The sequence below is a fragment of the Equus quagga genome, chromosome 8 (genome assembly GCF_021613505.1).
Source record: "Equus quagga isolate Etosha38 chromosome 8, UCLA_HA_Equagga_1.0, whole genome shotgun sequence".
In the NCBI taxonomy this organism is placed as follows: domain Eukaryota; kingdom Metazoa; phylum Chordata; class Mammalia; order Perissodactyla; family Equidae; genus Equus; species Equus quagga.
In genome coordinates, this window is record NC_060274.1 from 65,958,006 (window position 1) to 66,194,907 (window position 236,902).

Consider the following 236,902-nt stretch of genomic DNA (forward strand, 5'->3'; position numbering starts at 1 on the left):
TGCCCCAGGTGGACCTCTTGCCTGTGGCACACCAGCCTCTGGCTAAAGGCCTCTCTTGGAAGCTGTCCTGCAGCTGCCTGAGCCCCTTGTCTCAGGGACAGCCCCAAGCTGATGGCTGCTAGCCAGACGTCGTTGGCCTACGGCGCTTTTGCTTTGGTGGTGGAAGAAACTAGGTTTAGGACTTAGGAAGACGTCTCTTGTAAGTAGTTGGTAGTTTTTGTCTTTGTGTTAACCTTTTCCAACAGGACCGGCCGGAAATAATGGGTACCTTGGTAGCCCTCTGGGCTACATTTGTTTTGAAGTCGCTGTGACGCCCCAGCCAAATTTTGGTAAGTTCCCCGGGTGTGCACAACCGAGGTCCCTTGTCCTTGCTCATTTGGGAAGATCTGCGTAGCAGATCTTCATTTGTTGGGCACCCACCGAGTGTAGGACATGGACTAAGCTGGGACTGGAAACACTTTGGTTTTGGGTTTTGGTCTTTGTTTCGGCTTCCATTTGTGGACAAGGGTTTTTGGGAATGCAAGCTTGTTTGGTATTTGTTGTTGTTTGTCTGTTCGTCTGTCCTTTTAAAAGTGTTTACATGGGAGATGCTGCATCTATTCCACCTAAGAACCCCTTGGGTAAAACTTTGTCTGATGGTCGACCTATAGCTGTAAGGCAATGTCTGAAGAGGGAAGATTTTCTTTTGTAGCACCACGTGGCCACAATATTCTTTAGACTCCAGAGAGAAAAAAAATGGCCAAATGATGGATCCTCAAGTTGGGAAACTTCATAGAGAGCTCTTATGATAAACAACTGTTTTATTGGTACCTATGAAAAGACCAAATTAAGAAGAAACTATAATGATTAGTCAAGAACTTAATCAAACTTGGGGTCTCAGCTTCTCGTAGTCTTACAGATGCGAATAAAAATGTTAAGTTAACAAAGAGAAATCAGAAAGGGAAGAGTCACAGGACTCATCCCAATGGGATAAATGGAACAGACATGAATAAAATTAAAACAAAGGTTTTAATAAAACAGTGCCTAAGGTTGGATGGGCTAAAGGGACCCCCCTAGTGGCTCCCCAACATTAAAAGACATCAGACAAACCTGTTCTATTTACCCCAGTTTGAAAAATTTAAAAGGTCAGGAGGCAAAAATCAGAGTGAGAAACCTGACCAGCAATTGTTTGGGGGCAACATTTAGGCCACTAAGATTAATAAGACTATAAAGATTGAAGTGTTTAAGCTAATATTATATGAAGAGGTTATGTCAACTTTGCCTGGATGTTTTCTTTGGGAATAAATGTTGTGTCTAACTGGGAATGCTTCCCCTGAGCAATACTGTAATAACAAAACTTGCTAAGAGAATTCTAATGTAAGTTATAATTAAAAGTATAAGGATTAGTAAAAGTAAGATAAAGTTTTGTAAAAATTGATATACTTAAACAGGCCAATTTCGGTTCACCCAAACTGATGTATGCAATCGGAAAAGCCAGCTGCAACAACAGGAAGCCTGTTTTAATCTTTTGAGGCTTCTAAATAAAATTAGAAATACTTTACCACCTCTTTAAGAGAAAATAATTAAATAATTAAACATGCCAGCAGCCGAACCCAAATCTGCTGCTTTTGTCTACTCTCTTCCTGAGCTGGTCCCAGCAAGCTGAGCTTCGCTTCAACTCCCCCAAAATTCCTGATCTAAAATTGAACAAGTAAAAATAAGTAAACTTTTGAGGTAATTTGTATTGTAATGGCCATTCTGAAAACCTGTTTCAGAAGAAGGTTCAAAATCTCTCATAATGGAATGCAGTCTTTAATGAATATGCAAAAACTTCTAAGAGACAAAGTTATTTAACATGATGTAAAATGATCTTTGATGAATGAAAGCCTGTTTAAGTTTGCTGGTTTCATTTAAAATGAACATGTCCTCAAAGTTATCAGCATTGGCTATGATGCAGACATACAGCCTGGGTTTACTGGTCAAATGAGCTCATGTCATCTATGTTACAAAACTTATCAGCAAAACTCATAATTCAGTATAATAGCTAATTTTGTTTAACGTCTCATGGAGTTTTTGTAGATGATCTAAATATAATTGTTAAGAACAGGTAAACTAAATAAATCTAAAAAAATAAAAGTTCTTGGAAAAACTTTTTAATGATAATTATATGTATAATTATATGAATCATAATTATATTATGATATATGTACTTAAAATAACTGAGGGTAATAGTTAACTGCTGTAATGTCACATGAAATTTTTAAGAGTAATTGTTAAAACTGGGTAAGAGTTTTAAGTACAATAATTATGTTTTATAGTCTGCATACCTAAAAAACAGCTTTCAAAATCTTTTTGGAAACTTAAATTTTATAGCTTTACTAAGTTAAGTTAAATAATAACAGTTTATTGGGTATCTAGGTCATTTCCACATAAGATAAAATATTAAAGGTTAACTACTAAGCATATATTTGTCTGCCTTTGGTTTCTTATATCAAAGAGACTAAAAAGTGCTTAGGTTTATTAATAAACATGTTTTATGTATGCTGAGAAATTTTCTATGAGAAAACATATATTTCTAAAAGGTCTGTATACAGGGAAAGTAAAATATGTTTTCAGTAAAAAGATATAAAGAATGGAAATATTTTTGTTTCTTGAGTTGAGAAAGATAAATTTGTCCTAAAGTGCTGGGACAAATTCTGAATCTAAAAAAGTAACCAAAGGTTTGTAAAAGTAAAGCCCTAAAAAGATTCATGTATGGTCAAGTTGGCCAGGATTAAAGTAAATCCAATTAAGTAAATAAACTTATATGTCAAAAGTAAACTGGTACAAAATTAAAACTTGGTTTCCTCTTTCTTAAAAGGATAATTTTCCTAAATTTTTAATCTGCTTTTGATAAAAAGATTATAAAAAAGGCTTTTTTTTTACTGTTTTAACTCTGTTTCCCCTTGACTGTTTCTGTTGAAACTTTGAATAGATACCTGAGCATGGTTTTGCAGTGAGCTTTGTTTCCTATCTGAACAAATGTTTTACAGCTTTTAATATTTTTGACAAGCTTCCCCCCACACACAAATATTCAAGTCTTGAATAAGAGCTTTCTTTTGACCTGGAAGAGGAGGGAGAGTTTCTCTGGGGATTTTCAGAGGGCCCCTGGGACTTCTCAGAGAAATTTTCTGTCTTCCCATAAGAAAAGAATGCTAAACTAATAAGGCTTACTTTGTATATTAAATTACATAAGAAGCACTGTCAAATAAGTAATGAGAAACTTTCTTAAGTGGTATTATATAAATGAATATTATTGATATAAATATTTTAAAAATTATCTGATCTATTCTGATTGTCAGCTATAGTCCTGGTTATTATCTCAAAACGTTGTATATCACAGACATGGTCAAATGCCTTTGTCATTTACCATTTTTGAATGTTTTGTTATTTATAAACAGTGGCTATTTTACTTTGATGTTTCTGCAAATATGTTTCATCTACAGAGAAATTCATGGAAAGGACTCTGACAATCTAGAATACAGGTTTCCAATAAACGTTCAGATTGTAAAACTAAACTAGGTAAAAATTACAGAACTCCAACAGAGAAACTGATGACCTCACAAACTGCTGACAGAAGGTTAAGATCAAGAACCAATTACACAGGACAGAATAAACTTATAGGGATGATTATAATTTTTATGACTTTTTGATTGAGATATTGCTGATTTTTGATGTTTTGCTTTTTTTCAGAGTTAAGAAAAGCTTTTTCTCTATTTTCTTAAAGAACTATGACTTACAGCAATTTATAAACAAAATTGAGGCATTTGTCTTTTCCTCCCTATCTGAGCCCTCCAAAACATAAAAACCCCTGACAAGTAAGTATTCTTATTACGGCCATATAATTGTTTGCGTAAGTCCAATAAGAATCTGTTCTTCTTTTAACAGGACACAACTAGAAACACTGGTTATATTACCAAGGCTTTGACTGGAACATCATATTTTAAAAAAATCTTATGGGCTTGGATATAAAAAAACAGCTTTTGAGGAAAGAAGGTTGAAATTCTGGAATAAAGCCACTTGCAAATATTGGCCTGGTACTGTGCTTATGGGACCTGGTAAGGTTGAACAAAGAATGCCGCTCCCTCTGGCAGGTACAAGGAGCCTCAATATTTTGGGGAACCTCAAGAAGAGAGGGATTCACCCAAATCTGTAGGTACTGCAGGCAGAATCTGATAACAGGTCCTTTGCTTGGCTTTCCTTGAGAGGCCTTTAAAGTTCAACCTGAGATTCCTTATAAGGTTCTGGCAAAGCAGATTTAAAAGAGCCTATATGATCAATTACTATTCTTGCTGTACTTATGTAAATAATTAGGCCAAATTTATTAAAACTAGACTTATTTTGCAAACCAGTTAGTCTTAATTTGGTTATGTCTTTTGAAATTGAGGGTGATTTTAGGGAGGAAAATTATGTTTCAATAGAAACTATAATACAGGTTTATAAATATTGGATTTTAGTTTTTTCAACCATCTTTGAAATTTTTGTTTTACTTCTGTTAACTGGACTGGATCTTGAATTCTTAGTCTCCTGAAATATCTGGCTAAAAACCTCTAAACTAACATTTTCAGGGTTTTTTTTTCCCCATCATTTTCATTTGAAGTCATTGAAAACTAAATCTGCCCTTTTTCCTAAAGCCTTACAAACTGAAGCTGGAGGACCTAATATAAACTTAAGGGAGATTCATGTCTACTGCTGTGTAAGCCACTCAAAAAGCTACCTGAGTGCCTGATGACACCATCAAACTGCAAAAGATGCTTCGACCCTGACTTCTAGGAATCTTGATTGGCTGCCCCCTGGGCTCAGAAACTGGTTTATAATTTGCTCCAACCATTAACCTTGTTTTTCTCTTTTTTTTTCTCTAGAAAAAATTCTTATTAAATACCTGATTACTTACTTACATGATACAGGCCTAACTTCAGGAGCCCACCAGCATCACTGCCTTATTAAAAGACTGGTTCAATGAGATGAAACAACCTACGCCCCATTTCAGCAGGAAGTAGCTAGATTGGTCACTGCCCCAAATCCCTCAAGATTGAGGGGTGGACATAAAATATGGGGGAGTTGATACCGACCCTGATAACAGTTTCCCCACATTAAACCCAGCATATATGGGGTTGAAACCAAAACACTTATTCCCTGCTCACTCTCTGGCTTCCTGGCTCCAGAATCCACTATCCTCCATGGAGACAGACACCATCAAAGACAAGCACCTGGATCATCTCCTCCCCACAAAGAGATACAGGCTGCTGGGAAAGCTGCTGACCAGCAAGGTCACAGGCTCCCTCCTCTCTGCAAGTGTCTCAAGGCCAAAGACAGGCTGGTGGGAAAGCTCCGACCAGTAAGGCCGTATGCTCCCCCTCCCCTACCTAAAACCCCAAATAAAAACCCTTCCTTTTAGCTTTTCGGGGAGTTTGGGATTTCAGCGTTAGCTGCCCTCTCTCCTTGCTCAGTGCTGTGCAAAAATAAAATTCCTACTTTCTTCCACCACACGCTGTGTCAGAGATTGGCTTGCTGTGCAATGGGTGAGCGAACTCACTTCAGGTTCAGTAACACACACATATCACACACACACATACACACACCACACACACCACACGACAGCCACACACACACAACACACACATATACCACACACACACATACACACCACACCCACACACCACACACTACACATGCACAACACACATGTACACATACCACGTAACACACACACCCCCATACACTACATGTTCACACATACCACAAAAATTCCTGTACCGTGACCAGAGATTAGAGATAGGGCTCTGGGACACCTATGGTGTGATGGTGACAAGAAGAGAAAGTTTGATCTCCTTGGCCAAAGTGAAATCCATACCTTTTTGTGCTTTGATAACTGCCACAAAGCCATCTCTTCCCTCGTCGCCTGGCCTCCTATTCATTCCACATATTATCCTGCAGTGATCTTCCTAAAAAATCAGATCTGACCTTAATGTCACTCTGGTTTAAACCCTTCACTGGCTTCCTAGAGCCTTCAGAATGGAATCCTCCCAAGTTCAAACCACACAGACTACTTGCAGTTCCCCTAAATAGACTTCTTTTGCCACCATGCCCTTGCACACGCTGCTCCTTCAGCCTGGGGTTTGCTTCCATTTTCTTCGCCTCCCACCCACACTAAGCCCATGTCTACTCATCTTGAGCAGCTTTGCCCTTTAGGTGTCAAGAGCGGTGAACAAAATGGGTAAGCAGCAGAGCATGTCCAGACTGAACATCTGCCTGCAAGCTGGTCCAAGGTCTTGGCATCAGGATGTGTAGAGTGCCAGGCCAGATAGCACCCATTCCGGGAAGTGCTCCCCACACTTTGGGCTGGTTTTCTTGCAACTGCCTTGTGCACACATGATCATGACATCTTGTATACATTGCTACCAGCCCTGGGCACACTGTTCTGAAATTAACTTCTTCTTCACTAGACTGTGGCTCCTTGACGGCAGTCATCCAGACTCATTTGTCTTTGTGTTTGCAGTGCCAGTGTTTCTTGTGCTTAAATGCCTGGAAAGGGAGAGATGACCTTCCAACTGCTTCCTCGTTCTCCACTAAGCAGCAGTGGTGCCTACATTTCCTGTGGAGCCAGTACTAAGCAGAGCTGGAGATGATCCCTGTGCCCTCAGTTCCTCAGACTCCAACAGTGGAGGGTGAATCATCATATCACCCCTCCATGGCCTTGATCCAGCCCAAGATACCATTGTCAAAATCCAAAATTCTGGGTGATTGCTTCCCTTAAGATAATTATAACGTTTTTCCCCCCATTATAGAGATACTAATTGTTTATTTCAGAAAATCAGGAAAACATGGAAAAGTCAGAAAGACTACTTATATCCCCACCACTGTTGAACATTTTGGTGTATTTATCTCCAGATTTGGAAAGGTAATTCTATTTTCATTTGCTTAGGTTTGCCACTCTAGCAAGGACTGTAATACAGAGATGATACTATATTTGCATCTGGCTTTTTTGATATAATGTCTTAACGTCAGCATTTTCCTACATTAATATAAACTCTTGCTAAACATTTAGTGGCTGATATTTAACTTTTTTTATCTCAAGGCTATACTGCCTTTTTTTTTTTTAACTTCCTGGTACCTTCTAAAGGAAAAAGGCTGATGAAAATAGAAAGTTCAGAAGGCTATTGATCTCCCAGTATTTCCTGCTCAACCAGAAATTCAAGCACCGGAAATCTCCTTAATCTCTCTGATTGTCTAGTTCGTCCTTTGTTAAACCTATTTCTTAACGTGGTTCTGAGGATTAAATGAAATAATTAGCAGTAAATTCCTACACATTCCTGCAGAAGGTTGGCACTCAAATTGGGTCAGTTTCCTCTTCTCTATGACCTCTGCAATTTAAGAGCAACAGCCAGGTCAGTCCCAGGGAGCATAGATCAGTAAATGACAAGGGAACTCCAGGATCTCCTACGTCCACACTCTCACTTGTCAAATCAAAACCTTGCTCAGAGCTCCATGGCTTAGCAGAGCCATAGAACCAGAAGCCACTTCTCTGACTTCCAAACTGAATTTCTGCTCTTACCTGGTATTACAGATAAAATGAATTTATCAGTCATTCAGACATTCACAATTGAGAGCTTTACAAGGAAGTTCTTAATAAGCATCTATTGTATCATCCCGGAGTGACAAGTTATTTTGCTCTCATACAAATCTTTTTGATGGGAGCGGCAGGAAGCAGGGAAGAAGTGGAGGTGCTAGGAAATTGTGGAGTGGTCTCTTCTGTGCCAGCCTGGGGAGAGACCGGGTGAGGGGAATTCCAGGTTGAAAGTGAAAAGGGCAGTTCTTGACCAAGTCATTCTGGCCTATTTCAGGCCTCATGCCAGCTTCCCTTTTATGCATTTGTGAGATTGATGGAGAAGATATACAGTACCTGGCATATCCTAGCCTATTCACATGTCCACTGGAGAACTGGCCTGGAATCCAAGATAGAAATAGAAAGGCAGCTATCGCGCCACTATTGTGCCTCCTGGGTAGGCCTGGGTCACCTTAAAAGACAAAAGACATGTTCCTGGTGGCCTGTGGGTAAATATTACTCTTTCAGAGAGGTGCAGAAGGAAACCCTGTCCCACTGCCTGGGGCCAGGATCCCCTGGGGAGTCCAGAGCATCGAGAAGAACTGACCCCGGGGAAGCACAACACTGGGTTGGAGTCACCATATATTTCAGGCCTCTGATCCCTCACCTCTAAAAAGAAGATTCTCCTTAGACTTGTGTTTCTTAGCTCATGTTGTTTCACGGAACAAATTGTTAAAGCAGTTCTCTTGAGAAGAGGGTGTTCAATACAGAGCTGGAGGGGCAGTGGAGGTGAGTCAGCGCGGGGCAGCTGCAGGAACGTCCTCACCATCTTGGGAGCTCCACTTCCTTCTCTGTGGCTGCTCCAGGCTCCTCTCTCTCCTTCCAGCTTCTTTGGTCTCCACCCTGCATCTTTGCTGCTCCTGAATAACTCCTGCTTGCTCGTGGCTTTCAACTGCCATGGCCCCAATTCAAGTTCATCCCATCATTTTACTTTGAACTCCACTACCAACTGATTAGTTCTGTGTGTCTCTTACTTCACATTCCTAACAGAAAAACTTTGATTGACTCAGTGTTTAGGGGTTGAATTGTCTCCCCCAAAAGGATATATTCAATTCCTAACCCCTAGTTCCTGTGAATGTGACCTTATTTGGAAATAGGATCTTTCCAGAAGTAATCAAAGTTAAGATGAGGTCATACTGGGTTACAGCAGGCCCTAAATCAATATGACTGGTGTCCTTAAAGGCAGGGGTCAAATTTGGACACAGGAAAAAAAGACGCAGAGGGAGAACCCCATGTGACAACAGAGGCAGAGATTGGAGTGATGCATCTAGAAGCCAAAGAAGAAGGATTGTTGGCAACCACCAGAAACTGCAAGAGGCAAGGGTTCTTCTCTTGTGCAGTTGGAGCTTGATTTCAGACCTCCAGCCTCAGAACTATAAGAAAACAAATCTCTGTCGTTGTAAGCCACCCAGTTTGTGGAAATTCATTATGGCAGCCTTAGGAAACTAATACACTCAGCCTATCTTTTGGTGCCAGGCCAACCTCAGAATGTGGCCACCTCAGGTGGGATGCTCACTCTTTGCCCAGTCCGTTTTGGCCGAGAGAGTCAGGGCAATGGCATCTAGTAGCGGCCACTTAGACATCAAGGCTGTAAGCAGAGCAATTTCCTGTAGGAGGAGGCATGAGTGTGGATAGATGTTTGCTGGTGTGACCTCTCCATTACTAATTAGGTGGCTTTTAAATTAAGTTGCCTTTCTAAAGATGCACACTGCCCAGGAGTGCATGCCTTCTCTGGCTGTGTTTCAGCCCAAGGGACATTTTGTTATTGTTTTTGTTTGCCAAAGCAGTATTTTCAGTACAAATTATTTTCCGTCTGCAATTCCCAGGTGATAGTTTCTTCAGATGAAAAATATATTGGTTACTGTCCAGACCTGCTCTTGTTCCCAGGTGAGCCCGGTGAGCAGCGCCACCCACACTGGCCAGCACCGAGGCAGAATGGCTCTGGGCCAACCTTGAAGGCATGTTTACCTGATACAGCCAGAGGCAGTTAGCATTTTAAGGTGAACTAATGATCTTAGGAAAAATTGAATAGAGCCAAGAGTCATATCAAGTGAGATAAACAAAAAAAAAGAAGCAACATCTATGGCCCAAAGGCTTGAAAGCTTGATGGACCCAAGAGACAAGAATGAGGAAGAAAGCAATTTAAAACCAAGTCCATGAATGACGAGCGTGTGCAGGATTTTGTCTTTCCTGACCGAACAGTGTTTGCTTCTGGAACGGTTATGGTATCTTAGCACAGAGCAGACCACCAAGATTCTCTACTCCTCAAAAATGCTTTGTTTGTGGAGTTAACTTTTGTCTTAACGAAGAAACCATTTTCATATATTAGAACTTTATATTTATGATGATAGCCCTGAATATTTGTTTAAAAAACTGATTCTTGACTTAAGAACAAAATCAGAGACTGATTTTCTTACTGACAGAATTGGCTAGGGTTTAGCTTTGCCATTTATCCAAATATAGTCTGGTGCCTTGTGTATTTTAAATCACTTGTCTCCATGAATATAAAAGTTATACCTATTCACTGTAGAGATTTAGGATAGAAACTTGTTTTAAAAATTTTTTAGGGTCTGATGCCTATAGTGGTTTAGGAATGGTTCTTACAATCAGATCTCTGCTTAAGGTCTGTCCTGTTAGTGCATTGCTTTCCACTCCCTGAAACTCTAGGTTAGCTCAAAACTTAGCGTTGTTACCCCTCCAGGGAAGCACTGTTTTTACTCACCCTGGTTCTTCTATTAAGACAACTCTGCAAAATTTGTCAAATTATAGGAATATCTTACATTGCTTGTGCATACACATTTATGAAAAACCTTGGGAAAGATCCCCACATGGAGTCTGAGATTCCTTGACCCCATCCATCAGGAATGCTTCGTTTTCTCTGGGAAGTAGATGGGTTTAGCAGACTCTGATTATTGTCTATGGTTCTTAAGCAAGATCAGCATGCTGCCTCTTAGAGGTCACTGCATTTCTACAAGATAGGGGATGTCTGCAAATTTCCTGTCAAAAGTCCCTCCTTGTTTAGAAATAGTCCTTGCTTCCTTTTAATGTTTTCATCTTAAAAATAAGAGAAAACTGTCTCTTTAGTGCCTCCTATGAGCTGACAGATATGTGTTATCATGGCCCTGGGGAAGTTATAATAAGATCTGTAGCATTTTTACTCCAACATGTACCTCCCATGTAAATGGGCACTTGTTTACATCCACAGAGGCATGGCTGTGCTGGAGGACAACTGTGGCACTTGGAGTTATGAAAAACCATCACTGACCTGTGGCCTTGAGCCACTTGTGTAAGCCCACAGCTAGGCTCTTGCCCATCAGTGTTCTGACTCTGATTCTACCTCCCGTCTATAACACCTGAAGGGGGTAGGTGGTGGCAAGCATTTTTTTCCGGTGTGCATTCCACTGCTGCATCCAGGGTGGTCACCCCATACTCCATACCACAGGTTCAGCACTCTGTGTCAGTCAGCTCTAGCGATGGCTGCAGCTGTCTCCTCTGAGAGCTTCTGAGACCATTGCCCCACAACACAGATGAGTCCTTCTGATCAAGATCTTCCCTTGCCTTCCATTGACGTGGTGACACCATACTCTCCTAGGTTGAAAAGGTAAATAAAGAACATTCCTTGCATGAATGGGACTGCCTTTCTAGCTTTGCCTACAAGTCCTTCTCCTATCCTCCCTTTTGGTAGTGGTGTATGGAAGGAAATGATGCAACATTTGATCAACATCAAAAGAGATCATATTCTAGAAATGCAGTGTTTACAGCCTAAGGAGTTCAAGGGAAGACACAGTTGGAAGACATGTTGTTCTACATTTATGCTATAAAATTCTAAATGACAAATTTTACATGACCAGAAAATGAGTCATCATTCACATTTTCCCACATACGCTGGGTGAGACTTGCATTTGTGGTCATCATTGACAAGCGTGATAACAACCTTTGAGAGAGTCATTGGAAGACACTATGCATGGGCAGCATGATGGATAATGCCATATCATGACTAATGATGCAATCATTAAATCATGATATCAGGGAACTGCAAAGTCTAGAATATATTGTTTCAATAGCAACAGTTTCTGAAGAACCATACCATTGTAAAAAATCAGTCAGGAATGGTGCATTTGACAGTAAAGAACATAAAGAGATGGTTCTTGAATCCGAATAGGGAGAGATTACAAATAATCTTCATGTGCGCTGATTGGGTAACAAACAAATACATAAATACTGCTCTATCATTATTCTAGATCTTCATAGATAGATTAATAATGATGCCTCAAATGGGTCTATGAATTTTGTAAAATATTTTTAAGTCAAACTGTTTTTATAGACAAGGATTTTTCAGAAAATATTTGCCCAGGGCCACATACACCCTACCTGTAGTCTATCTTCACTCATCTATTTGGGGAGAAAGAGGTGAAACATGAATATTCTTTGGTCTATGACCTTGATCTTAAACCATCCCTATAGTCATTCTTCATCTTTTTTGTATGCTCAGTCTCTCCCTCTCCTTTGCTTCTTCCCTTGTACTATTTACATAATCAAGTTCCCCTTTCGTAGTGTAATCTTCTCTGACATTTCTATCCCACTGAGTCACCATACTAATAAACTTTCTTTTCATCAGCACACTTATTGAAAGGATAATTCACAGCCTCTTCACTCATCTGCACTAATTTCTTGCAGTCTGCGTTCGACACCTGTTATTGTACCTTTTTTCCATTTCCTTCTGTAGGCACTGTCCATGTGTTTTTTTTTTATTATTATTATTCATAAGTAAGTCAGCATTGACCCCTCTTATGAATCTCAGATGTACATTTCTGCCTGCCTACTAGACAGCTTCTCCCTGAAGCCCTCATGGTTATTCAAACTAGACAAATTTAAAAGCAAATCTACTGTTAAGCCCCATGCTTTACTACTCCCATCTTCCACCCTCACTAAAAATGCTACTGCTGACTTTACTATTTTGGTGGTAGTTATGGATATTTTTTCATCCTCCCTTTTCCCAAATCCTTCACCTCTGAAATGTTGCTAATATTTGTTTTAGTACTCATTCCTGCTGGCTTGGGAGAATGCAATTGTTTTTCAACCAGTATTTTCATGTCTAGTCTCTTTTCTTCTTTTGCTCCATTCTTCACAAAGATAATTAGTAATATTGATCATCAATTAATAATTGTTTCCTCTTGCTGCATTAGAGATAATTGGGATACAGAAAAAGTTTCCATTGAATTCTAAGATATGTCCCAAGGAAGACTCATTGAAATGTATCCTGTAGTTCAAAATTAACAAGAAGAGTTGAAAGTGGAGAAAATCCCCAGGAAATAGAAGGAGAAAAAGACAAAGAAATGAAAAGAGCAGAAAAAAGATAGGAAAAGCAAGAGATTAATCCAGCAATCCACACAGTATCTCTAACAGGAGAAAAGAGCAGAGGAAACAGAGGGAGTGACACTTAAATGAGGAACGCCTCCTAGGAGGTGACCCTGGGCTTGAGACGGTTACTTGCAGCTCTCCAGAGTGGTGTCAGCCTGTGTGGAATGCCCCCAGGCCAATTTGGTCACTTGGCAGATGTCAGTTTCTTTTTAGAGATTATCTGTAGAATCTAGCAGAGGAGATTCAAAGGTATTAAGTCAGTTATTAGGTCAGAAACCTCAGTAACAGATAGTAAAAGATAAAGGAGACAAATCTGAGAGTAAAATCTGCTAATAAAGTTATCTATGACCAAACAGACACAAATAATCCTGCAACGGTTTATTGGAATTTGGGAGAGGCCTCTCTCCTTTGCCTTGAAGGGCACGAGACAACAATGTTAATGAAAATCTGAGCAACATCACACTGTGACATTGCAGTGTGAGAGGACTTGTAGGTGACTCTGATGGCGGGGCGTGGGGGGGGCGCAGCTGGATGAAATCTTCTATTAAGGACCAGCGGGTATAATGCCTCCATTAAAGCCCCATTAGCATAGATACCATAAAATTTGCAAGTTCTAGTAAATTTATACAGTTGTGCTACCATCACAATCAAGCTTTACAATATTTCTATTGCCCGAAAAATTTCCTTCATGCTAACATGCAGTCAGTCCCATTGCCATTCCCATCTGCTTTCTGTCTATCATTTTGCCTTCTCTAGAAATTTCAGGTAAATTGAATCATTCACAATATGTAGTTGCCTGTGTCTGAATGTTTTTACTTAGCATAATATTTTTGAGATTCATTCATGTTGCTGCAAGTGTGAGTAGTCAGCTCCTTGTTATTGCTGAGTGGTATTCCATGTCTGGATATACCATAGTTTGTTTATTTATTCACCAGATGCTTGGACGTTTGATTGATTCCAGTTTGGGGCTAATATGACAAATGCTGTTATCAACATTCATGTACAAGTCTTTGTGCAGACATGTTTTCATTTCCCTTGGGTCAAGACCTAGGTATGGAATTGCAGGGTCATATGGTATACCTATGTGAAACTTTTAAAGAAATTGTCAGACTATTTTCCAAAGTGACTCTACCATTTTACATTCTAATCACTTCCAATTTCTCCACATCCTCACCAACACTTGGTATTCAAAGTCCTTTTTGCTATAGCAAACCTAATAGGTGCAAAGTGGTGTCTCCTGACTTTAATTTGCATTACCTAATGACTAATAATATTGAGCATATTTTCTTGTGCTTTTTAGCCATATGTATATTTTCTTTGGTGAAATTTCTTCTCCAATATTTTGCTAATTTTAAAAATTAGATTGTCTTCTTATTATTGAGCCAAAAAATTCATTATACTAGAAGCAAGTCCTTTATCAGATATCTGACTTATAACTACTTCCCCAGTCTGTGGCTGTCATTTCCTTCTCTTAATGGGATCTTTTAAAAAGCAAAAGTTTCCCATTTTAGTGGAATCCAGTTTATTAGTTTTTTTCTTTTATGTATCATGTTTTTAGTATCTAAGAAATCTTTGTCTATCACAAGATCATAAAGGTTTTTTCCCTGTTACCTTGTAGAGTTTTCTAGCCTGAGCTCTTCCTTTTAGGTCTATGAAGCATAGTGAATTAATTTTTGAGTCTGGTTTGTGATAAGAGTCTCAGGCTTGGCTGTTTGTTTGGGTGTTTTTGGCATATTCATATAGAATTGTGCAGCACAGAGAGCTAAAAATATTATCCTTTCAACACTGAATTGCCTTGGCACCTCTGTCAATTATCAGTATACCATAAACGTGTGGGATTATTTCTGAACTCTCTGTTATGTTCCTTGAATCCAGGTCTATCTTTATGCCAATACCACATTGTCTTCATTACTGTAGCTTTACAGTGAGTTTGATATTTGTTCTTTTTAAAAATTATTTTAGCTATTCTAGGTCTTCTGCATTTCCATATACATTTTAGGATTAGCTTCTCAATTTCTCCAAAAAACGAAAAAATAACCTGCTAGGATTTTGATTGGGATTGTGTTGAATCTGTAGATCAATTTGGGGAGAACTGCAATCTTAACAATACAGAGTTTTCTCTTCCATGAGCATGATATACTATTTTATTCTTTTTGATGCTGTTAAAAATATACTTCTTTTCTTAATTTAATTTTCAGATTGTTTTTTGCTAGTATATAGAAACAGAATGGATTTTTGTACACTGATTTTGTATCCTATGACATTGCTAAACTTACTTAGTAGTTCTAATAGATTTTATAGTTTCCTTGGGATTTTCCACATACAAGATTATGTCATCTGTGAATAAATATAATTTTCCCTCTTCTTTTCCAATCTGTATGCTTTTACAGTCCAATATATATGCTTTTACATTATTTTTCTTGCCTTGTTGCACTGGCTGGAAACTCTAATACCATGTTGAATAGAAGTGATATATTAGTCAGTGTTCCAGAGAAACAGAATCTATAGAATATATATAAAAATATTTTTATTATGAGGAATTGGCTCACATAATTATGGAGGCTGAAAAGTTCCATGATCTGCCATCTGCAAGCTGGAGACCTGGCGTAACTCTCATCTGAGGCCAAAGGCCTGAGAACCAGAGAAGCTAATGGTGTAAACTCCAGTCCCAGGGCAGGAGAAGACCGATGTCCCTGGTCAAGCAGGCAGGCAGGGAACAAATCCTTCCTTCCTCCACTTTTTGTTCTATTCAGGCCCTCAATGGATTGAATTGTGTCCACCCACACTGGGGAGGGAGATACAGTTTACTGAGTCCACCAATTCAAATGCTGATAATCTGTTCCGGAAACACTCTCACAGACACACCTAAAAACTAATGTTTAATCTGGGCACCCTGTGGCCAAGTCGAGTTGACATAAAATTAACCATCACAAGTCGTTAGAGTGGATATCTTTGTCTTGTTCCTGATCTTAGAGGAAAAGCATTCAATCTTTCACATTAAGTATGATGCTAGCTGTAGTATTTCTGTAGAAGCCCTTTATCAGACTGAGATTTCCTTCTATTCCTAGTGTGTTAAAATTTTTTAATCATGAATGAGCACTGGAATTTGTCAAATGCTTTTTCTGCTTCATTGGGATGATATTTTTTTCTTTTTTCTTCTATTAACGTAGTGTATTGCATTAATTGATTTTTCCTGTTAAACTAACCTTGCATTCTGTGATACGCCTCACTTGTTTATAGTGTATAATTCTTTTTGTATTTTTCTGGCTTTTTTTTTTAATAAGATTGGCACCTGAGCTAACATCTGTTGCCAATCCTTTTTTTCCCCTCTTCTCCCCAATGCCCCCCAGTACATAGTTGTATATTCTAGTTGTGAATGCCTCTGGTTGTGCTATGTGGGACGCCACCTCAACATGGCCTGATGGGCAGTGCCATGTCCGCGCCCAGGCTCCAAACCAGCGAAAGCCTGGGCTGCTGAATTGGAGTGCGCGAACTTAATCACTTGGCCATGGGGCTGGCCCCATCTGGGCTTTTTTGTCAATATATTATTAAAGATTTTGCATCTATGTTCAAGAGTCTAGTTTTCTTTCCCTGTGATGACTTTATCTGGCTTTGGTATCAGGTTAATACTGACCTGATAAAATGAATTAAGAAGTGTTCTGTCCTCTTATGTTTTCTAAAAGAGTTTGTTTGGTATTGTTATTATTTATTACATAAATAGTTGATAGAATTCATCAGTGTAGCCATCTGGGTGTAGGCTTTTCTTCGCGGAAAAATTTTTTATCGCTAATTTAATTTTTTTGCTTGTTATAGGTCTATTCAGATTTTCTGATTCTTCTTGAGTCACATTAGGTAATTAATATCTTTCTATGAATTTGTCCATTTCATCTAAGAGATAGGATGCTGAACAGCTATGCTTGATAATTCAGCAGGTTTTCTTAAAGAAGAGCAGAGTTGAACTTTTGGAGACGATTTTGTGTTGGTGGGGTCTAGCAGTAGATGGAACGTGGTGAAGGTCCTTCTCTTGGTGGAAGACAAAACTGCTACTTCAACGTTCGGGAAAGCAAAGGAGAGAGACAGTCATTAGGGGGACACTACTTTTAGAGGGATGTGTGATTTCACACTGTTGGAGCAATAGCTCATATAGAGCTTTAAGTTTTCTGTTTTAGAGAGTAAATCCTTACTGTTGTCCTCAGTCTTCAGTAAATTTTTTTAAATCTTCAGCTTGTTTTTAGCCGTATTTTGGAGAGTTAGCAAAGGGGCACGGAGGAAAGTGGTAAAGAAGAAGAAGAAGGAAGAGGAGGAGGAGGAAGAAGGCAGCAACCCACAGAAGCAGAAGTAGAACAAGAGAACCTACAAGATGTCAGGAGGTGAGTCCTCGTGCAGCAGCAGCTCAGAAAATGGCAGAGGTGACAAGCAACAGCCAGAGAGAATCTGTGGACCAAGTAAGCATTCCTCGATGATTTCGAGATTACTTTGCGGAAGTAAGCTCAGTTAAAAAAAAAAAAGAAAAAGTTAGAGTAAGTGTCAGTACCAAAAAAATCCAAAAATTTCAGTGGCTTATGACCACAAAGTTTACTTTTTACTCGCACTACCTTTTTATTGTGAGTCAGCTGGAGGGCTCCAATTCAAGTCACCCTGCCTCTGAGATCCAGGCTGAAAAAAAATGGAATTTTTGGAATCTAATGGGTACTTAAAAAGGGCCTATTTGATAACCTCAAGCATATCAAGACCGGGGACAAATTAGTCACACACCATTTTCCCGGTAATCATTGTTTACATTCCCCAGGGGATCAATGGAGTCAAGGTATTAGCTGCTCCTTTCATATTAAAAGCAATCAGATAAAATCACGTCATATAAAAATGTTCTCTTTCCCAAGGTTAATAATTTCATTTTTAAAAGGACAAGTTAACTCTCCTGGAGACACTGCTTATTACAAAGGAATAAATGGTAGTATTCCCCTGCTTATCCGCAGTTTTGCTTTCCCAAATTTCAGTCACCCGCAGTCAACCTCTGTCAATCGAGGTCTGAAAATAGTAAATGGAAAATTCCAGAAATAAACAATTCATAAGTTTTAAATTGTGTGCCATTCTGAGTAGCATGATGAAATCTCACACCACCCTGCTCTGTCCAGCCCAAGATGTGAGTCCTCCCTTTGCCCAGCAGATTCGCACTGTACGTGCTGCTCGCCCATTAGTCACTTAGTAGCAGCCTCAGTTGTCAGATTGACTGTAGCGATCTGTGCTTGTGTTCAAGAACCCTTATTTTACTTAATAATGGCCCCAAAATGTAGGAGTATTGTAGTGATGCTGGAAATTTGGATATGCCAAAGAGAAACTATAAAGTGCTTCCTTTAAGTGAAAAGCAGAGAGGAGAAAGTTCTCAACTTACTAAGAGAAGAAAAATACTGTATGCTGAGGTTGCTAAGATCTATAGTAACTTTTACTACAGTATATTCTTATAATTGTTCTGTATTATTATCAGTTATAGTTCTTAATCTGTTATTGTGCCTAATATATAAATTAAACTTTATCATAGGGATGTGTGTATAGGAAAAAACATAGTTATATATAGGATCGGGTGCTATCCACGGTTTCAGGCATCCACTGGGGGTCTTGGAACATATCCCCCGTGGATACAAGTGGACTACTGTAGTAGAATTTCAGATAGCAATGACAGGTAGATAGAGAAGAATTTTTATTCTTTGGGGTGAAACTTTGGAACTTAGATCACACCAATAGATGATGCTATAACTTGCCTATTCAAAAATAAGCCCCATCCCGAACCAAGAACAGCAGCTAGTCAGGGGAGCTTAAGAAAAGAATATAAAAGAAGCATTTAAACCCCCGTTAATGGGTTTAGTGCACTTAGACAACTTACTTACGTCCAATTATTTTACTGTTAAATGTCTGTGCATCCAACCAACCAGAAAGCTTCAAAGCAGATTGACTAGTAGATTAATTCACAGCCCTCAGGAGGAAAGAGGGATTATTTAAAATGGGGTTTCCTTACTTCTTACCATCCTGCTTGGAGACTTATTCATAGTGAGACTGACATCTAAGGCGACCTTGTATGAAACCATATACCAACATATCGTAGGAAATGGGCCTCGATGTCACATTGTGAGGGGGAACCCTACCTGTCAGGGTGATCTAAGCACTTTGAAAACAGCACAAGAACGAGACTGTTGGAAATATTCTGATGAATTAGTTGTATAATTCTTATTTTCTCCATATTTTCCTTTTTTCTTATCTTCTCTACCCCCATCCCTGCTCCTAATAGGCTCTGTGCTCCACTATCTCTGACGGGGCGTGTAGAAGGGTGGGAAGCAGAGGCCTAGAGACTTCTTGGATTTGTTTTCCTGGAAGCTTTCATCAACTGAGGAGATCAGGGTTTGAGGGGAAGGGGCAAGACCACAGTGGGAAGAGACACTGAGAAGTGATGCCCCTGGCTTGAGGAGAAGAGGGATCTAGGGTCTCGGAGGAGCAGGTCCATGGTTGTGCTTCAGGGCAGAGTACTCAAGACGTGATAAGGCTGGAGGGACACGTCTGCATGCCAGGCCGAGGTGGAAGAATTTGTAGTCCTTCAGATTTGGTGGACCCAGAGTAGAAAAAAGATTCTGTGGACTCAGAGTAGAATGGAAGTAAAGAAAAGGACTAGGCCTGAATTTAATGCCAAGTTAGCTTCATGGAGACTCAGAATAAACACAAAATTAATATATTTTAAACACAGAGATGAGATTTTTCATATATCTGACTTTGTGAACTGAGGTTTATGTCAATGTGCAGTTATATTCTTCTCTAAATACAAACTGAAAGCTTGAGGCTTTGGGAGTATAATGGGTTTCTCACTAGAAAAATTTTTGATAAAGGCAAGGAAAGGAAGCAGGTTACAATCAAAGAATTACTTTTAAGGCTACTGAGCAGTCAACTAAAAGAGCATTTCTATTTTAGGGTTCTTCGACCTTTGGAGTGGGTAGCGGCCCAGCTGCTGTGACTGGAGGGATGCACAGGAGGAAGTCTTCTCTTCAGAAGATACCTCTACCACCCCTCCTGACTGCTAATAAATAGTTAATACATTTTGTTCTTGATTTTAAGCTTTGAAAACCTAGGTTTCAAAATAAAAATCATTAAAATGATCTTCACCGCAGTGGGTAGGATTTTCCAACCTTGCATCTCACTGAGAGACAGTTCCCTTCTAGTGGGAGGAGGAGGGTGCAGAGGTAGGAAGCCTCATCAGGAAGGACGATTGAGGTGGGCCCACTATCCCTGGGGCTGATGTGAGGGTGTGTGGAGTGGGGAAGAGGTTAGGTAAGCTAGGCCTCCAGAGCAGTGACTCTGTAGAGAAAGCCCTTGACGGGAGTCTCCTTAGAAAAATTAAATGATCCGTGCCCCAGAGAGCTGTTTCTAGCTATCTTCCCCATCCGTGGAAAGCAAGGCCAATCAGTGTTAGAGAAGCAAGTGACAATAACCAAGAGGAAGGTTATTGTCACTTGCCCTAGGCAGAAGCATCCCTTCCAGCCTCCTCCCCGGTCACAGAGCAGAAGTCACAGAGCTGGGGTGGGTGAGAGAGCAGATCACCAACTCCTCCATTCCCAGCCACCACTCAGCCTGTGCTGGTGGGGAGGGGCTAGGTTGAACATGATACTTGAAGTTTTATACATTAAGATATTCATTGCACAGTAGATTGAAATTTTATAAATGAACATCACCAAAATATAAGAACTGGAACAAGATTGTTTTAATGACGGAAAACTTGTGGAGTTAGGTTGAGATATTGCTAAGTTATTCTGACAATAAATGGGTAGAAGCGGGGGACAAAGGAAGGGGGAGGTGACTCAAGACATTACAGTTCATGGAAGCTTTTGGAAAAATAAGAATTACATTTTGTTTCTATACCAGTGAGTTAAGCTTGCTCATTCAAAATGATTATGTTTATAAGCAGTTTAGTTATTTTTTTGTCCTCGATCTGTTTTTCCATCGGGCTGTTCTCTTTATCTATTGATAATTAAGGGTTCTTTCTATACTAAGTAAATTCACACCTGGTCAAAGGCTGGACAAATATTTCTTCCCAGTTTATTATTTGTGTTATACTTTTAAATGAATTTTTCCCTGTAATATTTTTTACATAATTTATTTGTCATTATTTTCCTTTGTGGATTCTGGAGTTTGTATCTTGCTACAAAGAACATTCTTCACCCTAAAATAATAGTAAAAAAATCATTCATGATTTCTTCTAGCACTTTCTTTTCATGTTTATAAATGCCATCTTGAGAAATACCAACTAGCCTTTAAGAGAGAGCACCAGTTGTTGCTTTAACAACAATGAATCTTTTGTAACTTTTTCTTCCAGCATTTACCCACTGATGCTTGGATATTTTTTCCACTGTCATTGAGGTCTTAACTTGCTATGCATCACTAACCTTTCTGGAACCATGACCATGGGGCTAATTGCTCCTATTTCTCACTTTGCCACATGCATACACTGATTCCTACTCTACATACGTACCCTTCTTACAATTACCCTGAATCTCTGTTCAAGAAGCAGCTTGGTCAGAAAGCCCGTGATATCCTCATCCCTCGGGCTGGAGAGGGCTTGATGGAGGGATGCAGTCAGTTCCTAAAATTTGCAATCAGCAGCAGCCTCAGAAGATTAGAACATAACCCTTTCTCAGGTTTCTTGGGCTTATACTTGGGTTATATTTTAATGCCATTTGGAAGATAAAGCAACACATTTACATTCCATTTTCCAGAATTTCCATTACCTCCTGGATAGGGATTATATTGTTGAAAGTCAGCAGTGCTTATTATAAGATGAAAGGAATTAGCATTAACATAAATAGGGCACATTATGTCTTTCATCAGAGGATTCCTATTAGGTTATTGCCAACTTGATCCACCTATCCCATGGGATTTCTGCTTAGGCTAAAGAATAATGTTCTAAAGCCCTAAATAAACCTCCCTTAGAAAGACTCAAATGCCATAGTATGATTAATATCTCCTAAAAGGGGTTTTTTTCCTGTTATAAATTCATTCATTCAACAAATCTTCATTGAGCCTTCAGTTCAGGCCACTATAAACAAATTACCATAGACTGGGTGGCTTAAACAACAAGCATTTATTCCTCACAATTCTGGAGGCTAGTAGTCTGAGATCAGAAGGCCAACACAGTTGGGTTCTGGTGAGAGCCTGTCTCCTGCTTCACAGGTAGTCATTTTCTTATTGTAGCCTCACGTGGCAAAAAGAGTGAGAGAGCTCTCTGGGGCCCCTTTTATAAAGGCACTAATTCCATTCAGCCCTGGTGGTCTGATGGTTAAGATTCACAGCCCTGATTCATTTCCTGGTCAAGGAAGCACATCACCTGTTGGTTGATTGTCATACTGTGGCAGCTGCGGGTTGCTGTGATGCTGAAAGCTATGCCACAGGTATATCAAACACCAGCAGGGTCACCCATGGTGGACAGGTTTCAGAGGAGCTTCCAGACTGAGATAGACTAGGAAGAAGGACCTGGCCACCCACTTCTAAAAAAATTGTCCATGAAAACCCTATGAATAGCTGTACAGCACTGTCTGATATAGCACCGGAAGGTGAGAGGACAGCCAAAAAGACTGGGCAGGCTTCCGCTCTGCTGCACACAGTGTCACTAGGAGTCAGAATCAACTCAATGGCACTAACGATAATAATTGAACAAAACTAAATTCCTGCTTTTATGGCGTATACATTCTCATGGAGAAGACAGACCAAAAAAACACAGAGAAGTAAATCAATATATACCATGATATTGGGTAGTGATATGTGCTATGAAAATAAAATAAGGCAGAGTAAGACGATGGAGAATGATAAGGATCGGGCCAGCAGGGAAGACCTCTCTGAAGAGACAACATTGGAGCAAAGACCTGAATCAACTGGGGGAATGAGCAGTGTGGAGATCTGAAGGCAAAGAATTCCACGAAAAGGGAATGGCAGGTGCAAAGGCATTGCTGTGATTGGTGTAAGAAAGAGCAAGCAGGCCAGTGTGGCTAGAGAAGTATGAGTGAGGGAAAGAATAAGGATACAGTTAGAGAGGATAATGAAGATCTTGTAAGCTATTAGCCAGTTTTGAGCAAAAGATTGTAACCTGATTTACATTTTAAAAGGCTCACTCTGGCTGCAGTGTGAAGAATTGAATATAGAAGAAAAGGAAGGGAAGGTATTTAGTCTGGGTTCTTCAGAGAAACAGAACAAATAGAATTTACTTTTTTTCTCCGTCTATTTATTTATTATAAGGAATTTGCTCATGCAATTATGGAAGCTGAAAAGTCCCAATATCTGCAGTTGCGAGCAGAGACCCCAAGTCTGAGTGCACAGTCATGAGGAGACCAATGTCCCAGCTCAAAGACAGTCAGGCAGAGAGCAAATTCTCCCTTGCTCAGCGTTTTTTGCTGTATTCAGGCTTCCCCTAGATTGGATGAGCCTCACCCACACTGGGGAGGGAAACGTGCTGTATTCAGTGTACCAAGTCAAACACAATCCCACCCAGAAACACCCCCACAGACGCAACCAGAAAAATGTTTAACTAAATATCTTGGCACCTCGTGCCCCACTCAAGTGGATATACAAAGTTAACCATCACACAAGGAGATCAGTTAAGAGGCGATTGCATAGACCTGGTGAGAGATGATATGACAGTGGCTTGAACTAGGAATGTAGCACTCTACTTGGGGAGAGGTGGTCAGATTCCAGATGCTCTTTGAAGGTCTAGCATGGGGTGAGAGGAGTCAAGAATGACACTGAGGTTTTGGCATGAACATGTGAATGGTGCTGTTATTATGAAGATGGAGAACACTGAGGGAGAAATCAGTTTTAGGGGCTGAATACAAAATTTGGCTTTGGACCTGTTAGCCTTGAGAGGCCTATTAAAAATATACATTGATATTTCAGGTAGACAGATAGATGAGACTAGAAGGTAGAGAACAGGGCTAGAGATAAAAATTGAGAAGTCTTTAGCATATTAAGAGTACATGAAGTCAGGGGCCAGATGAGACCTCCAGGGGGAAGACTAGATTGAGAAGCCATATGAAGCCTGAGCCTAGGTCTCACCAGTATTACAAGCCAGGAAGAGAAAGAGCATCCAGCCAAGGACACTAAGAAGAAACAGTTGGTGTCAGAGGAGGAAACCAGGATATGATTTCCTGGAAGCCAAGGGAAAAGCAGGGGCTTAACAAGGAGGGAGTGATCAAGTGTTTGAAAGGCTACCAGCAGAGTAAATAAAATGAGGCCTGAAGGTTTTCCTCTGGATTTGGCTCCTTCCTCCACCTGTCTTCCCATGTGATAGATGAGGATTGATCCCTGGTGTACCTCAAGCCAACCCTCCCAGGTCAGAGAGACTGCCACTGAAGATGCCTCTTCCTTACCCACAGACTCCAATTTTATCCAGGGTGGTAATGTGTCTACCTCCTCTGAAGCCAGAATTTATCATGTGGTACAGGTCTAGTCAATTAAGGGCAAAAAGGAGGCATGGAATGGGGATCTTTGGTAAGTTCTTTAAAGTGGACTAACTCAGCTGGACTAACTCACACACTCACATGTCTGTTTCCTTTAGTTCATCCCTTTCTTCCTTCCTAAAGCATGGATATGATGGCTGGAAATCTGGTGGCCATCCTGACAGCAAAAGGACTGTGGACACCCACTAAGGAGGGTGGACAGGAAAGCTGGAAGGAGCCTGGATTGCCCAATGACACTTGAGAGCTTCCATGCCAGTGTTGGACTATTTAAATTTTGATTTCTTTTTTTATGGAAAATATTTATCTCTAATTTGTTTAACTGTCTTACATTTGTTTTCTGTTACCTGGCAACTGAACCTAAGTGTATCCTAAGTGATACACTAGTTGTGTGATCTTCACCATGGCTCGCCCTGCCAAAGCAGCGCCTCTCATCCTACACGGTGGAAAGCACGTGAGGCTGGAGGCATGGGCTGTGGTTCCAAGACCATCCCTGATAGTCCTATATAGTAGTGTGCCTTTGGTCAATTCACCTGAGCAATCTTCAAATTTCACTTTCCCCAGCTGTCAAATGGGTATGTTGAAGAGTCAACCCCTGCCCTTCCTTTATGACCTTACATTTTCTCTCCAGAATAAATTTTTTCTTAGTTATCAGTGAGCTGTTCTGATTATGCTGCTTGAAGTAAATGTGAATGCAGTATATCTCTGAGATCCAGATTAGATCAAGGCTTTGGGAAAGAATCCATGGGCTACAATAAAAATAAACTCGAACAGAGCTTTAGCTACTAAGGTGGAAAGCTTCATGCCTTTTAGTGGCTTGAAAACCAAGTGAGGAAAAGCAAGAAAACCCAGAGCAAAAATTTCAGGTGTAAATGAAAATTAGTCTTGATGTATTTAAAGGCCTAGCTTTGCATTATAAAGTCAAAAAACCTGTGCCAAAGGGCTGGGTGATTTATACAAGTGTGGGTTTGCAGAGGACTTTAGTAACAATGCTAGAGATGCTGATGGAGCCCACCAGTCCCCAGAGTGTGGGCAGGTTCATGCAGTCCACCTCCATGGGAACTGGCTTCCTGCTCAACTCTGGTGCTTCTTCAGGTCAGTGGAACTGACTTTGGAACTCATGCAGAGGAAGAGAGAGAGAGAAGGAGTCAGGGTGGGGCAAAGGAGAAATCAGAAGCCCAAGAACAGGAGGAGGAAAAGTGTTACCTCTCAAAGAGAATGATTTTCAAAGTGTCATCTAGGAACACTGATACTTATACCTAAAATGCCAACATACAATGTGCTGGTTCCAAGAGTGGAATCCATTCGGGGTCGAGTTTTTTCCTGTAGGAAACTCTTCAAAGTGGTTGAGAGGCAGAGGGCAGAACTGCTTAAGTCAATGTCAACGCTCACATTTGCATAACTCAGGACAGATGACAGCCTTTATCACATGCCATCCTCATGATTACCTAGGGAGGCAGGTTGGGCAGGTTCAGGCCTATTATCTGATCCAATCGTGTCATTCTTACATTTGCGGAAGAGGAGGCCTCCAGGAGAAGTTAGATGAGGCTAAACTCTTAGAGCCGGCTGACAGCTTGCGGGGTACACTAGTCTGGAGGCCCAACCATCAAATCTGTAGTTGAGCTGGCACTAGGCTTCCTTGGGCTTCAGTTGGATTCCATTCACCACTTGATTCAAATATTTTGTTTATAAATGATGATTTTATACCTTATAGGGCTTGTTCTTGTTAGAGTAGGAGTGGTGGTCTCTTGGGACTTTCTCTATCTGGCAAAGGGGAGCCACCTTGTTCTGCTTCAGTTCCAGGCAAGATCATGTGGGCCCCAGGGTCAGGCTGCTCTAGAGAGTTCTCTGTGCAGTTAATGGCAGGGAGCTGGTGACAATTTTTGTGTTACCCTGCCCAGAGCTGTTTACATTTGGAAAAAGGAGGACCCAGGAGGCAATGTCTTAGCTGAAAAGTATGAATGCAATGCTAATAAAAGGATTTCAGACAGTGTGATATCAACTATATCTCAATTAAAAAGAAAAGACAATGTGGCAAGTAGGTGGAATAGATATTTCAGGGTCAGAGAGCACTTGCCAATGCCTTCGGATCACGGCACCTTGGAACCTTCTCCTTTTATGCTTGAAGCCTGCACCAGCTGCTACTGCCTTTCTGGTACTTCAGCCACTCAGATAACAGGAAAAGGGCCCAGAGCCAACAGGAGGGAAGAGAAAGATAGCCCCAGGGGATGAAGAATGAGGTGGTGTTGGTTCAGAGTCCCTTCAACAAAGCCTGGACCTGCTGATCCTATTTCTCCCATCCTATCCCTCACTTCCTAACTGAGAATTCTTTCATTTATCATTCAACTTAAATTTATCGGATCACCTATTATGCACAAGACACTGTGCTGGATTCTGGCATTATATTCAGCAAGACATGTAAGGCACTTGCCCGCAGAAGAGATAATAGATGGTAAATAAACCTTGTGAAGAGGTTGGCAAGTGTAATAGTCACAGGGCAGTTGGGGTGGGGGGTGGGGGTGATGACTAGATAAGGAGATCAGAGAAGACCACTTGAGCTGAGACCTGGAAGATGAAGACTGAACCAGCCATGTAAATAGTTAGAGGAAGGACCTTCCAGATTGAGGGAACAGCAAGAACACCTGAGATGGGAAAGAACCTTGTTTGTGGAGGGACAGAAAGAATGTCAGTGTGGCTGGAGTGCATGGGAAGTGACCAGGAAGAGGTATGAAAGACTCAGGCAGACAGGAGCCAGAACATTCTGGGCCCTGTTGTGTAGCTTGTGAGAATCCGCTTGAGTGATTCATTGTAGGAGAGTGGCTCGATATAACCAATATGAAAAAAGACCACATATGGCAGCCATGGGAGAATGTATTGTGCATTGGAGCTGAAGGGGAGAGAGTGGAGAACGATTGTGGGAGACAGGGGAATTCCTCCCTCAGCCTCTTCTGCAGGGCGGCAACAACCCAAGAGAACATCAGTGCTTGGGAAAACATGTGTTGTCTTCATCTCCACCCAGAGCTCTTTCCCCAGTTCCCAAAGGTGTGAATGGTGCTTGGTTTTCCTTAGTGGCCATTGTGTCTTTTGTGCTGGGGGTTTGTGGCCACATTCTTGTCATTGTTTATTGACCCCCTAGCAACACCTGCTGCCAGCTGTACACTCATATTTTCCCTCCTCTTGCTCTCCACTTGCTCTCCAGCTGCTGCAAAGGCTATCTGTGACCAGGGAGTGCTGGAGATTTTGCCCCACGATTAGAGAAATTTCACTTGGCAAGAATGTCCTAGAATCCAAGCCAGGGGGCATTTGAAGGTCACTACCAGCTGCCACATGGGACATACTTTTCAGTGTTCTGTTGTTGGGCTGTCTTACCTCTGGTTCTTTGAGTGGCTCCCACAAAGCTGCCTTCTACTTTCCTGCCGACAACCCACACCTTGGAGTTACCTTAGCAACTATCACGTTCCCATCATTTATTCCCATCCTGCTCTCAATCTAATCTAGTATGATTCTAACCCTTGACTCTGTGGACCTGACTGTTATCTTTGACAATGACCATTTGTGGATGGTGTTTCTGGCTTTTGACCCTCGGCTTTTCTTAATGACCTCTGATCTGGTTTGTCTTTCCCCAACTCTGCCCCTATGGAACTGACAAGCAGCCCCAGCTGCTTGACTGACCCCTGATTCCCTGTGAGAAACGGAATCTTTCTCTTTCAGATCAGATGGAGACTGCCTTGGATGCATTCTCTGCCCAGTTGAGTCATCCAAATCCAAAAATCCAACCATCAGATCTGAAATTGCTTTTTCCTTTTCTGCCAGGAGTCTGAGTATGTCCTCATGTAAATTGGACTCACAGCTGACCCTGATACTCTAGAATTCCCAAGGTAGGCATGAAAATTAGATCTAAGCCGTGACCTTCATTTCACACACATAAAAAGAATGTGTGAGGACCCATGGCTTGTGAAAGCAGCCTCGTTTCTTCACAATCATTTTTCAAATCCCACTAATGGCTTTATGCTTTCAACTTGAACACAAAGCATTACTCAAACAGCCAGTGAAATAGATGAGTAGATAGTACCACATCTGAATCACCGGTACAGCTCCTTTATCTTCAATAACAAGGTTTCTGTTCTCCCTCTGGCATTCTGGAAAACCCAGTCTCAGGAGTGCTGAGATTGGAGCAGACACTGGGCTGAGAGTTGGCTTCCTCAGTATCTGCCCTCCCTGTGGATGCCATCGTCCAAATTACACCAGCGAGCGTCTTCCTTGCTATCTGAAGGAGTCTGACTAATAATATGATTAAAAACAAACAGATTCAGCAGGAGCAAGCATGACTGTGTTGCTCTTTGCAAGGCTAGGAACCAAGCCACCAAATGGTTGATAGATCACTTCCCTGTATACGGGAAAGAAGGGAACTAACTCAGAAAGGTTCATTCTTCCCTGTAGGCTGTAGAGGAAGCAGGGATTGCAAGCTCATAGTTTTTTGGTTTTGTTCTTTGTTTTTCTGAGACGGGTTGAAGAAGACTTAAGTTTATTCTCTTCTAATTGGAGGGGACATGCGGGAATAGGGAATAGAAAGGCATGTGGATAAAATTTTTAAAAATCCAAAATCCATCAAAGAAACACAAATGTCCTTTTGCCATGAGAAAGAAGATATAATAAGTGTTTCAGAGTATTGCTTATGTATGATTTTGTTGAGCAAATGCTTTAATGCGTTAGGAGTCATGTTATTCTCTTCTCATTTGGGTCACTGAAGTAATGGTCTGTGAGTGGCAGCAAGGTACATGGAGGCAGTGTGGAAAGGGCACTGGGCTGAGAGCAAGGAGACCTGGATTCTGCATCATGTGAGAACAAAGGCCAGTATAGACCTCTGTACAAGGGCCTCACTGGTGGATGACAAAGACCCAGGGGGTGGGCAGAGCCCTCGGCAGTGAGCTAATCAACACAATTAGTGCTGGACTCACTTGAAGACCAGCTGCACTCCAAACAGAGATAAACACTGATGAGTAATGAGTTTGTGATATACAGGGGGCTAAACCTGGTCTATTCCGTGGTAACCCCTTGTCTCTTATAGAACATGTCTTCTCTGGGAACATCAACCTACCCCCACACAAAGCAAGTCTTTGGCCCCTTTCTCTGTGGCCTGGTGGAGGATGTAAAATACTTACTGGGCCACCCTTCCCCACCCTCATCAGGTTAACACCTACTAAGGACTTTGGGTTCCCTTCTGAGATGTATCAGTTTCCCTCATTCACGTTGGAGTGTGAACCTCTAGGCTAATTCTAAAGGGGTCTGGAGTTACTACTGAATTAGAATAAATTGCATTGTGAAAATTACAGTGGAGATTTGATATTAATGTAAAGAGGAATTGGTGTTTTACAAATAATAGCAGTAATTATAAAACAATACTTATGGCATCATGCATAGAAATGGGTATAAATCCTAATGAAACTTGCCGTGAATCCCTCTTACATTACAGTCTGCCTTCAGAGCACAGAGGACTGGGAAGGACCGGTTTTTATCTTGAGATTGTGGGGAAGGGAGGTAGGAGTTTGATTAAGCGTAGATTTGAAATTCAAAGACACTTGGGTCGAGAACTCCTTGAACGCTCTTCAGTTTCAACTCAACTTGAAGAGACACTCTATTAATAATAGTCCACAAGCAGTTTTGCAAGTAGCTACAGCTGTATGACTCATATTTCTAATCTGTTTAAAAATATGCCCTGTGCAAAAAGAAATTGAGTTTGTGTCACAGAAATTGGGCTGCCCAGAGTCAACCAAACCTACATGTGTGACTCATAGCTTATCTACCCTTCTGGATACCAATAACCCAGGAATGACCTGGAGCCAGAAAGGCTGGAAATTAACTGTTTCTTCACTGTCAGACTCTGAGGTCTTAACAAACCACAGAATGGACAGCACCCTGAGACTGGACCAGCCTTTGGGAGTGGGCTGTGTGTAAAGGACTCCTTGCAGGTCAATTACCCCATTTCTAGACGCCCTAGCAACAACCTCGGGCAGTTATAGCAATAGCAACACATTGCTTGGAGTTAGAAGAACTGGTTTTTTTTTTTTTATTATTAATATTATGGTAGATTACAACCTTGTGAGATTTCAGTTGTACATTATTGTTAGTCATGTTGTGGGTACACCACTTCCCCCTTTGTCCCCTCCCCCCACCCCCTTTTTCCCTGGTAACCACCAATGAGTTCTCTTTGTCAATATGTTAACTTCCACCTATGAGTGGAGTCATATAGAGGTCGTCTTTCTCTGTCTGGCTTATTTCGCTTAACATAATACACTCGAGGTCCATCCACGTTGTTGCGAATGGGCCAATTTTGTCCTTTTTTATGGCTGAGTAGTATTCCATTGTGGATATATACCATATCTTCTTTATCCAATCATCAGTTTCTGGGCATTTAGGTTGGTTCCATGTCTTGGCTATTGTAAATAATGCTGCGATGAACATAGGGGTGCAAGGGACTCTTGGGATTTCTGATTTCAGGTTCTTAGGATAGATACCCAGTAATGGGATGGCTGGGTCATAGGGTATTTCTATTTTTAACTTTTTGAGAAATCTCCATACTGTTTTCCATAGTGGCTGTACCAGTTTGCATTCCCACCAACAGCGTATGAGGGTTCCTTTTTCTCCACAACCTCTCCAACATTTGTCACTCTTGGTTTTGGATGTTTTTGCCAATCTGACGGGTGTAAGGTGATATCTTAGTGTAGTTTTGATTTGCATTTCCCTGATGATTAGCGATGATGAACATCTTTTCATGTGTCTATTGGCCATACTTATATCTTCTTTTGAGAAATGTCTGTTCATGTCCTCTGCCCATTTTTTGATCGAGTCATTTTTTGTTGTTGTTGTTAAGCTGTGTGAGTTCTTTGTATATCATGGAGATTAACCCTTTGTTGGATAAGTGGCTTGTAAATATTTTTTCCCAATTAGTGGGCTGTTTTTTTGTTTCAATCCTGTTTTCCCTTGCCTTGAAGAAGCTCTTTAGTCTGATGAAGTCCCATTTGTTTATTCTTTCTATTGTTTCCCTCAACTGAGGAGTTATAGTGTCCGAAAAGACTTTTTGAAACTGATGTCAAAGAGTGTACTGCCTATATTCTCTTCTAGAAGACTTATTGTTTCAGGCCTAATCTTTAGGTCTTTGATCCATTTTGAGTTTATTTTGGTGTGTGGTGAAAAAGAATGGTCAATTTTCAATCTTTTGCATGTGGCTGTCCAGTTTTCCCAGCACCATTTGTTGAAGAGACTTTCTTTTCTCCAGTGTAGGCCCTCTGCTCCTTTGTCGAAGATTAGCTGTCCATAGATGTGTGGTTTTATCTCTGGGCTTTCAATTCTGTTCCATTGATCTGTGGACCTGTTTTTGTACCAGTACCATGCTGTTTTGATCACTGTAGCTTTGTAGTATGTTTTGAAATCGGGGATTGTGATTCCGCCGGCTTTGTTTTTCTTACTCAGGATTGCTTTAGCAATTCGCGGTCTTTTGTTGCCCCATATGAATTTTAGGATTCTTTGTTCAATTTCTGTAAAGAATGTCCTTGGGATTCTGATTGGGATAGCATTGAATCTGTAGATTGCTTTAGGTAGTATGGACATTTTAACTATGTTTATTCTTCCAATCCATGTGCATGGAATGTCTTTCCATCTCTTTATGTCGTCGTCAATTTCTTTCAAGAAAGTCTTGTAGTTTTCATTGTATAAATCCTTCACTTCCTTGGTTAAATTTATCCCAAGGTATTTTATTCTTTTCGTTGCGATTGTGAATGGGATTGAGTTCTTGAGTTCTTTTTCTGTTAGTTCATTGTTAGTGTATAGAAATGCTACTGATTTATGTATGTTGATTTTATACCCTGCTACTTTGCTGTAGTTATTGATTGTTTCTAATAGTTTTTCTATGGATTCTTTGGGGTTTTCTATATATAAGATCATGTCGTTTGCAAACAACGAGAGTTTTACTTCTTCATTACCTATTTGGATTCCTTTTATTTCTTTTTCCTGCCAAATTGCTCTGGCCAACACCTCCAGTACCATGTTGAATAGGATTGGTGAAAGTGGGCACCCTTGTCTTGTTCCTGTCCTCAGAGGGATGGCTTTCAGTTTTTGTCCATTGAGTATGATGTTGGCTGTGGGTTTGTCATATATGGCCTTTATTATGTTGAGGTACTTTCCTTCTATACCCCTTTTATTGAGGGTTTTTATCATAAATGGATGTTGGATCTTGTCAAATGCTTTCTCTGCATCTATTGAGATGATCATGTGGTTTTTGTTTCTCATTTTGTTAATGTAGTGTATCACGTTGATTGATTTGCGGATGTTGAACCATCCCTGTGTCCCTGGTATAAAACCCACTTGGTCATGGTGTATAATCTTTTTGATGTATTGCTGTATTCGGTTTGCCAGAATTTTGTTGAGGATTTTTGCATCTATGTTCATCAGTGATATTGGCCTGTAGTTTTCCTTCTTTGTGTTGTCCTTGTCAGGTTTGGGGATCAGGGTGATGTTGGCTTCATAGAATGTGTTAAGGAGTACTCCATCTTCCTCAATTTTCTGGAATAGTTTGAGAAGGACAGGTATTAAATCTTCTTTGAATGTTTTGTAGAATTCTCCAGAGAAGCCGTCTGGTCCTGGCCTCTTATTTTTGGGGAGGTTTTTGATTACTGTTTCTATTTCCTTACTTGTGATTGGCCTATTCAGATTCTCCATTTCTTCCTGATTCAGTTTGGGGAGGTTGTAGGAGTCTAGGAATTTGTCCATTTAGAAGAACTGGTTTTAATGCTAACTTTATTATATAGCTATCTGTGGGACTAGCCAGATTAACTAGCTAAAGTAACTAGCTAAGTGTCTATGAGCAAATCATCCACCTCCAGGAACTGAGTTCTGGCTATTGTAAAATGAAGGCCTTGGACTCAGTAATGACTAGTAAATGATAAACTTCTATTAAGATTTATGATACAAAACATGACCATTGTGTTAGTTAGGATCTAAGACTTAGAAAGAAAAGTCTAGGTCTGATTCATCGGGAACTCCCTAAGGTATTTCTCAAATGATTCAATTAAATTAACCTTGGAATCATAAAGATGCTTAATGGATATGGCAACCTTCCTTTTTGGATTTCCTTAACAATGGGTAATATACCTACTTCATAAAAGTCTCCAATATTATTTTTTTAAGTTAGAATCAAAGTTCAGTATTGGATAAAAAGGATTACGTTATAAGAAAAGTTCATTTGGGTCGCACCTGCCATTTCCTAACAGTGATAGGGTTATGAAATATTATTGTACTTGATTTGCTTTCCACATGTAGACTTAAATTTACTCTTAGTACATAGGTTCAATTGGGATGCAGGGTCTTTTACTTCTTCTCAGTCCCAACAACACCTAATTCAGTACTCTAAATATAGTCAACATTCAATAAAAATTTAATTATTGACTGAATCTCGGCTGTCGGGGAAAAAAAGACATTGCTGTTTGTTTAGGCATGCTCCTCTGATTAAATGCCACTTTTGCCTTTCTAACTAATCAGTCAGTAAGCTAAGCGTGGGACACAATTGATCTTCCCCCTAAAAGAAGGTCACTGGCTGAAAAGGAGATCCAGTGTGATCATATTAGGAGGATTTTCATGTGTACTCCATCAGGGAGACTAAATGTCCAGGGGTCTCCCACATTTCCCCTTAGAACTTGGTCTTATAAGTCTCAACATTTCAAGATCATCACCAAGGCGTTCATTGTCAATTCCCAATTATGTTCTCAAAAGGTTACTGTTACATATTATATTAGTCAGAGTCCTCCAGAGAAACAGCCAATAGTATGTAAATCCATGGAAAGAGAGATTTATTTTAACAAACTGGCTTACTGTTTGTGGGGTAGGCTGGTATGTCCAAAATCTGCAGGGCAGGCCAGCCAACTCAGGGAAGGGATGATATTGCAGCTCAAGTCTGAAGCCAATGTGGAGGCAAATTCTTTTTCCTCAGGGGACCTCAGTCTTTTCTGTTTAGGTCTTCAACTGATTGGATGAGGCCCACCAACATTATGGAGGGTAATCTGCTTTCTTCGAAGTCTACTGATTTAAATATTAATCACATCTGAAAAAATACCTTCACAACAACACCTAGATTGGTGTTTGACCAAACATCTGAGCACCAAAGCCAAACCAGGTTGATACATAAAATTAACCATCATATATATCAAAGCAGATGAAAAGATTTTGACTGACTACAGTTATCTTCTGAAAGTTCTCTAATTTCCTTCATTATTTAAAATAGTCTACAAATAACAAATAGTTCTTATGTTGACAATTTTTCTAATTTGGGGAAAAAAAACTTTTTTCTAGTCTTTCACTGCCTTCTCCCACTGAATCCTACTTCAAATTATGTCCACTTCCTCCATAATTATTATACATCGGTCCTCGGGATACATAGAAGAAAAGGCATGGTTTCTGACCCTCAAGGGGCTACAGTCTGAGATGAGAAGAGTGTGCAGACTATTGCCAGGCCACGTGCTTGCTCTTCCGAGGTGCACAAGGACAATAGAGGAGGTAAAAGTTTAATAAGCAAATTGGCATATTGGTGGTGCTTGCATACACAAGTCCTGTTTGTTTTCTCTGTGTGGTACACAGGTCCTCCCTGTATAATGGCTAGAAATGTGATTTTCCCTGGAGCTGAGTTGAGGTCAGGTGACCTAAAAAGGTTTGTGAACTCATCATCCGTCTCCATCCCCCAGCACATACTCAACTAAATAAATTTAGTCTCCCAGTAAAGCTCGCTGCCTAAGGAGATGAAATTACTTCCATGGTGGTTTCTCTTGACTTCTGCTTGTAACTTTACATTTCACTTCCAACTTTATGTTAAATAAGCTCCAGATTTTTTTTCTTTATTGTGTTAAAATACACATAGCATGAAATATATAATCTTAATCATTTTTAAGTGTACAGTTCGGTGATGTCAAATCCATTCACGTTGCTGTGCAGCCGTCACCACCATCCATCCCCCTCACTCTTTTCATCTTGTAAATCTGAAGCTCTGTGGCTATTAAACAGTAACTCCCCAGTCTCCCCTCCCTCCAGCCCCTGGCAACCACCATTGTACTTTCTGTCTTTGTAATTTTGACCGCTCTAAATATGTCATATGAATGAAATCATACACTATTTGTCTTTTTGTGACTGGAATTAAGCTCCAGATTTTTAAGTAGACTTTAATAGTACATCTGTAGTCAACGGAGCTGTGTCTGGCAGTGGAGTGGACAATGTGCAGGCCTATGTCACTGAGGCCAAGGCAAAACCTCCTTTCCCGTAGCGGCACTGAGATTTGATTGTGCAGCTCTGGCACTGGCTCCTCAGAGGCAGTGAGGTGTTGAGCAAGCTCAGACTTGTAACTGAACTTTGCCCTCCAGGCACTGCTGAGAAGCCACTGCCAAGAGGGAGAGGATTCTAGGAACTGGCAGGCTGGCAAACATACCTCCTGGAATCGTGCACGTTTGACAGTGGTTCTGGCAGGACTTCCTCCGCCTCATTGACATCAGTGGTGGGGAAGGGACAGAGGGGCTGACTGGGGGGGCAGATGGATTCGTGGACAGAGACGGGGAACTTTCAGAGATGTCCAGTTTTAGACTGCTAACATGACCTTTTATTTTCCAGTCCTGTGTTCTAGACCCCCTCAAGGGAGTAAAGAAAGCTGTCATTGGTTTCACCCCTTCTAGATCTGGAGAATCCTGCCTTGTTCCAACTCAAAAGCCTCCCATCGCTTCTCTTTGGATATTTTTCTTTGCTCTAAGGCATAAGCCCCACTTATTGTCTCTGGCCGGGACACAAAGGTTAAGAAATCCTGCATTCTGCCCAAAGCGTGGAGGGCTCTGGGATTCACAGGGTGCCAGACACGTCTGTGATTGCTTTCTGAAGTGTTGGGGAAACAAACAGAACCTATTTCTCAATTATTCTTCTTACAAGATTAAAATTCCAGTGTCCCATTAGATCCTAGAATGGTTCAGAGTGAGAATTCCAGGGAAAATGGAATTATTAAAAAAGCAGAGCCTGAGGCATATACTGTTTAATAAAGACACAAAACAGCCTCAGATTCTGCTAGTAGGAAAATAGATGGTTACGGGAAGACTTACATTCTGGTTTTTAAAAATGGTCTTCACACACTCTTTATACATGCTGAAATTAAATGTTTTATTCCATTTAGATGACTTCTGCACATTAACCATCAGTTTGAAATGTGACAGTAGGGCAAAATCTTTGTGCTTCTTTTCCTGTGTTTTGTTCTCCAACCTCCTCAGAGGAATTACATTAGCTCCAGTCTTTCTATTCTGTACTAGGGAAATAAGAAATGCATAATCAGTTCCATCTCCCCCCATAGGCACATCTCATGGGAATCATAATTAGAAGGATGCTTCAGGAGCCTTGAAGCCGGAGAAGAGGACTTGGTGGGCTGATTCAAATGTTTGCCAGCATTAACCTGTGACAACCTGATGCATCTATCCACAGCACGGGTGAATCTGGGTACCAGACAGGGCCATGAGCTGGTATGCCCCCACCTCCTCTGCTGGCACAGGATGGGTGCCAGCATATACAGTTTTAAGATAAATTTAAAATAATTTTGTTCTGCAAATATCTTGAGAATTGTGAACTCTCCCTTGAATCAAGATAATTTTACAAAGACACAGCCAGTAGGATTAATGGTTGTTGTACAAGTACTTCTCTCTGCTCTAGGATTGTTCACTTACTAAATGCTGCTTGATATTGATGCGGGAGGCAGCATTTCCTAAGACTGGGAGGGAAGGGCCACAGGTTTATCCTACACAGGTAGGCCTAAACCACAGTCAGAAGACAAAGATGAAGTGGGAAAAACTGAAAATTAGGAGAGGTAAGAAGGTAAGAGGCAGGAAAGGGAAGAAAAAATGTTTTTTAAGGGAATCTGGTTTTGTTGGAGGTATAAATTTCCTTCAAAAACTGCTTCAGTGATTGATCATATGTTCCTCACAGCAATTTAGGCTCCACTCGTGTCTGTGCTGAGGGACAAGCCATTCATCCCAACCCTAGATTGATCTAGCAATAAAGCCTCAGACAAGTTGATATCTTTTTGTGTATTTTTCATCCATAACCGCTAGACAACTAATATTTCACGGTAGAATGAAAATAAAGATAGAGACGTGACCAGCCATGATGATATCCATTCAAAATTACTAGTTTTGTTTTCAGCTCTATCCTTCCTTCTCCATTTTTCTTTGCCATTAGATATTGCCATCCATTCATTTACTTTTCTTAATAAGACCCAAATTAGAGACAACTCCCAAAGCAAACCAAACAGCAACCAACTAAACACACCAAAATTATTCAGAACACATTATGTTAGAAATTTCTTCAGGTTTAAGCATTTTTGTCAAGGGATTAAGAAACAAATAACACTACTCAGCACTACGTGCTGGGTTATATATACATAGTCTGATTTGGTTTTTGCCAAAACTTGCTAGATCGGTATTACTTTTCTCATTTTACAGACAAAGAAACATTTCAGCGAGTTTAATTGTCTGTATTCTTACTGCTAATGAATGTTGGAATGGTGATTCAAAACCTTGTCTCTCTGACTTGAACCTTCTTCTGTTAATTCCTAATACCAGTTCCCAACATGGGGGAGTATTCTTTGAAGAATCAATCCAAGGACTTCCTTAGAAAGACATAGTAACTTCTGGTAAACTTGCTCTTAAGATACACGTATTATATGACTAACAGGTGGACTTACTAGATATATGACCTAGGGCCTAAAGTTACTTAACCTTCCTGTGTCTGAGTTTCCTCATCTGTAAAATTAGGTTAGTCATGGTAACCTCACAACAACAAATAAAGCAATGGAACAGAGTAGAGAATCCAGAAACATATCACCCATGTCTGCTCACCTGATTTACGACAAAGGTGACACTGCAATGCAGTGGGGAAAGGATGGTTACTTCAATAAATGGGACTCAGTTAACTAGATAGAAATATGAAAAAAATCTTGATCTCTACTTCACACCATACCTCAAGTTCAATTCCAAATGAATTGAAGAATTAAATACAAAATGTAAAGCAATAGAATTTTTAGAATAATGATAGGAGAACATCTTCATTATCTTAAATAAGCATATTTCTTAAACAGAACAGAAAAGTGTTATAAACAGGAAAAAAACTGATAAATAGGACTATGATATAAGATGAAAAACATGAAGGGCACTATTAAGAGAGTGAACAGGTAATCCACAGAATAGAAGAGGAAGGATTCAAATCCAAAATACAAAGCAGCTAAAAGTCAAAAAGGCAGATTGCTATGAATATTAAATAAATTAATGCAGGTTTAGAGAGAATTTGGCACATAATATGCTCTCACTTCATATATTCTATTATTATTATTATTACTAGTCAGAACAAAGATCCAGGAATCTCCTGTTCAGAATCTCTGTCCTATGGCTATCCTATGTGTTTGGTTTGGAAAACATGGTAACCACAGTAATAAGGCAGTAAAAAGGTAAATCTGTAGAACGGGATTCAAAATATGCGATTCAACAACACAAAGAGTAGCGTTTATTTTCCCAATATTTCAGTATTTATTCATTGCTTTCTGTTGCTGTGTGCTGATAGGGAAGGTGTAAAGTAAGGAGTAATGTTACAATCTAAAGCCAGCTCAAAGAGGAAAGCATGAGGGCCTCACGCCTACTCCACCATTGCTTCCACAGGCGTCACAACCATCTCACAGACCTCACGCCCCAGAGAGCCTCCGTCCAGGAGTCCTGAGCTCAGGGCCTCTCTCCTCAGTCCTCATACTCAAGCCAGTGTGAAGCTCCAGAAGGCCTGGAGTCTCTTCGCACTTTACATTTGACATCTCCTAAGGCCTTCTGTATGTCCCTACATCAACCAAAGGGCTTTGAGGACTACTTCTCTTGCAGTCTTACAGTCCCCATAACCCATACCCCTGTTATCAGTACCCTCTGCCCCAAGTCCTTCCCCAACCTAAGTGACTTCCATTTTCACGTGGAAAACCCCTTCATAGTCCTGGCCTCTTGAGTTCACGACCACTCTTTCCTCTTCAGCCACCCACTCTCACGGCCTTGTCTTAAACTATGTCGTAACCTGAGGAGTTCCTTTGAGCTAATCAATTCAGTCATTCCACTTTTTAACCACAAAATTGTCTTCTTCTAATTCTTTTTTATCCATTCCCATGACATTGGTTCTTTGACTTCAACAAAGCGCAAAACACGGAATCCCCTCGCTTCCCAAATATTGCCCCTGTTTTCAGCTGAATTATGGTCCTCCAAAATTCATATATTGAAGTCCTAACCCCCAGTACCTCAGAATGTGGTTGTATTTGGAGATAGGGCCTTTAAAGAGGTAAATTAAAGTAAAATGAGGTGATGCGAGTGGGCCTCAATCCCATGTGACAGGTGTCCTTATAAGAAAAGGAGATTGGGTCACGGACATGTGTATGCACAGAGAAAAGGCCGCACGAAAATGTAGTGAGAAGGAGGCCATCTGCAAGCCAAAGACAGCAGCCTCAGAAGAAAGCAAACCTGCTGACACCCTGATCTTGGACTTCTAGCCTCCGGAACTGTCAGAAAATAAATTTCTGTTGTTAAAGCCACCCACACTGTAGTATTGTTACAGCAACCCCAGCAAACTAATGCAACCACCTTCCATATTTGCTTCTCTGTCAGACTGATTTGTATTCCACGAGCCATCCACCACTCTCTTTCTGCATCCTTGCTCCAGCGTGCTTCCAGTTCACTGGCCTAGCAAAATCTCAACCTGGATGAATTTAATAGTCTGTCTCATCCGTGCCTGCACCCAGGCATATTAAATATGGTTGGAGAAAAAACCACAACACCGTGCTAATTAGTGAAACTTTAAAGTCATGGCCCCAAATCTCAACTATTTCTCTAGTCACATCCCTTTATAAATTCATAGACATGCAAACTTTCTACCTCTTCTCTCACTCTTGACAACTTACTGTGCCTCCTTCTTCTCGGTGAAAAGCAGCCATTGGACACCAATTCACTCAACTTCCTACGATCAAATCAACACATTGCTCTGTCTGCACCCATCTTTTACTCCTTCTCACATGTTGCAATGGAATTGGTATCTCTGGCTAATCCTTCCATTTGTGTTGTAGATCACATGCTCTCCCTCCACCTCAGGAACTTTCTTTGTTCAATTGTCTCTTCTTCCTCATATCTTCAACCTCTCCCTCTGTATAACTCCTTTCTAATATCACTTAAATATAATCAAGTCTGTGCCATTAAAAACAAAACAAATATAAAAATCAGCCTTCATCCGATGTGGTAGATTGATTACAAAAAATGGCCCCAATTCTTCACCCATACCAAGAGGCTTTGCAATGAGACTTTGCAGATCCTTGTATGAAGAGGTAAATCTTTTTCCCTATACCTTGAATCTTGGTGGACTTTTTCACTCATTCTGAACTGTAGGATGTGACAGAACAGTGTGCCAATTCATGACTAGGCCTCAAGAGATCTTGCAGACTTCTGCTCTCTCTTAGCATGCTGCTGTGGCCATGTGATCTATCATGTTGAGAGATAACAGAAACATGGCCTAGTCACTAGTACCCCAGCTGATGGAAAACCAATTTTCCGAAGTGTGAGTAAGCCCATCTTAGATCAGCCAGCCCTCAGCTGACCACAGATGCATGAGTGAGCCCTAGAGACCCAGATCAGTGGAACCACCTAACTCACCCATAGACATGTGAGTGATAATGAATGCTTGTTGTTTTAAGACATTGAGTTTTAGTGTTGTTTGTTACACAGCAATAGCTGACTGATACACCCCACATCCCCTTTTAGCTACCATCTAGTCTTTTTCTCTTAATTCCCACATAACTACTTGAAAGACCACTCTACATTTGCTGTCTTCACTTCCTTACCTCTTGTTCTCTCCTTTAGACACCTCAGTCTTATTCCAGCCCTAACATTCATTCTTCTGAGAGTTTTTTTTGCCAAGATCTCCATGACTATTCTGTTGTTAAATCCAATGGAAGCTTTTGATGGAAATCTTGCCAAGCTTCTTAGTGGCATTTAGCACCATTGACTCTCCTGCTTTGGCTTTAGTGCTTAGACATGACACTTCTGACTCTCAGGCCTCTCCCTCTGGGGATCCTTGGCAAGCTTCTCTTTGATTTCTAACACTCTAACATTGCTCTTACTTGGGAAACATGTCCTAGGGCTCTACTCTTCCCACTTCATAATCCTTCCTGGGAGATCTCATGCATTCATTTTCTGTCATAAAACTGCTATTTCCTTTACGATTTGATTTCTGTTAAAAAGGAAAAAAGGTACATTATTTAATGACCACATGAGAATCATCCTGTTATCTTGTTCACCAAACTTAACCACCGTATAGGTGGTTAAAAAGTAGCACATAGGACATAAGAAAATACAAGAAAAGTAAATTTTTCTTGGCTTGTTGAAATTAGGTACATTTTTAATCTTGTAGATTGTTTCTATCGTATCCATATCTACAGCTGTTTTCTTTCAGCACTTTGAAAATCTTGTGACCGTGTCTTCTCACTTCCTTTGTTTTTGCTGAGAAGTCGATTGCTAATCATATTGCTATTCCCCTGCATGCAATGTTACATTTTTTGTTGTTGCTGCTTTCAAGATTTTCCTTTCACTTCTGGCTTTCGGCAGTTTGTGTTGTGGCTAGTGGAGTTTTTCTTTGTATTCATCCTGCTTGGGGTCTGTTGGCTTCTTGGATTTGTAAGTTAATTTTTTCACCTAATTTGAGATCACCTAATTTGAGATTATTACCACTATATCTTCAAATGTAGAATATTTTCATCACCCTTAAAGCTCCTTCATGCCCCTTTGAAGTCATTGTCCCCTTCCTATTAAACTCCCCATCTTGTGTGGACTAGAGCCTTAAATTTTGTCCCTTTCATCCTCAGAAGCCACCACAGCTAAAGTTTAAGACATCCTGGAATAACGAGTGTTTTGTGGCAAAACCAGCTCCAATCTTCTAGTAACATTTCTAATAATTTCCCATTTCCCCTTAGGTTTTAGGCATATTATCCCTCAATATCTCATTAGCAGTTTGATGTAAATTTAAGTAAATTTCTTATATTTTTTAAAACAATTTCATTGTTTCCAACAGGAGGATTTGCCCAGCTGAAGTAGCCCTGCCTATTACCAGAAGCAAAGTCTCTAAGTTTAAATAGGTTCAAAATTTTTTTTTGGTTTTTAAAATAAGAACATATATTTACTAAAGAAGTCTTCTAGAAAAAATACAAATTCTTTCTAAAATGATGAGAATCTACAGAATAAAAGCCATCACTGTTAAAGGCTGTATAATGTTGTCTGAATTGGAAAGAAAACAAAGATTTCCCATTGCAGAAGTGGAAACTAAAGAAAGCCTACAGAGAGTACCAGAAACCTACTCAAGGCTTTTAACATGTTCATGACTATTTTATATTGGATGGTTCAGGAAATCAAAGGATACCATCCAATATCTTGTAGTAATTAATTTGAGAGGCTTTCTCAAAACAAAATAATGGAAAATTCATTCATTGTGGAAGCTCATTTAAGCTTTAAATAAAACAAAATGACCTGAGGAGGGGCAGGATTTGTATTGGGAAAAGAGGTTTAAGAGAGATATTCATTAATTTGAAACTAACCGTTCTAGGAAAATGCAGATAATAAGTACATCATGGAAAAAACTTTCTACCTCTTTGTGCCAAAACTCCACTTAAAAATTATTTCCCAGAGTCTTTTTATACTGGAAATATAAATATTATCTACAGAGCTAAGTTTAAAAGCTTCACTGTCTTAAGATATTTCGGGGGCTGGCTCCGTGCCCGAGTGTTTAAGTTCACGAGCTCCGCTGCAGCGGCCCAGGGTTCGGATCCTGGGCGCGGACATGGCACTGCTCATCAGGCCACGTTGAGGCGGCGTCCCACATCCCACAACTAGAAGGACCTGCAACTGAGATATACAACTGTGTACAGGGGGGGTTTGGGGAGATAAAGCAGAAAAAAAAAAAAGATTGGCAACAGTTGTTAGCCCAGGTGCCAATCTTTGGGAAAAAAAAAAGGAATATTGGCAACAGTTGTTAGTCCAGGTGCCAATCTTTAAAAAAAGAAAAAAAGATATTTCAAATTGTTTTTCTTTCTCAAGCAAACTAGATAAATCAATTGCAAATATTTTAGCAGAGCTGAATTAAAAAACTTGAACTTGTCTCCTGATTCCACTTTTTACACTGGCTGCTTTTTCCATTGTGATGGATATTTATTAAAATGAATTGTAATGTCCACACTAACAAAAAACAATGTATGTGGGCTTTCAAATAGCATTTGGCCCCACTGGCCAGTGTAAGGAAATGGCTTGTCTCCTTCTTGTCCCTGGTACATGAGCCCTCATTTAAAATGTGTCATCCCATCCCCATTAGAAGGACACAAGTCCCTCTATCAGTAAGCAAATTATTTCTTTCCTACTTGAGTGGGGTTAATCATTGCAAGCTTCTAAATGCCCAGAACACAGCTCTTTCTTCTTCTAACATCTATTCTAAGAAAAATGGCTGTTCTTCATATTTTATTGCTATATTTCTAAAAATATTCTTAGTCTCTAAGTGGCTCCAAGAAAGGTGGTACTGCAACCTCTGACCTAGGTAGTCCCTCTCTCTCCTGGAATTCCTTTACACACTAGCATTTCTGTGACTTCTCCCAGACTGAATTACTGTGGGAGTCCAAGTTCACGGCCCAGGTTATAGTTAGTTAGCATCTTACTTGTGTCATTAGTAGACACCAGTAGGGCAATACTGGGCTGCCCTAGATTATCCTGTTTTGAACTGCATCCAAGAGTGACCTTTGGGGATTCATGACATATGGTTGGACACAGTAGCCTCTGGGATCCACATTGGGTGTCTTGGGCACAATAACCTCGGGATCTGCATAGCACATTGCTGGCCACGGTAATCTCTGGAAACTTATATAGCAAATCCTTGGGCACTCCAAATCACCATGACCACCTATTTTCAAGTTGGCTTTGGCTTTGTCTGTTTGGGAGCAAACTTAGAGGGGGTTTCAGTGATATTGATAATAATCTATTTCTTAAGCAGGGTGGTAGATACACAGGTTTTCATATGATTATTTTACTTTAAAACCTACTTATATGCAATGTACATTCTTTTGTATATATCAGATATTTCACAATATAAAGAAATGACGGACATACACATTAAGACTAAAGTGAGGGGCTGGCCCGGTGGTGCAGCAGCTAAGTGTGCACGTTCCACTTCAGCGACCCGGGTTCGCCAGTTCAGATCCCCAGGTGTGGACTGGCACTGCTTGGCAGGCCATGCTGTAGTAGGCGTCCCACACATAAAGTGGAGGAAGATGGGCACAGATGTTAGCTCAGGGCCAGTCTTCCTTAGCAAAAAGAGAAGGATTGGCAGACGTTAGGTCAGGGCTAATCTTCCTCCAAAAAAAAAAAAAAACTAAAGTGAGATTCCATTTTCTACCAACAGATGAGCAAAGGTCAAATAACTGATAACTCAGCGATAGTGAGGAAACGGAAAAGCAGGCACACTCATAAGTTGGGGAAATGTAAATTGCTGTGGTCATTAAGGAGGGCACTTTGACATACGTATCAAAAGTACATTCTCTTTGTCCTTACAATTTGCCTTTATGAATATAATCTATAGGTATAGCTACACAAAGACTAATGTGTACAATGATATTCAGTGAAGATTTGGTTATAATAACAAAAGAATGGAAACATTTAAATGCCCAGCAAAGATGAATTGATTAAATAAAATGAACAGCTGTGAGGCTCTTTAAAAGATTAAGCTAGCTCTTTACTGATAAGGAAGGAGTTCTCTAATCTTAAGTGGAGAAGTAAGGGAGGGGAGGAGAGAGAGTGGAAGAGAGGAAGCAAAGAAGGGAATATTCTAAAGGGAAATGAATGGTGCCCTCAAAAAGTAAAATAGTTGAGAATAGCTGAATTGAAGAACACATATAAGGACCTGGAGGGAGACAAACTGGAAACATAAGCATCAATGAGATCCTAAAGGACCATGAATATTATGCTAAAAGCTTTGAGATGTCTTAAGATGGAGAGCCCACAAAGCATTTTAAGAAGGAGAATGATTGAGTCAGATTTACTGTAACTCCGCAGCACTAAGTGGACAAAGATCGGAGGGGAGGGATAAGATGGAGGCAAGGAGGCCTGTTTGGAAGCAGTGACAGACTCAGGGTGGAGAGGAACAGGAAGAAGTAAGATGGACCAGATGCACTGAGCAATTGGATACGAGGAGTGAGGGAGAGGAAAGATGTTTCTCAGAGGCCAGATGAGGTCGCTGGCTGAGTGACTGCACCCTTATGAGAAATGAGGAACTGCTGGTTTGTGGTAAAGGTGGAGGGTGGTAAAAAGCAAAGTTAGTAGACTTTATCTCTAACTTTTGGTATGGGAAAAGCTCAAGTAACACTCTAAAATTTGAAGAGGCACAATTTTAGTCAATTTTACCGTATTTGTCAATATTTTTCTAATAGCAAAGTATGTAACACACCATAGGGTAACTCTATACAAATTCCAATATTTGTTTCTTGGAAGACTTAGAGATGAGATGATTACATAAAGGCAAGGGTTGTCAGGTTTTTGTTTTTGTTACTTTCCCATCAGGGCCATGTTCTGTTTTATTTTTTAAACAGCTGAAAGCAAGTCTGGGCAGTGATTTATAATGAGCATAATAGAATTAATTTAAGAAAAATCCCAAATTGCAGATACTGGCGAACCATAGCACCCTTCATTAAGATGTGAGAGGGGGAAAACAGCCCAATGATAAGTTTAAGGTAACGCCAATTAATATGCTAAGGAGGAAATAACTGGAGAATTCATTAGTACTTAAAAATAATATCAAGAAACTGTGAGTATGGAGTTTAAGGGCAAATTTGAAGGATGGTGAAAATAAAATTGAAGCCTTCAGTCAATTTCAGAGAGAAATAGATTAGTCTCTACTTGGCTGTCTTTGCAATCTACAAGTCCTAATTAGCTAGTTAGAATTCCTACTATGTAGTTCTTCTTTCTTTCTGCTTCCAAGATAGAGGGGAATTTTCCGTCTTCTGTCACAACAGTCATCTTAGGTTTTTTATATTCCATAGGAATAAAATATTTAGAATGAGGGACATCCTGGTTTGTGCCTCTCCCCTACTCTAGTCTCCAAGACCATCCGCACAAACTGGAGGGCATGCTCAGAAGTAGAGGACAGGATGGTAACAGAGCCATGGAAATAGGAGAAGCTGCTGAAGCAGCTCGAATGAAAGAGGATGTATTGACTGTCTTAAAATAATAACACAACCATTCAGAAAGCCTTCCAAGGTCAGAGGAAGAGTTCCTTAGGGCGGAAGCCACAGGAGACATCCAGCTCAAGTTACAGCAGTGGGAGTGGGTGTTATCTAAAGAATGGGCTGCCTGGGGAGTGGATAATTGTCCTACCAGAAATGTTCTTCCCAAGAATGCCTAGTCACTTACAGTATTTGTGTAAAGAATATAAGCCACAGAGGAGATAGGACTAGAAGACTCTAAGGATCCTTGGCAATTCTAAGAGGCCATATTTTCTCAACTTGATCAAAGAAGAGTTTAAAACTTCCCAACTTTCAGAGTCTGATATGACTTTAAATGAATTCGTTTAAATGAATTTCAAAGATATGAATTTATGTAAAATGATAAATAATGAATGCTTTTAGAAATCAAATCAGTCCAATTAAAAAAAAAAAACCCGAAATGCCATAAATAAACGTATGAAATGTGATACAGGGCTATTCTTGTTTTGACAATCATGTATATACAGACATATGTATTCTGAAACATGTCTTATTTTAGTGACATTTCACTAAAAGATAGAAGAAGAGGGAAAAATCTTGGACACTTCAACAGCTTTAATCCATCTTTGCATTGCTATTCATGAAAGATATCGAATTATAGAATTGTAGAGAAAAAGGGCATAAATAGTAAAACACTCAAAATTTCAAGTCAAATAGTAGACTCTCTCCTAAGGTTAGCGTAATTCAGATGTCCCCTTGCTGGTTCTCAACCAGGGTTGCTCAGCAGAATCACCTGTGGGTGCCCGGCCTCATCCAGACCTGCTTGGCATGCATTTCTCTGAATGAAGAAACGAAGGTGAGCATCTCTTCACCTGCTTACTGGTCGTCTTCTTAAAATTGTCAATCCCCATCATTTTCCTATTTTTCCTTTTTTACTCTTTTTGATTTATAGAATCTTTTGGTTCATTAGAGACGTGAAGCAATTCTGTTACATGCAAATATTTTTTTCTCATTCTCTCATTTACTTTTTTTGTATGTTTAGGATAAACATTAAGACTAAAATCACCAAGCTTAATTGTTATTTTACGAATTCGACATGTTCTTCAAATACCTGATTAGAGCATCTCTTCAGTTAGCAAAGCTGAGGTTTCAACTAAACAGAAATGACAGAAATGATCACCTAAGATACTTTAACATTTCAATGGAGTTTTTTCATTGTTAAAATTCTTGAGCATCACTAGTACTGGACCAAAGACTAAAAATTTCTCAATGCCTTAATTTAAATATAGACTTCTTTGTATACACATCCTTATTTCTAGCGCGTTGTGTACATAGTCAGTCCTTTTATCATTTAAGAACGGAGAAACAAAATGTCGTACATCTCCTCTATCTCTACTGGCTTTTTAACTAGCTTAAAATGAAAACGTAAATCATCATTCTCTTTTCCAGAATTCTCAGATTGTTCAACTGAGCCTCTCTGATCTTTTATCTAGCTAGGCAACACTACCTCTGACTTTTCCTTTTGTTTTGCTAATCAGGGTGAGGGAAAGAGGGGAGAGAGTCCTGAATCTCAAAGTGGATTAGAGAGTAATAGTTTTTACCCATTGACATACCACTTTCCTCTTATTCTTCTTTTAAACTAATGTGACTTTTTTTTCTAATCTTTTTCTATTCCTCTATTCCAAGTAGTTATTTGTGTAATGACTTTTATAAAGTGAGTTCTATGTATTTTTTAATGTATTCAGTTCTTCCTATGTGTGGAATTAGGGTCACAGAGGTAAACATCGCATGTCTTTGCTCCGAAGCTCAGAGAGGAGGCGGAGGATACAGATGCTGTGGTCCACAGAATAACGGCCCAACGATGTCCATTCCCTCATCGCCAGAACCTGTGAATAGTTACCTTACATGGCAAAAGGGACTTTGCAGATGTGGTTAAGGTTAAGGACTTTGAGATGGGGAGATTATTCTGGATTATCCCGGTGTGCCTGATCTAATCACGTGTCCTTAAAAGCAGAGACTCTTTCCCAGCTGTGGTCAGAGAACCAGAGAGATGGCAGCATGAGGAGAATTTAACCTGCTGTTGCTGGCTTTGAAGATAGAGGAAGGGGCCACGAGCCAAGGAATCCGGATGGCTTCTAGAAGTTGGAAAAGGTAAAAAAAAAAAAAAAGAAAGAAACCAGATTCTTCCCTAGATCCTCTGGAGGAAACAGCCGCACTGACACCTTGATTTTAGCCCAGTGAGACCTGCATTTCACTTCTGACCCCCAGAAGTGTAAGATAATATGTTTGTGTTGCTTAAGCCACCAAATTTGTGGTAATTTGTTAGAGCAGCAAAAGGAAACTAATGCAGATGCTCTCGACTAAGTGCAAAGCAGCTTAGACTGTGGGCAAGGTAAAATGGAGGCATAAGCCAAGTGCTTCGGGCCCTCCATATTGAGCATGGCACAAGTGATAGAGATGAGAAAGTATCACAAAGGAGGAGGCCTCCAAATTGTCCTTGAAGTATTAGGATTTGGTCAGCCACAGGAGGAAGAGAAGGACATTTCAGACAAAGGGTGAACATCCAAGTCAACATCACAACGTGTTTGCCTATCAATTTTCTATGTGGGCAAAGTTGTGAAAAGCTGGAAAAAGGAATATAAGTACATCTCTTCTGGCAAAATAGTAGACTAGATCCTCTGAAGGACCTCTTTGCTTTCCAACAACCATATGGTGACTAGTACATGCTTTTTAATGCATTGCTGGGCTTCCAAGAAATAAGAAAATACCCAAAGCCCTCCCTCCCACAACAAAAAATATGGTAATGGCCATCTATGTCACTCAGATCCACTTTCATGCTGAGGACAACTAAAAAAATGAAAAAAAATCCAATCACCTAGAAATCTTCAAGAGACTAATAGGATCATAAGGAATTACTAGGCGTGAAGATGGGAGTCTAGAGAGGTGCACCCAGCACCCAGAGCAGGTTTTGTCCGGGGGGGGTTTCCCATCCAAGAAAGGTGGCTGAAAGGCTGAGCCGCATAAACAAGGAACAAAAAGTGCTAGCCCCAAAAGAAAAGATGGGTAAATTTGAATGCATTAACACTGAGAACTTCTGTTCACTTAAAAGAGTAAAGTAAAAAGACAAGCCACAAAGATACTAGCAACACAAACAATGAACAAAGAATTTGATTTCAGAATATATAAGGAACTCCAGAGATTCAATTAGGAAAAGACAATCCAATAGAAAAAACTTCCCCAGTTGTAAACAGACATTTCACAGAAGGAGCAGCACAAATGGTAAAGAAATATGGTAAAATGTTACCAGAGAAAGGCAAATTAAAATAAGATATTGTTTTGCACCCACTATTGGTAAAATGAAGTCTGACAATACTAAGTATTGGCAAGAATATCAGTTAATGTGAACTCTTATACACAACTGGTGGGAATTTATAATGAATTGGTTCACTTTGGGGAAAAGTTTTGTATGATAGACAATTTTTAAATGTTTACACATCCTGTAACCCAGCAATTCCCACTTTTGAGTATACATTCTAGAAAAACATTGGTGCATGTGGCACCCAAAGCCAAGCAGAGGGGCATTCATAGCTGCACTGGTGCAATAATGAAAAAAATGAAATGTAAACAATTGAATTGATCATAGACAAGGCAGTGGTTAAATATATTGTGATATATTCACACAAATATTATACAACTGTGAAAGTAAATGAACATGTATGAATTATAATGTAATAACATAGCAAGTTGCACTAAATTATATATTATGAAACAAATTTTCTAAACCCCCAAAAAACCTAAATAATAAATTATATAGACATATGGTTACCTGTGATAAAACATGGATTAATTATCATATTGAATGAAAATAGTACGTTGCAGAGGACTAGAGTATAACACCATTTTTTCTTTTTTTTGAGGAAGATTAGCCCTGAGCTAACTGCTGCCAATCCTCCTCTTTTTCCTGAGGAAGACTGGCCTTAAGCTAATATCCTGCCCATCTTCCTCTACTTTATATGCAGGACGCCTACCACAACATGGCTTGCCAAGCGGTGCCATGTCTGCACCCAGGATTCGAACCAGCAAACCCCAGGCCGCCAAAGCGGAATGTACGCACTTAACTGCTGTGCCATCGGGCGGGTCCCAAACGCCATTTTTATATAGCTCTAAAATAAGCATGACTATGTGTTGTTTAGAGATACACAGAGATATATGTGGTTTTACATGTAAAATTACACATAAAAACCCATAGCAAGTTGAAATGGTAAACACAAAATTCAAGATAGGATATCGCTGGCAGGGGTTGGGATGGTGGAGGGGCACACAGGAATCTTCAATAGAATTAGTTATGTTCGGTTCATTCTCTACGTGATGTGTTCACTGGTGCTCATCTTATGTTTTGTAACTTATAAGTATATTGCATATATTATTTGTAGTATCAAATATTATATAGTAAACATTTAAACTACACAAAATTGGTTTTGCTCAGATGGGTGTCCTTCCAGCTCCTCTTTCACTGAGTGTCTTTTTTGTGCCACTGAACTTGAATAAGGGTAGCAGATCTGAAAGAAGAAACGTGTCGTGAGATGAGATATACAAATGCTGTCTGAGCTCAGCTCAGACTAATGATCTTCCCAGACTGGATGTGGCAAAATTATTACAAAGTGACAGAGCCAGTTCTCTTTTACTCTGTTGGGTCATATTTCAGTTTGGTGGCTCATTTTTCAGTGTAAGACCTATCTTTAAAATACGTGCTCAAGAGTGGATGTGGGCTTCAAGCAGTTCTTGCCTGTCAAGTGTCTTCTCATTCCATCCCCCTAAAATTGAAAGTTGCATTGACACATTTTAAAGGAAGGACGGAAAAAGTTCCTTTGTTTAGATTATAATTTTTGTTTTAAATATGTAGTTTAAACACACAATAAAGGTTTTGTTACCAAACGTATTGGAGGAGTGGGGAGTGACAGTGGTTAATCAATTTAAGTCATTTTAGTTCCAATTGATTTTTTAAATCACTTTCAGGGCAAATAAGGCAAAAATCTAACCACCCTCACCACCCCAACTCCTGTCCTAGCCTCTCAGCTGAAAACCCTTCCATGTTGCTGAATTGTCCCCAGGCAGGATACCTTTCCTATCTCACCACCTCCTCTGCACAAACATGCTCCCAACACTTCTGATTCCCAAACCCCAATCCTTCTCCACCACCTACCTTTTGCTACTGGTAGGGCTGTGAGGGGTTTGAAGGACTGGGGTGGGTAGGGGGGACAAGGCAGGCCAGGGAGGAATGGGGGAGTAGGCTAGGGAGGGAATTTAATCCAAAATAATATACAGCAGAGGAATTAACAGGAATCAGAACCCCGCTGCAGGTTGTGGAGTAGACAGAGCCTGTGGATTGAGGTTGCACAACCTGGAGTCAAATCCCCAGCTCCGCCATTTTTGAGTTGGGTGACTGTGACAAATGACTAAACTTCCCAAAGCCTCAGCTTCTTCACCTGAAAAATGGTTAATAATGCCTACATCTAGGGGGGTTGCAGGATTAGATTATGCTTATAAATTGTAAATACTCAGTATACAATCAAATATGGTGCTTTATTCGTATTGGGTGAATATGCTGAAATTACAGAGGTTCTGTATAGGCTTGTTAATAGAGATGTAGATTTGACTGAGTACAGGTTGATTTATTTGCTCATCCTTGGATGCAGACTTCTTGACATTCCTTTTCACTGTTGAATCTATTTCCTGAGCCATTACAGCCACTGAACCAAAAGCGGGCACAAGAGTTGACCTGTTTGTCATAATACCATCGAACCACATATTCGCCACAGTTTCCAGGCTTTAGGGCTTCCAAACATCTAGGATCTAGGGTGAGAAAATGAAAGTGTGTTATTATAGGTTTTTCTTTCACTGGAAAGATGAAAAGTAAAAGCTTTATGAAGTTTATTTTCCACGCACACTAATATACCAACTAAGAAATTATGGTTCAAAGTTAGAGAAGAGTTCCCTGATTCCCAAAACATTTCCTCCACCTGAAACTCCACCATTAGATACTAACTTCTTTGAAAACACAAGCTCTTAATCCTCATGAAACCCCACTAAAAATGCATATTTCCCTAAAAGCATTACACTGAGAGCCTTCATTGGTTAATACTTTTGTGGGGATTAGTTGATAGGAAAAAGATGGGACTTCTTCATTTTGGATTTGATTTAAAATTGAATTAATATTTGGAATGAAGACGATTTGGGCCTTCTGGACACATGCCCTTCCAGTTTGTTTAGAGAAAGCACCACTGCGTCACATGTCACTGTGCCTAGTAAAAAAGGAAAATTCCTTTAACTTACAAAAAAAGTAAAATGAAGGGCCCCCTTTATATCATGATTTTCTTTTAAAAAGAGTAGCTCTTGCAGGACAATAAAAACATGCCCTTCTAGTGTCAGTTTACAAATAAATTTTAGAAACACATCCACTGGAAAAAAAAAAAAAAAAGCCAAAGAGAGCTACAACAATAAAGCCATTGTTAAATCTCTTTTTTTTTCACAGTACTCGTTAGTGCCTTGATTCATATCTCCTACCTGAGGAAGTGATTCCCAAGCCAGAGAAGCCAGAAAAAAGACCAAATATGTACTTGCTGAGACCTGTGTTCTTTGAGACCGTTTATATGTATTTTTATATGTGTTATATTTATATTATATTTAATTTCTCAATAGCAAAACCAGCCCCCTCTCCATCTCTCATAATCATTTCCCCAGATTTGAAGTATGTCTCAATTCATTTCTTTTCTAAAACTAAATGAAGACTCCTTAGACCAAATGGAAAGGAGCGGTAGATTTTCACAACCTCCACTCTTAAAAATAATAACTAAATAATGTAAATTGTGTAACTTGTTTTCAAGCCAATCCAAGTTTCTTTTGGGCAAGGAGATTGTCTCTTTCACATGTACTTCAGAAACTATGTATATAGTGAAAAATTTCTCTAGATATTAACTCCATAGAAAATATTTTGATGAATTGTAATCTAGATTCTAGCTTCTTTCTCCTTATTCTACAATCTAGGGATTAAAAACACAAATGTCTATATGTGTGAAGTTCACATGCAAGACAATAGGGAATGGTAGGGATTATGGCAAACAGGAGCACACAATCCTAATGGCATTCAAATTTATAATAATAAACTCTATAAGAGCTTTAAAATTTTTATTGACCAAATTTGTTCCACAGCCAGTCAGTTTTCTAATTCTATATATAATAAAGCGAAAAGTGTCTTTTGTCCTCCCTGTTTACAGTCAAAACATGTTCTCTCTGGATGAGATTTTAGAGACCATCCTTCCTGTGCCTTCCTCACATTGTAGATGCAGCAGCTGATTGGCAGATGTCTCTTACCTTTGTATACTAACTTTTCCAGCGGTAAAATCAAAATGGGACTTGGAGTTCTGGTTTCCAGACCCTCTGCCCCATCCTCAGAGGGGCTGAGCAATGCTCCCTGGGTGGTAGCAGCTTCAGACGAAGGAGTAGGGGCCAAGCTGTCAGCCCAGGTCGGCTCTAGAGGCTCTTTCTCTTTGTCCTGGGTTCTGGGGACACTGAACTACACACAAAAAAAGTTCACATTTTTGTTTATGGTGATATGAAATCAAAAAAGCTGGTTAGCTTTGGGGAACATTTAAGGAAAAGTTCAGCATTGCTGCTTCTCTCCAACTCTCCAATATTAATTATTTCAATAAAAGTTCAGGAAATGTCTTGCATCCCAGAATACCCAAGTGGTGAATTTTCCCACCACTTCATGTGGTGAGTGTATCTACACATGCACACACATTTCACTGCTCCGGGCACAGATGCTTTTGTGTCACACCTTCCGGAGACATCCGCACGCAGGGCCTGAAATTCCTGTGAGGTCGGGAGGAATTTATCTTCATCCTTACTCACTGGTATGAGGAGGGAAAATAACCTCTAATTTCCTTAACCTCTTTTTTTCATGGCCTTTTCCTCTCCATTTCCTAACACTACAGAACTAACTATATCACAGAGTATCTACTGCAAACTCAAGGAATTTTGAGATTGGGAATTGGGGTGGCAGAGGACAATAGTACGGCTAAAATAAAAGCAATCACTTTTCATCTCATTTGATTATTTAGCCAAATCGCAGCTGACAACGCCTTTGCCTGCCCTTCCTGTCATCCAGACTCCAGATAGTCCCAAATGCTACAGGATCCTTAGCTTCTAGGAAGTTCTGAGACAAGTTTGCTTTCTAAGGAACAAAGAATCATAATTTCAAGACCAAGTTTCCTGGACTAAAATTTCCAAGTTTCATCTAAATTTATGATATGTAACGAGACAAGGAAGAAAAAATGTTTTGCTTAAAAAAAAATCACGTCAGTTATTCTTGACTATGATTGCCAGGAGCTAGGCCAATCTTTTATGGGACCAATTAAATTCTATTTTTTTTGGATCCCAGCTACTTGGAGTTGAGTCAATCATTCATCTTAGTCCTGGCCCAGTACAGCCATTTGCATACTGTCTTTTCTTGTTTGTTTGCTGTTTATTTATCTAAACAGGTAAATTTGTGAACTAGGTAAAAGTCATTTTTTTGACGCTTTCGCACTCAAGATTTCTGTCATCCTGTGACCAGAGCCAGCGGTCATTACCTGTTCCCTGTCATCTAAGCTGTTTTGCTTTTGATTCTGTCCACACACATACAGACACACACACACACAGGCACACAATGGAGGGAAGGGCTAATCAATACTACTACTCACGTATGTTATTTTTACAGTGATTAAAGCACCAGATAAATTAGAGCAAGTATTTCCATTGAACGAGTCTGGTCATCAGCCCTATATAAAGGATAGTCAATGCAAGTAGAGTAGTGAATTTGTTTTTGTCTTTGTTTTCTGCTAAGGATGGTTCACCCTGAGCTAACATATGTTGCCTATCGTCCTCTATTTTGTATGTAAGCCACCATCACAGCATGGCTACTGATAGACGAGCGACGCAGGTCCACAGCTGGGAACGGAACCCGGGCTACCAAAGCAGATGCACCAAACTTAACCACTAGGCCACTGGGGCTGGCCCCTAGTGACTTTTCAGTAGTCTCAAGACACAATTTCTCGTACAAATAGAGATAAAACCATGGGTCACTTGAGGTTCCTCTTTCTTTCAGAATGATCTTGAGTGTACATGTGATGCTTTGCATACAACTTTTGTTATAATCATAGAAGTAGAGAATTTTAAGGCTAGAGGAAAACTTTCTCAGTATCTCATTTTCTATGAGGGAATGTAAAGCCCCAAATGAGTAAGGAACTTCCCCAAAATTATTGGTAAGCTAGTGGCAAAATCTGAGAAATGTCTGTTTCAGGAAAGAAATACTGTCATTTTTTTTGGTTGCACGTATTTCACTTTAAGCAAAAAATAAGTTAAAAGAAAAGCTTGACTGAGGAGTAGTTTATCAAACATAAAAGCCAACGGACATTAGGCTGCACTCCAGAAATACTGCCTGTCGGGTGAGAATGTTCCTTTGAGGAAGTAGGCTGGGCAGCACGGTTTTCTTAAAGGCGTTAGCTCAGCCTTTAAATCGTTGCCTTGTTCAAGTCTTAAGCCCTCATGAGTTATTCTTTACCTCTTGTAAGTTTAGGAATGTGTGTTTTCTTTTTCAATCATGTCATCATTTGGGAATTTTGACTGCTGGAGCATTACACCTCAGTTCCAGAACAAGTGAAATTAATTTTTTTTCATAAATGAGAATAATTTTATCTTTTGGTTCCATGAGATTTCAGATTAGTATTCAAACAAATGCCTAATTGTTATGGTTTGCCATTTTTATAATTTTCTTCTTTATTACAAAAGCAAACATGTTTGTCGAAAAGAATTTAGAAAATCTGGACAAGCAACAAGAAAGAAACAGAAATCACGAGTGATTCTACTTCCTAGAGATAACCACTGTTGTTACTCAGGTGTATTTTTTCCAGTCTTTTTTCTATGTGTACATACTTATTTTTTTTAACAAAAATGTACTATCTGGTTTTCTATGTTTCTTTTTTAAAAACTTAATATATTATAGTTGTTTCGTACACTTTACTATGACTCTATAACACCAGTTTAAATATGGAATCTATGTATAACTAGAATGGCCTTTTTTGAGCATTTCATTTATTTCCTCTTTGTTTTTCTGTTAGAAACCACAAGACTGATTTCTGGGTCAAAGAACAACATGTTTCTGGCTTCCGAGACAAAGTCCTCTCCAAAAAAGCTTTCTGATTCGGACTTTCACCAGAGAGTATCTTTTCTTAAACTATCACTTCTTACTAGATATTATGATTGAAAAAAGAGATAATTACCAGTTTGATAGGTGCAAAATTCTTCAACTGATCCACAGAGTCCTGCCACAATCTGTCTCCCCCCTGCATTTATAACCTCACCCTTCACTACTCCCAGCATGTCTTGCGATGATCTTCCGTTCCCTCCTCCTCTTCACTCTGCCTCAGGCTCTCAAAGTCATCCCTCCCACCAGGGCCCAGGAGAAGTTGGTCCCCATCAGCAAAATCTCCCTCAATAACCCCATCTCTACTAACATTCCCCTTCCAGATGGTGCGTAGTACCTTCTAATGCTTCTATACTTGACCCTGATCATATAGAAGTTAACCTTTAGTCCTAGTCTATCTTGTATCATTTCTTTTTTGTTTTTTCCTTTTTCTCCCCAAAGACCCCCAGTATATAGTTGTATATTCTTCGTTGTGGGTCCTTCTAATTGCGGCATGTGGGACGCTGCCCCAGCGTGGTTTGATGAGCAGTGCCATGTCCGCACCCAGGATTCGAACCAACGAAACACTGGGCCACCTGCAGCGGAGCGCACGGACTTAACCACTCGGCCACGGGGCCAGCCCCCTATCTTGTATCATTTCTGTTTCACAGGTGTAAATATCGCTTCTTTGATAAGAGACATTAAATCTTACCACGTTTTTCTTTTTCTTTTTCCTTTTCTTCCTTTCTCTTTCTTTTCTTTTCTGTTTCCTTCCTTCCCTCTCTTCTTCTTTTTTAAAAATCTTTATAGCACAGAACAGAGAATTGTGGCCACTGCATGAATTCAGAATGGGTTAGAGGCTTTCTGTTACATTCATCTTTAGGCTGAACTTGATAAGGATATGCAAAACAGAAGAAAGGCAGAGAGAGAGAGAGAGGATGGACTTTGGATTTAATTATTCAGTTGCTTTAGGTTTTAATGTCATTTTAAAATTTAAAAAAAGATTAGACCCTAACATACCTTCCAACTCTAAAAGTGGGATTTACACAGCCCAAACTTTACTGGTAGGATATACACCAAATTAATGGTAGTAGTGGCTTCTGGAGAGAGAAGGAGGAGAAAGAGACTCTGGAGAGAAACAAGCGAGGAATTAAACTTTATCTGAAGCAAGAGCGAGGGAACAAATGGAAACACTGGTTGTGTCTGCGCGGTGGGTACTTAGGTGTTTGTTACATGTATTCTCGGGTTTTTTATAAATCTCAAACCTGAAAACAGAAGACTGCTGACCAGCTCTGCACATTTCTACTCTTGCGACACCGGCTGCCTCGGAAGAGACGAATGGCCCCAGGCCTAAGCAGGGGCTCACCACTGTGGAAAGACAGAGAAGAGGGGACTAGGGACACATGAGGGGCCGACACCTGGAGCGCAGGGCTGCTCCATGCAGCTGGACAAGCAGATGTGTTATCATCATTCACTTTCAACCTTAGAGCAGATCATTAAGAGGAGGAAGACAGATTTTGAGCAGCATCCTAGGAACATAAATGCACGAGCTAAAGGAGGATTACTGACCAGGTGCCACACGATTGCAAAAGGTCGCTTGGTTTCTGATTTCCAAACATTTTCCTCATAATTCATTACCTAGATTCTTGCACATACTACAGACCAGCTCCTCAAATTTGAGCTCATGTCTTCTCTGGATGAATGCTAATGATCACCTACATTAGCCCATGTGTTCAGACTTAGCTCTTCCCGATGGTGCAGATCCAAATATCTCCCAGTTGGCTGTGGGGACTCTGCTCCTGACAGTTGGCTCCTCAGCCAGTGCCTTCAAGGCGCCTGGCTTCTCAGGCTTTTGACCTTGATGGACATTTACCAGGTGATAACATTTCTTTGCCAGGTCTCTCAGCACTGAAGTCCTTAAATTGAATGCTCTTTATTTGCATGTAAGGTTGCTGAGGATGTCAGGAACACCTTGAGTTTGGGCTGCGCCTCCTGTTTACCTGCAGCTTTGTTTTGAGGTAGACTGCAGGAGTTCATTCTGTTTAACCCCCTCATTCTTTGTATAATGCCTTCCATTCTGCCATTGCCCAGTATACCTTTTGACTGTTCTAATCATATGCTTTTAGAACAGGAAGAATATTCTGGTAATAATCCCTTATTTTACAAATGACGAAATGGAGATCTCAAGAAATAGGTGATTCACCCAACGTCAGGCAGCTGTCAGATTTCATTTCTATGGTGTCATTCATTGTGACAGGCACTATAAATTTTAAAAGCCTTAAAAAAGAAAGACCACAACATGCAAAATACATGCATCCCAATCTCTAAAATAATAGAATAGGAAAAATATAAACTTTAAAGCCAAGGAAATAAAGTATTTAGCTCCAGTACTGAGACTATAAGCCAAGTTTCCTGACTTCCAGGTCTGGGATATTTCTTCAGTTTGCAATATTATTTTTTCTCCTTCATAGGATAGGAGCATCTTATATTTTAAGGGTAATACATATATTATTAGCAAAATATGATACTTACACAGCAACTTCACATAACAATACTAATAATTAGTTGTTACATAGGGTTTTGTCAAGAAGAATTTGAGTTTTTTTGACCAGCACAGTGAGAGAGTATTAATTTTATTTTATAAACAAATAAATCATAGTTGACCAATATAACCACGGCTTAGTTATACTTGGCTTAGTCAGGGCCACTTAAAAATGATTAGATTTGATTTCAGGAAATCAACTTAATTTTCCTGACAGTGGAGATGCTAGTAAACCAACACTAGGCTTAGCCCCATGTCTTTTGAAAGCACTGATTATGGCCTTTGAATAGGCTACTTCATTTAATAGTCAGTATAATACAACTGAATAACCTATGAAATTTTACTTGAATAGGACATTAGGAGAAAATATAAATGAACTCAAATATTTATGTCTTTTCTCCTAATCTACTCTCATAGAGGCTTAGTACTAAGTTAAAATATATGCCATGGTTTTATAGACAGGTTTTTTAAAAAATCCAGCCAAAATGGAATTACATATGAGAGATAATTCAATTACGTTATTTTTTAAAGAGTAAAAAATAAACAAAATGACACTATCAACAGGTAATGGATAAAATGGAGAAGATGTAGAAAAGAGAGGACAAGAGTTTTGAGTTTAACAATATATTAATATAGACAAGAAATGATGAGGCCCTGATCTACAAAAGTAGAAGTATGGATGAGGGGAAGGAGGTTGATGGCTTGGATAGAGGGATGTTAAGAATAGACCAAAAAAGACAGTTCCAGTGAGTATGGAAGATGAAGTAAGGAGAGAGCTACAGACTAGCCCAGGTTTCTTGTCAGGTGCCTAACTGGTTGGTGAGACTATACTTAGGAAGGAAATGTGCAGGAGCAGCCCTGTGAACATATTCTATGTTGACTGCCGTGGGACACCCAGAATAAGAGGTACATAGACAACAAAAACTATGACTCTGGGGCCCAGGAGAAAGGTTTGGGTTGGAAAGGCAGATTTGAGAGAAGTTAGCAAATGTGGCTCTAGAACTCAGAATATGGAACAAGAAGAGAAGCAGGCTAAGGACAAATCTCAGAAAAATTGAGTTTAATATTTAGGGGGTTGACAGAGAAAGAGAACCCCCCAAAGTTACTGAGAAAGAATGCTCAGCAGGTCAGAGAATAAGAGAGAGGACTCTCAAAATCAAAGGAAAGAGTGGCCATGTTGCCATATGCAACAGAGAAATTAAGTAAGAATGTGACAGTAAGATTTGGCAATTAGGAGGTCATTGGCGACTTTTCCAGCAGAGTTTCAGTGTCATGTTGGAAGCAGTAGCCTGACTTCAGAGATTTTCCTAAGTGAATGAGAAGTGAAGAAGTTGAGAGAAGGAGCCAGAGGGAGAGAGAGGGAAGCAGAGCAAGGGTGTGCGTGTGTGAGAGAGAGACAAAGACAGAGACAGAGAGAGAAAGAGACAGCAGAGACTGGCCAATGGAATAATTTTATTACAAAAAGAAAGAGGATAGTAGCAAGAGGGACATGTGAACTAAAAGAGGGTTGGGGTATTTTTTAGGTGGAAGAGTCTGAAGCCCATTTACTGACTATAGGGAAGGAGTCAGAAATACTGGCGGGAAAGGGCACAACGGTGAAGCAAGGTCCTGGTCTTAGAAGAGGCGAAAGGGAATGGGCCTCAGAGCACAGGTAGAGAACTAAGAGGTGTCCCATCAGAGTTGAGGATAGAGGCTGAGGTCAGGTTTTGGAATGAAGGGACACATCCAACTCCAATATCCAGTCAGAACCTGCCCAGTCTCCAGTTCTTGAAAAAATTGCCAGAGGAGCCCCAGTTTCAGAAGTTGCCTTCTTTAGGAGGATCTTAATATGGAGTAAGAATGAGTAAAAGTTGTGAGGAAAGGAGAGTAAGAGATGACAGAGATGGCAAGAGTGATATGGACATGTAGATCGTTGAGCAGCGGGTGTGATAATGATGCGAGGGGAGAAATGAGGCAAGTGGGATGAGGACCAGGGATAGGGTTTCACTAAAAAAGAAAGCAGACAAAGAGAGAGTGGGACGGCCGCTGTCCAAGTTTTCTGTAATTCACATGAGTATGGAATATACATTTCCTCCTTGGAAATGAGGAGCCTGCATGCTAGACTTAAGGCTGGCATTCACATCCAGATGGTCTCACAGGGAGGGAGGAGACTCACAGCTCCCCCTTTTCCTCCACCTCTCCACCTGGTGGAGGAGCAACCCAATGAGACTCTAACTAAACTAGCATGCCTACCTCCATCACTAGGTTGCTGTGGAATCATTCTGCATAGGAATCCCACAGCCTCCTTTCTACAGAGAGGAAGAAATCTCTGCTACCAGTTTAAGTTATTTGCAATCAGGGATCAATTCTTCACAACACAAAAAAAGAAGCTTAATGGAAAGAATAGATAGGGCTTCTTTCCTTTCTACTCTTTCAAGGGGAAAAAAAAAATCTAGAATATTATTACAAGAAACCAGCTCCAGTGAATAAACACCCTGCATGTTGACATTACTTTATTTATTAACGCATTTAGAATGACAAGAAGTGACTTCATGCAGGAAATTAATATGCTCATTTGCTGAATGAATCATGACTGGATATAACCAGTTGGTCAGATTAAATCATGTTTACTTGAGTCTATTGTCCCACTCCCATTTATATTCCAGAAATCTTAACCCAACTGCCAAACCCAGAGATATGAAGTGCCAACATTATTAGTCCCATAAAGGATAAGGCTTTTTTACATATACAGTGTAACTTGTTTATAACAATCTTGTTTATAACAGTATAACTAATGTGTTTTGTTGAAGGAAATCTTCAGATTTCTTTTTTAGTCCAACAGTCAGTATAGCATTCATTTGGCCAATAAGTGTTTATTGAGCATCTACTATGTGCAAGACAAAGCACAATTTTAGATCACAAAGATTAATTAGACACAGATCATGTCCACAGGGAATTTAAATCCATTAGGAGAGTCAAGGTCCATGCATAAATAATTATTAACAAGGTAAAATGTGATAAATTCCAGGAGAAACTATAAATTTTCCTGAGATTTCAGAAAGACAGAGTAGAATGTACATGTTTAGCTCCCCAAGACTGGCCTGAAAAAGCAGTAGGGCAGGGTGTTGCCTAAGTGTTATGAATTTAGTAGAACATGGGAAATCCTTCTACTTTCCACATTTCCCAACACACCTGTTCCCAGAAGTTTAGTGTACAAGTTCATTCCACAATTAGATAAAATACTTAAATGTAAGTCCTTCTTGGAGATAGAAACCCATTGACTTAGATTTCATATAAAAGTGTAAATAACTGATATCAGATTTTTCCCTAAGAATGGATTTTGAAAGAAGAGGAAGGAAGGGAAGAGCTAGGTGTCTTAAAGAGTGACAGAAGAGCCAACAGAGAAAGGAAATAGAGACACAGAAAGGAAGACAGCACTTCTGACATCATCACTTATTCATTTTGCAGTATTGCTGGGGAAGGCTTGGCAACAACCTGAGAATTGAAAGGTTTTGACAGATTCATTTTGCTTTAGATGTTTGGATACTGTAATTTTACTTTTAGAAAAAGGCAGATGTGCATGCACAGATATATAAGAATGTTTTTGTATTTATGTGTGTGTATACATTATATGTACATATGACAGAGATATAAATGTGAATATAAATGCATGTATGTTTGTTCAGACTAAATATCTGTTAGGAACATTGATTGTTTAAAAATTCAATCTTGCCTTGGTGCTTCTACAAAGGGAGCCAGGGTGAGAAGATCTAGAGACAAGAAGGGCTGTCCAAGAAGCTCAAGTTCATTGTGAGCTCCCACTATCTCAGTTAGAGGCACCCTAAGGAGACCTAGCTGATGCTCAGTTCCCCTCTATGTGACTCTTAGTGTTATAAATCCAAACTATTTTGGATGTACTCTTCTTATAGCCTCCCCTTCCCAGCTACTAGAATGCTTCATCTTTCATAATCCATTAACAAAACTTATCTCTCAGGGTCATCAAGCTTCTTGGGTCATGACACCAGAGGATAGGGTCTGGCTGTTCCTCATTTTGTTATAAGTGCTTTGGATGTCCCTTAGGTACCTCCACTTTACCTGGTACAAATTAAGCTCACTATTTTCCTCCAAAAATACCCCGCTCTGCCTCCTGTATTCTCCATCTCAGTAGATGGTGTTTCAGTTCACCCCATCTCCAAACCGGAAATCCAACTGTCCTCCTCAAATCCCGCCCCCCCAACCTCTAATTCATCAATCACTAAATCCTGTTCATTCTGCCACAGAAATGGCTTTCCAATCCATGCCTCCTTTCATTCTGACCACCCCTGCCTTAGTGTAAGGCCTCATTATCTCTTACCTGGATTATGGCTCCTCGCATCCCAGCCTCCAGTCTCCTCTCCTCCCCCTCCTATTTATCTTTCACACTGAAACCAGGGTTATTTCCCCTGTGAACCAAATATGACCATACGACCCTTGTTTTAAAAACTCCTCTGTTTTCTCGTGGCTGCCTGTATGGAGCTTGACACATAAAGCCATTTATACTTAGTCCTCAAATTATCTGTCCAGCTTTAACTCTCACCATTCTGCCACACACACACCTTAGGCTCCAGTTAGACTGAACTTGTCCTAATTTCTTGAAATGCCATGTGCTTTGGAATCCCCCTTTGCCCATATGTTCCCTCTGCTGGAAATATCATTGCCCCTACTCTTGCCTTGAAAAACTCATATTTATTCTTAAAATGCCACCTTTTCTATAAAGCCTTCCATTACTCTGCCCTGAAATTAATTGCACCATTTCTTGTGCTTCATCCATGGCTTTGCTAAAGTTCTTAATACTTCTTGTACTTATCCATCTCACTGATAGACCATGGATTTCTCTCGGGCAGGAACTGTGTCTTAAGAGCCACAACCTAGCACAGTAGTAAATGACCAATACATACTACTGGAATTCATTGGTTATGAGGAGAGCTCAATTTAAGTGCCACTTGCTGGATGAAACCTGAGTTTGCTCTTGTTTATGAAGTGTTTAGAAAGGGAAATGGGTTCACCAGGAGAGGGAAATAGTGATAAGTTATACAAGCAGGCAAGGCTCCAGGAGCATTCCATGCTCAAGAGGAGATAAGCTGTATACATTATTATCTGTAATGTACTTTAAAATGCCCAGTAAAGACCAGGGTTAGCAAACCCCTGTGGGCCAAATCCTAGTCTGCATCTATTTTTGTAAACAAGCTTTATCAGAACACAGTCATGTTCATTCACTTAAGTATTGGCTATGGCTGCTTTTGCACTTCAAAGGCAGAGTTGAGTAATTGGAACAGAGATCAAATGGTCTGCCAAACCAAAAATATTTACTATATATATATACTTTATAGAAAGAGTTTGCTGACCCCTGTTATGGATCCCGTGGTATAAATGTGTGTGTTAATTTCAATCTGCAATCCAGGGGCAGTCTGTTGCCCTAACTGGAATTGCCCATCTCAGAGTCAGTTAGTGACTAAATAGTTGATTAAATACTATTTATTATTTGATTAAATTTATTACTTTATTAAGTTTATTACTTGATTAAATACTATTAAATACTATTTAATCAAGCAGAAATATATTAGAGACTTTTCTGCCCTCTTTTGAAGCCCGTGAACACCTAGTGAGTCTCACAGCCTGTCCCCTTAGGAATGGCATCCTAGGCCTGATTTCTCAATGGTCCTGTGTCTAACTACTGATCAGGAGGCTTCTTAGAGCCTTAGTCCAACTTAGGTACAACTAGCTGAATCTTGCTGCTAAAATATTGTTGCACTTGCTCATAATGAATCTCTCATGCCCGTGAAGACTTCACAAAAGGACAGCACGGGGACTTCATTGAGCTTACAGAATAGGGGCATGACTGCTGTGTGCCTGCTTGCTGAGAACATCCATATGTGTAGTACAGATCAGCCTAGATCTGCCTTAGTTGTAACTTGGCGGGGGGGACTACAGCACTCTCTTACCGTACTGTGGGAGACTATCCAAATTTCACCTAAAAGAACTTAATGGTTGCTCGTGACCTGATTGGCTGAGGTCCGTGCCCAGAAGCTTGCTATGAGGACAGTCACATATGTCTTGATACATTCAGGAGGTAGTCTTTCATGCACATATGATTGGGGAACTCTGAAGCAAAGCATCCACCTTGTACCATATGCGCGCACAGTCTCCTTCCCTGTCCCCACTCTGGGTACAGAAGGTGGACATTAAGTAAGCAAGAGCGTGGCCTGGAGTGTGGGAAAGTAGCAGGCTGAGTGTGTGTGCACTTTGAGGAAACTTGAGAGGGTGCAAAGTGGGGAGTGTATGCAAAAAGAAATGAAGGAGAGCTGTGACCTTCATTTCAAAGGAATGAAAGGATCTACAAAGCATGGCCAGTGCATGATTCAAATAGTGTAGTGCTATTCTGTTCTAGTGGATAGGATTACTTTGGTGGTGGCAGAGGTAATATATAAAAATATTACTTGCAACATTTAATAAATAACTGCTTATAAAATATAGAAATATTTTAAAATCTCATATTCATGCTTGCATGCCCCAGAGCTATTTCAGAACTAGAAATCTGGAGACAAAGTGCTAATATTTAGAGCCGAGGACCTGAAAATACACATACCTCAGCTGATTCTTGACAGTGCAGGGCAAGGTGGTCTTCGACATAAAACAGACAGAACACACAACTTTAAGCTTGCAAATTAAGCAAGACAGTTACTTACAGACTCAGAAATTTCACTCTGAGGCTCCGGAATAGATTCACTGCGTTCTTCCCCTGACGTCCCAAAACCAGGTTGAAGCAGTGGTGAACCCAAAACTTGAATGAGGTAAGAATCAAAATCCTCACATTTTTTTTTAAACAATTTTTGCTTCAGGGTGTCTTTTAAAAGAGAAGTAGAAAAGGAAGAATGTAGGAGCAATGAAACATTACTCAAAACCTGTTTAAAGAGAACTTCTGTGCTCCCCTTAAAATAAACAGACACTTTCCCATCACTTGAAGTCAACTGCTAGGTAAACTAAGATTTAAGGCATTTTTACATCATCTGTAAGAGGCCATCTAAAATAATTGCATTGAATTGAATAATATATGATAGCCCAAATAGACAAAAGAATGACTTAAATGTTTGTTATCCAAAGTGACATTTAACTGTGAGCTATGCTGTGGAAGGAACGAGTTTCCCCATAATAAGTTTAATAGGCAATTATCTCTGGTTTTAGGACTAACAGAAGACCAGCCAGTCCAAAAATATATTCCTCCCTGGCTGGAACAAATTACTAACTCCTTTGGTTAAGATTATAAAGCTCTTCAATTATTAAAATATAACTCGTCTCTGAAATATGTAATACTTCTGGCCATTCTAACACATTAACAGCCCGGTGGGATTGAATATATCAGATAAACCCACCAGTCACCCAGCAGGGTGTCAAGGAAATGGGACCCTAGGTTAGAAAGTTCTGGAGAAAGGAGGAAATAGAAAACGGACAGGTTCTGAGAATGGTATGGTATCCTTAGGGCCAGCTGTGCTAGTACCGGGAGTAAGCCTGGAGCAACGTGGAAGGTCTGTGCCAGGCCACGTCAGACCCCACTCTCAGATGGGTGGAGGAGGAAGGAGGAAGCCAAACTGAAGCCTGCAACCATATTAAGCATGAATTTTACTTATTTCACAAGCTTGCTGGGTGTGGGCCCTGCCAGAATAAGTTAATCAGTTTCCAAAAAATTGGAACGTGTTTCATTGTAAAGCAATACTGACTATACTTCAATCATAGATGAGTCAGGGCCTTAAAATGTCTCATTAGGAAATATGAGTTCATGTGAAAGGGTAAAATGGCATAGGGAAGGCCATCAGGTTAGCAGTGACTGTATGATGAATACTCAAAATGTTGTTCTTTACGATAAACTCCTGACATCAACATGTTTACTTTGCATTATCTTTCATAAAAACAGAGAATAAAACATTATCTATTTTCATACGAACACAGAATGTATAACAGAGAATACAACAGAATAATTCCAGCTACTTGTGTTTCTCATCTCTTTAGATCAGTATAATTTTTTTCCATTCATCATGTACTTCTGAACTCATTTTGCTTCTACGGTTATTTTCTGCCTTGCTGTTGGCTAGATTCGTCTCTTATTCAAGTTAGGTAACTTTCTGAACATTAGCTAATCTCAGCAACACACCCAAGTCCTATTCTTTCTTTCCATTCATGTCTTTCAACTATAGATACTCCAGTTAAACAATTTCAAGGCCAACTCAGCACTTATTATGAATGAATAAAGACGAGATTGTACTCTCTAATCAGGATGATACTAGACGTTTTTATCTTCTAGAGTGTGCATAAGCCTCATTAGCCTCCTGATTTCCATTTTTGGTCAGGATAATCCAGTGATGTGGTACTTGGAAGGACAATGTAAATTCCTTTCCCCTGGAGCTGAGTCTTACCTTGTAGGGTAATGAAGTCATCAAATTGATAAACATGCTCACTATCTGGGTCAGTAGCAATTAGATTCATTTCTTTGTGGAACATTTCAAAGTTGGGGTCATTTCTCTTTACCACCCCAATCACAAATATTTCCACACTGGCGTCACTGGCGTTCTTCACCACCTCTGTCAGATTCTTTTCATCTCGGGTATCTGTCTGCCCATCAGTGATGACCAAGGCCACCTTCTTTACACCCGGCCTTGCAGCTTCGAACATGTGGTTGGCTGCATGGAGAGCTGTGGCTGTGTAGGTACCTTCCCCGAGATACTGCATGTTGTCCACTGCCAGCTTGAAGTCGTCCTTGCTGGAGAACTGTGTCAAATGAGCCACCATCTCCACCTTATGGCTATAGTTGATTATGCCTATGCGGGCTGTGTCAAGGTCCAGAGCAACCTGGTCAGTCAGGGTCTTCACAAAATTCTTGATGATCTGAAAGTTCTCTGGCCCTACACTTTCTGAGCTGTCAATCACGAACAGCAGCTCTAGCGGAGTCTCTTTGCATTTGGGCCCACAACCTAAAAGATGAATGTTGAGATAGAAACATTGCAGGAATGAAAATCAAAACATCACTGATTAACATCAGATTGGTGGAGGGAAGGGAGAGACAGGCAAGGATGAACCCAAGACCTGGATTCTTACCTTCCTTTTCTGTTACTGTGAACACAGTTGACAACTGTCTCCATTCTAGTTTCTATACCTGACTCTTTTTCAAAAATAATTTCTTACAAAAAAAACCCCAAAACACTGTAGATGACAAAATAATAAGCACCTATATGCCAATTTCGCAGATTAAAAACTAAACTACAGTCACGTGCTGCATTACACCATTTCTTCCAACCATGGACCACATTAATGGCGGTGGTCCCAGAAGATTTAGTACCATATGGCCTAGGTGTGTAGTAGGCTATATCATCTAGGTTTGTGTAAGTACACTCTATGATGTTTGCACAACAACGAAATCACCTAATGATGCATCTTTTACAATGTATCCCCATCATTAACCGACACATGAGCGCATTTTTAAGAGTTGGCATCCCCTGTGTATGCCCTCCTGATTACATTTACCACCCTCTCCTGAAGAGATAACCACTATCCTAAATTTGTCATTCCACCATTTGTATTTAATCTGAATCCAAAAGCTAATATTTCCGTCTTCAACCATATCTTATATGAAAATGGATATTTGCTCATTGGCATGGCCAATGGGTAAAGTAATAGGATGAAATTTCTTAATTGTGAGGAAGGTTAGTGCCTTTAATTGTACACAAGAATAGCTGCACCTAGCTACTCTAATTTATGTCTCCAATCACTTACAGTGACAACTAAGGTGGCTCCCATTTATCAAGGAGGCCCATCCATACTATGAAACCTTTTGAGGATAATGATGTCAGAGAATGCTGGTCAATAAACAACATCTATTTAGGGTTTACCATTCAAAGCGGTTGCCGGGGTCACCAGGCAATAAGAATGATCAGGGTTCCATTGGGTTATTCCTATCATGTTGCCCAATAACGGTACCACAAAAAATCATGAGGAAAATTGGTACCATTTTTACCAGGCTTCTAGAACTCAAAAGCTACGTCTAAGCTGGCCTGTCACCATACAGAGTTTCAGGTTGGTTCTTAAAGTTTAGAAGTCTTGAGGACAAGCCAGTTCTGGGGCTCTGTGTATAGAAGGGCAATGATATTTCTGCCTCTGTCCATTTTAAACTCAGGAGTTTCCCTTCTCTTCATTATTTCAATAATCTCTTGCCTTTTGGCTAAGCTCTTTCTCAACTTCCTCTTTCTGGTAAGTCTATTTTAAGTCTAATGTATTTAGCCATAGAAGCATTTAGACATAGTTGTGAAGCGAGATGACCTCCTGACTCTGTCCTCCTGCCTTTGAAATGGAATGCACTCTAGAAATGTGCTCAAAATCCCATTAGAAAGTCTTCTTGCTTCAGGAAAAACACAGACATGTTAAGCGCCACTAGCCTGGACTCAAATACCACTTAGGCCCCTATGGTGCTATTTCCTTTGTTGTTTTTTTCTTCCCAAGCTCAGGTAAATGTCACTGAATACAAATGAGCTCTGTGTTTGCAAAGGGCCTGGCTGCCGACAGACTCTAGGCCGGTGTCTTCACGCTTTTTAACCACCCTGGGAACATGATTTTCTTTTCTTAAATCAGGATTCCCACAGCCCTCATTGCTTCCTTTCAGTTTCCCATTGACTTTTCAATCGCACTTCAAACTTTCCCATGAGCTCCATAATATACGTCTTCTGGGTGAACGCATTATCTTGACCAACACAGAGCCTAGTGGGGTTGGGACTTTAAAGCGATTATTTTTTCTTAATAGTTAAATCTTACCACATATTTCAAAAATAAGTTTGATAATTTCTTCTTTCTGGAGGAAAAAAGAAAAAATGTATTAATTGTATGACCATAATATTTTTTCCTATAGTCATAAAAGATATGTCTTATTACAATCAACATTGGGCCATTTGATTTAATCCTTCCACTGAAGAAAATAAAATACATAGCACAGAGGTTAAAAGTTAGCTATAATATATCATAATTGAAATGTGTTTGAGTTGTGAAACGTAATAGCTCAGACGTTTGGAGTTCAAATTGCGGCTCCGGCATGTATCAGCTGTGTGACCTTGGGCATTAGGTGACCTAACAATGTCTGTGTGTCAGAGTTGTGGTGCAGATTTAACAAGGTAACGCATGCAGAGCTCTTAGCACAGGGTCTGGCCCCACAAAGTACTGCCTACAGTGGTGTGGGTAATGCATGTATTCAGTTAACACCATTTAACCCACATGTCCTGAGCAACCAAGACAGGCCACAGGCCAAGAGAGAGTTCATTCTCTGCTATGTTCCCTCCTCTTTTTCAGTGCCATTCCCCAATTTTCCAAGACCTTCCCCAGTTTCCTAATACTCTCACTTTGACTCTTCCATGAAATGCCTCGGGGCTCCTGAACGCTCCTTCCTGGTCCTGCTGTTCATCAGCTCCATCAGAAGGGCCTGAGAGGAGCTGGTAGTACAAGAATATCTGCCAATGCCTTGCCCTGAGTAGCATGTTCACAAATGACTGGGATGAGACTGGAGAAGGCAGGATTCTACGTTTGCCAAAGACAGGAAGCTGACAGAGGTGATTAACTTCACAGATGAAAGACACAGAAGCCCAGAAAATCTCAACAGGGAGGAGCAGTGGATCTCATCTAAGAAGACAAAATTTAACAGTTGCAAAAGTAAGGTTTTAAAAGGAAGTTCTATGACAGAATTGGAGTGAAAATGTCAGCTGGTAACATGGCTGAATGGAAGCATTTATGAAGAATATTCAGGGAATTTTCATTTAATTTTCTTTTTTTACTTTAAATTGAGTAAAAGCCAACGATTTCAAGTGGCTATTTAAAAAGAACTCACAATACAATATTAATAAAATTATACAAAATGGAGAAGTCAACTGTCATCCTTTTTTCAGGTTTTGTCATGCTTTTCCACATTTAGAGATGTATTTATTAAATCTGAAACTAGAATATGTCTAGAAAGGGAAAATGTATATATTTATATTATGTATCTAGAAAGGGGAAATGTATGTATTCTTATATTTATGTTTAATATTTTTACAAGTGGAGAAAATACTATACACCAAGTTTTATAGTTTTTCACTTCATGTGATATCATAATTAATTTCCCATATTATTAAGTCTTCTAAAAAACAATTACTGAAATCAAATGCATGGCCATTTTAAGGCTCTTGATGTGGACTGCCAAACTCACTATCAGAAAAGCTACAGTAACTGACACCTCTAACAGGAGTATGTAAGAAAATCTGTTTTATTTTAGACACACAATACTGGTTATTATTATTATATAATCTTTGCCATATGAAAGAATAAAATATCTCATTGTTTTAAATTACACTTAGTCAATTACTTGTAAGGGTAAATTTTATTTTATATGCATGTTTCCAAGTTGTGTTCTCCTGTTCATAGTCTTTGTATGTCCTGTGTCCATTTTTTCTATTAGAATGATTGTCTTTTATTGGCTTATAAAGGCAATTTATATATCAAGGTTGTATTTTAATTCTTTTCAATGTGTTTTTATGGCATAACCAAATCTAAAATGCTTTAAGTAGTCATATATGTCAATCTTTTCCTTATATTCTTTGCTTTTAAGTGACTGGAATAGTTTCACCCTTTCCACTAAAATTGCTGAATGACTACTTTGGCTACTTGGTGCCAATGATGAAAGCATCAAATTTATGCCCCTTAAAGGATTCACATTCTAGCAAGAAATAGACATATCAACAAATACTTTTGTAAGTGTTATGCTGTTATACTGGAGCCAAGGAACCATGTTGGTCTGTCAGGAATTCCAGGGGTGGGAGTGGGGATGGGGCTGTGGTGCAGAGAGGTAGATTCTGACCAGACTGGGGTGAGGCGAGTAGAGGAGGAGGAGGAGAGTTCCAGGCAGGGACAAAGTACACAGAGCACACTGCATGACAGTCCTTGAGTAAACTTATGACTCGGTATGTGGCGGAAAGAATGAGAGGAAATATGGAAGAGAGATGAACTCTAGAAGGCCTTGGTGTCATGTTGAAAAGTGTAGACTTTATTCTGGGCGGTGGGAAGACACATGGTCCCTAAGCAGATAAAGATCTGATCACACTTTAATTACGAAAGGTGATCATGGCAGCCAATGGGGGGATTTGAGGTTCCTAAATAGTTCAAGCGAAGAAAATGACACCAGAAAGCTGTGGTAGCAGTGATGGACAGGAAGGACTGGCCTGGAGGGACATTTCAGAGGGAGATGAAGAGGGTTGGTGAGTAATGTAAGAAAGGATGAGGGAAAGAAGGAGTCTCTAGGAGGACCAGGAGGAGGCAAATGATCATGGTGCACTCTCTGAGATATAGAGGAATAGCATGGAGGAAGGTTGGGAGCTAATGAAGATCACTGGGTTCAGCTTGCGCCTGGCTTAGTTTCATGTATCTAAAGGACACCCAGCTGGCGATGTCCCGTAGGCAGTAGGCTGTAAGGTCTGGGGCTCAGGAGAGTGGATCAAGCTGGAGGCAGATTTAAGAAATGCCAGTATACAGTTGCCTGTTGAAACAGAGATGGCAGATAAGCTGCGTGGAGCAAGGCTTCTCAGTCTTTTTACAACCAGTGTGCCCCCCTCCCTCATTTCTTACACGTACCCTTTTCCATATTTATAATATAAACACAATATTTTTTTGTTGTCCATACAACTTTTCTGTGATATTAAATTAGCCTTTTCAAACTATACATCCCCGGTGCCTTTAATGGCTGTCCCTCCCTGAGAGTGTGAAGGCAGAAAAGAGAAGATTGAGGGCAGACACTGAGAAGTGCTAACATTTAAGGGACAGGAAGAGAAACAGTCTTTTTGAAGCAATTTAGGGTGAATTATTAAAACATTGAACTCTTTGCCTCTTCAAAGAGAAGTTTGTTAGTCTGGAATGAATCTGCGACTGACAGCATTTAGGAATATATTTGATCAGGGAGAGATAGGGGTGGGACGAGGAAAGAGGCCTTCTAAGAACAGCATTCATGGGGGAATACCTGGATTTGGCATCAGACAAGCCAACCTGGGCTATAAGGGCTCTATTACTTGCTAGCTAGATGACTTCAGGCATAGTGCTCAAGCTTTGTGTCTGAATTAGCATGTCCTCACTGAAGTGGAGATCATACTACGTACCTCATGGAGCTCTCATGTGGATTGATATGGGGTCTTGGGTAAGAGGTAGCTGAAACCTACAGCCTGTCTCCTCATTGCACTCCAACCCCACCAGTCCTACACTGCCAGCATCATGTGGTGAACCCAGTCCTCACTTCAAGCTCTGTCCAAATCCCCAGAAAACACCTGCCCCTTGGACACCTCATGGGTGGGCCCATGCATACAGGCCAGTGTGGTCAGCTCTCCCAACTTGGGGCCACTTGGGCAGGCAATTCTGGAATCCTGTGATCCTGTGTATCCAGAGTGTGGTGTAGAGAGGACATGTGCTCAGGGTCATCACTCCCCTTGGCCGGAAGGACTCGTCACCCAGAGGAAGGGGTGCAGGTGGAGAAGGACTGGAGGTCCAGAGCGGTGCTTCTGAAGCACACTGGGTACTCTGCACTACTAGGCAAGGGTGGTACTGATGTGAAGGAGCCTATCACACTGCGGGTCACATACTAGATTTTCATTTAATGCAAATTCTCCTTTCTTTCATTCTTCCCTTTCTGCTAGTCCCTTTTCTCTAGAATCTAGAAAGCCAATGTCAGCAAAATGGTATCCTCATTCCTAAGTACTCTGCCTCTTGGGTAAAAACCTTCTGCTCCAGAGACAAAAGCCTATCTTGCCCCCAAACATCATCATACGTCATTTGTGTCTGCTCTGGACTCACATATCCACTTCTGTCATAGCATTTATCAAACTGTAGGTGAACACCATTTGCTTGTCTTTTTCTCTACTGGGCTGTGAGCTCCTTGAATCCAGAGACACAGTCTCTTATTTTCTACTAACAAGAGGGGATTAGTCCCATCTCTGCCGCAAGGCCGGATAAGGGCTGCCTGGTGTGATTCCTCCCTCGCATTCAGATTCCATTACCTCGTGCATCTAAGTCGACACTGGGCTCGGAGCAGTGCTAGCATTTACATAGCAACTGAAGCTCTGCGTCAAAAGAATTCAGACTTCTAAAGCTAACACATGGATGTAATAATTTTGCAGGCACAACCCTCAATTACCCCCTAGGATTGATACTCACTGTAAGTCCTAGGTCTCCTTTTGGTCCTTGTAACCCCTACTTAGTGGAAGAAGAGTAACAGTCAATATAATTTGGAACTAGTTAGTGTATAAAATTACAGTAAGACTTTAAAAATCACTTCTTGCCTGTTTTCCTGGAGATCCGGGCTCTCCAATTTCCCCTCTCTCGCCTTTCTTTCCCACATCGCCCCGTTCTCCATGCTCTCCCTTTATCATATAGTGAAAAGGTAAGTTGAGAATGTGAATAATAAAGCCAAATAATAATAAAGCCAAATTTTATTATTTGATTTATTTGCAACTAGTGTCTCTTGAAGACCTGGGGCTCTTGTTGATACAAATATACTATCAGAAAAAAAATGGGGGGCATTTTATTTACATCCCCCCGACCCCCGCAGGGTGTCATAATCTAATCATGATGGACCAGAGATCTCCAGATGAAATGACCTTGAAATACCGTTGGATCAGTTCACTGCCTTCACGAAGTTCAGCTAGTATATAATTTTATACCTGAGTTATCTGGTATCTTTTACATGGTATGTTGTAAGGATTTATTCCTTCATCAACTGGCTTTTGAGAATGAAGAAAACGAAATTTTTATAAAGTAAGCATGTTTGTAGTTAGGAAAGGAAATGCATAGGATTCACTTTCAAATAGATTTTTTCCTCTGAGAGCTGTAAGGAGAAGAGTCACAAGTATATGAGAGCTCCTCCAAAGTTCAAGTTAAGCTATTGAGATCCTAAACCTAAGCATTTCTCAAAGGCCCCGTAATACTTACCTTCTGGCCAGGGAGGCCACGGCCTGTTGTGCCCTTTGGCCCTGGAAAACCTTGAGGTCCTTGCTCCCCCTGCACGTGATATGAGAAAGGGTCCCTGTAAATTTCTCAGGATAACTTGGGATAATCTCTGGGTCAGATATATGCTTGCAATTTCAAAACTGCATTATAGCAATATCTAAATTGGAGGGAAAATATATATGTCAGATGGACTCAATGCTTTGCTAGTCAAAGTTTAACTACTGAATCTTGGGTAGAAGTGAGGGAGCTGGTTTACAGCATTTGCCTATTTTGGTGGTATAAATACCCCCACCTTGGCTTATTTCATTCTGTGAACACAATATCAACCAGTTCACAAATAACAAACAATTATTATATCATTTGTGATATTAATGGTGATTTTTATAATCTTCTCCATATTTTTCTATATTTTTTGACATGTTAAAAGCATGTATTATCTTAATAATGGAAGAAAAGAGGATATAAAACCATCTCTCCCCAGTTAATGCCAAGGAGTTGTTTATATAATTCCCCATACACTGTTAGTTCCATCTCTGATAACCTGTAGCAACATGAGTCTATTTATCTAAATTTACTACCTCCTTAATTTGAAAAATAAAAATGTTTTCATTTCAGGACTTGTTTTTAACTTTCCCCACCATATCTTAACATCTCTCCTGCCCCCCGACTCCCATCCCAAACTCGCACAGGTTTAAAGGGTTTTCTTGATGTCGAGCACGTGGAACAGGAATAATCCCTAATGAGTATGCGATGTCACAGTACCGATGCTGCTTGGATCCTATACACAATCCCTACTTAACTAGATCATTATTAGCAATGAGTCTGTGGCAAAACTTTGAAGGACCATGGGCTCCTGGGATTTGGTTTGCTTACGTTCAGCATCTTTCTCAAAGGTATCCTGACCACGCCCACTAGAATCACTGGTATGCTTAATAAAAACCTCAGACCGACTAAATGAGAATCAAGGATGGGGGCAGGGGTGATATATGCATTTTGCCATAGGCTTGCTGAGGCTTGAGAACCGCTACTCCAGAAGGCAGATGGGCTTTAGAAGGTCACTCCTGGAAAGGTTGCAGAGGCTTCCGTGGAGGCCTTTGTAACTTTGAGTGTCAGCATTCTTGCGCCCCCTTTCCCAGCTCATTGGCTTTCAAGCTTTTTTAAATCAACAGAACGCTTTCTTTTTAAAAGTGCTATAATGAAACATTTCAGACATACAAAATTTATCCAGAAAAAGACAAACACTCACCTGTATACCACCACATAAAAAAATGAAATAGTGCAGTTTACCAGTGAAACTCCCGACGTACCCAATCCCATCCCCCAAGGAGACAGGAAATCTCTCTCTGAAACTAATATTCATCATTCATATCCATGTTTTTATGCTTCAAATACATCTGTATATATTCTAAACCAATGCACAATATTGTTTTTAATATTTTAAACTTCAAATAAGTGATATATTTATGCATCCAATTTATATTTTAAATCTCAAAATTCTATATTTGAAATTTATCTGTGTACATACACGTAGTTCTAGTTGGTTAATTTTCTCTGCTATACAGTATTCCATTGAATAACTATACTACAATTTATCCATTATCCTAATGATGGACATTTAGGTTGTTTCCAATTTTTCCCTGTTACAAATAATGCTTCAATTAATACTCTTTTATATATTTTTGCACACATGCACACATCCCTGGGAGGGAACCTTTTCATTAAGACAAATCTTATACAGAAGAGTACAAAACAGAATGAATACAAGTAGAGATTCTCTTATTTAAGTGAAGGGCTCAATTTTTCTTGCATCTATCCCTAGCTTCTCACAGCACGTTGGCTTGGCTGAACTTTTAGGTCATTTTTTTCATCTCTGCCATGTTGTATTTCTAAACAGATGGCAAGTATGGGGTTATAGTTTTGCCTCCTCGGTTCAACGCTAGAGGACTTAGAACAAGTTCCTTACAAGTCAGATTGCAGAGAACTCATTCACTGAACATATTTTTCACTCTAATGCCCAATACAGTGGGCCCACAGTGAACGTCTATGCAGTGTTGTGCATGGATGTCTCAGGCCTATCCGAGGAGACCCACCCATGAAGAACAAGTGCCCCCTCTATTAGTTGCTTAGTTGGTTAGAGGAGACAGGCAGGGATCATTGGTCTTCTTTATTCAGTTTACAGTCAAGAGAGAATAGTCTTTTCCAACCAGGAGACCTACTGGTATTGGGAGCCCCAGAACCCTGGATAGGGATTGGTGCCAATTAAATAAGCCCAAAACAGGAAATCAACACTAAGATTACAAGCTGGGATTCAAGCAGAAGAAAGGAGGAGAAAAATCTGTTCTGTTTCCAAAGACTGCATTGCTAACTCTAGTGAGATGAAGAGAAATAGGTAGGAATGTGTATAACACAGACTAACCTCATTACACTTACTGAAAAACATGCTGTACTAAGAGTGGATCTGTAGAGGAGACAGTGTCAAGATGGTGGTGTAGGCAGACTCTGAACTCGCCTTCTCCCATGGACACAACAAATTTACAACTACTTTTGGAACAATTACCTCCTGAGAGGGAACTGAAAACTGGATAAAAAGAACCTCTACAACGAGGGACAGTGCTGATTGAGGTGGAATTGGCAGAAATGCCTTTTGGAGAAAAAAAAGGCACCTTCCAGCTGCAGCACTTCATGGGAGGCAGGAGCAATCTTAAGGTACATAGCCTTCCCTGGAGGAGTGGGGGATCTCAGAGGGGGAGCATTGCCACAATAAGCAGCTTTTGGACTCATCACACTGAGACAAGTATCATAATATCTGGCTTTGCTGGCTGTTAACAATAAAAGGGAACACCCCTAGAAAAGCTATCATAAATAAGGGGAAAAGAAGCCTGCTCTTAAAGGGCCTATGCACAAATTCACCTGTTTCAGAAAACAACCTAAAATCATCAGAAAGAAAGGTATACTGTCTTTTGGTGAAAAGAGACTCACTTGATAGGCTCTGGGTGCATCTCAGTGAGAGGTGAGATCTCCCCAGGCTGAGACTACCTCCCCAGGGACTGAGACATTGGTGGCAGCCGTTATTGTGATCTAGTACAGGTGTGCCAACACAGACACTGGCAGATGCCATTGGAGTTCTTCTCCCAGCCTGCTAGCCCAGGCTGCACCCACTAGAGCATCAATTCAATCCAGCTCAGCCAGGGCAGACAGCCCCTAGGGACAGTTCTGTAGGGACTGGTCCCACCCAACGGCAAGCTCTCAGGCAACTTGTGGGCCCAAAGAGGCAAAGTACCAGGAATGTCTACAGCCAGATGAGTGGGTCCGCCTCTGTGGAGAATGGCATGCATGAGGGGCAGGCCTGCATTGGTGGAATGTGTGGGACCTCTGCAGTGGGGTGACTGGGTCTGCTTCAGTGGGTCAGAGCATGCACGTGGGGCAGAAGTGTGTTGATGGGTTGTGTGGCCTTGCAGGTGCTGGGGTTTGTCAGCTGCAGCAGACTTGTGCTTTTCAAAGAGCCACATAGGGGATCGGGCCCTACTTTCCAAAGCCTGAAACAACTGGGTGCTCTCATGCTTGGGACATGCCCCACTCTGCTTGGGGCCACCTGCAAACTTGAGAGAGCTGACAACAACCTTGCAGGCTGGACACCTACTGCAATTATAAGCCCTTGAGCCTAGCAACCAGCCACATGGGGGACCTACTCACTTAACAGAAAAACTGCAACAGGAATGTGCTATTAGACCTTGCAACCAACTATGAGGGGCTGCCCATGCCCAATAAAGTGACTGAAGGCTCCATAGCAGCCACACACAGCTGAGCATTACAACAAGCCAGCCAAGGGACAGCTAAGCCTCCCTGGGCACCTGCAGCAAGAGAAACCCTGCCACAAGAGAAGGACACATGTAGCCCACACAGGGGAGACTCCTGGAAAATTTAGAACTGGTGATGAGAGGGAAGCACACTGCTGGCCTCATAAGGCATCTCTTATACAAGGCCACCTCTCCAAGATTGAGAGACAGCTGACCTACCTAATACGTAGATAAAAGCACAGAGAAAGAGGCAAACGAAGAGACAAAGGAATATGTTCCAAGTAAGGAAACAAAACAAAACCCCAGAAAAATAACTAAACAAAACAGAGATAAACAATCTATGAGATAAAGAGTACAAACTAATAGTCATAAGGATGCTCACTGATCTTGGGAGAAGGATGGATGAATTCAACAAGAACTTCAACAAAGAACTGGAAAATATAAAAAAAGAACCAATCAGAATTGAAGAATACAATACTGGAAATAACAAATTCACTAGAGGGACACAATAGTAGAGTAGGTGATATAGAAGAACAGATTGGCAAGTTGGACAAAAGACTAGAGGAAATCACCCAAGATGAAAGGATAAAAGAAAAAAGAATTAAAAAGAACGAGGACAGTCTAAGGGACCTCTGGGACAACACCACGCACATTAACATCCATATTATAGGTGTCCCAGAAGGAGAAGAGAGAGACAAAGGGGCAGAGAATCTATTTGAAGAAATAAGGGCTGAAAACCTTCCTAACCTAAGGAAGGAAACAGACATCCAGGTACAGGAAGTACAGAGAGCACCAAACAAGATAAGCCCAAAGAGGCCCACACCAAGAAACATTATAATTAAAATGTCAAGAATTAAGGATAAAGAGAGAAAGGCAACAAATTACATACAAAGGAAACCCCATAAGGCTATCAGCTGACTTCTCAGCAGAAACCTTACAGACTAGAAGGCAGTGGCACCATATATTTAAAGTGCTGAAAAGAAAAAACCTATAGCCAAGAATACTCTATCCAGCAAAGTTATCATTCAGAATGGAAAGAGAGATAAAGAGTTTCCCAAACAAGCAAAAACTAAAGGAGTTTATCACCAAGAAATCATCATTACAAGAAACGCTAAAGGGACATATTAGAGTGGAAAAGAGAACACCACAAATAGGAAAAAGAAAATTATCAAAAGAAAAACCCAATAAAATCACTGGTAAAGGCAAATATACTGTAAATGTAGCAGATCAACCAGCTATGAAGATAATATGAAGGCAAAAAGACAAAAGTACTAAAATGATCTATTGCCATGATAAGAGGGTAACTAATACACATGCACAAAAAAAGAGGCTAAATATGATATCAAAAACACAAAATGTGGGAGGAGGGGAGTAAAAGAATAGAGCTTTTAGCAAGAGGTCAAAATAAAGAGACCATCAACTTAATATAGATTGCTATATACATAGGTTATTATATATAAACCTCATGGTAATCACAAACTAGAAACCTATAATAAATACCCAAAATATTAAGTGAAAGGAACTCAAATATAATATTAAAGAAAGCTATCAAATCACAAGGGAAGAGAACAAGAGAAGAAGAAAGGAATAGAGAAGAACTATTAAAACACCCAGAAAAAAAGTAACAAAATGGCAATAAGTACATTCTTATCAATAGCTACTTTCAATATCAATGGACTAAATGCTTCAATCAAAAGGCATAGGGTGGCCGACTGGATAAAACAACAAAACCCATATATGTGCTGCATACGAGGCACATGTCAGACCTAAAGACACTCACAAACTGAAAGTGAAGGGATGAAAAAAGATACTCCTTACAAATGGCAATGAAAAGAAAGCTGGGATAGCAATACTTATATCAGGCAAAATAGACTTTCAAACAAAAACTATAACAAGAGACAAAGAAGAGCACTACATAATGATAAAGGGAGCGATCCAACAAGAGGATGTAACACTTGTAAAAATCTATGCACCCAACATAGGAGCACCTAAATATATAAAGCAATTATTAACAGACACAAAGGAGAAATAGAGTGCAACACAATAACAGTAGGGAACTTGAACACTCCACATACACCAATGGATAGACCACCCAAACAGAAGATCTATAAGGAAACATGGGCCTTAAATAACACATTAGACCAGATGCACTTAGTAGATATATACAGAACATTCCATCTAAAAACCACAGAATACACATTCTTTTCAAATGCACATGCAACATTCTCCATGGATGATCACATATTAGGTCACAAAACAAGTCTCAATAAATTTAAAAAGATTGAAATAATACCAAGCATCTTTTCTGACCACAACAGTATGAAAATAGGAATCAACTACAGCAAGAAAATCAGAAAAACCACAAACATGAGGAGATTAAACAAAACGCTACTGAACAATGATTGAGTCAATGAAGAAATCAAAGGAGAAATCAAAAAATACCTGGAGACAAGTGAAAATGAAAATATGACATGCCAAAATTCAAGAGATCAGCAAAAGTGATTCTAAGAGAAAGGTTTATACAGGCCTACCTCAAGAAACAAGAAAAATCTCGAATGAACAATCTAACAGTGCACCTAAAGGAAGTGGAAAAAGAAGAACAAACAAAGCCCAAAATCAGTAGAAGGAAGGAAATAATAAAAATCAGAGCAGAAATAAATGAAATAGAGACTAAAAAACAACAGGAAAAAATCAATGAAACTAAGAGTTGGTTCTTTGAAAAGAGAAACAAAATTAACAAACCTTTAGATAGACTCACCAAGAAATAAAGTTAGAAGGTTCAAATAAACAAAACCAGAAATGAAAGAGGAGAAATTACGATGGACACCTCAGAAATACAAAATATTCTAAGAGAATACTACAAAAAGCTATACGCCAACAAATTGGATAATCTAAAGGAAATGCATAAATTCTTAGAATCATACAACCTTCCAAAACTGAATCAAGAAGAAATAGAGAATTTGAATAGACAAATCACCAGTAAGGAGAACGAAACAGTAATCAAAAACTTCCCAAAAAATAAAAGTCCAGGACCAGACAGTTTCCCTGTTGAATTCTACCAAACATTCAAAGAAGACTTAATATCTATTCTTCTCAGACTCTTCCACAAAATTGAAGAGGAGAGGAAACTTCCTAACTCATTCTACAAAGCCAACATTACCCTGATACCAAAACCAGAGAAGGACAACACAAAAAAAGAAAATTACAGGCCAATACCACTGATGAACAACGATGCAAAAATCCTCAAAAAATACTAGCAAACCGAATACAATAATGCATTAAAAAGATCATACACCATGATCAAGTGGTATTTATTCCAGGGATGCAGGGATGGTTCAACATTTGCATTAGCAAAATAAAGAATAAAAATCATATGATCATCTCAATAGATGCAGAGAAAGCATTTGACAAGATATAGCATCCATTTATGATAAAGACTCTGAATAAACTGCATATAGAAGGAAAGTACCTCAACATAATAAAGGCCATATATGACCAACCCACAGCTAATATCATTCTCGATGGAGAAAAACTGAAAGCTATCCCTCTAAGAACAAGAACCAGACAAAGATGCCCCCTTTCACCACTCTTATTTAACATAGTATTGGAAGTCCTAGGCCAAGAAATCAGGCAAGAAAAAGAAATGAAAGGGATCCAAATCAGAAAGAAAGAAGTGAAACTGTCACTATTTACAGATGATATGACTTTATATCTAGAAAACCATAAGAATCCACCAAAAAACTTTTAGAAATAATAAATAAATACAGTAAAGTTGCAGAATACAAAATCAACGTACAAAAATCAGTTGATTTTCCATACATTAACAACCAAGTAGCAGAAAGAGAAATTAATAATTCAATCACATTTACAATTGCAACAAAAAGAATAAAATATCTAGGAATAAACTTACCCAAACAGATGAAAGACCTGTATGCCGAAAACTATAAAACGCTGTTGAAAGAAATTTAAGACACAAAGAAATGGAAAAATAATCTGTGCTCTTCGATTGGAAGAATTAGCACAGTTAAAATGTCCACACTTCCTAAAGCAATCCACAGATTCAATGCAATCCCTATCAAAGTTCCAACAGCATTTTTCACAGAAATAGAACAAAGAAACCTAAAATTTATATGGAATAACAAAAGACCCCGAACAGCCAAAAGAATCCTGAAAAGCAGAATAAAGCTGGAGGTATTTCAAAATATTACTCCCTGGGGCCGGTCCCGTGGCTGAGTGGTTAGGTTTGCGTGCTCCGCTGCAGGCGGCCCAGGGTTTCGTCATTCGAGTCCTGGGCGCGGACATGGCTCCGCTCACAGAGCCACACTAAGGCAGCGTCCCACATACCACAACTAGAAGGACCCACAACTAAGAATACACAACTATGGACCTTGGGGATTTGGGGAGAAAAAGGAAAAAAAATATATTACTCCCTGATCTCAAAATATACACTGAAACTGTAGTAATCAAAACAGCATGGTATTGGCACAAAAATAGACACACAAATCAATGGAACAGAATCAAGAGCCCAGAAATAAACCCACACATCTATGGACAACTAATTGTTGACAAGAGAGCCAAGAACATACAATGGAGGAAAGAAAGTCTCTTCAATAAATGATGTTGGGAAAACCAGACAGGCACATGCAAAATAATGAAAGTAGACCATTATCTTACACAATACACAAAAAATAACTCAAAATGGATTAAAGACTTGAATGTAAGACATGAAACTTCTAGAAAAAAAATAGGCAGTACACTCTTTGACATCAGTCTTAGTAGCATATTTTCAAGTACTATGTCTGACCAGGCAAGGGATACAATAGAAAAAATAAACAAATGGGACTGCATCAAACTAAAAAGCTTCTGCATGCAAAGGAAACCATCAACAAACTGAAAAGACAACCTAACAATTTAGGGAAGATATTTGCAAACCATATATCTGTTAAGGGGTTAATATCCAAAATATACAAGGAACTCATATATCTCAACAACAAAAAAACTAACAACCCACTTAAAAAGTGGGTAAAAGATCTGAACAGACTATTTTCCAAAGAAGATATACAGATGGCCAACAGACACATGAAAAGATGTTCAACATCACTAATTATTAGGGAAATGCAAATCAAAACTACAATGAGATATCACCTCACACCCATCACAATGTCCTTATTAACAAGACAGGAAATAAGAAGTGTTGGAGAGGATGTGGAGAAAAGGGAACCCTCATATACTGCTGGTGGGAGTGCAAACTGGTACAGCCACTATGGAAAACAGTACGGAGGTTCCTCAAAAAATTCAGAATAGATCTACCATATGATCCAGCTATTCCAGTGCCGGGTATTTATCCAAAGAACATGAAAACATGAATGCCTAAGGATACATGCACCTCTCTGTTCATTGCAGCCTTATTATCAATAGCCAAGACTTGGAAGCAATCTAAGTGCCCATCAAGGGACAAATGGATAAGGAAGATGTGGTATATATACACAATGGAATATACTCAGCCATAAAAAGGGTAAAATCTTGCCATTTGGGATAACATGGATAGATATTGAGGATATTACGCTAAGCAAAATAAGTCAGAGGGAGAAAGTCAAATACCATATGATCTCACTCATAAATAGAAGATTAAAACAATAACAAACAATCACATAGAGACAGAGACTGGATCAGTGATTACCAGAGGGGAAGGTGGGAGGTAGGAGAACAAAAGGGGTGATCAGGCATATGTGTACGGTGATGGATTGTAATTAGTTTTTGGGTGGTGAACATGATGTAATTTACACAGAAATCAAAATATAGCGATGTTCACTCAAAATTTGCATAAATGTTACAAACCAAAGTTACCACAATTCAAATAAGAAAGAGTGGATCTTTAGCCTCATCTTGAATATGAAGGATAGAAGTGTCTGCCTATGTAAAGACTAGGTGGTCAGACCACAGAGTGATATGAAGGACAGTGGGAAGATACCTGCCTGAGATTATGCCATTCTCTGTTATAATTTAAAAGAAAAGAAAAACCAAAAATTATAAGAAAGCTTTCCTCTTAAGAAATATGTATCAGCAAATGACACTTTAGCGTAAATTAGTTTTCTCAGATTTTTTTTGTGGAGGTGAATGAGGATGTCTTCATTCAACCAGGTACCTGGTTGAAAGGTAGTTTTGGCTTGTCAAGGAGATGCTTGAGACCACTGGTACCTGAATCGGAGGTCAGATGGGTTCCTAGCCAAGTGTAAGAGACATGAAAGGTTCATGGGAGAACACTAACAGGAAATCTATAGTTGGCTTTGTCCCAACCTCAAAGGACGGAACAGTGTGAAAAACAAAGGAGTTGGGACTGCAGTGCAATGGTGAATTATCACTGGGAATTACATATTTAGACAAGGTGGGTCCAGAAAGAACTTTCTGACAACTATTCAAAATAATTATTTCTTTTACAACCTTTCAGATTTCCGTAGCAGCTATTATAGAAGATCCCCAATAAATACTTACGACTAACTAGCTGCCTTTAAGAAATGACACAATTTCCTAGCAAAGTTAAAGCCTTCAGTGGCTTCATTGCCATGCCCTGAGGAAAAACCTTAGAGGAGCCAATTATCATGTTAGGATCAGCTCCATGTTCAGGAATTTATTTTGCATTACTTCATAATATAGGCATTTTATATATAATTGTTAACACTATAGCTATTCCAGGCAGCTGGTTTTCCCTATAACAAAGGTAATGTTTTTCTTTTTAATCACCAGTTTCTCTTCAAAATACTTGAAAGCTTCCCATAACTTTGAGAGTAGACTATCTGGCTAAAAGCCTTTAGCAAGTAAGTCCGTGCCTTAGCTTGGCAGAGGTGAATGCTGTCTGATCAGATTTTTCCCCTTTAAGTCTCAGGAAAATGATAAACAATTATTTCAGCATGGGTCAGAGGCAACTGCAGGAAAGAACCTGTCTATTGGTAGGTATAATTAAATCCAAATTTCAAACCCAGCTTCTTAACCACTATATCTACTCTTAGATCTGCCCTGCTAAAGATGTGATCGTTTTCATTTTTCAGATGATTGCTTACTCTATGGAAGAGAAATTTCTGAGGATGATGCACAGCTACCTGACTATTTTAATAGTTTTGTGGGGCTTTTTGGCATTACTGCTATGTCAGGAAACTACAGTTTTTCTTTCCAAATATTTTCTCAGTAAGGTGCAGTAAGAAAAAAATCAAATTCATAGATGATCAAAAAATATAAAATGGATGCCTGACTTCCACTTAGGATGTAGGAAACTAGAAAAGGCTGCTTTCATTCATAAAGGAACAACAAAAGATGCTAACTAATCTATGAAATCACAACGTTCCTTGAATCCATCATACAGCTGTGATGCAGGGCGACCAGCTAACTCAAAATCCAAGGAAACACACCGTCCTCCAGAGAGACAGGGCAGGGGCACTGAGCTGCTGGAGATGCCAGATGTCGTACAAGCTGGTAAGAAGAACGCAGCCAAAATTCTTAATAAATTGCTAAAGATTGAGAGTGACCTAGTGTGAGAGGACAGCACTGCTGGGAGGTCGAGGCACAAGGGGAATTCACACCCACTCACAGGTTCTTCAAGAAACACTGGGGACAGGGCGAGTCCCAGAACGTCCCTAGTAGTGCAGGCCGAGGGGAGGGAGGCAGCAGTCCCACAGGGAAAGGCATGAAGCCTCCTGAGGGTCAAAAATCTGAAGCTGCTGGGGGAAGTACAGCCGACAACGGTAACTTCAGGGCACAGACGACGACCCATCGCAGCTGGGGGAAAGAAACAGAAGAAGACTTGCAGGCATGACTCCTGGGCCAGACCTTCAGAGACGTCCTCCTGCTTGGGGAGCTTCAGAAACCATCCTCAGCCCAGACATTAGAGGCCTCCTACGTGTGTGCTGTAACTCATAGAACGGTACACATATAAGGATGAATTTTTCTGTATATAAATAATCCTTTACTAAAGAATGAAAAAATTTCTTTTAAAAATTAAAAAGAATTAATGAAACACTTGTCAAAATGAATAAGGTCTATAGAGTAGAGTATCAATGATAATTCTCTGATGGTTATCATTTTACTATGTTATGTAAGAGAATATGTTTGGACAAAGATTACTGAAGTATTTGGGGGTAAAGGGATATTGTATCTGCAACTTACTCTCAAGTGCTTAAGACAAACACAGAGGCTGATAAAGCAAATGCGGTAATGTCAATATTTAGGGAATCTGGACAAAGGGTTATGGGAATTAGTTCTTTGTACTATCTTTGCAGCTTTTTTATAAGTCTGAAACTATTTCACAATAAAAGTTAAAATAATATATGAAGTGAATGAATGAATGCACTAAATGGTGGCATAAATGTACCATCTATCAGTGCGATAGGAGCTGACGCGTATGAGCACACAGGTACTATACTCCCTGAGGTTTGGGAACGCAGAGGCTAAAAGAACCAAGAGAACGAAAGCAAAGCCACAAGCTGTGGATTTCTCCCCACCCAGAGACAACTTCTGCTCTCCGAATTCGGGAGGACTGCAGGCTATCGGAAACCCGTTTCCCCAAGACGTACATTCGTACCAACTTCAGTGCAACGTTTTAAACCGACAGTAGCTTGTCCCACTTGGACACAGCCTATTTATAAGCCTGATGTTCGTCATCTCCCAGCACACCATGACTTTATCTGCGTAGGGATGATGTAAATGCTAACAGAAAAAGTGGGATCCAGTTGCACAGCAAGAAAGGCAGCCCCCAGCTACCACTTTCCCTTCCTGCTCGAGTTAATGCCTCTGAAGTTTCCTCTACCATCTCACAGGTAATAATGGAGACAGTGATTTAGAACTTAGAGATATTTATTTCACATTTACAAAAAAGTATTAGGAAGTTGACTACTGGGGCCGAGCGGGAGGGGGCGGAATTTTAGATTGTTCTGGGATTTCAGCACTTGCTCATTGCCTCAGACTGAAATGTGAAAGAGAAAAAACCCAGCTATGATACCTAAGTGGGATGTTGGCCCAAATCCAGGCTCACTTCAGTGAAAACACTTAACCATTTTATCTTTACACCATTTTCATTTTACTGTTGAACTACTTTTTTCCTTCTCAATTTCCGTTTCTTGCTAAAAGAAAAAGAGCTAAAGTCAATAATTATAAAAGGAATCCAATCCCCAGTGTTTCCAGCTCAACTAGAAGCTTGGATTTCTCCTCCGTCAAGATTTGTGGTCCTATTTGAGAAATTGCAGAGGCCTGTTACATACCGAAAACAAAGGCAACCTCTGGCTAACCTTCAGTCATAGATCAACTGGAACATTCTAGGTTAAGAGCACTTGCTGTAGAAGCTATGGGAAGAGGAAGCATTTTACTTTTGTACCTAATTTTCTTTGCTGGGATGCAATCATGCAACCATGTTAAAAGTCTAAACCCATCTCTATCACTTTGTAGTGGCCCCCAAAACATGCTAGAATAAATCAATTTATCATTCTTCCCTCTGCCTCTCTTCTTCTTTGCCTTTCCCCCTTTCTGATGGTGATTAGAGTATTGCTAATTAGGAACCAGGGGAATTGTAAATTTTGAAAGTGGAGAGTAAAAGCTTATTCAAGCGGCCTTCTGCCAACTTGAAGAAAGAAGCCAGTATTGTATTAAGATGTTGACTTAGTGGGTAAATGGCCGAGTTAGCAAGACGTGCTGACCTGCCTAAATAGTCATCTAGTATTTGACCTGGAATCAGGAACCACTCTGTATTGAAAGGGATTATTTTCTTATGTTTTGTGGGCACAGGTAGTTCACTTTAGAAGGAAAATAATATCTTCCTGGTGGCCTGTGGAGTACATATGGAGTGCATGTAGATAGAAGGCAGTTATCCAGAGACCCCTAGCACAACCCAATGGGCTGGCATTGTGGCATTTATCTCCTTCTCCCTGAAGTTCTGATCATAACAATCTCCTGCTGTAACTAGTAGCTGCCATTTATTAGGTGCCTATGTGTGAAGGACAGAGCTAGGTAGTAATGGAGTTAGGCGTATTCTTATTTAATTTCTGTAATAACCCTGGGAGCACTATATAAATGATAAAACCGAAGCTTCTGCAATTCTTCCATGTCACTTCTAATTGTTATCTGATTTCACAGCAGTGCTTGGAATAGTAATTCTCTCTCAAATGCGAAGCTGACAGTTCTTCCAAAGGCTCTGCTGATTTTCATTGCTCAGTTCTGTCTTGGGATAGAGTAGAAGCCAGGCAGTTTCCCCATCTCTAACGTAAAAATCAAGAGCTTCCGGTTTCTTAAAATCCTTTTCTTTTTGGAACTGAATTCCTCTAACTTAATGTCCCATTTTGATATGTCAACATTTTCTAATGGAGACTAAGACAGCCTAATGCTTGGTCAACAAAGCAGCCCATTTGGTTAGGAAAAGAATCAATGAGTAAGTTACTTGTTATCAGGGGAGCCAAAAGCTGGAGGGTAGCCCTGGCTCACCTGGTACCTGGCAAGAATACAGCCCTAAAGGGGCTTAACGGAACAACAATATGGCTTTATTATATTTTATTTCCATTCAAATGGTGATCTGGTCCCATTGTGCCCAGTGAGAGTCAGGGAAATAGTTTGCTTTTTACAGATTCAGGGGCTGATTTTGAGTCTGTTGCTAAAAACAGTTTAAAACTTGCACCATTTCTTCCTCTCTTCCTCTCCAGGGCCTCAAAGCAGGGTCTTTTTTAATAACCCAAGAACCATCAGCCATGTACAGCAAGGCTTTTCAAAACAGCTCCTCTGGAAACTTCCACAGGCTAGGCCAAAATGCTGATGAAATTAATATTGATGGCTCTATTCATTTCCTATTGCTGCTGTAACGAATTATCACAAATTTAGTGGCTTAAAAAAACATAAATTTGTTCTCTTACTATTCTGGAAGTCAGAAGTGCAAAATCAGTTTCACTGGGCTACAATGAACATATTGGCAGGGCTGGTTTCCCCTGGAGGCTCTGAGGGGAGCATCTGCTTCCTTGACAACTTTTTCAGCTTCTAGTGGTCACTTGCGTTCTTTAGCTTGTAGCCCCTTCCTCCACCTTCCTCCGCCCCATCATTCCTGTTTCCATCATCACATCACCTCTTCCATAGTCTATTCTCTTACTGCTTCCCTCTTATGAGGACCCTCATGATTACATTTAGGGCTCACTCAGATAATCCAGGATAATCTCCCAATCTCAAAATGCTTAACTTAATTACATCTACAGAGTTCTTTGTGCAATATAACGTAATATAACAAATTCTGGGGATTAGGACACGGACATCTTTGGGGACCATTATTCAGTCTACCACAGTGGCTTTTCCCCTATTCATGCAAAAATTAACATAATTGTTATAGTTTCTGTAATTTACCTTAATATACTTCAGTTTAGACAGAATCATGAATATGTGTATGTACAAATTAATTTTATTTACACTCTAGGTGTGCTGAGTTAACATTTGAAATACCATAATCAATACTCCACGCTTCAAAGACACACGCTTCAACTATTACTCAATGAATTTGCTCCAGCAGGATAATGGATACAATTTATCCTTGGGGAAACAAGGGGTATTCAAGACATGTGGTAGCTGGAAATGCCGTGCTGGTACCTCACCCCTTGCATGAATAGGGTATAAGAGCCAAGTGAGCCCACCTGCTAAATACTTGTGGTAGAGCACCGTAGCTCCAGCACTCATTCAGAAGTGCCTTCTACCCTCATCCCATAATGAAGACTCCCTTCACCTGATCTGACTGAAAGGTTAATTGATCCTGTCATGAGAATATTGTCGGAATTGCCTCAGAGTGATCATTTTATGCAAAGTGCTTGTCAAAGTGCTTAAAAAGACAGAGAATTGGAACTTGGACCATGCTTTCAGTATATGTTTTTGTGCCTTCTTGTTAATAAGTAGCTGAACATAGGGTAGAATTCTGTCTGAAACTTGCTTTAACTGAAACGTGCCACCTGAGAGCGAGGTTGTCCAGGAGGAAGCAGGTAACTCCTACCAACTTCTAACCCTCAGGGGCTACCGGGAGTCATCAAAAAGAATCTGACCAATATTTAAATGTCCAAATTGGCTCACAACAGTCATAGCCAAATGTGCTCAATTTGGGCATATTCCTCCCCAATCATTTTTCTTAAACTTTTAGTCCCTGCTTCCATTTTTCCGTTTATATATACTAGCAGATGTTAAGGTGACTGAACAATTAGCACATGAGTATTTACAGGTAACCTCAGCAACAGCCAGGCCACTTAACTGGACAGTGTGATTGCTTTGTGGATACGTGGCCTCACTGTTATGATTTTCTATCCAATCCACAGACTTTAGTTCCGTTTTCTGATAATAAAATTGTTCTTAGTATAAATGCTAGAATTAAATACATTGATAGGTCATAATGTAAACATCATCGTGGCTTCAAGGGGCTTTATTAGCTGGACTCAGTTGCATACACTAACTTCTTCTGCCTAAATAGCCTTCTGTAAAACCTGTTGAATTTCATGAAAATCTTGCATGATGTTTGAATATACTTGCAGCACAGATGACAAATACGCAGAGGCAGGGTCAGCTTTACGGCAGTTCCTCTGCCGGAGACAGGGCACTCTGGAACGCTCCCTTTGCTGGCCATCTGCACAATGCAGCCTCCCGGCTTTCCTTCCGAGTTTCTAGTGGTTTGTTTCTTTAGTTGTTGGTTTGTCTTTCACAACTCCAATGTCTCGCTGGTGCTCTCTGTGACCTCAAGGTAGATGTCTGCCATGGTCCCTTATTGTACTTTTGTACCATCCTTTGCCCTCTTGTCCACATCCATGACATTAGTGGTGACCCTATAGGGAATATCCCTGATTCTTTAATCACCAGTCTCACCCCAGTCTCTAAGCTCCAGGCCTCTTTATCTGTTTTCCAGATCTTTCCACTTGCTAGCCATTTCAGAACTAAATCCATCATATACAGAATCCCACTCAGCCACATCTGCTTTGCTTCCAGGCTTTCCCTCCTTCATTCACCCCCTAGTCTCCCAAGCTTGGGACTCCGTTTGTGTTCTGACTTTCTCTGTCTTCCCTGAACACCCTCATCGTATGTGTGGGCAAGTCCCATCCCACCAAAAACATCCAGGAAGTCTTCCCTGACCTGCCCTTACCCGAGCCGAGTGTAAGACCCCCATATCAACCACACCTCTCTTGTAGCATGTGTCTCATCACAGGTTTGGATGCTCCCATCCTTTCTGTCCTACTTATCTTAAACTCCCTAAATAGAGGCACTTTATCTTACTTGTCTGTTTACCTTCTGTGGTACCCCATAAAATTCATTTTAGACTTCTGGGCTCCAGAACTGCAAAAGAATACATTAGTGTCATATTAAGCCACTAACTTATTGGTAATTTGTTACAGCAGCCACAGGAAACTAACACAGATGCTAATGTTATCATTTCTCCCACTTTTAGCAGATCAGACCACAACACAGAGCATTTTGCATTAAATTATCAAAAAATAATTTGGCTCAGAAATCATTAGTATTTCAAGTGTCATAAAGTGAAAATTAAAACATTAAAATGAGGAGGCTGTGGGGGGTGGCCAGGGTGGCTTTGAGTTTGCAAGAAAAGACAGTTCTCTGGGAAACGGTACTCCTCTGTGGCTTTTCTCCCTTCAGGACAGAAATCAATGTTGAAAAATAATATTTCACAGCAGAAGGAAGGTTATTCAGTGTATGACTTTGCCTTCACAGTATGGGTGGAGACTGGTGGAAGAAGGCTCTGAGTCACTAAGGATAATGATTCAGAATCAGCAAATCCATCCCTCCTAACTTGTCCTGGTTCAGATCCACATCACCTGTGGACTAAATTGTTACAATAGCTTCTTAACCCATACCTTTACTTCAGCACATATCCATTACACCAGAGATTCGCAAACGTGGGGCAGGAGGAGGAGATGCAGGGAGACCCTCCAAATGCAAGAGGAGGAGGAGATTTCCAACTATACAGCCCATCTCCTACCCCCACACCACTATCTAAAAAGGGAACAGTGAGAACAGCTGCTGATGGAGTGTTCTGGACGTGTGAATGGTGTGGAGGCAGAAGAACGACCAGCACTGCCCCAAGCTGTAATGTACTAAAACACTCAGCTGGCCAGGCCATTCCTGTCTTTAAAAAGGACAAGGTATATATCCAAGAGAAATGAAAAATATGTTCACACAAAAACTTACACTAGGATATTCATAACAGCATTATTTATAATAGCCAAAAAGTGGAAACAACCCAAATGCTCATCAATGAACAAATAGATGGATAAAATGTGGTATATCCATACAATGGACTATTATTTGGCCATAAAAAGAAAGTTCTGATACAACATCAATGACCCTCGAAAACGTTATGCTAAGCGAAGGAAGCCAGCCACAAAAGACCACATATTGGGTGATTCCATTTATATGAAATGTCTAGAATGGGCAAATCAATGGAGACAGAAATTAGATTAGTGGTTACCAGGGGCTGGAGGATGAGTGGGAAGGAAATGAAAGTGACTTCTATGGGATATGGGGTTTCTTCTTGGGCTGATGGCAATATCCTAAAATTAGTTTGTGTTGATAGTTGCACAATTCTGGGAAAATACTAAAAATCATTGAATTGTATACTTTAAACAGGTGACTTGTATGGTATGTGAATTATATCACCATAAAGCTGGGTTTTTTTAAATAAATAAACCCTTCCAGGGCTCTCTGTCATAAGAGCAATGGTTCTCAAACTTTGACTTACATCGGAAGTTTCTGCAGAGTTTGTTAAAACAAAGATTACTGGCTCCACCCTCAGAGTAGATTCATTAGGCCTAGGTGGGGCCCAAGAACCTGCATTTCTAATGGGTTCCTAGATGATACTGATAGGCCTGGTTAGGGGTCAGGGGAGAACTTTGAGAACTGTTGATTGATAGGCTCCAGATGAAGCTCTTCAACTTGGCCATAAAGGCACTTCACAGTCTATCTCTGCCTGTTTTCCAGCCTGTTTTTCTTCAGGCTTCATCTTGTCTTAACTTTAATTCACGTAGATCTATTTCTAGCTCCCCTGCGCTGTCTGGCCATGTGTTGGGTATCAATTTATCCCTAGTGTCTAGCCCAGGGCCTGGCACATAGCAGATATTCAATTAACATTTTTGAACCAGTGACTGGGCCCAGGGCACTCCAGTACCCCATCATCTCACACAAACAGGTAACTACTTCCTCCTAAAGCTGGTGCTACCTCCCTCTCCAAATCCCCTGGGAGAGAAGCCATAAAGAAAAAGGAATAGGGGCTGGCCTGGTGGCATGGTGGTTAAGTTCACACACTCTGCTTTAGCGGCCTGGGGTTCGTGGGTCCACATCCCAGGCACAGACCTACACACCACTCATCAAACCACGCTGTGGCAGTGTCCCACATAGAAAATGGAGGAATACTGGTAACAGATGTTGGCTCAGGGCCAATCTTCCTCACCCAAAAAAAAAAAGAAAGAGATTATGACCCAGCCATCCCACTACTGGGTATCTATCCTAAGAACCTGAAATCAGCAATTCCAAGAGTCCCATGCACCCCGATGTTCATCGCAGCATTATTTACAATAGCCAAGATGTGGAACCAACCTAAGTGTCCAGCAACTGATGATTGGATAAAGAAGATATGGTATATATACACAATGGAATTCCATTTGTGTATATATACCATATATTTTTTATTTTTTATATATATACCATATATTTTTTATTTTTTATGGCTGAGCCATAAAAAAGGACAAAATCGTCCCATTCGCATCAACATGGATGGACCTTGAGGGTATTATGTTAAGCGAAATAAGCCAGACAGAGAAAGACGAACTCTACATGACTCCACTCATAGGTGGAAGTTAACATATAGACAAGGAGAACTGATCGGTGGTTACCAGGGAAAAGGGGGGGTGGGGGAAGGGCACAAAGGGTGAAGTGGTGTTCCCACAACATGACTAACAATAATGTACAAGTGAAATCTCACAAGGTTGTAATCTATCATAACCTTAATAAAAAAAAAATAAATAAATAAATGAGAGAGAGAAAGAAAGAAAAAGGAATAGAAAAACCAAACAATATTCATGAGGTATAAACCTATAAAGCTAAAATACACCAAAATATATAAGCCATGCATCTTTGGGCATGTAGCCAAAGGGAAGATTCTAGTTAGTTAACTAGCCTCCGTGCACAGACTTCAGAAACACCAAGAAGAAATGTATGGTAAGAGTCTTTTCTGTTAAAGTAAATAGCAAAGTACAGCAGGTAGCTTATACATAAGCAGAAAATAGCAGTTCCAGCTGTCAGAATGAATGTGCCTTGACTGTCACACATCTTGGTGTGAAGGTAGGTAAAAAATGATGTTTAGTGTATATCATCACCAAATGATTCTGAGGAAAGGGAAACTTGTTTAGACTATAGGTTACATGTATAATTATGTCAAAAAGAATATATCGATGTGACATTCAGCCCGGTCTTCCCTCAGTCCTAAATTATTTCCTGTCAGTGGGTTTGGTTAGCCTTGTTAACTTGTGCTGCACACCAGTGATCTCCTCCAGCCACACCATGACCTTCAACCCACTATAAGCAGAATGGCTGCTATGTCAGCACTTCCCGGATCAGGTCTCTGGCCATCCTGGCACTTTGGATCCCGTCCCGCCCATGTAGAAATTCTGGAGGCATTGTTGACACTGACATCAAAAACCCACAAGCGAAATACGTTGCTTTTAAATTCCTGTATTTAAGATATGAATTACAGGCCATATGCCTCTGTATCGTTCTCCTAGTTTTATCGCCTGTCAAAAAGGATTATAGCTACTGAAAGACAGCTGCCTTCTGTAAACTGGTTGTTCTCTACCAGGAATTAAAAGTACAGAAAGGACTACAAATGAATTGCCCTCTCACAGAACGTCTTTCACAATATCAGCTTTTCTGTATGTTCTTTTCTGGATATGCTATGGGGATTAAAAAATAATATTTATAAAGTCCCAATGAATTCATTACGTAAAATTATGATAGGCTTATTTCACTTAGCATAATGTCCTCCAGGTTGACCCATATGGCAGAATTTCTTCTTTTTTGTGTTTTGAAAGGCTTATCCTATATCTATAGTTGGTAGACTTTCTTTCTTTATATTCAACTGAAATCTGCCTACCTGTGAACACTAGTATAAGTATGGGAAAATACAAGTGTTCTTTGTAGCATTACTTAAGGAAAGAAAACATATAAATAAATTGTGTTACTTCCATGTAACAGACTACTACATAACTGTTTTAAAAAAATAGTAAATCTTTATATACAGTCACATACCACCTAATGATGTTTCAGTCAGGGATGCACTGCATATACAAAGGTGATCCCTAAGATTAGTGCCATATAGCATAGGTGTGCAGCAGGCTATACCATTTGGTATAGTATAGCCTACATACATCTAGTATGTAAGTACCACAGGCAAGAAAGAAATTTTCCTCTGCCCTTCTAGGTTCTTCTGGCTGGTCCAGAACAAATTGATGTGAGACAGAGTAACAGGAGAAAAGCAAACAAGTTTAATAACGTATATACATGGGAGAAACCCAGGAAAACCAAGTAACTCGCCAAAATGGCCGAAGCCCTCACCTTTAATACCGTCCTTGGCTAAAGACAAAAGAAGATGATGGGGGTGGGGAGAGTCAGGAATTTCAAAGGGAAGGAAGGCAATTCACAGATAGGTGAAAAGGAGCAAACATTTGGAAAACAAGCGTTTATCTGGCCACACAGAAACAGAAGAACACAGAGGGGAGGCTGACAAATAGGCTTTTCTAGGTTCTTCCCTGCCTAGCACCTAGTTCAGGTTATGCTAAGATGATAGCTTTATAAAGATGTTTAGAGAACCAGACTATGTAGACTTGTAGTTTTCACTGTCAGTGAAATAACCATCAAGTCAAAATATTAAACAAAGTCATCTTATACTTTATAAGGTAAAGAGCCAACAGACCCAATTTAAGGGATGCTATTTTCTCTTCACCGCTGTATATGTTTTGATCTCTGTTTTTACTAAATGGGTATAGAAGAATGTAGATGGAAACTGTAGAATCTAATCTCCATGTACAGGTGCTTTAGCCATCACTTCTATCCCCAGAACTTAGCACAGTGTCCAGCACATGGTAGATGCTGATTAATATTTGTTGAATGAATGCTCTGGAAGATAGGCAAGATGAGGAATATTAAGGAAGGCTACAGACAGGACTCATTCATTTTCTATTGGATACCTAATGTGTGCCAGGCATAGACAAAAAGGTGCTCAGGAGACCAAAGAAAAAAAACACCCCACACAAGACATCTTCTATCTCACATTTCTCACAGTCTGGTGGTTCGATAAGAAAACAAGTGCTTACAATACAATGTGGGAAGCGCTATGATGGTGGTTATTCAGTGTACCATGGAAACACAAAGGGAATGCAGGTTTAAGGAGACAGGGAAGGCCTCTGGAGGAAGTGCTACCTAACAGGAGCCCTGACATATGAGTAAGAGCGAGCCTGTTGAAGGCGGGTGGGGGCAGGGGGTGAAAGGGATCTCTCCAAGAAGGGGGAACAGCATATGCAAAAGCCCTGGGGCCAGGGAGCACAGCTTTCACAGGGAACTGAAAGACTTTTAGCATGACTAGGTCTTTGAGAGCTGAGGGATTGAGAAGACCTAAGATTGGGTGCCCAGACCATATGGAGTCTTTTTAATTTTTAAGCTAATCTTTTCAGCTTCATGTTAAAAACTCTTTAGATTGATTTTCTTGATAAATAACACACAAAGGTTTTTTATATTATAAAATAGATTTTGAATACTATTTTCATATCCACATGTTTACTATGGATGAGGGTTTAGTTTATTAAGAAGTACATTCCAGAATGTTCTCTAATGGCCAATACAAGACAGATACTTCTTTTATCGGACTTCGGCAGGGATGTCAGGTGACAACACATGGTTCTTCTGTCACATGTATGTCCTAAGCCTTATGATTTCATTTATAATATCTCAGCATACAATTATCATAGATTGAGGAGAGAGAAAAGGGGAGGAAAGGGAGAAAGGCAAGAGGAGAGAAGAAAATTCCACCTTTGTTCTCTCCAAATACATAATGCAAACATGTATCTAGGGTTAGGATTTTTTATTTTTGTGCACAGTCCAGATATAAAATATAGTTCAGAATGGTTTAATAGCCTAAAATTCAGTTGTAAATTTGCAATCAAATCTATGTATCTGGCATCAATTTTGTCAGAATGTTTTCTATTACATGTTCCTGCTTCCAGACATAGGCCACTAGATATAAATCCTTTCCTAGGGAGTTAAATTTATGTGAACTAGATTATAAAACTTAGATTTTCAAATGCCATTTGTAATTGCCTGGATTCCTCAATAGCCTCCTTAATTCAGTCCTGGTCCTAATGCAGTCTATTCTCAGCCCAGCAGTCACAGTTATTCTGCTAAAAAGTAAGTCAGACCACATCCCGCTGTTGGTCAAAACCCAGAAAATAGCTCCCTACTTCACTCTGAGTAAAAGCCAAAGGCCTTAGAAGGGTCCATATGACGATATGTGAGCTGACCACCTCCAACCTCACTGCTGTTACCTCCCTGACGTCATCTCCAGCCACACAGGTCTCTTTGCTCTTCTTTGAACCTGCTAGGCACCCTCCTGCCATCACAGGGCCTTTGCACAAGCTCTTCTCTCTGCCTGGGATGCTCTTTCCCCAGAAATCCACAAGGCTCCCTCCCTCACCTCCTTTAGGTCTCTGCTCAAATGTTATCTTCTCATGAGGCCATCCCACTTAGAACTTCATCACATCCCCTTGATCCCCCTTAACCTTGCTCTCTTCTTTTGTGCCATAGCAGTTTTCATCTTCAAACATACTATATAACTTATTTATTGTACTTATTGCTAGTAGAATGCAATTTCCATAAAGGCAGGAATCTTTGTCTCTTTTGCTCATGATACATCCCAAGCATCTAGAACACAGCCTGGGATATTTACAAATGCTCAATAAATACTTACCAAATTAATTGCCAAAATAAAATTTTGTACAATTAGCTAGGACTGAATATTGGAGTCAATATTCTTAATTTTGAGCAGAAAGAAGACCTAATTTAAAAACTTGTATATAAACTTATTCTCCTTATCTGCAGAACAAAAACAGATTCTATTCTGAAGAGGATATTAGCATTACTCATCTCACAATCCTGGCAAAAAGTGTGTGTGCACTATTATTTAAGTATATTTCAGTATAGCAGGAAAACACAGCAAATGTGTTTACTTTACAAAATCTCCGCAGTAAGGTAATTTAAGAAGGAAGGACAGATCGAGGTTTGTGGAAGATTTATTTCCTTCTAAAACTGGCGTAATAATCACAATGGGAGCTATTGACACTTTGGATTTCATTTTTCAAAAGCAACAGAAGCCAGTTGGAGAACTTTCAGAAGACTAGTATTCTAATAGATTAAAAATCTATTTTCTCCTGTGAAATTTGAGAGCCACTGTTTAAAGGCATAATTGCATATGCCAAAAAAAGCCTTATGGAAGCTCACTGTCTCTATACCAATGAACAGGAATTGATAATGAATGTGTTAATACTGCGTACTCTTTAAATGTCATCTCTACAAATATGAACTCACAGGAAAATCTGTCCATTTCCAAGGCTTAAACTTCCTGGTAAAAACTACAAAGTTGTGGGGCCAGCCCCATGGCTGACTGGTTAAGTTTGCACGCTTTGCTTCGGCGGCCCAGGGTTTCGCCAGTTCGAATCCTGGGCGCGGACGTGGCGCCACTCATCAGGCCATGCTGAGGCTCTGTCCCACATACCACAACCAGAAGGATCCACAACTAAAAATACACAACTGTGTACTAGGGGGCTTTGGGGAGAAAAAGGAAAAAAATAAAATCTTTAAAAAAAAAAAAAAACATAAAAGTCTTTTAAAAAAAAACTACAAAGTTGTGAAAATCTAACAACTGGATAGCACTGAGTCTTTTATTTGTTTCCACTCTAATTATTAATGTAAGAGGACCATGTTTCAAAAGTATAACGATATTGTATAATGATTGACTGGTCTGCTGACTGACAGGCAATGATGCATTAAGTTTCCTCCTCCTCAGCTCTTTAACCAATTAATATGAGTCTTTAAAAGTAGGACCTAGATCAGATCAATCAAGAATTTTATTGAATATATACTCCAGTCATCATTGGGCAGAACCCATTGAGCATACAAAAGAAACACCAGAGGCAATGCCCGCAGGTTTCTTCATGTCAAACAAGTACATTTACTTTTATAACATTCATGGTGATCCTGTTGCATTGTGGTAATAGATAATTTGATCACAAAGGTATACTTTCAAGAAAGCCAAATCTAGCACTTCCAAGTAAACGTCTACCAGTTAGGCCAAACAATTGTACCAAACTGTAAGAGTAAGGTACTTCCACTATTAAACACTAGGGTTTAGAAAAGAATTTATCATTTCACAAGTTTAGAGTTCTCTTAATGATGGAATTCCATAATTGTTTGTTGAATAAAGGATATACAGACAAATCATTTTGTGGGTCAACAAAATGGTTATGAGTGGAACTTTACCATCATCCACCATATAACCTCCATACATTTCTTCTATTATTTACTACTTTGTTCATTCATTAAATAAATATTTATCGAGTGCCTACTATAGGCCAGACACTCTGCTAGGTCCTTGGAATTCGAGATGAATGAAAGAAACAAAGTCTCTGCTCTTAAAGGGCTTCTTTGTACCAGGAGAAAGATAATAAACAAGTAAACAAAGAAACAAATATTTTCAGATGGTGATAGTACTATGAAAACAATTAAATGGGACAGTATTGTAGAATGATTGAGAATGAGGTGGAAATGGGATCGTGTGCTTAGGGATGGTCTCTCTAAGGAGATAACATCTGAGCTAAGATATACAGGAAGAGAAGGAGCCAGCCATGTCAAATGCCAAGGTAGGAGAAACAACAATGCAAAGATCCTACAGAAAGAGTGAACTTTGTTTTTGAAAAACAGGAAGAAAACCAGTGTGCCCTGATTGTATTGAGTGAGATGAAGCAAGCTGCAAGATGAAGTCAGAGAGGTGGGCAGCTTCCAGATCATACACAGCCTGTAGAGGTTTTCTTTTCTTTCTTTCTTTTAACTTTTTTAAATTATAGGAAGCCTTTAGAGACTTCTTAAACAAGGAAGGGAAATGGGCTGAATTTCTTTCTAACAGAATATCTATTCGAATAACTATGTGGATTTTAAAAACTCAAATAGAACATTTTTTTTTCTTTTTTGAGGAAGATTTGCCCTGAGCTACCATCCACTGCTAATCTTCCTCGTTTTTTGTTTTTTTTGCTTGAGGAAGATTAGCCCTGAGCTAACATCTGTGCCAGTCTTCTTCTACTTTGTATGTGGGATGCCTGCATAGCATGGCTAATGAGTGGAGTAGGCCCACACCTGGGATCCAAACCCAAGAACTCAGGCTGCCAAAGCAGAATGCACAGAACTTTAACCACTCAGTCACTGGGCCAGCCCCTCAAACAGAAATCCTTGAAATGAAATATATAATTGAAGCTAAAAACTCAATGGACTGGTTAAAAAACAGATTCAACACAGATTTAGTAAACTGGAAAATTGACTAGAAAAATATCAGCCGTAATGTAGCTCAGAAAAGCAAGACTGAAATATGAAAGGACAGATGTGTAGGAGGGAAGAATGAAAAGGTTTAACTAACTGCAGCTCTGGAAAGACAGAGAAGGCATAGAGCGGGGAAGAGTGGGTCAGATTGCTTCAGGTTGCTTATTGAAAGATAAGGAAGAGAATTTTCCAGAAATCATTAAGAAAATACTAGTCCACAGAATCAGGAATTTTAACAAATCTTAAGCAAGATAAATAAAAAGAAATCTACATTTAAATACATCATAGTGAAACTGCATAACACCAGATAAAAAGAGAAAGCCTTAAAAGCCACAGAGAAAAGGACAATTTACCACCAAAGGAACAGCTAGACCAAGAGCAGCAATAGAGGCCAGATGATGGGAAAATCTTCCACGCACTGAGAGGAAAAACTGTGTACCTAGAATTCTACACTCGGAAAGACACCTTTGAAGAAGATAGTAAGGAGAAAAAATACAGTTTCAAGCAAACAAAAATGGAGAGAAGGTGCCGTAGTAGATCTTACCAAAGGGAACTCTGAAGAATCCAAGTCAGGCAGCAAGAGCGTGGCTCCAGCCTGAGAGGTAAGATGGATTAAAGAGGAAGAGAGTAGCAAATACGCGAGTAAATCAAATAAACAGTAACTGTACAAAAAAAAATGTTTTGAGGGATTGAAAATTAAAATATAAAACAATAATAATATTAGGGTAGGGGTAACTGGAATTAAAGTGCTCTAAGTTATTGTAGTAACCAGAAAGTTGGTATGAGTATTTCACAAAGTAAATGTGAATTTTTTAAGAGTAAATATTGAAAAAAAGGAGAAAAATGTATAAATTTTTTAAAAAAAGATTAGACGATCAGGAAAAAAGACCTCAGTGCATATATCTCACATCTCAACTAGTAAAGGGAAAAAATGCAACAGTTAAAAATTAATAAGTCTTAAAAAAGGGAAGAAACATAGAACAAGTGGAACAAATAGCTCAAAATTATATGGTAGAAATAAATTTTTAAAGTTCACTACTTACATTAAATGTAAATGAACTACGTGCTCCTGGCAGAAGACAAACATTGTCAGACTAGAGTTTTAAAAATCCAAATACATGTTGTCTAAAACAAATGTGTAAAATAAAAAGATACGTAAAAGGACGAAAGTAGAACACCAGTAAAATTTGACCAAAAGACAGTAACTACATTAATTTCAGGTAATAAAAGACTTTAAGGCCAAAAGCATTACTAATCATAGTGCCCTAAAAACCACATTTCCTATTCTCTTTCTTTTATTTCCCTTTCTCTTTTTTCTTCCTAATTCCCTCTCTCTGTCTCAGAGGCAGACAATTTCTCTGCCTCTCTCTCTCCATTTCAATATTGTTTGCTCTTCTCATGCAGGTTGACTTTCCTAGGATACAGTGTGCACCTGCTGGGCCCATGACACCCACCCTGACAACATGAGAAGCAGCTCTGAAGAATTGCTGCGTGAAGAATTTTTCATAGGATGAAAGAAAGATTATTCTGGAGCTATTTTATGAGTTTGAGCTACAAATACCCATAAAACTCCATAATCTTTGCTTTGTTCCGGGTTCTTGGTATGACCCTGAACAGGTAATATACATCATTTACTTTGATTTCTTATGTTTGAAATGAGAATGAGATCTCCAACGAGATAAGCAATGGTGCTGATAATGAAAAGCCAACAATTGTAAAGGTTTTAAGATGTTTGTACGAGCAATAAAAACAACTTAGATTATGGACCAGTTGGCTGCTCATTGACTTGTGGTGCCAAAGACTGTATCTTTCAACCAGCCAAACCAGAAAGAACCTGAGAAACCTTTGAACATGTGATGGCCATAGTGGTCATCACAGCCTGACCGAGGGCAGCTCACATGCCAGCCCAGACCCTGTTGTGATGCCTAGTCTTATTCCTGGAAGTTGATTTCAAAAGTCACTAAGCTCAATCCCTGGCTTCTCACAGAACTGCAGTCACAGAAAAGAAGTGCTTTTTCATACTGCCTTTTTTTTTTTTTTTAAGATTTTATTTTTTTTCTTTTTCTCCCCAAAGCCCCCCAGTACATAGTTGTATATTCTTCGTTGTGGGTCCTTCTAGTTGTGGCATGTGGGACGCTGCCTCAGCGTGGTTTGATGAGCAGTGCCATGTCCGCGCCCAGGATTCGAACCAATGAAACACTGGGCCGCCTGCAGCAGAGAGTGCGAACTTAACCACTCGGCCACGGGGCCAGCCCCTTTCATACTGATTTTTTTAAAAAAAAGATTAGACGATCAGGAAAAAAGACCTCAGTGCATATATCTCACATCTCAAATGGTGAACTTCTAATTTCAAGATGTAAATTAAAATTCTGAGTGGCATTTGCTTTCAAAAGTCTCAAACTGATCGTTTTCCTCTCTCTGACATCTACAATGACTTGATCATGACCCAACACATGATTACTCCAGGGAGGCTGCCTGGAGGAGTACCAGGAGTCACCTTGGATACCTTCCTTATTGCCTCTGTGTCCTGGTTTCCTAGAGCCTACCTCATAGACTGGTCACCTTGAATAAGATAATGCATGGAATTTAGAGAATGTAATACAGCCCTGTCTCTCTCCCCGAGCTCAAAGCTCTGAATAGTAAAGGTACTTCTCACTTTGCTGAAAGGAGAAGGGTAAAAATCTATACTAGTAACTTACTTCTAACCAAGCATTGATGGGTGGGAAAGAAATAAAATATCTTTTGTAAATTTTCAGCAGTGAAATTCTCGGGCTCTAAAGATGGCAGCAGTAGCTAAGAGTAATTTATCCATCTCCTCCTCTCAACTTGGTTTTTATATAGACAACATCTGTTATAAGAACGAAAAGGAATAAATATATAGTATTTACTTCTTTATATATTAGATAGATATGAGTGGGTAGCTAGGAGGCAGCAAGGAAGGGACATGAAGGAAGGGGAGAGAACAAGTCAGAACAACTTAAAATGGCAGCGTGCTTGCCATAAATATAAACTATGTACTATGATAGCATGATGAGTAGTTTTAGTATATAACTGCTCAAATTAGATCTTTCATATAATTTTCTAACTTTTGGTGATAATTTAAATCTTTTTTTTTTTTTTTTTTTGATATTCAGCATCAGCACATGGTGTTGAGCATTGTCCTATCTTTGTTACCAAGTCTTTCGTCTTTTGACTTTTTTTGGAATTGGGGAAACTATAGTAAACCTTGAGGCAGGATACAATATTTACTTTGGAAAAAATGACTTAGAATTTAGTTTTTCCTTTTAGGTTCATGGCAGTGTAAGGAGTGTGGAAGAAGTCGAGCAGACTTCTGTGACAGTCACGGTCACCAGCCACAGCACAGGGCCTTGTTCATGGTGAGCAGACCATAAATATAAGCTGGTAATGATGATGCAAGTCCCACTAAATTGAGGGCCTAAAGTTCCAGTCCAATTCTGATTCAAGGAATTGGCTATTAAAAAAAGAAAATTTAATAATGAGATTGAGAGAGGAAAATACCCTATCATAGTCTCAGATTCAGATTCAGGAATTAAAAAAAAAATCCTTTTTCCTAATTGACTTGAAGGAATGAAAGCCAGTAGGCCCAGGGGGAAAATGAAAGTGTGAACCAGTAAGTGGGAAGTACAAATGGTCTCAGAGCCAGCCCCAGTTAATGAATGCAAACTCTCCGTGACCTATCCAACCTATATAGGGAATTCTGTGGGCTCAGCACTTTTGGCTTTGATTCATAACCCACATAATTGTTTTTAATTTGGTTTAGAAAATAATAAAAGGTATTAAGGTATGGGGACGCCTTCAATTTCTGGAACTAGGTTTGTGGACTTTGACTACCAGGATCAATTTTTAGCCACAGTCTTCCCCCGCCACAGGCATTTTGGCAAGTGTAATCCCAAAACACAACAATTTTAAAGATTAAACCTCTCATGCAATTCTGACAACTCCTTTCAATGTAGAGGAATCATTGTGGGAATTTGAAAATTACAATATGGGAAAAGTATTAGAAGTTAATTCAAAGATGATTTTGGCATAAGCACACAGTCTATGTTATGCAGTCAACTATATATTCCTTATTGTTTTAATTTAATTTCTAAAGTGTGTTCAGGTTGAATGCAGTGGTTGTGCTATTACCAGGGTTGCTTTTGTTTTCTGTTTTTGATGCTGTTGTCAGTTTGCAGTCAGGAAGAGGAAAAAGAACTTCAAACTGAAACACCAGCAAGTCATCATTTTAAAATGTGTGTGTGTGTATTGCTCCCTTAGTAATATTAACACCATCATACACATGGCTGTGAGTTCCCAAGACGGAAAAAACGTCCTTAAGTCAATACCTCTTGACCTTCTGCAGGTATTTGAAACTTAGTGCATATCAAATCTACTCCTGACTTTTCATAATTGGGATCCTTTTTTTCCCCTTCAGTCAGTTTCATTTCAGTGAATAAATCATTTCTATTTCGTCTGTAAGGGGGGCAGTTTTCATGCTGTGATAGGTCCACTCTAACCAAAAATCTAGTCAAATGGATTCTGGAAACACTTTCAAAGTGACCAAATGACAGGTAGGAACCAAACGGAAGACTGGCAGGCTCTGGGGTGAGATTTTCACCACAGCATACTGATATTCTTTCAAGCTGTCGCCCGTCTGTTGAACGGACAACAGAAAGTGGCAAAAATATCTGATGCAGTTAAGAGAGCATTTGGAGTTTACAGAACCACAGTCACTTCCGACACAGCTGAAACAAACAAACAAAATATCCACCTAAGAAATGACATTAACCTGAGACATTGAGCCAAAAATCCTACAAAGTTCTGGGTTCTACCCTGAATTCCTAATCAGAGAGGTTGGGTGGGAGAAGCCCTTTTCTTTCTGGCTGTCCCTATGCTAGGCCCTATAAGCTGGGCTGACTCAGCCGCCATCACACCCCTGCTGGTCTCAAATGCTACTGGCATCCCAAGTAATCCCCTAGGAATCCAACTGTTCCCTTACTCCTCACCTGAGCCTAACTGCTGGTTTCTCTTTATCTCCTGAAGTCAGGCTCTTTGTGCCAGCTCTGCCTCCCTCCTCTGATGCCATGCCCATCTCTCCCAGCCTTTGAACCACAGATCTCCGACCAGGTTTCAGGTGTCCCTCATCCTCCTGCCCTAGGTCTGTCATAGAAGGGAATGAGCATTTCTTGTTCCTTTCCTGGTCCCACTGAACCCCATGCCTCTTCCAGCTCTTCAGCTGGTACTTAGCTTGTCTACTCAAGACAATTTCTAAATCATCCACTGGGGCTGCTGATCCTGCTTGAAATAAGTAAGAAGATATCAAGGCTCCAAGATTTTCTTTTCAAGATAGGATAAAAGGAATGATGGGGCTGAACCCAGTCCTTGTAAGCCCAGGTGACTGTGCCCCACAGTATCAGAAGACTGATGAGGCATTCTGGAAGTTACCATGCAGATCACCCTTGTTTTCTGCTCTCTTCTGGAAACACCAACATACTTCAGAAAAACAAGTAACTTGAAAATTTCCGTCTTTCCTAGAAATAGGCTAAATTATGTGTGGCAGTAATTGCCAGCTCTTTACCAAACCCCTGGTTCCTCTTCTTCTTGGGTACACGGCTAGACTGCCTTTCCATGAGACTAGTTTTTGCCAATAAAATAGGGGCAGACATGATGTATGTTACCTCCTAGCCAAGACTTTGAAGAAGCGAGTGTACCTCTTCCACATCTTCCCTTTCTGCCTGCTGGGTATAAGTGATAAAGAGGCCCAGCAGATGGAGGAACCATAAATGGAAGATGAAGTTCTCTGAAATTCTATGTGGAAGAATGTTGCCCACCAACCAGGAACACCCACATTGGCCTGTTATGTGAACAAGAACCTCTACTGTGTTTGAGTTATTATTTTGGGGTCTATTTGGTACTAGAGCCAGGCCTACACTAATCAACGCAAACAGTATCTTATGTTTCAGAGCATTAAATCACTTGAATGTCAGAATGCTGGGCCTTCATCCTGGAAAATACAAGAGGGACTAGCAGAAAGGGAAGGGAAGTAGGAAGGAATAATGATGTGAATAATTACAAACATTTACTGCATTTGTAACCATGTGCTGAGCCTTGTGTTAAATGCATTACACATACTGTCTCATTTAATTTCATTTATTCATTACAACAACTTTAGGAAACAGTGCTATTATTATCTCCATTAGTCAGATGTGGGAACTGAGGCAGAGACATAGTACTCGGGAAGTCATAATCCAAATCTGTTGACGTCATAGCCCAAGCACTGGTTGAATACCCACTACTGTGTACTAGTTACTTTGTACAATTTCGTCTTTACAACACCTTGTAAAATGCTTTATTATCCACATTTTAAAGATAAGTGAGCTAAGGTTCAACAAAGATAAATGATTTGTCCAAGCTTACACAACCAGAGGGATTTAGGTCAAGGTCAGAGTGGCTCTAAAGCTCATTCTCTTTCCATCACACCACTGAGGTTAGAATACAGATAGAAGGGAAAGGTCATTTGAACTGAGTTTCCTTCCATTTCTGGGCCCCAGATGTCTCAGAGGTTGATTTGTTAGCTCTGTGACATGGGATCACTGCGATCATCACTATTTGTCAGCTTTGGAGGCATTGGGATTTCTGCCAGATAGTGTTTACCAGATTCCCCCAGCACGTCACTGAGGCTATTTTTTCACACTGATAACAAACAGGCTAGGCCTGAAATATTAGTTAGCTCATCCTTTGCCACGGCCTAACTACAGAAGAGTTCCCTCAGACAGTGTTGGATCAGTTATGTTCAGGCCTAAACAAAGAATGGAAGCCAGCAGCATGAAAGTTCATTCTCTTAATGAATAAAAGGTTGTAAATAGCAGTAGTTATAGCCCCAGTCCACAAACCTACCTCAGAAACTCCTAAAGTCATGGAGGGCCACCAGGAATCTTATTTTTATAAAGACTTCCTGATTCTCTGAGAAGAAATACTATAGGAATATCAGGGATGATCAGGACACTGAATGACTTGAACAAAGATGGGAAGAGAATTGGCATGACTCTTGGGTAGAAATGAAGAGTAGACGGAAGCCATTTCTGTCTATTCCTGTATTTGGCTTTTTAACCTGGATGTCCTACCCTCTCATTACATCCCTCCTGGCCCCTATAAGGGCTGGCCCCTCAAGGGCTAGTTGACATATCAAGGAATCACTCAAGACTCAGCCCCATCCTGTCTGCCTCCTGACTTAATCTGGGGGACTATTGGCATATCTAGAGTCTATGTCTAGGGGAATGGTCAGTGCTGGAGGCTCACAGTGGGACAAGATGGTGGCATCATATAACCTGGCCTATGCCATGAACCTGAAAGATGGAGGCCACTTCGGGACCAAAGAGACACAGTCCCATTTCATCCATACAATCAATAGATAGTTGTGGTTGGGAAAAAGCACTGAGGTCACTGAAGGAGCTGGAGCTTCACTGCAGCATGGAGCCAGCTGGGCCACAGTGGGGACTGCAAAGAAATGGCAGGAGATTGTGGTGGTGTCCAAGGGGAGTGAGCCCATCATGTTTTCAGGGTTTCCCAGGACCAGGGCTAGCACAGAAGCAGCCTGGGTTGTCCCAGAGCCCCAGGAAAGGCAGGCGGAGGAGGTTTCCAGAAGATCATACTGTTCTACATGGAGAATCAGGAGAATGCATTGAGGCATAGGAAGGACAGCCCCACATTCCTTCTAGGCATGCCCATCCCTTCTGTAGATGGTAGAAAGAGTGAGTCTTTTCTAAATACTTGACCGATCACGTCACCCTTCCCTGACTTTCAATTGCTCAGGATTAAGACCAAACTCATTACTGTGGCCTACTGGAGGCCCAATTCATTCCATTGTGCCACCCTCCATACTCTCTGGAGCTCACTGTGATTGTTTTATAGCCTATACACTGCATGAGGATTAAATTCATTTCTTTTTGTTCACCATTTTATATTGTGCTTGGCTTATTTTGCCTGACATAGATGGTGCTCAATCAGTGTTGCTTGGTTGGTTGGCTGGTTGGTTGGTTGGTTGGTTGAGTGACTGACAGAAGAGACAATATTCCAGCAACAAAGTTAGGTGGTGCTGGAGCAAATCACCTCAGTGTTTGCAGGGTGAGCCCTTATTTTCCCCATGATTGTGATGGCATAGGGACAGGGCATGGATCGGGCCGGCCCCAATGTTAAAGGTTAACAGCAACAAGGGCTTTCATTAAAGACTTACCAACAGACATATCAACAGAAGCAAGTTTCACTGATTCAAATGGTTTTTAGAAAGAGGTGGGATATAAGTCAACAAATGAATGTAAGAAATGAAATTTCACTGATGATGTAGCCTTTCTTTTCTTTTTTTTTAAGATTGGCACTTGAGTGAACATCTGTTGCCAATCTTTTTTTTCTTTCTCCCCAGTGACCTCCAGTAGATAGTTGTATATATTAGTTGTAGGTCCTTCTAGTTGTGCTATGTGGGACACCGCCTCAGCACAGCTTGACGAGCAGTGCTAGGTCCACACCCAGGATCCAAACCGGTGAAACCCTGGGCCACCAAACCAGACCACGTGAACTTAACCACTTGGCCATGGGGCCAGCCTGATCATGTAGCCTTAAACTGACTCAGAGGAATACCACCAACTCGATCTTTTAGCTTCCTCCATTTTGAAGTGATGATACAACCCAGGGTCAGGAAGATGAGGTGAGAGTCCTGAGGGAAATACTTTTGTCCTGCTACCAACAGGATGCCACGCAATCCAACATGTCTAGAGAGGTTTTATGAGGCAGCCTTGGTCAAGGCTCACTGCCAAGTAGTATCAGGCCCCAGCCCCCAGTGGAGGAAAAGCTTATCCCGCTTCTGATAGCACGAGATATGTGGCAGTTTTAATTTTGGTTCTTTCCCTATGACAGTAGGCTTCACACCATAGTTTCACTCGGGACAGACTTCAAACATGGCATAACCCAGAGCACATAAGAAAGGGCAGGACACCAGGTGAGTCAGAGCTAGTGAAGATTAATTAAGTTCAACCCAAGATGCTCCTATGTGAATAAGGAACTCATGGAAAACCATCTGTAGAGCGTTACCATCTTTCAAATACAGAATTTAAAGATTAAGTATGAGAGTGATGGTGTTACAAGGAAGCACGCTTTTGCTGTATTTTCCAGTGCTCTTGTACTATTGGCAACATGTTAGCTATCTGAACTTTGCTTGGATACTCAGCCCGACAGATGAACAATTGTTATTTAAAAGATCTGTGGTGGAAGTCCTAGACATTGCGTGATAGAGTGGAAGATTTAACACAGGTTCCATGAGTTTTGCTCTTGACTAAACTCACTCTCTAGACAGGAGTAGGCAGTTTAACACAGGTTTTTCACATTATCTTAAGCTCCTACTTAACAAGAAATTCTGCTATTTTAAAAAGAGTTTATTTTGAATGTTTCTACTTTTCTAGGGTCACTATCAATTACTCAGGGTGAATTACTCCATTTTGAAGCCTAACCGTGGTAAAAACAACAGTTTATTTAGCATGAGAGTGAGCCAGTAAAAAATAAAAACTAAAAATCAATAAATCAATGTATGAGAGTAGAAGGGGAATTGTTTGAAATGACATAGCAACCTTAAGATGCTAAATTTTGTCTACTGAGACATAGGAGACCCTGGGAGTCTCACCTTGCTAGATAGGCTTGTTGCTGCTAAGAAAGAAATAAAGCAGAATGCAATGACCATGAATTCCAATAACACAGATTCAGGGCTTAGAGTCGTGGTTCTCACCCTGGATGCTCAGGAGAATCACCTGGGAGCCTTGTAAACCCATATACTCAAGCTCTACCTCCAAAGATTCAGATTTTGTTTTTCTGGGGTAGAGCATCAGTGTTATTCAAAAGCTCCCCGGGCAATTCCATTGGAAGCTAAGACTGAGAAGACTTGGGCTAAGAATGGAGGATACAGGTGAGGAAAGTAAGGGAGATAGAGGGACCGTGCAGCTGGGCATAAATTCTCCACTCAGCTCAGAAACCAGCAAGAACGAAAAACCACTGTAACAGTTAAATTTTTCACCAAGCAATTTATGTACTGTTTAGTGTTCCTGAAAGAAATGTACTTACACCATTTTTATACTCCTGGATGGTATCTCTTAATACTGGATGCAATTTTAACTGCTAAGCTTGCATTAAATTCATTTCATAATGGTCATATTTTATATCATCCCCAACCTCTTTTCTCCACCACCCGAGTGGATTGAGAGGTGACCCCAGGACCATCACATTCACTTACTTTAGTTCCTTGTAATCCATAGCCAGGGGGGCCCGGAGGCCCAGGCAAGCCTTTCTGCCCAATATCTCCCTGTTGGAAGATGGAGAGAAGTAGAAGAGAAGTGTAGGAACATTTAAAAAGAAACAACATTTTCCTGCTCTTGGCTTCATTCTTACTTCGGTCTGATCAGGACCTACATCCATGCTGCTCACAAGCTGTATCATATTTTATATAAAGCAGTGTTTTTTCTAAAATGTTTAAGCCACAGAATTCTTTGCAAAAATCATATGGATAATCCAAATAGAAATAAAGAGGTAAGGAGGAGCTGCTTGGCATGAGCAGAAGTGTTGGCCTGGTAACCTTGTCTGCTTAGGCTCCTCTAGCTGCCCTAACACCAACTCCTGGAACACCCAGGGGTATGAAGACCGCTCACACGCAATTCTATGCATCTTTGAATATGTTGCTCCATTCCAAGATGGAGTGCTAATTCACTCAGGTTGCTGTTAAAGATTCAGTGGATCAGTGTTGAATTTTTAAGAACATACGTAAATGAAGCAAAAAGTGCATCATTTCCCAGTATGTGTTCCTTAAAGCATAAGTTGACCACATGTTTCTTGAGGAAAGACTTGTGTGGTTAAATGAGATTGGAAAATGTTCTACACCACGGTATGGGCCTCTCCTTGGAGATCCCTAGTACATATTAACATGTTAAAGCCTCTAAGAAGTCCCACAATAAAGAGATTAGTTTAACTTTGTTTACCCCAGAAGTTCCCAAATTAATATCTGATGGAACAAGCTTTGAGAAATGCTGGGTTAATATAAGTTACTGTATAAGTCAGTCTTTTTCTTTCCAGTATGGAAAAAAGCTTTATTTTTTCTGATTGTAAGAGGAATACCTGCTCATTACAAAAAAAAAATTAGAATAAAGATGACAATGAAAAAGAAAAAATAGACCCCTCATCCTCTCACCCAGTGATAATTACTAACATCTTGGCAGATCTGTATCCATAAAGTGATCTACAAGGTTAATAAATTGCCCATTGCTGGGCCGGCCCGGTGGCACAGCAGTTAAGTGTGCACGTTCTGTTTCGGCGGCCCGGGGTTCACCAGTTCAGATCACAGGTGCGGACATGGCACCGCATGGCAGGCCACGCTGTGGTAGGCGTCCCACATATAAAGTAGAGGAAGATGGGCACAGATGTTAGCTCAGGGCCAGTCTTCCTCAGCAAAAAGAGGAGGATTGGCAGCAGATGTTAGCTCAGGGCTGATCTTCCTCAAAAATAAATAAATAAATAAATAAAAATAAATAGCCTATTGCCGAAACGGAGTTGATGGACAAAAAGAGGATAAACTAAGAATCTTGGTAATTCTGGAATCTGTAGTAAAATCTGACTCATAAAGCCTTTTCTCTTGCCTCTCTGATAATGGGGTTCTAATTCACTTCTGTGCATTTTGGGTGTGAATACACCTGTTTGAAATTTGAACTGGTGATACGTGGCTCATTGACACCTGTTTCCCAATAACATACCTGGTACCCCTTTACCTTACTTTTTCCACAAATCAAAGAAATACTTGTTGAGCAAGTGAATGGACAGTTAGAACAGGGCTTCCCAACCTCAGTACTATGGACAATTTGAGCTGGATAATTCCTTATTATGGGAGGCTGTCCTGTGCCCTGTAGGATGTTTAGGATCATCCCTGGCCTGTACCCGCTAGATGCCAGTAGCACTCCCTCCCCAATTGTGACATCCAAAAAGTGATTTCAGACATTGCCAAATGTCCCCCTGGGGCAAGGAGGGAGGACAGAATCTCCTTCATTAAGAAATACTGGATTAAAATAATAAAAGGACAAATAAGCACCAAATTGGAGGTGACAAAAGGAAGAGAACTAGAAATGAAAGCAAAGAGAACCAAAGGAAGCTCCTCTTACCTTCCCTGGGGCAATAAATCTAGAGCCCTGCGATGAGGCCTGCACACGGCCCCGCACACGTGACACAATAGAGGCGTCAGCTGACATTCCATTAAAAAGCCACCTGAGGCCCCTCTGGCCAAAGTAAGGATGTGCTTCTTAATGATGGCACAGCCTCTAAGGAAACTGGAAATATTTTGAGTACTTTATAACACTTTCTTAAGAGACACTGACTTTTTAATTTACTTGGGGGAAGTGAATGGCTTTATAAACTTAAATATTCTATTCTACGGAAAGTTCACATGATATAAGAAAATAAGACTTTTCATCAGCAATCAAGAAAAAATAAGTCAACACCAAAATGAACACTTACTTAATATGAAGTTAATGTTTACTTGGTTGTCACTGAGGGTACCTGCCCCTTGGGGTACCAGACCTGAGGACTCACCTTTGGCCCTTGGTTTCCTATGCCACGAGGCCCAGCTGGGCCCGGAGGGCCTCTAACACCAGGCTCTCCCTGAAAAGACACAATGATTGAAAAGTTACTGATTTTGAAAAAAAAACTTTACATTGTATAATACTTCATATAGAATTTCATAATCCACATTAAAAATATTTCATATGAATTTTCATAGTCTAAAAACATATTTTAAGATCCCAAACACTTGAATTTGACTAAGAGATTGATTAAGCCCTGTTTTCCCAGATTACCTTGCTATACTTGACAAAGAGAGTGTTATCTCCTTTCATTTTCATTTCTTATTGTCATTGATGCAACATTCAAGTCAACTGATATAGGTCCATTTCAAAGCAATCAAGTCCACTAACTTCTTGTCAACCTTAATATACTTTTTCCAGAATTCCTTTCTGTGGAATTTGGAAAAGTAATTACCGCCATTGTGAATAGAGGGAGAAAGAAGAAACAAGAATAAAAAGCGAGCATTAAAAGATGCAACTCCATCCTGAACTAGTTGCTCTTATTAGATTAGGGATTGGCTCTATGATACGTTTGCCACTAGAGCAACTGTGACTGCAGAGTAAGTTCTATGAAGCTTTTCAGATTCTCCAAAGTGGGACAGTTTCATAACAGGCAACTATCACCAGAAAAGTGGTGAGACCTGATTAGGGTATGTCAGACCCCGTGGTTCAACCTATTTAAGATATGAATGATGGGAAGAGCAGAGAAATGAAAATCTGTTCATCAGCCACCTTCTATGTTCCCAACCCTATGCTATGCACATTCATATATGTTGTTTGACATAATTTAGTATTCACAACAATCCTATATCACAATGATGACTAACTTACCCAACTTCTCTGAACCTCAGTAAATTCATCAGATACATGGAAAATCACACCTACAGTTCATGGAGATGACAATAAAGTAAGACAAAGAATGTGAATGATTCTATCACAGAGTCTAGCGTGGAGTAGACACTTGGTAAATGTTAACTCCCCACCCCACCTGTTTTATTAAAGAGGAAACCAAAGTTTGTCCTAAGCTGCATGGCCATTGAAAGGCAGGGCTACTAGGATTTGGAGAAAGAGGAACCCTCATATGTTGCTAGTGCAGCCACTTTGAAAAACAGTCTTCCAATTTCATAGAAAGTTCAAGATAAATTTACCATATGATCTACTAATTTCACTGCTATCCATACACCCAAGGAAAATGAAAACATATGTCCACACAAAGACTTGCATACAAATGCTCTGAGTAGAATTCTTCATAATAGCCCAAAACTGGAGACAACCTAAGTGTCCTTCAGTGGTAAACAGATAGACAAAATGTGGTCTATTCAGCAATAAAAAGGAAAGCACTCCAGCTACATGCCACAACATGGATGAACCTCAAAAACATTATTCTCAATGAAAGAAGCCAGACTATGAGACCACATATTATTTGATTCCGTTTATACAAAATGTCCAGAAAAGGCAAATCTATGGAGACAAGAAAGTAAATCCGTGGTTACCTGGGGCCAGGAACAGGAACTGAAAATGAGGATTAATTGTAAATGGGCCTGAGGGATCTTACTGGGGGGATGAAAATGCTCTAAAACTGATTTGCGATGATTGCTGTACAAACTGGTAAATTTACTAAAAATATCATTGAATTGTACACTTGAAATGGGTGAATTCTATGATACGTAAAATATGCCTCAACGAAATTATAAAGAAAAAAAAACAGAGCCAGAGCCAAGTTTTGAACCTAGAACTCCCAAGTTCTTTGCCTCTTTTGTCTTGTTCTGTCTACATCCTGTTAGGAGCTAAATAGCTTATAATTTTTAACAGTGCAAAAATCAGAATTGAAATCAGGATTATCAGAAATGATGAAACTGTTTACCTAGAAAAACTGCCCATCTTTTACTTAACTTTATTTTCTACTTACAAACTCTAAAATATTTCTAGAGAAAACAAGACCTTAAAAGAATGGGGAACATTTTTAGACTTTATCACTGACAATTCTCTTAATCTCTACTTTCATAATTACATATTTCCTTTTTGCTTACAGGCCACTTTTATGATTCTGGTCTTCTGTCTCCATCTCTTCCACTTAATAATCAACTGCTTTTCAGACCATAGGTACTAATTCTCTCTTTAACACCTCTCTCCTTCTAACTCCCAGCTTTCAGTGACCCCAGTTTCTCCCAGCTCAAATGATCACTCCTATCATCAAGAGCTCCAAGTAGTGAACATGAACTTGTCCTGTACCATATACATTTCTGTTATCTCTCCTTTCTTGACTAACTCTGAAGTACCTTTAAAGGGGAGACCTATAAATTCACTGAGTGTGGGTCTCCAACTAGACCTGACTGATTCACACACTTGCTACATTTTGATATCCTCCAACAAAATGGAACATAGGTAAACATAGTTAAATAGATTTTACCCAGAATCGTTAAATGTTTTATCAAAAATAATTATCTTCTTTGCCTGGCCCCCTCAACCTCACCCCAGATACAATGGCCCCTTCTTTTGTGTTTCTGTTCACCTCTGCCCTTCCACAATGAGGTTAGAAAAAATATGGCCTGACACCTGATGTGATGCAATGGGGAGCACACGGTCCCACCTATGAGTATTCTGGCTGAGAAAAACTGAACCTGTATCTGGGCAGGTCTCTAGGTCTAACTGCCAGTTTACAAAAGAAAGAAAAAGAAATACAGAGGATGGAGAAACAGGTTGAACACCACCATAGGATACCATCAGCAAAATCCTCGAGGACAAAGAACCTATCCACAAAGACAGCGCAAGGACAAAACAAAAGGTGAGTAACCTTTGATTTTAAAAGAGATTAAGGGACATCTCAATCGAGTTCAATGATTGGACATCATTTAGATTCCAATTCAAACAAACCAAGCAACAAATTTATCAGACAAACTGGGAAATTTGAACGCTGGAAATTTGACGATACTAAGGAATTGTTGTTAATATTTTTTTAGGTTTGCTAACAGTACTGCAGTTATGTTTTTTTAAAAAAATAGCTCATATCAAACAGACAAATGCTAAAGTTTCATATGGTCATGTTTGGGATTTGCTTCAGAATAATGCAGTGTGGGGAGGGGAAGTGAGGAGTGGGGCACACAGATAAAGACTCACCACATGTTGATCATTGTTGAAGAAATCTGACGGGTAAATGGGAGTTCATTCTACTAGTCTTTCTACTTTTGTATATGCTGAATAATTTTGACAATGTTTTTAATAAAATATTTTTTTAAATCCGTGAACAAGACCCAATAAAAATCTCACCAGTGAGGGAAGGGAAAGGTAGCTGTGATGTTCATCCTCAGTACAGAGAAGAAGACAAGATTTAAAAGATGGAAAGATGAGCGAAAGGGAGAGCACACAGGTAGATTCAACATCATTAGTAGAACTTACGTGTGTTTCATGTATTCTTAGTAGATACACAGTGTTGCATAATTTTCAAAAATTAAGGCTATGGCAAGAAGATGGAGATGTTGTTTACAAAGTAGTATTTTTTTAAGAAAGAATTTGACACTCTACTATTTAATTTGCAATACTTTTCTTGTGATGATTTTAGTTAAAATCCCTTCTCAATTAATATTAATCATACTAATGTGTATGCTCACACACACATACAACCAATCCAGATGGGAAAGCAAATAGGAAAAACAGTTGAAAGAAGTTCTGAGTTTACATTAGGCCAGCCTTGTCAATGTTGATTATTGCTATTCATTTTCTCTCTTATTCATTCTCACTAACTCTCACCATTTAGGAGTGTCTGAAGGCGAAAAGCAATAGGATAGCTGACCCTGTGGACACCTTATTGCCCTCTGTATATGTGAACCTTAGCCAATGAGCTTTAAGGGGGTGATCCCACATCATCTGTGGTACTGCAGTGTTACCTCGATCAAGTTGTCCATTCTTATCCATATAATTGTTGACATACAGCTGTGTTTTATCTATCAAAGTCTCTTTTGTATCTTTTGACCTATGTGTATATAATCCAATATATGCATTTATGAATCTGATAGACTTTAAACCAAGTCTTAACATATTCTGCAGATGTTAGAGTTAGTCTATAACATATCAGGGTTGTTTCTTTGTGTATATGTACCATACTTTTCAATAGATGGGAATATCAGGCACTTAATAAGCTGTGTGAAGCCACAGACATAGTTTCTCTCTACTGTGATGGGGTCTTGAAAATATATTGTGTCTTTTGTTCCATGGGCCACATGTCCACGTAGGCCACAACACTGGGTGAATGTGTACAAATGGACTGCGGTCAGGACTCACTTCACCACTTGATAGCACTGGTTCTGCCACAACGCAGCACCAGTGATACCTAAGAAGTGAGTTCACCATGATATTTTCAGATACGCAGTTTACTTGTCAGTGGACAGAGTGACATTCATAAATAAAAAGAATTGCAATAGGTACTTGCATAGCTGGACTTAGCTTCCCACACAGGATCTGAGGGTTATTGGAGCCTGCAGAGGGAGCCCTTGCATTAGGAGATAATGACGAGACCTGAAAGCAAATTCTGGAGTTGCCATTCGTAACTACATCCATCAGTTTCATAAGACCATAGCCTAAGCCCTACCCCTCCCTCCTACCTCCCCTCCCTCAAAAAAAGAATAGCCAGTCAGATTGCTTACAACTTCCTTCTGGCCCACAAAAGGAATTCCAGATGGAGATACTCCTTTCATTTTCACAGGACGTGGCCAAGTTTAGGACCATCTGCAGTACTTGAAATGTGAACTTAACAAATGATTCAGTGAAGGGCCTACTTAGACCATAACCTTGCAGAGTGGTTCATTTCAACCCCTTTAAAATCATACATAATCTTATGATCGTCCTGGTAATAATTCATTTAACCTTTCACTTTTCAAAAGAAAAAAGAAAGCAAACATACTATCACATTTGTTCTTTTTCTCATGGGTAAATCTTTGCTTTGGTTACCATTAAATTTATCATAATTAATAACAAAATAAATAATAATTAACATGTATTAAATGTATTATGTGGCAGGTACTTTTCATTTATTATCTCATCTGATCCTATCAACTTACTTCATTTTGTAGATAAGGAAACTAAGGCTAACAGATAAGGATACATGATTTGCCAAAAACCGTGCACCCAGAAGCAATTCAAACCCAGGTCTGACTCCAGAGCCCATCTCCCATCTTGGTGTTAGCTGGGGCTAGATGCAAGATGCTAACTTCCACAGACTTTCTTCCAGCTGCTACTTAATGCAGAGCCCACGGCTATGTGGCTGTGAAAGTCCTTTTCCTACACTGAGTCAATCATACTCTCTCAAGGAGAAAAAAAAAAATCCTGATTATGAGCTTCCTAAGTGGCCCACAAAATTTGCACAAGTACCCAGCTGCCTAAGGCTTCCCTTTCCATTTTCCCCCCATTGCCATTCCTCAGTTTTGTGGTTGCCCCCAATGTTTTTGTTGGTCTCGTTCCAGATCTCCTACCTACACAAATTCTTATTCTCTCTTTTTATCCATACTACAACATTCAGTACTTGATTCGGGAGAGTAATGCATACTATGACTACTACCCCTACCAATAATACTTTAGTATGCTACAATTCATAAAAGCGTTTTATAGACATTGTTCCATTAATTTTGCAGACTAGCCCTGTGAAGTAGGCACTATTAGCCAAATCACAGATGAAGAGTTTAAGTCTCAGGGAGACTAAATGACTTCCTGAGGTCACACAGCCAAGAAGTGACAGAGGTTTCAAGGTGGAGCTGTGATAAGGAAACAGTCTCTAACGCCTTCCACATTTTATAAGATTTAAATACAGCATTTGAGGAGACAATTCTCTTAAGAGACCAAACAGCCCATTAGACCATCTCCCCCTGTACACATTAATAAGGTTTTAATCACTATTTTTCCCTTTGTTTGCGCCAATTAAGTCCTTGTCACTCTTTGAGAGGACTGTGGAAGCAGGTTACAGTTGTTCTAAAAGTGATTTCATGCTTTTCTACTTTGAGGATAATAAAAAGCAAGGTGAATTCCTATGAAAAGAATTAACCTCTTAAGAATTTTCCAAGGAGTGGTACTCTGAAGATTCTACTAAATGACAAAACTAACAAATGACTGAGTTTTAAAATAAGGTAGAAGTCAAAGTGATGATTAGCAGCTGCTTAATGTTTCTTTCTTCCTGGCTTTTAAATAAAATTAAGATATAACTTAATAGTTATCTTATAGACATATCTTAATAGACTCCAAATACCATAAACATAAGCAGCCCTCTGGAATGAATTATGTCATGAGCACATGTACCGGCTTAGTAACTCTGGAATACCTCACTGTGATTGCCAGGATGTCAATGGAAATTTTAGAGGCCTTCTTCTAAGCTTGTGGAGAGACTACCTGATATTGATAATGTATATTGATCATTGCCTGGCCATTTTCATATCACTCAGTGACTTTTCACTGACACCCTTTAATTTGCAAAGGGAGACATTAACAATCACCAGCACACTTATCAGGGGGATGAGGAAATAAGTAAGAAGATACCAGAAAACAAACACTCAAATCATGGTATCATTTTCTTTAGAGTATTTTTACAGCTTTAAATTTTAAAATATTTAAAATAATTTCAATTCTTTGAATTCATTTCTCTCCTGGAAGTTTAATATTCACCCCAAAGCAGTAGTATCTCAAAATCCATGATTATTTAAAAGCTTGCTTTAGGATTTAGGGGGATTTGTTGTTGATTGTTTCTTCCTTTTCTCAAAATCAGCTCATCAAAGATGAGCAAATGATGCCCCTGTGCCAAGAGTCTCATTGGAGAAGAGTTGTTCTTATTTAGCTGAGTTAGAAACCTTAAAAATAGAAACATTGATACTGCCCCTAATGACAGGGAGAAGAGAAGTCTCTCTTGTACTGATATTCAATATAATTTTCCACCGGGGGAAAGTTCCTCCAGTCTGCATGATTAAAAATAAAAATGCGTTGATGGAGATGTGGGTGGTGAATGTTAAGAGGATTTAGTGTATCTCCAGGGCTGAAGAGAAGGTATGTATGTACTTCTAGGGAGAGAAATGCAGAGCTAGGAAAACAGCACGGAGAGATGAAAGCAATACTGAAAGTCATAAGGAGATGGGAGTCCCACCCTGATTTTAGAGATCATGCATAGAACTGAACTGGGGAGTAACCTTGAAAAGTCACCTAGTCGAGTTTTCCTGGTCTTAAATATGACCTTTTCTGTAGCCCAACCGTCAAGTTGCTCAGCATTTAAATTTGATATGGCTCTGGCTTTAATTAGTCCTGTTTCTGAGCTGATTGTCCTGCCTGAAGCAATTTTGCAGTCATATTGTAGGAGGTGGGTTTCTTCAACTCCAATTTGGAATCATACCCTTAACTTTGCTATCATTAAGCCTGTATCCTAGGCCAGCTCTCCTTGTCAGACACTGTTCAAAATGGAGTTTCTTGTCCAGTCTATGTTCACTGATGGAATCCACAAATTCCTAATGCATCTCTGTGTGAATCGCTCCCCTGTTTCGCCACTGCCTGTTGGTGGTGTGCACATATGTGAGCCACTGCAGAGAACAGAGGAGTGATTCAGATGCTGGGAACATTTTTAGAATAATGATACACAGTGGAATTTCACATAGACTTGCATTTCAATTTATGACTATGGGCTACTTTTGTCAAATAAAGCATGTATTTATAATATTCAAACATTTAAAGCTTTTGAATAATGTTTAACTCTTTCGGCTTTAGGTTTATGCTTCTCTTTAATATTTACATAATGTAAGTCTTGACAGTGGAAAAGCTAGAATGGGAAGAGAAACAATCCAACTGTATGCTAAACGGTGCTGAGATAGTTGTAAGATGGACAGCATTGGAGGCCGAGCACCTGTAGATTAGGGCAAGTCATTCTTTCTGCTCTGATTTATTCATCTGTTTAGTCTTTCATTCATTCATCCATATTCATAATCTCCTCTCATGAACAAACACTATATAGTATCAAAACTGTTTACATTGTAAACAGGCAAGTTGTTCAACGTTTCTGGTTCTTGATTTCCTTATCTATAAAATAAGGAAGTTGTTGAAATGCCATGATATTCTGGAAATATTTAGGTAATATATAATATAATATTTAGGTGCTATGCAATAATAATAACAACAACAACAATACCCAACAAGTCTTTTCTGCCCACAGGTTTATACCAACCACTTGGTGATGAAGAAGTCCCTTGAGTGCTCCAAAAGCCAGGTGAAATTTCCTTGTGCAAGGATTGACCTTAGCTCAACTGCTCCAAGGCTCTGGGGAAGGCCACGGCTTTCTCTGTGATGAACCAGCACACAGAGAGGAGCTGAAAGACCTAGAGAGATGGATGCACCTAAGAGCTAATGGCAGGATGCACCTGCCTTTAGGGAGCTCAGGAGAGCCACTCCTTGTATTCCTCTTCTAGGCGGCCAAGAACAAACGTTTACCAATAGAGATGTAAGGGAATTAACCCTTGGGCCACATGTACCTCTTAAGCCTTTGGGGGTAAAAATACAGGAGCAAAGAGTTATCAGGCCTTCTCAAAGAGAGATTAGATTTACATAATGATTGTCCCCAAATCACAAAGGGTGTTCCTAGGCTCTAGGGCTCCAGTAAAGAAATGCAGGCAGTGTTAGGTAGGATCTTTGAGCTTGTCTTCCCCATCAATGAGCTGGGAGTTTGGGTCTAGGGTCAGGGTACTGGATGAGCACTTCCCACTTAGCAAGGAACCAAATTGTCAGTTCCTCTTCCTAGCATGTTTCAAAAGTGGATTTTAAAACTATTTCTACCATCTCCTTGGAAGTTGTAGTTTTTACAAGAATTTTAGAAATCTCTCAGAAGCCCTTGCCAGAATTTTGGATTCAATTCAAGGTAATTGTATATAGAAGTAGTATAACCACTGATGTCATATGGAATTCTTCTACTTGGAAAAAAAGCCCGTGGAGTACCACAAGGGCACAAGATGTCAGGGACTGCTTTTGATATGTTTTGAAACATAGAAGCTTTGAGTCTAATGTCTGTGTCATATGCTAAACACATGTGACCTTAACTAAATATTACAAAAACTCACCATAAATTAATCGTCAACCTTAATGGTTTCCTCATTTCAAAACACATATGTTTTATAAGTTAATGCCCTAAGGCCAATATTTTAAGGTGACGACACAGAGTTTAAATGGAAAACATATCAGAAATATAAGTCAATACAGCTACACACACACACACACACACATTCCCACATACTTAATTTTCTCTGCCATTTTAACACAAAATGGAAGGAGAGGAATTTTGCACACATTTGAATCTAGTGCTTTTGCTCCCATTGACAACTTTAGAGTATTTTGAAAGTCTCACCTCCGCTTTACCAAACCAGAAAGACAAAGTTAAGTGGGAGACTTTTCCTAATATCTCCCTTTCTTTACCAATTTCTGTTCATATCTCTGTGTGTTTCCAAAAGTTTTCTTCAGAAAAGAAAGGCCACATAGAGACTTTAAGGCCTTTATAAAAGACAAAGGATGATTTTGAAAGTTATCTTTCAAAGCTGGTATTGGCTTTTAGAATTTCCTTTATTTTCAAGTTTATCATCAAGTTCTTTGATTCTAAGACCGGCTCACACTCCTAACATTCTCCTTCGGGGGCTAGAGATTTCTAGGCTAACACACTTTCCCAGCGTCCAGAGGAAGAGGCAACAGAGAGAAGGAAAAGGCAGCTGAGAGGGAGGCGGACAGATAGGGGCAGATCTTAGCTAATGTTCTCTTCTTCCCTCCGCCAGAAGGGAGCTGTCGGCTGCTTCCACTCCTCCTCCTGTTCGGGCTAACAGAGAAATAAACGAGTTTCACCTAAGACACATCTTCTCACAACATGTTAATTGTTTCAAGAAATAAAATAGGCAGGATAAAATTGTGAAGGAACACCTTTTTTTCTTAATGTTTTTCCCCCTAAAATGTATGAAAGCAAATTCAAGAGACTTTTAGAAGGAAAGAGTATATGAAATCATTTAGTAAAAGTTTTAGTCTGTACGTTAAATAATCCGACATTGTGGAATATTCACAAGAATCAAATGTTCAAATGTTCTCTATCTGTGCCTAAGTACCTCTTGACTATTACTGCAAAATGTAAAGCAGTAACATAATAGGATAATTTAATATAATACAATGCATAACTTATAGAAAATATTCATAATAATCTACTCTGTGGAAATGTATATGATCGTATGTTTCCATTAGAATACAAATATATTCCAGTATATATTTAACACATCTTATTTTATCCCTTTTTTTAAATATAAAAAAGCTTCTACATCCCTAACTAAAGGAATATTTAGCATAATAACAAAAGTTTGTACCAATGTTTCACTCAGAGTAGAAAATAATGAGGTTTATGTACTGAAATTTCTCTTTCTATTTTCAAATTTTAACATTTTGACATATACTGTGCCTCAAAAAGAAAAGATTACTTCATTACTCAAATTCAGCATGATCATTGACACTGCCGAGGGGTGTTAATGGATAAGATTCCGTCCCAGGTCAGACCTCACCAGAACCTTGATATAAGCACCTCAGATGTGTCTCCTCTGCACAGTTTACTCAGCACTTTCAGACACAGCCTCTCCCTGGACTCTCACAACGACCCTAACAGACAGAGACAGGGCTGGAATCAAGACCTCCTTCAGAGACGCCATGTAGTACCATGGTCTCCAATCTTTCATTCTACCTGGGAGAGGGCAAACGGGCACCTGCCCCATTGTACAAAAGCAGTATTAAGGTGTTGTCACTCCTAAGTGCTGGGGCAGAGACTAAAAAGTAAAGACAAAAAGTTGACATTGCGCACTTACAACGCCTCTCTCTAATGACCCGGAAGCATTTGAAAACCTAAGTGAGTAGATATGTTTCTAAGGAAAAACTTGTCTCTTCAAGGTATTATTAATCATTCACTCATTTTCCAGTCATTCAACATGTTATAGAGCTCCTATTGGGTGACACACCTAGTTCTGGTGCCAGGAATTTAGCAGGAAACAAGACGAATAGCCTGCCTTTGGGGAAATTTACACTCTTGTGGAATAAACAAAGCAGTAAGTGAGCAAGGTGGTTTCCAAAAGTGATACACACTATGTAGGAAATACACAGAGGGACGTCATAGTGATGGGGAGGGTGGGAGAGGACAGAGATGGGTGGTCAGGGAGGTGAGATTCAAGCTGAGGCCGTAAGAATGAGCCATCCCGACAGAGCCAAGGCCCGGAAGCAGGACTGAGCTGAAGTAGTGAAGGCCAGTGTGGCTGGAGGTAGGCAGCAAAGGAGAAAGGGGCAGGAGCCTCAGTTGGGTCTCAAAGGGCCTTCTAGGCCATGTAAAGTGATTGGAGCTTATTCTCTGTGCAAAGAGAAGCCACCAGAGTGGTTTTTGAGAAAGAAAGGGAGATGATCTGATTTATGGTTTTAAAAGACCACTCTGCCTGCTTGGTAACAGAAGGGCAGAGCTGGAAAAGGGGAGACTAGTGAAAAGGCTGTTTTCATAGGCCAGGCATTAGACCATGCTGGTCTGCCCCAGTGGAAGCAGCAGGAGAAAAGCAGCCAGAGTCAAGATATATTTTGAAGGGAGAACTGACAGTATTTACCAAAAGACTAGGTGTGGAGAGAGGAGAGGGAAAGGCAGGGTGAAAATCAAACATTCTATTTTGGATGTTAGGTTAGAGGTGTCTGTGAGAAACCTAAGAGGAGACATATGGTAGGAAACCAGATGTGTGAGACCAGAGCTTAGAGGGGGGAAGATAGAAATTTGAAGCCATCAGCACGTGGCTAGGGGTTAAAGCCATTGGACTGGATGCCAGCACCTAGGAAAGAGCGTGGCTAGAGAGAGGAGGGCTCGGAATAGAACTCTGATCTTGGTACAGGAAGACAAAGCAGCAAAGGAACGTGAGAGCTGCTACCAGGGAAGGAGGAGAAAAACCATAAAGTTAATCTACATCTTCAAATTTGTGCAAGGTACCCAGAATGTCCATAGATGAGGATAAATACCTGTGTCAATTTTTCAGACACCTCTACTCTTCTGTAATGTCTAAAAAAATTTCACATTCAGCAAACTCACTTACTTATAGATACATTTTTAGAAGCTACCTACTTTAAAGTCTTACCTTCGCTCCAGTGTCTCCCACTCCACGTAAACCCATTGGTCCAGGGGGTCCTGGTAGTCCTCGAGGTCCCTGAGATGATATAATAAGGGAGAGAGTGAGAGTCCTTGTATGTGCAGTGTTCAGAAAGAAAGAAAGAGAGAGGGACAGAGAGGGAGAGAGGGAGGAAGGAAGGAAGAAAGGGAGGCGGTGGAAAGAGAGAGAAAGAAAAAGAAAGAAAGGAAGGAAGGAAAGAAAGATGGAAGGAAGGAAAGAAGGAAACAGGGAGGAAAGGAAGGAAATAAAAGCAATGTCCACACTTACAGCCACACCAGGATAGCCGTCGCCTTTGGGTCCTGGAGCACCCACTGGTCCCCGAGGGCCTTGGGCACCCTGGGTAAATTCCAACACCAAGTGATATCAGAAGACTAAACTATGAAACACCTGGCAAAACTTAAGCACAATATCAACTCAATATGCCAAAGGTGAGTTTGATAGGTGCAGAGAAATTATTTGAAAAATTTTAGAAGGAAATCCTACCACATATGGCAACTTATCTCATCATAAGTCTCATCCATTTGTGGTTGTGTCTTATCCATTGTGTTGCAAGTGTGAAGCTTGGAAAGAACATAGGGAACGTATATGAACCATTACAAAGTCCTCTGTAGGAAAACACTTCATAGGAATTAGAAAATGGCTGATTGCTGATATTTTTAATTTTAAAAATTACAAAATTTTAGTGCATCATAAATCAGTGAGAAGTATAAAAATGAGGAAATTTAGTAAGCATCATGTGAGAAGAAAAGTAGAAAAGAATACATAGCAAAATTTTCAGTGTAAAAATAAGATAATTATATGTTACCTATTTTTATGTTACATCTATTGTCTCCCTCAATGGGGCTCAAATTACAGGAGGAATAAACAAGCCCAAATAAAAACTAAAAACAGATTAATTTTTTAAAGACAAGTTGTAAAGGGCCAGAACACTGAGTTTGTGGTTCATATCTTGAGACCTAGGAAAAAGTTATAAATGTTACTTTACAGCTATAACCTTAAGCATCAAAAACCTTTAGTAGCAACTACTGGCCTCCTCTGTAAAGAAGAGGGAAGGGTGATTACGGCCTTTTGAACAGCAGAATTTTCTGAGATGTGTAACTCTCTACAAAACGGAAATCAAAGAAATTTCTGGCTAACATAAAGTGGAAAGAAAGGAAGAAAAAAATGAGGAAGACTCTTTTATAAGAAGATTTATTAAATATAAGTCTATTACACTTATATTTAAAACTTGTAATATTTCTTTTTACACCACATTTCATTCTGTTGCTGTGACAACTCTTACAATGGCCCTTGTCAACACACATCATTTATTTTGATAAAGAGCTGCTCATGTTTTAAAATATTTATAGTTTTTTACATTAGGAGGAAACTCTAATAATAGACAGATTTTTGTTTTCCAAGATTGGGAAAAGTAGCAGGACCCTCAAAACTTTACTTACAAGCAAGCAAACACAGGTCAAACTGCCATTACTCCAAGCCAAAACGTTGCCCAAAATCCAAGCCCAAAACACTGTTCCTAATTCTACTCCCATGAATCAATGATTGATTTGGGGGAAAAATCTACGTACCCTTTAAGCAATAAGAAAGTTAAATTTATTTTGAAAACCATGAATGTAATAGCTGTTCTTTCCTATTAAATCTGAGACTGATTTCATGTGGTTAACCTTCTTAAGAATGATCATCTTCAGAAAACATGTGACCACTTAGAAAGACTTAATGTGCTATTTATCATCAACAAAAACCCAAGATGATCCCTTAAAAAGTTTTATGACAGAGAGCAAAAACCAGGTCTTCCGGAGAGGTGAATTTTGGTATATCCCCAACCACAGGGAACTGGTCACTTCTCAGAAGCAATTTATTATGCTCTTCCAACAATGGTTAAGGTTAAAACTCTAAACTTCCATATGGGAGTATGGGATGTGTCCCAAAATAAAATGCCTCTTTCTTTCCATGCTGACACAAGGAGCAGGCCAACAACAAAACAAAGCGGTAACTGCTCCCTGGTTAAGTTGAAAGGAAAAGAAGATTGGAATCAAAATTCACTTTTAGTTTTTATTTTTAGGTTCCAAGCCTATAACAAATTATCAGCAGCTGTTTTTATTTATCCTCTGGCACCCACACTGGAGGGAAAAACATTCAAACGTTCATAGTTTACCAACACTTTTTCCCTTGAGATCTTTGTCTTCTCCTCTGCAAAAACTTCAGTTAGCTTGTTACTTTAATGTTCATAGGAACTATCAAGGAGCGGGGATAGAGGCAGTGTTCTTTCTTAGCTTTTTATTTTGGACTCCTCATAATATTTTTATAAGTGGAATTTTGCCACTTGGACTTTCTGCACTGGATTCAAGAAAATGTCCTGGAAAATGAATCACTTTGAAGTGTCTTTCTCATTCAATAGAAATTAGGGCAGAAATTTTAATCTGGTGTTTTGAAATTGGCTTTGGGGGGATCTGGGAGTTCCATAAAGTAATACATAAAACCAAATTAATGTGTCCAAACTTCCATCAGACATTTAACCCTCCAAAAGCTAAAAAAACAATGCATTAGGGAAGAATAGCAGAAAGAACATCATTAGCGGCGAAGGGATTAGAAAAATGTTTGGAGTGAATAAGAAAATGACTTTAAATACCGTCACCTACAATGCCCAGTAAAGAGCAGTAGAAACAGGTAGGGCTTATAAACCCCAGCTGCACATTTAATTGCATTTTATTTCAATTGTAAAGAATAGTATATGTAGAGAGAAGTAACTCTAAATCATGGAACTAGGAATACATAGATTCCAGAAGTTATCAAACAACACAAAAATTGTCACCCAAATGTTCTTGATCAAATTCATACCTGTAGGTTTAACATTAGGAAATTTAGAATTTTCTCCCTGAGTCATACACAGCTTGGCTTCCCACGTGCCTCAGGGTCTGGGGAGTGGGATGACCGTCTTGTTCTTGCTGGCCTGGGACTTGCTCTGTTTTAGCTTGAAAGTTCACGTTCTGGGAACTCCCTCTGCCCCCAGTAAATGAGAAGATTATCACACTAGCAGGACGACTGGTAAAGTGACTAAGAAAACGAGGTCAGGATCCTCCCTCAACCTTCAGAAAGAACCATTCTGATTCCTCTCAGTATAGAACAGCTTTTGCATTATGTTTAAAGATGGTTCTAAGTTTTCTTTTTTGAAGTTTGAAAATCACCAATGTTCGTGTTTGAACCCTTACCCAGAAGAGACAAATTGACAGAACTAAAGCCAGCTTCCAAGCTCCTTAACAACATGCTCTGAATTTAGTAAGTGCTGATTATGGAGCCCTACAGTCTGTTCTCATAAACAGGGAAGTGCTCATTGACATTTGGAATGATTTATTGTGCTGGGACGCTGGGTTTCGTGTGAGGAGGCAAACGGAGTTTTGTTGCCATGGAAAAATAGATATGATTACTTAAAGCTGTCTTCTCGTATAATTATTTGCATTTTCATTTAAAATAACCCTTAAGATGAATAACAAAGCAGAGAAATTTGATTCAATAAAGCTTTTTGGACAACGTTTTGCAGAAGAGATACATCGGCCATTAATATGTAAATGAAAGAGGCTAGAGGCCTATAATTTCTTATATCAGAGACATTACAAAAAGCATTTTCGAACTGTTTAGTCAGCAAAAATTGAGGAGCTGTCATCCCCAACATTTATGAAAAATCAATGATCTGATGGCTTGATTTTTAGAAAAGGGACCAGTGTAGTCTTCCATCTGAGTTCATCAACTGCAAGCAGAGCGATCTCAATCATCAACTTTCTTTTTTTTAAAGACTGGCCCTGAGCTAAAATCTCATGCCAATCTTCCTCTTTTTTGTTTTTCTTCTTCTCCCCAAAGACCCCAGTACATAGTTGTATATGCTAGCTGTGAGTGTCTCTGGTTGTGCTATGTGGGACACCGCCTCAGCGTGGCCCGATGAGTGGTGCCATGTCCGCACCCAGAATCCAAACTAGCGAAACCCTGGGCCGTCAAAGTGGAGCGTGCAAACTTAACCACTCGGCCACAGGACCAGACCCCTAATCATCAACTTCTTAGGTATTAAATCTCCTTTCACTCCTCTCACATACGGGAAAAAAGAACAGCAGTAAAGCATACCTTTGGTCCTCGAATAGAAATTCCAGGTTCTCCTTTAAATCCAGGCACGCCAGGTCCTCCTCTATCTCCCTGTACATTTCAAACAATGTTTACAGTTTCAGACTTTAGCTTGCACCGGAAACCATAATGGGACAGAGCGAAAATGCAATTGGCCAATTTGTGAAGGGCTTGATCTGTCAGCCTCAGATCTTGAGATAGTACATTCTTCTAACATATTGGAGGGGAATTTCAAATCCTAAGCAAACAAAACCTGCTAGTAAAGACTACTACTGCTGTTTAGAGAAAGGCCATTGAAATACTAGGTGGCTCTTTAGACTCAAATATTTAATCTTTAAGAATGTCTGGGAATGCTTTTAAATCTGAGTGGCCTTTTCTTCTGCCAGACGCTCTGTTTATAAGTCCTAGCAGATTCTTCCGAATAAATGCAATAAATTCTTACCTGCATTAGGGCATAGGATTTGGGAGAGGTAGTTCAAGGTGAAGTGACGAATTCAAGACCAGGAGTAAGAAATCTGGTTTCTAATGTAAAATTTGCTGCTGGCCCTTAGTTTGCTTAATTGTGAAACATCATGTAATAGACCTATGCAATATCTTGGAGTTCTTCCAAAACTAAAATTCTGGTTCACTTACTGGTATCATGAATTTTTCACCCTCCAACTGCCAAAGATTCCAGTAAAAGAAAAAAATATTCCTAAGAATGCATACCTTTGGCCCAGGTGGTCCAGGATTTGATGCTCCAGGCATCCCAAAAGGGCCCATAACCCCCGGATCACCCTAAAAACAGAGCAAAATATTCATTACATTTCAAGCAAAGAAATCATATTCCGGAATTATATTAGGAAAAACATAGAAATGTATTTCCAGTCTTTTAAAATATTATGACCTGTCTATTTCATAGACCAATGTGAAAATATTTGAGCATCTTTCTTAAGCCACTTTAAACTTATTGATGATTAAGACTTCAGTGCCTTTAATGGATGCATTCAATTAATTCCTGAGTATTAGGAAATTTTTATCTCTTGCGCATCCTTTTATTAGCTAATAAAACTATGCAATTCATGATGCTTCCCTTTGTGTTATGTGCCTGGAAGCTCAGAGGGAAATATTTGTTCAATTATGGCAATTATCTTCAGCGTAGGTTTTTGAGTACACTTAGTAGATAAATAATTTTCCTTCTAGTTTATAACGTTTTTGTTATTTTATTTTAGGGCCCATGGCATACCAGTCTTCCAGTATGCTATCCCACATTCCTTTTTAAAGGTAGAGTTTATAGTAAAAAAAAAAAAAAAAAGAAATTTCAAATAGAAAAATTAAAACATTTCTCTTTTTTGGGGGGACCTCAATATCGAACTGAATTGGCATCTCAATAAAGACTCAATCTGGAACAACAAGCAATCTCTCTGTCTAGAGGAATAATTCTCAAATTTGGGGGAGTAGAGGAAATCGTCAGAGGAATTTGGTGACATACAGAGTCCAGGGTTTCAGCCTCAGAGATTTTAATTCAACAGACATAGGAGCTGGGCCCAGACATGTAAATTTTCATGTGGCACCTCTGGTGATTCTGACAGGTACCGTCACTGCGCTTAAAAATACTATGCAAAGCAATTGGCAATAAAAGAGCGTGCACACACTCCATGAGGTGTTCAGAATGACCCATTTTGGATATTAGAAGAAAATATGAGGGCTACACTATATATTTTTATCTCATCTTTTAAAACTCTAATTATTTATGTGTCTCATAACATATATGTTAGTATGATAGTTTATGAATAAAAATTACAATTAAAAATAAACAAACAATGGCTTTCCCAGTGGCACAGAGGTTAAGTTCACACGGTCCTCTTTGGTGGCCCGGGGTTCGTCAGTTCAGATCCTGGGCATGGACCTACACACCACTCATCGAGCCATGCTGTCGTGGCATCCCACATAGAAGAACTAGGAGGACTTACAAACAGGATATACAACTACATACTGGGACTTTGGGGAGTAAAAAAAAAGAGAAGAAGATTGGCAACAGATGTTAGGTCAGGCCCAATCTTCCTCACCAAAAAAATAAAAAATAAATAAACAAACAAATCTATATTGAAGTGTGGCCAAGATTTTTTTTACTAGTAGGGATTTATAATCAAACAGTTTAGAAGCTACTGATCTAGAGTACATAGGGTAAACTGCAACCAGTGGGACAAATGCTGCCTATTGCCTGGGTTTGTATAGCCACGGGCTAAAAATGGGTTTCATGTTTTAAAATGATTGTTATATAAGTGCCTAGATAATATCATTAATTTTTCCTCTTGGCCCACAAAGCCTAAAATATTTACTACTTGTACCTTTACAAAAAAAATTTCCCTCCTCCTGCCTTAGAGAGTAAGCTATTCTCAGTAATGTGAGCTGCCCATTTGGTCCTCTGCTTCCTCTGGGAGGGACTCCATCAATCAGGTCCACCCGTAATGACTCTAGCCCTGAGCTGAAGCCTATCGCTGTCCTGATCACCCAATACACCAACAGGCTGACCACTCCCGCCTACTGGGGCCCAGATCATAGCAATGCATGTATGTGCCAATCCTTAATTCCAAACCCACACGGCCAGGATTCTGGCAATGGAAAATCCCCCTATTCAATCCTATGGCAAAGGAATAAAACGTTATCCTGTTAAAATTTTCCCTAGAACCAGGCTATGCAAAATTATGCTTATAGATTTAATCTATTCTACTTCTTTTTTTAAAAAAGAGGCCAATTACTTTCAAAATACAGTATTATACAGCCAGCTTTCATGGCCTAGTGGGTAAAGTTCAGCGCACTCCTCTTCAGTGGTCCAGGTTGGTTCCTGGGTGCGGAACCACACCACTCATCTGCCAGTAGCCACTCTGTAGCAGCGGCTCACACAGAAAAACTAGAAGGACCTACAACTATAATAAACAACTATGTACTGGAGCTTTGGGGAGGAAAGCAAAAACAGAGAGAGAGGAAAATTGACAACAGATGGTAGCTCAGGGCAAATCTTTCCCAGAAAAAAAGAATTTATACATAGAAAGTATGCAATTCTTCCTAAGACCCTGTATTAACGTGTGATTGTGCTTTAAAATATGCTAATTCTTCATCAAAGAGAAACTTTATTTCAAAATACAGAAAAATATTCACTTTGAAATATAGTAACTAAGATATAAGAATAATCACTCTAGGGGCCAGCCCGGTGGCATAGTGGTTAAGTTCACGCACTCTGCTTTGGTGGCCCGGAGTTCACCAGTTTGGATCCTGGGCATGGACTGTGCACCGTTTGTCAGGCCATGCTGTGGCAGGCGTCCCACATATAAAGTTGAGGAAGATGGGCACAGATGTTAGCTCAGGACCAATCTTCCTCAGCAAAGAAAGGATGATTGGCAGCGGATGTTAGCTCAGGGCTAATCTTCCTCAAAAATAATAATAATAATAAAATGAACATCCATGAATAAAATTTTTTAAAAAAAGAATCACTCATTAATACTAATACAACACGTTTCTCATATAATGGCTTTTCTCATCATGTGCTCCTTGAACCACCTGCAGCAGAGGGCACTTATTTAAGAAATAAAGATTCCTGGGACCCACCTACCAACTAAATCCAGATCTCTGGGCATGGTGCCGAGAACTACGAATTCATGACAAGCTCCCTGGGTGATCCTGACGGACACTGAAGTTTAAGAATCACTGGGCCACAGTGGATGCTTTGTTTTGTACCTTCTATTATGTTACTAGTACCGTTTTTTTTTTTTTTAGTTGTTTTTTTAATAGTCTGGTCCTTGAACATACTCCTTGTCTCTTTCTTAAAATTAGCATCTTCCTAGAGGCCTGAACTCCCTTAGGCTTGCCATTTCTGTTTCCTGACACATCCAAATAACCTCAATATTCTCTCTTGCTAAGTCAGGACACATATCTGAGTGCTTGTCTCACAGTCTCCTTCAGTTCTTTCCTCAGCACCCTGTCTTGGGAAGTTTATCAGGACATACATCCCCTACTTTCCATTTCACAGTATTGATATTTTTCTCTTTGAAGAATTCCAGGTATTGAACGCTTTCTACGTGCCAGGAACTGTGCTAAGTGCTTTGTTAACTCTTGTAGCCCCCACAACAACCCTGTGAGATAGATGCTATTATTACTTTCTTTGATGATTGAAGCGACTGGCCCAGAAAGGTTCCAGGTGGAACAGGATGGGAATGCCGCTCTCCCGCCTTCTGAAGCCCCGCTCTGCACCATCGCTGCACTGCGGGACTTTTCTGTTGTCCAGAAAAACAAGGTGATAGAGAATTTGTATCTCCCATGGTCCTAACTTCATCCCAATTCTGAGTATTTGGTTGTTATTAGAGAGATAAATAAATACTCCAATGAAGATTACGTAACTATGCAATCTCTTTATTCCATTTTATTACAGTCCAGAATAGGATATATTCTAAAGTCTTTTTCATTTAGTGGTTTTGTTTTGTACTTGTTGAGAAGGAAACAGGGAATCAAATTTGCAGTAGAAATCTAATATTCTATTAAACCAGTCACAGTTCCAATCTCCCAGAGCATAAATGAGAATATAAGACACATACCTTTGGCCCTTCGGGCCCCGGAAATCCTCTTTGTCCTTGATTTCCTTTGCTCCCTTTCTTTCCTTCATCACCCTGACAAAATAATTATAAAATATAGTTCTTGACTTAACAAACCCTCTTTAATCTTAAAACAACCATATCAGGGCCAGATTCTCAACCAACACCAATTTTAAAGCGATGTGCCCCAAGCCCAGCTCACTTGTGCAGGGTTCGTCGATGTGCTTGACAGGTTGGATGACTTCTGAGCTGTTCAGTCTTCACCATTTATTCAATATGATTTAATATTTTTCAAAATCTAAGTTCCGTATCTTTCTTTGGGGACTTTTATTTGAATTTACAGTTCTTTTGCACCCTTGGTCTATCAAAAGATGATTCTGAGACATTCAGACATTCAGAAAAGAGAGCTATCTATGCTTTTCATACTGTTTTTCAGCTTTCTTGCTATTTCAGTTTAACATAAAATGAGATGTTTTTCAAATCCAGCCCATTTCATCCTCAGTGGGGAGCCTAGTTCTTTCTCCCAAAGGAGACCAATATTTCTACTGGTAGAAACGGGTGTGAGCATTAACTTGGGGGAGAACTAGAAACTGCCTACTGGCTGTTCTCCAGCCTGGTTGGGTACACCAATGCTCCTCCAAAAGACTTTTGTTAGCTTCAACCAGAAGCCTCAGAGCATTACAAAACTATCCTTAAACTAGGGGTCAACAGCAAGGCACCCTATCCAAGTGTATGCCCAGCTCAGCAAAAGAATAACTCCTGGGGGTTTGCAGGGGAGGCCACTTAAACATTTATCACATAAGTGATTAGACCATGGTTTTCAAACCTTAGCTTGTATCAGAATCACCCAGATGGCTTATTAGCCCACAGATTGCTGGGCCCCACATCCAGAGTTTCTGATTTAGTAGGTCTGCATTGGGACCCAAGAATTTGCATTTCTGCCTGTTCCCGGGTGATTTTGATGCTGCTGGTCCAAGGACCACACCTTGAAAACCACTGGACTATACCAAGGTCATCAGCAATGCAGACACTCCACCAAGAAGAAGAAGTGACCTCTTGTAGAATCTACAGAGAGGTGATTAGTTCCCCACAGTCCATATTAATGGAGAGCAGTGACCCAGGTAATAAAAAACAGTTGAATGTCCAAATATCAGTTATTGTATCACTATCATTTGCCAATAGAGACAAAAATCTAACCATAACTATTTATTTTCTTCCATTCTCCACCAAATTTAACTTATTGACCTATATCCCCCCAGAAGACAACAGCAGGAACCCAACTAAATGTAACAAAGTGCCAGCACTGAACCATAGCATGCCTGGGCTATGTAATATATTGCTACCACTCTTCTTCAACAGCCTTCCATAAGCCACAAATCACCTCAAAGCTACTAATCCACTGGCCTCTCTTTCCCATGTACATTCTCCTTGCTCTGTTGGTGGCATTTGACACCACCCATTGCCTTCCTCTTGAAACTCTTGTTCCTTGGTTTCCCTAACACAGTAACTCTTCTGCTCACCTCTGTGCTGCTCTGAACCTTCTTTCTCCAGCTACTGCACACCATGGGATTCAAATCTCAACTCTCTTTCTCAGATATATATTTTTCTCAGATATATATATTTCTCATTCTTATAGCTTCAACTATTAACTCCAAGAGTCTATTTTCCAAAAGTATATTCTAGAAAACATTAGTTCTCCTGAATATTAATAGGCAAGAATTTCCAACAGTATTTCTGCATGTTAAAAAAGGTCTTCTCTGTCCATATTCCTCCCCTCCCCCTCAAAAAAGGGATCTCCTAGTCTGGTAAGTCAAAAATAAAATTTTTTTTAATTTTATAAATATATTTAAATTTCAAATTCTCACATCTAAGGGTAAGGGCTCAATTTTATCCAATATTTCCACAAGACATACTCCTTAAGCTATCAATTTCTATTTTAGTACAATTATAAGTAGAACAGTAATAAGTATACAGATTTATTTTTACTTTACTCATATACAATTCTTCAGAATCTTTATATGGGCATTGGTGACTCTTTCTAAAAACTGCAGGAACACCTGGCACCTTAGAGGCTGTAGCTTGTGTCACTAATGGTATTATTGATGAATTTGGAGATTCCTTATCTTGACATATACAGATGTTATTCAACGTGTATTTCTGCAATGTATAAAATAAATTTATGCCAAATTGTAAAAGTGAAACTGCCATTTACCAGGTGATTTTTTTTTTTTTTTTTTTTTTACTGTGTGGCATTCTATAAATATGTGAAGAAAATTTACGGACTTTCAAGTCTCAAGGATGTATCTCAAGGCTTCTTTTCCTTTCCTATGGGTTTTTAGAATGTCAGTCTGGCCATTATTGAGAAAACATGTGTTGAACTCTTCCTATAAGCTGAGTCTTACGATAGATCTAAGGAAAATAAAAATGAATAATACATACTTGCTGTCTTCCAAAAGCTCTCAAGCTAGTATCCATAATTTCAAGCCAGAAGTAAATACATTTGACACAGCAAGAATAACAATCAAATTTCTCCTAAGTTGGCTCTTTAATATCAGGACCAGGACACAGGCAGTCTGCTCCCCCACACCGTCAATTCCGTACCTTGGGGCCAGGTTGTCCTTTTCCGGGCAGTCCTTCTGGGCCTCTTGTTCCTGGAAGCCCTGCTTCCCCCTAGAGGAAATGACACTGATGTCTTTGCTGACCCTCCGTATACAGTTTGTCCGAGCCCACCTTGTCTTCTTTCACGGCCAGTGTACTCTCTGCTGAGACCCTCCAAAACAGACCAGACCTTCACTCCAGTCTCCAAATTAATTTGGAAGTTTACCAACTTGAATAAATTAATATCAAACTCCCGTTTAGCTCAGAGCAGCTGAAATATCATGAAAAAGTCCAACTTCTCAGCCAATTTCTAAAGCTCACTTTCCTTTGGCTCTTCGTTCACATTTGGTGGGTTTTAAAAAAAAGAAGACCTTCAGCCTTTCCATCTGCTGTTTTTCACCACTTATATTGAAAAACGAGCATTTCAAATGTCAACTCAAAATACTTCAGGAAATCTTTATACTGGCCTTACTTCCTGAATGCATTTACAGACTCTCCTTTTGGAGGAAAGAAAAAGTGTTTTTCTCTAAGTTTAAATTAAAGTGCTTTCTAGGAATCCTAAGGGACTAGGTCACTGGAGGATGCCAGGCTAAAATGTCAGAGAGAAGGCAGAGGGTGTAAGACACTACTCAACTGCCTTTGAGGTGCTCTTTCTATCTGAAGGAAGTGAAAAAGGAAATTTAGAGTTGTGGAATATTTTTTAAAAAAGACTAGGTTTGCCCTGGATGGTTTAATTTGAGCTCCTGCAGGACCAAGATATCAGTGTGGTTCAATAGTTTTTAATCCAGTAATATGAGAAACGTAGTGTTACCTTCTTCCCTGCAGCCCCATCTTCTCCTGGTACTCCTGGGTGTCCTGGAAGCCCTATTGAGCCTGGCTCCCCCTGGTGGATGAGCAAAGATTTTATTTCCCAGAAGTTCATATTTATCATGCACCTCCATTTTGAGGCACTTGCAATTGGATATATCTTATAATGTCTGAGTAAAGCCTCTGAGTGGAGAAATCTGAATAGTGATTAACAGTCATTAAACTATTTGACCTTGGAAAGTTATTTAACCTCTCTTGTTCTCAGTTTTGAATTATGTTGTTTGTTATGTGTTGACTTGTGACCCCAAAAAAGATATGATGAAGTCATGACCTTTGGTACCTCTGAATGGGACCTCACTTGGAAATAGGGTCTTTGCAGATGTAACCAAGTTAAGATGAGATCACTAGGGTGGGCCCTAATCCAAAATGACTGTTGTCCTTATAAGAGGAGGAAAACACCATGTGACAACAGACACAGAGGGAGAACACCATGTGATGACAGAGGCAAAGATTGGAGTGATGCAGCTGTGAGCCAGAAATGCCAAGGATCGATGGCCTCCACCAGAAGCCAAGAAGAGGGAAGAAAGGATTCTTCCCTACAGGTTTTGGAGGAAGCATGGCCTGGCAGACACCTTGATTTTTGACTTCTAGCCTCTAGAACTATGAGACAATAAATTTCTGTTGTGTTAAGCCACACAGCTAGTGGCACTTTGTTACAGCAAGCCTAAGAAACTAATATAAAGGTGAAATGAAAAACTCTAGGCCCAGCATCACTTCCAACTCTAATATTCAATAATTATACTTGCTTTCCAGTTGATTTGTGATTAAGAATAAGTCCTTTAAAATGTTCAGAGAAAATACATGCTACATTCGGAGAATATAAAAGTGTCCTTACTGCACTTATTAAGAGCAAAAAATATTAAATATCATTGAAAGTCATTTCAACTAAACTCAACTGAAAAAATTAGTGAAAATAAAAAGCACAGTAAACCTAAAAATGAGTAGAAGGATATGATAAAGACAAGAGCAGAAAATAATAAACTTGAAAATAAAAAGGAAGAGGAGTAACAAAATTAAAAGGTAATACTTTAAAAAAACTAATAAAATAAACAAACCTCTAGCAAGAATGAGTAATATTAAAAAAAGAAAAGGCACAAATAAACAGTATTAGGAATTAAAAGGAAATATGACTTTATACATACTAAAGATTTTTAAAAATCATAGAAAATTTTTGTGACAGTTTGAAACAGATATATTGGAAAACATTAATAAATAGATAATCTTCAAGAAAAATATAAATTACATAAATTACATAAGAAGGAATGGACAAGCTAAGTAAACCAATTTATTTATTCAGTTAAGTAAATGGAATCAGTAATTGCAAGTCTCTAACTTCCGTTCCCTCCCAGATCACAGTCTTAGTTGGTTTTACAGTCAAATCTTCCCAAATTTTTAAACCTTTGAGGCACAGATATAAATTGTTCTGAAAAATAGGAAAAAGAGGAAAGTCTACCCAATTTGTTTTATGAGGTTAATAAAACCTTGATTAAAAATCACACAATAACAAGTAAACTAAATTATAGAACTAGCTCCCTATGAAAATAGATGTAACATAAGCTTCCAATAAAATTGGAGGCACTAGATTTAATTTCTTGCCTGACAACTAAAAAAACCAGACAAAATATGTGAAACAATGTCTCTCAAGACATTAGACACCAAATAATGAAGGACAATAATCCCTGAGAAAGGGGAAACGAATTAGATGAATGCTGTAACTTCCTCTGTTTACTGCCTGGGGAAAGTCTCCAGGCTTTGGTGCAGGGAGAGAGAACCCAGAGAAAGTTCAGAAGTCTCCCTAACTTCAAGAGACAAAGGTAGGAGTCTAAGTAAGCCAAAGCATCAAAAATTCACAGAATAGATTACTAGAGACGAAAGAGTTACCCAGAGAACTATGAAGATCTGTTGAGCATCCCCCTTGAGCATTCAGATGAATACTGTACAGCACAGTGTGAAGAAACTACCTGAGGCTAGGAAAAAAACCAACTTAAAGGATAAACCTCAAAATTCTTAGGGCAAAGATTAGAATTCTAATAAGGGTCTTGCCTCAGTAGTGGGGAAAAACTAACCCTAGACGAAATGCTGCTCTTATCCTATCTAATAAAATTTAAAAGCAAAACCAAAAGGCTCAACCTGTTTTTGAGTAATTTAACAGTATCCAAGAACAAAGCTCAAAAATATTTATGGGAATACAAAAATATCCAGCACCAAAAAAGGTAAAATTCACAATGTTTGGCATCCAATAAAAAATTATCAAGCATTCAAAAAAGCTAGAAAATCTAACACAGAAAATGATGCAGGCAATAGAATTAGTAGATAAGAACCTTAAAGCAGTTATTATACTGCATTCCATATATTCAAGAAACTAGAGGAAAGTTGCCACATATTAAATAAAAATATGAAAGATATAGAAAGACACAAATTGAACTTCTAGCATTGAAAATTGCAAAGAATGAGACAAAAAATATGCTGGATAGAATTTTTAAAATTCGATCTCACAGAAGAAAGGATTAGTGAACTGAAAGATATAACAATAAAAACTATCCAAAATGAAGCAAAGTTAGAAAAGAGACTGAAAAAGAATGAGCAGAGCATCAGTGAACTATGAGATAACTTCAAGCATCCAAATTTAAGTAAAATTGGAGTTCCCTGGCTGAAGGCAGAGGATGGGAAATATTTCGAGAAATACTGGCCTAATATATTCCAAAACTGATGAAATCAATGACCCATAGATTCAAGAATATCAATGAACCCCAAGCACAAGAAATATGAAGAAAACTAAACTAGGGCACATTAAAATCACTTGGCCCAAGACCAGTGATATAGGGAGAGTCTCAAAAGTAACCAGAGAAAAGAGACATGGTAGATAGAGACAAATGTATAGATGACAACAGATTTCTCATCAGAAACAATGCAAGTGAGAAGAGGGTGGAACAATGTTTAGAAAGTACTAAAAGAAAAAGGAAAAGTCATCAACCTAAAATTCCACACCCAGTGAAAATATAGACAAAGACTTTTTTTGGAAACCGATTTGGCAGTTTTTTTAAAAGTTAAACAGATACCTACCATATGACCCAGCTACTTCACTCCTAGGTATTTACCCAAGAAAAATAAAAACATATGTTCATATAAAGACATGTATATAAATGTTAATAATGGCTTTATCTATAATATCCAAAGCTGGAAACAACCAAAATGTCCATCAACAGGTGAACGGATAAACAAAGTATGGTATATCCATACAATGGAATACTGTTTAGCAAAAAAGAACAACCTATTCATACATGTTACACATGGATCTCAAAATAATTTTGCTGAGTGAAATGCAAGCTAATTTATAATGACAGAAAGCAGATCGATGGCTACCAGATAACTGGAAAGCAGATCTATGGATCAGTAGAGATAGGAGAAGTTAGGGAGGGATGGAAGGATGGTATTACAAAGGAAGATATGACTTTCGGGAGTGATGTATCCTTTTATTATCATGGTTATGGTGAGAGTTTCAAGGATATATACATATGTCAAACTTATCAGATTTTATACTTTAACCATGTGCTTTTATTGTACATCAATCATGCAATAAATAGAACAAATAGAATTATTTTAAATGGATGCAGAAATCCTAAATAAAGATTAGTCATTGAATTATTATCATAAAAAATTATACATCATGATTAGTTGGATTTATCTCAAGAATGCCAAAATGGTTCAACGTCTAAAAACTCTGGAAATTAAATACACCATACTAACAGGTTAAAAGGGAAAAACAATGCATTATCTTAGTAGGTGCACAATCTGATAAAATCCAACGCTCGTTTATGATTAATAAGCAACTTTTGGTACAATCGAAACGGAAAGGAATTACCTTAACCTAATAGAAGGTATCTATCAAGAACCTACAGCAACGTCACACTTAAAAGTGAAATTTTAGAAGCACTTCCTTTGAAGTCACTTCTTTTAAACATTGCTCTGGAGATCCTAGCAGCGTAAAAATGATAAAAAATGAATAAGAAAAAGAAGAACTAAAAGGAGATATGAAAAACTGTTTTTATTTTCAGACAATACGATTATGTACACAGGGAGTAAAAAAGCACAAGACTTTGCAAACAATTCAAAATAATATGAGATTTCCTAAGGTGGCTGGAGAATAAAGTCAATGTACCAAAACAAAACAAAACAACAAAGCAATACTTTTCCTACAGACCTTTAATAGCTAATCAGATGATGTAGAGAAAGAAACAATTCACAGTTACAAAAGTTTCTCCAAGGTACCTTTTAAACTAAAAAAGGGGAAGATCTTTAACGAGAAAATGACAAATATTTTCCTGGAAAATTAGAGAATTTTACCCTGTGATTTGAAAGACTCAATATTTAATCTGAAGAGTCAATGCAATCCCAGCAGGATACCCCAATGGGATATTTTGTTAAATTTGACAAGCCAATCCTCAAATGCATACGTTGGAATCAAGAATAACCAAGAAAGAAGAAGATGAGAGTATTTTCCCTACCAATGATAAAATTTATACACCTGTCATAATGAAGACAGAGAAGTAATAGCAGTGAGATATAAATAGATGCACGGGGTAGAATGGAGAGCTCGGGCACGGAGCCTCACAAATAGAGAACTTGCCATATGTCATAGGTGGTATTACAAATCAGTGTGGCAAAGATGGACTATTCAATAACTGATGCTAGGACATCTGGTTATCCATATAGGGAAAAAAAGAGATCCTTACATTGTCCCATACAGAAAAATAAATTCCAAGTGGATCAAAGACACGAATAAAAAAAGCAAAACACCAAAATTTTCAGAAGAAAATACGTAAAAATATTTTTATGACTTCAGAGTCAGGAAATGTTTTTAAATAATATTCAAAAAAACCCAAGACATAAAGGGATAGAAATATATCAAAATTTAAAATTTCTCTATACTGGAAGGTACTCTAAGTAAAGTGAAAAAGACAAGTCACAGTCTGGGAAAAGATATTTGCAACCCAAATAACAAACGGTTGATATCCAGATATATAAGAAATTATTCATTAATAAGAAAGGAACACTCAACCTTAACAAAATGAATATCTACAGAAATTTACCAAAGAGAAAAGCTGAAGGTCCATCAAGCACAAAAAAACTGTTCAGTTATCAGAGAGGAAAAAATAAAACAATGAGATACATTTTTACATACTTCTTATTGGCAAGAATGTAGAGAAAGGAGCATTGTCACCCATTGCTGGAAGGAAGGTAAACTGACACAACCACTTTACCCCCTGTCCATTTTGGACAGGATTTTCACAATATCAAAACTGAAAACTTGCATCTCCTGTGATCTTCCATTCCACTTATAGCTGCCTATCATCTACTAGTGAGAGGAACTTCTACTCTGACTAACACAGAAGGAAACTCAGAATCTTAATGGCAGCATTGTCGGCAAAGGTGAAAAGTGGGAAGCAATTTAAATGTCCATCAACAGGAAAATGGATAAATTTTGATTGAGCTATTTTCATACAATAGAGTACCATGAATAAATTAGAAGCATATAAAACTAATAAAACGTAAGGCTAAGTATAAATATATTGCAGTATGATCCACTATGTAAAGTTCGAGAACACAAAAAAATATATATAGTTTATGGATAAAAACATATGTGGGAATGGGCTGGCCCCGTGGCCAAGTGGTTAAGTTCGCGCACTCCGCAGCAAGCGGCCCAGTGTTTCGTCAGTTCGAATCCTGGGCGCGGACATGGCACTGCTCATCAGACCACGCTGAGGCAGCGTCCCACATGCCACAACTAGAAGAACCCACAACGAAGAATACACAACTATGTACCGGGGGGCTTTGGGGAGAAAAAGGAAAAAATAAAATCTTTAAAAAAAAAAAAATATGTGGGAAAATGATAAAACCTTTGAAAGAATGATAAACACCAAATTCATGATAATGATTATGTCTGGGGAGGGAAGGCGGGGCCATGAGATTGGAGAACACCAGCAGAGGCCTCCAGCTACGTCTGTAATGCTTCTTCTTAAAAAAAATGTCTAGAATGAATATGGCAAATGTTAACATTTGATAAACCTGAGTTGTGGAATATATGGGTGTTCTTTGTATTAGTCTCTACACTAGTATATTTAAAATATTTCATTTTTTACAGTGAGAGAAGCTTAAGATTACACATTTAGTTAGTGACAAAACTGGGATTTGAACTTAGGCAGTCGAACTGTCGAACCTTACTACTCTATATTGCCTCTCTGAGATTGGCATATATGTGACATAATATATATGCATATATATATATACACGGCACATACAGATACATATGTGTCATACTTAGCACATTGTGTGGCACATCAGAACTATCCAACAAGTGGCAGCTATTATCTAGCACTATCTTAGCACATTTTGCATCCCCTGTAATTATGTTTATGTATGTGTAATGTGTATAATCTTCTTAGACACACATCTTACCTATTCTTCTAATAACCAAATATGTACGGGGAAGATGACAATGACAGTAGAACAATGATGGAGTTTAATGCTCAGCATGGCTTGCCAGATCCTTTATGCCTTCAGGATGAGTTATATAACTTGTGAATGGTGAAATAAGGATTCATTCATTTATTCAACAGCATTTATTGGGTACCTATCATGTCCCCCAAACTGGGGATTCAATAATAAACAAGAAAACAAGGTCCCCGCCCCAATAGAGAAGCACTGTCCAAAAGAAATATAAAGGTAGCTGTGTATGTCATTATAAATTTTCTAGCAGCCACATTTAAAGAGTTTAAAAAAACAGGTAAAAATAATTCTACTAAAATATTTTATTTACTCTAAGACATATGAAATATTATTTCAATATGTAATCAATGTACATGTGTATTAATGATCGAGTTTACATTCTTTTGTGTGTGCCAAGCTTTGTAATCTGGTGTGTATATTACATTTGTAGCACATCTCAGTTCATACTAGCCACACTTCAAGTGTTCAATAATCACATGTGGCTAGTGGCTCCAATATTGGGCAGTGGATTTCTAGAGGATAGAGTAAGATGAAAAGTAATTTAAAAAACATGCAAGTTGAGTAAGTGGTAAAAGCAAGGGAAACAAACAGTGTGCCGTGCTGAGGTATAAAGCAACTGGGTAACAGGAGTTGGGGGGACATACTTTAGATTCAGGGGATGAATTTCTGAGAAAGTAGCTTTTAAGCTAAAATCTGAAGGATGAACAGGAGCCAGCCACAAAACAAAAGAAGGGAAGTAACCTTCACTGAAATTCTACTATGCTGGTGCTTTATATATACATATATATATATATATATATATATACCTACATACGGTGTTTTATAATACAGTAGGAAATAATGTTCTTAAAAAATGACTCTGCCAAAAAAAGAGCCTGTGATGCTGATAAATAAATGCATAAAAACCAAACAAACAAACAGCAGGCATTACGATAAACTAAGATTTTGGTTCTTCTTAAATGGTAAGAGTTATACTGAGCATCAGACACTTTTCTGAGTAAATACTCTAGTCGAGTAAAATGACAGATGACACATGCATGATCTGCTTTGCATTGGATATAAATGAAACTTTACATAATATTACATAAATCGTCTAAATGATTCTGAGCAGCATAGTCAACTCACCTTTGGACCTTGGACTCCAATTCCCACTGGTCCTCTAGGACCTGGAGGTCCTGTCTGGCCTACTTCTCCCTAGTAAGGAAAGAGCATTTGAAGAATATTTGAGTTTAGGAGCAAAATAAACAAAATACATTCCTGCCTTTGATCTCCGAAGAGCTGTCTTATATCAGCAAAATAAGATAAAACTGAGTTTCATGTGCTCAATTTATATATATATGTGTGTATGTATATACATAAAATATTCAAATATAAATATATATATATTTCAGGAAAATATATATATTTGCCTAAAATACCTTCAGGTTGATAGGTTTTTATCAAATTTGGAATGTATAATGGTCTGGCTTAAAATACAGGCTATATAGCATGCTCAAAATTGATTTTAAGGAGCCCAGGAGGAGACCACCTGGGAAAGACAGGCAGCTATATTCCAGAACAACTAGTACTGACACATGAAAAGCCAAAGTGACTGCTGATCAAGAGCAATATCCTAACCAGAGAGAACAACCTGGGCTTTCAGTGATGGGCCCCAAATCAACAATCTCAAGGGCAGTAACTGTATTCTACTGAGACGCTTCTCACATGGGAATCTCTAAAGAGTGTTCTTGAAGGTGAGTACTCTCAGAGAAGTATTTATTTAACAATGATTAGCAACTGTTTGAAGCAACATTAATGATAGCTGGTTAAATAATGTGTCATGCCTCTCCCCAAGGGATAGATGGTAGTTCTAATTTAGGAGATAATTTGAATCCTAAGTTCATAGAAAATTTTTATTTGTTAGGTTATTTCTGACTCCATATCTTTAACTAAATGCTTCAATAGTTGGACCTTCTGTGGGAGCATTGGTGAGAATGAAAATTTGCCAACCCACAGGTAGCCTCTACTGATAGTACTGTACTGCTTGAATTGCCAGAATAGAGTCACATAGTAAAAGAAAGAAAGAAAACAATAAATTAAGGTTGTGTACATAAAAAATTCAAAGAGCATAAAGAATACATATTACATTTTCTAAACCATTAGGAATATCAGTAACATTTTGCATTAAGTAGAGATATCTGATTTTTAAGTTCATTTCATCTGCTGTCTTCTAAATGCACTGGCCACTGACCAGAAAACAGCAATTAGACTACAGATATATTAAACTCTGCTCTCATTTAGAAAGTTACCTTGGAACCAGGTGAACCTTGTCCTGGGGGCCCTTGAGGACCAGGTGGACCAATAGGACCTTGGATTCCCTTTAAAATAAAATTTAAAAAAATATTATTACTGAAATTAAGAAGAAATATGGATAAGAGTAGTTTCAAATCCTCTAAAGTGAGTTTAGTTCACATCCCATAATAGGTTACTCTTCCTCAGTTAATATTTGTTGAATGGGGTGGCAGAGGCTTCTAGTTGAACTATAATTTGCATCTCCCTTTCTTCCATAGTAAGAGAAATTTTAGCTGGCCCACGTGGCTGCCTGGAATAAAGATCACATTTCCCGTCCCTGTTATAGCCAAGTGTTGCCATGTGGACTGGATTCTGGCCAATGGAATTTGAATGGAAGTGATGTGTATAATTTCCAGTTCATGCTAAAGGAAGAGGTATGTCTCGTCCTTCCCAACACCCCTTCCTCAGGGGCTGAAGTGAAGACTTAGTGGCTGTCTTGGATCACGTGGATGAGGAAAGCACTCTCAGAATGGCAGACTAATGAAATGAAAAAGCCTAAATCCCTGATGACCCTGAGAGGCAGAGTCATCACACCAGTTTGGAGTTTTAAATAAGAGAAATAAAATTCCATCTTGTTAACCAATTTCATGTCTCAGTCACACACAAGCAAAGCGATATCCTAGCTGTACCAATTGATACATATCAGAATACTAAAATGAAGGTTTGACCTAGGCTGCAAGAATGATAGCCTGCAGACACCAGATTGAAGAATGTTCAGGCACTGGACTCTCACTCACATTGTGGGTATAAAAAGGGAAGCAAGCCAGCAATTATAAAGCTCTTCTTTGGAGAAAGTAGTCTTATAAAGAATTTTCTTTGGAGAAAAAGGGAGGGGTTTAAGTTGCTTCTCTGTTTACCCTATTCTAGAAAAGGAACTTCAGTGAAACCACTTGGAGACCTTGATTTTTGTTTTGGAGACACAAGGGACCTGTGTCTGACTCACGCCTGAGAAAGCTAAAATGGATTGTGATAGCCAAGAGGGGCTGGGGTGGGACCAGCCTGTGATTCCGGAGTTTGTCAGTGCGAAGAACATGTGAGTTTTTCCTGTGGACCAGATGTACCCTACGTGTGAGACAGACTTGGCCTGGCACCATTCTGAATCCTGTCCAAGAGGACCTGGAAGAGTGATAGAACTCCAACAGAGAAAGTTGGCATAGAGTAAACCCCCAGGAAAGCAGAGGCCGACAGGAAGAAACAGCCAGAGGAAGAGCATCCTTCATCCGTGTCCTAGGAGGGGCAAACACAGGGGCCAGTGCAAGGAGCCCCATGAGGAAGAGTGTCAGCGTCAAACACCTGCCATGCTCAGAGGACCCAAAGCCATCTGACAATAGATCAGCCAAGAAAGGATCTCCGAGGCCCCTCTTCTCCTCCCATCCTTGACATGGTCCGGGAGGAATGAGAAGCACATTCCCTCCCATAGACACCGGTTCTCCCTGCAGCTCATACCAGATGAATAAAGATTGAAAGGAAGATTAGTATATTGACTAGAATTAGACAGTTTTTATTATACAATTAAAACTGTAATTAGCAACTTAGAGTGACCTTATAGCAGCTTTCTACTACCTAAAAGTGATAAGAAAACTCTATAGCCTGCTGGTAACTTCTGTCTGTGGGAGGAAAAAGAAAAAACTTCCCCTAATAAAAAATTGTAAAGGGATGATGAGAGAAAAAAACTAAGATTTTATTTTGCTTACACTTCACAAGCCATGACTGTGAAAATAATGGTCACAGGTAATGATTATTTTGTTGCAAATGTTATCCCCTTTTCTCTACTTAGATGATACAACTGCTTGTTCATTTTTAAATGACAAATATTTTTGCCCTTTTCCCGGTTGATGAAGATGAAGCAGTCTAAACCATTTAAGGAAGCTAAGGTTCAACATAAATATTGACCCGTTATTAGAAGGAATCCTTCCTGACTTTCACAGTAATCTGCAAGTAGCATGAAACAGGACAAGGAACCAAAAAATTCAAAGAGATACGTGCGTAAGTGTGTGTACGTGTGTACATGTGGTTACTTATATTCCACTTTATTTTATAAAAGATTGGAAGTGATCAACTTCCAAATATTTCATGAAAATCTGCAGGCCACCTGAGGGATATTATAAACATGTTGCTGGAAATAGAAGTTCCCTCATACAGATATGAGAGGGAAAACATTTCTATAAGAGAAATAGGAAGATCTAATAATAACAGTAATTCAATGGGTAAATGTTAAATTAAAGATAAGAAGAAAAATGAATAACTGCATAGAGGTGAAATTTATGTACAATTTAAATCATTTATCTTAAAAGGTAAACAAATTCTTTCCTTCTTCAGAGCAGTTTACAAATAATACATTCCATTCCATATCTTATCCAGTAGGGGTCAGCTCCATATAGACATGTCTACCTTAAAAGGTTTTTTCTCTTTGGAAAAAAGAGAACAGGGTGAGAAAACAAAAGAAGTCAAAGAGGCTTTTTTTTTAAAACTGAAGAACAACAAGCTCCACCAAGAACCAGCATTACAGGAAGCTGCAGGTGGGAGGGCCAGAATTCACAGGCCATCTGGAAAGACTTGGCTTTCTTTGAACCTATTTCCAGCCCCATGGTGGTGACTCAGCACCAGGAACACCACAAGACCCAGGATGTGACAGCAACGTCCAGCCACCTCTGAGATCAGAATGTAAACCCTGCTGAAACCAGCAAATAAACTACAAAGTTTGAGAATGCCTGGTGGCAGAGTCAAACCATGCTCTTTGTGTAGTCAAAATACTCAGCTCTTAACTGTTATCTAAATATTTATATACAGATTTATCTCAGCTTCTCCTGCACCTTAATCCTCCTCATGTATTACACTAGGACCTCTACCAAGGGAAGGAAATGGGAAAAGGGATAATGTCCAGCTTGGCTGTTGCTTGGCTGTTGTTTGCTAGAAGATGGTTAGAAATAAATTCAAAGTTAATGTCAACAATGAGATCTGGAATTATCTCTTTTTTTTTTTTTACCCTTTTCTTCTCCTACTACCCTAGATAAAAGAAGCATTATCATTCTCTAGGCAACAGAATAATTCAAACATGAATCATAAATTTTAAACTGATTTGCCACTTTCCACACAGGAGGACATTCAGCATGAACTTGGATTTTTTGGTCATTTTGATTAAGTGAGATTATGTACGTAGATGGTACTCTTATATTACACTTGTATTATTTAGATCTAACAAAATGTCCTGTTGTTTCCAAAATTTATGGTCAGAAGACTTTGGAAGCAGTTCCAGCCGTGAATATAGAGACATCCTCAGAGAGCTTTCCTTTCTTCTGACCAACAGGGGTTAAGTGTCACGTATAAACTCTATCTGTGGTTTATTCCTATTCAGGAATGGTGCCCCTTAAATTAAGTGTACCTCTGATTCTGGTCCTTGTTTTAAGTGTAATACTTTTTTAGATTGGTACGTGGCTAGAGGTGGGAAATACTACTCTACAGGCATTGGAAGAAAGTGAGATATAGTCATTTACAAAGCTTCAAGGGGGAAAAACACACAAACCAACCGGTAAATAAACTATTGCTCCCAAGGGAAACTAAAAATATAAAATATTACTTCAAAACTCTTCTCCTGTTAATTAGCTTTAATGTTAAAATTCACAGCACCAAGAAACACACAATTTATTTTTCAAGTCTTTGGAAATTCTAAAAAATAAAGTCTCATGAAACCATCTTATCCTTCCCTACATTCACGTTGGACGTGTATTCCATTGCAATTTGACTAACAAATATGCTCATAAGTGTTTGCAGGACGGCCTTCAATGAACATCAGGATTGGGCCAGAATGTTCTGTACCAAAGAGACAGAGAGAAAGCCTTGATTACCTGTTCCCCTTGACTCCCGATTCCAGGGATGCCCATTGGTCCTTGGGGTCCCACAGGTCCCAAATCCCCCTGTATAGAAAATAATTCAGAAATATAACAATAAAACTCAACCTCATTCTTTCATACTTTGTTAGCCTTGAATTATACTGGACTAAAATCTATCTTTCCACCATAAAACAGTTTAACACGGAAAGCTAGAAAACTCCACTCCTTTTAAACAGTTTATAGTTCAAATTTGCCAAAATAGTAAATGATGTTTTTGCTATTTAGTCTAGATTGGTGAGTATTTGCACCAGCTTATATTTATTATTTTTTTTCATAAGAACCAAAAATTCCTGAATGGTTATTATAATGACACAAACACTTACTGTTAGGATCCATAACAGAAACATTAAAAAGTATAAAATTTATAGGGTGCAAGAAAATTAGAATTTGAGAAAGAAAAACTGGAGAAAAGTGTTTTAAAACGTTCTAAGTACCTTTACCCTCCAATTCTTATTAAAATGCATTTTGAAAATTAAGAAATGATCTAAGGTGAATGCAACAAAATTAAAGAATCTCACCTTCTCCTCCCATGAAATAAATTAGGCAAATAATGTGAATGAGATCCGTAAGAAGAACAATATCATTTATCCCTTTTTTGTTACTTTCAACAGATATTTAGAGTGTCCGTTATGTGCCAGAAACTGGTCCTAACACTGGGGAAACAACAGTGACCAAAACAGCCAAAATCTCTGTCCTCGTAGAGACTACATTTTAGTAGAGGAAACAGAAGATAATAAACAAGACGAATGGCTAAAATAAATAGTATGTTGAATACTGATAAGTGCTAAGGGGAAAAATAAATCAGAGAAGGGGGGAGACAACTGAAATTTTAGATAAGGTGGACTGGGATGACCTCATGATGAGAGGGAGTGAGCCAGGTGGAAACTCGGAGGAAAAGCATTCCAGGCAGAGTGAACCTCCAGTGCAATGATGATGCCTGGCACATTCCAGAAACGAGGAGACAAGGTTGCTGGAGCTTCTGAGCATGAGGGAGAGTGGTAGAAAGATGGAGTCGGAGAAGTACAGCAGTGGGTCAGGCAGAAGGATCGACAGGGCCTTTAGGCCATAGTAAGAACTTTGGCTTTTCTCTGAGTGAGATGAGAAACCACCAGAGGGTTTTGAGCAGAGGAGTGAAAGATCTGACTTGGTTTTGAAAGCCCCAATCTGACTGTACTGAGAAGAGACTGAAAGGAGATCCATATGAGAGATGATGGGGGCATGGATTGAAGTGCTGGAATGAGGCAGTGGGGAGCTCAGATCCTGGATATATTTTGAAGGTAGAGCAAACAGGATTTACTACAAATTGAGAGAACTCCAAGCTGTCTCCAAGGTTTTTGGAAGAATAGACTTGTCACTTACAGAGAAGGAGAAGCTTGAGAGAGAAGCAATATTGGAGGGCATGTAACATCAGGAGCTCAATTTTGGACATGTAAAGTCGGAGATGCTAAAATAGACATCCAAAAGGAGATATCAAGTAGGCAGGAGAGGTGTTAGCAGGAGATGTAAATTTGGGAGCCCTCAGTATACAGATGGTATTTAAAGCCATGACTCAGTGAATTTACCAAGCAGATCGAGAAGATAGAAGGTTCAAGGACTGAGCCTTTTGGACACTCCAAGTATTAAAGGTCAGAGAGATGAAGAAGCACCAGCAGTGGACACTGAGAAGGTGCAGTCAGAGAGACCAAGAGATTCTTTCAAGAAGGTAAGGATCAGTCAAGTGCTATTGATATGCCAGGTAACTTATCAACTGAGAACTGACGACTGTTGAACAACATGGATAAGTATGACTATTTTAATACCAATTGTATTTAGACTACATCAGAGTAAGCAAACTTTTCCTCAAACAGCTGGATAGTAAATATTTTATGCGTAAGGGCTATGAAAAGGTCTCTTTCATAATTAACGTATACTGTTTTGTAATGTGAGGCAGCCATAGACAATACCTAAAGGAAAGGTGTGTCTATGGTCTGATAACACTTTATTTACAAAACAGGCAGCTAGCTTGTTTTGCCAGCTAATATACTTTATTTGCATATTTTTTAGCATAAAAAGTATGCTGAACCTGTCACTAAGATATGCCCTCGAACATGCTTCTTAGTGTTTCACTTTGCATCAATCCCCAGTCTAAATAAACATCACAGGAGGGAAAATGTAATGGACTCAAGTTCTAATTCAGAACTGGATGATCCTGATTCAGAATTTGATTGCTTGTCGTGTGGCAGTCACTGTGCTACATGCTTTTCATGCTTTATCTCACTTAACCTTCACAATAACCCTCCGAAAGCAGGCAGCCCCACTTTCCAGAAGAGGTTAAGCAACTTGCCCCTGATTACACAACTGTGAGATGGTGGAAGCAAGATTCAAGTCTGCTCTCTCTCATTCCAGAACCAAACTGATAACTACTATTCTGCAAATATTCAATAAGTATGTAAGAGAGATCCCTTTTTGTGCAGCATTATTTACATTTAAATATCTATATCAACAGGTCTCGTCAAGATGGCAGTGTAGGCAGACTCTGAACTCATCTCCTCCCATGAACACAACCAGGTTACAACTATTTTTGGAAAAATTACCCTGTATAGAAAACTGAAAATGGGATAAACAGAACCCCCACAACAAGGGGCAGTCCTGACTAAGGCAAAAGAGGCAGAAATTCCTTCTGGAGAGAAAAAAAGCCACCTTCAGGAGTAGTGGAGTTTCTCAGCTGGCCAGGCGGGAGTCACCCTAAGGTACGCAGCCCTCCCTGGAGGAGTGAGGTCCGGAGCGGGGCGATACTGCTATAAGCAGCCTTCAGACTCAGCACGACTGAGACAAGAATCTTACTATCTGGCTTCGCTGGCTATTATCTGCAGAGGGGACACCCCCCAGAAAAGTTATCGGATGAAAGCCGAAAAGACCTGGGTCTTAAAGGGCCCACACGCAAACTCACCCTTCTCAGCAACCTAAAATCACCAGAGAGAAGGCTGACAGTCCTTTGGTGAAAAGAGACTCACCTGGTAGGCTCTGGGTGAATCTTTTGAGAGGAGGGTCCTCGCTGGAGACTGAGACATTGGTGGTGGCCATTGATGTGACCTAGTCCAGGTGTGCTGACACAGACCCCAGAAGATGACATTGAAATTCTTCCCCTGGCCTGTAAGCCCAGGGGTCTGCCATACCCACGAGAGAGCAGATTTAATCTAGTTCAGCCAGGTCAGGCAGCCTCTCTTGGGACCAGCCCCACCCAACAGCAAGCCCTCAGGCTACTTGTCAGCCTGCATTGACTGGGTGCCTTGATCCTCTACAGGCAGGTGAGTGTGTCCACCTTGTCAGGTAGGGCCTCTGTGGGGACCAGGTAAACTGTGGGGGGCATTGGTGGAGAAGTGGGGGCCTCTGCAGTGGGGCATCAGGCTACACTCCAGGGGACTGGGAAGTGTGCACAGACCAGGACTGTATTGGTAGTGTGTGTGGTTCTGTGGGGGTGTGAGGCTTATCATCTGCAGAAGACCTGTGCTTCACAAATAGCCATAAAAAGCATCAGCCCCACCTTCCAAAGCCTGAAACAATTGAGTGCTTCTGTGCCTAGAACCATCCCCACTCAGCTGCCCTCCTAAGAGAACTGACAACAGCCTTGTAGGCCTGAGGCCTATAGCAACTGTAAGCCCCTGAGCCTAGAAACCAGCTACACTGGGTACCTACCCAATTAATAAGAAAACTGCAAGAAGAAATTAATTAATAGGAAAACTGTTAGACCTGTAGCCAATGGTGCTGAGGCTCCCCAAACCAGATTTACGAATAGCTGGCCAGGGAAGGAAAGACTAGACTCTCTGGGTACCTGCATTAAGAGCAATCCTGCCACAGCAGAAAGACACAGGTAGCCCACAAAGTGGTCACTCCTGGATCATTTGGACTGGTGACGAGGGGGAAGCACACAGCTGGCCCTCAAAAGGCATCTCTTATATAAGGCCACTTCTCCAAGATCAGGAGACATAGCTGACTCACCTAATATATAGATATGGCAGAGAAATAGGCATAATGAGGAGACAAAGGAATACATTTCAAACAAGGGAACAGGACAAAACCCCAGAAAAAGGACTAAATGAAACAGATATAAGCAACCTACCTGACAAAGAGTTCAAACAAAAACTCATAAGGATGCTCACAGATATTGAGAGAAGACTGGATGAACACAGTGAGCTCATCAACAAAGAACTGGAAAATATAAAAAAGAACCAATCAAAAATTAAGAATACAATACTGGAAATGAAAAATTCAGTAGAGGGACTCAATAGCAGAGTAGATGATACACAAGAAGGGAGCAGCGAGCTAGATGAAAGACTAGAGGAAATCACCCAAGCTGAACAGAAGAAAGAATTAGACAGAATGAGAACAGTGTAAGGGAACTCTGGGATAATATTAAGCTCACTAACATTTGTCCCAAAAGAGAAAAGAGAGACAAAGGGGAAGAAAATCTATTTGAAGAAATAATAGCTGAAAATTTTCCTAACCTAAGGGAGGAAACAGACATCCAAGAACAAGAAGCACAGAGAGCTCGAAAGAAGATAAGCCAAAAGAGGCCCACACCAAGAAACATTATAATTAAAATGTCCAAAATTAAAGATAAAGAGAGAATCCTAAAAGCAGCAAGAGAAAGGCAACAAGTGACGTACAAAGGAAAGCCCACAAGGCTACCCGTGGTCTTCTCAGCTGAAACCCTACAGGCAAGAAGAGAATGGCATGACATATTTAAAGTCCTAAAAGGAAAAAACCTACAGTCAAAAATATTATATCCATCAAGGTTGTCATTCAGAATGGAAGGAGAGGTAAAGAGCTTCCCAGACAAGCAAAAATTAGAGGAGTTTATCACAAGAAACCAGTTCTACAAGAAATACTAAAAGGACTTTTAAAGTGGGAAAGCAATGACCACAAATAGGGATAAAAAAATTATCCAAAAAAACCAGGCAATAAAATCACTGGTAAAGGTAAAAATATAGTAAAGGTAACAGATCAACCACCTGTGAAGATAACATGAAGGCTAAAAGACAAAAGTACTAAAATTACCTATTTCAATGATAAGATGGTAATGGATAGACACACGCAAAACAAGAGATTAGATATGATTTCAAAAACATAAAATGTGGGAGGAGGGGAGTGAAAAAGTAGAGCTTTTAGAAAGTGGTCAAGCTAAAGAGTCTATCAACTCAATATACTGCTATATACATAGAATGTTATATAGGATCCTCATGGCAATCACAAATCAGAAAACTATAATAAGCAAGCAAATAAGTAAGACAAAAGAAATCAAACATATTACTAAAGAAAGTCATCAAACCACAAGGGAAGAAAGCAAGAGAAAAAGAAAGGAACAGAGAAGAACTACAAAAACACCCAGGAAAAAAAGTAACAAAATGGCAATAAATACGTATTCATCAATAGCTACTTTAAATGTCAACAGACTAAATGCTCCAATCAAAAAGCATAGGGTGGCCAATGGGAGAAAAAACAAAAAAGACCCATATATATGCTGTATACAAGAGACACACTTCAAACCTAAAGACACTCACAAACTGAAAGTGAAAGGATGTTAAAAAGACATTCCATGCAAATGGCAAAAAAAAGAAAGCGAGGGTAGCAATACTTATATCAGACAAAATAGACTTTAAAACAAAAACTATAACAAGAGACAAAGAAGGGCACTACATAACGATAAAGGGGACAATCCAACAAGAAAATATAACACTTGTAAATATCTATGCAGCCAACACAGGAGCACCTAAATATATAAAGCAATTATATAGTTATATATAATTGTTATATATTTATATATAAAAGACATAAGAGGAGAAATAGACAGTAACACAATAAGAGTAGGGGACTTTAACACTCCACTTACACCAATGGATAGATCATCCAAACAGAAGATCAATAAGGAAACACTCGCCTTAAACAACACATTCGACCATATGGACTTAGTAGATATATAGAGAATATTCCATCCAAAAACCAAAGAATAGACATTCTTTTCAAATGCACATGGAACATTCTCCAGGGATGATCACATATTAGGCCACAAAACAAGTCTCAATAAACTTCAGATCAAAATAATACCATGCATCTTTTCTGACCACAAAGGTATGAAACTAGAAATCAACTACAGGAAGAAAACGAGAAAGCCACAAAAATGTGGAGATTAAACAAAATGCTACTGAACAAGAATTGGGTCAATGAAGAAATCAAAGGAGAAATCAAAAAATTCCTGGTGACAAATGAAAATATGGCATGCCAAAATCTGTGGGATACAACAAAAGCAGTTCTAAGAGGGAAGTTTATAGCAATTCAGGCCTACCTCAACAAACAAGAAAAATCCCAAATAAACAATCTAACAGTGCATCTAAAGGTACTGGAAAAAGAAGAACAAACAAAGCCCAAAATCAGCAGAAGGAAGGAAATAATAAAAATCAGAGCACAAATAAACGAAATAGAGACTAAAAAAACAATAGAAAAAAATCAATGAAACCAAGAGCTGGTTCTTTGAAAAGATAAACAAAATCGACAAACCCTTAGCTAGACTCACCAAGAAAAAAAGAGAGAAGGCTCAAATAAATAAAATCAGAAATGAAAAAGGAGAAATTACAATGGACACTTCAGAAATACAAAAGACAATAAGAGAATACTATGAAAAGCTATATGCCAACAAATTGGATAATCTAGAAGAAATGGATAAATTCTTAGAAACACACAACCTTCCAAAACTGGATCAAGAAGAAGTAGAGAAAGTGAATAGACCAGTCACCAGTAAGGAGACAGAAATAGCAATCAAAAACCTCCCCAAAAAATGAAAGTCCAGGACCAGATGGCTTCCCTGGTGAATTCTACCAAACATTCAAAGAAGACTTAATACCTATCCTTCTCAAACTCTTCCCAAAAATTGAAAAGGAGGGGAGGCTTCCTAACTCATTCTACAAAGCCAACATTATCCTGATACCAAAACCAGACAAGGACAACACAAAAAAAGAAAATTACAGGCCAATATCACTGATGAACATCGATGCAAAAATCCTCAACAAAATACTAGCAAATCGAATACAACAATACATTAAAAAGATCATACATCATTATCAAGTGGCTTTCATTCCAGGGATGCAGGGATGGTTCAACATCCGCAAATCTATCAACGTGATACACCACATTAACAAAATGAAGAATAAAAATCACATGATCGTCTCAATAGATGCAGAGAAAGCATTTGACAAGATACAGCATCCATTTATGATAAAAAACTGTCAATAAAATGGGTGTAGCAGGAAAATACCTCAACATAATAAAGGCCATATATGACAAACCCTCAGCAAATATCATTCTCAATGGAGAAAAACTGAAAGCTATCCCTCTAAGAACAGGAACCAGACAAGGATGCCCACTGTCCCCACTCTTATTTAACATAGTATTGGAAGTCCTACCCAGAGCAACCAGGCAAGAAAAAGAAATAAAAGGGATCCACATTGGAAAAGAAGAAGTGAAACTGTCACTCTTTGCAGACGACATGATTTTGTATCTAGAAAACCCTAAATAATCCACTAAAAAACTTTTAGAAATAATAAATGAATACAGTAAAGTCGCAGGATACAAAATGAACATGCAAAAATCGGTTGCGTTTCTATACACTAACAACAAAGTAGCAGAAAGAGAAATTAATAACTCAATCCCATTTACAATTGCAACAAAAAGAATAAAATACCTAGGAATACACTTAACTAAAGAGGTGAAAGATCTGTACACTGAAAACTATAAAACATTGTTGAAAGAAATCAAAGATACAAAGAAATGGAAAGATATTCTGTGCTCTTGGATTGGAAGAATTAGCATAGTTAAAATGTCCATACTTCCTAAAGCAATCTATAGATTCAATGTAATCCCTATCAAAGTTCCAACAACGTTTTTCATAGAAATAGAACAAAGAATCCTAAAATTTACATGGAACAACAAAAGACTGCGAATAGCCAAAGGATTCCTGAGAAAAAAGAACAAAGCTGGAGGTATCACACTACCTGATTTCAAAATATACTACAAAGCCATAGTAACCAAAACAGCATGGTACTGACACAAAAACAGACACACAGATCAATGGAACAGAATCGAGAGCCCAGAGATAAACCCGCACATTTATGGACAGCTAATATTCGACAAGGGAGCCAAGAGCATACAATGGAGAAAGGAGAGTCTTTTCAATAAATGGTGCTGGGAAAACTGGACAGCCATGTGCAAAAGAATGAAAGTAGACCATTATCTTACACCATGCACAAAAATCAACTCAAAATGGATTAAAGACTTGAATGTAAGACCTGAAACCATGAGACTTCTAGCAGAAAACATAGGCAGTACGCTCTTTTGACATCAGTCTTAGCAGCATATTTTCAAGTACCATGTCTGACCGGGCAAGGGAAACAAAAGAAAAAATGAACAAATGGGACTACATCAAACTAAAAAGCTTCTGCACAGCAAAGGAAACCATCAACGAAATGAAAAGACAACCTAACAATTGGGAGAAGATATTTGCAAACCATATATCAGATAAGGGATTAATATCCAAAATATACAAGGAACTCGTACATCTCAACAGCAAAAAAACCAACAACCCAATTGAAAAATGGGCAAAAGATCTGAACAGAGATTTCTCCAAAGAAGATATACAGATGGCCAACAGGCATATGAAAAGATAGTCAACTTCATTAGCTATCAGGGAAATAAAAATCAAAACTACCATGAGATATCACCTCACTCCGGTCAGAATGGCTATAATTAACAAGACAGGAAGCAACAAGTGTTGGAGAGGATGTGGAGAGAAGAGAACCCTCGTACACCGCTGGTGGGAGTGCAAACTGGTGCAGCCACTATGGAAAGCAGTATGGAGTATCCTCAGAAAATTAAGAATAGATCTACCACATGCTCCAGCTATCCCACTGCTGGGTATTTATCCAAAGAACTTGAAAACGCAAAGGCATAAAGATTCATGCACCCCTATGTTCACTGCAGCATTATACTCAATAGCCAAGTCTTGGAAGCAACCTAGGTGACCACGAAGGGACGAATGGATAAAGAAGATGTGGTATTTATACAAAATGGAATACTACTCAGCCATAAGAAATGATGAAATCCAGCCATTTGTGACAGCATGGATGGACCTTGAGGGTATTATGCTAAGAGAAATAAGTCAGAGGGAGAAAGTCAAATACCGTATGATCTCAGTCATAAGCAGAAGATAAAAACGACAACAAACAAACATAGCAATGGAGATTGGATTGGTGGTTACCATAGGGGAAGGAGAAGTGGGGAGGGCAAAAGGGGTGATTAGGCTCACATGTGTGGTGATGGACTATAGTTAGTTTTTGGGTGGTGAACATGACGTAATCTACACAGAATTCAAAATATATTATGATGTACATCTGAAAGCTATATAATGCTATAATCCAATGTTACTGCAATAAAAAAATTTAAAAATAAATAAATACATAAACAAAAATAAATATCTGTATCAAAATTACCTCCTTGTTTTGTACCAATTATGTATATTTGAGAGCCCTTATCATAGGAGTTTTTATCTTATCACTCAAATCACTGACACCAAAAGTCTCTGAATCTAGGGTTATATAGAAAAGGAAGAAAGAGGGAAGAGAAAAGGGAGACAGGATTGATTTAGTAAGGGATAGCAGATAAAAGTTTTGCAATTACTATGTGATAATATCCTGATATTTCAACGCATCTTCTTTGCATGAGCTCCAGATGTAAAAACACAAGTGCCATGTGAACAACACCTGAAAAAGTTAACTTATTGAGCTCATAAAACAATGGTTCTGTTGTACTCAGTTCTTACTGCCCCCAAAGGAACAAAGAATATTTACATATTTTTAGAGTATTTTGGAGCTGGAGATACAACCAGAGCTGAGCTATTTGAACCAAGAATTATATGATATCAAAATTTGTATAACTCACTATTTACCACTATCTCTGCTATTTAAATATAGATACCTGGAAGAGATAGATACCAGTAAATAAAAGTAAGTAATTCAAGACAGAAACACAACACTTAAGATAACCATAAATATCAATCATCATTCTAATACAATATATAATGTTATGATATGCTTAGAAGCTGACAGATAAATGACTCCAAACTGATGTGAGGTTTCTGTTATTGCACATTTGCTTTATCCCCTCCTCCTCCAGCAGCTTCCACTTCCCACTGGTCTTTAGGGCCTTATTGCCTCCAGTAGCTTCTCTCACCAGCCTCACCCATACTTCTAACTGGGTATAATCTGTAGCTATTTTAAAGAAAATGAGTAACTAGTGAGAAAGAGAAAAGCAATGGCAGGTAGGCCGCGGTGTTGACCATGAGCAATTTTACAGAATACAGTGCCAATGTCAGACATGGCCATTGTCTGTGATGAACAAAGACAAAAGCAAGACCACTCCGTCATCATGTCTGAGCACAGACAAAAAGGAGAAACAGGGTCCAAACCACCCCTCCCCCCAAAATGATCAAACATCCCCCTATACTGGTTAAAAATGAGTGACTGCTACTTCTTTACCAATTACAGCTAAGCCTGGCTCCATTTTCCCCACCTCCTAAATAAGATTCATTAAAATATCCTATCTTAAAATTACCCCCACTTCCTGATAGCATCCAATCCAGAGCTGACTCCTGTTTTCTTGGACACCCCAAATCACCTAACACAAGCCCAAATCCTGTGAAAAATCTTCCCTCTTCTTACTGAGTTGCAATCAGTTCCCCATGGTATGTGCTCTCCTTCACTGCAATGAGTCAATAAACCTAATTTTCTTCAACCATAGGTGGATTTCTGTTGTCTTCGCTGGAGGGCATCAACACGAATTTTCTTAAATGAGTTCTTTTAGCCCCATTTTAAGGTAATATTTTTGAGTGAGCCTAAGGGTGGATATGCACTTCTGTAATGGGGTCAAGTCCATACATTCTTAACAACTATTTTCTTTACTAAGAAGAGGTCTCTTTTGCTAATGTCTGTCTTCAAAGCTGCTTGGCTGATGATAGGGGTCACTGGAAGTGAGAAGCTAGATAAATGAGATATTACTATAAATATATATGATGGGATTTTCCAGATCATAATTCATCCTACATAACAATACACCTTCCATATACTTAAAGTATAATTGACTTGATACCTATGTGGTATGGCTGTTAGGTTGTATACAGTTTATAAATGTACACACATAAAGAACAATGAAAAAAATAATTTTATTGGCATCTCTTCTTTTATATATCCTATGTATAGTACCTTGTCCCCTTTGATTGACAGGCCTTGCAATCCTTGTGGGCCAATTGGTCCTTCAGAACCTTTTTCACCCTGAAAGTATAAGGGAGGAATATCAGTGTACTAATAAAAATCAAGATTTTAAAACAGTTAAAGCATTCAAAGCATCCAAATTCACTGCTCACTGCAAATGGGTAATTCTAACTGACTCCAAGATTTGTAACTTGCAAAAAAAGAATTAGTCTAACACTCTTAAATAGGAAGGAATCTGTCCAAGTAGAACACATACGCAGCATCACTAAAGGTGGAAAAGAGCTCCATTCCCAATATAATCAGAAATATCTGGAAATGGGGGAGCTATTCAATCACATAGTACAACCAACTGAATCAATCTTCCACTTCGTCAGCATTGCTGCAACCGATCCAGCACAGAGTGAAAATGTCTCTCTCATATTAGTATATGAACTAATACTTGCTAGGATTGAATTATTTAACATTTTATATCAGAATTTATAAACACTTATTGAAAATTTAGTTTTAAAAGAATTCATGGAAAATTTTCCTTGATATGCTTCTATAGTCACATGACCTATGTGAATAGCTCTGGTTGTAATGTACTATCAATGAAGGCCTAACACTTTGTGCATTAGTATGAAAAATAAACCATATAATCAATCAGAAACAGCATTCATTTCATGAATTCATTTGAACCAAGAGTAAAATCAAAAAACATTTGCAAGAAACCTAGAAAACAGAAAAATATACCTTTATGTCTTTCTATATTCATAATTTATTCACTTAAGCCCTATATTATTGGAAAGCAACCCCAAATAGCACATATAGAAAACTCCCATTGGTCCTGCTGGTTGGGGAATGAAGTATTCTGACAAATAGCTTCTTCTGATCATTACCACAGAGAATAATTGCTATAGTGGACCCTAAAACAACAATAAATACAATATGTTCTTTCTTTGATGAGCTAGAGGTCAATGCAGTGCCGTGGGTTATTAGGAATGAGTGTATCATATACATATCACACACTTGAACCTGTCACTAAGACACGCCTTGCAATATGCTTCTTAATGTTTCATTTATTCATTTCTCATTCATTTCTTTATTTTAAAAGAACCCCAGAGATTATAAAGAAAAATAATTCTAGCTATTTGAATTTTCCGGGTTGTTTGGGCTACACATAAATAGAAAGTTACTATATGCCAAAAAAAATTCAAGAAACTATATATTATAAAACTTTCTGAAATGTAGTCCAGATTTCTGGCTTCTGTCTTCTGATAGTGACACTTTGGTTAGTCAAGGGCAATGGTAACATCCCTTTTATACAACATGTTATTTCCATTTATTATGACAAATTAAAATTTATTAGTTAACTAGAGCCTCTTTTAAAATTCAACCGAGCAGTCACTCACAACTTAGTACAAATTAATTGTTTTAGCTAACTGATTTCCCTCTAGTTGAGATTCAGGTTTCTCATAGATAATTGAATATTGATCACAGTGGAAGGGGCTGAGAATGAGATGCAATTTTTGAGAGTGAGGCTGTACTGAGAAGGTCAGACTTTAGTGACCTGACTGAATGACTGATGTGGAAAGGCCTCAGACACTTAGAAAACAGTCTGCGTTTCTCTGGGCAATGTGTGTATTGCATGTATGTGTGTTTGGGGGAAAATTTTAGAAAGGAAGGAAAAAAGACTCCAAAGTTTACCCTTACTTACTCTGAAATTTTGTTAATGCTGCCCAAAGTGTCCTGGAAAACCATCTCCTGAGTGCTATATATTGTGGGTAAACAGCTGAGACCAGGGATCAGCAAACTACGGCCCACTGGCCAGATCCAGCCCACATGTAAATTTTTGTATTTACAAAAATTCAGCCTTATTACAACACAGCCACACTCATTCATTTTTACATTGTTTATGGCTGCTTTCATGCTACAACAGCAGAGTTAAGTAGGTGCAACAGATACCATATGGCTCACAAAGACTAAAATATTTGTTACCTAGCCCTTTACAGAAAAAGTTTGCCAACCTCTGGCGTAGAGACACTTGAGCTCCAAGAATTATACACAGTCAGGCGGCCCTTGACGATGGGGATACGTTCCGGGAAATGCGTCGTTTTGCAATTTCATCATTGTGAAAATATCATAGAGTATCCTTACACAAACCTAGATGGTATAGCCTACTACACACCTAGGCTGTATGGTACTAATCTTATGTGACCACGGTTGCACATGGGGTCTGTTGTTGACCAAAACATCATTACGTGACTGTATGGAAAGCAGTGGAAACAATTAAATTCTCAATTGCCAGGTAAAAAGTAGGTCTTTCATTATATTTTGCTCCTTATGGTAATAAGGTAATATTTCCTTTCTGATTATACTAACAGCAATACTATTACAAATTGGTTTATTAGACTGTTTCTTATCTATGTTTCACAAACAAAGCTAAGAGTAAAGCTTAGTCAAAGCTACACTCAGTAACTTCTGGGCATAAAGATGCTATTTATCACTGTGGCTTTAACGACTACAAACAACTTTAAGATATTTTTTCTAATTTCATATGCAGTAACTATATTAAGTAGAAGTTTCTCAATTACTTATTTATAATTGCAAATTTCGCCATAGTTTCATGTTAAGGGAAGATTTACATATTCTTTCATTTAATAGGATGAAGATGGTCAGGAAAATACTTATAATAATTGGCTAGGACATATTTTCTAAATTTGTAATTCATGATCATGCAAGACAAAGCACTTTTTCCTCGCAGAGGTATTGTTACCTTTGGTCCCGGAAATCCTTCTCCGGGTAAGCCCCTCTCTCCTGGAGTTCCCTCAGGACCACGGGGACCCTGGTTAGGATAAGAGGGAATGAGGAGCAGGAGAAAAGAGAGACAGAAAGAATAGGAGGAGAGGAGAGGGGAAGGAGGAAAAGGGATGAAAGAAAATGGTTACATTGCAGTTCACATGGGCATGGTGACGATGATATGGTCCTATCTAAGTTATTAGTAAGAATCCTTCTAGTAAGCCCCATACTGATCAGTAGATTGTAGAGTTGTGAAGAATAATATTCCTATTGTATTAAATACTCGTTCTATATGATGGGCATAAGATGTCCTATTCTGGTGTCCTCAAATTAGGGAAAAATAGAAATTAAGCGGTGCTTCAGAATAAGGATTAGGAAATAAATCCTATGAGAAAAGGCTAAAAATCTAAGACTGTGTGGCCTGGAGGAGAATGCAGTGATTCAGGTATCATTTAATCAGGTATCAGGGGAGCCCTGTGAAGAAATCATTACACAACTGTTTTAAAGCCTTGGATTCTGTTTACGTGTGTTTAATTTGTATCTTGATAAATTTGGATTCAGACTTGAATTCTTGCAGGAACTGGTTGAATCCACAGGAGGTTTATGCACAAATAGGAATCTTGATAGAATCATTAAGAGGAAACGTGATTTTTGGTCTCAGTGATTAAAATGAAGAAGTCCATGTAGCCAATGCTCAGAAAGGTGCTAGGGAAGGTGAGGACTTCTCACATAAGGAAAGAAAAATGACACAGTCTGAGGCTTTGAAGTGGACTGGCAGGAGACACACTAATTGAAACGTAAAAGACAACAGCAAGATATTCACTTCAACCAGGAATTTTAAGAGGCTACAAATTTTCCCTCCTTTCTTCTTGGCCAGAAGGCAAGAAAGTCGAAAAGGGACTAACAACAAAAATCTTAGAAGCACAAACTGAAACTTTACCTCTAATGGACTGAAAAAGATAATACGGGCTTGCTTGCCGGGAAGCAGACCTGTGATGGAACAAGTCTACTGAGTTACCCAGAAGCTCCGGAGCCCGCACGCTGCAGACCATGATCTGAATGATCTGGGGCTGGATTTGCAGTGCTCCAGGGTAACTTAAGAGATGCTTTCTATTCCAGCCTGGTAGCAAAACTAGGATACAGCATTATGCTAATCAGTAACTGATCACAGCTGTGGATTTGTAAGAAAGCACGCTAGACGTATCCCATTGTTTAATTTTTTTGCCTTTCCCTAATATTGTATATTTTTTAAAAAGTCTTCTTTAGTATTTATCCATAGCCAGTTTAGTAATGACTATAATTTTTAAAAAAAAAAAACCTAAAATTTAATTCAATGTAAATTGCCATGCTTACAGGAAACCTAATTTTTAACAATCTGAGACCTTAATCAAAGCACTAATATCCGTGACAGCTTATTCTAATGTTAGAGCAATTAGCTAGGGGAAAAATAAATATAAGCATGAAAATTAGATTGCAAACTAAACGGACAAGTGCCTAACTAATACTACATACCTTAATAAAAAAAGTTGATAAATATTATTCTTCCCCAATAAGATGACAAATAAAAATAACACAGTTTACATTAAATGCAAAGAGGTCTTTTTCCAGTTCATTCAATTTCTTTTTCATTCATCCAACAAATATTTACCAAATGCCTATGTCTACAAGGCACCGTACTGGGTTCTAGGAACAGCAGACAGACCCACTCTGTCTCACGGAGTTTACAGTCTTGTGTGACAAATAAAAGCAGATTTTGCTGTCATCTGGACTAAGTTCGAACCCCAGCTCCGCTACATATTAGCAGTGTGACTTTAAAGAATTTAATCTCTCTAAAATTCATTATCCTTTTCAGAATGGTGATATTCATATTACCTACCTCAACCACAAGTATTAGTGTAAGGATTAAGTCAGAGAGATTTAAAGCTCATACATATTAAGCATTCAATAAATATCTGCTATCACTATCAAAATTCTTTTACTTGAGTCCTGTAGTTGCTAAGAATCTCCTTTTTTGGAAGTTTTTGCAAATCAGGTAGTCTCAGTGAATGGTTTGTATTAAGCAATGTGGAGACAGCACACTGCACAGAATAAACACTGAACCTTGCTTCCGTCTCTGCATTTCTAGGGACATCAGCCAAGGTGAAAGGGAAAATAATGCAGGCTTTGAGGAGGCCTGTGTTCCCAGCTGCTGAGAACAGAGAGTTAATGCTCATGAACAATCACTTAGGGGCATTTAAAAAAACGGCGATCCAGGGTTTAATTGCTGTAAACTGTCAGAGTAACATTCCACACCATCACTGTATTCTCAAGTTTTCCTATTAAACAGTCAGGATGGAAGATGATTGTTAACCAGAGAAGAGAAAGAGCAGGTACTTGGGTTAGGCAAACTATACTTTTAATTTATTAAGACAATACCAATGGATCATTTTATAAAAGACATAAATACTTCTATAAAAAACTCACAGCGTCCTTTTCAAAGGCCGTGAGAACCAATTACAACTATGACAAGTTTATTTGGCTTCTAATGAACACCTTTAATTTAAAAATATAATTAAGGAATCTAATCAGCAGTTAACACAGTCTGATCAGTGAAATACTTTATTTGAGGCATTAACAAGATCAAATAAGATTGTCCATTATCTTATTACCTTCCTTAATAATATCAATAGTATGGATGATCAATAAGGTGGTTTCAGTATACATTGCAAGCATTAAAGATAAACATGCTAAATAATAACAAAATTTGTCCATAATATTCAAACAGTGCCATCTTCTTTATTTTTAACTTCAAAGTAATTATAGTCCTACTTTGGGGGTATTTTTTACTGACAACACTCTGAATAACCTTGCTCAAAAAACACACAGATCACCCTGAGAGTCTGAGCCAATTTATTTTTCATGAATCAGTCATCTATCAGACCAGTACAAAACTAATGGTAATCATATAATTAAAGATGATAGCTGACAGTTCAAAGTTAGGTCATGAAGCAGGAATATTAATTCAATCAATCAGATTTGTATTAGTGTTGTATTGAAAAGAGAATAGTACTAAACTTGGAACCACGTGAAATGATTTAGGCAAAGAAACACACGTAAAGCACTTTCAAAAGAACCTTTGTCAGTCTTAAGGGAAGTCTTTATGTTACTTCTAAATAATTTGAAAACTCGCATTCTTGATTTTTTTGTTATAACATTTGGTGTAACATTTTCATACATTATTTGAGATCCTTCCCACCTTTGTTATGATTTTAGTTTAAATCACAGACTTCAGGCTCTCTGATCTGTGTAATTGTAGGCTGGAAAGCAAGCACACAAACAAGAATTTCATGTGCTGGTAATATTGTGAAAACTCTCTAGCCATAAACAGAAAGGCAAGTAATACAAATTTTTCTTTAAATGAATTTAAAGGCATTTAAGGGAAATCACAACATTCCAAAACAAAAACAGAGCTGTAAACTGGAGAGGTAAGCACATAGGCTGATGCTATAGTGGTCCCGGGTGAAAACACGTGGTTGTGTGGTGGGAATAAGTCTAGGATGTCTAAGAGGGAGAACCAGGAGCAAAGACTTTGGCTCACTCAATGGAAGAGGAACAGAGAATTAGAGGTGAGAGCCCCACATAAAGCTAGGACTTTCAAAGTTATGTACCTTCAATGAAAGGGCAGGGTAGAAAAAAAGCCATCACATCAACACAGTGATGTGAATCACGAGATTCTTATCTGCCTTCTCTCAGGCTCTAAATGGGCTTCAAAATTCATCACCTGGTCCTGTGCTGTGTATGAGTTTGTAGTTTCAAGTAACACCACGTAGGCAGTCCAGGGACACCTTGGTTAAGAAATTTGCATCAAGGATACACCTGGAGTACTTTAAGAGATGCAAACGCAAATTTCTCTCAAACACCCTGCAAACTGAACACTTGGGATTTTCACAGCTAACGCCCAGCTGACAACAAGTTCAGATGCCAGTGTGCAAAACATACAAGAAAACAATTCTCAATGAGTAAAATGAGCCAATATAAGATAAACTTCCTCATAGAATAAAATAATAGAGACCCACGAAAAAATGAGTATACTTTAAATGATTAATGGTCTCAAAAAAAGAATAGAAATACAAGAAGCAAAAAGGACAGTATAACAAAAGCACATTAGTAAAAAGAAAAAAAAAGGCAGATTTTTAAAAATTACTTCAAGAATTTTTTAAATACTGATAAGCTAAAAATACAATGGATGAGTTAAGGACATTTTATAAGCAGATGAAGGAAAAATGTGTGAATTATACATTAGATTGAAGGAAATTATCCAAAATGCAACCAAATATCTAACAGGATTTCTAAATAAGTAGAAAATGGAAAAAGAAAGTATTTGAAGAGATATTGGCTAGGAACTTTCAAAATTGTTGAATTTTCAGATTCATGAAACACGTTGAATTTGAAGCAACATAAATGAAAGTATATCCACACTTATATGATGAATCTATGGAAAACCTAAAGGGAAGAAAAAATTGCAAAAGCAGCCTAATATAAAAGATAAATTACTAAGAAATTATAAGCCTCCTGAAGATATCTCAACAGGAACAATGAAGGCCAGAAGACAGGGAAATTAGTACTCAATTCAGATTTCTACACCAGCTAAACTTTATAAAGAAAACTAAATAATGGCATTTCAGCCAAAGACTGAGAGAATTTAGTGCTAACATACTTTCACTGAAAATAATTTCCAAAAGATATACTTTTTGGAAAAAGAAAGCAATTAGCCAAAAAGAAAAGATGAAAATTTGAGAAGCTACAGCCAACCTAGAAATTGGTAACTATATGGGTAAAACTAAATAAATACTGACTGAAAAACTACAAAAATAATAATAATAAATAGTTTTGATGGTATGAAAATAAGGTAAGACTAAGTTAACAGAGAATAATACTCTAAAAGTGGAAGAGAAAGAATTGGAGTAAAGGCCTCCTACGATCAGTGTATTTTTCAGAAGTAGATGGCAATATTGATGACATTTCAAACTTGCCAGCTAAGAATACATGTCAAAAGTTCAGTAGCCACTAAAAAGGTAGAAATAGAATATACAACTATATATATGTATCATATATATATATTTATATGATATATATACACATATAAATATATATATGATATATATTATGTATACACACACATATATTTACTGGATACACATACACATATCAGACAAATATAGAGAAAATAGATATATTTGAAATGTTTGTGTTTTCTAATTAGATTTTTGTTTTCCTATTGAGTTTTGAAAGTTCTTTATTCTAGGTATAAATCCTTTGTCAGATATGGGATTGCAAATACTTTCTCCCAGTCAGTAGCTTGTCTTTTCATTCTCTTAACAGAGTCTTCTAGAGAGCAAACATTTCCCATTTTGAAGAATTCCCATTAATCAATTTTTTTCTTTTTCGGATCGTGTTTTTTGTGACATGTCTAAGAAATCTTCACCAAGCCTTAGGTCCCAAAGATTTTCTCTTATGTTCTATTCTAAAAGTTTTATAATTTCACATTTTATATTTAAATCCATGATCCACGATGATTCATTCTGAGTTAATTTTTTACAACATGTGAGACTTAGGTTTACTTTCGTTTTTTTGCTCCAGCACCATTTGTTGAAAAAGTTATGCTTCCTACATTGAATTGCTTTTGCACCTTTATGAAAAAATCAGTTGGCTGTACTTGAAGGGGTCAGTATCTGGGGTCTCCATTCTGTTCATTGACCACGTTTCTATGATCTGCAATTATCACACAGTCTTCATTACTGAAGCTATATAATGTCTTAAACCCTGTTAGTGTGATTTTTTCCAATTTTATTCTTCTTTTTAAAAATTGTTTTAACTATTCTAGCTCTTTTGCTTTTCAAAATAAATTTTAAAATAATTTTATCCATATCTACAAAAAATCTTGCTGGGATTTTTTTAAAGGCTTGCATTAAAACATATCAATTTAAGGAGATTGACATCTTTATGATGTTGAGTTTTCTAAACCATGCACACAGTTTATCTCTCAATACATTAAATATTGTTTAATTTCTTTTATTAGTGTTTTGTAATTTTCAGGATACAAGTCCCTTACATGTTTTATTAGATTTATACCCAAGAATTTCTATTTTTAATGATTACAAATTGTATTGTATTTTTAATTTAGTTTTTATATGTTTATTACTAGAATATAGAAATAATTGGTTTTTTATGTTCATCTTGTATTCTATGACCCTACTGAATTTGCTTGTTAGTTCTAGGAGGGGGTTTTTTGTAGATTCGTTGGGATTTTCTATGACATCATGTTATCTGCAAATAGGGACAGTTTTGTTTCTTCTTTTTGATCTCTATGTCTTCTATTTTCTTTTCTTGACTTGTCGTGCTGGCTAGGACTTCCAGCACTACATTGAATAAGATTGGTGAGAGCAGGCATCCTTGTCTTATTCCTGAGCTTAGAGGGAAGTATCCAGTCTTTCACCATTGAGTATAATGGTAGCTGTAGGGTTTTTGTAAAAGTTGAATAAGTTCCCTTCTATTCCTAGTATCTGCGAGTTTTATCAGGGTTTATGAAGATTTTGAATTTTGTCAAATGCTTTTCTGTCTCTTTTGATATGATCATGTGATCATTCTTCTTTAGCCTATTGATGTGATGTGTTACACTGATTGATATTCAATTATTAAACCAGCCTTCCATTCATAGAATGAACCCCATTTGGTCACACTGTATAATTCTTTTTCTATATTGCTGAATTCTATTTGCCAATATTTTGTTAGGAATTTTTGTATCTATACTCATGAGAGATATTGGTCTACAGCTTTCTTCTTATGTATTGTCACTGTCTTGCTTTCGTACAAGGGAAAAACTGGCCTCATAAAATAAGTTGGGAAGTATTCCTTCCTATTCTATTTTCTGAAAGAGATTATATAGACTTTACTGTATCCATAAAGTTTTATGTCTTTTAAAGAAAATCTAAAGCAAGTGTAGAAAAATGTTAAGATTTGTCTAGCTGGTAGAAGTTTACTAAATCATTCTTCGTTTTTTAGTATGCTTAAATATTTTTATTATTTAGAAATAAAACCATTTTCAGAACTGGACTAAACAAATGAAACTCATTCTCAAGTTTATTGCTGAGTTTGGAAAGCATAAATAATAGCAAAACAAAAAGTTCAATCTCAACAAAACATTTTTCAACTTATATTAAAAAATATAAAGTTGAACTTGTTTCTCTGAAATTTTCAGAATTTTGTTTTCATATGTCCAACTCTGAAAATCATAGAGTTAGAAGAACCCAATCTTTTGATTTTACAGAAGTTAAAATTTGAGACTATGATGAATTAAAAATGTCTAGAAGTTCTTTACTACTCTCCCATAAGCAAGCAGAGTCTTTTTCTACTCCACTCAAATCTGAGCTGGTCCTATATTGTCTTAGCCAACTGCATCACAGAAATGATGCTGTATAATTTCAGAGGCTGATCCTTAAGTGATCTATGGTTTCTGCCTATTGGAACACACCTGCTTGGATTTGAACTGCCATGCTGTAAAGAAGTCAAAGCAACCACATGTAAAGGCCCATATGGAAGAAAACTAAGGATTCTAGGAAATAGCCTTAGCTGAGCTCCTAGCCAACAACCAGTAAAGGTGACAGCCAGAGCCATCCCTGATGGCCTAGTGGTTAAAAGCTCAGCACACTCCACTTGGGCAGCCTGGGTTTGGTTCCCAGGCACAGAACCACCCACTTGTCTGTCAGTAGCCATGCTGTGGCTGCCACTCACGTAGAAAAACTAGAAGGACTTACAACTAGAATATACAACTATGTACTGGGGATTTGGGGAGAAGAAAAAAGAGAGAGAGAGGAAGATTGGCAACAGATGTTAGCTCAGAGTGAATCTTTCCCAGTTAAAAAAAAAAAAAGGCCCAACCAAATTTGTTTTAAAAAGTGACAGGTGACAGCCGTGTGAGTGAGGCCATTTTTAACATTCTAAACATTCTAGCACTCCCTGACGTTGCGTTATATGGAACTCCCCAGTCAACCTACAGAATCATGAGAAACAACAAATTGTTGTTTTAGGGCACTAAGTCTTGAGGTAGTTTGTTACAGAGAAATATATAACCAAAATAGAGATTCAAAGAAGTTAGTAGTTTATTTGGGGAAGGAGGGGATTTACCTGATTTATTTCACTTTAACTTATTTATTTAAAAACACAATTACATGGGATTATAATAATTGTGATTAAGACATTAGTAAGTCCTTCAATGGTGGATAGTAATGGCAAATCCTTACTTACCTGTCTCCCCTACCCCATTATGGCCATCATGGCTCCCTCTGTTATGAAATAGCTCCAGTGTAGTCAACATACTACCAGAAGTATGACTCGCCTTTTCCAAAGAAAGATGACATCAGGCTCCTACGTAGCTTTTGCGGGTTGGGCACTCAGCAGTGGCAGTATCCAGGTTAGCTTTGTTGAAAGGAAGTTCACATTGGTCCCATGTATAACCTCCATCCCTGCCACTCATTAAAACTGAGTGGATGGTAATGGAGCTGGAAAAAGAGGTTGACTGACATCCTGTCTACTTGATTATTTAGAGCCTTCTCTAAACTGGATGCCCTTTGGTGAGCATTCACATAAAACACAAATATCTTCACACTCTATTCATGAAGAGATATAATGCTGCAGGAGTCTATTTCCAGCTAGGCCAGCATAACCTACTCAATTTTGTTTTCCCTTTGTCAACTGCACATATTGTCCATGGGGCTATAGGTGTGGCTTGTGGGAGCAGTAGCAATGGCATAGATGCCACGGGAATCTAAGCCAATTACTCATGAAACTATTTGTATCTTCAAGAATTAATGATGGACTTCTACTGCACATAGCCCAGATGGCACGAAGGAACAAATAACACCCAGTTCATGCTCACCAATTTAACATGTATAATCATGTACGGTCCCATGGTTAGCCATGCAGCCTCCCCTAGGATCAAGCAGCAAGGCAGAATCTGTTTAAGTTAAAAGTAGGCACGTGGAGGAGGTCTTGTGTTTGCATCAAGATTCTAGGATTGTTTCAGACAATTCAGAATGGCTTTGCTGTGTAACAAGGAGATCATTTTTATTCCTACTTATTCAGAGCATTGTGAAAAGATTATTTTTCATTCCTGTTAAAAACTTCCCAAATTCTCTGCTGCACTCCTTCTACACATGGCAACCTCTCTGAGCCTGTGTCTTTCTAGCTGATGTCACTTCAGTTTTCTAGGTTTACAGCCTCTCCAGTGAAGAACCAGCAGTGTCTGCGAGGGAGTTTGTTTTTTTCTGTCTCAGTGGTTTACCTTTAAGGGCACTATCTGGTAAGTGGAAACTGAGACTAGATCATTGATCTCTAGATAATTAGTCCAATGTATCTTTCTTCCACATGATGCTCTCTTTTTTGAGTTAGTGTATCCAGACACCAGTGAAAAGCCTAACCTTCAAACAATATGCTGCCATTTCACTCATAGGGCACGGCAAGGAAGCACATATTTACATATGAGGAACTAGGCAATGCAAAACCAAATTGGGAGACCAACTATTCAGAATCAGTTGTTTTTATTTGTACCCCAGCAAGTCAGCAACTATTCTTTCCTTGGAGAATCATTACTTGAAAAGTTAAGAAGGTCTTTATCCTAGAATAGTTATGTTTTATTCATTTCCTCTCCAGATCTCTTTTGATAGAAAGTTTTATTTTTCTTCTCCAACAATACTAAACTTCAAAGCTACATAAGGTAGAAACTGAAAATAACACAGGTATCACCTGTATACCATCATCAATCCTAGCTTTAGAGTGTTCTCATGGGTTCGGTTATGAGCGAAGTTCCCATTCTCGGTGATTTTCTCATGGTTACAGGAAATTCAATTACAAAGTATAGACATTAGGCCTGAATCCAGATCTCCTGTCTCCTAGAAAATTTTGACATGTGAAAACTCTTTTTTTCTTGGACAAGCTGATTAATCTTGTAAGAGATGACAGTAAGAGAGTCTGTTGTACATCACGTGTGTGTGTGTGTGTGTGCGCACCCCTATTTCAAGTATTATGAAAAATAACACTTGGATCTGGTTCTTGCATGTTTGTTGGGGTTTTTTGTCCAAAGAGACACAAGATCGTTTAATTTAATCATTTGTTCTGACCAGAAAGAGTGCTTAAGAACTATATTTGTTCTTATTTCATGCAGAATTTCTTGCTACTTACTGGCTGGCCCGGCTCACCAACGCCAGTCGGTCCTGGAGCCCCTGTTCTTCCTTCCTGGCCTCTCTCCCCCTAAGAGAAAGAAACAATCAAATGAAAGTTTGAGTTTTTAAATAAAGGATAAACATAGCACAAAATACTCTGGAGATTTCAACAAAAAGAAATAGCAAAATAGTCAAATTTTCACATTCATAGAGATAAAAAAAATTCTAGAGGAGGAGAAATGGCTTAAATTTGAGCGAACAAATCACCCTAAAATGTTCATTATCCCTTCATGTCTAAACGCAATATGTCACTTTCAGCTTTCAGAAACTAGTGTGTGGTAATTGGCAGGATGGACTGTATGCGACTCCTTTCGGTTACTGAGATGACCAGGCTAACAATGCTCGTGTTGTTCCCTGTCCCCTCGCCTCCATTCTGGAAGGCCGCCCTTTCCTCATCCCCACTCTATTCCTTTTCATCTCTCCTTTCAGTTCTGTTTCACACTTGATCTCCTTCAGAGCCCTTCTCCAATAACTCTGCCAATATAAACTACACATTCCCTGGAGTCTTGATGTGCTTATTGTCTAAATGCCATCTGTGGTGACACTTGGTGACATTCGAAGTGCACTGTTTTGTACTGCTCTCTTTTCTAGTCCTGGACCAAAGTCTTATTGTCCCAATAACATATAAAAGCCATTTAAAACAATCACTCCTGCTCTATTACATCCTATGTGATGCAGAGCATCCCAGGATGTTGGGTGTCCCAGTCCTTTGTAGTTCCCTACAAACCCTTCTGTCAGCATTTACTTTTTGGTGTCATGGTCCTTCTGGTGTCTGCCCCTCTGTGCTCATTTAATGTGGGCAGGTGATATTTGATGTGTTAAGGTGTTTCACATCCCAATAACATTTTTTGCCTGTTAACATTTAAAATCCATGAAAATTTAACAGAACTAGATGTATTTTGGCAAGAGGGTGGGTATTTGGAAACAAGCAAATTTTCATTCCAACCAAATCAAAATATACATTGATAATTCTTGTGGTAAATGCCACTGACCAGGGCATTGCAGTGTCCAAGCATCCAGACTATAAGTATTTCTGCAGGCAGCCTCCTTATGTCTATGAGGGTAAGGCTGAGAAGAGTTCAAATCACAGCTCCCCCAGCCCCTACAATAAATTCAATAATCGCTGATGGGCAAAGAGACAAGAATCTTTACCTTAATACCTTGCTGTCCAATACCAGGGGCTCCCGGAGGACCATAAGGACCAGGAGGACCTGGCTCACCCTAGAGGAAGAAATAGGGATATGTTAGGTCAACCCTATAGCATTTGTTGGCAGCTCTTAGATGTATAGTGATGCAATAGGGGCTTTGAGGGCAACAACAAAACCTAGTACGCAGTCACTACCCTCATGCATTGACAGTCTGGTTGGAAACACAATATAGACCCAGGGTCAAATTAGTCACTGAGCACAGTAGGCACAGTATGTAGGGCCCACAAAAATGTTTCCATTTTAATTTTTTAAATCAGAATTTTAAAAGTAAACATAATAATAAGGAATATATAACAATGAATCTAGTCTGGATTATATTTGTCTTTATACCTACTCAATCATAAAATATAATTTTTAATATTTTCTACGGAGGAAAGAGTCCACAAAGGCAAATTTTTAGAATCCATAAGTCATAGTGTGGCCCTCACTCATTCATTCAGCAAATCTTCATTAAGTGCCTCTGGCAGACTCATTCATTTCCTACCCCATGACCATCCTCTTTCCCCTTTCCTTCCCTGCTGTTAGAACTCTGATCTCTTCAGCTCATGGGCAGCTGTTCTTTGTCCTCAGATGTGTGGGATGAAAGATAATCGGTCTAATGCAAGCCTAGAATCTCCTTTCCCCTTGTCACTGATTAGTCTGAGTTGGTCCTTTGGGTCCATTCTGACAAATGAGATGTGCAAATGAGATTGATGCAAAGAGAATCCCTTTGCCTCTGTCTCTTCTTTCCTACCTGGAGATGTGATAGCTATTTTGTAACCACGAGGCAATAATCCTTCGGATGAAGGCCAAGAATTGAAGAGGATGACGCAGAAAGAATTTAAAATAGCCTGGCTCCTGGACAACCTCGTTGAACCACTGATCCAGTCCTGGACTACCTACCTTCAAACATTGTTTATTCAACAAAACCTCTTATGATTTAAGCCACTATTAGTCAAGGAGTCTGTTACTAGAAGCCAGAAGCTTTTTTCCTCTTCCAATTTTTTTTTGTTTTGCAGGAAAAGATTTGTCCCGAGCTAAATAGTTGCCAATCTTCCTCTTTTTTTTTCCCTCTCCAAAGCCCCAGTGTGTGGTTGTACATCCTAGTTGTAAGTCATTCTAGTTCTATGTGAGCCACCACTACAGCATGGCAACTGACAGACAGGCGATGTGGTTCCGTGACCAGGAAGTGAACCTAGGCCGCTGAAGTGGTAAGGACCAAACTTTAACCACTAGGCCATCAGAGCTGGCTCCAGAAGCATTTTCAATTAATACAGTCTATTATGTGGCAGGATCATTGTAGAATTTAGGCATTATAGAACTGAACGAGACCACTGCACTCAAACTCCTACATTTCACAGGTGAGCAACTTGAGTCCCAGAGAGGTTACCTGGCCTGCCCAAACTCACACCTCAATATCACCCAAGGAATGTAGCTCTTCAGGCCTCCTGGCTTCTGGTCCTCTGGGTTGTTGATAGGGACAGGAGAGTGTCTATTGATTATAATTTCTTTTTTTATAATGCTAACATTTTCTGTTTATCAAAATAATGTATCCCCATTGTAGAAAATGTGTCATATATTGAAAAGCATACATACAAAGAAATTTTTAAATTATCCATCTATAACTACTCTTACTTTTTGGTGCACTTCTTTCTATTTTTGTTATATACATACATATATCTTTAATTTATGTTAAGGAAGATTTCTGAATACTCTTGTGTTTGAATTAACGAATACTTGCTATTTAAAATTTCATTCAACTTAAAGATTTATCTCTTCATCCTTGTACTAACCAAAGGTAAAATGGCACAGGAAGTTGAGACTAACCTTCTCCCAGATTGAGAGGAACAAAGAAATTTTCTAACTAATGTTAAAGCCTCAGTTCAACTCAGAGACTTGTGATTTTGAAGGATAAGCTTAGCAACTAGAGCAATGTTCTATTAATATGGTAGAGGCATTACTTTAAAGAAGTCTGTTGACTTTAGCCAATTGCAAAGAGGAAAGAGAAGAGACAAGAAGAAGAGTCAGAGTCAAGTCACCTTCCCAAAGGACATTTCCAGGCTCAATATGAATCAAAACAGAGAAAATTTGTCTCAGAATCAGTTTAGTTTATGATGCTTTGGAATTTGAGTGGACTGAATTTAAAAGTAATTTCTGTTTATCGTTTTGAGTACAAGTCTATCTGGCAGATAAAGCAACTTGAATTTTTGCCTTTAAAATTCAAAATTGTACTCATTTTTCTACACAGATGATATTTTCTGGAGCAGCCAGGTAACTGCCATTCTAATTTTTCACATATTCTTGGCTATGGAATTTCTCTCTATATATTGTCAGACATAAAAGTTCTCCCTAAATTCGAAGTTTCCTTAATCTCAAAGTTTGATTTACATGCTAAAGAATATTCAGTTTCCTACAGGTTCCAAATTTTCACTTCAAAGAACTTTTTCTTACTTCCTGTTTTCTCCACTCAAGTCGGAATCTCCTTGTCACTTATACTGCATATGGTTGACTGTTTCCATCACTCAGCCAATGAGCATGAAGTACTTGCTATGTGGAGGGTAGTGAATTAAATACAGAGAATTAAGACATAGTCCCTAAACTCAAAGGACTAGTTTAAGGGGCTAGCCCCGTGGCCCAGTGGTTAAGTTTGCGTGCTCTGCTTCGGCAGCCCAGGGTTTCACTGGTTTGAATCATGGGTGCAGACATGGCATCACTCATCAAGCCATGCTGAGGCGGCATCCCACATGCCATAACTAGAAGGACCCACAACTAAAAGTACACAACTTTGTACCAGGGGGCTTTGGGAGAAAAAGGAAAAATAAAATCTTTTTTAAAAACAATGACTAGTTTTGAGAGATAAAATATACCATTATAATAATAATAATATAATAAGGCTCTAAGTTCACTTATTCTATTCATTTCCTGTCCCTTTTATATGTAGCCTTGGTTCTGTAATAGATCAGAAAACTTTTAAATCATATATGTGAAGGAGAACTTGAGGGGTTTTTTTAGTAGTGGAAGCTCTTCCTTACTTAATATTTATCTGTATATTTGATCTAAAACAAACAAGAGCACAGTCAGGTGAGAAAGTTTCCTCTGACGATGGACAAGGCATTGGATGTGTTGTTACCTTGAAATGTGTGAACCAGGAGAATCAAGAGGAGAAGCAATGATGTTACCCATGAGCCCATGAGCTCCATTTAGCCTTGGTCAAGTACCAACAGCAACTGAGAGATTTCTTATATTGCTTTTTCAGGGGAATTACAGGGACCTAAAGCTTACAGAGAGATGGCTTTCCCTTATCTGAACACAGCCCTCTGGCAACATATCTTCTCACTGCACCTGCTTAAATTTATTTCTCAGGAGCCTAGTATCTCGACATAGGACCTGCAGACCAGCATTGGCCTACAATTAATGTTAATCTCTTTCCCTATTCCCCTTTCCCTCTCCTTCAAAGATTCTCGAGGTAGTAAAGAAAGTGGTCCTGACTGTAAAATACCACAACTGGGTAAGACAGAATAGGAAGAGAAGAGACAATACTCTACTCAACGTGGTTTTCTGAGAATTCACCAAGGCAACATAGCCCTGTTAAGACTCCAGGCTTGATTCCTTTTCTGCTATGATGCCTTACCCCAACCCTTACCAACAAACACAAACACACCCGCAGATTGAATGCCCCCAGTACTACTTATTATTTCTCTACTTGACTTTCTTTAACCATCAGAGGTGTATCCAAAGAGGACTGGATTAAAGTGGATGACCCCAGAGGGAGTCTGCTTTTCATGACCTCCATATGAGTGTGAATGTGTGTGAACGTGAGTGTAAGCATGTGTAGAGGCACCAAGGAATTTAGGTTGACCACTTTAGTCCTCCTCAGAAATTAAGGACCCCTATGCTATGGGCTTCAAGATTGAAGGAAGTCAACATTTAATAAAATCTATTATTTCCAAGTACTGCCCTGATACTCTATATACATTATCTCATTTAATCTTCTAACAGTCCTAGGAAATAGGTATTTTTTCCATTTTAAGATATCGGAATATAATCTCTACTTTTAAATCCAATTTTTAGCATGCATAGAACCACAGAAAAAAGCATGGCTTTAGAATCATTCAGTCTAGTTGAATCCTGGCTCTATAATTTACTAACAGAGCATTTGCAAGATCTTTGTATGCAGAATTATATCTACCTTACAGGGTTGTTGAGAGGATTTGAGATATTGTCCGTAAAACATGTAAGTCATAAACAGTCACATGGTAGCTGTTTAATACGTGCAGATTCATTTGTTATTTACCAGGCTTTCATTGAGCAACAACCTGGTACTGAGTACCCAGTTACTTAATTATAGACGTAAATCAGGTTGCACCTGCACTTTGCACACACTTACAATCTAGCTAAAGAGACAAATGAATATAAAAGAAAATACAATCATGTAAATTAGCTACAATAAAGATACCAGAGCATATAAGACTATGAGGCAGAAATGTTTAATTCTACCTTAAGGAATTGGGAAAGTTTTATACAGTAGAGGAGATATTTGCTCTGAACAAAGAAATACATATCATATCTAACCTGGTAGGAAAGAAGAGGAACAAAAGTTCAGGAAAATGAAAGAGTATGAGGCAGAAAATGATGTGAAATGTTCTGGGGACAGAAAGCAGCTCTGTGGGCACAAGGGACCAGAAATGAAACAACAATATGGTCACTGTCTCAGGCAGTGCTGTCCAGTGGAAATATACAGTGAGCCACACATGTGATTTTAAATTTCCTAGCAGCCATGTTAAGAAAGTAATAGTATACTTACTTAGTCCAGTATATCCAAAATATCATTTCAACATATAACCAATATAAAAATCTTATTAATGATTTTATTTTTTAATGCTATATCCTTGAAATCCGTTGTGTATTTAAGACTTACAGCACATCTCAATTTGGACCAGCTACATTTCATGTGCTCTATAGCTACATGTGGCTACTCTATTGGACAATGCAGGTTTAGAGTGATTAAAGAGGCTGGAGGCTCAGGTCAGAACCATGGAGAGTACCAACATTTAAGCAGGGTGGGCGAAGAACACAAAGACGTCTTGTGGGGAGCTGGGGAAGACAGTGGCTGAGAAAAAGAAATGGGAGCTGACAAAAAACATTGTGAAAGAAGTTAGGAAAAAGAGAATTTCAAAAAGAACACATCATTTCCAAAGATAAACTCATAATCTTCCACTTGCAGATCTGATCATCTTCCAGCATTCTGTATCTCAGGGAAAGGCATCCCTCCATGTGTCAAGCCAGAATCTAGGAGTAGTTCTTGACATCTCTCATCCCTTACATCTCATATGCAATGCATCACCGACACCTACCAATATACCTCCTAAATCTCTCAAACCCATCTGTCTCTCTGATCCTCGACCTTGCCTCTACAGTCTATGCCAAATTATTTTCATCTCTTGCTCAGACTACTACAAAGTCCTTAGTATTCTACATGCATCCATTCTGGCATAGTCCAGTTTATTCCCCCCATTGCTGCCAGAGCAATCTTTTGATTTTAATCTGACCAAAATCCTTCAAGGCCTTTGGGTAAAGACAGAGCTCCTTACAAGGCTTGTGACCCTGGCATAGTGTGATCCTGTAGCCTTTCCAGTCCCACCTATTTTCAGTTGCTTCTTCATTAGCCACCCTAGCAGCACCGGCCTTTGTTCAGTTCCTTGTACATGGCATGCTCCTTCCTGCCACAGGATCTTTGTACACACTGTTATATAGTGTGTACACTTTATACACACTGACATATACTTTATATGACATACACTTTATACACACTGACATATACTTACCTCTCTCTTTTCCTAGTTAATCCTTATTAATCTTCAGATCTTATTTTAAGCAGCATGGCTTCAGGGAGGGCCTTTCTGGTCAGATGAAATTACTATTCTAAGGGCACAATAGCATCATTTTCTTCTTTTTCTGAACATTCATTACAATTGCAACTTTGCATTTCCAAACGCTTTAATATGTCTCCCCCTAGACTGCGGGGAGGACATCATGTGATTTTGCTCAGCTTTGCATTCTCAGTGCTTAGCTAATTGATATCACTTACTCAACCAACCATGCATCAAACATGTACGGAACAGCAACTAGGAAGTAGGTACTGTGCTAGCTGCTGGAGGTGAACAAAACAGGAAACCTGGTCTAGGCTGGGGGAGTTGGGGGTTTGAAATTGCCCCTCTAGACTTCCCTCTGATTTACTTAGGTTTTCAACCAAGAACAACTGTACACAAATTACATAGTGATATCAAGTGCTTATTCCACAGTTTCTCCTACAAATTTACCCAGACACAATTAATCATTTTTTCTCAGCTGAAGGAGTAAGGAAATCCCAATAGATGGTCTAAGGTTACACTGTACGGAATGTTCAGCTAGAGAAACCAAACCCTCCTTATTCCTGGCACTGGCTCTAACCAAAATCAACATCCTGCCTTTTCCTAAGATAATAAGTAACAAATGGTTGTCCAAGACTCATTGAATTTTTTGAAGACAGAACTTTATCTCTTCTTGAATAATACAATTATGACCAATTTAATCATACTTTGGTCTCTTCTTAACATTAGAAAGATGTTTTAGCAACTTCTTTTGATCATTTCCAAGATATGTGTAGCACCAACTTTAATATTTTAAGTCTTGTGGCAAATATTCTCATACTTTCCAAATGGAAGAAAATGATGTATGAGCATTTTGTAGATGCAAAATGGTTCAAATGTGGTCAAGATACATTCTTAGCTGAAACGCAATAAAGTGATGACTGTATACAAAGGCTTCAGAGAACAGTCAAGAAAGGCCCTTTTTACAGAAAGAAGGAAAAGTGGGTGGAGGGGACAGGAAACATATTTATCAAATACTTGCTAAATCAAGCTCTATTTTTGGTACCTAATTTGTCTTGTTTCAAAGGAAGTATTATATAATAAGAGGCTTATTTTTAGAAAACATATCAGGCTAGACTTGTTCTACATTAATAAAAAAAAGGTTTTGTCAAAATACTTAACTGCTTAATTCTCGCCAACACATATGGCACTCACTATGTAACAGATGCTGTTCTCAGTTCTTTACACATACTAACTCATATAATCATCAAAACACGTCTAAGACGTAGGTACTATTGTTAACCCATCACATGGATGAGAAAACTGAGGCATGGGGAGGAAAAGTAACTTGCCCAAATCACAGAGCTAATGCAATATGGGACAGGTGTTGAACCCCAGTAGTCTGGTTTAGAGCCAGTGCACTAACCACCATGCAAGACTGACTGTCGAGACTTTTCATTTCTTTTCTTAAAGTATTTCAAAAATCATTTGATTGCAGACTAAATTTGTATCTTGGTTATAGGATGGAAAACAAAAAAGTCAGTTACAATATACCCATAGTTGAAGATCCATCATACGAAGACAAAGAATCTCTAAAATAAAATATAAGCCAAGAGGAAATATACTTTACAAGCCGAATCACATGCCATTTCAGGCACATAAAGTCTACCTGGATCAGTGTTGTCACTGAATAGTGGTAAAGGTAATATAAATTATAATTGGCAATATTGTGATCACACAATGTATCTCTACCTATAAACCCATTATTAACCAACTGCCCTGAGTTTGGAGCCACCATTATTCAAATCTCCAGTTGGAATCTTTTTTAAATATCCTCCACTTAGGTAAGAGAAAAGACCACAGTCCACATACTCTACCCACTCACACTTTCCAAAGAAGAAAAAACTCCATAATAACAAAGAATTGGTGACATGTAATGAAAATTGTAGTATTGTAACAGATTTTAGTAACTCAACTCACTTTCTTGATTGCTATTGGGTTAAACCACATGAAATTGACAATATTAGACCATTTTTAACCCAGAAAATGGCGATTCAGTATGGTTCAATCTAATAGGAAAGTCATACTTCATCATATGTAATGAAATCTAAGGAATAGTGTGTCATTTTCCCTAAAAGAACGGACCACTCAGAAGCCCATCACGAGAGCTTTTGAAAATCACAGCTCTGGTGGACACTGTTGGGACTCCTCCATCACGAAATGAGTTGCTAGAAAATATTCAGGGTGAACCCTCTCCATAAATCTGAGAAGAAGGACATCAATTTATGAGAAAAGATGGGTTCATATAACAGGGTGATAGATTTCTTAAAAACTTACCCTTGAAGACTAGGGGTGGGGGAAATGAGAAGAGTTATTTTTAAGGGTACAAAGTTTATTTTGGGATAACGAAAATGTTTTGGGTTTAGATAGTGGTGACAGTTACACAATATTGTGAATGTGTTTAATACCACTGAATTGTACACTTACAAATGGTTAAAATGATAAATATTATGCTATGTATATTTTACCACGATAGAAAAAACCTGACCTTTGGAATAAACTTAATTTTCCCCATTGTAATGTTGCTATTGTAACTTACTTGAATTAATTAAAGACATTGATGTCATTATTAAAAAAAATTCTGACATCCCTCTGAAGACATTGCAGCAACTGATTCTCTTCTACATTAGTGCTCAGCTTGACTGGGCATGTGGGTTAGACTCAGCTCCTTTGTGGGAAATGTTGGCAGCATTTTGAATTCCGTGATCCATCAGTTTTCACCTTGGCTGTCTCTGCATACAGACAGGCACGCCCACCACACACACACACACACACACACACACACACACACACACGCGCGCGCGCAGTATACCCCATCTGCTGAGAACCATATGCATCAGAGATTTGGGAATGAAAATCATCTGCCTTGAAGCCATTGGCTGACATTCCACATGTTCTGGCAGCCACTTCAAGTTGTCACTATCAGTTGGCTCATGTCAAATGAGTTAATAAGCTCATTTAGAGCCCTGGTGGGCAGATGTGCGTGTAGGTCAAAGCCCTTTCCACAACAAAAATTGCTGGATTACTAATGATTCTTTCTCTTTAATTAGGCCCAGGGCAGAAATAGCATTTAGACTTTGACATCCTTGAAGGAAAAACATTCACACAGTTTGGCAGCTTGACTCCGGTTCTTCATTAAACAGATATTTATAATTAAAATTGTAAAGGGATTCTTCCCTTTGCGCTGCTATACACTGGGTAGTCACAACCTTGTTCAGAGTTGTTAGCCTGCCAGGAGAATCAGAAGGCCCATTATTGCTTTTGGTCAACTGGAAAAGCTAACATGTTCCAGTATCCTATACTTAAAATACTTTACATGGAGTCAAACATATAGTCATTCTGCTAAGAGAGCTGTGAATTTAAAAAAGGTTTTGTTTGATTAATTATTCTGTACTAGGAACTGTTGATGTCTACGTATGTTTCACCTGCTTTACTTCCCATCAAGTTGTAAGGAATATATCCTATTACAAATCATGACTTTAGTGGTTGAAAGCAATGTCATGATGTCAGGAGATTTTTAGCATTTTGAGTTGTGTGAGTACTGAAATAAAACTACATAACATGCTTGTTTGAAGAGAAAGTCTAAAAGCCTTCATAGTTGTTCATATTTGTGGTATTGAACTACTTCCAAACTATGATTGAAATATTAGTGTGTTTAATAGGCTGACCTACTAAAGTTACGAAGCTAATATTGAGTCAAATCAAACATTTAAATAATGACCAAAACTAGGGGTTTTTTTCTCTTTTTTTGGTGAGGAAGATTGGCCCTGAGCTCATATCTGTTGCCAAATTTCTTCTTTTTGCTTGAGGAAGATTATCCCTGAGTTATCATCTATGCCATTCTTCCTCTATTTTGTATGTGGGACACGACCATAGCACAGCTTGATGAGCAGTGTGTAGGTCCATGCCTGGGATCCAAACCCGCAAACCACAGGCCACCGAAGCAGAGCACACACACTTAACCACTATGCCACTGGACTGGCCCCAGAATGTATAAATTCTGCTAAATTTTAGAATTTTAATTTTAATTTTAGAATTTAAAACTGTTAAATCTTCACTAATGATTTTTCATTTTAGTGAAAATATTGCCATTATAAAAAACATGAGACTCTCAGTTGTATATGTGAAACTGTAAAAAAAAAAAAAATTTAAGTCCCAAGTCTTCATGCCACTCTGAGAAGAAAGTGGAAGTATAAATAACCCATTAGCTTATTTAATGCACAAGAAGCTTTTGATGGGCTATATCAACACTGTGCCTGTTTCTCTTTATTTTCCAAATACCTTGAAAGAAAGGTCAAACTTCCTGACTATTGCATGCTTCTCTCTGACTCCTTCCACAATCCATTGTCATCTCTCCAGCCTCTCTGTTGAAACTGCTCTCTCAAAGTTTTCCAAATAACCTCGAAACTCACAAACTAAGGGACAGTTAGGCTCCTGCCTGTTTGATCTGTCTGATTTCATTCCATTTAAAACCTTTCACACATTCATTCAGTCAGTCAGCCAGTCAACAAATATTTATTTCTTGTTTACCTTAAATGTGTGTGACCGAGTGTGCATGTTGTAACTTATCTCTCAGATGTGGTAGCAGTGATGTGACCTGTTGTCACTAGATCTTCTGCTTTAGATTTTTTTTAAAAACAGTGATGGACTTGCACGTATCTGACCAATTCTCCTGCCAGTGTTTCAGATCCGAAAGAAGGCTAGCAATGTTTAAAGGTATAACATATGGAAGCTAAAAGGAAACTTGACTAGCACTCTGCCAGCTACCAAAAGTATCTGCATATGCGTTCCTAGCAGCTGTGTCAAAGGTTGACAGCCAGCCCTCTTCTTAAAACTTTGTGTGTGTGTGAGGAAGATTCACCCTGAGCTAACATCTGTGCCAATCTTCTATTTTATGTGGGACACCACCACAGCATGGCTTGACGAGCGGTGCTAAGCCCACACCTGGGATCCCAACCTGCGAACCCCAGGCTGCTGAAGCAGAACACGTGAACTTAACCACTTAGCCACTGGGCCAGCCCCTAAAACTAACTTTTTTTCATAGAGCATTGTGAAGAAAACAGGATGTTGTGTGGGGATGTTTACTAAATTTACAGTTTTAATTTCGAGATCTGTACTTTTCGCTCTTATATGCTTTTCTTCTTAAGAATATCAGCTACTTGAAAAATATCTACTGTGCTTGGGAACCTCAGAAAATGGGATGGAAGCTTTACAGAGTTGGATAAGGAAGTGTAGGGTGTCCAGGAATCCTGGTGTGGGGCAGAGCTTTGGAGCAGTCTAAGTGCTTCATTTGCCCTCACTCCTGTTGAAACATAGGTTCTGTTTATTCTTTCATCCTGGGTCCTTTGTTCACTCTGGGCGGGTGGATGGATGTGTGATTCGCTGGAGGTTATTTGCCCTGACCATATCCATTTACTCAAGTGGACAAGACCATTGCTATATCTCTACGGGTTTTCTTAACATCTCAGAAGCTAAACTGAACATAAAATAAGATCAAATCTCATATGTAAAAGGACTTTGAGCTTCTTACACTTGAGTTCAGCACAAGAAGAAAACACTAAGGGGGAAAAAACCCCTGCAGGAAATATATGAACATACTAGAGTAGAACAATGGAAGAGGTTAGAAGAAGCAAGGCAATTCGTCTATTAACATACATTAATATATAACATAATATCATGGTGTTTTTCCAATTGTTTGGGATGAACATGTGGTGCTTTGCCTTGGGGAAACACATCAGGGATATTCCTAGTGCTCTTTTGGCCCTGGCACTGAAGTTCTAGTGCTAGGATACTTCTCCGTGTCACAAACTGTATCCTGCTTCTGCCACAGCGGGCAGTCCCTCCTCCCAGGAGCACAAAGAGGGTCTTGGAAAGAGCAGATTTCCATGAGATTTAAGAAGGAAATACCCTTCAAAAATAACTTCAGGAAGACATCCAGAAATGGCAAAAATTACCTAATGTGGGCTTGGCACACCCAGCGTTCTGCTGTGTTTATTTGTTCAAAACTAATTTTGGTAACTTGTTCTCTGCGATTTGAAAGGCCGGCCAATCTTGAGCCATTCTTGCTAGTTCTTAGGGGGCCCATCCTATGGCCAGATACGATTGAAACCTGAACCACCGCAATAGCCCTTGGAAGTCAGCAAAGAGTTCTTAAGCGCTCCGTTTTTACTCAGAAAGAGCACAGTGCTCTCTCCTGGGTTACATTTCCAGTTTGGTCCTAGGGATAAGGCTTCTTGGGCACTCGCGTGATTGCAATCCTAATTGACTTTAGAGACAGATGGGATGTTCTCTTATGAATGCCACTGTATGACCCTCATGTAGGGGAGAGGCTGAGGTGGCCTCAGAGGCAAGGCTTCATTCTGAGAAGACTCTATATTTTGTTTCTAAGGCAACAAGGTCATTTAGGGCAGAAAAGGAGCTCCTTTACATGTGGAAAATATTAATGAGAGAAATGATTTGTGAAACACGCCAAAATCACATTTTCCCTTGATTTATCGTGTGCTATTTTTTCCTTTTGTTCTTTGACCACCTTTTCTGCAAACCCTTTGATGAAGAAAATCCAACTACTAGAGCAACAGAATGGGATTGTAGTTCATGAGAGAGATCATTCATTCATAAATGCAAAGACAGAGGCAGGCCCCATCTAGAAACTCCCCTGGAATCTTTGCAAATGGTACAAGTCTAAAGATTTCTATTTTAAGGTCTCGTAAGAGACAAAATATTTGAAAATGCACCTTACTGGTTTCTTACTCCCTAGTGACTCTCTTCCTTCTTCTTCTGCATTTTCAGATGAGCATTATCACCAGGTAGAAATGCACCTCTCAACAGACTGTTGTTTCCGGCCAGAGCACACTAGAGGAGGGGACAGATGCAATTCCCATACTGTCCAAAAGAAATGCACTTATCTCAGGTCAACTATGCAGGAAATTCAGGAATTTTCCTAAGGAGATAAATATAATATGGCGGCTAAGAGTAGACTGGCTGGGTTTGAGTCCTGGCTCTGTCCCTTACCAGCTGTGTAGACTTGGACCCACTGCTTAAACTCTCTGTGCCTTAGTAGCCTAATCTACACCACGGGGGTAAGAAAAGATCATGCCTCAAAAGGTGGCATTACATTAAATGACTATTTAGAATTGTATCTGTACATAGTAAATATACAATAAATAAGTGTTACCTATTATTGAAGTTTCAAAATAAATAATCATCCCTGTGCCCATTAGAAAATACAGAATTACTGAATTTTAGAGATTTTTTTGCACAAATTGCCATAGCAATTTCTTAAAAATGTTTTGTAATAAAATGGGAATGGATGAAAAGAAATGGCACTATGAAACATAACATTATTTCCAGATTGAAGAAAAGAATCATTTATTAAGTCTTTAAGATTTAGAATTCATTCTGGGATGCGAGACGAAATCATTCCCTGAAACCTGACTTTTTAAGACAGATAAACGTATAAAATAAAAAAAATACTTAATGATCAATGTAACATGCATCTCTGGTTGACAGACCTAAAGAGAAGTAGAAATTAGTAATAGTCTCAAAGTAAGAGTCAAGAGGGCACTAACTTTGTGACCTTAACCCGGAAATATAACTAGAAGTTAAAAGAGAAGCGTGCACCCACCTCAGTCCCTCCTAACACAACCCCCAACAAGCTAGAGAAATTGACCTTTTCAGTTGGCAATGAACTTTGTGTATTCAGCTGGTAGTGAATTTTGTGATTAAATCCTAAGTGGTAATTTTATGTTATTTACCTTTTATTACAATTTTTTTAAAGAGAGGCCCTTGAAAAATTGATGACGGCTTCAAATACTTTTGAAAAAATGACTCCTTTTATGATGATGTTGTGAAAGTCAAGCATGAAATATTGTCAGAAAATTACAACCTCCCCAAAACACTTGACTCATTATTTCTTTTTAATAATTAATGCAGCATTGGAATTAAAAGCTAAATTTTGTTAAAATAAATTTATTTAAGAAGAAAAACCTAAAGAGAAGTGATCAAATGATGGCGCCTTTTTAGGGACTGCCACCAACCATCTCCCAAAGCTGCATGCCCTGTTCCCGCCCAGCACCTGCACAGATGCCCTCCAGAGCTGATAAACCTGGCTGTGCCTCTCCCTCAGGCAAGCCATTTGATCTCTGCACTTCATTTCTCATTTTCCAAGATGAAAACTTTGAGCCAGTATGATTTCTAATATCCTCTGTGGCTCAAACATTCTATAATTCTCTCACTATTGCAAGCCCCAACCCCGGTCCCTGATTTTAAGCCTCTTTTTCACAAGCATGTGAAAATTATCATCTTAGGTAGCCCAAGAACCCTAGACATAAGTGTGGACTGTCAAAATATTTTTTTTTTCTTGCTGCAGTATTTTACCTACAGTCAGTTATACTACTCAGTATTCAAAAGAGCCATTTCTTTCCTCCAGCAAGAATTAATCATAGGTAAGGACTGGAAAAGACAATTTCCCCAGGTGAAGTTTAAGCACACTCCCGCTAAGAAGCCCATTCCTTTTTAATTTGCCAATTAAAAGTGGCCTGGGAAGTCACACATTGTCATTATCTCATTAAAAATACCATACTTGTCTCTCCCTTTCCTCTCTCTAGAAAAAGAACACTCAAGTAGTCCAACTGCTCCCCACAACTTAAACTGAATAGCACCCTAAAAAATTGGCTTTATCTAGTGTCCATCTTCTGCTATTACTGCCACAAATTCCACAGATTTCCAGTTACTAACCCAACACCATTTATTGGATATTTACTATATCCGTGAAATTTACTAAACATTGAAAGGAGTTAAAAAGGCACTAAAAAGCTCGCTTTCAGCAAATTCATGGCCAATCTCATTGGAAGACAGTCTTATAACTAGTTCTTTTGAAGATCCCAGCTGTATCGTCTTTCAGTTCTGCTTGGCTCTCATTAACCCCTCCCTATCTGTCTTGCCTGGTCATCTGTGAAAGGACATTATGAGCATGGTACTGATGGTTGAGATTACACCCCTGTAATAAAAAAAAAAAGGCTTGATGATTTTTGCTGGTATGACAGCTATAAATATCCTTCTCTTAAAAACTGTATATTGAGTCGACATTCCGTGTGGGAAATGTAATGATTTGAATTGTGTTACTGTTACTACTTTTCAGTTTCTGATGAGCCATATAATGACTAAAGGACAGGAGTAAGAAACACTGCAAAGATTCTTGATAATGGCTTATATTTAATAGTGCCCTTTGAATAATATAGTCATAAATGATAAATCTATGGTACTGACTTCCTGCATGTACTTGAGCATGATTTTGTGTATACACCTGCAGATTATTACGTTATTTCCAAAAATACGTTCTCAAAGACTTGTGCATAATAAAAACACGCATTACCATACCTCACGAGGGAAAGGTACACTGCCTGTCTTGAACCAAAGGTATGATTACCTTATTGCCTTGAATTCCCTTGGGGCCTGGATCCCCAGGAGGTCCACTAATGCCCTGCTCCAAGATGAAAAGCAAGAATTAGTGCTGTGTACAAAAGGCCATCCAGAAATGAATCATTCATTAGGGTCCCTAGAGATCCTGGAGTTAGAAGTCAGACTCTATAACTCAGAGTTAAGTTGGGGTTACGTGCAATTGAGAAATGTAACAAGATAATATTCCGTGTGTCAAATACACAGCTTCTAAAGTAGCACTTAAGCTGAGAGCAAACATGTATTAATGAGGTTTGTTTTCTAAATCTGTTTCCAACCTTTCCTGTGCTAGACCTCCTTTTTGAAAGATTTCAATAAATGACATTTTTTTTTAATATCTAAGGTATGTATAACTGAAAGTTGGAGCTCCCAATGACACTGTGATAACCAGAGTTACTGCCCTGCCCCGACACAACTCCAGGCCAAAGCAAAGGAGTTGATGGTTAACTAGATGCTGTCTAGGAAATCTTGGGTAAAGATAAATTTTCGGTAGACTTTTTGAAATATTGAAATTAACTCTTCACACATACACACCCTCCCCCCCTTACAATTTTAGATGAGACAAGTCCTCAGACTGGAAAAACCTGATCCAAATTATTTTCTGAAATCCATTGGATGTGTCTAACTTAAATAAATGCCTTAAAGAATCATTGCAAGTTATTGAGTATTAACTACTTATAAGGATGGAACAATACAAATACTGTAATTTAGAAAAATGCATAGCTCTTCCAACTATATTATAGTAGCAATGCAAAAATAATTATATCTTGCTTTTCACTGCTTGACTTTATCCGTCTTCCTAGACTCTAATTTTTTAACTTCTGTCTCTTCAGCTACTCACTAAGTAGACTCACCTGCTGGTACTTATCTTTAAGGAGCCTGAATTAGTTACTTGAAACATTAGGGCAGTGGTTTCTAAACATTTGTTGCACATTGGAATCACCTGGGAATCTTTAAAAATATTCATGCCTGGCTCCAAAACCCAGACATTCTGATTGAATTGATAGAGGGTACAAGTGGGCAAGGGGATTTTTCAAAGCTCCATAGGTGGTTCTATCCATACTTAGATTTGGTTTTAGCCTCCTTACCTGAAGTCCTCTGGGTCCCTTTGATCCATCTGGCCCTGGGGATCCCTGTGGAATAAAATTAACAGTAAGTTGCTCTAATTATCCATCTTTAAAGGGCAATGACTTTAGGTGGAAGAGAAGGGAATGTGTTCTCAGTAATGGCCAGTCTTCCCAGGTTATCCACACATCAAAGCCAACAGATTCATTGTTAACGAAATGATCCTAATTAACAAGCCAACTGGGGGTCGAACTTTCTTTTCGTAAACAAACTCCATGAAAACACGAGTTTAGATCCTTGGCCTATATGTTGACATTTTGATCAGAGCAAAGGATTTATTACTTAAGATTCCTTAGAAAGCAGTAAACTTGGCGGAATATTGTTTCCTTCTCACAAGGCAATGTCAGTTAAAGGAACAATTTAGTGAGTTTCCACAATGACTAGATCACTCTTTTGCCATCTTCAAGACATGAAACTTGGCAAAACACTGTTTATACTCAACACTCTTCTAACAGAAAATATTTCACTATGTTCCGTAAATGAGAAACCCTTTAAAGTTTATTTTTATGAGAGTACAATATAGTCTAGTCTCTCTTTTCTCGGATTTTCACTTTTTTTCTGCTTACCAAAATATAACGTATTGATAATAGACACACTTTGACAATCATAGAAAAAAGGAAAGAAACAAAAAAAAATTACACAGAGGCAACTGCTATTAACATTTTAGGCAGCTTTTCATCCAGTTTTATTCCCAATAGATTTTTTTCTTCAAATAATTTTGTATCCTATTTATTTGGTCTTGCAGTGTATCAAAAATATTTTTCCATGTCCTTAACTCTTAGTAAACTGAATTATATTCAAGAATATGAATCTATCATAATTTACTTACTCATTTCCCTAGTTTTGACACTTAAATTATTTCTGATGATTATTTTAAATAATAGTACAATGAACGTCTTTGTGTATAAATCTTTGTCCAACTTCTAATTTGTTCCTAAGGATAATTTCCTGGAAGAGGAGGACTGATGCAGAGACCATCAGCATGTTTAAGGCTCTCCCACTCCCTGTTGTCTCTTACATCATGTATGGAAAGAAAAAGTGAAACTTTCCTCCATAAAGTTTGTCCAGATTTCCATTCTCGCTGTCTGAGTAGAGAGCACATCCTCATCTTATAGAATCTCCATCAACACTAAGTATTATATATTATTTCAGTGTTTGCTAATTTAATAGGTGAAATAATATTTTAATGTTTTAATTTCACTTATTTAATTACTAATGTGTTTAGATATTTTTTAGCCATTTATACTTTTTTGTGTCCCTTCATGTTCTTTGTATATTTTACTTATAAACATGCATGAACTCTTCGTCTCAAGGACACTATATTTCATTGACTCTAGACAAGCATTTTTCCAGATTTTTACATCTCTGACGTTGGGATACATCTTACAATCAGTTGCATCTTATATTTATAAATAGCAGTATTTTTTCTTTTTTTTTTTCCGCACAGAAAATAATAGGGCATTTAACAATCCCTGACATCTTAGCCAATGAAATATACTAGCTTTGTCAGCCATTTTTATTTCTAATAGTTTTCCAAGCTATGGTTTGATTTTCATTTTTTTCTGTATGTGTCCCTTCTCCTGTATTTTCAAGTCCATGTCCAACTCCCACTTTCAATTATCCTCCAGGAAGAATCCATTCATCATCACACTTTTCATTTTGCCCAGAGATAATTACCAAACCTACGTTTTTCAGATTCTCCTGACCTTTAACTCTACGGTAGTTTAAAAGCTTCAGAAAGTCTCAAGCTATTTAAAATGTTTAATTACATGGACGAGTGTCATTATCTTATCCTCTTCTTTTCACATTCTGCCTCATTTTCTCTCCTTGACTCTCTCCCATAATTAAAATATAGATATTGAAAGAGTTTAATATTTTCGTGACATGCTGTTAATAGTTCTTAACTATAATGAAAACTACTTTTACTCTGTACTTTTTTGGACCCTTTATCATTATGTTTCAAATGTCCTCTCCATTTCTGATCCATTAAAGAACTCCTTAACGTATTTAAAATTGTCTGCAGTTTAAATAATTTATTCATATTTATTTTTTAATGAAAGGTAAATAGCTACCCAATTATCTGTTGCTTGCTGCATTTTCAAAATTTCAAACCCCTAACTATGTCTAGTTCTGCCACATTATTTATAAGTATCTCAACTTACTTCACAGAGTTCTTCACTCTACTTCGGAAAGTACTTGTTCTCAGTGTTTATATCTGGAAACCAATTCTGCTTTGACCCAGTTGGAGCTTGAACTGACTTTACTGGTTAAATTATTCTTTTCACCATCACATTCAGTAGGTCTACTCTCAAAGTTTAGGGTGCCAAAAAGCAAAATTTTAATGGTCCATAAGAAAGGCATTTGGGGGCTCCATTAACTAGATTTAGGTAGGGCTTTGTTTTCTGCTTCATGTTTTGCAGATGTGAAAACAGAGCCAATGACTCTCCAACTCCAGTAGTGAGATCAACCTAATGCATCCCAGGAGTTTCCTCTTAAGGAAATTCAACCCCAAAGGGATCACAGCTGTTAGCATTTTAAAAACATGTTGCTTACTTTGTCACCTTTTATTCCTGGTTTACCACACTCTCCGCGTTCACCCTAAAAAAGAAATAAATAAAATAAATGAGGACATTTGCAGTCATTTAGTGTTATGATCTTTTTTTAAAGATTCCCAGCAGAATCTTATGACATAAGCACTCTAATGGATTATACATAATTTTATCCTCAATCCTCTGGGTTATTTGGTCATTCAACCCTGAAATACTTCATCCAGGAGTCATCCTTAGCTTGACAGACTCAAATCAGTGATACCACCTAATGAAGTTTAACATTTATTTTTTTTTTAATTGGTACTTGAGCTAACAGTTGTTGCCAATCTTCTTTTTTTTCCCCGCTTTTTCTCCCAAAACTCCCCCAGTATATAGTTTTATATTTTAGTTGTGGGTCCTTCTAGTTGTGGCATGTGGGACGCCGCCTCAGTGTGGCCTGATGAGTGGTGCCATGTCCCCGCCCAGGATCCGAACCAGGGAAACCCTAGTCCACAGAAGCTGAGCATGCAAATTTAACCACTCGGCCACGAGGCTGGCCCCAAGTTTAATATTTTTGAGAGATGGATAAAATTGAACGGAAAGAAACTAAGGTTTATTGAGCATCTACCATATATTGTATGTGATTTAATTTGCAATTGTGATTTAATTGAGTCCACATTACAGTCCAATAAGATGAATTTTAAAATTCTCATTTTATGGATGAGAAAACTTAAGCTCAAGAAAAGTAACTTCCCTCCATCATATAGCTAGTAAAAAGAAGAATTAAGGTCTGAACCCAGGTTTACTCAGAGTCCCTATTTTTTTCACAGCACTATGCTCCATCCTGGGTACCAACTTTGATCAATTAGTAGTGTCTACCTAGAGAACTATGAGAGAAAGGTTCCGAGACCATGTCGCAACTTGGTGAGGAAAGGAGCCATGATGAATCAGCAAGCTCCGCTGTGAGGGAGAGCGTAGGGCATGGTGGCAAGCGTACTATGGATTTTCTGTCATCACACTTTACTGCCCTGCCTCCCCGGGAATACTAATTTTTAAAACCTAACATTTAAATTACACTTTACAGTTTATTATTAATGTTATTTTCACACTCAGATATTAACTGTCTGAGGTAGATATTATCAGCCCAATTTTACAGACTGAAGATTTGTGATTTAAAAAGGTTAAGTAACTTGCTCAAGTAGAATGAGAACTGGCACCTCTGAAAACTAATCTATTATATCAGACTTCTAAGACTTTTAATAATCAGAACTAAAAAGTAACAAAGTCAATTAGAAAAATGGTTAAAGTTAGAATTTTCAAAGTACTTTCATATATATATCTATTCTGAGCCTCAGAGCAATTCATGTTTTTAAGATGAGGCAGCTCAATTGGAGAGGTTAAATGATTGACTTACACGTACATGCTAGCCAGTGACTCCTAGTCCAGTGCCCTCAGCACTAGTTTCTGCTTCTGCTGCTGCTTTATCTCTGTGCTGCTCTAAGACATGCTACTCTATGCCACTACACAATGACATAAACAACTTGCACTAGAATGTACATCAATGCCCTGCTTCCTTCACGAAGAAAGTCTTGCTATGAAAAATATATGTCAGCTGAAGTAAACAATGTATTTAGTGATATAGTGGATGTATATTCTGGTACAAACTTTATCTCATCACAAAATAGCGATCATCAGTTCCTAGATTGATGGCCAGCCTGCAGGTCACACTTTGAATAGCACTGCTCTAAGAAGGGAAATCAGAGTTGTAACCACCCATTATGGATGCAAATTATGTGCCAAAGCCTCTACATTATTGCTAATCCTCACAGCAGCCTTGCAAGGTCTATATATATATCTCCACTCACAGATTAGGAAAATGAGCCTCAGAAGGATTAAGTAGCTCGCCCATGATCACAAGATTGAGTCTGTTAGACTTCCAAGTCCATGTTCTTCATCAGCCACCCAAAGCTGAACAGGGCGCGCTGACATAGTCTGCAAGTTACTTTCCAGTAACTTGATGCTTCTGCCTCGGGTACTGCGTGGGGTGTTGCTGGCATGGGGAGCAGGAAAGAAGGAGGTACAATTCCTAGATCCAGCTATGCTTCTGTTCAAAAGCAATCTGTTCTCTCTCCACACCATGTTGTGAGTCAAACCCACCCAGGAAAAACTGAGCTCTCACTTAGAACAAGTTGAACATTTATTTCTAAGTGCAAATGGAAAATCATTCTTGAAGAATCAATTAGAAGGCAATTAATTTAATAATGTTGGATGGAAATAAAATGAGTCAACCACCAAAATGTAAAACAGAAAAGTACCATAAATACACCCGAAATTCTTTTGGCCGGAATTCACATTCCATTTGTCCAGACAGATTCGTTAGCTCGAGGGTCCTGAGGAACAGCATTTGTTTTGGGGGGCAGATTTCCATCAATGAAAATATTGTCCTCATGTTATTTGCCTCTGCAAAGGCGTTTTCTTTTTTGATGGGCTCAGTAATCCCTATGGAATGGCCATAATTACATAGTTCCAGAGAGCAAGTACTTCAGAAAACTGTGAACAGATTAGCTCTGTTCTCAGCCTCTGATTTCTAACGTTGCTGCTCCTTGTGAAATTGCGGTTTGAATGTCGATGGTTCAGGGTCACTTTGCTCTGACAGCTTGTATTTTCCAGATGAGAACTCCTCCAATGAATCTACAATTCCCCAGAAGGTTAAATGAATCTTTCAAGAATATATACATAAAGCTTCCTGGTGTTGATAATTAGCTCATTGTATAAGTCAAGATGGACAAGGGCATGGAGAATTTTCTTCAACTATATATAGGACAATTTTATAATCATGAAACTTTCTGAACTTGCCCATATTATCGTTTCTTCCCCATCTCTTCACAGTAGCACCTTACATTTATAGACCAGCAGTTTACAATATATTGTCCCATTCACTATTCCATTTGATTCTCCAACCACCCTGTACATTAGGGAGGCCTGTATTAGTCCTGTTCTATAGAGATGAAGAAACAGACACTCCAAGATCTTGAGTTACCCAGGTTCTCACGGCTAAGTACAGAATTACGGCATTTCTTACACTCTTTCCCTTTTAGGCCTAACTCTTCCAGTGTTTGGGGATATATTTATTTGTCTGTACATAAGTTCACCCCTACTATTTGCAGGGCCCAGGACAAGAGTGGGAGCAGAGGCCCACATACCACATATCTAAATAGTTGAAAGTTATGAATCAAGTTAATAAACTAGTAATGTTCTAGCTTCCTTTCTTGACAAATATACCTTCAAAAGGAATAAGAAATGAAAGAATTTTGGGATTCCTCAGAGGTCCATGTGGGAGTAGAGCCCCATGGCCACGGCCTACAGCCCAGCTCCCACTTCACTTTCTACCTCCAGCGCCTTCTACAGGAGGAGGAGCCTGAGTGTGCGTACATGAAGGTGCCCCAGGCAACACAACAAAGCTCCCTCAGGGCCCTTTCCTGTGCCAACAAATAGCTCCCATTTGGTTTCCCCTCAGGCCTTGGAAGAAGATGGACCTAGGAAAGAGGTTTGTGAATGCCTTCAAAGAAGGCTCAGGCCGTTTTGCAGAGACTTCTGGGGTCTTGGTTACCCAAAGCATGATCCAGAAGAAGAGGGCACAGGCCTCTTGTCCTGCAGACTCCTGGCTCCATGGGGAGTGGGGAGACCAGAGGAGACCCAGAGCAGGACCCCCTAAAGTGCAGGCCTCTTGCCCAGGTCTGCAGGTTGTGGACAGAATGCATGATAGGCACATGTTCTAATTTCAGACAGAAAATCTGGTAAGAGAGAGAACAATGGCATAAACTGTGAATGAACTATTGAACCCTCTCAAAGATGCCTGAGCCCCAGTCCAACTTGTTCTTTCTTTAGAACCAGTTTGATTTCCTAACTCACAATTTGCAAATAATCATAAAATAATCTACTAACCCATAACTTTTGCTCCTTTTTTGGTCAAATTTACCCTTCCTGCAAGCTCTACCCCGATGCCTGACAGAAAAGTAAGCAGTTCTTTACTGCTTACCCAGGGTAAATCCTCTTTCCGCCATGACTGGGTTCGGTGTTTGGGTTTCACAGGAAATTAAGCACCAAGGGAGCAACCTCACTGCAGTGTTGCCACATCCGTTTGTATATAGAAACATTTAGTCTGGACGCCTGTGATGCATGGCTATTAAACTGGTGTCTCTGTTCGTGTTTGTGGACCTGAGAGTCTGGATTCTAGTCTCAGGAATCTTAGGGCACCTTCTACCCCTTACAACACACAGCCATCTCTTAAGTTCTATTATTATTTTATGTTAACAGAGTTAAGAGTCCACTTAGGAATTAGCGAATCTAGACTTACGAAAATAAAGGAAAATAGATTTTATTAAGTGCGTAAATACAGTTATGTTTCTGTTTTACTTTCTGAAATTCTGGTCTATCTATTTGTTGTTACCAACTCACCTTCTCACCCTTGTACCCACGAATTCCCTAATTAAAAAGAAAAGAAAAGAAAAAGTGAATATGATATTAGAAGGCATAGTTGGAGGAAGTATTTGATGTTTTTCATTTATGAAGTATAACAAAACACCTCTGTACAGTCCTGGAAAATAAGACCATATAAATGTAAGCTATTTCACTTTTTGCACTGAGGGAATGCACACTTACCAGGGAGAAGAAAAGAACCTATTTTTCTCTTTATTACATTCCATTCTCAGTTCCATGTATTTTTTCAAACCTAATTTCTTACCCTTTGGCCCAAAGCTGAAGGAGAGACTAGACACTGAAACTCATTGTAGAAGTGATGACCTATGACGGTCCTTTCAAAATTGTTATATTGACTTTTAAACTATGAACTATCACAGCTGAGAATGTTTCCCAGGGACTGTTAGAGAAATTGGCTTTGAAAATGAGCTGAGATAATGGCCTTTAAAATGTACGTAAATATTTATATCCATTATGGTCCTCCTTTCAAATTCAGTCTAGAATATAGAATATCAAGGAAATGAATGGTTCCTTTATCGACCGTAATGAGACAGTGACCTTTAAGTTACTATATTTTATCTCCTGCTAAATAAGGGGCCGGCGCTTCTGTTCCTCTTCTGTGTCACTCTAGGGAATGCTGCACCGCCTGCTCCATTGTGTCCCCGCCCATAAGCCCTTTAAGCAATACAATGCTGGATGTTAATGGACTGGGAAATTACCAACTTTGAGCAACGGCAAGTCTTTTTCAAACAGGGTTTCACATCTTTTTCATACAACTATAGTTTTCAAGTATGAAAATAGAAGTGTAAAATATATTTTAAGTGAGCTGGAGAAACCGATGGAAAGAACAAGTATGATTACAGTTACATGTGAGTCAGACTACAAAATTTTGTTGTGCATGGCTTTTGTACAAAAGGCAAAAAGGAAAACTTCAGGGAGGAGATAACACTTCTCTCCAAATGAGCGGTCACTGAGAAACTGAAGATAAAAGTAGAACTAGTCAAAAATATTGTTACACTACAATTTAATCCGTTTTAGAAATATTTATTCACATAAATGGTTTAAGTTTTAGTATTGTGCTGAAAATGAAAGGCCACATTACAGACAGTTAAATTGGGGTTCTTTATTAAAACAATTCACGTTTACAGCACTGGAAAAGGCCAGACTTCCAATCTCAGGAATCTCAGTACGCCCTTCACCCCTTACAACGCACAACCATATTTAAAATTCTGCCATTAGTTTATGTTAAAAGAGTTAAGATTGTATTTAGGAAGGAGCCAATATGATTTACAAAAATAAAGGAATATTACTTTTTTATAGTATACTCTTTTTTTTCCCCTATTTTTCTTTCTGAAATCTCTGGTCAATTTATTTGGTTGCTTATTCTTCCTTCCTTCCTCCCTTGCTTTCAGTGCATCTTAATTAGTAGTTTAAAATATTCAAATTTAAAATATCCAAAACAGCACTCATCGGTCTCTGCCAAATTTGTTTCTGACTTTCCTATTTCTATTCATGGTACAATCATATTTCAAATCACACAGAATCCGAAGTTTATAGTCGTATTTTCTCTCTATTTGCCCTCCATGTTCCTTTAATCCGACCAGTTAAAATCCTCCAACAGCATCCACTGCACTTAGTTTCAAATCTGCTCTCCTTCCCCTGGCCAGCAAGACCCTAGGTGATCTGGCCTCTGCCTACCTCTACAGCCTCATCTCCTGCCACTCTTTCTGACTTCTTTTATATTTTTATAACACTTGTCACTGATTGGAATTCTTATTCATTTTTTTGCCTATTTATTGCCTCCCCTTGGCAGCACACTTCGTGAAACAAGGACTACATGTCTTGCTCACTCCTGTATCCCCAGCATCTAAAAGAGGGCCCAGCATATAGCAAGGGCTCAATAAAAATACGTTGAGTAAATGAGTTATAGTCACCACAGCCTATCATTTCTACCCTTTCGTGGTTCTCAGAATGTGCTCTTCCTTTCTATTTTGTCGTCACTGTAGCCCAATTCCATCCAATATAATGTGAGCCACATATGTAATTTTAAATTCCCTTATACCTACATTAAAAAAAGCAACAATAAACAGGTGACATTAATTTTTAATAATATATTTGATTTATCCCAATACGTCCAAAATACTGTCACTCCAACATGTATACAATAGAGAAAATTTTCAATGAGATATTTTACATCTTTTTGGGGGGGGGGACTAAGTCATCAAAATTCAGTGGGTATTTTACTCTTACAGCACATCTCAATTCAGGCTAGCCAAGTTTCAACTGTTCAGTGAGCACATATGGCTAGTGGCTTTCACATTGGCCAGAGCAGCTCTAGCCAATGTCCCTGTTACTTCTCACATAGGCTGCAGCAACAAAACTTCTTCCAAATTCTTCTTCCTTCTACTTGTTCCCATTTCAACTTTTCTTTAAGAACCATGCCAGATTAACCTTCGGAATACACAGCTCTTGGGTCATGCACCTCATCTAAAATCTCAGGAGGTACCCATCACCTAGCAAAGCCCAGATCTTACAGCCAGCATGGAGTGCTCACTCTGACCTTCAAGCCATGTCTGACAATACTCCTCTTCAGGTACCCCATCTTGCCATTCTCCAATGCATTGCCTTCCCTCAGGTTGCTGCTCATGGCACTCTCCATCTGGAATGCCTGTTCCCTTCCACCTTCCTGTCTGTCCTTTCCTGTCACAATCCTACACTCTTCAGGGCTCATCCCATAAAACCTACCCCAATAGCTCCAATCGCCTCTGAAGGCCCATAATACTTTGTGTATGCGATTTTTACAATGGTTTGACATTCTGCTTCATGCTGTAAGCCATTTTAAATATCTTATCTCTCCTGTGAGATAATAAACTTTTCAAAAATGTAAGTGCTTTGTCCTAATTTTATTTTCACATGATAATACGCTTTATGTGTGGAAGATACCTAAGAAATGTTTCCTGAATAAATAACACAAATTTCTAAATGAACTACCATTGAAATTATCAAAATTTCTATCAAAGTTTTTCATGAAGTTGATAAAAAAAACACCAAGAGAACAGTTTTTAAGACCTCTGAGTCTGAGTCCTGGGCTTTCACCCAAGGGGGCAGCCAAGAGGAGAATTTGTATGTAGCATGACCTCCTTTTTATTCACTGTCCACTTCTCTCCTATTTGCTCCACTACTGCAATTCCCCCAGAAAAAAAATGCGGAAGAAGAAATTTACTGTGATTATCTCTCAGACAATCTCTGATATCTTCTAATTTTAGGGATAATAAATCAACTAGAATGATCTTTTTTTGTCTGTAGAATTGGATTAACAAAAGCATGGTTTAGATTAGGTAATTCTTATGCTCCCAGAATTTTAACTTATTCTTTATCCAAAAAAAAAAGAGCTAAGACAGAAAGCAAAATACTTTTCTTATTTGAGGCTTTCACAAATCTCAAATTAAGTATCAGGGAATGTCATGTGGTTGACCACCCTGGTCCTATCATCACTCCTGTTGAGCAGACCATTTTCTCCTCACATTTGCACTTCTAAGATCATATCTGTCTGGTTGCCCGAGTGAGCCATCGAGAGCACACGTAGACATAAATCATTTTTGCACTTGCACTACCCGGGTCAAAATGATCAATTACAGGATCTTAGCATCCTGCGATTACTTTCTTAGGAAGGCAGTCCAGTTGTGTACATACCCCCAGGCCTCTTTCTCCAGGTTCTCCTTTTTGGGCATCGCCCTGCGACAAACAAAAAACTTAGTCAAAATTCCACAGCCCTGCAGAGTGACTGATTGCTCAATAAAAGGCATTTTTCAGAATTCCCAGATTGATAGGTTAACCCAATGGGGAAAAAATCTTTAGCTTTTACCATTGACATTTGCACCACACAATCTAGGGAAGAAAATAGCAGCTCAGATAGCCTTTGCCCTTTGGAGTGAAGCCAGATGTATAGGGTGCAGAATCCAGGTACATTTTCACAGTTTAGGCTGAGTCTTGCATCCCAGTTTAATAACACAGCCATTGTTCTCAAATACAGCATTGTACTCACTCAGAGCCAGCCACTCTGGCTTTTCTCCAAGGGGCTGTGGAATGTTTTCCAAAATGTCGTTAAGAGTGATTGCTTGATTTCAGCAACACTTAGGAAAATATATTATGTGGCGCAAAATTACAAGCCAAATAAATGAAATGTGAATGTAGGTTTACAACAGGTATTTAACAAAACAAAAAGAAGACATGATGGCATCAATTCAGACCCATATGAGGTGATTGAGTGTGGGGGGTATGTGTGTACGCATACGAATTATAAAGTCACCCAAGGATACTTTACATTCCCTTTATTGGACAAGCAAGTAATTGGGAAAAATACTTTCACGCATCTAACATGTTTTTTATTACCTCCCTAAACATATTCTCAGAAATGGGGTTATTGGGTTAAATTCTTTTTTTTTTAAGGAAGATTAGCCCTGAGCTAACATCTGCTGCCAATCCTCCTCTTTTTGCTGATGAAGACTGGCCCTGAGCTAACATCCATGCCCATCTTCCTCTACTTTATATGTGGGATGCCTACCACAGCACGGCTTGCCAAGTGGTGCCATATCCACACCTGGGATCCGAACCGGTGAACCCTGGGCCACCAAAGTGGAACATGCACACTTAACCACTGCCCCACCAGGCCAGCCCCACACAAAGAATGTCTTGATAAGTGGTGCATAGGTCCGCGCCCAGGATCCAAACCGGTGACCCACAGGCTGCCAAAGTGGAGCACATGAACTTAACCACTGCACCACCAGGCCAACCCTGGGTTAAAATTTTGAATATTTGAATGCTTCTTATGTAGTGCCTAATTGCATTCCAAAATGTTTGTGCCAGGTTACCTTCAAAGTGAAGATCAAAGTAGTTTCACCATCACATTGCTATGACTAGTTGTTATTTTAATATTGCTATGTTAACTGCTATAAGAAAAAAAATGTTTTTTAAAATTTGAAACGCAGAAAGATCCAAAGCATATGAACTAAAAAATTGCTCCTCCACCCCTCAAAAAACCAACCCAACAATCCTGGACTCCAAAGTTTCTAAAATGTGAATAATTAGTATTAAATGGTATCTCATTGTGTCTATTTAAATTTCTTTCGTTAACTAGTGAAATTAAATGTTTTTCTATTTCTTTATACTAGTTTTATTTCCTCTCTTGAAAATCATTTGTGTCCTTTCACCTTTCAATGATTAGAAACTTGATATTCTCCCATCTGTTTTATAAAGTCCTTAGGTACTCTAGAAATTAAGCCAATGTTCATTGTGTTTGATGCAAACACTTCCCTATATGTGTTCCTCTTCATTTAAAGCATTGTTTTTCATTATACAGAATTTTGCCTGAAATTTTCACATAGTTGTATATGCTCATCTCTCTCGTGATTACCACAGTTGCTCTTGAAATTGAAACACCATCATCCCAACAATGATCTGAATAGGTAATTTTTTAAAAACTTAATGTAGGATTCTTTTTGATGGGTACACAAAAGAAGTGGGGAAATGCCTAAAGATGGTTTGGCAGTAAGAGACCATCTGGTGTTTTTTCTATTATTATCTTAGGTCAATTATCCATAAAAAACACTAGTACCAATGTCATTCTGATATGGAATATGTATCAGTAATTTATGGAACATTGAACTCATTGTTTCGGGTTACCATTATTTAAGTACACATTTCTATTTATTCACTGTCCCTAGGTTTCCTACACTTATAGACTAAAATGGTCATATGTTTCTCAGAATTTGTAAACACAAGCTAACACATACCAGACAGATACTGTAGGCAGTGAACAGTCTGGATTCTGCACAGAAATCATCAGATATTTGGCATTGACATATATTACAATGCTCTTTGTTTTCTCAATTTTTGTTCTTTAAATAAATCTAGAAGGAGATACATTGATTTAAAGGAAAGCTGTTCATTCATTTACCGGGTTTCCTTTTGGTCCTCGCTCACCTTTGATACCTGGGTTTCCATGCGTACCCTGAAGGAAAGGGAAAAAAGATTATATTGAGGAAGAATTCTATTAGTTTCCTACACCTTACAATAATTCCTGATTAGCTTCATCCCATAAAATGAGGGAAGATTGAATAAAAAAAAAAAAGCACTTTACCTACCAAGCACAGATTCAATTATGTTCTCTCCTTTACTACACACCAGGAAGGCTGCAGTCTTGAACAGACAGAGTCTTTAGATTTGCTCAAAAGAGGATAATGTCTCTTTCTCTCTCTGTTCAAGGGATAATCTCAAAAGACGGGAGAAGAGAGTTCTCCAATTCTATTCCAGAAAAGTGCTTTGTTTTCCTATTCTCAAACTACCAACAAGCTCACTTTTCTGAGAAAGGGTTTTGGGGACACTCAATAAGTATTAAATAACATAGTTCCAGGGTATCTCTATTAAACATGGTACAGTAATTTCCTCTAACAATACTGAGTTACTGAAATTGTCAGATGAGCTCAGCAATTATCAATTTTCTTACTGTTCATTCTAAAACATAATTGAATATCCCAAATAAACCTTCCCCTGGAAATCTCTTGGTGTATTAAGTATAAACTAAGACTTCAAAGGAAGGAAAGTTTAAACCTTTGTTTTGGCCAAAATCAGCTTCTACTGACTGCCACATTATCATGTAATACATCTAACTTTGTATTTAAAGAAAAAAAGACAAGCAAACACTCCCACTTTCTAATGATTTGATTGGTAGAATGGTTTGGAAAACTATAGGCTTTGAATTCAAGTCTGAAGTTAAACGTGTCACAGTCTAAGAAATTCACTGTACACATTCCCTTTTTTGCCCCTTCATACAAGCATAAGTTCAAAACATTTATCCAGGCATTTTTGTGAAGTATCTCCACTTGTTTCTGAACTCTAGGCTTTGGAATCACATAAGTAAGTGGAATACTGAATGAGCAGCACGGATGCTTTCTGGTGATAGGTTTCAGAGAAATGTTCAGCATCTCCAGTCATCATGATGTCGCTTCAAATGCCTTCTCAATACAACATGGCACCTACCAGATAGTAGGCCAGAATATAAAGGAAGCACTCCTTTTTGGATTATTTTATCAAGTATCGAATCATCATAGTAAATCCTATGTTGCCATTTCACTTAATTCACTCTAATCCCCAAAACTTCCTGATCAGCTTCCCACCCCCCAGCACCCCCTCCACCTCCTCACCCCACCCCCCACCCCGACCCCACAGGCCATCTGGTGCTGCTCTTGGATACATGTGAAAATAAAATTACCTTCCAGAGAGGTCTGTGTCACTTGTTTCTAAGTGGAGTAGGATAAAGTTTTACCTAAAGCTCTGAGGATTTGTATGATCTCTTTTTCTGTATTTTCACTTAAGTATTGAGAAATTCTGGCCCCAATTGTCACATTAGAAGTGATCCTGAAATATCCTTTGTGGGAACAACTTCATCATTTTAAACCAAATCTGCCCTCAGTTCAGGTCAGTAAAATCCCAGGCTTATTTCTAAGGACAGAATGTATCCCTTTAGGAATAAAAGAAAGAATCAGCATGTCCAGTTTTGCTATTATTTGCACACAACGGTTTTTCAACAGCACAAAATTGCCCCGATGTCTTCAAGTGTGAATAGAGCTATCATTGCTAGGACATCCTGACTTGACCCTAAGTTCAAGTAGAAATATACTCACAGGAGGCCCTGGGTCACCCGGATCCCCCTTCTGACAGTCACAAATCTTGTGTTCACACTGAATCAATAATGAAAAAAAATTTTAACACATAGCAAAATACAGCATTTCAAATCTTATTCAGTACATAACTAAATGGAACACTCCCTTGAAGAAATGTTACCTTGCAAATTTATGGAGATTTTGCTCTCCCTATTAAATTCTTCTAGGAAAACGCAGATCTAGTAAGAGCCAGATAACACAGTATTGTTAAATATTGCCATGGTTAAACAAAATAGACCTTCCATTAAAAAAAATATATATATAACATATAGTTTCCAGTTCAAAGGGGAAAAATAAATATTTTCGGTGGACTTTTGGAACTTCTGCTGTTTCTCTTTTATATAACACAACAAAGCTTAACAATATACAAATTCAAATACTCCTTTATTCAACAAAGGAAACCCTTTGACTTTCACCATATTTTATCAATTCTAAGATGCACATTTTTCCTTATTTTAATGTCTCTGAAATCAGAATGAGTGTTATACAAATCAGGCCTGATCATGATGAAGTTATTTTCTGCATATACACTTCAAAACTAACAGAATGAAATGGAGGAAAACTCCAGAGATGCCACTGGAGCACTCTCAAGAAATGCTGCATCACCAATGCTTTTGACGGCACAGAAGCCAGGATTGTGTGGAAAAACAAGGGCATCGATGATTAAGACAAAACGTGATTCAGAAGACATAGACTCTGACTGCGAGGGAGTTTTAGAAACAAGCAATTTAGTTTGCTTACATTTTCCTTTATATGTATGCACAAAAGTGATACAGGATTTAAAAATCTACAGCTAAATAAATCCAAAAGGACTCTTACGATAAGTATAAAATGAAAAACTGCAATTGATAATTAGGTACTGTATCTTAGTTTAATTGGCAGGGTTTTTCCTGTCTAGTGGCATATGAACTAATGGTGTATCTGACCGTGTATAATTCAATGGAACGTGGTGCTCTACAAGGTTTGGTTGGCTCCTACTATTTTATGCAATACTACTTGTAAATTTCCTTATATTAAATAAGCAGTTTATCAAACAAAGTTCAGATGTTCCAAACTCTTTGTGTTAAAAACCTCACAGCCGGTACAAGTCCTTAGCAAGCTGATGGTCATTTATTGTGCTAAGTACTATCCAGCTGATATCAGCCAGCTTCCCTTGCCACTTGGTCTGGTTGCCACCATCAGGAAGGAGAATGAGCTTAAAGTCAATCAGCAAGCAGCAGAGGGCAGCTCTGAGCTCTGTCACTTAGCCAGAAACACTGCCTATCCCTAGCCAACACGGTACACCTTCCAAAGTGGAGGACCCCTGCGAGTAGCTGGTATCAGTGACATGCTTAGAATAAAAGAAGTCATGTCAAAGTAAGTAAAAACTATGCCGTTTGGTTATTAATTTCTAAAATCATTCTCTAAAATCACATTAAATATTTTCCAGTTTTTCTGATTTTTCTAACCTGCAGTGGACATGGTGACATAAAAAAATCAGATGACTGTCTCAAAATAGAGTGGCTCCTTTTTAAAATAATCAAGCAAATTTTTTAGTCACACCTTCTAATGTGAATTATAATGCTGATTTGATAATGTGAGCTTTCAGAGTAATTCATAGTAATCAAAGCTGTGACACTTACCTTCTCTTCAAATAAAATATCCTAGGAGGGAAAAAAGAATGAAACGTTAATTAGATTCATGGTTCTGCTTCCAGCTTCTTATTAGTCTTAATTATTCCCTAAGGGACATATAATTTCCAAGAAGAATAGCAATTCAGCCTTTTAACCTTGTAAAAGCAATAAAGCCTACCAGCCAACCACCCAAGGAACACTTTGAGCTATATAATAATAAAAGAGGTAAAGGGCACTAACATTAAAAACGATTCTGTTTTCTAGGAACTTTATCTTATTGCATACTACATTTTATCTTTTGTTTCCTTTATCAGCTCTATAATCTCCATAATTTGGCTACAAGCTTTAATCAGCCCTAATGAAAAATTTCTCACTTTCATTTACAAAGACAGGCAGAATACATAATTGTGTATTTTCTCTTCTTTTATTTTTCCATTCCTTATTTATTTTTTGGCATTAAAACATTAATTTTAGATTGATAACTTCATGAGATATTAATAAGCCTTAGAAGTCACTCGAATCCATCTTCTCATTTTGCCATTAGGAACCGTTGGCCTGCAGTGCAGTCAGTGACTTGCCTAAGGTCACACACTTGAGCTGAGCCACCTACCAAGTTCAGTGCTGCTTCATATTTAACCACACGGAAGTGAATTAGCCAGGATATTTTTCAAAACTACTTTAAATGTATAATTTTAGAGAAGTTCACAATCTGGTTTTTGTTCAACATCTAGGCCTCCTGCACTACTTCAGGTCAATGGGGTATTACCTGACAAGTGCACTGAAGGCGATGTCTGAAGTCAAAGGCTGGAAAGAAGTTAACCTCTGTTTACAGATAGAATTATTGCTTCCTTAAGGTAGAAATTATGTGTCAAATGAATGCCTCATGATTGAATCTGAAGGATTTACACATGACAAAATAGAAATGGAAGTAAAAAGCACTAGAATAATTGTTGCAAGATATTAAAACTGAAGGATGTAATGAGGAAGTTAAAGATAAGTCAGAGTCGTAACTTTATGGAGACTCCGCATCCCTTTAGCTTTGTTTTTACTTTATCTTTTTTTCCATACAAACTAATAATATAGAGGGAAGATATAGCAAAATGCTTTAAGTGGCCTTGGTGATTTAATAGGGAAAAAATTAGATTGGGAATTAAGTGTCATCTAGGATTTTCATATTATTTCCACCATTAACCAGACACACGGCCTTGGGCAAGTCATATAATCCTTCCAGGTCATTTTCCACATATATAAAATGGGAAAGTTGGACCACATGGTCTCAGGAGCTGTAAAACTGGCCACAGACCCTATCTGCAAAATTCAAAGTCTCCCCTATGGCCCTCTCTGCCCCTCTCCCTCCCTATGCCCTCCCACCCCAAAGATTCTAAATTACCAGCCAGTGTAAATCCAGGCTGAAAGCAGATGAGATACTTGTATCTTTAAGAACTAGTAGGTCATGCGGAGATACACTGACAGTCTCAGTAAAATGGCATTACCCCTCTCCAGGACATTTGGCTATGCCTGGAAAGCTGAAGATGTACGTGCTTTATCTCTAGACTGTTCAAGACAGTCCTTGTTTCCACTTATTATACTGACATCCCTTCCAGACGTAGCCTAGAGACATATCCTGGAGAAATTCTTGTACTTGTATATTTCAACATTCATTGTTTTTAATAATGAAAAATTTGAAATAATAAAATATCCATCAATAAGTGAAATATTATTCAGCAATTAAAATCAATGCATTGGATCTACATATTTCAACATAGATAATTTTCCAAAAATGTTGAGTGACAAAGCAAGTTGCAGATGAATACATAGAATGTGATCCAAATTATGAAAATATTTAAAACACACATCAGAAGCTTGGTTTCCTCTGGGAGCGAGAGAGGGAAACGGAATTTGAAAGGAGTTCAAGAGAGACAGTAAAACACCTAGTAATTCAAGTCAAATTGCAATATTTGAAAACAACTACTGAAAGAAAAATTCACAGGTTTGTCACTTTACAACATTTTTATAATAAGCAATATCCTTATCAATTTTAAACTCATGAATTTAGCTGCTACTGGGCCTGATGTATAATTTTACACTTTTTTAGCTCTTCCTTTGAAAATTCAATTTCTGCTTTGCCATATTACTTTTTAAAAATATGTGCCGCCAGGCTTAAAACCAGAACAACACAACTAACTAATTATTTTTGGAACTCATTTGACTTTGTGTTTGCTGGAATTTATATTTCTATGGAAACAAAAATGAACCCAAAACTGCACAATAGATAATACTATTTCAAACAAAGAACAAAGCTGCATCCCTAAGGGCACTTATAAGCCCCAGTGACAGAAAATAGACAGCACACAGCAAGCAGTGTGGGAAGGAGATTCTAGAATGAAGGGGCAGGGCGAGGGAGTGACAAGATGGTTTCTTGGAATAGGTGGGTTTTCTGGATAATTTTTAAGAGAAGAATGCAAAGGACCAACCCATTGATGGAATGCTGTTCTATATGTCAAAGTTTATGAGGAAAACAGTCATAAAGGCTAGTGTGGGCAATAAGACAAAGGAAGCAGTGAGGAGGGATATTTAAAATGACAGAAGGGCCCACAAGGACAGAGCTAGAGGCCTTGGGAAGTGGTGAGGGCTTTTAGTTAGGCAGACAGGCAAACTGTGTGGAGAACATGGTCAAAGTCAGAGGGAAGGGTGGTTCCGTTAAGGTCTAGGTGGATACTAAAGTTTAAATGGAAAGAATAAGCAGAGAAAGGCCCTCACTAGAGCAAAAGAAGGTGCATTTTATTAATGGAGTCAGACTTTTATGATGGCATATACGTGAAAGGAAAAGGCAAGCCTGGAATTGACATTTTTGTGAATGACTGTGAGGTCAATGCTATGTAAGGGCAGAGAGGAAATGTGAGGAAGGCGCCAACGTTATTAGCATGATGGCAAATGGGATGAAAATAAAGAGTTTAGTAGGCGGGGCCGGCCCGGTGGCGCAGCAGTTAAGTGCGCACGTTTGTTTCTTGGTGGCCTGGGGTTCGCAGTTCGCATCCCAAGTGCGGACATAGCACCGCTTGGCAAATGCCATGCTGTGGTAGGCATCCCATGTATAAAAGTAAAGGAAGATGGGCATGGATGTTAGTTCAGGGCCAGTCTTCCTCAGCAAAAAGAGGAGGATTGGCAGAAGTTAGCTCAGGGCTAGTCTTCCTTAAAAAAAGAAAAGAATTTAGTAGGCAAAGATTACAAACTGACAAAAATGTTTGCAGCTTATTATAGTAGCAAGATAGACACTACAAAATCTTAAACAGAGAACAGAAATAAGGCTCTAAACAGAAGCCTTGAAAACCTGAAAAGTAGACCATAATTAATAAATTAATCATGCATAAGATTCTAAAGATGATATAAAAATTATCAAGTTGATCCCTTCTTGTTATGTGAGGGAGGGGATACAATAAATTGATATCTTCCTTAGTAATCTTCAGAGAAAGAGACGTTTGTCACAACATTTATTCCTATAAAGGCTTTTTTACTATTTAACATTAAAAGTGATAAAGAATTTTTTTTAATCTCCACATACTCTCCCTTGCTCTTCTAAAGGACGAAGTAACATATCCAGGAGATTGGGTTGAATTTGTTTCTTAGGTTTCAATACTGTTACGTAAATCATAATAAAATAGCAATAAAAATATTTTCTTGAATTTGGAATCGTCAGGTCTCTCTTGGGTAATTCGGAACTGAAATGTTTCCATGGGGTTCTTACATGATACATTCTACTAGAGGTGTCAAGGAACGTGCAGTGATTCCTTGATTTGTCTTGGCTCCTGCAAAAGCTATTCATTGTGAACACTCATTTCCGTAAATTCAACTAAAGTATTCTCTGCAATAAAAAGGAATAAACTGTTGGTATAAAAAAAAAACCCAGATGAATTTCAAAATCATTATGCTAAGAATAAGAAGGCTGGTACACAAACAGCGCACACCGTATGAGTTTATTTATGTAAAATTCTAGAAAGTGTACACTAATCTAGAGTGACAAGGGAGATCAGTAGTAGCTTAGGGGCAAGGGAAGGACGTATTACAAAGAGGCATGAGGGAAGTTTTAGGGGTAATGGAGATGTTCCGTATCCTACTTGTGTTGATGGTTTCATAAGTGTATACATCTATCAACTCATGGAATTGTGCACTTTAAGTAGAGGCAGTTTTGTATTTAAATTATACCTAACTAACATATTTAAAAGTCAACTACATAATTATTTCAAAATAAAAACTTAAAAAATTCAATTGAAGATGCAACAGAAATAGATTAAATGAGAAATTTTTCCAATGGTCTGATCAAGAGTCAAGGTCTTCCTTCTGGATGGTAACAATTTGAAACATTGAAATTTGGTATCTCTTTCTTTGAAGAGCCTAATCAGCCCTTTGGATTCTGGAAGTGTTTGGAAAATAGTATCTCCTTCTAAGAAGTGGCTTGTTCACAGAGCTTCCATCTGAACAAACAAGCTGAGATCACAGGATGCTAAGGAAGAGCAGAGTCGTTAGGATGCTTTGTCATTTATTGGTTTCCCCAGAAACAGTTTTGCTTCGAGTCTACTGCCAAGAGCCTGTGTTCCTAGTTGGGCCCCAGCTCTTGGCGAGGGTGTGTCTGGAGGGAGTATGAACCTCCTGAGTCTACACATCTGGCCAAACAAGGAGCTGCCTGTCCTGCATTGTCTACAGGCAGCAACAGGCAACTCATTATTACAACTCCAGGGTTCTCTCCTGCACATGCTGGAACCTTCTGTTTTAAGTTCACTGGTGATGACTCCTTAAATTATGGCACATACAGGCCTAGGAAGATAGCCAGGCGCCGCAGTACATTTCCCTTTCGTGCAAAAGAGATGCACAGAGTTAACACTCACCTCAATCACCCTGGGGGTGCTGAGGCCCTCTGTCTAGGTAGAACTCTCAGCATTGACCCCCAACGCCCAAAGAAAAAAGTCTGGAAACAATAGTAACTTTGAAGGAGAAACGTAGCTTAACTGTTTCAAGGCAGTTCTGATTGAGAAAACCTTAAAAAATAATTACTATTGCCCCTCTCAATGACTTCACAGGGTTAAGCACTCATGCAGACTCCAGAGTCTTTGCTTGGCCTAAATTTTCAACTATAAAATGAGGATAATGAAAGTAGTTACATCATAAGATTGTTGTAAACATTGAGTAAAATGTGTAAAGTGCTCAGAGCAATCACTAACACACAGAGAACACTCAAGAAATTATAAGTATTATTTAGATTTTAAAAACTCAGCAACTCACAGTAACAATAACTAAAAGTAAAAAAATAAGAGTAACATTGAGAAAAAGGATTAGGGGAAGGGACAAAAGAAAAAAACAATCTCTGAAATGGGGCCTGAGGGTTTTTTTGACCTATAGAAAACAGCCATATGAAATGCTCAGTACCTAAAGGACACAATCGCCTTACCCTCTTCTCAAGAAATTTTTAAAAATCAATAATTTTAAGAAAATCAATTTTTAACACTTAACAAATCAGCCACCTCATCTCCAGGAGCTTCTTCCTTGAGAAAAAAATGTTATAAAGAGGGATTTCATATTGATCGCTTTGTCTTGTATTTTCCCAAACAGTAGGGAAAGGCTATCACACACAGCTAAGAACCAATAAAGAAAAGCATTGACACAGTTAATCAGACCAATCAAGTGGAACTCACAGATCTGATGGGAGAAACTCTTGGGTGACTGCAGGCTGTAGGTGATTTTAAATTGAGTGGCCTTGTTAACACTCGAGAAACAAAGAGATAATAATAAAATAATGGAAGTCTATGACTTTTGCTTGAGCATAATATGGCAGTAGGTGATACAAAGAGTCAAAAAATATTTCTGCACATGTGGAATGGGAAAAGACCAACTTAGTACAAATAGAGGAGACCACAAGTTGACCACAAATTGAATATAAGTCACAATGTTCAATGATCCCAGGATGTATAAACAGGAGTCTGAGGCACGTGATTGAAAACAACTCTTTCCAAAATCTTCAGCTTTGGCTAGTAATAAAGCTAGGATTGCAATTCCTAGAGAATGAGCCCGGTACTTCCCCAGTTTATGTGGTATAAACTATCAAGGAAGTGGAGAGAGATTTCAGAAAGATTCCTCTTTCCGTTTCCAAGGTGTATTTTATTCTTTCATCTTTTTGACCTAGTATCTATCCTTACAGAATTTGTAACCAAGATATCAATATTATGATGAGAAATACGTATATAAAACCAACCCTTTAATTACCTACCAGGCGATCTCGAATTTTATCTGCAAGGGTTGGATCATTCAACAGTGGAATGGGTTCACTGGATGAATCCCCAGATATCAAATGAAGTTTGGCTTCATTGACTACAGTAGAAAGTCCAATGGTGATAAATAATATTCCTGCAGTTCTGGCATCTTCAGAAATACTTTGAACATCTGGATTCTTTGGATGGTCGATGCCATCAGTCATCAGCAAAGCCACTTTCACGCCATCTTTACGTCCTTCTCTCTGAAGTAGCCTAGTGGCATTGGAGATGGCATAATAAGAGAAAGTACCTTGCCCAATTAAATTCATAGACTTGACCCTCTGCTTAAAAGTCTGTAGATCCTTCCAAGAAGAAAAAGGTGAATCTATTTGGACAGAGCTGCTAAACTGAAGGGCTGCCAGTTTGATGTCATATTTCAAGGAGCGAACCGGGGTCAGTTGGAAAACCTTGTCACTCAAGCTATCCACAAAATCTTTCTGTTTATCAAAGAGAACTATTTTGGAACTTTCAGAGCTGTCCACGATGAAGACAACATCTATGAAGCAAGTGGAGTCTGAAACAGAACAAACAGGTTAGGCAAAGTACTTGTCCCTTCTTGTGAAACAGCTTTGCATACGGGAAGCCCAAGGGTGGTGTGTTTGTGTCTTGTTTGTTTTTGAGAGGAGAGGGAGGTGAAAAAGAGGGGCATCTTGGAGAAAGGACTTAAGTTGTAAAGAACTCAAGTTCTTTCCAAGTCCATAAATTCTTTTCCTCTTGTAAAATCATGCAAATCAAAAGGAAACAAATAAACAAAATACCGTATATTCTGAGCATCTTCCCAAAGTACAACGTGCTTAAAGTGGGAGGAAAAGAGAGTGCATCATAGTTTAAAAGTTCAACAAACATTGGGCAAAGTTGTCTAGAAGTAAACAATACTCTGCCTAATTCTCAGGTTGTGTGTCATATTGGTGAGGGCCCGTCTTGTTTTGGTTTTTTGTTTTCAACTTTTATGAAATCAAGAGAGAAAATGACTGTACATTTCACATTGTAGCAATGATAAGGGAGAAAGAAACTTGAAAGGAGAGAACTTAAGTTCGAGTCTTAGCTCTACATCTTACTGGTAAATTTGCCTATGGCCTTGAGTGTTCCACTTGACCTCTCTGGGCCTCAATTTCTTTACCTATGAAAGTGGCCATCTCTGTCATACCTATTTTACAAAGCTATTGTGAGCTTCAAATGAGATAATAAATGTACAAGTGCTCTGAAAACGCTGATGTTTTTATAAGTATGCTCTATAAGTACTGTTATCGTAATATAATTATGCTACAATAGAATGTCACATATATACACATATTTGGTTTGCTATTTATATCAAATACTATTTGGAAAAAATCATATTAGTTTTTTAAAGGCTAAACCTTATCATTAAAACAGAATATCATTAAAAATAAAAGATTTTTTTACCCTGGAGATCATTTTTCCTTGTAAGTAAATTGGACTTTGATCCTTTCTTTCTTTGTCCATATAGTGTTTGATTCATAAAAGCTGGCAAAAGCAGGAGATAAAAGACAAAATGTCTGTTCCACATTATGGTAGATGGTGAAAAATCATCTGTGTGTAGCACCTTTAATAGAAAAATCAGTTATAAATAATCTAATAAAATATAGTATTTTCTATTTTTAATTTCAAGCCAGCAGAATTGAAAACTGGCATGCAACTGAAGAAAGTTTTCATTCATATTTATAGAAAAATATCCACATTGCGATTTTAAAAGTTTCTAATCCAAATAAATCATGACATCACAACCAAATATTTTAGTGACTATTTCCATATATCCAAAGAATTATATCCAAGTAGTCTAAATTTCCCATTTTATTATGGGGAGCAGGGAGTCAGGAGACCCACTTAGAAACATTCAAGCCCACTCTGCATGGTGACTACGGTTCACACACAGGCTCTGCTTTGACATCTCCCCATTCTTCAGGGTGAATTCAGATTGCTACATGGCTGTTTCATTTATTTTCATTATAACTAATTTCTGACTATCCCAAGATTTGTACAGAGTTGTAGAGAACCACCACCATTTGTCTTACCATTACATGCACAACTTCAGTGAGTTCAGAGGTCAAGTCAAAAATTAAATTGCCATAGAACCCCATTCCTCTTTTCTACTTTTATTTTGGAAAATTTATCTCCACCACAGTTCCAAGCTGGACTACAGTTGCACATCCAATGAATCAAAGGAATGTGAGAACAAACATAATAGATTTGCTAAGCAAGATTGTTCTTCCAGTGCTAGCTAGAAGAACTAATGGAAAGAAACAGGACTTGAAAACAAGAAGTACACCTTTTGAAACTATTTTTCTGGGCAGATTAACAATAAAAAATCTAATCCTGTAATAAAATCTTTAGCCATCTTCATCACTTAATATGGCCAGCTATACAACAAATGACTTTGAAACCCGCAGGCTTCCCTGGCAAGAGAAAACTCATGTGTGGCTAGCTCAGGATACCCAAGAAGGAATAAGAAAGCTTATTTTGTATCAATGTTCTACACAGTTTGAAAATGCTTGCCTACTTAAACTATATTGACTTCAGAAGTTCTGGAAAGGGAATCACGATTTCCTCTTTGGGCACCTTGCCTTCAGAGAATGGGAACTAGGAAATCATGGGAGTGTGATTTTTCCAGGCTCTGAATAAGTGGTGGAAATACATGCAAAGGCATTGAGGAATGAGATGCGCAACTGACTTCTGTCATACATGCCAGACAGAGAAACCCTAATGGGAAGAAAAGCTGTTGGGCTGAGAATGGACGAATGGATGGCTCCATGCCATAGTCAGCTCCTTGAATAGTGTTATCTAGTATCAAGTTTATTAAGCTGACTTTGTATCAGTATGGCTGGCCAAGCATCTCTACTGGCAAGTGCATCAAGTGCCATGGGGCAAAATTCAGCTGCTCTTCAGACCAGGGATGTATGCTAAGATGTGAAGACAGCTGAGTATTAAAAAAAGAACAAGAATTGTACTAAGGAAATAGGACACAGAGGACATCCCTCTCCAATTACTCACCTTGCTAACCAAGTAGAAGAATACAGAAGGATATACAGGTTTAACTCTGAAGATTTAGTATAAGGATAACCTTATGTAGCAAAACACAACTGCTACTGCATTTTCAGAGGGAGAAAAAGAGTTAACACCATGTCCCTGGTATTGCATATGGCTTTTCTCTTTTGTTGAGCCCATACCATAAGGAACTTCTCAGAAGTTCTGGAAATAAGAGACTGAGGATTGAATTTCATCTAGAATAAGAGAGATTTTACAAACTATGTAAGACAACTCTTCAAAAACCTAAAGAAGGTAATTCCCACGCAGTATCCTGAGAAGAAAACCACTTTCTTCTCATTTGTAGGCCTCATTTTGGGCTTTTGAAATGCTGGCTTTAAATAAAGACTTATCTTTCCAAAAACTAAGCGCTTGCTCATACAGCTTTCCTGGCATATAATCATGAATTCATACCTGAAGCCTTGTGTATACAATGCTCACTAACACAACTTATTAGTTAGTAATAATCACGATATCTCATATTTTAACACTATTTGCTCTGGCAATCTTTATCTAGCACTCCCAAACCAAAGTCTTGCCATATCCTTTCTGTTTTCTGATATTAGCCAGAGGACATTCCTCACACCTTTCTCCAGTTTTTTAGTTGTAATGTCATCGTGAAATCTCTTTCTTCTTTCCCAGTTTGGCACCTTAAGAGCCCACCCATTTCTAATCACTTTTGCCATGTTTTATTTTGCCTCAGTTGTTAATAATGTTCACCTTTCTCTCATTTAGATATCACATACAAGCAAAATAGGTTTCAAGGGGGAAAAAATGCCATTAGTTAAATGAAAGAAATATAAACCTCTATGTTTATTATAGGTTACATTTTATAAATGCAGAAACAATTATTATCTTTAAACAAATGCCATGTTTTTGTCTTTTTTGCCTAAAATTTATTTTGGGTAAATATTAGGATCAATAAATCCAAGGCACTTTATATTTTATGATTTTTCAAAAGTAAAATTATCTTTTAGCAGAGTTTATCAATTTTACTCACAGTAATTGCATCTCATTTGCTTCTACATGAAGATGAACTGATCAAATACTTTATTCAAATTGCAAAACTAGCCAAATTATAAAATATTCTGTAATTATTACTGAATTATAAAAACTTGTTCCAAATTAAGAAAAAAAATCCCAAAAGATATTAACATCTTGCAATGCTATGTAGTAGACTGTAAATTAAAAATTAATTTTAAGATAACTTTAAAATAAATTTTGTTTCTACATTTTAACAATTATTCATATTTTTCTAACAATTAATTTAAAGTAATAGCAGAGTATAAAAAATTTTGATAAGCTTTCTTCATGTAGTAAGTATGCAAACCTTTTAGTCTCCCACAGTTCCTAGATGGTTGTAGCTGATTCAAGTGATTAAAACAAAACAGTTAATGTCTTACCTTATAAATTTAGTCAAACAGGAATTAAAGACGGGTTAAGCAAATGCCAACAGCAAGGACCATTGTTGGGGATGGGGTTGGCTATTTGATATTGTTCTGTGGAAAACAAAAATTGCCTTTGCTTTTGGATCTTTTGCAATCTCTTATTCATGTTTATTAGACTAAGTTAAAGCAAGAGTGGTCAGGCATTTGGCCAGGGTGCAAGATCTGGGTGGGATCAGTAAGTAATTTAAAGGAACAGTGTCCTTTCAGAACAAGTCTGTGTTTTCCAGACTGTTGTAAAAACAACTTGAGCAGGTTTTCTACATTTTAGGCATTTATTGACAGCCTGCCTTTGTTTCGCATGGTACGTCTTCTTTCTTTTCCTATGTTTCTTTGCCTGGGGGACGTTCTGTAAGATATTGATTCTGAACAGCTCTATGAAGGAGTATAAATGACGCCAGACTCAGATGCAAAACTGGTTTTTCAAGAAAGGCAATGGGTTGATAATTATTCAAGCTGGATGATGAGTATATAGAAGTTCATTGTTCTAGTCTTTCTATATTTGTGACTTTTGAAATTTTTCATAATAAAAATTTTATACAATATATATTGAAATAGTGATCCGAATTTAATCCTGGCACTTTCTCTAACACGGGGACCTCAGTTTCCCATGTAAAAAATGAGAGAATGAATTTAATTATTTATCAAGATCCTTTCAAACTGTAACATAAGAGGTAGGTTTACAATGGTCAATATTCTGAGGTCTCTGTCCAGGAAAGGCAGTCACTATAGTGGTTCCATTCTCTTTTTTCCTATTTTCTACCTTGCGGTTATGGCTCATAATAAGTTGATGTTTATCAGTGCAAAACATCCTGCCAAGAAGCCACTCGACCTCTAGACAACTAACAGGCAGGCTTCTCTGTGGACTGCCTCAGAGATAGAGAATAGCAAGATGATGAGAGAAAGCAATATAAATTTCATGTTATAATTAGTTAAAATCAACTTTCTTAGGAAGACGTTTTAACATATATGGATCTGCTCATTAAAACAATAATAGCTTCCATTTTGGAAACACTTTACCAGGTGCTAGGCTCTGTGCTAAGTTCTTCACACACATGATGGCATTTAGCCCTCCAAAAGCACAACCACCTACTTACAACAAGCACTGTAAGAATTCACTTTTTGCAGAGGAGGATGTTGAGGCAGAGAGGAGTTTGGTAACTTGCCTGCTGTCATGCAATGCTAGAGAATCCCAGAATGGGATCTCAGCTCAGGCCTCTCTGACCCCTGAGCCTCACTTATAACAACTATTACATCATTAAATTAAGTATCCATGTGAATGTTCACGTTTTCATTGTCTCCTCACCACAAAGCCGTTATTGAGAAACTAAGGAAGCTTTGTGGGGCTTTGGCAATAGAAAGAAGAAATAGTAGGTATATTGCAGAAGTAGCAATGGAATTTCCCAGGAAGCAACCACATATGTATCTTAAATAGCCTGTGGATATTAGCCACACTTTTCACTTTTGTGAGATGAGAATCATGGGACAAGGAAGCAGCGTTTTTTCAGAAGGCCAACTCTCTTTTTCCTGGACTAGACTAACAACTTGCAGAAGAATACCTCTAAGAAGCAAAGAGGTGATTCCTGGAGAGGAGAAATGGGATAAAGCCCTCCTGTTTTGCAACTGTTCTGATTGAAGTTGGTGAGGGGTTGGAGTCCTGCCTGCTCATCATCTCCCTTCGATCCCCCAAAGTCAGATAGGGTAACCCAAACCTGAGGACTGCCACCTCTCATTCCCAGATGTGGCAATCAGCACTAAGTTGATTGGGTAGATGACTCAAAAGAAAATCTTGGATTCTGTCCATGTATATAAGGCAATTAGCTTTGCACCCAGAGAAACAATGCCCCATGGCTGAAGACCACACTCTTAAGCCTAACAGATGGTCTTGATTTAGTGTGCAATTGGACATACACAGACCAAATAAGAGAACATAGATAACAATAATACCTATAAAAAGGCAACTTGGAGTCTATGCCCTTCTGATAGTTGCTCTGTAGCAAAGTCTTTATAAATGAAGAAAGGATAGCATACTATTTTTGATGTTATACTGTGGATGGCCTAGAGTAAGAACTCAATTAATATTTGTGGAATGAATTATTATTAGAATTAATTTTTTAGTGTTCATCTATCACTTGAGAACGATAATACAACAGATTGCTCTCCTCTAGAGCAGTGCCAGACAGGAAACCTTTTCTCAACTTTTTCAAAAATTTTTAATACTCTCCCGTAGTAGAATCTATGTTGGCTTTATTTGTTTTGGTACCAGTGCCAAGATCTCTATTTCAGGAGTGATGGTATTTTGGGGTCCTAGGATCATTTAAAGGGATCAAAGTCTTGGATGACTTGTATATGTCAAATAGTTTTATCTGCATGAGGTTACAGAAACACAAAAAGCCCCATAACAGATCAGCTCAAATTTGTACCACAGTTACACATCTGGACCAAGTCCAAGGTCTAGTGCAATGTTTCACAATCTTCTCCCAGTTTCACCCACCTCCCACACTGCTGAGCCAGAGTAGAAAAGAACATTATCAACTGAGAAGTGAGAAGTCAATGACCTTCTATCCAACTTGGAAAAATTTGTTGTTAAAGGTCCCCTTCTATTTTTTTCAGTATAAAATCTTCATATGTGTAGTAGAATTTCTAACATTTATCTCAAAGCTCTGAAGTTTCTGGGATTCGTTATCTTTTTCGGCTCCAAGAGCATGACTTAGACATTCTCTCATGTCATTTATCAGTAAATTAGAGGAACACCAAAATGGCATTGATCCTATTTACCAACTAAGGGAAGAATTAAAAGCATTCCAGATAACAAGGAAGTGAAAATTATCATTGGTAATAAAATTAGGAACTGTGGCATCACTCAGGTCTTGAGCATCATGACTCCAGTGCCCTGCCCTTCACCAAATTCTCGTGGAATTGACTCCTTCACATTCCCTCTACGCAATTATTTTTGTATTGTTTACGCCCTGGATTATCTTGCTTCATTATTTGTCATTTGGTCCCCAGCTTGAATAATTGTGTCACATATGCAACACATAGTGCCCTAGACTACAGTGACAGCATAAATTCCCATTGTACCAATCTTATGACTATTAAAATCTTTCTCTAAAATTTTCCTTCAATATTGATGTTTCCTCTTTCTGTGTTGTTTATTCTTTACTAAGAGAAAGTTATTTTATGCCAAAATATCAGAATGCTTTCTGGAAAATTTTACAATTTTCCTTTCTAAGAAATATCTGAAAGTAGGTAGGTCTTGTCCTATCATAAGTTTAAATATTCGATTTTTAAAAAATTATTCCCTTCAGTCAGCGGCTAGAGCAGTCAATTTTTTCATGCACAGTTCACCAAAAGAGAAAGACAGGATCTACTCATTAAGCTTTGACAAAGCTCTGCTTTTAATTGAGAAAATGTTTTTTATTTTTCACTTAGTTGATTTTACTTTCGGGTATTGGAAAGTGCTGTATTATATCTTGGTGCATACTTCAATTTCTCTCTAGATGATATTTAAACTTTTCTTATATTGGGGACAAATAATAGCATCAAATCTCAGAACTTGAAAAAACCTTAGAGACCACTTTTATTTGATTTTTCCATTTCCATGATAAAATAGAGGGCAAATGTTAACACTCACCCAAAGGTGAGACCTCAAGTCAGTGAGGAAATAAAGTTTAGATCTTTGCACATCAGCTGGCCATGTCTGATTATCCCGAAGTACCCCAGGAGGTTTCCTTGGCCTCTGTATCACCCAGGCTTGTGCCAGAGCAGGAGAAAAAGGAGGCTGGTCTATAGCCAACCATTTTATTTGAAAAATTTGAATTTTACTTTAGTAGCAAATGGCTCAGGACAAATTATCATGCGCTAAATTCCAGCAGGTAATGAGTCTCATAACTCAGTGTGTAAATCTTAATCCCTGGGCCATCAAAGGCAATGAACACACACCACTTCTTAGAACCCTGAGTTGAAGAATTTTGGCTTCCAAGTTTGGGCAGGTTTGCCTGAGTAGCTGGGGATTTTTACACTGATTTCAGTGACTTGCGATGCATCTTATTGATACCTGATCAAAATACAGCCGGTAATGTAGATAGATATCATCATTTTCATGAGTAATATAGGCTGCAGAAACTCAACACTTATTTGAGTTTTCTGGTCAGTGCATTTGGGATTTAATAAGAATATCCAACAAAGAAAGTTTTTTAATAACTCTTATCAAATTCCTGGAACAAGTGTTTTAAGAACCTTAAGTAACTTATTGTCCACATTATCTCAACCCATTATACCTCTGGTTTATACAACATTGTCCCTAATTGAGCTTATAGAGTCACCTGTTTTTGAGTTACATCTAAATCATATACTGTAGTTTCTCCTACACAACAGTTTGTTTCTTCTTCTGACCTTTTAAATTCTGTACTGAAGGTAAATTGTTAATGGACAAAGTTTACAGTGAAAGAGACTTAAGGTGAATTAATATTTTTACTATATGAGAATTTGAAAAACTGAGGACTGACCATTGGTCTCGAGGGACTCTTGTTTGAAAAAAGATATTCGGGCACCACCTTGTGGGGCTTTGTAGAAAGACATGGTGTGGGAGTCGGCTTGTCTACTATCGTTAACAGATTAAAATTCTTAATTGCCTATGATGCTGAATAGGTAGACTGTAAGCTGTTTTCTATGAATTTTCTGGGTAGGGGAATAAGAAAATGAATCAAACAGGTGACGAAATTACTTTTATATATGAATCAAGAAACTAACATCTGATGGAATCCGAAATACACTCATTTAACAAATATTAACTTAGTTTTTACTATATGGAGGCATTGGGTAGAAAACAAATAAGACCCAGTCACTGCAGTCCAGTGGAGGAGACAGGTAAGTAAAAGGCAATAGCAAATTTTACCAAAAAAAAATTTGTTTTAGCTCATCAAATATCAAACTCTAGCTAACGATACAATGCTGAAGTGTTTGGGAGCAAAGTGCACTGGCATCTGCAACTTACTGTGAAACACATCATAGGAAAAGAAGATGGACAGAGAGATGCGTAGATGAATAGATGTTTGATAGAGCAAGTATGTCAATTGTAGATCAAATGTTAATTGTGGAATCTGGACGGCTGGTGGTGGGTTTTCTGTATAATCCTGTCAACTTTTCTGTATGTTTGAAAATTTTCTTAACAAAATACCAGACAACAAAAGGCAAAGGCATATAGCATGACAATATCTATAAAAGAGATGTGGAAAGAGGGCACCCAGCCCAGACTGTGACACAGAGATTGGAAGTGCAGAGAGCAGAGGATAACTAGGCATTTCTTTTGTGCTATGTTAAAGGGTTTAGACTTTATCTTGAAAGCAATGAGAAGCCACTGAACAATTTTAAGCAGAGAAATGACATGATGCCATTTTCATTTTAGGAAAATCACCCTGGTGGTTGCATGAAGAATTAATTGCAGGGAAGCAAGCATGAAGACGGAGAGACCTGTTAGAAAACTTACTAAAATACCAATGAGAGATAAGGCTCTCAACCATCAGCATTGGGAATGGAAAGAAGTGAACAATTCCGAGAAATATTTAAGAAGCAGAATTAAAAACCTTAGTACCTAATTGTCCTAGGGAAAGGAAGGAAATGAAGGAGAAGGATGTTACCCAGTGGTTTGCTGAAAAGTATTTAACACTTGTGCGTGAACTTGTATGTATGTGTGTATATATACGTATATGTTTATTATACATGTTACTGATGTAAAGGGTGTGTAGTATACAATTTACAAACAAAGAAATATGCAATATACTCTATTCTAAGTTCCGTGTAGTAAAATGATTCTCACAGAATGCTTTCATTGATTTTTGCCAAATTCTTGCATCCTTAGCCAACTTACGGTTGCAATTAATCAATGACTATAGTTCCAACATTTGGAATGTTGATTGACATTTCCATTTTCTTTAACAAGTATGCCCTTGCTGTCATATTTCTACGATACTTCTGCTAGTATATAACTTTTGGTATCTCTTTCCTCTCCTTATTCACTCCTCCCCACAGGATGAGCAATTAGATTTATCCTGAATGATGAGGGTGATAGTCTAACAACCATTGATCCATGTTTCCTGAACAAGTAGAGTTAATGTGCTAAAAGTCCTATGCATGTGTGACCTCATCCTCTCCATATTTACTACTGGGAATCCAAGGATGGGAGATAGTGAGTGATAGCCTTTGCAGCTGGAAGACTCTGATGAGAAAACCCAAAATCTAGACACGGATGCAAGTACCAGGAAACTTGGTTGGGGTTGCAGATCCAAGCTACATGTCCAAGCTTTGTTGGTAATAATGCTGATATTTTGATCTCCATGTCTCTGATTGCTTTGTATATTTCTCAATTAACTGCAAACCCAGAAGAAGAATGTTGTGAATAATGATCACCCTTAACCCCCATCTCCCTGTGTATATATGTATAGGCACAGCTAAAAATGACTACATTTTATTTCATTGTTTATATACCTTCCACTGCTCAACCCCTACCTTGTAAAATACATGCAAAGGCAAGAAAAATTCGGGTTAAAATGAATAATTTTCAGAAACTAATATTTTAGAGAGGCACTAGGAGCACCAATTTAATTTCAACCATGAGAAAACAAGTGGAGTCAATGCATTTATTACAATGAGTAATCTTACTCAATTCTATTTATCATAAATGGATGTTGAATTTTGCCAAATGCTTTTTCTGCATCTATTGAGATGATCACATGATTTTTATCCTTCATTTTGTTAATGTGAGGTATCATATTGATTGCTTTGTGGTTGTTGAACCACTCTTGCATCCCTGGAATAAATCTCACTTGATCATCATGTATGATCCTTTAAACATATTGTTAAATTTGGTTTGTTAATATTTAACGTTTTTAATGTAATTAATTAATATTTTTGCATCTATGTTCATCAGTGATATTGGCCTGTAATTTTCTTTCTTGTGGTATCCTTGTCTGGTTTTGGTATCAGGATAATGCTGGCCTCATAAAATGAGTTTGGAAGTGTTGTTTCCTCTTCTGTTTTTTGGATCCAATTCTACTTAATACTCAGGGTTGGGCTTACTTGCATCCAATAATGTCAAGGCAGCTTCTAATACATCAGTAGCCTTTACAGGCTATTAAATGGAAGTCTTATTTCCCAGACATGTATATTAAAATTACAAGAAAAAAACCTCTTAAGCAATAAGACATGTATCTAATAAATATAATTTTCAGGAATTAATGTAAAGAATTATTTCTATGTAAACAAAGAATGGTTTAGATCTTCAGCCAGAGATATAGAATTTACATGTATTTGGGTGATAAAGTTCCTGCTAATAGAATAGGATAAGCAAAAAAACAGCTTAAACTTGCTCTCAGATAATAATCGAGTGTCTTCCTATTTAAAACAATCTTTTCCAGTTAAATTCAGTCTTTGGGGCTATTCAATTTATAGCCAACCCACTTATTTTTGGCACACGCATGAAAAAGCAAATATGACATGTATGTATTTCCTTGGCCGGCATGTTAAAAAACAAAAATTTTAACTTTTAAACTATTAAATAAATAATTACAGGATGCTTCTCGCCTCAATTTATAAATATTAAGCTGCTTTTTGGAGAGCAGATTATTTTTAAACCCAATGTATAAACATCCATATCGCAAAATAATATTTTTAATTGTCCAAGCATTTGCCTAATTTACACACTATGTATGAATGCTCCTCACAATATTCAGTATCATTCCCTGTACAGTATCATACATGTGACATACAGTATCATACCCCATATCAGAAAATTGCCGCTTCCCCAAGACTCTTGCTCCTTGACAATTGACAGAATAACCATGATGCAAATGGCCCTCCTGGAGGCATTTAATACCCAACCTGCAGAACTGCAGGCCTTGACCCTGTGTAACATCACACTGTTTATGCAACTAACACCTTAGTGTAGAGTTGCAAAGCTTTTTTGTATGTTTATTATCACATTTTACAAGTTGCATGAATTTATTAAAGACTTGAAATTTTAGTTGCCTAAAACAGTTTGTTCATTCCGATTCCAGTTGAATGTCACCAATCTATTGAAAGAGCAGGACTCCATAGGATGCATTATAAAACAACTTTATTTTTCTCCCCACTGTTCTTTCATGTCTACTTTTGAGGGCAGGATTTTCCTTGTCACTTGGACAAAATGACAGGCAGGTATCATGAGTCTTTGGGTCAGTCTGTCACATAAAAATCACTTCTGTCATCTTTATTTATAAAAACTACGTCATTCCAATAATTAAAATGTCTATTGTCATGTAGTTGCTAAAACTCTGAGCTTAAAGTTTCTTTTCTCCCCAACTGGGGCTTGCTTCAGGCTGGAAACCTGCAGTGGGAAAGGGCGCGTGGCCAACTTTTCCACTTTTCCACTTTGTGCCTCTCTGCCTTCCCCAAATTCGTGAAGAACAGTTTCTGACTCTTCCAGGTAGAAGGGCCAGAAAGATCTACTTAACTGGTGACTACCTTGCTCTGGTTTTGGAAGGGAGTCAAGTGATCTCTTTCTCCACTGTGAAGTTCTCCAGCACTTGTCGGAGACTCCGCTTTGCTGGGGAATCTCTCATCTAAAGTTCTCGTAAAGCTGGGAGGGTCTCCTCTCTGGCAGGTGTCGAACACAGTCCCCCCTCACAGCATCCTATTCCAGCGGAGCACCTCTAATGGCTCTCAGCTGACATAGCCTCACTCCCACCAGAGAGCTATTAACCTGCTCTAGGCTGCCTCTCTCGCCCTTGTGGCCCACATCCAGTCTCAGGGCATGCTCACGCATCGTTTATCCTGACAAACTCTGAGTGAAGGTTGTTCCCAACAGATGCGCCTCTCACCTCTCTGCCTTCAGAACAACTAGCTGGCCTTTAGCATTTTCAGGCACAGCTCAGACAGCTGCCCACCATGTTCCCTACCCACGTCCCTTATCCAAGTTGCACAGATCAAGCTCTCCTCAGAGAACAGTACCCCCCAGACCTCTTCCAGGGGATTAGGAGTGAGACTTCCTAGAAACAAATTTCTCCAAAGAAATCTCTCCCAGACTCTTCATTTCCAAGTTCTTTACATCCTTCAAGAGGCTTTGGGTCTTCAGGTTACAAAATCTTTTCCAGCTCTGCATAGGTGGTAGCATCTCACTTTGGGATGTGGGAATATTCATCACCTATTGTTCTGTTCCAGTTTAGTGGGGATCTAGCCAAAACGAGAGATGACAATTCTATTTTTAACATCTTGTTACATAAACAAATATGCTGTATGAGCATGGCTAAATCCTGAAAGAGAAACAGAGAAATAAAAACAGTTGTGCATGGTAGGAATATCTGAATTTGAAGACATTTCCTTCCATATGGTTTTCACAATAATATTTTTAAATTTTGACTTGGAATGGAAGCATTCATATGTTTGCATAATTTTTCATCATACATTCATTGTTTTGATTTAGCAAGTAATGAGGGGAACAATAACAATTGTAACATGTATCTCACCCTCAGGGAATTCACAGTCGAACAATATGAGTATACCATAATATAATAGGTAATAGCATTATTATAATACATAATTATATATAAATGTGTATGTAAAGAGACGAAGAGTATGATAGAAGCACAGCAGACAAGGTGCCAAGGAGTTCAGAAAGGTAGACAGCACTTCCAGTTGTGGGAGACTTTAGGGACGGGCTGAGGAACATATCTTGAGGGACAGATAGAGTTTAATTTTTCTAAGACTTGGGGAAGGGCATTCCAGGGAAAAAAATGGAACAAAGACATGTTACAGACAAAGTGCTACGTAAAGTAATTGGGAACAGTTCAGCAGGGCTAGAGCTAGTGTGGGTTAAGGGATCAAATGGGAAAGACTTGTTGAGCCAGAATGGGGACAGCCTCATGTTGATAACTTTTTTTGCAATATCCCAGAAGCTTTTGTGCATGTTACAAGAGGAATATTCACTACTATATATAATTTATTAATATTTAAATAATTAATATATATATTTACCTCATTTATACAACCAATACATTGAAAATATATTAACTTAATAAATTAGATTTCTCCAAACTTGTAAACATTGTTGCTAACTGAATCCCTCTTCTCAAGTTTAGAGTAGCAGAGTCTTTTAAATGTTCTTCAAAAGAAGACAAAATATACTCAACAGTGCAATGATTACAAAACTGACTGATACAGAAGTTACCGAAGGGCTAAAGCTTAAGAAGTAAATTTGTTTTCTCATCATTTCTGCCCTGATTCTAATCCTGATTCTCTTTCTGCTTCTGATTTCTTACCTCTTCCATTTCTTCCTGAGGTTACGATTATACTTAACCAAGAAAGTCAGGTTTAGCTTCTCAAATATGCTGCTGATGGCCCAAGATTTTGAACATGAGAATCAAGTCCATTATCCATTTGAAGGTTTTATAGTCACACACTGTCCATTACATCAGAAACAGTCCAAATTATTGACTCAGGCCAATCAGATATGCTTTTACTTTTCTGTGACCTACTCTATTCCTCAAAATGACACTGGTTCTGAACACATTATCTTCATAGTTTGATATATGTCTAACTTTCAGTGTTGGTTATAGGAATCTGTTTCTCGTTTGACTGTCAAAAGAAGCCTACTTTTACAACTGTTTTGTCATTTGGTTTAGGTAATTCTAAAACTAATGGGATCCATTGAAAATACAAATTTTCTTCCTCATCATCTGTTGAGACTTAGAATATTGACATCTTAACTCCAGGTTGAGGAGTTTCGATGTTGATCTGTAGGGAATGTGAACCAATGAAGGGTTCTAAATAAAAGGATCACTTAAGACGTGCTTCAGGAAGATCATTCGAGCCACACAGAGGAGAGAGTTTAGAGTCAAAGAGTAGGAACAGGGGATCCAGAGGTCAGTTGGGATACTACTGTCTGGGTGAACAGTAATTAAGACCTAAACTAGGGCAATGGCTATGGGAGCAGCGAGATTAGAATTTAGCTACCTCATCTGTTTCAAAAGCCCACATGTGATTTACTCAAATCCTGTCCATGAGGGGAAGAGGCCAGGCAGTGAGATGGCTGTGGTTTCGCTGGGATTAGCAGTGCTCCTTTGAGAGTAATTTTGATGGCTTCAGTGCTTCAGGGATCGTTGGAAAGGATGAGCCAAATCTTTTAGTCAGTTTGGGCTGCTATAACAAATTACCATAGACTGGGTGGCTTATAAACAACACAAATTTATTTCTCACAGTTCCAGAAGCTGGAAGTCTGAGATCAGGGTGCCAGCATGGTTGGGTTCTGGTGAGGGCCCTTTTCCCAGTTTCAGAGTGCCGACTTCTCATTGTGTCTTTACATGGCAGAAAAGGCGTGAGAAAGCTCTCTGGGGTCCCTTTTATAAGAGCACTACTCTCATTCATGAGGGCTCCACCCTCATGACCTAATTAACTCACAAACGGTCCACCTCCTAATACCATCACATTGGGTGTTACGATTGCAACATACCAATGTGGGGGGATACGAACATTCAGCCGACAATACCAGGTTACCCACAAATGAAACAGAGACCCTGTGAAGAAGCAATGAGCAAAGCAGGAAATGTCAGCATCACCCTTGTTGCAGTTATCATCCTAACACTGCCCCAGTTAACAGAGCACTTAGCATGATGCTTGAACCTTATTATTTCTGCCTTAACTCTGTGGGCATAGGATTATGAGGTGCCTCTCAATCACTATGGAATTTAGCGTCCTAATCCCTCCAACTATATTCTTTAAAATAATATTCATTGGTTTATTTTCTCATTAAAAAAGTTTTAAGGGGCCGGCCCCGTGGCCAAGTGGTTAAGATTGTGGGCTCTGCTTCAGTGGCCCAGGGATTCACCAGTTCAGATCCTGGGACACGGACATGGCACCACTCACCAAGCCATGCTGAGGTGGCATCTCACATAGCACAGCCAGAAGGACCTACAACTGCAATATACAACTATGTACTGGAGGGCTTTGGGGAGCAGAAGTAGAAGAAGAAAAAAAGATTTGCAACAGATGTTAGCTCAGGGCCAATCTAAAAAAAAATAGTTTTACATTTTTATTTCAGTAAACATAGAAAAGCATAATGAAGAAAATAAGGATCGCTTTTAAACTTACCACACAGAGATAGCTACTGTTAAAAGGTTGGCATAATTCCCTTTAGTCTTTAAAAAATAAGGTTAGGATGATTATGTGTATCCCATTCGCTACTATTCTATTCCTATAACAATAAATCTTGCATGTTTCCTCTATCTTTAAATATTTTTCAATTACAGGGGTTAGCAGACTAACCCAACCTGCCATGCTGTTTCTGTAAATAAAGTTTTCCTGGGACATAGCCACACTCTTTACTTACGGACTGCCTATAGCTGCTTTTGCACTACAACAGCAGATTGAGCAGATGTGACAGAGGCAATATAGGTTGCAAAGCTGGAAATATTCACTATCTGGCCCTTTACCAAAAAACATTTGCCAATGTCTGTTTTAAAAGATTGTTTTAATGGCACCGAGAACTAGATCAAGTGGCTATTCCATTTGATAGTGCGTGGGCCAGTAGTTAGAAGCATAATGCTGGAGCCAGATTGCCTGGGGTCGTATCCTAGTTCCACTACTTAAGAGATATTTGGGCAATTTATTTAACCATTCTGTACCTCAGTTTTCTCATCTGTAAAAGGGGAAAAATAACAGTATCATGCTCATGAAATTGTGATAAAGATGTGGTGGATTCTATGGTACACCTCCCAGATGTCCCCCCTCAGTAATGAATGTCTTAATCCTTCAGCTGTCGGGAGTGTTGCCAGCAGACATCCTTGAGGTGTCAGCCTTCTTAGAGGACTGGCTTGCCTGAGAAAATTGCTTCACTCAAAGTCATACTTCCTTCGAGGGACAGCTCACATCAAGGACACATCCACATCAGTGGGGTAGTTAGTATAAAGGCCTGGGTCCCTCATCTCAACTCAAGACACCTCTGAAGGGCCAGTCCAGTTGCAAATTTTCCCATGGAATGGCTGAGGCCCTTGTTAGTATTGAATCAAAATTCAGGTTCTCCCTCTGCCCAATCCTGCATCTTCTTCCTCCCTTTCACAGGTGTTGATCTCAAGAACACCCCTGAACAAGAATCCTACATCCTAATCTCCATCTTGGAATACGGTTCCCAGGGCACCCAACCTGAGAGAGAGTATTAAATGAGCCTATGTTGTAAAGTGTCTGACACATAATATATGCTATATAATTATTTGTTGTCAAAAAAATAAATAATCCAGTGGGAGAAAGTAGACTGGAAATACAAATTCAAAGAAAAAAAATAGAAAAATATAAAATTTCCTACAATTAAAGAATAACTTATTCACAAATTTTTAAATGAATGATAGTGAGAAACTCCCAGTAAATGTATTCATGGGATACAAAGTGTGATGTAATAGTTTTATTTACAATTTAAATATTATAAATGTATTAAAAATCATATTTTTTGCTATTATGTAAATTTATTATGATAACGTTAGATGTAATTCCAATAATGTATGAACAAGTGCATTGATTTAAACCATTGATTTGGCAGTGTGCTAGAATGCTTTTTGAAGACCACTATTTTTTTTTTTTTAAGATTTTATTTTTCCTTTTTCTCCCAAAGCCCCCCAGTACATAGTTGCGTATTTTCAGTCGTGGGTCCTTCTAGTTGTGGCATGTGGGACGCCACCCCAGCATGGCCTGACGAGCAGTGCCATGACTGCGCCCAAGATTTGAACCAGCAAGACCCTGGGTCGCTGAAGCAGAGTGCGCAAATCTAACCACTCAGCCATGGGGCCAGCCCCCGAAGACCACTATTTTAAGATATCTCAGATCCTTAAACTTTGTAAAAAGATTCCTTAAGCTATATTACATGTTCACAAGGTCTTAATTTTCTACTTGATGCTTAACGGTACAATTTGCTCTCAGGTACACACTGATTTTTTGCTTGTAGAAATAAAGGGAGTTGGAATTAGCCGGTCACAAACTCCACAGAATGTTCCAACAGCAATTGTATTAAGGAAATTAGCAGTTCTTCAACTGCTGTCCTTTATTGGTTTAAAACCAGAACAAAAAAATCCTTTCCTAGCTCACCACAACAAAAAGGAAGGAGCTTAAAAAGAACAATATCCTGTTAGGGACACAAAAGTCTAAATTAAAAAAAAACTCACTGAGACTGAAATATAGCAACTCTGGTTGCCATTGCAAAATGAATGTTTGATAAAGATAATTAATGTAACCTCAGACCAGTCTGTTAAATTCTCTGAAACAGTTTAATCTTCCAATAAATACAATGCCCTCTCCCACTCAGTAAATATTTTTTGAATACACATTTTGCAGCAGGTGCTATAGAAAATCCAAAGTTCTATACTAAAAGTTTACTAACCACAAAGAAAATGCTGTCTGCTATTTTCTAGACAGCAGGAAGGGAGAAGAGGAAGTGAATGGCAAGCAGCTTCTTTTTTAAGGGACATGATCCAGTTCTACTAACATCTTACTGGTCACTTCTTTTTGATCTAGCCACACCTAGCTGAAAGGGAGGCCAAGAAACTGTCATCTCTGACTGGGTCACCAAGCGTCTTGCTAACACTTAGGGATGAAGGTATAACAGAATGAAAACTGGCTATATGGAACATATGTTCTAGAAAAGGAAGACAACTACAGGCAAATAAAGAGCAGTTTTGGTGAGGTGGTGGGCCTGAAAGCTTAAGTGAAGCAAATTCAGGGAAGGACAAGAGGATAGAGGATTAGAGAGAGTGAGTGTGGTCCTCTCCTTTGAGGAGAGAAATGAGAGTGACTTGAACATATGTTGAAGGTAAAGACCCAGTACAAATAGAGAGGTTGAAGACACGTGGAAGAGGAGAAAATTGATGGTAGAAGGTCTCAGAAGAGGAGAAACATATAGGGTCCCTCCTCTTCCTCTATGTGAGCTAGAAGAAGGTAAGAATGGGAGTGAATGAAGATGTTGGGGAAAGGAAAGAGAAAACAGTAAGAGGCTGTGGGAATTCCTACCAGATAGTTTTAATTTTCTTTCTGAAGTAGGAAGCAAAGTCATTTGAGCACGCGAGGAGATGTTTTCCTCAGCTATGCATGGTAGGAGGGGATAAGAAAGAGACTTGTACTGATTTGAGGTTGCGTGTCAGGATTTGGGGCCAGGGCCAAAATGATTGAGAGGACTGGGAAAATCGTGTTTGAAATGATGAGTCCTGTGGGTATCTCCCCTCAGTAGTATAGCACTTTCTTCAGCCTCCACTTCTCCAACAGCAGGAGGGAAAAGGAGCCTCAGACCCCCAAAGGCAGCACTGACCTCAAACTCACCCTCTTACCAAAACTATCTGCCTTGAAGATCATCAGGACTAAGCTCATTTTGCTGCTTATATCAATCACCACAAGCCCAAGACCACCCACTTTTAAGCACAAACAGACAAGCAAAGATTGCCAGACGTATGAAGAAAGCCTCTAGGTCAGATTTGTAACACCTGTGGCAGCACCGTTCACTCAGTGATGGGAACCAGAAACCTAGAATCTTCTTTGCCCCTCACTCACTTAGCAATCATCTAGCTCTGTTCATCCCACCTTCTAAATATTCTCCGGGCCACACACTTCTCTCCATCCCCACTCTCTCTACCCCCTGTAGTTTGGGTTACCATCATCCCTTATTCGAATACTTACCTAACCCTTCCCCTTCCCCTTGGAAAAACTGATCACACCACTGGTCTGGTTAAAAAACTTCAATGACCCCATCATTGCCTTTAGGAAAGTCCATCCAAACTCACTAACCTCCTTTCCAAACGCCTTTCTGATAGTGCATCTCAATCTCTCCCCACTTCCTCTGCTCATTCATCCACACTCCACTCCTTCCCCACTGCTATGCCCCCCTTCCTGAGGCCGCACTTGCTCTTTCTCCGCTAGAAACCTCTTCTCTTCCAACCCTCTCCGCCCTGTTCCCTTTCCAGGCTAAACCCATACTCATCCTTCTTCTCTCAGCCTAGTGGTCCTCAGGGAAGCATTCCTCCACCCCCAACGCTAGGGGTCACCCCTTCCGTGGAGCACTGTATTAGCCCTAACGAGGCATCACTAATTGCCTGTTTCCTGCTGGGACCGCGTCTTTTTCGTCCACTCGAGTCTCCCCAG

At 38.8% G+C, this 236,902-nt stretch overlaps 1 protein-coding gene across 1 annotated transcript; it reads right to left on the reverse strand.

Moving 5' to 3' along the window:
* Positions 1-52,329: 52,329 nt before the first annotated feature.
* COL28A1 (collagen type XXVIII alpha 1 chain) lies at positions 52,330-220,848 on the reverse strand. Its single transcript, XM_046669968.1, has 35 exons — positions 220,718-220,848; positions 217,677-217,836; positions 216,230-216,786; positions 209,980-210,000; positions 208,319-208,375; positions 206,593-206,646; positions 204,330-204,371; positions 200,616-200,642; positions 196,183-196,227; positions 193,593-193,637; positions 192,476-192,529; positions 177,105-177,173; positions 175,912-175,980; positions 165,674-165,742; positions 162,910-162,978; positions 151,580-151,648; positions 147,692-147,760; positions 146,529-146,597; positions 138,841-138,912; positions 138,033-138,101; positions 135,435-135,506; positions 131,572-131,640; positions 130,867-130,935; positions 127,021-127,089; positions 126,721-126,789; positions 114,567-114,635; positions 112,231-112,299; positions 75,517-75,585; positions 74,868-74,948; positions 74,743-74,778; positions 70,342-70,378; positions 67,956-68,510; positions 66,234-66,391; positions 54,137-54,338; positions 52,330-52,618 (listed from the first exon to the last, which is right to left on the reverse strand). The coding sequence occupies exons 2-35, from the start codon at positions 217,798-217,800 to the stop codon at positions 52,446-52,448; spliced, it is 3,447 nt and encodes a 1,148-aa protein (XP_046525924.1). The 5' UTR covers positions 217,801-217,836; positions 220,718-220,848; the 3' UTR covers positions 52,330-52,445.
* Between the last annotated feature and the right edge of the window lie 16,054 nt (positions 220,849-236,902).

Coding starts and splice junctions, on each gene's coding strand:
- COL28A1 (XM_046669968.1), bottom strand. CDS start 217,800: ATGTGGAACAGACATTTTGTCTTTTATCTCCTGCTTTTGCCAGCTTTT. Junction 146,598..147,691: donor AAGGTTCACCTGGTTCCAAG/GTAACTTTCTAA, acceptor TTTCCTTACTAG/GGAGAAGTAGGCCAGACAGG. Junction 66,392..67,955: donor TGACTTCATTACCCTACAAG/GTAAGACTCAGC, acceptor CTCTTTTAAAAG/ACACCCTGAAGCAAAAATTG.